General features: G+C 44.9%; 1 protein-coding gene across 1 annotated transcript; it reads right to left on the bottom strand.

Annotated features, from left to right (window-relative positions):
* Window positions 1-73,666: 73,666 nt before the first annotated feature.
* SMIM31 (small integral membrane protein 31) lies at window positions 73,667-261,705 on the bottom strand. The gene is made up of 2 exons (XM_069631378.1): window positions 261,419-261,705; window positions 73,667-74,276 (listed from the first exon to the last, which is right to left on the bottom strand). The coding sequence occupies exons 1-2, from the start codon at window positions 261,528-261,530 to the stop codon at window positions 74,074-74,076; spliced, it is 315 nt and encodes a 104-aa protein (XP_069487479.1). The 5' UTR covers window positions 261,531-261,705; the 3' UTR covers window positions 73,667-74,073.
* Window positions 261,706-288,358: the final 26,653 nt, after the last annotated feature.

Raw genomic sequence — 288,358 nt, 5'->3', positions numbered from 1 at the left:
TACGCTCTTCGCAAGGTAAAACCTTGCGAATGGCCCCAGTGTGGAATGAGTTCAGGTGTCGCTTCATGGTCGTAGTCCCAAAGCTATACGAACCATGCCTCCCACGACTGAGTACCATTTTGCACTCATTGCAGGTGACACGGTTCGCACGAGCCTTAGGACCATTCCCATGAACAGTAAACAACCGCCACACCCAAGAATCACGCCGAGGGCGGGTAGTAGGGTTTTCCTCTACCTCATTCTCGTCACCCTCTTCTTCCTCCTCTGTATCCTCACTCCTGTTCCCCTCTTCAGGCCCTTGGGAAGGTGGTGGTGGTGGAGGGGGCGGGGGTGGTGCTGAAGCAGATACAGTACCAGGTGGCAGCAGTGGAGCCACAGAAGCCATCAGGTTGAAGATGGAAATCTGCAGGTTGCAGCAAAAATCTCTGTGCTCTGTAGAATAGCCAGAAACACAATGAGAATGAGCTCTAGGGCGTGGTCTTTTATAGGGGTGCTTGTGGGCGGTTCACAGACATGCGCGCCGTCCGCAAGACAGATCGAACACCAAAAAAGGTTCAAAAGTCACAAAAACTATGTGGAAAGTTAGGATTAGTATGTGGGATTTGTGGTATGTTGAGTTTTTAATGAGACATATTGTGGATTACTTGGAAATGTACTTTTAAAGTGTTCGGTGACACGAACAGTGTCCGCATTCAGAACACGCGATCAGCGTGGGCGCGGTCACATGATTGTTTCATGAGCATGTTCGCTAAGGTAGCAGCCGTCCGCAGGACACCCAATGTACGGACATTGTTTTGCGCATGCGTGTTGATGTTCTACGGACAGTGTTCGGGTCCTGAACTAATTAAAAGTGCGTCACACGTAAAACGAACAGTTACGGACAGCTGTTTGTTCTTAGCACAGTTTAATTTACTTGTGCACAATACGGACAGATATAGCGTCTCAAGCACACCTCCATTTTCGTTTATTTACGAACAATTCAGTAGACCACGAGTGTTCTTAGAACAGTTTCAACTTGCTCGCGAACACTACGAACAGGCATAGTGTTCTTAAGGACACCTCCATTTTCGTTTATTTACGAACATTTCAGGACACTACGAGTGTTCTTAGAACATTTACAACTTGCATGAGAACATTACGGACAGATATAGTGTCCTCAGGACACTTACATTTTCGTTTATTTAAGAACATTTCCGAACAACCGCGCTGTCCGTGGACACCTAAATTGGTTTTGCCACAAAGAACTGAAAGTAATTACAACACAATATAAAAAAGTAACTTTATTTAACATATATAAACAATTTATGACTGAGAAGGTGGGGCAGAAACGGAAACAATGATCATATGATATTACTTGACCCCAAGTCTACAAATATAGTACCTTTTCAATGTTTACTTCCTGACTGTTTCTGAAGAAAACAATGTGGCTTAGATATGTCAGTAAAGGAAAAAAAGGGAGAGCCAGCCATGTGATGTCATTAGTGATGTCATCAATGACATTTGTGATGTCATCTTTGATGTCTTGGGTGTTAGTGTTAGCAGTGCACGGTGGCGCGAGTTATGGTTGCTTATCTTACCATAACTGCCGAATTTCAGGGGTTTTTCGGTTTTACTTTGAAACATAATGTCCCTTTAACAAAGTTTTTTTACTGAATTTGATAGGTTTTTAGTAGCGCAACTTAACCATAACGTCCCTTTTAACACAGTTTTTTTCACTGAATATATATATATATATATATGTATATATATATATATATATATATTCAAAACAAAAGGAAAAGATAATTCCACTTTTCCAACAAGGACGGCACTCAAAGCGGTCAGGATGTCAAAATAATCTTCAAAATAAATCCACCATTCGCCAACAAGGTTACTTATGCCATATCCAGTTTTATTAAGGGCATAACAGAGCTGACGCGTTTCGCAACGATCCCGTTGCTTGATCACATATAAAATGAGTGATTTGCACAGCGTTTAAATACAATCAGAGACGAAAGTTTCAAACTCTATGGTTTTTACCCACTACTATTAGTCCCTTTTCTCTTTCGGCTTTTTCCCAAATCCATATAGGTTCTCTCCTGTATAACTACAGGCGGCCATTTTGAAGTGTATTTCAAATCATTCTCGTTATGTTGGATATAAATACCAGATAACAATTTTTTCGGTAAGCCTGCAGTATTTGTTAATGGTGTTAACAAAAATATTGTGACGCTAGTGGTCAAAGCAAAAAATACTGCGTATTCGGTATAAATATACCTTATTCACTCGCTTACTGGCAGACCAACTACATTTCCCCATCTTAATGAACAATAAAATGAATATACTGCTATTTCAAATTCAATTAGAGATCTCCTTTTTCTTTTTTCTTTAAGCATATTGTCCGTAGATATAAGAAAACAAAGAGGAAACATGATGAATAAAAGTGTATAGTGCTGTAAACATTGGTTCTGAGTAAAACCAAAAATGTATAAAGTGCATAGTGCCATCATTATTCCTCATATACGGGCAATAGCTTAGTTATAAATAAACTCATTCATTGTACAAGCAGTAGATATTCTCAATAAAGTGCATAGTGCTGTAAACATCCATTGCCACTGTGAATCAGTGTGCAATATAGGTTATAGTAAAACCAGAATTAGGGGAAATACATGCCGGATTTTGAACGAAAGGGGAAGTACAAAGAGAGAAGGGATAAAAAAAAGCTGTGCAGTTTTCACTAAAAAGGTCAATACACATACAAAAAGGTATATACAATTTACAAAATTTTTGAAAATGTTAAAATGAGCTCAGGTATCAAAAATATTATTAAGCAAGGTATTGCCATTAGTAGCAAACTACAAAAAACTTGTCAGAGTTCAAATGGGAAAGGTGCCCTATGTCCCAAGGAAAGTATACAGTTCTTCATCTAAGTTGTGTCCTCCTGGTTTTTTGGTTTGGAAGTCTAAAATGCAGCGTGTTTCCATCTGTCGCAGTGCTAGCTCCCGATTCCCACCACGTGGATTGAGTTTAATGTGGTACACACTAAAAAATCTGAAACTGTCCAACTTGCTCTGATGTTGATCTCTAAAATGTACTGCCATAGGGTATGAGGCATCTACGTTCTTTATGGCACGCATGTGCTGCAAGATCCTTAATTCCAGCTTACCAATGGTGCTGCCTACATACCAAAGATTGAATGAGCATACTGAAACATATACCACAAATTCGGTGTTGCATGTGATTTTAGTTTTAATTTCAACATCATGTCCCATTATCAGATGTATGTAACTGGTTTTGTTCTAGTCAAATTGGCAGGCTTTACATTTGGTGCATTTCAGAAAACCAGTATTTCTCTTGCTCAACCATGTGAGTTCGGCTTGCATTGCATTTTTCTGTGCCATAAAGCTTGTTACTAATGTGTCTTTGATGGAGATTGACTTTCGGTAGGTTATATTGGCACGTTGCCCCATGAAAGGAGATAGAGCTTCATCGGTTTTCAGGACATGCCAATGTTTTTGTAGTATTTGCCTTATTATTTTAGCGTGTGAGCCATAGGTGAGTATCAGTCTTACATCATCAGTTTCAGATGGTTGTTCAGGAATTCGATTAGTGGAGAGCAATACTGCTCGATCTAAATTTCGAGCTTTGATGTAAGCTCTTTCAATAACAGCCTTAGGATATCTTTGTTTTTTAATATATATATGGGGCAGCAATCACCAATGTGGTGACAAACAATTCAGAAAGTAAGTAAAGCAATTGAATTCACTTGTAGCAATACAGAAAATAAAACCCAGGAAAAAGAACAGTTTTGGCATTTGAAAAGATAGCACTTAGGTTAAGGTTCCCCCCTGCAAAGTTCTGAATTCACAAATGAGCAATTCAACACAGATCTAAGTAAGTAGCCGGTATTCAGGAATAAAAGAGTAGAATACAATGTTTAAATATAGTCTTCCCTCCCAAAACAAGAGAGAAAAGCGCTTTTGGAAATTGACACTTTTTAAACTGAAAGTTGAAAATGGCTTTGTGAACAATTAAAAGTGTGCAAAAATGTTTAAATTGATAAAAATTCTTCTGAAAGCAACACTAAACAGGTCCTAACAAACAAGTGCTACAAGATAAACAACAGTACACACTTTAGATCAGAATGGGAGTTAAGAAACACTTTGAATGGGAAAAGACACGTGTAAAACGTTTGCAAAATGCGGATTCGCAGTATAATTTCACTATACGATTTTTAATAAAAATGGGTCATATACATTTTGATGAAGATCCTAGGTTTAACTGAGAGTTGAAGGGGCGTGGCCTGAATGCGCGATGTGAGGACGTGCCGAGACTGTGCTCCCGTCCTGATCCTTCATAGATCCTTGGTAACTGCGGTGTACTTGCACCATAAAGAAAGTGAAGAAATGTTCCTGTGGGGGAACCAAACTAGCACATCCGCTGTCAAGAACGGATGAAATCGCTGCCCCCAAATCCCCCTAAGGAGGTCCAGAAGTTGCGCCCCTCGACCATCCAAAATGGCGGACGGCGCCGAGGTTCACGATTTCCAGTGAGGCGCGGCCCTCGCACATCAACTGGAAGCTGGGCGGAGCAGCGGAGACACCCACCACCACAACGGAGCTGCGATCGGGCCGCGATTGAGGGATAATCCACATTGCTGAAGGCGTGCTGCAGCCTCAAGGACTGAGATAGACGGAGAAGGACCAGGGGAGCCGAGGGAAGATCCAGGCACAACAATGTTTGCCTACTTGGTGTTCCAGAGGAACTGGAGGGACGCAACCCTATGAATTTTGTGTAGAATCTACTGCAACAGGAAGTGGGCGCTTGCAGACTCTCCCAAGGGTTTGCTGTTGAAAGGGCACACAGAGCACTCCAGAAAAATCTGCCACCCGGCTCATATCCTCGCCCGATTATAGCTAGGATCCTGAATTTCCAGGATAGGGAGGTTATACTACGGCACTCACGTGAGAAAGGTGCAATAACCAGGGGTAACGCAAAAATCACAATATATCCAGACTACACCCCGACTGTCCAGAAGGCGAGAAATTAATTTGTCTCAAACAAGGCCAGATTGCGACATCTAGACCTGAAATATATGCTACTCTACCCCTCTAGGCACAAGGTCATATATAAAGGGAGAGCTATTTTCCTGGAGACTCCTGCAGCGGCAAACATGTGGGTCGAGCACAACAACTTGGCTTATGATGAGGAACCGACGGCAGGATCACAACACTGACACTAAGTAACCCCACAGGGATGTCATACCTATTATCAGCAACCACCCCTACCGAAACATGAGACATTAAAGATGGGGGCACATCACGCTGCCTGACCCGTGCAGAATGACACGACCCCATGAAAAGACCGATGCAGGCCTGTTGCCACCACATCACAACCCACGAAGGATGGCTTGGAATGGCCAAGAGAAGGCGGGGGCACCCGAGCGCCGCCTGCGAGGCGCGACTGGTGGGTGCAATTTGTTGAGTTCAACAAGTTATTGTTTACGAAGTTTGTTAGTCTTTGCCACGACACACATATGGGAACAACGGACGACCGGGGAGCTAGTCAAGAGAGCGCAACACGATGATGGAGGCTAATATAAGGGTGATGACAAGGAATATGGAATGACATAGTGATGGGCTCCTACATGAGATGGAACCGAATCAAATCATACCTGCACAGAAAACGCATCTCCATAGCCTTGTTGCAAGAAACACACTTAACAGCTGAAGGAATTGCCAAATTGACAGACTGGTGGGGAGGACAACGATTTGGGGCTCCATACTCCAAGTACGCACGTGGATTCTACACCTGGATCAATAGCACAGTACCCTTCAAACTGCAATCGAAGTGGACAAAGAAGGTAGATATCTAATACTAAGAGGTAGCATTGAACAGCAAGAAATATGTATCGTCAACACCTACCTACCAAACAACGGCATCCCAGCATACCTATCCAAGATAAGTGCCAAATTGATTCATTACTGCGAGGGCCTCTTCATATGGGGGGGCGATTTTAATTGCACACGTGACCACATATTAGATAGATAGAAACCCTTTTGGATTGTGACTTCTTTTTTTCTTCTCTTGGGTACATCCTTAATTTTAATTAAGCTGTCCAGTTAGAAACCAGATGGGGACAAAAGACATAATGCAGTAATGGACAGAATGGTACTCCCCTTTTGATGAGCTCTCCCATGGCCTTGCTGCTGTATGATTTCTTCATGTGATGAGCTAGCGATGTATGTGCTGGGGGACAATATGATGGTGATTTCTTTTTTTCCCCAAAATGTCCATGATGCTTTTCTTTTCCCCGTAACGCTGGACTTGTCTTTAGGGTTGATGGTTGTTGGCAGGATTGCATGAATTGTCTTTTCCTTGGCATTTTCCCCTTGTCCATCTTTTTTGTGCTGTGGCGTTGTGACAAATTAATGCTGCTGCCTCCCTAACCTTTCTTGATGATTAGACAAGCACAGGTGATGTGTTAATGTGTGCAAGTGTGAGATATGTGTCCCCAAGTTTTCCTTGCATCTCTTTCACATGCATTTCTGCTTCTATTCAATAAAAGGTTACACATCTCAAATAAACATTACATTTGCATGCTTCTATTCAATAAAAGGTTACACATCTCAATAAACATTACATTTCCAATCATTAAAAAAACAGTTACACATAAACATTACACTTCAAATAACCAGAGCCCTGTGTACATCTCATTGAAAAAGGATACTTTTCTTCTTGCTGAGAGCCGTCTTCCCAGTGCCATGCTTCATCTGTGCCTCTTGTCCTGTATAAAAGGATACTCTTCACTTAAACCCTTTCTTCATCTCCCTATTCTTCTACTGCTCCTTCTCTTCACCTATATATCCATATTTTACCTCGCCAAGTACTTACCTGCCATCTCTATTCACCTACTCTCCCCTTCTACAAGTACCTACCTCTTCAATGTTGCTCCTACTCTTTGCACTGCTACCTTGCCTCAATGATGCTGCACAAAATAATGTCATCTCTAAATCCATTAGAACATTGAAACTTTAAATGTGACAAATTGCTGCTTTATTTAGTCCAACCAGGGATACGCACACAGATTCCACAACTCCACATGTACTCTTAGCTCATTATAGGTGGGCAGTGAGTTTTTAAGCTGCTGTTGTTGAATCAGAAAAATACAATATTAAGGCTTTTACACCATGCAAAAGGAAAATACACCGACACAGGCTTGTAAAGATTCCCAGAATCTTTATTACACAACTGAACAGTTATAAAACAAAGTACACAAATAGCTATTTTGCCATCAATACATCACAGAGACCACCAGCAGGGTTCAATGTGAACAGTGAGCAGGATTTTCTAGCTGGACATCGGCGTATTTATACATTTTCGTTATAACAATGTCCAGCCTCTTTCAAGTTAATCATGTACTGGGCTAGGGTCACTCCAAGTTCGTTCCTAATTTACATATCTTGTGCATGCGGTTTACTTTTTTAATACCTTTACTAACAAACATTATTATTCTCTAGTTTAACGTTACACTCTTTACACATTGCTTTAATACAGATCAAACAAATGTTTCGCATGTCGTATTTGGATACCGTTATTGTTCTTGTATAGTTGTAGGTTAATATTTCAAAAAAAGGTAGCAGGCGCTCCTCTCCAGAAAGAACATGGCATGATAACCTGTTCTGAGATGAGAGTTTGCAGCACACTCTTTTTGCTCACTGTACCTTTCACAGATGGGAAATATCTAGATTTCTGCAGTACTGGCAATAAATACCCCAGGTAATAGAATCCCTAAATAACAGGTTCCTTGCCAATCCCTGGGCAACCATGGAAATGCAACATTACCGCAAACAAAATAGACAGGTTCGCCTACGTACAGAGGTCTGTTCTCACTAGTCAAATTCGCAACGTTGGCGCACTTTCTAAAATTAACCATTGACCTTGTTCCATTCCTCTGTATGCAGAAGGATACTGAATCAGGGCCATCTTTTACAGAATAAAATGGAGGCGTGGCATCCTTATTGCCTATAGGAGCCATTTTGAAAGAAATCAAAGACTGAAAAGGACGAGACAATCTATCAGAGGGTTTAACAGAAGCAACATTCGGTTTACTCCTATTTGCAAACAGCGAGCATCCCAGGGGCACCAAAACATGTTTTTCAAAACTATTCAAATTTGTACCATCAAAGTTCCCTGAGATGCTGTCATTCCATCGGCCAAAGAATAGTGCTCTAAGAGAAGCGTAACAGGCAGTTGTCAAAGGTAAGGAATGAATATACCAACCTAGCCCCTTATCCCCATGTTGCGGTAGATGTGAACAGATCCAGCAATTGGTTCTATTTAAAATTGCATGAGTGGCATTCATGATTAACAAAAGGGTATTATTCTGATAGTTCCGTCTATGCAAAGAATCTCTAGGTGATAAAGTATGCAATTGCACGGAAGGAGTGGGGATAACAGATACATTTTCAATAGGTAAAAAGCCCTCTAACGGATATGCTTCCTCCAGATACCATAACCCAAAACCAACAGTTACTAAAAATCCAGTTATTATCCCAAAAAGGCAACAATACACTTTGGGGGTCCCATTGCATATTTGATCATTGTCTCTGCTAGTCACATATTGATCTAAAAGTTTGGTACGAGCGGTAGCGGGTGCAGGCATTGTAGTCTTCAATCGAAAAACACCAATTGTTCGTTTGCTGGCGACTCCAGTCGCGCGTCTTCTTAATGTCTTTCCCACAACCTTTAGCCAACAGAATCCTCCCGTACAGTCAGGCCAAAAGACAAGCCCTCAAATGATTTTCTCAATCGCACAGTCAGACCGTGCTGTACGTTTATTTCCTTGGACGTAAATTATATTTCATAGTTTCTGGTGAGAACAAAGTATCGTCACTTCCTCCTGGAGGTGGCGAGTGAACGAAAATTGGATCAGAAAAGGATTGATCCGGAAGTTCCACTGTTGGAGAGTGCGGAGACAAGATGGCCGTTTTGTCTGGTCTTGCGACTTCTGGAACGGTCTCCGATACTCTCTTGTCGGTTGTTGCAGTTTCAGGCACGTTAGTTACAGCAGTGGGAAGGGATTCTGCGTCTTCTGTATCGTATGGCACGGGCTGCGGGATCCGTTTGGTGTGCGTCGCATGGATCCAATTCTTACAACCCGCTACCCGCACAGCAGTCTGAGTGACTAGCAGGACTTGGTAGGGACCCCTCCACCGAGGTGCAAGGCAAGACGACCTCTCAAATACCTTTGTGAGGATCCAGTCCCCCGGTCATAGACTGTGACCAGGACCCTCGTACCGTACAGGTAATGCCTCTCGCACCTGGTGATAAATTGAAAACAGATTTTTAGTCAACTGGTTACAATAATCTGAAAGAAGCACATTTTCTATATCCCGCAACAAACTGCTTTTTGGCAAACCCCAAATATTAGCAGGTCTCCCCATTACCACCTCAAAGGGAGAGAACCGAGTCTTAGCTTGAGGGGTTGTTCTCATCGATAGCAACACGATCGGTAAGGCGTCCGGCCATTTTAACTTGGTGCCAGCACACGTCTTAGCGAGCTTGTTTTTTATAATGCTGTTATGCCTTTCCACTAATCCGGCACTTTGGACATGTCTAGCCGAATGGAACCGTTTATCAATCTGTAATCCTTTGCATATTTGTAGGATTACATCAGCGATAAAGTGTGGCCCATTATCCGACCAGGTGACTCTCGGCAGCCCGAACCAAGGAAAAAACTCTTTCAACAGAATATTTGCCGTGGTTATGGCCATTGCATCTCTAACTGGGAAGGCCTCAACCCACTTACTAAAGGCACAAATGACAACCAACACATATTTAAGATTGTTGCAACGTTCCATTTCAATAAAATCAAAGTGAATAACCTCAAATGGAACAGAAGGTGGAGCGAAACTTCCTCTAGGAGTCGAGGTACCTTTTCCTACATTGTGCTGCAAGCAGACCATGCACCCTTGGACAAAGCGCTCCACAGTTTTGAAAATCTTATCATTGGCCCATACACTGTGTAGCATTTTAGTCAATTTACGCGCACAAACATGTGTCGGACCATGAGCCATAATAACCATCATTGTAATGTAGGCGTCAGGGAGTAACCATTTTCCTTCAACATTGTCCACCCAATACCCATCCTCATCCAGTCTCCCTGCACCCTCGATCCATCTCTTAGTTTCCTCTATGGTAGCATCTGCTTGAATGTCTTTTACAGAATTGATACTTTCACCCAAAGTGCAAATATTTACAGTTTCTCTTACAGTATAAATTTCTGAACTAAAATCAGTGGCGGTTTGTTTAGCTATCTGATCAGCGAAAGCATTCCCTTTTCCTACATCATCTGTAACCTTTTGATGTGCTGCACATTTTATGATAGCTAGCTGAACAGGGAGTGCGAGTGCCGAAAGTAATCGTACTATTAAAGTGCCTTGCTGAATTTTCGTGCCATGCGAGGTCAAGAACCCTCGTTCTTTTCAAAGTCTACCGAAGTTGTGGACCACCCCAAAAGCATACTGACTATCGGTATATATATTTACTGTAAGCCGTTCAGAAAGTTCACAAGCTCGGGTTAACACTATAATTTCTGTGGCCTGCGCGGAATTATGCATAATTCTTTGGGTTTCCACAATCGTGCTTAAAGTAGTAACGGCATAAGCAGCCGTGGATGTACCATTCGGAAGTTTAAAACAAGAGCCATCACAAAATAGCTCTCCTTGTGGGCTCTTCAAAGGCGTGTCTTTCAGATCGATTCTACCTTTAGTCTCTTGTTCTGTCGCATAAAGGCAATCGTGTGACGTTTCGTCACTTTCAACAGTATCTTGCGGGACAGGTAAAAGTTCATCCGGATTTAATACACAACACCTCTGTATTTGAATGTGGGGGGCAAACAAGATTAGTTCATATCTTGTCAATCATGCGGAAGTGAGGTGTTGCGCTTGAGTTCTATTCAATAAAATAACTACAGAGTGAGGTACCATTAGGGTTAACGCATGACCCACGACCATTCCCTCACTCTGTTTTACAGACGCAGCAGCAGCAGCAACAGCTCTCATACATCTTGGAAAAGCACATGCAACAGGATCAAGGGCGGATGATAAATAGCCGCACGGCCTATTCTTCCCTCCATGTTCCTGCGTTAACACAGCCAAAGCACATCCATCACGTTCATGCACATACAACACAAAGGCCTTGTCATAATTCGGAGTTCCTAAAACCGGCGCTGAACACAGCGCGGATTTGAGCAAATCAAATGCTGTCTGGTGTTCCAAAGTCCATGGCAATGGCAAAGAAATGCCCTTCTTTGTCAAAGCCAGCATTGGTTTAATCGTTAACGAAAAGTTAGGGATCCACAATCTACAGTAAGTAGCCATACCTATCAGGGCTCTAACTTCCTTCTGCGCATTTGGGACAGACATGCCAGAAATAGTCTTTATTCGTTCAGGTGTCAACCGTCTTCCCTCCTTTGACAGGAGATAGCCTAAATAGGCGACCTCCTGACAACAATATTGGAATTTTTTGAGTGAAGCTTTGTGGCCATGTTTCGCTAGATGACAAAGCAACAACATGGTGCCTTCTTTACAGGCGCTCTCAGAATCAGCAGCCAAGAGGAGATCATCTACATACTGTAGTAACGTGCAAGTAGTAGGCAACTCGAGAGTATCGAGCTGCTCTTTCAATGCCCTACTATAAATACTCGGACTCTCAGTGTACCCTTGTGGTGCACGAGTGAATGTGAACGAGCGTCCGCCCAGGGTAAACGCGACCAAATAGCTGCTATCCTTGTGTATAGGAATACTGAAAAATGCGTTTTTAAGATCAACAACGCTAAAATGAGTGGCAGAAGCTGGAATCATGGTTAGTATTGTTGTAACATCAGGTACAATAGGAAATTGAGGAGCCACATTTTTGTTGATAGCGCGTAAATCAATTATGAACCGAAAGGGAATCGCATTATCACCTTTTTTGTATACTGGCAAAATGGGGCTGTTACATAGGCTACCCGTAATTTCCTCAATTACTCCACGATGTACAAAATCAGAAACTATACATTTCAAAGCCTGCTCGCCTTCAACTGAGATCTTATATTGCGGGATGCGAGGCAATTTTACTCCATGTTTCAAAATAATTTTAACAGGTTCAATTTGAAGAATGCCCACATCATTATCATCAATTGCCCATAAGCATTCTGGAACATTACTGAATTCTGGCGGTAAAGGTTGAGTCAAAAACTGAGAGGCGAGTGGTTGCTGAGGTGAAATTGTTAACTGAACTCCGTCCGGAGAACAATGTATTACTGCATGCAATGCCTTCAACAAATTTAACCCCAGCAAGTTCTCCCCACAGTTTGTGTTAAGTAGAAATGGACACTGTTCCGTGAAGGGACCCAGTGTTATCGGTACCGGCAAAGAGACCGGACAAACTACAGGTGTGCCTGAAAACCCTATGGAAACATTGGACTGCCCTGACAGGGGAATATTTGGAACCCGTGAATGATCAATGGAACATTTCTGTGCTTCCGTATCTACTAAAAATAGATACTTCCTATTTCCCACCGCCATCTCAACGTAGGGGCCTTTCTGATGAACGGGAATAGGCGTCGGTTCCAAATCCTGCTTCGGGCAATCCTAGCGAAACAGAATATTATCAAGAAGAAGCTCTTCAGAGAGGTACGCGGCAGAAGGGTGATCAAAAATGTTTCTATTATCCACATTCGAAAACTCGCTTATCTTGTGAAGGAGGTTGCTGAGATTCTGGTGCAAACTGACCTCTGCCAGGGCCCCCTGCACCTGGGCGACCTCTGGATCGTCTACCCATGTTCCCAAATGACCTTTCCTTCAAGGTCGGACATTGTGCACGCCAGTGGCCTTCCTGTCGACAATAGGCACACTGGTTAATGGTTACCGGAGCCAGGGGCGTACTTCCCTGTGGAAAGTACTGACTTCTAAATTGATTACCCCCTCTAGGGTTTCTAACAAGTTTTTCCTTTTCATTATTTACACGATTTTCATAGAACGGAGCCATATGCAGTGCTTTTGATTGAGACTTTGCCTGCCAAGCGCTTTCGGAAGACATAATCTGTAACTGGATGTCAGGCAGCAATCCACGTACAAATTTGTCGACAACAGCCTTTTCCCTGACTCTGTGCCTAAGTCTTGTCCACTGAAATCTGAAAATACCTGTTCAAACAGATTGAAGAAATCGGTAGCACCCGCAGACTTTCCTTGGACACAGGCCGTAAGCTTGTCCCAAATTATTCTTTTTTCAGGAACTATGGTTTTCAATTTTACAATAATCCTATCAGGCAAGGTTAATATCACTTGATGCGGTCGCTCGCCAGCTGGTCTTTCTCTATCTAGCCTAGCCATGTTATCCCATGTATCTCCTAACCCAGGTACATCATCTACAGTCCTAATCTGTTTCCAAAAATCAACTGGCAGGAGTACGGGAAATAATAAATCAATATCACTTAAGGTGAATACCGATGACTGTAAGACCGACTCTATTTCTTTATAGAACCCGGTCGGATTCTTTCTTACATTCTTTGAACAAACTGTGATATGTAATGTGCAGGAATTTCCCCCGCGAGTATTCCTCGTGCAGCATCGGCCGCAATCTCAACTTTCGGGACAAATGTCGGAGGGACCTCTCTCATGGGCAACTGAGAAGTAGGCAGCTCCGAAAGCTTACTAAGCAACAGAGCCAAATCAAGCGCTAAGGCAGTCGAAGAAGTATCAATCGAAAAGGCTCTCTTATAAACACTCAACAATTCTGCGGGACAACAAATCTTTCTTTTTACATACTTATTCTGCAGGTACTCTACCATCACCTGTATCACCTTCTTTTGCATTTCTAATGTATACTGACTGTATGTGTCATATACTTCATCTGGAGTTATCGACATATCCGAAATCCATCTTATCACATCCTTTGTACAAATGTGCGCTTCCTCACCTTTTAATTCACGGCGAGGAGAAAACCGTTTCTGTAAGTACATAATACCTAAACTACCACCATCTGCTTCCTCATTCTGTAACCCTTCCAACTCCTTCCTATATTCAAAAGTCCTCTCAACATGCTCATATACCTTCTCTGCAGTATCTGTGGACAATGCTAAGGCGTTCAAATCCCGTAACCCTTGTGGGAAATCTACATCGTTTAATCTATTCCACATTATACTCAAATGAGTCTCTAATCCTTCAATAAAAACATTTTTCTCAGGAATATCTCTTAAATTTTCGAGTGTGGAAAAAATATCAGCTTGTTCACCCTTCTCCATACAATGTTAACTCAAGCGATCAATTCATTCTTTTCTTCTGGGGACACAGTATTACGAGTCACAACCCTTGGTCTCGCTCCCTGGTCTACTACAAGCGATGCAGAACCACTTGTAAGAGGAAGAGTATGCACATTCTGAATATTAACAGGTGGAGGCAAGGGGGCAGGCAAAAGAGCGACGGCTGGAAGAACAACAGGAAGAACAGCAGGGAGGACTGGAGGAACTATAGGAGGGGGAATAACAACGGGAAGGGGCAAAGCGCCAGGAGGAGGGACGTATGGGGGTGGCGCGGAGGCATCGGGCCTTTGTTCATGCAAAAGTTTATTAATCAATTCATCTGACGTATGAAAATCTTTTGCAGGGTAGATTTTCTGAATGCCTAATTGAAACGCCCTGTCCGTGTTCCTGACTGACTCCAATTGTTTATTTTGATCATATAACCATGCCTTTTCGGCACTTGTCATATATCTACGCATATGTTTCTCTCTACTCTTTTGTTGCTGCAAAGCTTCTGTTTACCAACTATGCAATGCGTCAAATGCTGCAGGTCTAGCCTTTTTCTTTACTAATACAGACTCGAGATATTCTATACGAGGGATTTCAAAACTACCATTGGTTGGCCACCGAAGATTAGAATTGTGTCTGGTCTGTCTGTGCCAAATATCATTAAATGCTATACTACCCAAACCTTTCTTACAGTACATAGTACATGCCGGCGACCCTTCCTGTGGTGCGGGACGGCTATCTTCCAAAGATTGTCTGTCGCTGCGGAATAATGCCCTAAAGCAGGCAGACAATTTCCCAGGCATATCAAAGTTCTGGTGTTACCTGGTGAAGTAATTGTGCTCGCGAGTACAATGCGCCAAATTCAAATTGTCAGGGTTAAATTAAGAATCGGGTCACGATTCACCTGACCAAAGGACTGGGAGGCCCGATCGGGTTACTAAGGACAATGCTAAGGACCCACGTGTCTGGTGATTTTCGGCAAATTTACCCACCTTGATATATGGACCCTCGTCAAGACGTTGTCTCGTGCTACAGCTCACCATTCAGGGATCGGATCGTGCAGTTTTGTTGAGGAATTCGCTTCTCGTCCAGAGTGGCCGTTTCTGTTGGCACCGTCCGATCCCGGTCCGATAGCCGAGCCAACCTTCAACGAGACGAAGTCGATCTTGAGGGTCCCTATTCGGGCGCCATCTGTTGAATCAGAAAAATACAATATTAAGGCTTTTACACCATGCAAAAAGAAAATACACCGACACTGGCTTGTAAAGATTCCCAGAATCTTTATTACAAAACTGAACAGTTATAAAACAAAGTACACAAATAGCTATTTGGCCGTCAATACATCACAGAGACCACCAGCAGGGTTCAATGTGAGCAGTGAGCAGGATTTGCTAGCTGGACATCGGCGTATTTATACATTTTCGTTATAACGATGTCCAGCCTCTTTCAAGTTAATCATGTACTGGGCTAGGGTCACGCCAGGTTCGTTCCTAATTTACATATCTCGTGCATGCGGTTTACTTTTTAATACATTTACTAACAAACATCATTATTCTCTAGTTTAACGTTACATTCTTTACACATTGCTTTAATACAGATCAAACAAATGTTTCGCATGTCGTATTTGGATAGCGTTATTGTTCTTGTATACTTGTAGGTTAACATCACTGCTTCAAGCAATCCCCTGATCCCAAGGTCAACAAAGGACAAGGTCTACATGACCCTAACATGTAGCCTGAAGGCAGGTTGGACATTAACTCTCCTACAGAGGTTGAAGAGGTTAAGGCAAGAACAAGAGCAAATGAGACGGCCATTTTAGACTATAGGGTGACTTTGTACAATAAACTAAAATGGCGGCTCTAACCTAAAATGGAGGCTTGATTCACTTGAGGTCACGACCTTGTTTTACAAATTTCCTCGCAAGGCGACTGGGCATAGGCCAACATATACAATGAGGACGAAACAATATTATATCAGTTGTAACACTGTGACCTCACAACCAAACAATACATTCCTTGCTCTTAGGCAAAATGGGATTGGGTGAACAATATAGGCATAATTACAGTCTATGGGGACAGATAATTTGATTGGTCTGGCTAGATCTGGTAGCTCCACCTGGCACCCCACCCAGGTCAGTGCAAGCCTTATCAGTTTAGGAAGTTTACCAGCATGTGAGCATAAATGATGGGTGGGGAAGTTGAGCTCAGAGCTCTGCCTGCTTCGTCTATTGTTTCGAGCCTCTGAATTCCTAGACCTTGAACAAGGACACTCCATTCTCCATCTTCATGTTGTGTTGCATTTGTTCATCTTCTGTCTTCAATTTGATGGGAACAACCTTATCTCTCTGAACAGGCTTTGTTCCCTAGCTCCAGGTCACATGTTCAAGGACCGTAAAAATGATTTTCTCTGCTGGCATTTATGAGGGATTTCAGCCTTTTTGTTGTTGAAGGTGCTGTATCTGTTCAACTGACTTGAGCCCTCTTCCCCATTGTCCTTAATAGGGCCGGACATACTGCCAGGCCTGTTTCGTATCTTTCAGAAAAGTGAGTGTATCAGGCCTCAGTCCTGTGTTTTGAAGTTTCCCAATTATTCCCAATTATTTTCAATGCAGCTGTGGCTTCCAGAGTGCTGATAATCACTTTTTCGGTGTGAGCAAGCAGTTCATGTGTGTTGTTTTTCACCTGGCTAATGTCTCTGTGGGTGTGTTCAGCCATGTCGCCTTTTCATGATTACTTCGGTGATGTCCACAAGGTTCCCACTAATAAAAGCATCAAGGGCTTCCATAACCATGGTAAATTACAGGGGGACAGCAGATAACCCTGTCCGGTCCCTCTTCAGAGATATACCTTATAGTAGAGGAACCCATTCCCCAAATCCTATCCATTGTAGAATGGTAGCTAGTGGTGATTCATTTAATGGAGTTTTTACTTAGCCCTGTTCATGTGGCAGGAACAGAAATACCCATTTTGGGCATCTAAGAACAACAGGATTGCTGGCTGTCCCCTGCACCTAGTATCATAAATCAAGTGAAGTACCTGCTGAATGCCATCCGATGTCTGATGTCCAGCAATTAAGTATGCTTGATGGGGGGTAATTTAGAATGGGAAGAACGGCTGGCAGAGTAGCTGCTAAAATGCTTATACAGATTTTCATGGCAAGAATTCAAAAGAGCAGTGGGCCCGTGTGAAGGACAAAGTTCCCAGTCCTTATTTGGTTTAGGGAGGACTGAAAAAGTTGCCTCACACATATTGGACGTAATTCTTCCAGAATGAAGAAAAAATAAAAAAAACTGTGAGTTTGTGAACCAAAGTACCAGGAAACCTCTCATGGAAATATGCTGAAAGGTCGTCATGTCCAGGTGCTTTTTGCCGGTTGAATCTCTAAATTACCGGTAAAACGTCCTCATTCTTAATGTGCAACTCGGGGCTATACCTGTCAGCCTAAGAGAGTGTACATTGGGAGATCCCCTCCAGAATAAGGAATGTGCCCTCCCTGCAAGCCCCACTCTGCAGTGTAGAGCGTCTTATAGAACTGACAGAATTAATCCAATTCACTCTATTTGTTGAAGTTAAGTGAGACAATGGAATTGCAAGTAGAATACGTGGTGGATCTCTCCTACAAGGCTTTTAGTGCAATAATCGTGGGGTTTATTACCATGTACATATAATAAGCCTGGCGCGTTCTGAAGACCGTCTTTTCAACAATGTGTGTAAGTGGTTCCTAGTAGCGGAGAGGAGCTTCCTAGTTATTAGCATGATTAATGACGAGCCTCAACTTTTTTGAGTTCTGTCTCTAATACAGACTTTAAAAAATGTGAGTAACTAGTCAACAGAAATATGCTGCCTCGTACCTTACAACAGCAGCACAAACAAATATTTTGCAAGATAACAAAATTCCCCACAGGAAAGCAGCAGGCCGCTTTGTGCAGCTGCAGTTTTGGTCCGCGTTATTTCACGGGAATTTAGAAAAGGGGGATCATATCAGCAGAATAGGGCTGAAACATTCACTGTGAGAATGCTTAGGTAACTAAGTGCAATGTAAGGCGAGGCTCATATGAGCAACTTCCTTTTATGGGAAAAAGGTCGAGGTACTGATTTTACCACCTTAATAGCAAAACATTACAATAAGGGGGAGAAAAGAAGAGGGTTTTTACTGCACAAAGTCAATTTTATATTTCAGCACAGACATCTGCATTGAGGCTGGAGTCATTGTAGCAATGAAAACATAATTCTATGGCTAAGACTGGAGGTGAGCATTATGCTTCAACTTCTTTTATTACTACTCTTCAGCAGTTTAAACAAAAATTAACACAACACTGTAAAAATGTTCCAAAGTGACCTTTTTCTTCCTGAACTACAATCCCTATAGTCATAGTCTCTGTAGTCCATCTCCATCCTTGCTCAGCTATGACCACATCCTGTCCCTGAGCTCCTCCTCCTCTTCTTTTACTGCTCTTCATGCAGATAAGTACATTTTCTACTCATCTCCCCTTTACAGCATGTTTAGGAGGTAGATAAAGGGAATATAGATCATATTATTGTGTGGACATCTATAGCAATGTATATATATATAGTAGACACGGAATGCGTAGGAACGAAATAAGTGAGAAATTATACCTTGCAGGACGGCAGACAGCGCGCGTAATTAGGCTGCAACCTAACAAGTTACGAGGTGATATTATTTTGATGAAATTAATGTGAGACTGCAACGCTTCCACCCCGTGCTGCATCTCTGGCACATCGGGAGTGTGTTTCCCAGCGTTGGCGGGCCCCGTGCAGCTTCTTCAGAAGCAGAAGCCAGCTGAGCCGCTATGGGCCCCCCTTCCAGAGCTCCCACGTTGAGTGTGCAAACCGGGCACGGCGGTGATCAGTATAATCTTGTTCTGACCTTTGTCGGAAAGAAATATACATTTAATAGCCAAGTATCACCATCCGCAGCAGCAGAGCTTGAGAAAAGAGCGCAGAAGCTCCGTAGTGCATGAGCACACACGCCTGAGGCTCTCGGAACACATAGTCAAGCACAAGCACATAAGAACGAAAATAGCCGCCGCCGGCAGTTAGGAACACCTCATAGCCGGTGCAGCTACTAAGTAAAGAAGAAAGAAGGAAAAGTAAAAAATATATATATATATTTTTCTATTATGTTGATCAATACAGTAGTAACACAGATAGTTACTGAGAAGATACATACAGCCCTGCTAGTGAGGTGGGCATGCTCAGACACCTGACTCAGGTATTTCAGGCACACAGCAGCCTCCCAATATGTCGGAATTCGAATGGAGTGAGGAGGAGCAGTCCTTGGACTTGGCTGCCAGCTTCAAGGAGGTGCTGGGGAATTCACTAGTAGAGGCTGTGGTGCAAGGAGTGACCCTAGAAGCAATTTTACAACAGCCAAAAGATGACAGCGGCATAGCAGATCGCACGTCCACAGAGCCCTCTTCAGCAAGGACTATGGGGAGTAACCAGGCCCGTAAGAGGAAGACCTCTTGTGACCCCCAGGGCCCTACAGATGGGGCGAAACCAAAGGCCCCAGAGGTAGTCGAAGCCTTTGCAAAACTTAGGGAAGCATATTTGCGGCATCAGACAGGGCCAGACCTCACGACCCCCACTACCGGGGAAGGAATAGATAGGGAGGATTACCCAGGCTCGGAAGAGGAGCCAGCGGAAGGTGACCTACCCTCTCAGGAAAAGGAGGAGATAGTAGAGGAGGAGGAAAACAAGCCCAGCAGAGGCAAAAGAGCCTGCAAGGAAAAACACCTCGAGGAGGTGGAAGAGGATATGTTTGATCCGGACAGTATCCGAAACCCAAGGTCTTCAGACTGGCAACCATTGCCAAGAGTGACGCAATACATGACCATGAGGCTAATGAAAGCACTCAACAAAGAAGTGCGCCAGCGCCTGCGTGCAGAATGTCCAAGGCCTGACCGTCCAGGTAAAGTAGCCAAAACGCCAGAGCTGGATCCCAAAATGCTTACATTCGTATCGAAGACCAGCAAGGACCCTGGTAAAGGCATTGATAGATCTTGGAATAGCTGCCAGGAAAAGGTACTGGACCTGGCAGGTCCACTGGCAAAGATCATGGATCTGGCCGAGAGAGCCAGAGACACAGGGGAAGAAGTAGACCCCGACGCCCTGGAGGGCTGGGCGCAGAGAGCTGTCTGTTTACTAGGCAATGCCAACTGCGCTATCGCCTCAGAACGGAGGAGAGGTTTATTGTTAAAGATTGACCCTAAACTCAGTGACCTCGCAGCACACGAAGTGGGAGAAGCAGCTCAAGGTTTCCTATTCGGGCAAACATTTGGGAAATAGACGGGCCGCTTCGTCGGCACCTATACCTCCCTAGAGAAGGCCCAAGGTTTGATCCGGAAGATTTTTCTGAACCGAGTTTTTACCGGGACTGGCCGATACAGGGGTCGCGCGGCTGGTCAAAACCAAGGAGGAAGACGACCCCCGAATCCCAGAGCCCAATACTGGGAGAACAGGCAACAGGATTCCTTCTTCCCAGCTAGAGGACGCTTCCCGAGGGGACGCAGAGGGAGAGGAACTGGCCGTGGACAAGGATTCACACAAGGTGAAAGTGACACACTACCCTCCAGTCGGGGGGAGAACTGGGTTGTTCTGACGAAATTGGCGTGCGCTTTCCAGCGATGCTTGGGTATTGCAGACCGTATTAGGGCTGCACCTAGAATTTATACAGCCACCCATTCAAGAGCGCCAGCCACACCACCAGCAATTAGCGTGCGTAGAGCAGAGCCTTCTAGATCAAGAGCTCTTACAGCTCACACAGAAAAACGCCATAGAGAGATGCTCAAGGGCACCTAGTTTCATGAGCAATATGCTCCTGGTACACAGGAAAGAGAAAGTGAGGCCAGTAATAAACCTGAAGGAACTGAACAGCTGGATAGTCTACCGACATTTCAAAATGGAGGGCATCCATCAGCTCCGAGACTCCCTCAGGGAGGGAGACTGGTTGACGAGACTAGACCTGAAGGATGCTTACCTGACAGTCCCAGTACTAGAGGAATTCAGGACCTTCCTAGCATTTCGCTGGAGAGGACAGTTCTGGCAAGTCAAGACCATGCCCTTCGGGCTTGCGACAGCTCCATGGGCTTTTACCAAGCTCATGAAGCCAGTGGCTGCAGCGGTTCGAGAGAAGGGCATCAGGTTGATCATATATCTAGACGACCTCCTGCTGCTGGCCGAGAACAGAGAGGTGCTCATATACCAGATGAAATGGGTGCAGAGCCTGCTACTATCCCTAGGATTTCTAGTCAATGTGGAAAAGTTGGATATCGCCCCGGCACAGAGACTAGACTTCCTGGGATTTTTCCTAGATACCAAGAGAGCCACTCTAGAGCTTCCAGCTCGGAAGATGAGTGATATCAAGAGAGAGATAAGAGGATGCCTGCAGAAGCAATTGGTGTCTGTAAGGACGTTAGCAAGAATAGTGGGGCTACTAGCAGCCTCCATTGAAGCCATATTTCCCGGGCCCTTGCACTATTGAGCGCTGCAGAGACTAAAAATAAGACACTTGCAGCAGGGCTTGAGGTATCATAAATCAGTATCTTTGGATCAAGAGTCAGTAACAGAACTAGAATGGTGGTTGAAGAATATGGACTTTTTTTTTATATATACAAAAAGAAAGTCCAGTATTTCAACCGGTGTTGCTTAACACTCTTCCCCCATCAACGATGGAGTCAAATATCCAAAATACTTTATTTAAATCTCATCTATTTCATAAAAACAATCATAAAAATGATCATAGTACATAAAACATATATCATATGTTAAAACCACACAAGTAAGAACACCATAAGTGAAAAATGTTATAATCATTTCTTTAGGATCATACACTCTGATTCCTATGCCACACAATTGATGACCTATTTCCTATTGGTGTAATGTAAACAACCCAACTTGTACAAGTTTCTGTCCTTCAGATACAATAATGTAGGACATTCTTCAGGGGATTTTTGACTTGTGCCGGAATTAATAATTCTTCTTTAGGGGAGAAACCTGTTAATCAAAAGCAAAAGGCACCCTATTAGTATCTAGTAATCCAGTATTAATCTTATTTTACTTAAATGGAAACCCTCATCCCTAAGAGGGTGAACAGTAGGTATGAATCCGACTACATACCTTTCATCCCATTGATAAATCCTGGGCCTGTTCTGTAAATCACTGCAGATTCCCAATTTCTTGAGGAATTCTTGCGTTTCCTTAATCTCTCCTTTCTAGGTAAAAATTGTCATGGGCAAAATTTAGAATTACGAGCAAAAATAGACTCAAGGGACTTAACACATACCTATTTCTATTCACTGTCAATCATCATTCTTATAGTCAAACTTACCTATCTCACTGCTGGTCTGTAATATAGTGAGGTAAGCGCTCTCAGTCCTGTGTCTTATTATTCCACACCCGTGGTAATTGGACCCATTCCACCACTCTTTGAGGTTTAGTATTCTGTGAGGAGACAGAGTCCCTATTTAGTGACCTCTCATCTCCCCATATATCATTACATACAATAACCTCCAACATCCAAGTGATAGAGGCCCTTCCCCTTACTTACTTCCAAAAGTTCCTTATTCCTGCCTCACTATTACTGTGTCTGCGTCCTCATCTGGAGATTCACCCATGGAAACGCGGGTCAAAAACAACCTCCTTAAATACCAGCTGACGATGTCAAAAGAGCGCGAATTCGCGGGTCACAACGTGACGTCGTGACGTCATCACGCACTTTTTTTTTTTTTTTTTTTTTTTTCTTCACACACTACAAATACAGTGCAACACATCAATAAAGACAAGTGTCGAGTCTACGGGACCCCAACATCCTAGTCCTTCTCTACCCAGGTCAAATATTGCACACGTACGGGCAGGAGGCACTCAACAGAGAGAGACACCCAAATGCATGTGTAATTAATCACCACACACCTCCTAGGCATTATGCCACTCCACACCTTCGTTCAATCCCTTAATATGGCTTTTGGATAGAAAAATGAGTTTTTGTTCTAAATGCAATAATTTTTTGTTAATAATCACTTGTGACCGACCTTTGATGTGTTTCAAAATACACCATTCAAAGTCATTATGTGAATGTTCCATTTCTATAAAGTGCTTGACCATAGGGGCCTGTACCACCTTGTTCCTGATGCAGCTTTTATGCTCAATCATTCTAGTTCTGCATTTTCTGTTAGTTTTGCCAATGTACATTCGTTTGCATGGACATATAATCAAATAGATCACATTATTTGTATTGCAATTGGTGTGTTCATTAATATTCCACATTTTATCCAGACCCAAATCTACATGCACTGTTTTCTTTGTTTGGGTGCACATACAACAGGTTCCACAAGGGAAATGACCCACAACAGGGGGGAGACCCCATAACATTGTTTGTTGCACAGGTTTCTTTTTAGTGCTCACATCATTTCTCATAATCAAATTTCTTACAGTGGTGCTTTTTTTGAAAGCTACAATAGGCCTCCCGACTTCCTTGGGCATGATCTTATTCCAATTTCTTGTTACAATGCCCTTAATTTTATATGACAGATTGCTGAATGTGTTAACAAAAACAAGAGGCGTCTCCTTTGTCTTTCTTTCTCTCTGAATTTGTTGATCAAGGAGAGATTCTCGATTATTGTTAAACGCTCTTTTGGCTGCTTTTTTAACCAAAGGGGTGGGATAGCCTTGATGTACCAATTTAGTAATCAAATTATTCGCTCCACCCTCATATGATTCATTGGTGCTACTATTCTTTTTCAGTCGTAAAAATTGCCCAAAAGGAAGATTGTTCTTAACATGTTGGGCGTGATGACTCCTGAAGTGCAGCAATGCATTTTTGTCAGTGGCTTTGGTATACGGTCGGACCAATAGAAATCCGTTCTGGTGATATATGCAGATATCTAAATAGTTGACTTCCTTATTGCTTATATTACTGGTAAATTTTAGGTATCTGTTTTGTTGATTAAGCCACTGTAAAAAATGGTTCGCCTCCTCTTCATTCCCTTTCCAGATAATGAAAATATCGTCTATATAACGCAACCAACATACGATATTATTCTGAAAGGGATTGCGTTCATTATATACAACCGTTTCCTCAAACATGTTAACATACAAATTGGCAACATTCGGGGCCATGGCAGAACCCATGGCTGTCCCTTCAATCTGCTTGTAAAACTGTCCCATAAATTGGAAGAAATTTTGTGTAAGGGCCATCTCTGTGCACCACTTAATAAAAGAGGAGGATACTGGATTCTCATCCTCTCTTTTCAATAAAGTCTCCTCTACTACCTCCAAAGTCGCCAACTGTGGTATGTTAGTGTATAATGCTTGAATATCTAAGCAAATAAGTAAATTAGCCCCGGGGTCAAAAATATTGCCCTCTATTCTGTTAATGGCATCCGTAGTATCCTTGATATAACTTTTCATAGTAGGAATAAAAGGTCTTAGATAGAAATCTGCATATTTGGAAAGTGGTTCCAAGAGAGAACTAACCCCCGAAACAATTGGTCTACCTGGCGGGTTTTCCAGGTTTTTATGTATTTTCGGTAATGTATAGAAAATGGGTACGCGGCCGTTTTCTCTAATCAGAAAATCACCCTCTTGTTTGCTAATCATGTGTTCATCCATAGCCTTGTGTACTTTATCTCGGATGATATTCAACAGATCATTACTCGGATCTTTGTCTATTTTTTGGTAGTGGTGTTCATCTGATAATAATCTTTCACATTCACTAATGTAATCACTCCTGTTCAGGATTACAATAGCGCCTCCTTTATCGGCTTGACGGATAATTATCTTATCATTGGCGCCCAGACTTTTCAAAATCTTTTGTTCTGTTATACTCAAATTAGAATGGTGAGGGATACCCTTAGTTTCTAATTTGGTTACCTCCTCCAAAACCTTTTTTTCAAAAACCTTGGATTCTACTGTATGTGCGTTGGTTGGTGCACAAAAAACTGATGGATTTCTCAAACCACTACAATTGTCTCCCTTATCAAAGGTATTATCCATAAAAAACTCTTTAAGGTGAACTTTCCGCATAAACTGATTAAATTCAATCCTGAAGTCAAAAGGATTGTGAAACTTGGTGAGTACAAAATTTAACCCATTGTTTAGTACTTCTTCTTCTTCCTTAGTAATCTGAAAATTTGAAAGGTTGACTACCAACCCCTGTAGCTCCTTGTTTGCATTCGGTCTTGTTCCCATTGTCTCTGATCTCCTCCTCTGCCTAAAAAAGCCTGTCTTTGGTTATTGCCTCTCTGACTGTTGTTTCTTGTGCCTCTACCTCTAGATGGACGGCCTCCCCCCCTGTTGTTGGGAATCTCAGAGTCGCCGGATTCATCATAGTCCGAGGAGCCTCCTCCACTTGAACTATATGATGTATTCCGGAAACGTACTCTCCGATTCTGTTTTATATTAGGTTTGGGCTCTCCAAATTTTTGTTTAACACATTCAGCAATCTGTCATATAAAATTAAGGGCATTGTAACAAGAAATTGGAATAAGATCATGCCCAAGGAAGTCGGGAGGCCTATTGTAGCTTTCAAAAAAAGCACCACTGTAAGAAATTTGATTATGAGAAATGATGTGAGCACTAAAAAGAAACCTGTGCAACAAACAATGTTATGGGGTCTCCCCCCTGTTGTGGGTCATTTCCCTTGTGGAACCTGTTGTATGTGCACCCAAACAAAGAAAACAGTGCATGTAGATTTGGGTCTGGATAAAATGTGGAATATTAATGAACACACCAATTGCAATACAAATAATGTGATCTATTTGATTATATGTCCATGCAAACGAATGTACATTGGCAAAACTAACAGAAAATGCAGAACTAGAATGATTGAGCATAAAAGCTGCATCAGGAACAAGGTGGTACAGGCCCCTATGGTCAAGCACTTTATAGAAATGGAACATTCACATAATGACTTTGAATGGTGTATTTTGAAACACATCAAAGGTCGGTCACAAGTGAGTATTAACAAAAAATTATTGCATTTAGAACAAAAACTCATTTTTCTATCCAAAAGCCATATTAAGGGATTGAACGAAGGTGTGGAGTGGCATAATGCCTAGGAGGTGTGTGGTGATTAATTACACATGCATTTGGGTGTCTCTCTCTGTTGAGTGCCTCCCACCCGTACGTGTGCAATATTTGACCTGGGTAGAGAAGGACTAGGATGTTGGGGTCCCGTAGACTCGATATGGTGTGGGTCAGTCATGCGTTCCCTATGTGTTCTGAAATACAAAAGTGTGTGCAATATTATGTAATGCCCATGTGAGCAGTGTGACATTTGTTAAGATTTTGTTCATTCATTCTTGTTCAAACACTTGTCTTTATTGATGTGTTGCACTGTATTTGTAGTGTGTGAAGAAAAAAAAAAAAAAAAAAGTGCGTGATGACGTTACGACGTCACGCTCGTGCGCGATGACGTCATCGCGTCACGTTGTGACCCGCGAATTCGCGCTCTTTTGACATCGTCAGCTGGTATTTAAGGAGGTTGTTTTTGACCCGCGTTTCCATGGGTGAATCTCCAGATGAGGACGCAGACACAGTAATAGTGAGGCAGGAATAAGGAACTTTTGGAAGTAAGTAAGGGGAAGGGCCTCTATCACTTGGATGTTGGAGGTTATTGTATGTAATGATATATGGGGAGATGAGAGGTCACTAAATAGGGACTCTGTCTCCTCACAGAATACTAAACCTCAAAGAGTGGTGGAATGGGTCCAATTACCACGGGTGTGGAATAATAAGACACAGGACTGAGAGCGCTTACCTCACTATATTACAGACCAGCAGTGAGATAGGTAAGTTTGACTATAAGAATGATGATTGACAGTGAATAGAAATAGGTATGTGTTAAGTCCCTTGAGTCTATTTTTGCTCGTAATTCTAAATTTTGCCCATGACAATTTTTACCTAGGAAGGAGAGATTAAGGAAACGCAAGAATTCCTCAAGAAATTGGGAATCTGCGGTGATTTACAGAACAGGCCCAGGATTTATCAATGGGATGAAAGGTATGTAGTCGGATTCATACCTACTGTTCACCCTCTTAGGGATGAGGGTTTCCATTTAAGTAAAATAAGATTAATACTGGATTACTAGATACTAATAGGGTGCCTTTTGCTTTTGATTAACAGGTTTCTCCCCTAAAGAAGAATTATTAATTCCGGCACAAGTCAAAAATCCCCTGAAGAATGTCCTACATTATTGTATCTGAAGGACAGAAACTTGTACAAGTCGGGTTGTTTACATTACACCAATAGGAAATAGGCCATCAATTGTGTGGCATAGGAATCAGAGTGTATGATCCTAAAGAAATGATTATAACATTTTTCACTTATGGTGTTCTTACTTGTGTGGTTTTAACATATGATATATGTTTTATGTACTATGATCATTTTTATGATTGTTTTTATGAAATAGATGAGATTTAAATAAAGTATTTTGGATATTTGACTCCATCGTTGATGGGGGAAGAGTGTTAAGCAACACCGGTTGAAATACTGGACTTTCTTTTTGTATATATAAAAAAAAGTGTATGCTCACAGAGCAAGAAGTCTATCCCTAGCTGTGACTCTGAACCATTCTGATAATAGAAGTTGTTGGAGACTAATAGGGTCTCGGTGGTTAATGTGTATAGTGACACGAATTTGTCCTTAAATTCTTTCCTTTTGTTGTGTTGTGTGTGTTGGGGCATTTTTTAATAATATCATTATGGACTCTGAGAGATGCTTAGCTTATGATGATGAGTACGTCCGGAAATTGATAGAATCTTTACCGATAGTGGGGCTCAATAAAGATTTAGAAACATTGGACAAAGACGATCAATGGGATGAGTTAGTCCAAATGAGGAAAAGACTCATCCGCACAGAACTACATGCCATTATCATGTTAGAGTATGTTAAAAATCAGGCTCTACCTCAGGGTCTTATTGTGAGAAACGAACCCAGATTGTTTTTAGATAATCCGGATTTCAAATTAAAATGGAGCTATATCTCCAATAAATGTGGTCGGGATTGGCTTATTCTAATTATTGAAACAGCCCAGGAAACAGCCAAAAAAATCGAGATAGATCTGAAGGATCTAGAAGAGAAAATGAAGAGTAAATTTGATGTGGAAGCATTCAAAAAAGGCTTAGATAAACATCTAAAAGAAATGCAAGAGTTTAAGAATGAAACAATATCCGAAAGAATTAAAAGAATGAAAAAGGATATTCAGAATTTCTCACATGAGAAAGCATTTCGTTTTACCAACAAAGACTACAAATTTGGAGAGCCCAAACCTAATATAAAACAGAATCGGAGAGTACGTTTCCGGAATACATCATATAGTTCAAGTGGAGGAGGCTCCTCGGACTATGATGAATCCGGCGACTCTGAGATTCCCAACAACAGGGGGGGAGGCCGTCCATCTAGAGGTAGAGGCACAAGAAACAACAGTCAGAGAGGCAATAACCAAAGACAGGCTTTTTTAGGCAGAGGAGGAGATCAGAGACAATGGGAACCAGACCGAATGCAAACAAGGAGCTACAGGGGTTGGTAGTCAACCTTTCAAATTTTCAGATTACTAAGGAAGAAGAAGAAGTACTAAACAATGGGTTAAATTTTGTACTCACCAAGTTTCACAATCCTTTTGACTTTAGGATTGAATTTAATCAGTTTATGCGGAAAGTTCACCTTAAAGAGTTTTTTATGGATAATACCTTTGATAAGGGAGACAATTGTAGTGGTTTGAGAAATCCATCAGTTTTTTGTGCACCAACCAACGCACATACAGTAGAATCCAAGGTTTTTGAAAAAAAGGTTTTGGAGGAGGTAACCAAATTAGAAACTAAGGGTATCCCTCACCATTCTAATTTGAGTATAACAGAACAAAAGATTTTGAAAAGTCTGGGCGCCAATGATAAGATAATTATCCGTCAAGCCGATAAAGGAGGCGCTATTGTAATCCTGAACAGGAGTGATTACATTAGTGAATGTGAAAGATTATTATCAGATGAACACCACTACCAAAAAATAGACAAAGATCCGAGTAATGATCTGTTGAATATCATCCGAGATAAAGTACACAAGGCTATGGATGAACACATGATTAGCAAACAAGAGGGTGATTTTCTGATTAGAGAAAACGGCCGCGTACCCATTTTCTATACATTACCGAAAATACATAAAAACCTGGAAAACCCGCCAGGTAGACCAATTGTTTCGGGGGTTAGTTCTCTCTTGGAACCACTTTCCAAATATGCAGATTTCTATCTAAGACCTTTTATTCCTACTATGAAAAGTTATATCAAGGATACTACGGATGCCATTAACAGAATAGAGGGCAATATTTTTGACCCTGGGGCTAATTTACTTATTTGCTTAGATATTCAAGCATTATACACTAACATACCACAGTTGGCGACTTTGGAGGTAGTAGAGGAGACTTTATTGAAAAGAGAGGATGAGAATCCAGTATCCTCCTCTTTTATTAAGTGGTGCACAGAGATGGCCCTTACACAAAATTTCTTCCAATTTATGGGACAGTTTTACAAGCAGATTGAAGGGACAGCCATGGGTTCTGCCATGGCCCCGAATGTTGCCAATTTGTATGTTAACATGTTTGAGGAAACGGTTGTATATAATGAACGCAATCCCTTTCAGAATAATATCGTATGTTGGTTGCGTTATATAGACGATATTTTCATTATCTGGAAAGGGAATGAAGAGGAGGCGAACCATTTTTTACAGTGGCTTAATCAACAAAACAGATACCTAAAATTTACCAGTAATATAAGCAATAAGGAAGTCAACTATTTAGATATCTGCATATATCACCAGAACGGATTTCTATTGGTCCGACCGTATACCAAAGCCACTGACAAAAATGCATTGCTGCACTTCAGGAGTCATCACGCCCAACATGTTAAGAACAATCTTCCTTTTGGGCAATTTTTACGACTGAAAAAGAATAGTAGCACCAATGAATCATATGAGGTTGGAGCGAATAATTTGATTACTAAATTGGTACATCGAGGCTATCCCACCCCTTTGGTTAAAAAAGCAGCCAAAAGAGCGTTTAACAATAATCGAGAATCTCTCCTTGATCAACAAATTCAGAGAGAAAGAAAGACAAAGGAGACGCCTCTTGTTTTTGTTAACACATTCAACAATCTGTCATATAAAATTAAGGGCATTGTAACAAGAAATTGGAATAAGATCATGCCCAAGGAAGTCGGGAGGCCTATTGTAGCTTTCAAAAAAAGCACCACTGTAAGAAATCTGATTATGAGAAATGATGTGAGCACTAAAAAGAAACCTGTGCAACAAACAATGTTATGGGGTCTCCCCCCTGTTGTGGGTCATTTCCCTTGTGGAACCTGTTGTATGTGCACCCAAACAAAGAAAACAGTGCATGTAGATTTGGGTCTGGATAAAATGTGGAATATTAATGAACACACCAATTGCAATACAAATAATGTGATCTATTTGATTATATGTCCATGCAAACGAATGTACATTGGCAAAACTAACAGAAAATGCAGAACTAGAATGATTGAGCATAAAAGCTGCATCAGGAACAAGGTGGTACAGGCCCCTATGGTCAAGCACTTTATAGAAATGGAACATTCACATAATGACTTTGAATGGTGTATTTTGAAACACATCAAAGGTCGGTCACAAGTGATTATTAACAAAAAATTATTGCATTTAGAACAAAAACTCATTTTTCTATCCAAAAGCCATATTAAGGGATTGAACGAAGGTGTGGAGTGGCATAATGCCTAGGAGGTGTGTGGTGATTAATTACACATGCATTTGGGTGTCTCTCTCTGTTGAGTGCCTCCCGCCCGTACGTGTGCAATATTTGACCTGGGTAGAGAAGGACTAGGATGTTGGGGTCCCGTAGACTCGATATGGTGTGGGTCAGTCATGCGTTCCCTATGTGTTCTGAAATACAAAAGTGTGTGCAATATTATGTAATGCCCATGTGAGCAGTGTGACATTTGTTAAGATTTTGTTCATTCATTCTTGTTCAAACACTTGTCTTTATTGATGTGTTGCACTGTATTTGTAGTGTGTGAAGAAAAAAAAAAAAAAAAAGTGCGTGATGACGTCACGACGTCACGCTCGTGCGCGATGACGTCATCGCGTCACGTTGTGACCCGCGAATTTGCGCTCTTTTGACATCGTCAGCTGGTATTTAAGGAGGTTGTTTTTGACCCGCGTTTCCATGGGTGAATCTCCAGATGAGGACGCAGACACAGTAATAGTGAGGCAGGAATAAGGAACTTTTGGAAGTAAGTAAGGGGAAGGGCCTCTATCACTTGGATGTTGGAGGTTATTGTATGTAATGATATATGGGGAGATGAGAGGTCACTAAATAGGGACTCTGTCTCCTCACAGAATACTAAACCTCAAAGAGTGGTGGAATGGGTCCAATTACCACGGGTGTGGAATAATAAGACACAGGACTGAGAGCGCTTACCTCACTATATTACAGACCAGCAGTGAGATAGGTAAGTTTGACTATAAGAATGATGATTGACAGTGAATAGAAATAGGTATGTGTTAAGTCCCTTGAGTCTATTTTTGCTCGTAATTCTAAATTTTGCCCATGACAATTTTTACCTAGAAAGGAGAGATTAAGGAAACGCAAGAATTCCTCAAGAAATTGGGAATCTGCGGTGATTTACAGAACAGGCCCAGGATTTATCAATGGGATGAAAGGTATGTAGTCGGATTCATACCTACTGTTCACCCTCTTAGGGATGAGGGTTTCCATTTAAGTAAAATAAGATTAATACTGGATTACTAGATACTAATAGGGTGCCTTTTGCTTTTGATTAACAGGTTTCTCCCCTAAAGAAGAATTATTAATTCCGGCACAAGTCAAAAATCCCCTGAAGAATGTCCTACATTATTGTATCTGAAGGACAGAAACTTGTACAAGTCGGGTTGTTTACATTACACCAATAGGAAATAGGCCATCAATTGTGTGGCATAGGAATCAGAGTGTATGATCCTAAAGAAATGATTATAACATTTTTCACTTATGGTGTTCTTACTTGTGTGGTTTTAACATATGATATATGTTTTATGTACTATGATCATTTTTATGATTGTTTTTATGAAATAGATGAGATTTAAATAAAGTATTTTGGATATTTGACTCCATCGTTGATGGGGGAAGAGTGTTAAGCAACACCGGTTGAAATACTGGACTTTCTTTTTGTATATATAAAAAAAAGTGTATGCTCACAGAGCAAGAAGTATATCCCTAGCTGTGACTCTGAACCATTCTGATAATAGAAAATGAAGAATATGGACACCTGGAATGGGCGTGCCATTTTTGGAGACGGACCAGACCTGGTCATAGAATCCGACGTGAGCCGTTTGGGCTGGGGTGCCCAATGCGGGGACCTGCAGACAGGAGGAAAATGGAGCGAAGAGGAGCTTCGCCTTCACATAAACTGTCTGGAGCTACTAGCAGGCTCCTTCACGATCAAAGCCTTCACGAAAGGGAGGATGAAATCCTGTGTACTGCTGAAGATGGACAACATCTCAGCTGTCCCATATATAAAAAACCTGGGAGGAACGAAGTCCAGGATACTAGCAGAACTAGCGAAGGATTTCTGGCATTTTTGCCTTCAGTCACAGACATCTGTACGGGCGGAATATCTGCCCGGAGAACTGACCGTGGTGGCGGATTGGAACTCACTGTGCCTCACAGATTCCAGCGATTGGAAGCTGGATCCAATAGTATTTCAGAAAATGAATCAGAAGTGGGGCCCACTGCACATTGACCTGTTCGCATCCCGGCTGAACGCACAGACAACAGATTACTTCAGCGGGAGGCTGGACCCAGATGCTCGAGGAACAGATGCATTCCTACAGGAATGGAGCGGAGGCCCGCATTACGCCTTTCCTCCATTCATGATGCTGAGCAGAGCTCTAGCGAAATGTCGGAGGGAGAGAGCAGAGCTTCTGTTAGTAGCACCGCCCTGGAAATCGCAAGTCTGGTTTCCAACGCTAATGTAATTAGCAGTAGACCTGCCGAGGGTGCTGCCAGGAGGAAAGCAACTGCTCACGGACCCAGTTGGGTCATTTCATCCTCTGAGAGTGAGAGGGACACTCCCGCTCATCGCGTGCAGGATATAAGGAGACGTTGGGCGCTGCCAGGCATTTTGGCGCAGGCTGCAGAGCTCATCGTTGAATCTTGGGTACCATCCACCAGAAGGAGCTACGATGCGGCTTGAAGCAAGTGGGTTAGCTGGTGCAGAAGGAGAGGTCTTCATCCCGTTTCTGCACCTGTAGTGATGATTCTGAACTTCCTAGCGCAATTACTGCAGGACGGAAAAGCGTTTCGCACAATAGGAGTGTACAGATCGCCCATATCGGCAGGGCACCTGCCAATCGAAGGAGTACCGGCGGGGGAACACCCAGCCATAGTGAGATTGATTAGAGGAGCCAAATTTAAGGTTCTCGCTACCAGACGATGTGGGACGTATCAGCGGTCCTTCAGCTCTTACAGAATTGGCCGGCAAACAGATATCTGTCGCTTAAACTGCTGTCAGGGAAGCGGGCACTGCTCCTATGTCTAGTCTCCTGTAAACGCGTGTCAGATGTGCAGGCGTTAGAGATAAGTAGAAGTTCTTTCGGGCCGGTAGGAGTCACCTTCTCGGTAGTAAGGAGAACTAAGACAGGGACTACCTCGGTGCACTACCCATATTTTTCGACTAAAGCTAAACTGTGTGTAGCAAACTGTATTAAGGAATATGAGAACAGCACAGCATACAGCAGCAGGTACCACGCAACTGCTCATAGCGTGTAGAAAGCCTTTTCGGGGAGTAACTACAGCAACCATTGCTAGATGGGTTAAGGAGATTATGCAAGCAGCTAACATAGATTTGAGAAGGTATAGAGCTCACTCAGTGAGGGGAGCTATGGCATCGAAAGCGTTTACAACAGGAGTGTCATTGAGAGACATTATGCTAGCGGCGGACTGGGCTAATGATCGTACTTTTAAGGAGTTTTACTTTAAGCCAACAGAAAGTCTTGCAGCCGCTGTGGTGGGAAATCTTTGAACAAGCATAATGCTCGCCTCCAGTCTTGCCATAGAATAAAGATTACCCCTGCTTGCTGCGCCGGGAGTATTAATTCTATTAAAGACTAGAAGGCGAGCATTAAATTCCCTCCCATTCATGTATTAAGTATAACAATGTTGTGATAACTGTTGATATTAACTTATGAAGTTATTCTCGCAGGTTGGTTGCAATACATGGACGCCACGCAGATTATTTTGCTTTGTATTATTTCCTAGGGGAAGAGCCAAAGAACAATTGAAAAGCCAGATTAGCAGCAGTAGTCAGTTAAAGTCGAGGAGGATCGACGCTCCAGTTTGAAGTGGTTGAAGTCTTCGCCCTGTTGGCAGGACATAGTGTGGAGTTGAAGTGACAGTTCAGAGCATGTAAAAGACAGGAGGAGCTCAGGGACAGGGTGTGGTCATAGCTGAGCAAGGATGGAGATGGACTACAGAGACTATGGGGATTGAAGTTCAGGAAGAAAAAAGTCACTTTGGGACATTTTTACAGTGTTGTGTTAGTTTTTGTTGAAACTGCTGAGGAGTAGTAATAAAAAAAGTTGAAGCATCATGCTTGCCTCCTAGTCTTTAATATAATTGATACTCCCTGCGCAGAAAGCAGGGGTAATGTGTATTACTCAATGAATATTTCACTTTACAAGGTCTCACCTCCTCTTTTTATGTCTCAAGATGAGGCTGGATGAGACGGTAATTCAACACAATAAAATACCACAACAAGCTACTCGGAGACGCTCGGCACTCTTAAAATACAGGTCCACTGTGCTTTAATGCCTGCCAAGTCGAGCTGGGGCTCTTACGAGTGTGTGGCTGAAAAGGGGCATGGCCTGGCAGAGGCCCACTGCCACAATTAAGAGGCAACACTGGTCTCAGCTGAATTCCACCTGTTAGGCCACGCCTCCGTAAAAGCCCTGGTTCGATTTTGCAAAAGGGCTGTGTCCTAATAGGAGGCATTCAAATCAGGTAAGTATTGCTGCCTAATTGCTGCACCAACCCCCTGTCAGGCACCACTTTGCATCGATCATTACCCTCACACCTACAGCGCGAGGGTGATGATCCCTGTATTACTAATGAAAGGGGTGTCTTGCAGGGGGTTGGTGCCACAATGAAAAGGCAGGCAAGGCATTTTTTCTAAAAGCCTGAAGCTCTTGCGTATACGTGAGAGCTTCAGGCTTTAGGAAAAAAGCTTTGGCTTCTAGTGGGCTGGGTTTAGCAGGGGACATTAGGGAGCCCCGGTACAGCCCCGTCTCAGACACAGTTGTTGGAGACTGCCAAGGATCTGCCCCAGATAGCCCCGGCACACTTAAATCCCTGCAGGTGATCATTTAAGTGAATCAGCCGTGCTAATATTTAGTCATAACTGGAAACACGCAGCACCTCACACAACTGTACAGAGTTTGCAAAAACATCTGCTTCACAGAGCCCATGATTGCTAACATCTCCCATAGCTGGTGTTTGTCTGCCAGGCGTTGTTGGGTTGTCTGTGCAGGTGCAGTTTACCACTACCTCCCCAGAGCCCTCTGTGTCCATGCATGGAACAGAAAAACTAGAACGTGAATTAATCAGTCTTACATTTCAGAGCCATTTACTAGCGAAGCAAATCCCCGGTCAAACGCCGTGACCTATGCATATATCATTGGCGCCGCGCGCAGGCGGCGTGCTTTCTGCAGGCTTATCTTGGTCTGCACAGTTACATTGGCCTTAAAAACAGTAGTGAAGATGTGAGGTACGACTTAACCTCCTTAAATCAAATGGCTTGAATTAGAAAATGCACGTGCCAGAATCTCCACATGAAAGTGCTTTGGCTAATGGGTTAGAAAAGGGAGCTAGCTGAGTGGGCACAGCCTAAAGCCGGCTGAAGTGTACTGTCCTTTCGACAAGTCATTTGTGAAAAGATTAATCCTGCAGGAAAGACCAATTGCCTGTGTCTAAGAAAGAGCTCCTTTCATCTCTAAGAGTAGCCGTCCATCTCCAGCAGGGCCCGAGATTCTGATCTTGACCCTGTGTCATGGATGGGTGTAACTGAGCTTCATTTATCACTGGGCCATAAATCCCGACAGCTTCTAAACTGTTTTACTGCCAGGAGGAGGAATCACCCAGGGCGACCTCTTGCTGTCCATCCCGATAAATGGCAAATTCCAAGAGATACGTCTCGCATACCTCTCGTTATGCGCACAGCCTCTTGCCAGCGGCTTCGCCTATCGCCCTCATTAGCAATAGAAATGGGACTCTCCATTCCTCAACGTTTACCCATTCAGGAACTTCAGTTGGCTCACGTGTGGCATCTGTTAAACATGAGGAAATGAATTGCTATGCTCTAGAATAAAAAAATACAAAAATAACAACAAGCGTTGGCATAGCCAATAGTTATGGATTTGGTATAAGCATTGGAAAGAGAGCCTGCTGGGAGCAGGGGTGCTTAAATGGGTGGTTGGTGTCCAGGACCAATACAAGTTGAGCACTCTTTTGCAGCTGCAATGAGTAGCTGATGTTAGTGCTCTGGATTGGCTGGTGTTGCTGGATAATTGCCTGGGCCCGTGCATGCTTAGTGGTCCAGGCAAGGCTTGCAGTGTTCAGTTGCATAGGCTTGAATTGCCCATTTGAATGCAGGTTATGATAGGTAGGCATGAATGGGAAGTAAGGGTGCTCTGAAGAATCAGGCCAAGATAGGGCTTTGCCTGCACTGGCTTCATGACTCATGGGCATGGTTTTAGGGAAAATTTTCAGAAATGTGCTAATTCCCTCCACCTTAGAGACCCCCAACAACTTTGCTGGATTTTGAGGACTTGATTTTTTTTAACCTGGAGAGAGTGAGACATTTTTTTCCCACTCTCTCATTTATTTTAATGTGATTGTCTACACTGTGTTTCATTTGGTGAGGGAGTCTAACAAACTCCATAGGCACCATCTTTTAAAATTGTGTCCCAAAGCACCTTCAGTGCAGTGACACAGGGAAGTCTCCCAGATTTCCCAAAGTTTAAATACCTTCTCTGGGATTAACTACTGTTTCCCAGAGCAGTAAAGTGAAATTGACTTTACTTAGCATTGTAACTTTCTAGACCCAGCACACACTATCTTAAAATAGAGTGCTGGAGGGGTTATCTAGTATCCCCTTTGTCTAGCTTCTTATGTAACATATTTTATGTTACCCTTTCCTCACTGAATGGCTGGTGGCAGTGGTTTTGTTTTGAACAACTGTGGTTTGCATTTACCGCAACCGTTCGCGGCTCAGGTAAAGCAGCCACGGGAGCAATCTTTTTCAAAATGACGCAGAGCTATCTTTGATAAAATGGCCCCGGTCTTCTTTTTTCGCCATGTCTTTGTGGAAAGGTCCTTCTAGAGAGTTCCTCTGCACGCCAAACCAGGTTTGGTCTCTTTGTTCCTTCTGAGTGAAACACGCCTCTGGCTCCAGAGTGTCTGGGGTAGGCAGAAAGTGAGGGAGGTGCCCGAAACTCCCTGTGCTTCGTCTCCTAGAAGACCCAAATGCACTCTGTGGTGATTGGCTGGCTGACTGTCCAGCAAGGACAGCCACTCTGCTGGGTGAGTGACAGCTAGGCTGGAATGAATGGGAGAGAACTGAATAAAAGTTGAGTCTTTTTGCTTGGAACGCAGAGTCGACTACTGGACGAAGGAACCGGAGAAGAGCTTGAAGGATGCCTGCTGCAACTCCTGGACCGTTGGTTTGCCCGGTGAAGTCCTGCTGCGGTGCCAACTTGCCACGTTCATATCTACAGAGAATCCCCTGCAAGGACTACTTCTCCCTTTGAGTTGGTGGGACCAATCAACTCCAAAGTAAGCCACCTGGACATCCATCTCATAGCTGATTGAATTTCCTCAGAGTTTCTGCAGGAAACTGAATTGCCAAGGAGAGGAACACCAGATTGTGTGCGTTGCTTTTATGCTGGCATAAAGCTTTTGGAAGATCCTCTGGACTCCCACGAAGCAGGACTGACCAAGCCTGAGACCCCTCAACAGAGTGCGGGACACCAGAAGCAAGGAAAGTCCACCTTGATAGCCAGGGATGGCGTTGTTGCTATTTGCGGTAGCCGCAAGAAGCCGAAACGTGAAACAGCCACTGAAAGTGAAGTTTGCCGGTTGCAGGTTTTGACAGTCCCAGCACATTGCAGGAGTCCCCCAACATCCTCCCTCTTGTCCCCACGACTAAGGCCCAGGAACAGTGAGATCTGCAGAGCTGCACAGGAACAGAAGTCATCAGCTGCATCTTTTCTTCTTTACCAAGGTACTGTAAAACAAGTCTAAGAGAACTTACCTCTTACTGTGGAAGTGCTTATAACTTCTGCAACTCACAAGTCTAATCAGCTTGTGCTCTACATTTGATTCTTCTTTTGATCAAAGACTCCTAAGAACATGTGCAAAAACTGTTCCATTTACTTACCTGAAGTGCTGCATCCTATACAAAGACTTTTGCCGATTGACTTTGGCTTAGCCTATTGAATTGTATGACTCTTCTAAGTGGATCTGAAAGTATTTGCCCTGCTTAAGAATATTGGTGATACCTTGTGTTCTAATAACCTTTGCCTTTCACCAAATTTTAAGAGTGTTCTCAATACCAACAGTAAGATATTAATGTCCCCAGCACCCTTGTTATTGAAGTCACCTATGGGTGTAGGTTGTGTCTGTGGGCCATCCCAAAAGGGTCTTGTTGGATTAAGAAACTCAGAGTGTACAGTATTGAAGTGTATGTGTGTGTTACTAGTACATTGCTCCCTTCTAAAGAAGGCTTTATAACTGACTGATAAATACATTAATAATTGTTTATGCAAGAAACCTTGGGTGTAAGAGTTTATTTGAATACCCGTAACTGTGAATCTTTGTGTAACTCCACTACAGCTCATATTTCCCCTCTTGAGATAAGCATGGCTGCTCAACACCCTACCAAAACAGTGTAGTACAAGCTTATGCCAAAGGTTGGGTTGCCTATACCTGTAGTCATAGTTGCTTGTAGTGTTCCCAGAGGGTACTGCATTCAAACTTTGCCTAACATATGCACATTGCTTGTATGGCGTAGGCCATGAGCCTCTTGACTTCCCATGGTGTGCAAGGGCTGTTCTGCAGGGGGGGGCAAGATAACTCAGTGAGATATGTTAATTTACACGTCTCCCTCTTTCCTGCCTGAAAAGACGTTCTTGAAACAGCAACTAGGAACCAGCATCTGCTCCAGGATGGGGGGTGGGGAGGGGTGTGCGTGTGTGTCTGTTAGTGCTTAAAGAATTTAAAAAATAGGGAATTCAAATTATGATTATCGGCAGTGAAGTATTTACACATCAAGTTCTTTCTTCTATCAGGGAGGAAGAATAGCTCAGGGGCAACACATTTGTCTTGGAAGCAAGACAACGCAGTGCAACACAGGTTAATAATCACTCTCGCTGGAATTAAGCGCCTTCTAAAATAATTGCTAGGCAAAATTGTAAAAAATCTTAACAGAAAAGTGTATTCATTGCTCTCTACAGTGAAATATACTATACATGAAAGTGACTTGAAAATACATGAAAAAACATAGGGCCTGATTAACAGAGCATTTTTCAATGGGATTGCGCCAATGTAAAAGGCTTCTGTGCTTCAGGCGCATATCCTCCTTTATAGATACATTACAGATGAAATGCAGAAAAGATACTCTAAAGCTCCAACTTCACCATAAACGAGGAAATAAAAGTTACAGTAAGAACATTTTGACCCACTCGGTAGAGGAACTTGCACAATCTTAGACATATAGATTAGGGTAATTAAGTATCAATGATTTTATCCCATAGTAGAGCTTTAATAACAGTTGTCCATCTGATCACGGCTATTTTGGGAAATGGTAAGTGAAATATTTACTGATCATAAGTTACCCTATACATTTGGTCCTCCTCATTTCTATTATTAAATCAAATGGACTTGTAACTTTTACGATATACTTCAGAAAATGTACTAATACAAGGATTGCCCTGGCTTGTTTCTTCCACAGCTCTCAAAAATTGAAACTAAAGTGGCCTTACCCATCATTCGCCCATATCAAGAATACTTGTTTTAAATAGATACACCCCTGATGAGTGTTTCAGCGCTGGATGCAGTAGTGAAAAGAAACATGTTGCATCGTCCACAAGGCTTTCTGGGACCTGGGACCGCACTACCTCCAACTTTCTCTTCCTAAAAATCTTCCTTCTCAAGCTCTCCCCTCATCCACCTCCAATTTTCTGAGGGTCGGATGCTTTTCGAAGCAGAGAATGGGGGGAAGAACTCTTTCCTCGGCTGGGACCTGCCTCTGGAACAGCCTCCCTGCCTCTGTAAAACTTGAGCAGACCACCTCTGGTTCTGGAAACAACTCAAGACCTTCATTGTTGCTTCTGCTTTCTCTCTTCCTCTCCCCAGCTAATGTCCCTGATAGCTCCGTACACTGGTCACCTGGCCACCCCTGAATCGGGCCCAGGATCTCCTGCATGTCCAGTTGCCCTTGCACTGCCTCCGGGCTCCCTCAGCACTTAAGGGTCTGTATCTGTATCTGTTATCCTACAGTCCCTTCTCTTTACACTTGTGTAACTGTGAAATATGGATTTTGATCATATATAGATTTGGGTGCACAGATGATAGGGGAGTTGTTTCAAGAGATCATAAATGGATGACATCACTCTAACTCACAGCTCCTTCGCCAATCAAGTGAGAAATGGAAACTTGACCAATGGCAAGTGGAGAGGGGTAGGGGCTGGTGATGCTGCATACACCCCCACTCTAAAAACACATAAAAGCCGAGAGTAAGGACAGATAGGGACCTTCAATTCCATCTGCCGCTGGAAGCTCTGCCGGAAAAATCCATACTTACCTCCTCAACCTTCAGAGAGCAGACATAGAGACTTCAAATCTATCAAATATCCAGAACCAGAAACCTAGACCAGACCAGCAGAGAAGAGCTGATCCAGACCACTGTTAGCAGAACCAGAGAGAGCTGACCCAGATCACTGTGAAGTGCAGAGACCAGAATCCAGTCCTAAACCTGACCAGATCCATGGCGAGGCCCATTTCACTCAAGAATATAGTGTGAGTACCTAGAAAACTGTGCAGAACCAATCTCCTAGTTAAAATAATATAATTCAATCCTATTTTAATCTAAGTAGAACTGTCTCCTAACTGTCACCTGTCATTTGTAAAGCTGTCACTTGTCATTTTCTAGTTGCATGCTGCACTTGTCATTTTGAGCTTTTAAAATTTGCAAAACCAAAAACGACCTCTATTAAATCGGTCATAACTCTGTAACCGTTTGGGCTAGAGACTTGCAGTAACTTTTATCTGAAAGCTTAGAATCGTGGCTTTCCTATGAACCTAGAACCGCATTCCTACCCCTTATAGTTTTACCGCAATCGCGGAACACGCATTCGCGAATTTTACCGCGATTTGCAAATTTCTTCACATGTAAAAACTGCTGCTGCTTGCCTTCCATTTGCCAGAAATTCGTTTAACCTGCTAACTATCCCTGCCTCATTGCTAGTGTGAGCCTGGACTAATATTAACTAGATACCACTCACCCTGAACCTCTGAAAGGGAATTAAAAGCATTTCCAGCATATTTCTCATCCATTGCTAGCACATATCAAAGCATTTTGCCTGTGTTTTCAAAACTCCTATCTGTTTTCTGTAGTGTAAGCTTGCTGGGGTGAACTGATTTACATTGATTGCATTTCTGAGAACTGTGTGTTTTCCTTCCATTTCCTTGCCTTGCATCAAGGGGGGGAGGGGATTGCCAGAGAAAAGTGATTACATTGTTTGGTTGAAATCATATTGAGTATTTTCTGTACTGCATTCATTGAATATTGCATCCACCTGAGCTTACATAAAGCATCCTCTACCACATTATACTTTTGTTCCTATTTACCAGTGTGCTACCTTATCCATTTCATGTCAACTCATTAGTGATTATAAGAAGTGTGCTAGTGCCAGATTCTCCGTTGTTGATCTTTATCATATCAGATTAAGTGTGCTATTCAATTATTAATTTATTATAAAGTGTGATATATATATATTTTAAATTATCAAATAAACCTTTTAAACTTGCAAAACAGAACTACTTCTTGGCTCAGTGGGGTCAGGGGGATTCCAAGAGAGGGGTGTTATATAGGGGTAGTCATCCAGAACGCATGAACTGGACATAAAGATATATCAATAAGGGTTTTCATTCAGTATTATAGACTAGGCGTTGACTTAGCTGTAGTGTTGAATTGAATCCTCTTACACACTTAATAGCCACCCTCTGGCAGCTCTTATTGAGTCACCTGCGCTTCTCCTCACCCCCTCACCCCCCACAACCCCTTGGCACTTCTCTGTATGACACAAGGCCTAGTAGGATCGTTGTTTGTCCTCCTTCTGTTTCCCCCCCTTTGTCTTGTCTCGCCTAGAAACAATTGTGTACAGGCGCATTATAAATGACTTATATCAGATCATGTTGGCAATATGCAATACTATGTAAGTCCGGATGTCATTCTGATTCCTTGAAAATGCAATATTGAACAGAAGTCATAGTGAAGATAGGTGGTGTTCTGTGCATTCACCATAACATAACGGAGATAACAACCAAGGAGTGAAAATAGTCTATAATTCAGAAGCACTAATGATTATAAGAAATATCAACGATTTTGGATGATTGAAGGTATGAATATCGTATGTGAATGGGACGGAACAAAAGGCTGCTAAGAGAGCCATTGCTTAGTAACTTTTTGAAAGGACACACATAGGAAACATGTGTGGTTAGACTACTTTTAAAAAAAAAGAAATGTTTAAAATGCTTTTACCTATCTGATTAAACCATACATTTTCTATATCAGAGATATTAATTATCAAGGATAGGTTTGAATGAGGGTTGTGTGATAAAACAAAGCTGGAGTAAAAAAAAAGGAATAGTAAGTATATGTTCTGTTGCGTTTGGTGTAACATGTGAGTACTCTTCCTGATAGGAACCAGCACCACTTTCTTGTGTGTGAGTTATGTATTGGACAAAGCCAGAATGAACATATGTTCTCACAGTGGCATGCAGCATGTATTGGGTAAAGCCAGAATGAAAATGGGTACTTACAGTGGCAAAACGAACTTTCATTTACTGGACAGAAACAGCATGAACATGTGTTCTCACAGTGGTGAAGATGCCATACACCAGACACAGGCAGTATGAAAATGTGCTCATACACTTGCATGCTATCATGATTTTGTGCACAAGCAGCATGAAAATGTCCTTGCTCCAGAGAGGATTTTGGAGCACTCCGCCAAGCATTTTATTTTATTAAGGGGTTGTAAGGTGCATTTAACAGCACCATTTTAGGAAATAATTGTTAAATTAGCGGTATGATTTGATTTACCATCAATTGTGAAGGGGAACATACGGAAGAACTGTAGATGGCAGGTCACCACCAGTACACAGGACCATTCGTCTAGACATGTTTATGGTAGCTCTGTCCAAAGAAAAACAATGAGGTCTGTCACAACTGTATATGTCAATATGCCCACTGTAAAAACATGTTCATGCTGCCTGTGTACAATATATGCCATTATTGCCACTGTAAAAACATGTCCATGCTGCTATGCCCAATATATGCCACTGACAAAAACAAAATAGAATGCACGTTATGCAAATAGCACAGCTGAAACATTCCTCCAAGCTATTTAGGAGATCTATATGTCAGTTTATCAATCTTTCATTCCATCTACTTCTCTATATAGCTACGATCCACCATATCCTATAAGAATATTGCAAAATACCAAGACTATCATAAACCAAACAGAGGAAACGGGCTGATGGATGATCTCCTTTTTAAGGTCACAGAACTCAGAGTTTACTTTTTATATTCTCTTTTGTGTACACTAGCAAACATTTGATTCCTTCTACATCGCAACACCGTCATCTCCTTTATTTGCTTGGGCCCTCATTACAGCTTTTGATTTTTTAGGGTAGAAATACTGCTGGTAGTATTTACCATTAGCACATGTGTAAATAGTAGCTTGAGTGCAGCATTATTGCCATGACACAAATAACGGTAGCCCGGTTGTGGTTGTAAATGTAGAAAATATATGTTACCACCAGAGGTAAATACAAAAAAAGACTGGGGGGTGGATTGTAGAAAAAGGTAATTTTGGAAATTACAATCCTTTGAATATCATCAATTTCTGTTCAATCCAAGTCTATTTTCTGTGGTGCAGGAGGGTCAGGGGGTGGGGGGGGGTGGACGGCTCAGAAAAGTAAAATGTAGTGAACAGTACAACAAAACAGCAGATGTCTTCTCCGCCTCTGGTCCAACACTCCAGATAGTACAAGATTGCTAGGAACCCAGCCCCACCTGATCGGGTTCCTTTCTTCTAGAATACCTTTCTGTGATACTTTACAAGCATTAATTGATAAGGAACGGTGTAAAGTAGTCTGTTTACTGTGTGCATTGCTGAACTTTATCCGAACAACCATCTATCTGCTCATTATCACTTATTTTAAATGACAAAACATTTTTTAAATGCATTGTATCCAACTACTTAGCAGTTCTGTAACACATTACAAGCTGCAGAAGTTTTTTCCTACCAGATTATATGTTGATTTTAGGTGTCAACAGCTAGAAGATCTCTTGCATTAGAGTAAGCAAGAGACCAAGTATGATGAAGCGGTCATGTATTATAAGAAATACAGTACCCTCAATCATATGTAAAATGCACATTGCAAGTCACCTTATAAATCAGGGATGGCAACCTCCACATTTGCTTACAATGATTTAAATGTATGCAAATATATTCTCATTTTTATTAATGAGGGATATCCTGAAAACCTGTCAGGAATCCGGCCCTCCAGAACTGACAACCCTGTAATAAAAACAGCCATTAGGCCTCATTCCTCTATTTGGTGGCAAAACTCCTTTGTCACTTTCAAAAACTTTACAATGTATGGTAGAGGGTTTTTTGTCTCAAATATTATGTTATAGCAGTAACAGAACTACAGTTATATTTCCAAGAAAATTACATAACAAATGACAAAACATTTCCCTCTGCTACTTCTGTCTACAATGAAAGGTCACCAAATTTGGCAATTACCTTGTTTGATCAAATCCAACACACATGCGTAATGTGGTGACATTTCATGAATGTTTTCTTGTAATAAATCAAGAGGAATAATTTCCCAGTGCATGCATATCTATTTTTTAGTTTTTTGGTGCACTCCTTGCCCTTACCTAGAACTAGTGCATGCTGCTAGAATTCCATATTTTAAACCAGTGCATGATATTTACTGTGAAAGAATGCCATATGGTGAGGGCCAGAAAGCCCGAACATTTTGATTATTGGTGTGATGAATCAACTTCCGGGGCACCAGTGGTCCATGGATGAATGTCGGTTTCTAAACCATCAGTAAGCCCCACACCTCTAGTACACCAGAAGGGATCCAAACAGATTGGAAACACAAGTCAATTAAAAACCTCCTTGTCCAATTTTGGTAATGTGGATGGAACGGCAGACTTATCTCTGGAAGGTCGTGGATTGTTGGTAAGTTGCAACAAATTGAAAATACAATTATTACCCAATGATAAAAGGGTCTGTCCAGTCAAGGTTTTACGAAAATATCTACTTTATTTTTATTCAACTACAAAATACAACCCACCCTGTAAAGGAATGCAGAGGACTGACAGTTTTCAAGAAGGAAAAGTGGTGCACTCTGTATACTGACAGGAGGGTAGCCAGTAAAGTAATTAATCTCAGTAGTTCAAGGACACTTAGTTTCAACGCAAAGGGAGCATTGGGTTGTAAAATGTCACTAGGGCCTTCGGAGACGGACCGTGGGACAGAACCACAATGTACCTCATGCTTGTAGAAGTTCTTGGTGCTCGACAGGTTCGAGTCGGTTTTAGGGCGCTTTGCAGCTTCGGGGACACAGTTCAAGATGAGAGACAGCTGCGGGTATCAGGCGGCTGGTAGTTCGGCGAGCGAGGCTGGACTGGCATTCACGGCAGGTCAGGAATCATTGTCTCAGTGCTGGTTGGCGGGTCTGAAGCACTGATCGAGTGATCTCGGATGGAGTGAGTGACTGTGGCGTGACAACAGTCAGCAGTGCAGTTGGTTGCAGCTCGATGGGCTCGACTGGCTCGAAAATAAATGTTCTTTAAGGCGGACGCTGGTTGATGCTTGTCAATGCACTCCTTCTTGCTTCTTCACTGGGCTTGTGTTGTCCTTTAAGGCGGACGGCCCAAAGTTGAGGAGTTTTGCAGGCACCGACCTTGTCCTTGGTTTGGTTTAGAGACTCTCTGGCACTTCCCACCTAGAAAACTTGCTTGCAGAGCCTAGCAGGGCACGCTGTGTGCTGGCTGGCAACCAGTTCTGGAATAACACCGTAGATCCCTTACTGCTATGTATCAAAATCAACATGATTAAATTGTTCAAAAAAGTACCAAACTCTGGTATCATGCATTTTTATGAAATTCTCTGAAAACAAAAAGGGCAAATTTCTAGAAAGTTATTTGAAAAGTTTATTATTTAGACAAAGAAAATCCTGATGAGCATAAAGGTTGTAATAACAAAGAAGTATAACAGAAATTGTTAAAACACTCACAGTTGTAATTCACAATTTTGTTTAAAGAACAGAAAACAATCAATTATTCTTTTTTTGAGAAGCAGAAAAAAATATTTTTTAAAATAGGTTCTTCTTTGTTGTAAAGTCACAAAGAAGAAGTAAAAAAGGAATGGAGTACTAGTGGAGAGAAGATATATGGACGGTTCTTAAGGTAAACAGTTCTTCCTTCTCTACACAGAACAACCGTATCCTCTCAAACTCTAACTCCAATATTCCTAATGACAGGCAACCAGTTCTGGAGCTGCTTGGAGGGCCCTCTGGATTCAGTATCTCACTCTGTTCCCTGGGAGATGTTTAGGGGAGTGTTGGGGAGAATTCTCTATAAAGGCTAATTTCCCAAACCTAGTGAGTCCCCAAGCAGCTTTTCTGGATTTTTGGGGTTTAATTCTTTCTCCTGCTAAGAGTGAGACTCTTTTTCTCCCACTCCTAGGCATGATTTGAGAATGTCCTTTGAATATGTAATGTGTTTTATGGGCTATGGGGTCTTTACTCCATAGGGCTTCATGTGTTTTTGGTAAGTGTGTTACACTGCACCCTCAGTGCAGCAACACAGGGGTGTTAGTGACCCCCAAACATAGACTCCATACCCTGGGACTGACTACTGTCTCCCAGGACATGTAAAGTCACCATTGACTTTACTAGTCTTAAATTGTGAACAGAACCAGTACAAACCATCATATTGTGGAATTACTGTTAGGGGTAATTCGATTGCCCCAGGGTCTGTTTTTCAAGGGGGGCACTGTCCAGTCCGCCCTTGTCGAGTTTCTGGCTGGTGGCTTTGGTTACCACGCGAAATATTCCACCGGAATATTTCCTATGGGATTTTCCCATTCATTTTAAACACACCACTTTGTTGGTGCAATGTTAAAGATACCGCTGGGTTATTTATTTAATATTTATTCCCCGGTTGGGTCTTTTTGGCAGGACTCGGTTTTAAAATGGCGTTTGTGTTCGCCTCTGTAACTCCAACCCAAGTCGAGCCCTTTGTTCCACTTTTGGCGGGCTTCTGCACAGAAGCCTCCAAATGTGGTGCCACTCTGTCTGGGTCTACAGGATGTGTGGTAGGGGGGAATAGGCACCCTGGACTGAGTTGCCTCGGCAACTCAAGTCACACTCTTGTGTGATTGGCCCAGTGGTGAGCCGCCCGGCTCACCACTTAGCATGTTTGAGTGACAGATAGGACTGATGAATGGGGGTTTTCTGCATAAAAGCAGGGCTTTGGGGACTGGAACTTGAGAAGTCGCCACAGGACCTAAAGAATCCAAAGAGGGAGAAGCTGAGCCGACCTGCAATGATGACGCCACCGGTGGAGCCCTGCTGAACCGAACTCACCACTTCCCAACGACAAAGAAAATCTTCTTCCTGGAGAGTCTTCTTCCTTTGAGCTGGTGGGGTTAACCAATTTGCCTTTTTTTCACCTTCCTGGATCGGCTCATGGTCGAAGCACCCGTGCCAAGCACCCCGGCGGCCGGATAGCCACGCTTCACCACTACCGCCAATAAAAGGGTAGTACCTTTTAACCGGGAAACTCCGTGGCTGGTTTCTTCCCTGGCAGCGCAACGACCTCCAGCTTTCCTCCACATCGAGATCTTCTCTTCCCATGGATGAAGCACCAAATTGCACCTGCTGCCAGGAACAACTGCCCCCGCTGGAGCTTTCTCACCATTTCAGGTACTGTGTCCCGCCTGGTCTCCCTTGCAACAGACTGTTCAAGGTGTCCCGTAAATCCTTGACTCTCTATCCTGGGGTGACCTGGGACCTGTTAACTAACTTCTCTGAAGTGATCTAACTCCTTTTTGAGTTCTTTCTGCAAAGACTTTTAAAGTGTACTTCAACTGTGTGATCTTGGGCACATTCCGCCTTGCTCTCTCCAAGAGTGGGCCTGGCCTATGAACTTTTTGCTCTACAGTAGACCCTGTCTTTCTTGACTTGCTGCGGTTCTTTAAAAGTGTTGGTATTGTGTGTTTTTCCTATTTCTCTCTTTTCTCTACCTTATTAAATCATTATTGGAGTGCCATCTATGGTTACGCGCTCACCTCTGTTTTGCTAAATAAGTGGTGTCTTAACCTAGACTTGTCAAATAATTAATTAGGGAGGTGTATATATTTCTAGTGACTGTGTTTGAACTTGCTTGACATATTAGTGCCAGTGTATTTTTACAAGTGTGTTTTTAAATAAATAATTATATACTTTTATACCAAAGCTCTGATCAGTGTTTGCTTGTATTACTGTATTTTGAGCCTTATTGTTTATACTCTACATAGTGCCTAACTCTTCTTGAGAGAAGTCTGACTGCTCAGCCACAGCTACCAGGTAAATCTGGGTGGTACAGACTGCTACCAATTGGGTTTACTGCTAACACCTGTAGTCTTAAACTTTTTGCAGTGGTCCTAAGGGAACTGCACAGGTTTCTGCCTAACAGGGAGGGGTCTTGCTTCCCTCTTGGAAATCCTGGCCTTCCTTCACTGGCAGAATCTGTAAGGCAGACTAAACCTTCAGCCAGGGTCCAAATAAGTTCTTCTTGTTATTCCTTGCAAAGCCTTCAGATGTTCTGACAAAAGAGGGGATCGACCCTCTTTTAAAGCCAAATGGGCCCAGTGATTGGTGTACGCTTAGCCTACCTTAATGAACAAATCCTGGGTCCCCATCAGCAATCTTCTGTTATGCGTGTGGTCATAGCCAGAGTGCTTTGCAACAGGAAAGGTAAAGGGGTGAAAACATGTGCTACTAAGTCCCCCCCATCTTCCTGTCTATTGTGGATGAAAGGGTCTTTCAGGTTAATTGAGCTCTCTGAGGTTCCTGATTAAAGGCAGGTCTCCCTTGAAGTTGTGGTGAGAACAGACTTTCTGTCTCCATCAAATCACATACTCCTACCTTCTAAATGGGGTTCCGCTGCGGGAGTTACAGACAGTAAACACGTGTACCAGACATGACAACTCACTGTCATTGATACTAAGAGGCAGGAGCTGGCTTTGGGTTGACACAGATGCATGTCAATGGTATTGGGGTTTCCTGTCTTTTGTTAGCCAGGTGATCAGGCCTCTCATGGGCCTGCTTAAATTTACTCTCATCAGTATGTGTCACTGGCACCAGCAGGGCCAACAAATGATAGGGCGGATCCATGGAGCCTTTGTTATTTAATTAGGCTGTCCATGGCAGGAAGAAGGTTTTGCCCTCCCCCTTTTGAGATGCCTTGATGTACTCCTGGGTGTCACATTCCAACTAAATGTGACAGGGAGGACTGCGCCTGTAGGCTCTGTCCACCCAGAGTACACAGGTCTATGTGCATGTCGTGAGGTGAGCATACGAAAATGTGTGCAGATTAGCCCCATACATTTTTCAGGGGTTGATCTACCATCATTCAATTTCATACACATTTTCAAAAAAGCCCAAGTGAGCGCACACCCACCGTGCGGATGGTTGAATTCCTCACAATTGGAAATAAAATTATTTAGGTAATTGTGTTTCCGAAAGAGAGGTCTGCAATGAGATCCAGATTTCATAATTCTCCATGCCAAAATCATAGCAAAGTCATGTCTTTTGCTCTTACTGTTTTCTGACATCTTCGGAAACTGCCCTGCAATGCTAGCAGGGCAGCGTCAAAGGTCACCTGCTTCCCTGACAGCTGCTGGAACACAACGTTTTATCAGACAGAGGTGACTTTTCAAACATCTGCACCTCAGGTTCATGCTATAATAATTGTGTGTGCTAGTCAGCCTGTTGGCATGTTACACTGTAAATATAAGCCATGTCTGGTTATGACATGGTGGCTACTGGGATTACACAATTATGCAGCTACAGCATTTGGATGACATTAGAGCCAGCTCGGAGATGTGACTCAGTCATGATAGGGTTTGTGTTTATTTGCTGTCTGGCTTAGATGTCTCCCCAAGCACCATATGGGACCCTGCCCAGGAAACTTCCCTTTTGATCCCCCTCAAGAAGGTCAACACCTTCCACCATGACACAGGGACCCTCACTGGGAGGACACTTGGGAACTGGTGCTTCAAAGACAGTCCAGCCATAACAAAGACACTCACACACTAGGGTGTTGATTGATGGAGTCCCTTTGAAGTAGGCAGATATGTTCAGGGGTCAGGTTAGGTTAGACTAGAGGAGAAGCTTAGGCCAAGAGAGGGTTCTATCATCCTGAAATCTGCTGGGCTTCCTTTTCCTATCAACTTCACACAGATAAAGAATTCTGGGTCTGACATCAGAAGGCAAAGGTCTCTTCTTAGAGAAGCCTTGATTGGACCTCAGACAACACACTTGCCTTGGACCAATCTGCCATTTGCCTTAATAAAGGGGGATCCATGTCCTCTGCTACAGAGGTGAAGACAGAAGCTTCCAAGGAAGAGGAACACTCTTCTCCATACTACCTCCTAGGCACATTTGGAGTGAGACTGTTGTAAACTAAGGACTCTCTGCTGCCTGGCACTGAAACCAGATCGGCCACTGGAGGTAAAGGACTATTGCAGGAGCCGATACTATTCTTGCATTGGAGGTGCAGAGCAAAGGTCTGACCTAGTATGTGGAGATCCCAATTCAGGCCTCCCAGCAGCTCAGAAGTCCAAAAACAGTTCATAGCCCCTGTTTACCATCTTGGGACATCTGTAAGCTGGCTCGACCGTGGTCGACTCATTTTCAGATGCTAAAAGACTTACAGTGTTCAAATCAACATAATCACTGGCTTGAAGTAAATATGTTATGAAAAAAGAGTTATGAGAACATGTTTGTATCTATATTTTTGTTGAAGTTCCTTTTGAACTATGAACAAATAAAGAATTTTATAAAAAGGTTAATGTAAATGGTACCCCTTTATTGACCCAAAACCAGTGGGCTTGGCTTGTTCGTCTCTATCATGTAAAAACCTCCCAAAAAGTTACAGCGATACAGATGTGAGAATGAGAAACATATGTTGAGCACAGCCCTGCTGTGTCAATGATGAAAACTGTATATAATTGAACCAGAATTCCAACCCTCTACTTCAACTTTTATTAACTTGTAATATGCATTGCTTTTCTTTGCTGTAATGTACAATCACATGGACATTGGTCCTAAACAGAAATGTACTGCATGCTAAGTGTTTTCGCCATATCACTATCTGGCAGAAATTATTTTAATGCACCTATAAGTTAAAAGCTTGCACACTTCTGAATGCTCAAGGAAAAATCGAACTGTACTCTGCTAACACAGAATGAATGTCCATATTAGAGACATTTATATTAGAGAGTGAATCCAGAGGAACACGAGACAGTTAATAATTACGTTCTATGAACCCCAAGTGTACATAGAAAACAACTAGTTTCAGCTGCACCAAAATGACAATTATAAAAATAGGCATCACTTTGCAACACGCTGGTCATTTGAAAAAGCAAAGAAAGTTTTGGACTCAATGGAGCATGCCCCAATGTATAAGTATAGACATGATATATCAATATATATATATACATTATTAATAAATGTATATAATTCAATGATGTTTGGGCTGGGAGGATAGTTCAGGGGCAATGTGTTTCTCTTATGAGTAAGACAATGCAAAGCGACACATGTTCGAATCCCATTCCTGCACTTAGAAGCCAGTCTCCGACATTAAGTATGTTATACAAGATTAATGAATTAATTACCTTTGTCATTATTGCACTACTGAGTGTGTGACATATCCCTGAATCCAGGTTTGTTGTGCAATTTTGAAAATGTACGCCTCAATAATGGGATAGGGTTTGAACAAATGTCATAGGGGGAAATGGATTTGGGCCCAAATCTGACCAGAACCTCCCCTTGGTACATGGCAAAATATGCTGGACCTATCCTAATAAGGGGGTATATGATTGGGTGAGTTAGCATCTGGTGGGAACCAATGATAAAACTTGCTCAAAGAAAAATTGCTCTGTCAAATGACACTGCATAGGGAAAACATGATTTAAGCCTAAAACCACAGGAAGAGAAGGGAGAGCTCTGGGATTCTGACATGTCGGCAGAAGGGGGAACTCTACTGGACAGGAAAAGTGCTGAGGTGGGAATAATACCTTGTAGATAAAGGGAGAATCCTCTCAGAAGGCCTTGTCCAGAGATAACGTGATTATAAACTGTGCATAAATAGCACCAGATTCTCTGAGTTGGGGAAGTGATATAAAATAGAATGTTTTCAGCACAAAGTGCACTTTTCTCTCTGACAAGAGCCAAAGCAATTTGGCAACCGATTTAAAATAGAGTGCCATAACATTGTCAGATGAGAAATGCATGCTGTCTTCAAGTAGTATTTTGTATTTTGTTTTGTATTTTGTTCATTATTTGTATCGTGCTCCGAACCCTGAGGTAACTGTGCACTGGAAAACGTGGGTGTTACATGCATAGAAAAGAACGACGACAGTTAGGAAATCCAATGGTTACAATTAGGTCTGATGACAAACATTTACAAATATGCGCAGGCGAGATAGGCAAACATAGGATGGAAGTCTGAGGGGCAGCAGCATAAAGACAGAAGGCAAAAGCCTAATCGGATAGGCTTGTTGCTAAACCAGCTTTTTATTCTGGATTTGAAGGTCGGGAAGGATGGTTCTAGTCTGTAGGAGAGAGGAGTTCCAGCACTTGGCTGCTTGGACTGGGAAGCTGGCTCTTCACGCGGTTTTTAGGTTGAGCATAGGTGCTGTGAGACAGTGGGAAAGTGCGGGTCTGGTGGGGCAAGATGGTTGGTGCTTGCTGAATTTATCTGAAAAATATTTGGGAGCTGTGCTTGAGAGGCATTTGTGGGTGATTGCTAGCGTGCGAAGAGTAATTCTATCATGGACTGACAAGCAGTTGGCATCCCGTCTGATAGTTGAAATGTGGCTGGATCTAGGAAGATTAATTGCTGCTCTCAGTGAGTTATTTTGTAGGACTTGTAGCCTATTTAGATTCAGTTCAGAGGATCCTAGGAAAGGTTTGTTGCAATAATCAATCTTTGAAAACGCGAAGGCTCTGGCAAGCGTTAGGCAACTACTAGTAGACAGGAAGGATTTACAACTGTAGATTAGCTTGTTGGTGTAAGCTGTGGAAGACGACACAGAACTGACTTGTTTCTTTAGGGACAGTGTTGAGTCGAGGTAGACCCCCAAGGTTTTTATTTCCTTGGCGACTTTGATCATGTTTCCATCAATATTGAAGGATGTATGCCCCTGGTCTAGTTTATTCAGGCGTGGCTGAGTGCCGACAATCAGGAGCTCGGTCTTATCATCATTAAGGCACAGACTGTTAGTTGCCATGCAAGCCTGGATTTCTAGGTAGATTTCATTAATTAGCTCAGAGTTCTCATCATAGCGGCCAGTGAGCGGGATGAGGACCTGGGTGTCATCTACGTAATTGGTGTAGATGACACCCAAGTTGTCCAGGCGATCGAAGAGGAGCTTCGTAAATATATTATATAGTGTTGGTGACACGCAAGAGCCTTGAGGGACTCCACAGTGTATAGGGCTCAGGTCTGCTGATGCAGAGGGTGAATAAACTCTGGTGTTTCGATTGGATAAAAAGGATTTGATACAATTAGAGGCGTTGGTGGAGAAGGCTGCTGCTGTGGTAAGATGTCCAGTTAGGATTTGGTGGTCGACTAAGTCAAAAGCCGAAGGCAAGTCTAAAAGCAGAAGGATCGCCAGATTGCCTTTGTCCTTTGCCTTGTCCATCTGGATTTTCAAATCCAGGAGAGCTGTCTCCATTCCATGTCTAGGCCTAAAGCCACATTGTCTAAGGCCTAATGAATTGTTTTGCTCCAAATGCTATCCAGGATTTTTAAGATGAAGGGGACGGTCATAATAGGCCTTCAGTTTGTTGGAATGTTGGGATCTAGGTTTTTTTTTTTAAGAGAGGCATGACCCAGGCCTCCTTAAGATAGCCAATTAAATCAATTCCTGTGTTTTTACAGGGGTATTTTTGACTGGATCGGTGATCTGTGAGGTGGTGTACAACATTTCTTAGTTCTGCAGTGGATTATTAAACTTTTGACCCATGGAATCCATAGTTGTGCAAAAAGAGAAATTCTGAGTACAGCCACACCATTGGCACGAGAGAGAGAGATGAGCTTTTCTCCAGTAAATGATGCCAATTTAAATGGCCATTGAAATCTTTCTAACAAAATTACACAACAAAAGGAAGGGCCCTGTGTTAGGTGGACTGCAAATGCCAAGTAGAATTGGTGGGTTCCCGTCAGAGAATTATGTTTTCATGTTTGTATTTTTTATAATTAAACCAATATTTTGTGCTCTCCAAAAATGAAAGCACAGCACCTTAAATCCAATCCTATAGATTCCAAGTGTCACCCACCACAGTTTGCATTTCATATACATGCCTATACTAGAAATCAACATGTGGCAATGTGGTGAAGGAGATTGTGTAATCTAGAATATATAGATATTTAATTTATATGAATGGATGTTTGTGTGCATTGACAAGTAGTGAGAAGAAGCAAGCGGGTGAATTTTCTTCTCTGAAGACAAGCTGCATGTGATTGTACAACATTGGAGGTGATTTACCCAACATAACTTTAGGGGATCTCGTTTGGTTTTGATTTACTATGACACGGAATGTGAAGTTCAAATGAAATGCAGCCCTAGAATTTGTTCCAGAATGTTTGCCTGGGATTTTCATTTTAGGGGTGCCAGTTTAGTGACATCAATTTCAAAGCTAATTCATATTTTTGGAAGGAACCCCTCTCAAATGTAGACTTATCACAGGGGAGGCTTAACTGAAAACATGTTTTCTTACATAGAGTTAAGGGCACTACCTATAAAAAGTAAAGTCTACAAATGTTGGTAATGCCAACACTAAAGTTATTAAAACACTTAGTTGAAATTAGATTCTTTGAAACATAAATGTAGTCACTCACACTACAAAGGAGTGCCACTTTAATTGTGCTTGAATTACCATGGCTGCAATTGAATCCCGTGCACTGTTGTTGACAACTCAGATTTGGCGAGAAAATGGACAGCCTTTCCCTCTACAAGTTAATAGCTGAATCTTAACTCACACTACGAAACTACTGACAACACTCACTTTAAATATTTAAGTAGCTTACATCAGTACCATAGTTAAAACGGTTCTATTGAAGTAGTTGAAGTAGCATTGTAGTATTGTAGTGTGAGTTAAGATTTCATCTGCAGTGTGAGGGACTATATTTATGTTTCAGAAATATTTGATTTGTACTTACTGTAGTAACCTTAACTTTAGCATTGGCAACATTGGATGAGTTAACTCATTTGGACATAGGCAATTTGAATGTATACAAAGGCACACTGTAGTTAGGTAATAAAAAAAACATGAGACAACAGAGACTACGTGAGTACTACTTTATTTGATTGGGTAATAAATAGCACAGTGTCCACAGTTGTAATGGTCTCTTGGTGCTTTTGTTCCTGCAAGTTAGTCAGTTGGGTTAGTAGTAGCAGAGGGAGTAGAGCAAGATTGTCTTGCTGCTGTGTTGATGCATGCAGATTAACAAGTAGCAGGCTCTGGGTGCAGGGAAAGCTTGTGAGGCCCTGATTGAGAAAGACTAGCACTGGAGCAAAGCTGGAGATGCGTGTATGCTTCTCATATGTGCACCTGCTACCTTGTGCCTGATTCACAAAGCCTAAAACTGGAGCATCTGTGAAATCCCCTTAAGCAAAACTGTGAATGCTCTTTGTATTTCACTATCTCAAAGATGCTTCAGGCATCTCCACATTGTCTTTCAATTTAGGCTTTGAGAATCTGCTATAAAGTAGCAGAGACAAATCACAGATTCTCATAGGCAATTGCTCATGTGCTACAATGCCCACAGTCGGTTTTAAATGTGTTGGCATCAAGTCGTGTATTTGAAGTGGTGATTAGGGTGCATAAGGAGGTGTTTCTGTGCTGTGTTGATGTAGGATGGGCAGTAGGGATATAACGGTATAACGGTGTACCGTTAAAGATACCGTGAACCACTTAATTGAACAATAGTAACCGTCACATGGTTTATACTGTTTATATCGTTAAGTGTGCTTTTCAATCTGATTTGGAAAGGCTGCAGTAAGCAAGTGCTGTGCAGTCTTGGCCTTGCACTGTTGGATGTGCCGTCTGCCAAGTAGTTTCAGTTGGAGCAGTTTTTAATGCCATTCCATAAACCACACGTGCCTGACACAAAATCAATGTTAGCAATAGGAAGAATTAATACAGTGTCAAGAAGGAAAAGGGTTTACTTTGGGTTGGCGGCTTTGGGGTTTATATATTTATAATGGATGTTTGCTAAACATATGACAATGGAGGATTTCCTAGGTTCTATCATTGAATTTACATATAATAAGTCACACTGCGAAATTCACTCATCTCTGTGGGTATTCCCTGCTGCCATACCAAAGGTGAACATGTCCATGATTACTTTTGGCCCGTAAGTAAACTAAAGGCGGTAACATAAAGAGAGAGTGTGTATGCATGTGTATGTGTATGCGCACAAGCGTATACTACCATTAGCCTCCATTGATCTGTGGCATGCAGGTTATCAAGATGGCAACATGTTCATCTTCACCAGTAGCCAGTGGGGGAGCTAAAAGCCTAAATGACCACTTAAGAAAAGCTATTCAGTTTGCTTTGCCAGTCGCAGCATGGCTTACCCCCCACCCTCCTCCTCTACACAATTGTGTTTACGTTTGGTGGATGCAACCAGTGGCATTTCAGTGGAAAGTTTGTTGAAAAGCCCAATTCTGTCCCTGGGTGCCTGGTTTTGTTTGTGATGATAAATCTGACAATGTATGACCTTTTAGAAAATATTTGTTAAGATTAGTTAATTCCACCTGCTATACCGCGATAACCATGATATACCGTCATTTGGCAAGAAGGTTATCGTACCGTCATAAAACTAATACTGTGACACCCCTAAATTGGGCAGTGGGTGTCTGTCTTTAAGATCTCTTGTGCATTAAGAAAAGATGAATGTGCACGGGACATAGGCTTTGAGGTAATGCTGCTCATTATGGTTGGTGCGGAGGGACTGTTTCAGGAGTTGAAGCGACATATGTTGTAGGATGCAATGGTAGGCTTAAAAGGTTAGTAGCTGGAATGTGCGTATAATGTTTTGCCATGTTCAATATCAGCCTGCTCATATATTTTATTATTTTAAGTTGTTTGTTTTGGTCTGGAGAGAGTTGAAGAGATTGGAGAGGGTGCTTCAGTGCCTATGGTCTGAGAAATAGGCATCCGTGAACATCTTTTGTTCTTAAAGGATGACAGAATTTATACTGTCTGGGGAAAAGCCAGATTATGAAGGATTTCTGCAAATTAGGTAGTCGTGGTATGCACAGATTCCTTCTGGAAGTGTGTTCCAATATGCTAATGATGAGCCTCTTTGCTTCTATCTAATGTTATACGTCACTGACAGGAGTGTGCATTGCTTTTTCTTAGTGGTAGTGTCTGGTAGCTGGATGTGATTCCCATTTGGGTGCATTCTTGCCCCATTCATTTTAAATCTCAGTGAGTGATGGTGAGTGCTTTGAAATGTGTTATTCTAGTTGGGGCAGCCAATATAGGGTTCAGAGTGCTGGTGTGATATGCTCCCTTTTGTCGACTAATGGTAGTAGTCTGGGAACTGTGCTTTGTATTTTCTGTAGCCTTTTCAATAGTTGTTCTCAGATGCCCAAATAGAGGATGGTAGCATAATTTAAACTTGATAGGACAAGGGATTTCATGGAATTTGGGCAGGAGGGTGGTAGAAATCAGTACATCTGAGTAATTGGAGGCAAAAAAACCATTTCTAAACTCGCATATTAATTTGCAAACCATCATGCGTCCTATCTTCTTAACCACTCTGCTCTCAATACTTTGGCCATAAAAAGTGATGCTGGTGTTCATTTTATAGAACAGATCATGATTTCTGTTTTGCTGCAGTTGAGTGCCAGTCTTTCTTTTTCCATCCAAGAGTTCTCCTGATTGAGGCATCTGGTAAGGTCGGTTTGAGTTTTGATTTTCTCTGTATTAACTTTAAAGTACATTTGCATATCATCTACACTATTGTATCATGTGAGGCCTTTGAAGAAACCCTCTGCTGACCCAAACGTTCCAATTAACTATCAGCAGCTTCCTTCCTACCTCATTATTCAAAGGTTGGTTGTCTTCAACTAGATCACTAACTACCTTGAAGATAATGATCTGGGTGATCTGCTTCAACAATAAACACTTCACTGTGAATAAATGTCTCCAACTTTCTCTTTGATGCTCACCATTGCTAATGCTCTTTAGTACTCATAATTCTGGACCTCTATGCTGCTTTTGACACCGTCGACCACTCCTCCATCCTTCTTACTCACCTGACCTTAGGTTTTGCAAATCTGCTCTAGTCTGGATTGTCTCTTAGATCGAAAGTCACTCCTTTAAAAAATCCTGGAACTCGCAAACCTCAGAACTGCCCCCTGTTCCTGTTGGTGTCCCCCAAGGATCATTCCTTGGACCTCTGCTCTTCATCCTCTATACCTCTACTCTAGATACTCTTGGGAGACGTATCTCCTCCTTTGGCTTCACTATCACATCTTTTCTGAGGTCACACAAATCTTTTTCACTCTTTCCTCCTTCACCACATTCATTTTGGAACAGAATACCATATGTCACTCTGCAATCTGACACTTGTTGGCTCTCCGCTGTCTCTGCTGCTGAACTCTTCAAAACTAGAAATCGTCCTTCTCATTGCTTCCAAAATCATCCATACAATCCCTATCTCCAACCATTCCTCAGTGCCACTACCTCTCCTGCTTGTATTAACCTTCTCAACATTCAGAAAATATGTTAATTTTCTACAAAACATCATCTCCACAGTTGTGCTCAGCAAATTCGTCTACTGATCATGCCTACTTCTGGGCCTTCCACTCTACTCTTTCTTCCCTCAACTTTGCTGCCTGCACTCTCTACAACCTAACCAGGTCCTCCCCAACTTCCACCTATCAACATCATGCTGGTTGGCTCTCCATACACAAACATACCTTTACAAGTTCCTTCTAGTCTACAAAGCTATCCATGGTCTTTCTCCTCAGTACTTGGCTGACATTAACTCTGTTTACTCACCATCTCATTCCCTTCACTCCCCCACTGCACTCAACCTCACTCCCACATGTCTCTCCTGTGTCCCCAACCACTTTCCCAGCTCACATTAGACCCACTGCCATTCACAATCCAAGCCAGGCTCTTGCATTTCATCTCTTGAAAGCTTGGCTTAAACTCCATTTACGGAAAAAAAGGAGCTTGACCCCATCACTCATATCTTGTACAGTACTCCTCTTTTGTCTGAAGCTCTTGCCCCCTAGGTGAAGTTACCTTAGTAGTTACCTTAATCACCTGCTTCTCATTTTTTTTTGTTTGTTCTGTCTGTCGATTATGTACCACTTTGTTCTCACCCTCATAAACTCTAGCCACCTGTTCTCATCTTTGTACTATCATATAGGCACCTTTCCAGGGGATGCCTACGTCATCTGTAAATGTATTTTTGTAAGTTACTTCATCCAGGTTCTTCAAATAAATAAATATGCAAATACAATTGGGCCTTTGGAAGCTGATGAACCAATGGCGCCACCTGCACCATTGATTAGGCACACTTGTGTATGTACCAGGCAAGGTGTGCAGTACCATACTTTTGTGCCGAAACTTACTCAACATTTCAATGTGTAAACGATTGTCCTTACCACTGGATGAAGATAGAAACAGACAGCAATGATTAAAAAAAGATGCAGAAGAGGACACAACAAAGGAAAGATTGCCCACAGATTCAAAGGATTCAACAACGATGAGAAGGGCATTGATTTGTGATTACTTTTAGAGATGATGTGAGTGCATAATAGTCATGCTGTCAACCAGGGGAGAGGACTCACAGTTCCTGGAGGTACACAACGCATGCCTTGTGGGACAACGCCAGAGAACACACACAGTAACACACATTTGGCTAGCACAATAGGGGCTCATGGGGATCCAATGACTGTGCATGTTAACTCACGTGCAGCACCGTCAGTGCCTGTCCACCCACCCAAACGTGGCTCATGAGGATTCAATGTCTATGCTTGGTAACTCAAGTGCATCGTGCAGAATTGCTCAGTTGCACACACTATCATGGATACATATTCATTCTGAGGGGTCACTTCTGTCATCTTCTCCAGACAAGTGGTCCCTGGGCCTCAGACCCAATCTTCACTAGAGTTGGAGTGGACCAAATCTATGCCTGGGGAGTGCATCTCTCATGTAAGGTAATGCAAGACACATATGATCTAGAGGAAGGTACTCACTGCAGCTGCAATGGGGGCTGTTAGTCTGATTGGTCCAGGCGATCCAGCACAGATGAAAGACAGAACTGAACCCTAGTGGTGGCCTCCATGTCAAGGTGCATACCCGGATGTAGGATACCAACTTCAGACATGGCAAAGATGAAATCTCTGTTGCAGGAAGCAATAGTGGCGTTCTACCGCTGCTGCCTCGGTCTGCTTTTCATTGACAACCTCTGGTCTTCTCTCATGCAGGCCAAAGAATGTTGTGTTCATGTCCAGAGAATCCCTCACTGTGGCCTGTATCTCACTGTGACTCCTCGTGCACTAAGTATTCTTCTCAAACTGGTGGAGGATCCATTCCTGTAGTATCAGTTGTTGTTCTGCAGCTTGACTTGAGGCTCCTTTAATGAGCTCACATTGGCCCTCTATCAACATGACAGTGTGATCTGAAATCCCCCATCATCCATCTGAGATGGTGTGTACTGGGATGGTGGCATGGGCTGCATGGTTATGCCAAGGGTAGCCTGGTCATAATTAACATGGCCATTGTCTTGTGGATCTGGGAGATGCACCTGCTCAACAGGCCTCAAAACATGAAGGTTGCCAGACTCTTGCTAACACACTATTGCCATCACAGGTGTGGTGGGTGTTAGCAACTGCAAGGATACTCTTGATGTCGACTGTACAGACCCATTGGTGGATGTTAATGTCCTCTGGTGTGTGGGTGTCAGATAAACGCCTGCCTCTCCCCTGGTGCCAGTTGCTGTAGCATTGATGGTGCTTGTGGATGTTCCATTAGGGTTGGGTTCTGCTTCAGCTGGCTGTTTTTGTTCTTGTCTGTTTTCTGCTAGTTTAATTTGCAGCATAGGGGCGGAGGGTTGTCTGAGATGTGGTGCATTCAGAGAGACAAGCAGGTGCATGGGAGGGAGGACCTCAGCCTTTGGACCTGTGGAAATGTTCTGGCACTTCTGTGAATATATCCTATGCCACATGTGCATTTTGTCTGTATTGAAGTGAGCTGATGGGTGTTAATTATGGCACCTTGCCATTCATACTAATGTGTATCGGGGGCATACAGTCTCATGCAGCATTGAATTCATTTTTTCTGTGGCAGTGTCATCGTCACTGCAGCTTGTTTATGAAAGGCATGGAGTCGCACAGGGTTGGATACACAGTGCTTCATGGCCTCAGGTGTGAGTGACTGGCTGACCAGTGTGGGGAATTATAGATGTGATTTGTACCTGAGGCAAAGGTGCCCACAGTTGGCCCTTGCATGTGTGCACACTTTAGGTGTCTTTGAGGAATGTGCTGTACAGCTGCGTGTGTCCACAAGCAAGATTCTATACGCAGTGCACATGGGTATGTGTCTCACTCTGCTTTGTCATGTCCCTCCACTAGGCCCAGTGACACTTTCTAATTCGGTAAGGGGGAGCAATTTCTGTTCTTATGTGGTCTGTACTATAATCTCAGGGCCCATTTTACCTGTGCCGTCTTTCAGTTCATTTGGCATCTTCTTGCACATGGCACGCTTGAGGGCATGCCACCTCTTGGGCACATTATCGTTTTGGCGTGGCATGGTGGAGACAACATTTAAAAGTGCCATGTTTACATGTCTTTTTTTGTTCCGACCACTGGGTGTATGTACCTCTGCACTCAGGACGTGATTCTCCACTGTCATCATGTTATCCAACAGCATTTCCAGTTCTTTGTCAGTGAAACATGGGCCCAGCCACCTGACATCTTTCTTTGGCTTTGCATATGTGGCGGGAGTGACCGCTTCACTTCTGACGATAGTCATTCCAGCACTAGAAGGTGGGAAACATCACTTGCACTGGTGGTCATTTTGACACCAGAATGGGTCCATGTCAATTCCACCAAAGGTGGCGATTGGGCTGTCAGTGACAGTAGTGGGACCACTGTTGAACAAGCATCACCTGGTTCACTGGATGCTACTGTCATGCCGCTGCAGCTGAGGCCCAAGCTGTGACGAGAGAAATGGGCCCATGCCAATCCACAGTGTGGTTACTGTCTACTCTCATCTGCAGTAGCAGAGCAAAGCAGACCATACCCTAACTAAAACATTAATTCAATCGACTATGCAAAGGAACTATGTGTACTGGTACCTAGAACAGGCAGGAGTAAAGCACCTTGTACCTTGATCTGTGCAGGACAAATCCGCTGCTAACTGGTCTGCATAATGTGTGGACATGGCTCGCCATAAGATTTTGAGGCAGTAAAGGCTTCAAAGAACTATACCTGAGCATTCACAAAGCTGAAAATCACATCTTAGGTAACCTTGGCTCTTTTCTTTGCTGGCTCGGTCAAGTTCCTCACTTTACCATGCATGGGATATATGTCTCGCACCATTGTCAATGACCAGCATGTTGAAAATGCTCAGGACATCACCCACGTTGAGCAGAAGGTGTGACCTCATCTTTCTGGGTGTTGTAATGTCTTTGCAGTCTATTGCCATCTCAAACTTTTGAATCCACAGCATCCAGCGGGGTCCCACTGTTGACGGATCGGTATAGGGGTCGAAAGGCCCCAATGCAGCCATGGCACCTACATGAGGTCGAGGGGACGGCGCTGGCGGCGTTAGTGATGTGGCTATCCTTGCCAGTGTGCCAAGTCTGCCCAGTTACTATGTTGCCCTGCTGACGTGTTCACCCCGTGTATATGAGGGCAGTGATGGATTCCTCCTCACCTTTGTTTGCCGGTCTGTTGGTGTGGCACCGTGGAGTTGCCAGCTCCTAGGTGTTTCCTTGGGTGGTGCAGTAGCTCCCTCTGTGCTGCTTGATTTGAAATTTTTCTTTTTCTTTTTTTGGGTGGGGGTTGGTACCCCCACTGTGTTTTCCAAAAATGTGCCTGTGTCGTGGGCATGTTGGCTGATTTATGGCCTGGAATCAGCTGTGCGCATGTTCCGCTCCCTCATCTCATCGCCAGTGTTAAGTTCCCCCTGCCGGTGCAGCCTGCAGAGAGAGGTACGAGCAGCTGGGTCCCAGCTGGGGGAAGGTGGGAGCAGGCAAAAGACACAACATGTCTGTGTTCTCTCTAGCCTGGAACTGCCTGCCTCCCGGCAGGGCGGGCCCTTTATCTGTAGTGCGCCTCACCTCACCGTGCATGCGGGACGTGAGGAGGAACCAACACTGTACATGGAGGAAGTGGGCTGATTATGGCAGCGGCTGCTTGACCTGTGAGGTAAGAAGGGGGTTTGGGGAGGGGTGGGGATGTGTGTGTATGTGTATGTGTGTCTGTCGAACCTGTGTGTGTGTAAGTATGTAATTCCTGTGTTTGTGGCAGGAAACGGCATAGAGGGATGTGGGTGGCTGGGGCAGAAAACAGATGACTGTGCTTGGAGGAGACAGGCAGGGGAGCAATGGGGGTGTTTCTCACATTTGGATTGGTAAGTGAGGAGGATGTGGAAAGGAAAATATGATTCCCCACAGTGCCGAAATTGGACCTGGGCAACTGGGCTTTGATGAAATCAGCCTGCAGGGAATCATTGTAGATATAGCTCTTCAAGCCTGGCATATGTCAGCAAGGCATACAAGTGCCATCAGTGCTATCTAATGCCTATTTAGGAATCTTTTAACTAGCCAACTAGTGTACATTTAGTTGGTTACTGAGATGACCGAATTCTTCCTCGATAATAATTACTTTGAATTCAACAAAGAACTCTTCTAGTACAATCAGGACGTGGCTATGAGAGCAGAATTCAACAAACACAAGCATTGTGAGGAACATGGTATAAATCAGATGAGATATATTGATTATCATTTCATTGTATGGGGTGCAGATGAGGGTGACCTGGATTGTTTTTTATATTCCCTAAATGGGAAAGATCTCAATTTACATTTTATAAATGCATATAGTAGTTTCAAGAAATGTTTTGGGGATATTTCATTTCAATTACACATTGGTAACATTTAGAGCGTTTGGTTTGGGAAATCCACTGCTGCAAGCAGGATCTGGCATGCAATAAATCTGGCAGGATCTGGCATGCAATAAATGCTCAATCTGAGCAGCACTGCCAAAAGCAAATCTAGGCTGAGTATTGAGAGTCAAAAGAATCTGTTCAGAAGATGAGCGGCTACCTCTAGCAGGAAACTATTTCTGAAAGGATGGTGTAAATATCCTTTTTTAAAGCCAATACATTATTAAGAAGTGGCAACTTGCTCCAATGTCCATATCATTTGTAGAGCTTCTTCTCAAATGTGTAACAAGATTCGGGAGCAAATGTTTCAATATACCGGGATTCTAAAGTGCCATTGGTACTCTGTGCAGGAGGAGCATCATTTGCCCCTTTGATTTGTCCCAAGACCATAGTGCTATTTAAGAGAGCTAGGCATTTAATAGACACGCCTTTTCATAGCCACCTGGACTTATGAACACCAGAGTTAGGGACATAGTTGGGCAGACCGGTAGGTTTGCATGACTGCTGTGATTGTCATCTACGTACCTTTGTATTGGGTGATATCAAGGTTTATTCTTTACCATCAGTTTATTTGGAATATCACATACAGAATTGTGTCAATTGCAATGTGGAATTTGCTGTCTGTGTATTTATTTGCCCACGGGTGAAGGTGTACATTTGCAAGAAAATGAAAAGAACTAAATGCAAGTATAGTCAAACATACAAGGGCCACACAGAAAGCAGATCACTCGTGTCCTGTGGTGATCAATGTCAATGGCTTTCATCACAGCAGCTACAACATGCTAATTGGGTGGTTGGGGTTGGGAGCTTAAACCTAGCCTGACTTTCATAATAGAAGATGAATTTGAGACTTAACGCTGAGAAAACTAGACTCGTCTCATAATGTGAATTCAATGCGAAGCACTGAGACAGCCTTCATTTTTTTTAGAGAACCCGCATTTGTTCTTTTTGCAGAGAAATCCGAGCGATAGTTTCGTAGGTCAGACTGGGTCCAGCGGCCTGACTGAGACTGACAGAGTTCACTGATGTTTATGTTTTTTTCATTGTATCTTTTTACGACAGACTATACGAGGCTAAGCAGCTGAAAATGTTCCTGGGCAGTGTGTTAGAGCTCTGGGGTGGGTGGGGGGGGGTGTTAAGTGAGGGGGGGACAACGTTTTGGGGGATTCGTGTGTCAGAACGTCTCCTGCAGAACCTTCACAACTGGAAATACCGAACATTTACAACTTTGCAGCAACTTCAGTGCGTTTTGAGAGAGGAGGGTGAGGTGTAGGGATCAAAATTCAAAGATTTGTCAATCGGATCAGAATTGGTTCATTGTCTTCAGAGATGGAGCTCAACTGTAACCATGAAGACAGACTATTATGCCGCGCATTCAGGCATGGATGTGTTCACTTGTTTTCCATTCATTTTATGAAATCAACATTACAAAGCATAAAGACAATCACACAAAATATTACAAACCACATCCATTGGATATTTCATGGCACATATAGTAGTTTGAAAAAAAATAGTGTGTGTGTGTGTGGGTGCCCTAACAATTCATATCCACTCATTCTACTCTTAGGGGTCATGTAGACCCGTAATACAGAAGTAATACTTTGGTGATAAAGACTTTCCTGTGATTAATAGACCACCAAGGAGCTTGGTGGTGGGGTTGAATTTAGGCGCATAGGTTTCCTTGTTGGCAGCAGAGGCTGACGGTGTTGGAATATAGCAATTTGTATGACTTTACATTGCATTTGATTTATATTTCGAGGGCTTGCTATTTTGTAAATGATGCTAGACATGCCTTCTATCATCTTGCTCCTCTTCACCTCACCTCTCCCTCCTCCTGCCCCATCTCCATCAGTTTCATGTGTCTCCCTTCTTCCTCTTATCAAAAAACTTTGAAATGTTCATATGTATTGTCTTTGTTGTGCAACGCCCTTTGACGCACATTACAATCTTAGTTCTGTTGCCCTGTCCACACTACCCCGTAACATACAGTAAAAGCTGGGAAACAGGACAAGAGAACGGCTGTTAATAGAACATAGATACATTGTACAAACATGCACTTATGCATTTGTATAAAATTTGAGTTTTGATTCTTTCCAAACTGAGATTTAATGATTTTGCATTTAGCACAAAGGATTCATTCTACTCTGGTAAGAACTGTCCACACGCCTCCTATTGTTAATGTGAATCGGCCTCATGATGAGTCGGCCAGTCTGGTATTACAGAGCTGGTATGAAGGTATACCGGCAATCTGCCGGACCAGCCCACTAAAGGTTTGCCGGTGAGGCACCTGTGTTACCTCCAGCTGAAAGCTGGAGGTAAGGCTGATGCCTTACTGGCAAAAAACGCCATCATTAACGGCACCGGTATTGCCAGCGCCGGTAAAGACAGAAAACAACCCATGGAGTCCTACTCCATGAATGGGGAATTACACCATCACTCTGAAAATTGTAATAGCATTTGCCAGTATCCTGGCGGGTTTAACGCCAGGGTCGTAATGAAGCCCAATGTCTCCACCTGTCTCATTCTGCTCTCATATACTCAGGTCAAATTTTTACTTGCCTAGTCCTACATTTAAATGTTGCATCGTGTGCATTTTAAGATAACAAATAAGAGAATTCCATATGGATGTCACGTTGTGTTCTTTGTACCCTATAGAATTCCTTGATATCACACATCTCTGCATCATCACTGGCAACCATAAGAACATATTTCATGGCATTTTTTATTTGCATTCTATAGTCCAGTAATTGATGTCATTAGCTTATGATACCCGGGTAGAAAAGAGTATATCAGATTGTGTCGCCTCGTGGCATTATCAAATGGCCAATAGCTGTGTTGGGGGTAGTAGTTATGGTGGGATGGGATCGGTGATCTGCAAGTACTCCATCTTCAGCAATGACACCATCACCACCACTTTCGATATGGGATTGGCTGCTCTGGTGGCCAAAGAAGTGTTGACATCACATATGTGGTAAGGAGACATTGTAGCAGATACATCTTTGAACCCGACCATTGGCAATGGGTATGCATGGGAAAGACACATGCCAGGCACTGCCGTAGTGGTATTAACTGGCAACTCATGGTAGCAGGTGCAAAATGGTGCGAGTACCTGGGCATCTAATAACAATGCCTGGCAAATGCCACATACTTATACACAAGCCAATTGCTGACGCTTGTTTTTAAGAGGACATCCAGAGGGCTTATAAATCCAGTGGCTGAAGGCAGACCTGGTTAAGACATTTTATTACGTTGGTAGCACATTTACAGCTCCAATGAAGTCATTAACTCTCTGAGGACTGCTTTGAAAAAACATTGTCCGGCACTTGACTAAGGCTTGATTAAAGCAAGCTCAAAGAGTTCTCAAGAAGACGTGTTTTGGGCGGGGAGAGGCAGGAACTGTGGAATGGCCATAGGGATTATCATGGTCATAAGCAGCCAATGGGTGGGAAAGTAACCTAACAAAACCTACACGTTTTATATCCTTTCTCATATGCCATGTCTCCCTGTCTGTACTTTAATGTAACATTTTCAGCTGGGGCAATTGTTTCAGAGTGGTGGGGAAGATACCATTTTTATTTTAAAACAAGAGGTTTCTGCAACTCAAAATGGCCCACTGGTAAAGGTTCCAATGGAAGGCTTCAAACACTGAATATATTTTATTTGTGTCCCAATCAAACTGTGAGTATTAATATTGAAGCTGTACTATGGCTTAGCTTTTCAGTCATCAGAGTGTCTTAAGCAACACTCCAGCGTGTAGCCTTTCTCCTTAAAATCTATTAGATAAGAGTACGTTTTTCCATCTTTTAGTCAAATGACTTGAAATTTCTCCATTACGTGTACATTCCATATGGAATGCAGCATTTCCAATGAAAACCCATACAATATGATGCCAATATGTAACTGCATCAAACCTATTTCCCAATTCCCTTTTATGCATTTTGTATTGGTCTCCAAAACATTTTCGTTGCCTTGAGATTAGATGTGACTAGATCCGTGTGAGATGTCCATTACCCTGATACCCAAAATCCATGGCCAGGACATTCATTAGTCCAAGGAACACGGTTAGCAAAGAGAGTCTCTTCAGTAAATATAGTGGCTGCATGCATGTTTTCTGTGTCAAATGGAACCCACAAGACCTACTGCTATGATTTTCTTCCACTTTCTTGTGTTATCGGTTTAATCCACTGAAAGTGCTGACAGGCCAAAAGTTCTTTCCACTTACGCCCTCTTTATCTCTTAAATTATTTTTCAGGAAGCAGCAGTGTGCCTTTCTTAAACGCAAAGATGGCGTCATAAATTAAGGTTGCTAACCAGTCGCCCATGTTCCGGACAGTAGCAAAGTGCAGGTACTCCTCTAGGCCTGCTTCGCTTAACCAGTTTCCTCTGTTGAACGTGACACATGTTTAAAACCCTCTTCCAGTTCAACTTTACACAGAATGTAAGATGTAAGTCATACCATTATTTCACAACACATAATGAGGCTAATTCCATTCACTATTCACGAATCATCAAACACTGCGTACTTTCCGAAGTGTGGAAGAGTCATGGCATCAGGGCTTAGCATTTGTTCGAATAAGGTGCACAATTTTTCTGTATAGTTTAAGCTTTAAACGTCCCCCAAAAACAGAAGTGCAAATGGGGGCTATCTTAAGGTTCTTTGGATAGTGAAAGCAACCCTATGGTGGTGTGAACAGCATGCAATACAATTGGATTTCTCACAATAGCACCTCGAGCAGGCGCTAAAGCCATTAGATTGCTTGCAATGCAGGCTTTGTCCACTGAAAAATGCCCGCCAGTGGACACAGGCCGTGATCTAATCTGTACCACTCCCATTTCTAAAATAAATTCAATGAAAAGTGAAAAAGTGGATTTTCTCATATTTATTCCTTCTTGCCTGTACATGGGCATCACTAGTCCTCCCCGAGAATGGACAAGAGTGTCCCACGAGCGGTGGGGAAGGAGATCACATGGAAAAAGGCTAATTTCTTTTTATTGAATTAGCAACCACTCTTCTCTCTGTTCCACACAGGTGGCAATCGTGAAAATCACCAGCTTGTACTGGCACCAGGTACCTTTTTAAAAGCCAGTTTTTTTACATTAAAGCAGCATTCAACAGGGTTTCTAGCAAAAAATACTATGGGAAAACCTTGCATAACTGGGTATCCCAACCGGGCTATTGTGATCCTTTGTTAGCCTATAATCAAGTAACATAGGGAGAATTAGCAGGAATTTGGCAGGTGACACCACATCGTCAATTAACATCCATCTTGGTGTAAGACGAGGCTGTGTACTAGCCACTACTTTGTTTTCAATATATATTAATAAGTTGATCAACAGATTGGAGCAGTTGGAGACAGGTGCACCTAGAATGGGCCATGGTGTCATTCCCCTTCTGCTCTTTGCTGATGATGCAATTCTGATATCTAAAACCCCTGTGGGCTTAAGAAAACAAGTAGACGCTTTGGCTGCAAAGAATGCGTCGTCAAGATCAACATCCAAAAACCCAAAACAATGGTCTTTCACCCGCTCTACAAGAAACAACCAAAATGAAGTATAATAATAGAGGGACAACAGAACGAGCAAGTAGACACTTTTGATGATTTCGGGATAAGATTTTCAGCCAATGATATCTGGTCTACCCAAATAGAGAAAACAACCGTGAGCTTAGACAGAATTAGCAATGCCATTCTGAAATTGGCCTACATGCATTGTAATGCTCCTCTAAGCTTCAAATCTATAATATTCAAGCAAAGGCCACAGCTGTATCTGGGACTGCTATTTTGGGATACTCCAGATCTGATAGACTACAGGTAATAGAGAATAAATTCCTGAAGAGGATTACACTGCTACCTAGGAGCACCCCTAGCATAGCCCTACATATAGAACTAGCCGAACCCAATATAGAGGACACAACAGCCAGTAGGCCAATCCTATATTGGGTACCTCTTTGGGCTTCTCCTGATTTGTCTAAATATCGGGAAGCCCTAATTGACCTAATATCACAAAATGCAGGGAGAGATATCCAGTGGTGTAAATATGTCAAGGAGAATTGAAAACTCTGGAACTAGAACATCTTTGGATGAATCTCCCCTCGATTAATGCCCGAACTAAGACACTGGTCCAAGAAGCATACTTGACAAGGTCAAAAGCAAATATTGAAAGCTATTTTAGATCCTCAGCACTAGCTCGTGATGATCAATGCTACAAGTCAGCACTTGGGCTGGAAAGATATTTGAATATTGTCAACCCACCATTTGCAAGATCGAAAGAAAATTTGAAGCATTTCCTGTTGCTCTGTCCTCATTATCTTGAATGCAGGAAATGTTACCTAAAACCTGTTTTGTTGAAATATAACGTCAGATACTGATCTGATGCACTAATCTTGTCCAGGTGTACTGCTGACGAATTGCCGGCATTTGCATTCTCTAAATAAAGTCATTGGGCGCGGCTCTTGCGAAAGAAAACTTTTTAGCATCTACTTATGTGTGACATTTAAGTAAAGCTTAGTGTGTCTTATCCATGTGATGATCATAGAAGAACATTAAGGAACCATGTTAATGGCCTTATTTTAAATTTCTTGCACTTTATCAATGGAACATGTATTTGATATTGCGATTCCATTCAACGAGAACATGACTATGGGCCTCATTACAACCCAGGCATTAACGGTTTAACGCCTGATTACCATTTTAACGCCTGCTTTTAGCAGGCGTTAAAATGCAAGGAGCTAACCCGCCTTGGTGCTAATTACGGCACCGTAATTTACGGTGCCGTAATTAGCGCCTTCCCCACTCCCATTATGCCCTATGGGGCAAAAATGGGAATGGGGAAGGGTAAATCCGCCATCCACCATGGTGTAAACGGAGTTTACACCATGGTGGTAAAGTAGGGAACTTACCGCCTGGGTTGTAATGAGGCCCCATGTCAGTGTATGTCGAAAACTTGTGATGTCGATTTATTGTTCATCTTTTATATGTTTTATGGATTTATCCGATATAAACATCTGTTGAATTAAATTGATAAGCACTTGCTACAGTCAGGCCTTTATCTCAGTTTGTCAGGCATCCTCCGGTGCACCCCTCCAAGCAAGTTATTATTGCCTGAATGATAATGCAATCTGAGTATAACTCAAGCGGAATTCTATAAGCTTTTAAAGGTGTCTGGATTTGAGCCAATTCATGTAGAGACAGCAGTTGAGAAGGAGGCACAAACCTTTCAAACCATGGGCCATGATATTTAATTTGCACCCCATATTACTGTACACTCCACACAGAAGAAATGCCCCAAGGCCTGGAGTTTTTGAAAATGATGTGTGGTCCTGTTTCCTCCCTCTCTTGGGTGGGTCTTTGTGCACTTTAGAATACACTCTGCTCCACACATGGGGCCCAATTCATGGAATTATCTGCGTGGAAAATAGGGAATTTGCGTGCCAAACCACGTGTGAAATCCTGTTTGTCTATTCATGGAATAGAATTCGCTGGACTTTCTCAGGACTTGCGTGGAGTTCACACAGGCTTGACACGTCTGTGCGAGCAGTTGAGTGGCTTCCGCGAGGCACCACGCAGAGAGGACTGGGAAGGGGGCGGAACACCGAAAATGTGGAAGAACATGAAAAAAAAGTGGGCGTGCCGAGGGACGGCCGGCAGGCAATCCCTCGCCCACCCACAATTGCACCAAACTACACATATTCATGGAACCACCTGCGCAGCCTCTCGGCATAGAAATGGCCATGCAAACCCCTCGATCGCTAAGCCACCTGAAGGCAGGTGTAAAGACACTTGTGCATAGGAATCGCAGTGCAGAAGTGGGATTACATGTCAGATTTAGTGGTGCGTGTACGCAACAGGGGCCTCGATCTAACTTAGGGGTGCGCATACTTAGTGTAGCAGGGTGCAGGAACAGTTTACGGGGGTTTGCACGCAGATTTTCCGGGTTTAACCCGAATTACGAATTTTCATATGCATGTTGTCGGGGTGGGGCAACAGTTATGGGGAACTCTGCACAGGGTACCCATGATGCAGGCTTGCTTGCAGGGGAGCACGCAAAGGTAGCTATTCTGGCTGTTTATGCTTTGCATGGAGGCGTGTCTCGGGCGTTTGGGCGTGACTTGCGAATACGGTTACTTTGCGCCGTACATTCCATGAATACGCAGTGCATGCATTTTTTATCCTGCCGGCAGGCTCGCGCAGTATCGGTCTCGGCATGCGGCAATTGCTGTAGAAATGCACACTTTTCCATGAATGGGGCCCATTGGTGTATATTCTTTGTATCGTTCATGGGAGAGGAGGTTGTTTGCCCCAGCCTATGCCCCAGAGTGGAGAAAATACAATGGACCAATGGGAATTCCTCATCGTGCTGCATAGGAAATATCCCAGGCAAACTAGAGGAAGGCCCTCAGTGAATGAGCCTGAGGATGCTGTGTACTTGCTCCTTGTGTCCCAGAGAAGGCCTCTTGTGATCACTACTTTAATTCTAATGCACTTAGTTGCAAAGTCTGGACTAAAACTCCAGTTTTGGTGCAACATCACCATTTGGCCGGCAAATTTCACCCCATAACATGACCCACAGTTTTGTTATAAGGATTATATTCTTTTATATAACAACCGTTCATACCTCTCCATTTATTCACTGAGAAAACACTTAAATTAGCACATGTATTCCAATTTGTATGCTGTTTTTTATGTAAGAATTTACTAAATAAATGTTACGTTGCACTCCAAATAGTGTCCAGTCGCTAAGAAAGAATTATGCCACTGTTTGCTAAAAGATGGCACATGTTTTTTTCAGATCTCAGCTGGCCATGGCCGTTAAGACCAGTGGGCGCCATTTTGTTGCTTTTGAAGTTCATGAAGTGGGAGCATGAAAGGGGTCCCCTCTCTCGTCCCTTAACAAAGCAGTTCCTGCCAAGTATCGCTTTTGTCCTGACATTAGAGTTCCACGGCATGCAGTGGGCAGCCCCTTGCCGTGGCAGTTTCTCAGCTCTCTGACTCCGGACCCCTGACGCCCTCTCCTTCCTGTAGTTCATTTCCGGTCAGCAGGCTTTGTTGCAAATCTTCAGAGGGGCTGCTTTCATCCTGAAGTGCTCGAACCCTGCTTGCAGCCCCGGGGCTGGCTCTCGCTTTCTTCCTGCTGGCCTTTGTCTTTTTGTGGTTTCCTTCTGGCAACCAGCCTCTCCTTTCTGTGTAAACAGATGAAAGAAGGGAGAGAAAAGTGATACGTAATGGTATGAGAGTTGGAACACAACGTGAACGAGCAAAGAGAACAGATTAGGTAGTAAGAATGACCTGACGTTTGGAAATAATGCATTTCTCAGCTGAGTCAACCAAGAGTATAATCCCCCAGGAAGCAGCTCAAGATGTCACCCTTTCAGTGTACACTTTGATGTGACTGCAGATAAACTGCACTTACCAGCTCCCCAAGACGAGCTGGCTACAATCTGTCACAGGTATTTCCACAGGCAAACCAACACATTTGCGTTTTTCTCGGATTGGAATGGTAACACTTGAGAAATGTAGTAAAAGGCGACGCTGCTTTCGCTAGCAATGGGGTGCCAGTGTGAGTTCGAGACATTGGATGCTGACGTGCATTGCCTCAGTGCCCGTCCCATATCTCTAAAACAAAAGGATGCCAGCTAAACGTGTGGTCTGTTCTGAGAGTTACTTGGAAACACCGGCAAAGCTGCCCTTCTGTTTGGGAAAGCTGTGCCTCTGTTTACAGAGGGGGTTTAATTGGCAAACACATCTGCCATTCATTTAGACATGATTGCATGGAATGCTAAAGCAGAACGAAAAGGGGTTAACGAACTTAAAGGGGTTAACTATTCATACAGAATGCAGGACACATCATCTGCCACCTTTTGAAGCCAATGGATGCATTTTTCATTGGTTGTCAAGGGTATGATATAACATGACAACACGCAGTTCTTAAACAGGTATACACCACAGAGGCTGCCTTCAGGCGAACACATTTGAGAACATTAAACTTATTTTCAGGCAGTGTTGAAGCTAGTTTAACATCAAGCAACACCGATTTGAATGTAACATTGGCGCCTAGAAACACTTGAGTACTGGTGAGTTATAAATGCCATATCATATCGTACGTTTTTAATGTTTTTATGCGGCACAACACTTTTATTAACAGCACATTATTTGCTTAAGGCAACATGAGCATAATGACAGTGAGAATTTACACAGTGTGTGTTATTGATAAACTTAATCAGAACAGGGTGTTACTAGTACCGTAGGAACCATGTCATGGTTTTTTCAACATGGGTATAGGATGCAATGCCAAAGGGGCAGGATTTGGCGTTGGAGAATGGCAGCTATGGAGCCTTGTCTCTTACTTTGGGAGGGGGCCCCCCTCGGTGGCAGCAGTATGGTCCACAATGATCCAGAGAACACCTTTTGGGTATGAGCAGTCACCCTTGAGTGCAAGCACGATATACCTATCCAAGACAATCCGTGGGCGCCAGCACATTGCGCCACAATTATCAGAAGAGGTACCTGGTCGAGAACATCTGTGGCTATGAACGGGAACCCCCAAGGGAAGGCGCAATGAACCTATCCCAGAGATCCACTGGTGCCAGCACGAAGAGCCACATTTATCAGAAAGCACAGCTATCCTAGAGAACACCAGTGACACCATCAATAGTCTGGTCACTATTATACATGAAGCAACACTATAGTCAGTTGAATCATGAGTGTGGTTTTTTAAGCCTACACAGAGAACTAAATCACTCATCAGGACCAACAATTGTGAAGTCTTTAGGCACTGGCAAACGTGACAGGTTGGTTGAATTGCCCAGGATCACACACTTTCATTAAGAGGTTAAGCAACGAATTGAGCCTAGTGTGCAATTTCTGGACTTTACCAAACTGTATCTAGTTCTAGTCATATAACAAAGTGTAAGTATTTGTGCATGTTTGACTTGCATGATCTAAACTAATACACTGTTTTGGAAAACTGACAAGGACACATCTCCCATTACACCCCAATCTTTAAAAATAAAGAACTTTATAGAAGAATGTTATGGCAAAGGTGAACGATGCTGGCTTAATTGTCTCCCTCACCAATGGAACTATACACGTACCAGAAGTGATATGATTCCAACAAATCTCATCTGGGTTTTTCCATTGCATTGCATTTTAAACCTTTAAAGACACCAAGGCACAGATGTGTGGGCTGTTATTCATGATGTACAGAAGAACATTTGAAAGTGTATAAAAAGCAATCCTTTTTTGCGACAAATAAGCAGACCTGAAAATAGGCTTGCCACAGGTCTGTCATATTGGGATGGCTCTTTTCTGCCTAGGAGCACTTCCAATGAAATGGCCTACAGAAAAGGAAGGAGCAGGCAATGCCCTAAACAACTCCTTCAAAATGTGAAGGGCAAACATGTTCACAGTAGACAGCACAGTGCTATTCAATGAAATAAGATGATTTGTCCAGTAGCACTGTATCGTCTGGTGATAAAGCTGGACTATGAGCATCAACACTTTGGTTCCACATGTTTGAATTTGCCAACCTAATCCTTCCCCAGACTCGCACCTTGTGGATTGCTGCCCAATTTTTTCAACCCTCTTCAGGATGAAGTGTGCTCTACAAGTGTACCATACTCATTGTATGTTCATTTTTATCGCTAGTGTGATCTTTGTTTTGCAACACAGTAGGTTGTTGGGATTCACATTCAATATCGCCAAGCTGGAAAGAGGCTTAGGTTGCGCATGTTGCATTAGATTAGTAGTGCTGTTAGATTAGGTGTAATGTGGCAATTTAGTATGTGTTTGGTGTAGTTAGAGGAATTGGGCTAAGTGTTACTTTTGTTTAGTTCTGGATATATTTTAGATTTGCATCATGCGATAACATAATCAGAAGTCATGTGGGACACTATTATTGCGCAATGTACACTGTGAGGTGATGTGGTAGTTTGGAACATGGTATACGTGGGGCTCGACAATGGCTCAGATTGAAGACATGTTTTGGGATGTGAAAGTAGGGGTTTGTTGTGAGTAATATGGAAATATCACATATCGCAGGTCCCTTATAGCTGGAGTTTCAGTAGATCGGAGTGTCTTTGGTTTATGGTGATGAACTTTGTTTGGCCTGGAGAGGTGGGTGACAGGGTCAAGGAAGGGGGAAGGAAGCAGACTGCATTTGGGCAGATGCTGATAATATCAAATGGTCACTTGAGACAAGGATTAAATGAAGTGTCATAAGGTCTCGGGTTAATGACTAGATGGGTTTGTGGATACAGGGAATAATATTCCTGGGAGCATGGAGTCTTGTTGTTAAGGTGAGTCGAATTGGGGCTAGTTAATAAAAGACATGGAAGGGGTGCGAGAGGCCAGAGTTTGCCTGTCTTTTGTGGGTTTCGTTTGGGCTCTCATCAAGATAAGCAGGATGTTTGCTGAAGGCTGTATGATCTGAGATGGTAGTCGCATATAAGGTGATGTGAAGGAATGTAGAGGGAATAATATGGGACGCCAGCGCACCTGGGACGATAACATGTTTATTGCTGGATGAAAACAATGATTCCTTGTTTCTCTCCCTCCTCTTGTTTGAAAGCATTCTGACAAAGGTCTTGCACATCACATATGGGGTTATTGTTTCTGTGTTAAATGGGGCAAGTTAACTGTTCTGAGTTTATAAACTAATTATGTTTCGGGATGTCAGAGACCACATGGAAAGGAAATTGTGCTTAGCAACATGTATCCAATGGGATTAGAGAATGTAAGGGATAATTAGATTTTATGTTTATGGTTAGCCAATGGGGATTGTGAGATGACATTGTAACTAGAATGTGTAATTTTGTAAATCATGTAATTCTGTTTATAAAAGCTGTAAGTGTTTTGAGACCGGCAAGGAATGGTTAGTTCTCAGCTTCACAAAGCTGACTAACCCCTTCTGGTCAGGTGCATTAAAATTGCTTGTTCTGACAAAGCTCATTCACTCTCCTTTGGAGCTTTTTTCATATTGGATTTTGGAGTTGACCCTTTACAAGGTATTACTATCCCCAAAGTTTATCTACACGCAAGTTTATCAACCTCAGACATAGGAAAGGGTGAGTCACCCTTGCCAGAATGTGGTACTGCGATCTGGTATATGAGCAAGGATCTCGGTAACAAGTGGTTAACACTAAGCTATCATAAGAACCAAAGTGTCACTCAAATGTATCAATATGCACTTCAACTTTGGTTTTACAATTGATCAATACATTGTCCACAAAAATGTAAAAAAGATACAAGAGTTGTACTATAGTAAATACACAAACTGAATTCCCTATCGCGAATACAGGGAGCAATACATGATTGATTGATCTCAATGGAATGTACTTGTCAACAACAGTGGGGTAGCAGGTTTATATCCTCACACGTGTACTCTAATATATCCTAACATGTTAATGGTAAAAAGACATCATTGCATCAGGCAGCCATGCAGAGAACGCTCCTCAGGTGGAGGCCTGGGGATTCTGCCCTTTTCACTTTCCCATAAAGATGTCTTTGTTCTGCAACCTTTCCTGGACTAATCCTCTGCCCTACTATTCCTGCCTGCACTCTGAGGCCATATACTGTGCATTGTGGTGTGATACAAAATATCAATTAATGCAAACAAAAAAGTACATTGCCATAGCGTCACACGATGGTGTATATAGTTTCCTTGTAAATGTGTCCTGACTTTTACGTTATTATGACACCACGTCCTTTCTATTAGGAAAGACTGTATCACACACTGCATCATGGGTTAGGGTCTTGTGAATTAGATCCCATTTGCCAAGTGCCTGCATTTTTAACTCACATTGGCCAAATGTGGCTGCCACTGTCAGAAACAGTATGGCACAAAGCAGCCTGGATCATGAACATCGTCAAACCCGGGCCATCATCCTGCACTTCCATTGGGCTGCAGAATCAGAATTTACTGATGACTGCCTTGGGCCTGGGTGTCTATATGTTGTTACCTCTTCTAGCTTCTTAAGGTCATGGATGGACGGGATTTGGATTCCCCTATTAAACTCATGTCGGATATTTGATTGCCACTAGCGAATGGTGATTTAAATTTGCCAAAAAGTGAAAGAAACATGTCCCGTGTAACAATGTGCACCAATTCAATTAGAACAGGCAATCATAACGGTATTTGTTGCCTTTGTTTGCTGTAAAAATGGCTAAACTATGTGACGGTAAAACAGCGTAAAATTATATCCCACACAACTGCCCTTTGCATGGTCACCAAACGCTCTGACAGATCTGAAAGATAGGGTGTGGGTTAGGTTATTGGGGGAGAGGGAAAAGGCAAGATAGCTTTGATGATGTGTAAACGATGCAATCCAGAGGTACCCAGGTACTGTGCCTGGTGGTCTGGTGTGGTGGTCTGTGTCTATGGTGGTGGTCTGTATCGAGGGCATTGGTGTGTGCCCAGGGTGCTAGATTGCATTGGCCAGGGCAGCAGTGGTATGTAAATTGGTTGTAGAAGAGTAGATTTCCGTTGTTTTAGGTCTGAAGAGAGGGATTTTAAATTGTGAGAGTGGCATAGTTTTATGGCGTATAATATGTTTGGGAGCAAAGAAGAGAGTGTTGGGGCAAACAATTCATGCAGTGGTCAAACAATTGATCTGGGATTCTAAGGACCAAAATACAGTGAGGCAACATTTAAACTAGGAAATAAACTAGGTCAAACAATTCAACTTTGGCAACCACTTCATACAGTGCTAAGGTCAGAAAATACAATGGGGCACACAATGAGCATAGCGGGGCAACAGCCAATCTAGAATGCTAAGGAGAATAATATAGTTAAACATGATAATAGTTACTGAAGCTCTTTACATGAAATCCAAAGCACATGTGCCTTTCCCCTTTTACACAGTAGTTAGGAATAATACTGACCTGAGACTGCAGCCACAGCCTCATTTCGTCCTATTGAATTTGTGACAGTATAGTGCACACCCAGCACTTCACTTGTGTCTGGACTGGGCACACTTGTCTCCCTCCCTCACACTTCCTGTTCTGCGCACGTACACGACCTTGAATGTTCTAAGCCTAGGAAGTCTGTCTAGTCCTCCCCCTGTGTCCCCTCCCTAACCTGGTCGTGCTCGATATACTCATGCATAGGCGCATTGGATGACCAACCACCAAGCAACCTGAAATGCTCGCCAGACCTGTACTGTAGTTTATTGCTCTGTATGTACCCTTCCCTCTTCCCCCGCCCATTTTTCTCCCCTCACCCGTTGCCAAGCACTTCACTAGTAGATATGCCTCTGTGCCCTGTATGCTAGTTATTTTTGTTAGATAATTCGGAAACTCAAGGCCTCCAAATGACGACTGAATTCCCTTGTTCCCTTCCCGCCTTGAAGCGCTTTGAAGCACTTCACTTGTGTATAAGCGCTTTACAAATAAACAATTACAATTTACAATTACTGCTCACCGCCATTAAATGCTAAAACGATGGACTTCGTGCAGGTCCACCTAGAAACACATGAATATATTTAAGAGGACAAAATGCATCATTACATAAATAAGAATGCATATTCCATACATGGCATTTCTCCATAGAAAATATAGCCCATTGTCGATACCACTCTTTAAAAGTGGCTAGGACTACAGTGCATAGGCTGTAGAAAAGGAGAGCACCTGATTTGCCATTTAAAAGGAAAAAGAACGTGTGTTCATTCATTGATTGGGTTTCACAAAGCGCTTAAGAAAAGCCTGGTGCATAATTATAGTAGGAGTACATAAATGAGAGAAAACAAGGACGGTGATAGCTTGAGGAAACAATGACAGATGATGAGAGCAGAAGGTGGCAAGTGCTGCGGATGAGCAGGCTGGGGGAGGGGGAGATAGTTTGACAGCTAGCGGGGAGGCAATGTGGAAGCGGCATGAGCACAAGGCGGCTGAGAAGCAGCCTGACGAAAGCGGATGAAGAGGTGGTGGAAAAGTGAACAAAGAGCAACTAACAATGGCGGAAGGTAGAGAGTGGCCAGGCCTTGAAAACATGTATAACCAGTACACAAGTATCACAACTAGAGTCCCGTGTTTACAGCAAGTCAGTGACGCGAGGTGAGGGAAGAGGAAACACGAGAGTAGTTGCTGGCTGGGTGAGCGAGGACAAATTAGACAAATGAAAGACGTGTGAATAGGTTGAAGGTGGGAGACTGACAAGAGAAATTCGGTGTAAGAAGAGACTCTGGGCCTCATTTAGTGTTTGGCAGTGCGTTAGAGAAGGGGTGATAATGGAATTACCGCCACTGCGCTGATAAGTTCAGAGTTTCAATATAGAAACTGGACAAAGCTGCCTGGTTTTGTGTGGAAAAATTTCAATAATTATAATTATTATTTCTTTAATTATAATTATAATTATTATTAGTATTATTATACAACCTTAACGCATGCGATGAGGACCACATGCATTTACGATAGCAAACCCTGATGGAATCTACCGGGACGTGTTTATTATATGTCTTAAAGGTATTTGCTTGTGGCCATATTTCCAGAGGAAAGAACTGCTAACTCTACATGAGGCCCACAGTGGCGCTGCAAGTTAGATTTCAAACTAACATAATGGGCCTCATTAGGACTCCGGCGCTAAACCATGGTGCTATTAGCACCAGGGTCCATGCCGGAGTTCGCCATGGCGGAATGGAGAATTACCACCCCATTCCGAGGTTGGTGGGGCGGTAATTCCCCATGCCTCCATGGCCCTTCTCCATTCCCATTTTTGCCCCATAAGGCTCAATGGGAATGGGGAAGGCGCTAATTACGGTACCGCAAATTGTGGTACCGAAATTAGCACCAAGGTCCCTTTGCGGGTCCCTACTTTAACGGCTGGTAAAACCAGCCGTTAAGGTCGGGTTCCGCAAAGGGACCTCGTCATTAGGCGCTAGGTGTTTAACTGCGCCGCGGCCTTTTACGGCGCTGTTAAACACTTAGCGCCTGGGTCATAATGAGGCCCCATGTATGGGTGATATGAATAAGAAGACAAGTCCCTAAATTGAGAACAGATTGCATTCGGGGGAGAGCCTAGGCATGGAGAGTAAAAAGGATGGGTGAAAAGTAGTCTAGAAGAGAGAAAATAAGGGAAGGAATCAGAGTCTTTCTTGCCTGGATACTTAGAGATTGGTTGACTGTGGGGTTATTGGAAAAGTGAAAGCAACACGTGGGGGCAATATCAGAAAATGGAGGGACAGGTGAGAGAGGGGTCAAAGGTCATGCTAATATATCAGTCAGCGAATGGGAGAGGAATATAGGGAAACAAACATACGGGCGGAAGACCATACTTAGGCAAAGGCGCTGCACAAAAGTGGAGTTTATGTGCAGGGAGCAGGAGAGTAACCAGCCTTCGATAATGGAAAGACAGAGACAAAAGAGTCAAGCTGGTCAATGAAGGAAAAGAAGGAAAGCAACATTTGGGAGCCTATAGCGCAGATGTGAAAACTCAAAACAAAAGAGGGAACGATGGAGGAAACAGTCGTACTATAAAGAGAAAAGAAGAAGAGCGAGGTGGAGCATGAGGACAGGAGGCGAGGTATGAGCAGCCACCCAGGAGACAGAATAGGACTAGTCAGACATATAGTGGGAGAACCAAGAAAGTGCAGTGGCAGAGACACCAAGAGTGGGGAGGGGTGAGCAGGGAATAGAGTGACCAACAGTTACACATAGAGAAACATTCAAGCAGAATTACAAGGGAAGATTGTTTGGTGTGGTGAGCAGAGGTAAGGACATTTGTATTTGTTTTATTTTTAACGCGCAAACCATCAGGCCCAGAGGCATCAGGGCGGAATTTGTAGAAGGTTACAGATATGTATATATACAGAGATAAAATTACATTAATTTACATAAAAACAGGCGACTTAACATGGATTCTATCTACATATATTACAGTGGTTTCAGTGCCGCTAAATAATAACAGAGGTCAGCAGGTCAGGGTATGTAAGACAGAGGCGCTGAGAGGACTTAAAGCTGGTCGAAAAGCCAGGATTTGGTTTTGACTTTGAATGTGTTAAATGAGTCTTCAGCTCTGATTGTAATGGGGAGGGAGTTCCATAGCTTGGAGGCTAGGACAGGGAAGCTTGAGCCCCCCGCTTTTTGCAGTTTAAACCTAGGGATCGCTAGACGGGACTGGGTAGTTCTTAGTGGTCGGGAGGTCGAGTGGCGCGACAGCCGACTGCCGAGGTAGATAGGGGCCTTGTTAGCCAGGCATTTGTGCGTAAGGGCAAGTGTTTTTAGTGAAATTCTCTGCTTGACAGGTAGCCACTTTAGATTGGTTCTAGATTCTGTGATGTGGTGGTTGCGGGGAATGTTTAGGGCAGCACGAATGGCATTGTCTTGGGTTGTTTGGAGTTTGTTCAGGTTCTCTTGGCTAGTGCCTAGGTAAAGAGCACTACAGTAATCAATTTTTGCCATGATGAGGGTTCTAGCTAATGTGACACTATTGCAGGTGGTAAGAAATGGTCTGCAGGCTGCAATGAGTTTGCATGTGTATGCAGAAGCAGATCTGACAGCATTTGTATGTCGGGTTAAAGATAGGGTAGCGTCAAGGTAGAAACCTAATGTTTTAGTATCTTTCGAGACTTGTATGTTGTTACTGTCTATAGTGAATGACTGATAGGACGGCTCTAGTCTGCTCAGGTGTTGTGCAGTGCCCAGGATCAGGAGCTCCGTTTTGTCGTCATTTAGGCATAACTTGTGTTGGGCCATCCAAGCTTGGATGACCAGGTAGACGTCGTTAAGGTCCTTGGTGTCAGCTAGATAATTACCTGTGATGGGAATGAGTATCTGGGTGTCGTCCGCATAGTTAGTGTAGGAGACACCCAGATAGTCAAGCACATCAAAGAGTGGTTTCGTGAAAATGTTATAGAGTGTAGGTGACACGCAAGATCCCTGAGGTACGCCACAGTGAATTGGGGAAGGGTCCACGGCTGCGGATGGGGCAAAGACTCTCATGGATCTATTGCTCAAAAATGATTTGATCCAAGCCGCAGCAGAGGATGAGAAGTTGGCAGCAGAGTGGAGGTGCTTGCAAAGGATCTGGTGGTTGACCAAATCAAATGCGGCTGAAAGGTCGAGAAGTAATAGCATTGCTAGTTTGCCCTGATCCTTTAATACCTCAATTTGGGTTTTTAGGTCTATTAAAGCAGTCGCCGTCCCGTGTCTGGGGCGGAATCCGGATTGTCGTAGACCTAGCAAGTTTTTAGATTCCAAATAGTTTTGGATCTGAAGGTATGCTGCACGGTCTAAAATCTTAAGCAGAAACGGAACTGTGGTGATAGGTCGGAAGTTAGTGGGTATGCTTGGGTCTAGGGATGGTTTTCTGAGCAGTGGGATCACCGAAGCGTCCTTAAGGTTGTCCGGGACAATACCTGTTTTAAAGGAGGAGTTGATGAAGGCCGTAATGAATGGGGCCAGATCATGCGTCGAGTCCTTAATAATGGGGGCTGGGTAAGGGTCAACTTGGCAGTTGGATGGTTTAATTCTCAGGATGATATTTTCTACCTCGGTAACGGTAAGTGGCGAGAAGGCAAATAGTTTGGTATTAGCAGTGTCTAGAGGGAGGGCCCTAGCAGGGGAGTGTGAGCGGTTGTCGCACTTCAGGCTGTCCTGCTTATCTTTAATTTTCGCTTGTATTGTGGAGATTTGATTTAGTAAGGCTGCTTGAATGTTAGCACACCAGTTCCTTTGTGTTGGAATCAGCTTGCAGAATGCGGTTGTTAAGCGATTCCTTTTTTGCAGTGATGATAGCATCTTTATAAGTGAGTGAGGCAAGAAGGAAACCATCTTTGTGCTCGTCAGAAGGGTGGCTTTTCCATCGATTTTCAGCACAACGTTTAGCTTTGCGGAGCATTCTTAACTGTGGGGTGAACCATGAGTTAAGATGTGCTTGTGGTTTGGCCTTCCTGAGTTTGATGGGTGCTATAGAGTCAATGGCCGTTAGCATTGTTTGGTTATAGGTGTCTGCTAGGGAGGTAGGATCAGAGCAGGTGTTAGTGGCTGCATTAAGGGAAGGGAGTAACAATGGGAGGAGTTTCTCCTTAGTTATGTCCTTTTTGCTTCTAGTCGGGATTGCTGGGGCTATTGGTGTCGGGATTTGCGGGGTTGCTTCAATGTTAAAGGTTATGATGTGATGGTCAGACCATATTCCCAGTGGGAAGGAGAGCAGTCCCATGGGAGTGAGCAGAGGGGAAACAAGATTAAAGAGGGAGTAAGAGATAGAATGGGTCAAGTGTGGGAGAGAGTGGGGTGTAAACAGCCTGTGCAAGAGGTTTACAGGGAAGCGGTAGGAGCAAAATAGGACAATGGTGCTCAGGGGGCGAAAGATCAAGAGAAGGATGTAGCAATATGGAGAATAGTAGCATGCCATATTCAGACGTGACTGCGATTGATTAGCACGCAATAGACACACATAATTGAGTGGTTCCTTTCCTACTTGCAAACTCACCTGTATGTGCAAATTAATAGGTCACAGCAAAATAAAACATACATGTTTGCACATAGCAAGTTAATTTTCAGCAAAACCCATTACTGCATCTAGCCTTCAGGAAAGAAGTGCACGTACCAAACATGACAGTTAATAACAGAAGCGTGAAGTGTGACTCAGCTTCCCTAATAGGTAGCACTAGCTATCTATCCATCCTCCTGTCTGCCTGTATGCCTGCCTGGGCAGTAGCTGCCTAACAATCCATGTGTCTGCCTGTATGCCTGCCTGCCTGCCTAGTCTCCCAACACACAGGGCAGTAGCTGCCTAACAATCCATGTGTCTGCTTGTATGCCTGCCTGCCTAGTCTGCCAACACACAGGGCAGTATCTGCCTAACAATCCATGTGTCTGCCTGTATGCCTGCCTGACTGCCTAGTCTCCAAACACACAGGGCAGTAGCTGCCTAACAATCGATGTGTCTGCCTGTATGCCTGCCTGCCTAGTCTCCCAACAGACAGGGCAGTAGCTGCCTAACAATCCATGTGTCTGCTTGTATGCCTGCCTGCCTAGTCTCCCAACACACAGGGCAGTAGCTGCCTAACAATCCATGTGTCTGCCTGTATGCCTGCCTGCCTAGTCTCCCAACAGACAGGGCAGTAGCTGCCTAACAATCCATGTGTCTGCCTTTATGCCTGCCTGATTGCCTAGTCTCCAAACACATAGGGCAGTAGCTGCCTAACAATCCATGTGTCTGCCTGTATGCCTGCCTGACTGCCTAGTATCCCAACACACAGGGCAGTAGCTGCCTAACAATCCATGTGTCTGCCTGTATGCCTGCCTGCCTAGTCTCCCAACAGACAGGGCAGTAGCTGCCTAACAATTCATGTGTCTGCCTGTATGCCTGTCTGCCTAGTCTGCCAACACACAGAGCAGTAGCTGCCTAACAATCCATGTGTCTGCCTGTATGCCTGCCTGCCTAGTCTCCCAACAGACAGGGCAGTAGCTGCCTAACAATCCATGTGTGTCTGCCTGTATGCCTGCCTGCCTAGTCTCCCAACACACAGGGCAGTAGCTGCCTAACAATCCATGTGCCTGCCTGTATGCCATTCTTGTCTAGTGCTCCAACACACAGAGCAGTAGCTACCTATGGATCCTTCCGTCTGCCTGCATGCCTGCCTGCCTGCCTAGCCCCCAACACACCAGCAGCAGTTGCCTATCAATCCATGTGTCTGCCTGTATGCCTGCCTCCTGCCTGTCTAGTCCTCCAACACACAGGGCAGTAGCTGCCTAACAATCCCTGTGTCTGCCTGTATGTCTGCCTTTTCAGTCCCCCAACACGCAGGGCAGTAGCTACCTAGCCATGGTTCTGTCTGCCTGCCCAGTCCCCCAAAACACCGGGCCGTAGCTACCTATCCATATTTCTGTCTGCCTGTATGCCTGCCGGTCTAGTCCCCCAACACATAGGGCAGTAGCTGCCTAACAATCCCTGTGTCTGCCTGTATGCCTGCCTGCCTAGTATCCCAACTCACAGGCAGTAGTTGTCTAACAATCCATGTATCTGCCTCTATGCCTGACTGACTGCCTAGTCTCCCAACACACAGGGCAGTAGCTGCCTAACAATCCATGGGCCTCATTCCGACTCAGGCGTTAAGGGGTTTACGGCGCCGTAAACAGCGCCGACCCTTAACGCCTGATTACAAGGTTCCCTTTGCGGGATGGCTGTTTAACGGCTGCTTTTTGCAGCCGTTAAAAGCCATGCCGCAAAGGGACCTTGGCGATAATTACGGCACCGTAATTTACGGTGCCGTAATTATCGCCTTTCCCTATTCCCATTATGCCCTATGGGGCAAAAATGGGAATGGGGAAGGGGCCATTGGTGAATGGGGAATTACCGCCCCACTCACCTTGGAATGGGGCGGTAATTCCGCCATCCACCATGGCGGAATTGCAACCTTAGCGGCATGGACCATGGTGCTGATAGCACCATGGTCCTCCGCCAAGGTTGTAATGAGGGCCCATGTGTCTGCCTGTATGCCTGTCTGTCTAGTATCCCAACACACAGGGCAGTAGCTGCCTATCAATCCATGTGTCAGCCTGTATGCCTGCCTGCCTAGTCTTCCAACACACAGGGCAGTAGCTGCCTAACGATCCATGTGTCTTCCTGTGTGTCTGCCTGTATGCCTGCCTGCCTAGTCCTCCAACACACAGGACAGTAGCTATCTATCCATATTTATATCTGCCTGTATGGCAGCCTGCCTAGTCTCCCAACCCACAGAGCAGTAGCTGCCTAACAATCCATGTGTCTGCCTGTATGCCTGCCTGCTTAGTCTCTCAACACACAGGGCAGTAGCTGCCTAACAATCCATTTGTCTGCCTGTATGCCTGTCTAGTCCTCCAACACACAGGGCATTAGCTGCCTATCCATCCTTCTTTCTGCCCGTATAGTCCCCAATACGTAGGGCACTAGCTACCTAGCCATGGTTCTGTCTGCCTGCCTAGTCCCCCAACACACTGGGCCGTTGCTACCTATCCATATTTCTGTTTGCCTGTATGCCTGCCCGTCTAGTCCCCTAACACACAGGGCAGTAGCTGCCTAACAATCCATGTGTATGCTGTATGCCTGCCTGCCTAGTCTCCCAACACACAAGGCAGGAGCTACCTATATATTCATCTGTCTGCCTGTTTTGCCCGTCAAGCTATACTTATTTTGTGAATTATTGCAACCCGGGATAGGCAAGGATATGCAAAAACAGTAATACAGGATGAAAGGAAATCCTAGTAGGTAGTTCTATGTCCCAACGTTTTGGGACACATGTATTGCACGGCTTCTGAATTACTGCACCAATAAGAAATTGTGGCTGTACACTTAGCTCCGACTTGCTTGTGGTGGGTCTCAGCTCCGACCAAAATACTCAGATCTTGCTTGTGGTGGGTGGGTCATTGGCACTGTCACCTCTAGCTCGCTGTCATTCTCATTGAACCCCTCCTTTTGGTTCTGAATTGGCAGAAACAGCGTATGCGTGGACACGGGTTAAGCAACTGACCGCGGCATTGCATGCAGCACGCTCTGCACTTAGGCCTTAAGTGAGTCACTGGCTTGGGGCACATTTCATGACATTGGGCCTCATTACGAGTATTTTAGTGGCATGGCTACCCCCACACCGGGTACCAGTTCCGCGTTCCTGGAATGGGGAATACCGGGCCATTCCGACCTTGGAGGGCCCTGTATTTCCCCATTCCAGGAACCCGGACCCAGTACATCCCCATTCCCATTGAGCCCCCATAGGGCTCAATGGGAATGGAGAGGATGCTAACAACGGGCCCCTTAATGACAGGCCCATTTTTAGCATCCTGGTCTGCTAGCGGGTCCCGCTAAGGACACCTTGTTTTACCAGACGTCCTTAGCAGGACCCGCAAGCAGACCTCGTAATGAGGCGGTAGAAGGTTAATGGCACCGGCAGCTCTACCGGCGCCGTTAAACCTCTACCGCCTGCGTCGTAATGAGGCCCATTGACTTCTAAATGGCGTTTGGATTTGATTCTAAGAGTGCATCAGACAGTGATCATTATCCGCAACGCATGACAAACAGGGGTGGACTGGGAACCAAAAGAGGCCCTGGAAATAATTTTCAAAGAGGCCCATACTATTAATTTTGAGTAAAGCCCACGAATTCTACTATGAGAACATTTGGAAATAAAATAGAGGCCCACCTGGAAATCTCCAGACATCCCTGTAGGCGAGCCCCCTACCTGGCTTTGCAAACCCTTTACCTTCTCATTCCTGGTCCATTCATAACCCAGTCTCAGCTTTAGACATGCTTGTATAAAATAAAATTCATCCGGAGCTCATGGAAGGGAAGAGGCTGCTGGATGTGTGATTTTTACACTGTCATGTCCAAAGTTGAATGGTTTGGTTAAGGTTCTGCATGAACGAGTTATGATAGAGCCATCAGGCAGCCTGAAAGGAAAGCAGCCTCCATATCTATTAGATGCAGTAATGAGTGTGAGAGAGTGGGTGTGAGGGAGTGGGAGTGAGTGTAAGAGAGAGTAGTGTGTGTGTCTAGACCAATACCATTGCACGTGTAGACATTAACACTTTCAATACCAGAGGGGTGATCCAGTGCATTCCTTTTGAAAGGTTCGTCTAAGATATACGTCTTTCCTGTGTTTAATTATTGTACAATGGCATATAACATTTTAAACGTAAGCTAGAGAAAAATGTTAGATTTACTTTGTGGGAACTGAAGATCTATAAACCAAAAAGTTCCCACACTCATACCCACATTGTTCAACCCTTTGAATACACAACATATGTAATTTCGTATTTACAGAACACATGAGGCGTGATAAATGTCTTTTATGTGAGCTAATCTTCAGTGTGTTAAGCGCTAGTCCGGCCTATAGTAGTAGAAAGGCAGTGACGACGACGAAATCCGAAAATGGAGGAGGCACCACGATAACCCGGGCGGTGTCCTCCTCCTATCCTCCCCCTCCCCAGGATGAAGGGGAGTTGCCCGCAGGAAGCGCGGCAAAAACAAGGGAAAGCCCGCGAAAGGGAGCAGCGCGGCAAGATGGAGAAAAAGCCCACGAAGGGCGACAATGGAAAGGGGAGGGGCTACCCCCCTTAAAACTAGCAGGCTTCCCACTGCAGGCAGCATCTTGCCTTAGCAGTGGGACGCCCAACTGCCAGCTGAGGAATTTGTTTCTACCCGCCATGGAAGAAGGATTTTGTTGGGAGAGAAAGGAAGGATTTCGTTCTGGAGGGCAAGTGCCGTTAGTTTCCTGCTCCTGGTTCGGGGGTTATGGTGAAGGAAGCGGTCCAGTGGTGACAGAAATTACAGCCCAGGAAGGAATCCAGTTGCTCATGAGGCGGAAAGAGCAGGGCGTCTATTCGGGAGTTCGTTGGGTTTACCTAAGGTAGGGTGTGGAGTTGATGCGTGGTGCTAGGCGGGGAGGCTGCGGGCATTTCCTCCACCGGACTTGAGTTGGGGGAGTTTTGGAGTTGGGGGTCGGCGCGGAGCGTCAGCGTTTGCCGCGAGGTCTATGCGCCGCAGTCATTTCTCTGCTATATAGGTTACTGCAAAGGCACGCATGATGAAGTAAATAACCCATTCTAGTGTCAAAGAGGCCCTTTAGTAAGGAAAGCTGGACTGGCATCTTGTCCTTTCTTGTCCTTTCCAAGTACGAGTCTAAAGCAGGGAGCTGCCCTTGGCCTGTGTTCCAGCATGGTGTGCGACAGGCAGGAGATAACGCGAGCGGGGATTGGCTTTTTCAGGATGTTCCATGAAGTATAGCCCTGCTCGCAGGCGATCCAAACAAGCAACAGCGGAGAGGGGACCAAGAGTCTGGCTGGGGCTCCCGTGATCCCGTCCCACGATCCCGCTTGCCACCAGAGGTAGGGCTTATCTGAAATGGTTCACCCGGTTTTTAAATGGGCTGATAAATAAATAGTGCCCAAGCCTGGAGTTCATCGCTTCATGTTTACAGACTTTTCTAATGGGGTTCTGCCAAACGTCTGAGGCCTCCCGTCCAGCCGGTCAAGTGGCACAGAGAGCAGAGCGCTAGCTCTTGACATCTGTGCAGAGCTTGCTAATGCAGGTTCGAATCCCGGCAGTGCACAACTTAGCCGTTCATCCTTCCGAGGTCGATAAATGAGCACCACACACTGTGGGTAACAATTCATAGCACTATAAAAATGCACACTGCGCTAAGCCTTTGATTTGAACTTAATGCTTTACTGGAATGAACATAATGAGTGGCACTTAATTGCGTAGATTTGTAACTGTTGTATTGTACAGTGGAAGCCCCCTTTGATAAAAGGAAGGTTGTACTTTGGCACCAGCGAATATTATGATGGTAAACAGCTTGTGTGCTAGGGATTTTCTGTGTTACAATCTGTAGTGGGGCTTGCAGTAGTATAGGTCATGGCGTCTGTGCATCACTGGAGTGTTCTGTGCTATATTGGAGTGTTGGTAGATTGCCGTGAGTTGTTTTAGTTTGTACTGCGGCGTGTATGGTGTCGTCGTATCCCGCATTGCCACCTGCTCTGGCATCAGTCGATATTTCCAGCGAACTCTTGGCTAGTGGTGTAGGGGGTTGCTATTGCCAGTACAGGACCACTGTGTAATATTGCAAGGCATGAACTTATGTAACTACCCCGCATGGGTTGTGGAAATGCAGTCTGTGGTAAATCTATGGAGCACTTCTAATATAAACAGCTCATAGAACTGCAAAGTAGTACATGACATGAGTTACCGAAATGACCCTGCACTGTTGTAATGTGTGAGTTTGGAATTATCCAGTAGCAGTGTATCAACGCGGGGCAACATCTTAAAGTAAGTTGTGAAGATGTCTCCCTATATATGAGAAAAGTTGCAAGGGGCATGAGCGAGGACCTCCGCCACACACGAGGTGTTTCGTAAGTCAGCGGTTGACGAGTGCAGGAACATGTGTCGTGGGTGATCACATGAATGTGAACTAGGATGCCTTTCCACGTTGTACCATGCCGTTTCAGAAGTTGGGGAGGAAGAACATCGGATGGGGATGACTGTGGATTTGAAGCAAACAGTGACACAGTGACTTCAAGTAGTGAGTTAATTAGAACGTGCGGCTTGGTTCATGAGAAAAATGCGTCTGCGCATTGGGTGCATTTATAATGAAGGTGGATACACTTTTTAAATGATTTCTGTAAATTCATCTTGGGGTTGCGGATGGTCGTTGTTGTGTTATGAAGGTAGGTCGCTATGATGTACATACCATGTCACCTTTTGAGCACAGGGCGCATTCCCAGTGCGGTCGTGGGGTTAAATTGTCGGCTATTTGTCGGTAGGCTGCGCATTAGGTATGCAGGAGAAAGGGAGTTCCTTTGAGGTCGCGCACAGCGTGGTGGAAGGCCCCTATTGGTTTTAAAAACACACCGTTTCTAGGGCACTATGGGTGATGTCTTTTGGAGATGAAACCTTTGGCCAAATCCGACAATTGTTTCAGAAGGGGATGTTACTAGTTAGCAACTGCGAGTTTATTGGAGGAACAGCCTTAGTGCACAATAGCGCGTAGGGGTAGGTCCGTATGAAGGGGAAACAGTAACCAGGGTATCCCGAGCGGCTGTTGTGCCACTTATTCAAAATGTCAGGCTTCACCTGGTGCAGGATGGTCGGCATCCGTGGCTGGGGGTGTCACCATCAGTTTATGGGTTACATTTGTGTGTCTTAATTTCTATCGGGGAGAGGTACCACGTTCCAGTGGCATCAAGAGGGGCAATGCAATGTACGGGTTTCAGCATGGATGGAGGTAGAGCTAGAACGTGTGCAGGGTATTATGATTCAGTACAGCTCCTGCACGAGCAGAAGGTGTTCACAATTACGATCACCTACATTACAGTCATGGGGCATTAACCTGCGTGGTGGCCAGACGATGTCTTTCACCACGTTTGGAACAGATGCGCATAGCAGGTTTCCTAAAAATGGGATTAAGATGGCCATGGGGGAGTTATGACCGAAAAGACCGCAGGTTCAGTACGTTTCACGTGGCGGTTGAGGGTCTGGCGAAGGGGTTAATCATGGCCTTCTCAAGGGAGTCACGGTCGAGCAGGGCCGTTGCACAGGGATATGTGGGCTAAATATGGGCACCTGCAATCATAAATTGTGGTACAAATTACTCGGGAGCGGCTGGTGAATAAGAGCTGGCCTTGCGATGCTCAGGGAGAGCCGGCTGCATTGCAAGTTGCGGTACAGAGTGACGTTCTTTCGCGGAAGGCCACCAACAAGTAGAGCTGCATGACAGGAGTGAGCACTCACTTTGACATCTGGGCAGAACCTGAGGACACAGGTTCGAATCCCGGCAGGGCCAAACTCAGCTGTTCAATAAGAAAAAGCAGGGTTCATTGCTCTATATAAATGCAGAAGTAGTATCATTTCACTTGGGGAGCAGGACAACAGGAACCAGACCAGGGTCCAGCACCGGGTCCGCCCGGAGAAAATGCTGGCCATTAAGCATATTGTATAATGTTAGCAGAGAGGCGGCTCCGCGTCAGGGACTCCTTGTGGGCTCCAGGGTCGAGATTTTAATGTGTTCACAATGGTTTGTATTTGAAATGAAGATGCGCACCGATTAACATGACCCGACCAGGTACGGCTTGGGCAGCCTTTTCAACGGACTAGGAGACAGGTATTGCAGTTAGTAGGAAGGTATCGGGTGTGCATTAACTGGATGAAGTCTGAGACAGGATTATCAAAGGAGGACCCGTTGGCAAGGTACAAGCACAAACAGTTTCGTGTTTTGATATTAGGGGACTTTTGGTGGGGTATGACCTGGCCGTAGGACCAGGGGTACATGCATATCTTATGTTTGGTTCCCAAAGGCGTACAACCTACTAGCGTCTTCAGACCATACCGATGGTATATAAGGCGCTATATAAATGCAAAATAACATAACATTACATGTCAGATACATAGTTCCCAGAACAGACAAGAACGACCGTGGGAGTACACGGTACGTCAGCCAGGTCACTTGATGCTAGGGGCCTGTGGGTTGAATTAAAAATGCTCAATGGAAACACAAGGGGGGAGCGTTCTTGGGCCGGAAAAAATGTTATCGCAAAATTTATATCGCTAAAAGTTGGGGATATTGTTGTATAAAGGCCTCAGTGGACAAGGAAGGCGTGAGGAGTACGAAGGGTATGGTACACATATTCTCACCACAAATACAGTTTTGGGCAACAGATGAAGCACGTAGAGCATTGGCGGGATTGACTCTCACGATGGCCAGAGTTGATTAGTGTGCAAGTAACTTGAATTACGATGGATCAGGCGCGGGGGCCGCGTGAAATGGAACAACCTAGCGCCAAAGGGGTATGGGCAAAGCGTCGGAGGATGAGGAGTTTTGACTTCAAGTAGCAGCGTAAATGGCTTAAAGGGTCAGGCTTTGGGCACAGGGGAACGCGATTGGGAGCACTACAACGCCATGGGTATAGGACAGTAGGTTGGACGTGCCAAGGTCATTAGAGAATGTATTAATGGGGAGACTAGGGCTGGGGAGCTGTGGCCTTGGTAACATGGTATGGTGGCGGTTGACCCAGGTATCGCATGATTAACAAAAGGGTGCCCCGGGGCCACGTGGCAGGCATTGCCGAATCTACGAGGGAAATTGGGTGAGGCATCAGTCTCTGGGGTTTGGCGTCTTAACAAATAGGAGGTGCATTGGTCAGGTATACATCTGGCGTTATGGGTGAGGAGATATAAAACTGACCAGGAGGGCAAATGGTGCACGGTGACCCTCCAACCCATCATGGGCAGCGCAATATGCCCTGTCAGGGTGGTGGCAGGTTTCCTCAGGCTCAGACCCCCTTCGGGAGGAGAGGCTCTGCTGCTCATTCATCACAATAGGACAACTCAAAGCCACTTCCAGTTCAGAAGGATTATGGAAATGGCACTGGAAGGAATTGGGGAGAAAAGGGGAGTCTTCGGGACTCGCTCATTTCGGATAGAGGCAGCCACATCAGCTGCAGCCACTGGCATGGGGGAAGGAGCAGGCAAAAGGATTGGTAGATGGAGGTCTGGGTGTTTCAAGAGACTTGGGAGGTAACGACCTGACAAGCCTGGGAAGAGGGGCTCTGATGCGGGAAATGATGGGCTCTCTACAGGAATTGGCAGGACAGTTGGGGGAAACAGGAATCATTTGGTCAGAGATAATCCCTAGGCCAGAATGGAGGAGCGTGGATAATCACGCAGCCGTGGAGAGGTCCAGAAAAAAGCTAAATGGGGCTATGGCAAATTCTGCAGGGGCAGAGGTTTTGGCCAGATCAGGCACGGCTTGATTAATTTAAATTCCCCAGAGTATTTTCTGAAGGATGGGGTACATTTGTCACCACAGAGGTTGGAGCTATTCTTCTGGAACCTTTGCACAAAAATCCTAGAGAAGTAAGGAAGGAAGCAGGGGGGAGCCACGGTGGGCGATAACCCACCTGTGGCGTGGCGGTGTTTGGGCAACCAAACACAAGAGACAGACTCCGGATGAACCAGGAGAAAGCCGGAAGGGTCTTCGCCCTTCACAGACCAGCGCCCCTTGAGAGCCTGAATGGCAGGGGTGTTTGGGGGGAACAACAAGGGCTCAGCTTCCGCCAAGGAAACAGCACTCTCCCCGCCCAGGAACACCTGCATGGGCAGGCGAAGCTCAGGCACAAAGGGTTGGGAGAGTTGGGCCTACAATGGACTTTTTGAAAGAAAGGGGGAAGCAGGTTGTTGGACACAGAGCAGTCGCTGCATCTTCTGAGTATTTCCACTAATGTGTGCAGTGTTGTTTTCATGATATTGTGGAAAATAAATCTGCTGCCTTTTTATGCCAAGAAACAAAGCAAGACTCATTCTACACATTTCATGGGGGGAAATAGGAATGAGTTGTTGCTATGTAATGGGTCCCAAATGGAACGGATGCACGGGTTATCGCATCTCACATTTTAAGTGAATGCAGAATTGTGTGCAATACTGTGTGAATCTGTCTGAACAATACCCAGACATACAGCACCATGCATTACAAGGTTACATTTTATTATATGCAATGCGTTTAATTCTACTACTCATCATCAAGCTTAGATCAGGAGATGCGAGGTACACACAGTAAAATGCACAAATGCACTAAATGAGCATGCATGTGCACCTATCTGCTGCGTCTGTGCCTAAAAAGCAGTCCCTCGGTTTGGCTAGAAATGGAGGCATTGTTATCACCCTCCAAAGTATTTCCCCTCCCTACATGGAAGAGTTAATGGATAAAGAATGGGTACAACGTACAACCTCTGGGAATCTGGAGGCAATGCGTCAAAGAGCATGCGTGTGGGGTACCTACATTATTTTTGTTTTTAAAAAGTATGTTTACATTATACTAGATATGCATATTTCGACTGGTCCCGGCTGGAGAGTTCTTCCACAAAAACTACTTTTCCTCCGTCCTAAAACGGACCTTTCACCTAAAATATGCACGTGTCATGTCGTACATGCAACCTACATATAACTGTGAGAATAGTTCCGTGGGCCAAACAGCATACATTGAGTATTATTGAAGAGGGTTATAACAGCTGTTGTTAGAATCAGAGTTATCCGGCATGAAGCACTGTATTAAAGCCTGGTATTGTTGTTACAGATAATATCCAGTTATCGTCTGTGGTACATCCATGCAAAAAAGTTTTATTCTTCCTTTGCAGGTTGGCATCTAAAATTATTATGTATGAAGAGGCAGAAGAAGCCTGGTTTGCAACCACGGTCAGAATTCCACACCCTTTAGAACGCAGGGATTTTCTTTTAGTTGTTACGACCGCACATAACAGCTTCTACCTAATATGAAAATACCACAAAACAAAGACCCGTTGTTGTGTTCCGGCGTGGGAGCCAGAAAGAAGCAGGAGGACCGTGCAAGTTAAAGGCAAGTCTTTAATGACCAGAAATACAGGCCAGAATGTTTACCCGAGCGTTGCGGCCTCTCAATCTCCCTTCAATGCGACTGTTCTAGAACAGGGTGGCTCATGCAGCACCTGCACGAGAAAATGAGGATGTTACACATGCCCTTCAAATAGCTCTGTGGACTAAGTGCTGGCTTCTGGGCAATGCTAAATCTGCAGGTCAAGCTTAAAACATACAGAAGACTTTCAACAAACGGCAGCATGCGTGAAATCGGGGTGCAAGAATTGGCGGCATCATGAAAGTCACAGATGATACAGAGCTGAGCACATAAGGACTGTCTGCAGGGGCAAGCGGCTACTCACTAAAGAGCTGAAAGATGGGCCTCCTGCTAACATGTATCCTTTACCCTCCTCTCTTCCCAGAGACGTTTTTATGGGAGGGCAAAAGGGGCATTTGCCCAGGGCCCCCACCTTGGAGGGGGCCCCACAAGCTGCCTGATCTAAAGAAGAAAGATTCCTTTGTTCACCAGACTTAAATAGCACACATCGGGATATTGTATTGCATGGTGCTGAGGCTCTAAATATATCACCTTTCTGCTTTGGCATGTACATTCTGCCTCAATCAATTCATCATGTAATGCTATGTCCACTGTGGTATATATCGTTTGTGTGTTCCTTGCAGCACAACTCCTGTAGCATTCTTTCCTTCCTGTGGGAATTATGTTGATCATGTGCAATAGCCAAATTTGAAATGCATGCTGGTAAATTGAGTGCCACAATGGTTCAGTGTGTTAAGCACTCATCGCAGTGATATGTGTTCCTATCGAAGATTAGAATAGCACATTCCTGAAAGGCTGGCTGAGCCTTTTCTATGTCTGAAGTTTATAAACCTTCATGCATATGTACTTGGTCTTGCAGCAGAACAGGTGCTATTATCAGCAATATACCTGCACCACAGAGGGCTTGCTATAAAAACGAACATGTCATCCTTATGGTGAAGGTCTAGAAATTGGTTTGTTCAGATGGGGTGTTGTAAAAACTAGGCAATCACCTCCAACGATGAGCATAAACTGTTAGTCCAAGAGATGAATAAGTATCAGAATTCGGAGCCAAATCATTCATGCTTGTATCCTGGCTTTGCCAGCAGACAATGCAGTGATCCTGGTCCATCATTTTATATCTCGTACATTATTGTACTGTCTTCTGTGAAGTTTGGCTCCTCGCATGCTGGTGGCATGGTTTAGCCCATTACTGGATCTTTGTTCTTTGTAGGCCTTTTAAGTGGTAGACAGAAGGGAGCGGACAAGATGGTGAAGGACCTGGGCAAAAATATTTTAAAGTCTGCTCATTTGATACAAAAAAGCTTTGCATTTGCAAGTCAAAGGTTTTTCTGCACGTTTATAAATGACAATTTGACAAGCCTGTGTTTTGGAAGTATGTAAAGCTTTAAAATACAAAAGACCAATCCAGATCAAATCTGTTAAATAACACTGATTGGTATGCTGGTACTTATATATGTCTCTTGATGATTGAGAGAATGAAGCTAGAATCATTCTGTGTTACACTCTTTTTCACTATTTTGTTTTAAAAAATTGTCATGTTTGGCAATGTGCTGTGTGTACTTTCAAAGCCAATTTTATAAAATGAGATTATTTTAGTTCATGGTAAGAACTGGTAATGAAAGTGTTCAAATGCAGAAATTGCAGAGGTGGCACAAATCCCAGATTCATCCCTTAACCAGTTTGTGTAATGCTGGGCATCTAATTTAATATTTAATCTTGTATTGCCTAGCCTCTCGAAATTGCCAGTCCCTAAACCTTTCAAAATTGCCAGCCCTTCAGAGGGATTTCTTTCTCAGGGTATGATCTTCAAAACAGCCTCACTCATGGTCTCACGGGCTATAGTGTTGCTTCCACTATAATAGTGAGCATTAATATACTGCACACCACAAGCGCTTTATTCTTTTGATCTCTAATGGCACACTATTTGAAAACCATGTCCCATTTATAATCTCAGTCTGTCTGCATACTAAAACCTTCCTGGTAGCTTCTAATCTGCATCCACTATCCGTGCTACAGTATGTGTAGCTTTCTCCTTCCTACCAATTGATCTGCTCTATTCATGCTTGAGCACGTTTGCATTCTGTGAGTCAGCAAATGTGAGTTATCTGTCTATTCTGGGTTACATGTACGTTTTACATACAGTCCTGCATTAGTACTACAGGCTGGATACCTTGCTGGATTCTATTGATAAAAAGTCTCCTGTATCTATGCAAGAACAGAAGTAACCTCTCCGTTGACTGATAATGTTGGCCTTCAAACGGTACTTGTTTATCAGTCTGATTAAAGCAAGAATGAAGAGGGTAAGGGGACTTAAAGGGAGTCAACATCCTTATTTTTAATGCTGTGAGGCAGCATATCAACCTTTGGGTTGTGATTGTGGCGGGGGGGGGGTAGGGCAGATATTCTTGATCACTTAGTTCCTTTGGTTTGGTGGAGGGGGACCCAAAAGATGTCTGTGACCAGGGCCACAAAAGTACTTTAGATGGCCCTGTCTCTTCCTCATTAACCTTCAGACTTTGCTCAGGAGAGAATTCGGCATTGGACAGTCACACGCACAGCGAAGTTGGAGCAGTGTATTAGGCAGCACTGCAGCACACAGGAGGTCGGCCAACTCGGCACAAACTGCCTGTCTGCACCTGCGCTGCACAAGTTGTCATACTAGGGCACGTGTGGACAGTGGTTGGGCGGTGCCCCCCACAAATGCGCAGGCGCGAGCTGGCCCCGCCGCAAAGTAGAAATGTAGCTGCCTGAGCCAGCAGCAGCCAATGAAGAGCACAGCACCCAGGCTGGCCTGGATGATTCGTTCAGACCGGATGATCGTTCCGGTTCTTTCTCCCCCAAGGCTTCTAAAGAGGCACTATGCCGGAGGCCTACCAGGGAAAGTCCTGGGTGTCCTGGTGGGCAAGTACAGCACTAATGACAAAGTGCAAAGCTGTCACTGTGTGAAGCCGAGTACCATCATATCAATAATCCGGGGTGCGACTGCACGTCTGCTGCCATTCATGGCGTAGGTGCCCCCAGTCCAGTTCACTTGCATCGGCCGAGTGCATCCGGCTTCCCGCAATGACATGCTCTTATATGCATTGCCACGTCTCCTGCTCCTGTGGTGTGCTCTCTCTTTCTGTGCTTCGGTTGCTGCTTCCGCTCTGTGCTGGAGGGTTGCTTCTATCATTCTCATTGTGAAAACCACCCAAGTCTCCCGGAACATGAAAGAGTCTCCTTGAGTGTATTTTAATCACCCTGGTAATGAGTCAGTGTGACATCAAAAGAGGTGACCTAATCCCACATCTCTTTTATGTAGAGACAACCTCTGAAAATATAAATAACCCGCTGCAATGACGTAATTTATTAGCAGTAGTAATACACTTTATTTGGGAAATGTACTGATTCCATAAAGTCACACTATGAATAACACTGTACCACACATTTTCAGCAACAAATCAGATTCTCTCAAAGAAATTACATATGCCTTAAAAAAGAAGACAGAAGCTAAGACAATGAAGATCTACGCACAAAATCAAATAATCAGAACAGTTAATAATAATGGAGCTTTATGAATAAAGCAATTAAAATAAATGTGGGAGACACTTAGTAAATAGTATTAGAACATTGATTGGATGTGCCAGCCAATCAGGTTGCTTTGGACCTGCCTTTACCTAAAGGTGTAAGCCAGCATTGGAGCAAGTCATCATCTGTTCACACCTACCACCCACCTGCTGCTCTGTCTCCACCCTCTGCTGCCCCTCTTCCTCTGCAAACCAACTGCCACCCAACTACCACCCACCTGCTTCTCTGTCTCCACCCTCTGCTGCCCCTCTTCCTCTGCACCCCAACTCCCACCATCTACCACCCACCTGCTGCTCTGTCTCCACCCGCTGCTGCCCCTCTTCCTCTGCACCCAAACTCCCACCAACTACCACCCACCTGCTGCTCTGTCTCCACCCTTTGCTGCCCCTCTTCATCTGCACCCCAACTCCCACCAACTACCACCCACCAACTACCACCCACTTGTTGCTCGGTCTCCACCCTCTGCTGCCCCTCTTCCTCTGCACCCCAACTCCCCTGCACCATTGTTAGGCGCTTAAATGGTGCTTCCATTTACCAACAACAAAATGGTGTTTCCAATCACCACAAGGCAAATGGGGAGGGAACAAGCGGAGTGAATATAATGCAAAACAAACAGTAAGTATGGACATTATTCTACTAGGCCTTGTGACATTTGCAAGTGCAAGTGCAGTGAAGAGAGGTGCAGGAGATAAGGAAGGGGCGTGGGGGAGAGTGTCTCTTCCCTTCTCCGGCCCCCCACAGGTTCAGGCCATGGAAACGGGAGAGGAGATCCGTACAGAGCCCTGGCCTCCATTGTCATGTGGCCATCGTAGGTATATTTTGTTTAGTATAGAAACAGTGGTTGTGCCCCAACTCTGGGACCCATTTGTTCACACACAATACTGGCGCTTAGCACCTAGATTAGCCTGTTGTGTAAATTAATTTAAAATGCACCATTGAGCTTCCATTGGGGTCAACTCACTGATTCAGCCTTCCCCCTAATCACCTCAAGAAATCAGAAAAAAATTCGTTTGACTGACTGCAATAGTAAGAACCATTGATGTGGCCAATGCTTGTGCCTTATACATTTATTTCAGGGCCTCAAGTTGTGTGCCAATTTGGCTTGAAAAATACAAAGAGGGCTGATTTCAAGTGATCCATCTACATGACCCAACCCTGGCCCTTTCCTTGAGAAAACGTTTCTGCCAAATATGCAATGGAGTCCACCCATTTAAGATTTAGATTGCTTATCCTAATGGAGATGGCAAGCTGGAGTGACAGGACTAGGGACATAGCGCATGAGTTGGCGGGGCTAACTTTGCAATGTCTTACCGCCAAGAAGGAACACTAATCTTCTATGAGTTTTTGCAGTGCCAGGGGCCTTGTACCACAACTTTGTTTGCATATATAAAAAGATAAACTGGAAGATAGCGAGGACCAATGTGTGGTAAGTACAAAGTAAGAGCTTCAAGTACTATAGAAAATGAATGTGCATACAGGTTACAAAGCAGGGTGCTAGAATGCATCCCTTTCTTGCCCTTGATTGATAAAGATGGTGACCCTTGGCCATGGTTAGATACTTTGGAAGTGCCTGCAAGATTACTTGGGGATGCCTTGCGCCTTAACAAAATACTTTATGGGAGTATTTACCATGAAGCGTTTCTGATAAGTCCATACTGAGGTTTATGATCTTTCATATTGCAACGATTTCTAAAAGTCACGTTCAAACAAATTAGCCAAAAAGTTAGCAGTCTTTTCCAGAAGGGGACAGATAGATAACAAGTTGGAGCTGCTCCACCCTCCTCCGTAAATATTGAGACCGGGAATCCTCTCTCCAGCGATTTGGTACTGTCCCTATTAACATTGTTACATTAAGAAAATGGAGACATGAGGGGCTCAGATAATGAGGCTGGTGTTTCATTTTTCCACCTGTAATCATAATCCAGGCGGTTGTTTAAAGCATGCCAGCCTATCATGTCCACTACTGCTTTTGCAGTTATAGGATTGTGAATAGATTCCGTGTAGTTTGGCGCCACTTCGCTCAGGAAAGGGGTTTAGGCAGGGCAGTGTCTCTATTGAAAATTTTATAAATGATACTCAGGAATCATTAGTAATGCTTAAATATAAGTGCAGGGTAAGGTATTTTTTAATTTTGGCCTATAGCATTTAGCGTCCAGAATAGGGCGGAGTGAAGGACCTGTAAGGTAGCAGTGAACTCCTCCCAGCTCATGTATTGTAGTCTCGGTGACATATATAATTATTCTTCCTAGTACACAGGCCAGATTCTAATGAGACCCTGCAAGCATAGACTTCTGCCTCATACTACCTGTCTATCTCGTTATTGCTTTTAAAAGGCTTATGGCCAAAAGAGGTATCTAGGGGCTAATCCACAGGCGCTGGACATGAGGCATATGGCATGCCATAAAAACAGGTCGTTTTGAGTTTGCTTCGAAAATCAAGAAGCTGTTCAGTGGACGCAAGGCCTTTAGGAAGAGTATTCCAAAGTCGTATTGCCTAGAACAACCCTTTGCCCGTGCTCTATTAAATCGAATACTGACTAAGGACAAAGTGTGAGCTGATCTCAAGGTACATTGAAGAGAGTAAAACTGAAATTTGTGTTACAAATATTTAGGGCCCATTCTGTTAAGGGCCTTAAACATGATGACCAGCGCTTTGAACTTAAATCTTGCTCCAATAGGTAACCAATGAAGTTTACAAAAACAATTCTGGCTGTCATATTTTGAATTGTCCATGCGTTGTCTAATGCATATTGTGGCACTTACAGCAGCAATGCATTTCCATAGTCAATTCCAGAACCAGTAATGGCTCTAGATATGGCTACTGCATGTTTTCTCTGAGTTCAAGGGTCTAACTTGTTTCAGAATCATCAGATAGTAATTGCACGTACTGACTATTTTATGTACGTGTTGGGTCATTGATAGGTTAAAGTCAAAATAGACTTCCAAATTATTTAGTGATGTCTAGACTTTGCTATTAACTTAGTCAAGTGCAATTATTTCATGGCATACCTGGGTAGAGGTCGGAGAAGTTTGCAGAGAGGTAGTTCTCTCTTTTGAGGCATTCAAGCTGAGCCAGTTGGTGTCCATCCAATTTTCAATGTGCATGAAAATATTTGGTATAGATTGAAAGCTTGTTTGTAGATTGTCTACAGGTAGGCGGGAAATCGATTGCGTATCATCAGCACAGCTTTGGAAACAAATGTTCTTGGACATGAGCCAGTCATAAAGAGGTTTTATATAAACATAGAAGAGAAGTGGGGATAAGCAGTCTGCCTTCAGAACCCCACAATCTACATGTGGTCCTTTTAATATTGCAGTTTTACCTTTTAAAAATGAGCAGATCCATTTGAGAGCTTTTTCTGAGATCTTTTCAGCTATTTTCATTGTATCCATGAGTATTTCATAGTGCAGGATATCAAAGGCGACCGATGGATCTAACAACATAAGGATGGCCGGGGCACCCTCGTCCATAATATTAAGTAGCCAGTCTTTTATATCAATGAGCGCTGTCTCTGTGCTTCTGCCTGGTTTGTAGGTATGTGAGAGGTTGGCGAAAGCATTTGTATGCACCTTTGTAGTCTTTGCGTAGGAGTTTGATAAGCTCTCTGGTCAGAAACACTGCCATAAACTGGCCAAGATAGATGTCCCAAACATCCTGCTGCATTCTATTATTTTGATAAATAAAACGAATTATATTCAATCTCACTGGGGACAATATGACCAGAACACTTTCCCTTTCAGGAAACAAAGCGGGGGAAGTCTGAGATGGCATCTAGGTCTACTGTTTTTCATTTTCTTACTTTCAGATTTTGGGTATCACTAGATATTATCCCCACCAAAAATATTGCTGTGTATATGGTCGTGTGGAACAGCTATAGGTGATATTTTTGGGGGTGATAATTTTGGGGGGTTTTGGGAGACGGGGTTGCGGGGGTGTCCCCCGCTCCTTTAAAAATAATGCTGGTGTTGCAGGGTTGTCCCCTGCAAGTTCCATGCCTCAATATCGCCAGAAAAATATGGCAATATTTTTGTATGGTGATATTTTTGCGGGATATTAACACATGGAACCAGATTTTGATGACAAACGTGCATTGGCAGAGGGTGAGTTTCTGAAATTGGAGGAGGAGGAAGACTGAATCTCCTTTGTCGTCTTTGTGCAATTTGCACAATCTTGCTTGACCTTACATGAAGAGAAATTCAGAGAAACTTCAAAGCAGCCAGCATTATTGTAATGCAACCGACTTCACCCCGAAGTAAAACACATCTAAGCTATTTCATTTTGGCAAGTGGACTTCAATGCTAAATGCTAGGTGAATGGGGCAATGTGGATTGCTGGTTCAGTACAAGGCAAGTGGATTGTTGATCAAGCACAAGGGGTTTGATGTATTTATACTACAAGTGTGGGGCACACATTCTGCACGTGTCCCACTGTGTCTTTGCTGCTATATTGTCTGCTGTAATCCAGTAAGGGATTGGGATACTCCTGGTAGCCATATGGGAGTTGCCCAGGATAGTTTACTTGGGATAATAATTAGCCCTCCTGTGAGCACCCATACTAGATACTAGTGCATTGCACTTAGTGTATGTACTCTCAGTAAAATCAGCAAAACGTGCTGGGACCGTTTGTTACATTTTAGGTCATCGCACAGTAATCAAACCTCTGCAGAAGGTGCCTTTAGCTGAAATGGGGAACTCCCCACATGAATTCAACAACCTCCAGGTGGAGTGCCTTTCAAGAATAACGAGCCATTTTTAACGGTAACATTTTCCACAAACATTAAAGGTTTAAAGACGAACCTTTGTTGGAAGGCCCCGATCAAGCACATTAAGGAAACAAGGCTCACACATTAAATGGGCAGTTAGAGGATTTGCTTTATTAGCTCATTATCTGATTTGGACTTTCCAACATGGCCAGCATCCAATCCCAAGTGATGCGAAGTGCATTATTCAGAAGTGGGATGAATGTCCTCCCCCTTAGGGACAGAGAAACACTGGAGTCGAGTGGTCCTGTCCCCCTCGCTTTTCCTTTTCCCACTTGTGTAGGTTTGGTACTTTCTCAGAGACAGGCATTTATTGCGTCCCATAGAATTCTTACAGAATGAACTGATCCTTCATTGAGTGCTAGATACTAGTCAAATGGCTCTTTCGATTACTTTTACATATTGTCCAAGAGGAGGTAGCTATTGACTGACCAGTTTCTAGGCTGCTGAGGTTTGTTGATTGGCCACAAGGACAAATTGAGTTGGGTGTGGTCTGAAATGTGGATGTTATCTATTGAGCAGCCATCTATAGCCAGAAGGAAAGTTGTACTAATTGGCAAGTGTCACACTATGACAAGCATTTATGTGGCACTAAATAAGAAAAGTTAGTATTCTGTCTTGGATGTTTTATCCACCAAATGTCATATACACCTAAATCTTGCATTATTCTATTCATTTTCACTCTCACAGTTATTTGGGTGATCTACCGTAAACAGATTTGTCTAAAATAGGGTCATGCAGAACATGTATGTCACTAGCTAGTACAGTCGTCTCACTGCATAGTTCTGCTGTTTTTCGTGAGACACTACGAAAGAAGATTCCATAACATATATTTGGCACATACATACTTGCTACTGTGCATTATGTATTTTCAACTAGCACTTTCATTAACAGCCAGCCCATCAGTATCACTGGACTTGGAGAACACCTTGCATCTCAAACTAACCTCTCGAAAACTACTATTATAATAACTGAATATATTGTTATTCACATACCCTCTTAGAAATATTTAATTGTCCTTCTCTGCCAATTGGGGCTTTTTTCATATTCCCAGACCTGTGCTTCTTTTCCTCATGTATCCTATCCCTTTCTAACTGACCGTTTGACCCATTTGTCCTGCAGCATGAGGATGGCAGGAGTTTACTCGCTGTGTCCAGCCACGCTTCTAAGACTTAGATATTTCGTGGTCCTTTTATGGGGCAGGTTCTGTCAACCCACATTCTTTACACCATTGTTTATTAACTTTAATAATCAGTGATCTTGGTAAGAAGAACAAAAGGCAGAAGAACACAAGGTGCTGCGGGGCACACAAAATACAGGACAAAATACTGAAGCAAAATCCTCAGGTCTATGCTATCACTGTACTTAACGTAAATACCTGCTTTGTTAAACATCAGGAGTGGACATATTTTTGCAAGCACACCCACCTGCCTACCCTTTCATATAAGTACCTTTCACTGCTATTAAAAAGCTCTCTAACTTCTATCGTCTGTTGCCCTTTCATAGACGTATCTTTCACAGCTATTAAAAAGCTCTCTAACTTCTATCCTATGTTGCCCTTTCATAGACGTATCTTTCACAGCTATTATAAAGCTCTCTGACTTCTATCCTATATTGACCAATTTTTCCCACATTCTGAAAGCGTTCATGATTAGCTCAGAAAAAAATAACCCTCTTTCTCCCTCTAATCCCCTCTGCATATCTCTTCTTGGTTCATCTGCCAATCTATCATACACAAAGCTGTTCTTGTGCACAACATGAACAGTGCTAAAATGATGTCAATTATCTATTAGTCACTCATCTACCTTGGCATGTTTGCAAAGCACTTTATTTCTCAGAACATACTAGATTCTAGTCACAACAGTGGCATGGTCCATACCTCTAGACATCATGCGCACTGGTAACACATGTATATGGACTAGCAAGGGTTCCCATTACCCCTGTAAATTAGCTGAATGTATCACAAGATGTACCCTTCCTTATTTTTCCCACCCAGATCTCCCCCTCCTCTAACACCTGCCTTTAAACATGTGTAGGTAAGGTTCAAGCTCTGCAAGGGCCCCACAATGTGCATGATTGAGAGACTATTGTTGCTATTGTGTACTGATGAAAATTGGGAGGTCTAATACAATTGCAAATAATATCTAGATTTTAAAACATTTATGTTGAAAGGTATGGCACAGTGTATAGATCACATAATGTATGGACATCATTGTAGCCTGTGTTAATATACAACAAAGCAAACAATAGATGCATAACTAATGTCAGTGAATGTCAACTAAAATATTCTAATCAATGACAAGCATAACAAGTATTTCTCAGTCTTGTGAGCAAAGTACTCATTGATAGTTATATTAGAGCCCATCCAAAATGTCACGAATTAGTCTCTCTTTTGTGGGCCAAAGAGTGTCACATTTCCAAAGGGGTCCCACACACCCCTTTCCACCATCAGCTCCTTCCATCCCAAGCTCTGCCATGCGAAAATCACTCTCTCTTCACCCCCTGCATTAAATTCATACATATACCATTAATTTCACCTTCTAAGAAAGGCTTTACCATATCCTGGGTCCTGAAAAGTGAATATTGTCTCCAATAGTAATTTTAAGAATGGTAGGCTCTTTCATGAAGTAGCTGAGGATTGTCTCCAAGGCTAGTCTTTTGCCTCATTGAAGCTGATATATTTTCTGCATCTCTTTTAAAGTTTTATTATACTGACATACTGCAATTTTGTTGGCCTTCTAAGATAGTTTTTCTTCTCCCTTCAGGTTGTTAAACTTTACCGTCTGTCACTTCAATTTATTCTAAATCGTCTAGGCTTTCCATTTTTCTTGTGCTAGTTCTGGGTGCCTGTTCTGTCTGAACATAATTTGGGGGAAAATGGGATTCAGCAGTTTTGCCAGTTCTTTCTAGCAATTGTCTGGGGCATCATCAGCCCTTCAGTTCAGGGCAAATCCCAAAATACAGAGATTAATTTATTTATTTGAATTTGTATAGCGCACATCTGCCCGAGGGTATCGCGGCGCTGAACGTAGTCTTACTTGGTACATAGCATACATGGTGCATACATTACAGCAGGTAAATAGTAGAGGGTGTTACTTACAAACATTGGGTACAGTACTTTTGTGAGGACATATCATAGATACATACAGTTGTTTTATATAGTCGAAGAAGAGGAGGGTGGAGATGGTTAGTTGAACAGAGTGGTTTTGAGTAGTCTGCGCAAAGCATTGTATGATTTATCGTTCCTTAGTGTAGTGGGGGTGCGTTCCAGCTTTTTGGTGCTAGGTGTTGGAAGCTGGACCCTCCGACTTTGCTTCTTTTGAATGTGAGTACATAGGTCTAGTTAGTCACGTGCGACCTGGTGGGTCTGGTGGATGTATTGAGGGTGATTCTTTCAGAAAGATAGGGCGGAGCATCGGCGGAGAGGCATCTGTGGGTGATGGCCATGGATTTGAATAGGATACATTCTTTTATTGGTAGCCAGTGGGCCTCTTTTCTGGCTTGGGAGATGTGTTCCCTGTTTGGGATACTCAGAGCTGCTGTCAGGGCATTGTTTTGTGTGACTTGCATTTTTTTTAGGTTTTCTGTAGACGTGTCCAAGAAGAGGGCATTGCAGTAGTCCAATTTGGTGCCTACTGTGGCTCTGGCTAGTGCCAGGCAGTTTTTTGTGGATAAGAAGGGTTTCCCTGCATTAATTACCTTAGTGGTAAGCGAGCAGAGGAGGCTAAGGCATTGACCTGCCGTGTCATGGATAGTGTGGAGTCAAGGTATACTCCTAGAGTTTTTACTCCGGAGGAGACTGTGATGGTGAAGTTATCAATGTGAAAGGATTTGTATTGTGGCAGGAGTTTGTTTAACCTTTCTTTGGTGCCAACTAGTAGGATCTCTGTTTTGTCCCCATTTAGGCAGAGGCCGTTGGCTGCCATCCTGGTTTGGATGGCTGTGTAGATCTTAGTTAGTGCCGCGGCATCTTGTTCATAGATCACTGTTAGGGGGAGCAGGACCTGTGTATCATCAGCATAGTTGGTGTAGGCCATGTGACGATGATCCAGATCATTGAACAGTGGGAGGGTGAAGATGTTGTACAGGGTGGGGGCAGTGCAAGAGGCTTGTGGGACGCCACAGTGGATTGTGGTGGGGTAGCGCTTGCTGAGTCGGAAAAAACGTTCATGAGTCGACCCTTGAGGAAGGATGTGACCCAAGAGATGGCTTGCGGTGAGAAGTGAGCTTCATTTTTTAGTTGCGTGCCTAGAATGTCATGGTTGACTAGGTCAAAGGCCGCAGATAGGTCCAGCAGGAGCAGGAGTGCTGGTTTGCCTTTGTCCATAATATCATTGAGTTGCATTTTAAGATCTAGTAAAGCTGATTCGGTCCTGTGTCCCGGGCAGAAACCCGATTGTCTTTTCCCTAAAATGCAGTTTTCTTCCAGGTATTGCTGGATTTGCGTGTAGGCCACCTTGTCCAGAATCATGAGCAAGAAGGGAACGGTCGTGATTGGTCTATAGTTGTTGGCGTTTTCAGGAACTAAGGTAGGTTTTTTGAGAAGAGGGCACACCCAGGCTTCTTTTAGGCTGGTTGGGACTGAGTTAGAGTTGAAAGATGCATTAATGAAAGTTTTGAGAAACAGTGCTAGTGTTTCTACGTAGTCTTTAACTAGTTTAGCGGGGCAGGAGTCACCTTTACAATTGGAAGGTTTGATTTTTTAACAATATCAATTACCTCTATTTCAGAGACTTCTCTGAATTTGAATGGTGTAATGGGATTTTTCTTTTTGTTCTCAGTCACTGTTTCACTGTGGGAGGCTGATATGATGTGCTGAGTGAGATTTTTGTGGTGGACTAGGATTTCTGTTTGAGGGAGCTCAATTTTGTTTAGGAGGGCGGACTGTATGCACCATGCTTGATCCTTGACAATCTCTTTGTGGCCGGTGTGTATAGTTCCTTGAAGATGGCGAAGAACTATTTGGATTCTGAAGTGGCATTGGAGATTCTATCATTATAGGAAGTGGATTTAGCAGATATGATGGCTTTTTTGTATTGGGTGGCCAGTGATTTATATGAGGATAGTGAGGATGCGCTGGGAGAGCTTTTCATATGTTATGGGCTTTGTATTTTTTGGTTTGTAATTCTTTTAGTTCTGTTTAGAACCAAGTGTTGGAGTGTTTGGTATTTTTTGATTTTTTCTTTTGGAGAGGGCCGAGGATGTCCATAGCAGAGTTAATGGTGGATTTGTAGATGTCCGCCATTGCGGCTGGGTCTGAGGTGGCAGGGTTGGTGGTGAGGGTGTCTAGGTAGGGGGAGATCCTTTCTTTAGTAAGATTCTTGGTTCTTCTGGACATGGCTGGAGGTGCTGGACTGAGTTTTTTTTACTGAGTTAGTGGGTGTGGGGATGAGGAAGTGAATGAGAGAGTGGTCGGACCGTGGGATAGGTGTGATGGAGCTGATGTAAACGCCACAGTTGTGGTCCGCTACCCAGTCAAGTGTACGCCCTTTGCAGTGAGTGGGGGAGTGTACTTTTTGTTCAAAGACCAATTCTTGGAGTGCTTGTGCTAGTGTTGTGGAAGGTCTATCTTTCTGGTCATGGAGTCCCAGGTTAAGGTCTCCCAGAAGGATAGGTTTGGTAGTTGTTTTAAGGTTTCAGCTAGCAGATGTGTGAGGTTGTCCTGGAAGTCTGATATAGGACCTGGTGGACGGTATACTAGATTAATGGTGATGGTGGTGTTAGGAGATAGTGAGATCTTGGCGGTCAGGGAGTCGACGTTCTCCCCGAGTTCCGAGGAGAGTTGTCTTATTTCTATGTGATCCTTGACTATAAGGGCTACTCCCCCACCTGTGGTTAGTATTCTGTCTTGTCTAAGGATGGAGTATCCTGGTGGGATAGCTAGGGAGATGGCAGGGCCAACGTCATTGTGGAGCCAGGTTTCAGTGATGTCAAGGATGTCAAGGTCGAGGTTTGTTAGGAGGTCATGAATTTCTGTAGCGTGAGCAGTGAGGGATCTGGCATTGATCAATGCACATTGTAGGTCTGGGGGTGGCATGGGGGTTGATATCACGTTTTGACTTTTGGCTGCTTTCCTAGTGGTGGAAGCGGGTTTCATTTTGGGTGTGCAGTGACTGGTTGAGTTGGCGGTCAGTTTGAGGCGTTCAGTGGCTTGTTGATTTTCACTGTTGGCTTGTGAGGGTTGAGGTGAGTATCTGGAACGGAAGCCTAGTATTTGGTTTCTTGAGTTTGCAGTTCTAGGGCGTGTTGAGTGTGTGATAGGGTTAGGTTTTGTGGGTTTGGTGGAGAAGGATGGAAGGAAGTGCGTAGGAGGGATGAGTGCAGAGGGTGGGGGTGAAATGTTGGCCATGATGCGGGGTGAGAGAGGTGCACGAGAAACAACAATGGTTAGTGTTAAGGGAATCAGGCATGGGACTGGTAACCATCAGTTATAGGCAACAATCAATTATATGCACAATCAGTTTGTGCACTGGGCGGTATTGGGCAGTAGTGGTCACTGGGTGGCAACAATTAATTAAATGTAGTAATCAGATTTGGGTAGGGGAGTGGTAGCAATCAGTTTTGGGCAGCAATCAGTTATAGGCACAATCAATTTTGGGCACAGGGCAGCAATCAATTATAGGCAGAAGACAGTTATGGGGCAGCAATCAGTTATAGGCAGCAGACAGTTATGGGGCCGCAATCAGTTGTCGGCACAATCAATTCTGGGCACAGGTCAGCAATAAATTATAGGCACAATCAATTTTGAACACATGGCGGCAATCAATTATAGGTAAAATCAATTTTGGACACAGGGCGGCAATCAATTATAGACACAATCAATTTTGGGCACAGGGCAGCAATAAATTATAGGCACAATCAATTTTGGACACAGGGCGGCAATCAAGTATAGACACAATCAATTTTGGGCACAGGGCAGCTCAGAACAAATGTGGTCACAGGCTGGCAACATTACTATGGGCATGCTTCACTATGGGCATGTATGTGTATATGGCGGTAGCAGGGTGTGCTGGCATAGGTAGTGGACCTGAGTGCAACAGGGTGCATGGTATCACAGACATGGTGAACTAGCGGCAAAGGTTCATGTTGCAATTGTCCTTGGATGTTCATAAGGCTGGTGCATGTACACTATGCGTGTATAATTGCAGGAAACCACTTTATATAATAGTTAAATGCAAGCTAACAATGTATATACGTGTATATACCGATGAATGAAGCAGCGCATGCTGTATATGCATTAACTCAACATGACAATTTATGTGCACCTGTGTGACTCCTGGGGAGGTGTGTTCATGCAATCTGACTAGGAACGATCTTAGCAATGGTTAGGCAACAGGTATGACAGTGCCAGTAGGTTGGATAGTGCTAGTGATACGAACAGGGGTTACTGAACAAAAGTACCTTTGGGTGTTGAGATAATACCTGCAGAGCGTTCATATGATTTCCAGTAGTTGTGTTGAGATAGCACGGTCCAAAGGTCTAGGCCACCGCAAACCGGACACGGACAGGCGCAGACAGGCCAAGCCCTTGCTATGCGGCCCTTCCTGTGCTGGCCCTCGCCTTCCGGTGGGGCCGGGACACAGATGCTGGAGAAGGAGCCAATCAGGGAGGGAAGGAGGAACGGGTTGCTTAGCAACCAGAAGGTGTCGTTTTGGTGGCCATTTTAAGTGCACTGCAGGCTCCACGTTGCTCTGTATGAACGGAGATATAATTATGGGCAAAACAATGACATTTTGAAGCAGTTGCGTCGGATGGACGCTGATGCTTCACCTGGTCTCAGGATTAGGAGTCAGGTGCAAGGAGCGGTGCTCCTGATCATCAGGCTGTATGGGTCCGGATGATCCTCGCGGCAGTCGAGCATGGCAGGCTAGTGAGAGAGGGCTCCTGCCCTTCTCGGTCCACGGCTGCAATAGAATGGGGCGCAGACAGGTCAAGCCCTTGCTATGCGGCCCTTCCTATGCCGGCTCTCGCCTTCCGGTGGGGCCGGGACACAGATGCTGGAGAAGGGGCCAATCAGGGAGGGAATGAGGAACGGGTTGCTTAGCAACCAGAAGGCGTCGTTTTGGCAGCCATTTTAAGTGCGCCGCAGGCTCCACGTTGCTCCGTAGGAACAGAGATATCATTACGGGCAAAACCATTAAATTTTGTAGCGTTTGCGTCGGATGGATGCTGATGCTTCACCTGGTCTCAGGATTAGGAGTCAGGTGCAAGGAGTGGTGCTCCTGATCATCAGACTGTATGGGTCCGGATGATCCTTGCGGCAGTCGAGCATGGCAGGCTGGTGAGAGAGGGCTCCTGCCCTTCTCGGTCCACGGCTGCAATAGGATGGGGCGCAGACAGGCCAAGCCCTTGCTATGCGGCCCTTCCTGTGCTGGCTCTCACCTTCCGGTGGGGCTGGGACACAGATGCTAGAGAAGGGGCCAATCAGGGAGGGAAGGAGGAACGGGTTGCTTAACAACCAGAAGGAGTCATTTTGGCGGCCATTTTAAGTACGCTGCAGGCTCCACGTTGCTCCGTAGGAACAGAGATATAATTATGGACAAAACAATGAAATTTTGTAGCGGTTGCTTCGGATGGACGCTGATGATTCACCTGGTCTCAGGATTAGGAGTCAGGTGCAAGGAGCGGTGCTCCTGATCATCAGGCTGTATGGGTCTGGATGATCCTCGCGGCAGTCGAGCGTGGCAGGCTGGTGAGAGAGGGCTCCTGCCCTTGTCTCTTATACTTTTGTATTCCTGTCCTCTGATGTGCAAACTCTAGTGATTTATCCTCCAAAATATGTACCTATACCATCCGCCTTGATGTTTAGAGAGCTTTGAAACATCTCCTATGCCTACCACAGGGTTTCCCAAATGCTATCCTCCCTGCTGATGTGGTCTTTCATAGCCAACAGTGAAGGGTGGGGCGTATCACATGCCAGGTATGCTTTAAAAAGAGTGACAACCCAGACACAAGGTCTGGTGGATATGGCCCGGAGTGAACATTTTTCCCAGTCTTTCACTTTGGGGATTAGGAAGCAGATGCATCAAGACCTTACATCGATGGGCCTAGAACACCTACTAGATCCCATATTTTATTCCATGGTCTCTTGAATGGCGCTTCCGAATGAGCAAAAAAGTAAGCAACTCGAATCAGCAGGACTGATAGATGAGGAAGGATTGGCCTACTGTCCCACCCTGAGTATATATCTCCTGGTGGTCACCAAATAAGATGCCAGTTTGCTTTCGCTAGAGCAGGCATTCTACCAATGGCAAGCAATATGAAAAGATGGAAATCGCAAAACAAATGCCAAATTCAAAATATGTGAGGCCGACAAGGAACATTTGTATCATTATTTTCTTGTCTGCTCAGCCTATGAATCTTTGAGGATAAGGAAGGAAGTTGTTATGGACAACTTGGATGCAGTACGTGCATTTCTATTAGAGGATTTTGATATGGCCACTGCAAAATTAACTGCTTGGTTCATTTATGGGGCATGAACACAGAGATTCAGTAGGGATGAGAGTACATGCTCTAGCCGTAAAAGTTATCTATAAGACATGACATGAGTGACAATGTTTTTAACTTTATCCATTATTTTGATATCTCTCATGGAGTAGTCAGTTTCCCCGAAATAACTATTTTAGGTTATTTGGGTCAGAAATATTTTGCTGATGTTTTTAAATATTTTATGGGTGAATTAATTATTTTAGCCCTTCTTTTAGATCACTGCATTTTGTATTCATATATGTTGTATTTTTGGTAATTGATTGCATTTTGTATTTTGTACGATGGGTTAATCTCAACCACGAAAAAGGGCTAATCAGCCGAAAGAGTAATAATAAACTTCTGAAACTTCACATGAACGTTTCTCAAACATTTGTATAATCCTATCATAATCATTGTCTAATGCTTTAGCAGGGTCCAACATTTCAACCTCACAATAGGCCCTGTCAGCACCTCTGACTTTTTTGGCTTGTGGGGCGTGAGGGGAGATAGAAGACAGGTCTTTCTGGCCATTGTGCCACTGGTAGGAACAGTAGAATCAGCTCAGATGGGTTCATTGAAGCAGATGCCTTCTCAGGCAGCCACTTTCATCAACAGTCAGATGGAACTCTCAATGGTCAATTCTTATAATGCTACTGGATTTAAATGTTTTCAACAGTTTAAAACACTCTCAATTCGGATGTGTATCCCACCCTGACATGTATTATATTTTATGTTTTTGAAAATGGAGTCGTGCAGCTTAGGTCTTATTTTTGTCTTAACAGCATTGGACAGAATGATTGCAGTTAGGGCTTGGAAAGACCATTGAAAGTACTCCTACTGGAACAGGAAGTTTGGTAAACATACGATAAGTAGGGAACAGTGTATAACAGACTGCTAATTTGTGATGACTGGTGGCTCTTCTGTCAATGAACTGAAGCACAGGCTGTCTCAAATGTGGCAGTGAAAAGAGGCGCTTTGAAATGTTCTTCTTGTAGAAAGTCTGTTGGCCACAATGTTGCTATCTTTATTTCATTTTCTCCTATATTTGTTCTCTTCTTTTTGTTCAACCTCCATTTTCCTCGCATAATAACAACTGCACTTTCTTCTCTGTGGGTATTATCTTGCAGAATAAGGCATGGACGAAAGCCGGATCAACGACACCCAAATGGCACTGACGCGCAAGGCCAAATCCAGCTCTACTAAGAGCATCGTTTATCATTCATTGTTAGAGCATTGGAGGCACACATACCTGAAACATAGTCTTTCTGAATGTCTGAAATCTTTGCAACCAGAAATGGCATTCTACAGACACCTTCATTCCAGAATCTCTCACAAAAGGAATTCAATGTTAACTTATTTAGTCTTTTTAAACTTACTAATCCACAATATATCCACATTGGAGTCTTTAAGACCACCCCAAAGGCTGTGGGTCCCATTCTTTAGTGACATCATCTATATGCGCCAGGCACACATACCTGAAACAGAGTCTTTCTTAATGTCTGATATCTTTGCAACCAGAAATGGCATTCTACAGCCACCTTCATTCCAGAATCTCTCACAAAATGAATTCAATGTTAACCTATTGAATCTTTTTAAACTTACTAATCCACAATATATCCACATGGGAGTCTTTAAGACCACCCCAAAGGCTGTGGGTCCCATTTCTTTAGTGACATCATCTATATGTGCCAGGAAGTCGATGTCATAGTGAATGGTTAGGATTTCAGTGCAGTTGAAAAGTCCAAATCCAGAATAAAGAGGAACAAAAAATCCCACTCCTTCTTAAGAAACCAACACTGGACCCATATGATCTCAGCAACATTACCCATCTTCCCTTTCTAGGTAAGATCCTTGAGAAAGCAGTAGCCACAAAACTCCAACACATAGAAGCCAATCACCTCCTTCAGGTGATCGACAATGCCCTTAACATTCTCGATGATGGCCATCCTTGCCTCCTAGTTCTCCTCGTGCTTTCAGCAGCATTTGACACAGTGAACCACCAGATACTCCCAGACAATCTACATCGCTGCATGGGGATCAGCAAGATCGTCGTCAGCTGGTTCTAATCCTACCTTATGAACCGCCAACAGTTTGCACAAATGGATTCTTCCAGATCACCAACTCTACCCATCATTTGTGGAGTACCGCAATGATCCATCTGGCCCCCCCCCAGTGATCTTCAATCTTTACATGGAACCGCTCGGAACCCTCCTCTCTCCACACAGCATCCACATTCACCAATACACAGATGACACACAGCTCAACCTCAAGATATCCTCCATCATAGACATCCACAGGCTCAAGGCCTGCCTCACACTGGCCCTGTCCTGAATGCCCAGTACTTACCTGAAGCTCAACCCCTCCAAGACTGAATTCCTGCTGCTGACCAACAACACTGAACACCCTGTCATCCAGACTTGGTTCTCTGCTATGAACCTCAAGGGATCCTCACCCCAGCTGGCCCCCTGTGCCAAGTCCCTTGGATTCAACATCGTCAAATACCTCATGTTCCAATAGCAAATAGCAAGGAAGACACAAACGACCTGGTACCAACTTATTTTTCTCCTGCAGAAAATCAAGCAGTTCATCCCAGAAAACAACTTCAGATCCATTGTCAAAGCCTTGCTTCTCACCCACCTGGATGCTAGAAACGCTCTTTTGGAAGGCTTTCCGGCGACTACCCTGGCACCCCTGAAATGTGTCCTGCTTGCTGCAGTAAGTCTCATTAAAGGACTCTGCAAATTCAACCACATCACCCTGACCCTCATCGAACTGCAATATCTCCCACTGCAAGGCTGTATCATCTTCAAATCCTGTTGCATCATCTACAAGACTGTCATTCTGAATTCCCCAATCTACATCACTGCGAATCTCAGCATCTCTGCAGGCCTGCGATCCACCAGAAGTAAAGAAATGTGCAGACTTGAATCACAACAGTGCAGGAAGGAAAGAACCAGAAGACAGACCTTCTCTGTCTATGCTCCTCCTCCATGTCAACATAAGACTTGCCCCATCACTTCTACAGTTCAGGAAAGAGCTCAAGACCTTCCTCTTCAGGGAATGGCTCCTCCTTAACACCTCAGTCCACACACCCCGCACTCCACCCTACTTGACTGATCTGCTTCCCCCTGTCTTCCTCCCATGCTGTCAATTGCCCACCCTCCCGTTTGCTCCCAGCTTCTTTTTTCTCTGCTTCTCTCACTGTGATTTTAAAGCACTCAGTTGCTTCCCAAAGCTAGGTCTGTGCTCAATAAATACTATGATAATAATAATAATAATAATAATAATCTTATTGGCAGAGGAGGTAATAAACAACCAGAACCTGAAGTTTCTCAATGTTTTACAAGAATCACCCCCTTGGGTACACCAGCTGAACATTCCAGATGTCACATTTTTAGCATGGTTGGAGGCTCTTCTAAGAGGCCTCTCAGCCAAGATGGCACTCCCACAGTCCAAACTGAATGCTCTTTATTCTAGTTCTGCTGCAAAGCAGAATTTGTAAACTGTAAATAAAGAGTTGATCCTAGCACCGATGGGGCCCTGGAAATGCACCCTAGATACACCTCGGGCTGAGCTCTCTGTATCCTTTAATGTTCAGAAGGGACTCCAGATGGCTCCCCATATTCAGGCACCTATACCACCAAGGACTGTGGCATACAACACTAGTAGCTCAAACACTGGTTCTTATACCGCACCTGGTGATTTTAATTGCTTTGTTCTACAGCTCTCCTGCCCACTGCAAACACCACACCTATTCCTGACTGTGAACAAACTGGCTTTCAAGAAACCATTAAGTTGAAATTGAGTCACTGTGACCTCTTAAAATGCTGATGTAACTTGCCCTATTTAATCGGTACCTCTCATGATGATTTGTGACATGAAAGAAAATGTGTCAATTGGGTTCTGGGTACAGTCGAATTGTACTTGCTGAAGATCTACTGGGGACATGAGACGAAATGGATCAAGGACATCTGATCCACATTTACCCATTTGCTGCATTCTTTGCTGCATTTCTTAATGAGGGAGAAGCCCCCATATTCTCCCCCAGTGCACAGATCCTTGAGGCATCTAGGCACTAGTTACAGTAACTGCTAGTTACAGTTCGCAGGTACGAGAACACGCATTAGGATTACAGCATAGTGGTGGTTGGTGGAGGTATGCTCTGACATTCCTCGCCTCATGTTACAGGGCACTACAACAGGCATGTATACATCATAATGACAAAAAAGGTGCAGGTATACAAGCTGGCAAAGCCTCGCCTCATGTAACAGGGGGCTACATCAAGCATGCCTACATCACAGAGATAAAATAGGTGCAAGAGCAGAAACACTAGATTCGTTATTCCAGCAGGTGTAAAGAAGGCAACATTTAAGCAACGCGAACAGCAGATATCAGCATAGCTAGATTCAACTTTCTGCTATCTAGTTAAAAAGGCAAACATTTAAATGCAGGAACAATTTCAAATTAGAAACAGATTATTATCTCATTTTAGGCCATTAGGATTTAAATGGAAGCATTCGAAATACATTGATGTGGAAGTCCAGTGATGAATTTGCATGGTGCAGATGTGGAGAAGAAATTCAGGGTCATAGTAGCTGCACGAGATTAGTCGAGCAGGGTGCAGTGCAGTCAGGCGTGGCCAGGGCACAAGAACAGCAGTCAACTTATAAGATCTTTGGCTTGTATTGCAGACAGGAGCACAAAAACAGGATAATCCTGTGTGAGGTAGGTGAAAGCAGCGTTTATGGCGCACATAGTGAAAAGGAGGTGCTGAGGCTGTTGAGGCTTTTTCTCCCGGTGCAGGCGTGGGGAGGCCCTGTGCCCGGTAGTGCTGCAGAGGGGGTGTGTGGGCCCTCCCAGGCCCAGAAAGGGACCATGGGGGTCATTACGAGTCGGGCGATAAGGGATACCGGGCACCGGTAAAGAGACCGGTGCCGGTAATCCCTTACCACCTGATTCCGAGGTCCCTTGGAGGGAACCGTAAGGAACGTGTGGTCTGACCACACGTCCCTTACGGGTCCCGCTAAGGAATCAGGGCGCTAATAACGGGCTTGCCATTCGCGAGCACGTTATTAGTGCCCTCCCCATTCCCATTGAGCCCTATGGGGGCTGAAATGGGAATGGGGAAGGGTTTGTTCAATGGGGACATACCGGTCCCGCCAGGGTCGGACTACACCGGTAAGTCCCCATTGAACAAGACCGGACTCGGTCACGGTATGGGAGGCAGCCATGGTGGTAATAGCACCATGGCTACTGCCCATCTCGTAAAGAGGCCCTATGTGCCTTATGAAAGAGGGTCTTGTGGAGGGGCCGGCTCACTGCCTGCCGGCTCCTCTCGTTGGTCTAGGAGCATCAGGCCAACCAATCGGGTGGTGCAAGGCGGGCTCAGGCTGCCCAAAACAGAGATTATGAAAAGATAGAAATGGCAGTGGCCATTTTTGAAAGTTAGCGTGGCTGTCGATCTGGAGTGGTATTCAAAGGCCGAACAATGTTGGTGTTTTCAAAACCAGTTTGGAAAGCACTGTGGATGCATTCTCTTGCATCTACGGCCCAAGTAGGCAGTACACAAAGATCTACTGCACAACATTCCACAGATGGAGTCACATTCCAATGATGGCACGGTGTGCTCTAGAATTTGCACATACCTCATTGGATTTCAGTGCAACAGGAATGCTGTTGCTGCAACCTCCTCTGCAGCTGCAGTGAAAGTGGTTGCATAAACAGTCCATTGGGACCTAGCTCACTTAGAGCACAATTTAATAATGCTTCTACCAGGAAAAGTGTGAAGACAATGTTGGACGAAATAAAAAGTCTCCTCTCTGACTATATGACAGCGTCTGAGCCTTCCTCTCTACTGTTTACTGGGTGAGCCTTTGATCTGGGAGTAGGCAAAGGCAATGGCCCAGCTGAAAATGTGAGTGGGGGGGGAATAATGTTCTGACCATCCAGTGTCCTAACGTAAGGCATGACTCAGTCAACAATAGATGAACGTCGGACACCCAGGGAAAACGTCTATTCATAGAACTAAAACCTTAGTTGGAATATGTTTTAGTCTGCATCAAAGATTGTCACTTAGTATCAGATGCCGCTGAGGATCCTATGGATGAATGTAATCATAGACCCTTGGTACTGTACCTTTTCCCCCAATCAGAGATTCCCGTCAAAACCACCTGGAAATGCTGGATCAACACAATGGTCTCAAATAATAGAAAAGCTGAGGTGAAGCCTGCATTGGTGCAAGAGCCCCTGAATACAATTGCAAATAAAACCCGGATGATAATGAAAACTGCATTCATAATGACAATAGTGTCACGCACTGTCCATTTACTAACAAGGCCTGCATGCACACAACACACCACACCACAGTGAGTAAAGGCCCAATGCAGGCTAGCCACATAGGAGCTTTTACATACATTACAAACTAAAGCCAGGAACCACATTCTTTACAAAATGTGCTTATATTCAGCAAGGGTAACAAGATCACAGTCAGGACACCACAATTGAATTAACAATTTCATCAGACATATACATGCTATACTACAAAGAGAGCATCAAACTATCAACACCTTTGCAAGAGGCATCCCAAAACAGAAAAATCCCAAATTCAAACTTGACTAGCACTGCACTCAAATTAGTAATTATAAAAGCAATGCTAGGCAGGCGCCATCAAAGATTTGAAGGAATCACCATGTGTAAATTGATCTCATAGGACCACTGTGGTTGAGCATAGGTATACATTGCTTCACCAATGCTAATATTATGAACCTGTCCAATGGGTATATTGTCCCTGGGTCCATAGGCAATAATTAAAAAGGACGGGTATATTTTCTAGGTCAGCCTCGTTTGTTAACAGACATAGGAGACTTGCAGTGAGAACAGATGAGTGGTCATTTTTCCAAATTCTCTTTGCTCTTTTTTTCTTTTACAAATAAACAGAAACGCTCTATTAATACTTGAAACAGTGAACAGAAAAGTATAATAATAATAATTGTGCATTTATATAGCGCTATGAACCCTCAGGCATTTGAGCCCTGCTTATTATTACCCACAGTGTGTGGTGCTCATTTATCGACTTCGGAAAGATGAAAGGCTGATTCGAACCTGCGTCGGCAAGCTCTGCACAGATGTGAAAGTGAGTGCTCTACTTGCTGTGCTATCTGACTGGCTAAACATTACCAGTTAAACAGTGTGAATAACAACATGTAAACATCTCATTCCAGTGTAAACGTTAGATGCGCCCAAGAGTGCTGGTAGCAGTGAACAGCTCCAACCCCATGAGGTTTCTTGGAGCGAGCGAGTGTCCTGCAGAGAAGTTCGCATCCAACCTTTACATGCAAGTGACTTGAGCAGAGGGTAGGCTTACCAACACCCCTCCAAGACACTCACCGCCAAGACAAACACCACAGACTACCACACACAACTATTGACTACTGACACCAACTACCAGTAATGACATCATGGCTACCAAGACTACACTCAGTACTATTGGGCAAACTACACCCACAAGTGCATGCCCAAACAAACCCTACTGAAAAGATGCCCGAAACTCACTTCCACTGCAACCTCATGACTTCAGCCCGAATGACTGCAGGAAATCACACAGACAATCTTCTCATATATCCACCATCACCACACATAACTACACGCATATCTACAAGTGCCTCTCAGCCACTAGCCATCAGAAATATTCGATCATGGCTGTGGCAATATTTGGAGCTCCCACACCACCAAGATTAAAAAACAGCCACAAAAGTATATTCCTCCATAGTCGGAGTCCATAAGGCAATTCCCATAGGGGCAACCAGCATACAGTTGTTATGCTCTTGCACATGTGCCAAAAACACACTGACATTTTCCATTAACACAGAGGTTACTCAACAGAAAACAGAACTGCACTAAGCACTTTGGGCCCCGTTACTAGTACAGTGGTGTGGTAAAAAACAGTGGTAATGTGGCAGTCATCCTGTTACCATGGCATTACTGTACTGCCGTACTACTACAGGTTTGGTGGTGAGACAGAGGATTTTCCACAAGAAAAAAGCTGCAGGGAAATCCACCACCTTACTGCCAAAAATCAGCAAAATCAGTAGAATTACCACAGGCGGTAATTCTGCCAAAATATCTATGGAGTCCAATGGACTCCAAAATTGGGGACTTGCACTGCCCTACCACCATTTGAAATCCTGTTGTAAATCCACAGGAGCAATTGGCAGGAACAGTAATTCTGTTTGCGAATATTTAAGCAGATTTAGCACCGAAATACAGACAAACTTGTAATGAGGCGCCTTATCTCCATCTACCCCAATAACCATTTCCACTGTTACAGTAGCGTAAAATACAGAGATAACTAAACATGTCATATCACACACTACCCTCAATCATTGACTGAGAGAAATACAGAAGAACGTGTGCACACCATATTGGTGAGCCTTATCTTCTACAAATACCACAAGAAAACCTTAAAAGGAGTATGCTGTCTATGGCATACTTTGTATAAGGCAAAATAGTGTTGCTGCGGCAGAAATAAATGCAGCGACTAACTAAAATTACTACATAAGCAGCAAATGCTTCAAAATAACCAAAGTTACTACATGCAGAATATAATTAAAGTTTAAAATATTTAAAACACATGTGTGCTAACTATTTAATGCATATAACAATCAAAAGTGCAATATGACTCTAATTATATTATCAATGATTAAAAGAAAACCTAAGTCCGACAAGACAAATTACTACTGCACACTTATTCAACAAATGTCAATTTTTACTACAAATGTTATCAATGAGAAATTGTGAAATCATCATGCCCTATACAGTTCTTGCAAGTAAGACACCTTTCACTTGGAGAGTCTCTGAAATGTAATAGGTCAAAAAACAATTAAAGGTGTTGCTTTAAGTCCAGTATCATTTGTAATAACCACGTTCCAGTGGGTTGTAGGTCAAATGGTCGAATCTAAATGGTCGACAGGACAAATGGTCGACACCAAAAGGTCGACAGGTCAAATGATCAATTTTTCTTTTTTAGTTTTTTCACATTTTTTATTTTTTTTGGGGGTCCCCTCCAACCCCCTTTTTTTTGCTAAAAACCCCCTTTTTCCCTAAACGAAAACCTAAAAAAATATATATAACTAAAAAAAAAATTCAATCATTTGTCCTGTCGACCATTTGTCTGTCGACCATTTGTCTGTCGACCATTTCACTAGACAACGTTCCAAAGCAGTTTGCATATGTGGTCTTTGAATTTAATCAGTGGAAAGAAAGTTGACATAGAATTACTGCACCTAAAAAAAGAATCAAACTCATATATGAATCCATATAATCCTCTGGTCACATTCACTTGTTTCATCCATGCACCTACTAAAAAGCTGTCCGGAATGCTGGCGAGCAGCCAGCAGGCTGAAGCAGGAGCTCCTGTCTCTCCGATCCTTGATAATATTTAGATACAATGAATTCAAAGAAAAAGATAGCTTCCCTCGAGAACCCTGCTTCCAAGAAAACCAAGGCGGACATGGAGGAGACTCCCAACATCCAGGACATGTACATGCTACTCCTAAAGGTCTCCCAAGATGTTGGAGGAATGAAAGCTGATCTGAGTGGTAAGGTGGCCAATTTAGACAGCAGGGTTGGGCAACTAGAGAAGGACTCAGCTGGCTTTCTTCTGAGATTTCTGGGAGTTATAGTGCGTATAATGACATGACAAACGACATGGAGGACTTGAGGCTTAAAAACTTGATTCTGGATTTGAAAAGCAGATGCCACAACCTTAGACTTATGGGTCTTCCAGAGGAAGCAACTGCAGATGGACAATTGGAGAGCTCTTTAATTAGGATTTTTTCAAAGACATACAGCCATGGTACTCTCTTACCAGGTGACTTGGATTATGCCTTCAGAGTGGGGAAGCTTGGCAATACTAAATCGAGGCAGATTCTCATGGTGTTTAGCAAAATAAGTGCTAAGGAGAAGGTACTTAAAGCAGCTAGAGACAAGGGTCAGGCAATCTACAAAACATCTAAACTGGCAATTTTTCTAGACTATACTAAAGACCTGGTGGAGAAAAGGAAATCATTTCAAGAAGTCAAAAGATTAGCAAAATAAAGAGAGATTTAGGCAGTCCTGGTCACACCTGCAGTTTTGAAATTATACTTCTCGTCTGATTTAAAATCAACTGATAATCCTGAAGATGCAAAAAAATTGATCTTGGGTTACAAAAGCTCCAATACCAGTAGTTATGGAAGATTAAGGCTGGGGAATGTTTGTGTGCAGTTTATATAATTGGGTGTGATTGCTCTGTTGCATCCTTATAAGTACTGGCACAGTTTAATTTTATAACACTTAGTTCAATTTATTTTATTTATTTTCATTTTATCTATTTAGAATTTTAAATGTAGGCTATATATTTATTAGAGTGAAAATGGCGTTCAAAGATTTGGAATGCCTGTGTACACGTTTATATTTGAATCATTGTTGATGGATTTAGAAAACGAGGAAGTTTGATGTCCTTTCCTCTATTTTCACATGCCATTATGTGCCGTCAGCGTAATATGCGGCGTATTTGTTTTGTTGTCCCATGTTGGTAATCAGGTTGGGGCGTTTTGTTTAGCGAGAATGCAGCGCGTCTGTGGGGTTGCCGAGATGCGAGTTATACGCTCGAAGCTGTTCGGCTGGGAATGGAACAGTGTGAATTGGGTAAGCATTGTTGTTGTTATTTTGGACCGCTCCTTTGTTTTTTGTATATGGCGGTGGGTAATATACGTAATCGGCATCTTGGTCAATCTCAATTAGCTAGCTCTTGGAATCCTTTTGCCTGTAAGGCTGAACAATGTTTATGGTTAATGTAGCGGCTGTCAGGGGTTCTTGATTCTTCCCGACGCTGCTTTAAGTATTCAGCTGTTATACTTCTATTAGTGCGGCCCATGAACAACTCATGGATTGTGTACCTTTCCAACAGGATTGTCGCAAGCCACGAGGACTGAATACACCTAATGCCCTCGGCGAGCCCACATCTGCTAACTGCAGACTGGCCAGGGCTTGCATATGATGTCTTGTGGGCGGCCTTCAAGGGCCACCTATAAGGGCCTTTACGTTCCCTGTATGAACCTCCTCATCGTTCCTTACTTGCAGCCATGGAGTCATTGTATGCAATTACAAATGAAGATGTGCCTGCAATCGCACAAGATGCGCTTGGCATAAGAGATTAAATTCCACTTTGAATCAAGGTTTCAAGTGAATACGATCTGCTGTATGGTGCTTCTTTCGTGTATGATGGGATTGTATGCATGCATGTATTGTTTTTTAAATGGAATGATTGGGAGGTTGCTGGCAATGCACATTTGCTGCATATATGTCTGTTTGTTATTGGGCCAGTAACATCTCATTATCCTGTTGATTACCACCCTTCATAGTTCGTTTCCGTTAGTTTTTGGGTATTGAGCACTTATTTGCAGCCAAATGGTTAAGTCTTACTGTGTTTTTTTGTTTTTTAGCAGTCATATTGTATTATGTTGTCGTTATTTGTTTAATATGGGTAGGTATGGCCCTTGTTATGATGCTATTAAACAGCGGGTTATAGATCCGGGGCTATGGTGGGGTATGAAGCTCAATCCTGGTCAAACTGAATACACATACTCTGGGGGTCTGAATACATGTACTTTGGGGGTCTTCCTTCCAAAACCGGAGTGTAATTATCAAGACTCCTACTAACCCTGCAATTGTTGTTGAGCATACCATTAGATATATTGAATTGCATATGATTTACACCGGAATGCCCGGTAGGATAATTAGCAGTACAGTGAGATGCCTTGTAGTTCGGTCTACACGTACTGACCTTATTTGTGTATGAGAGGAATGTTAGAACGGTTAATAATAATAGGGCATTACATGTTTGCTAGGTAAGACTTGCATTAAATTCTTGTGTGTATTACATGAGGCATGGGTCTAGATACCTACATCAGATAAGGGGTTTGAGGTTGGTACATAACATTTATTTCACTCAACCTTTTCAGGATCTGAAGTCCTACTGGAGAGAATATGCTCCACTTAGTGGCCTGATTTCAGGACCATGGGGTGTTTTGGCTCAACTGGGTATACTGGGTGCTTCCAGGGCGTTGGAAATAAGGGTACTAGGAATTTACAGTTTATGCACCGGACTCTTTCAAAGGTTTACGTCTTATGATTTACATTCTTTGAAATTGCACATTTCAAGGATCCTCTACTGCACTCTGGCATTTTTTTTTTAAAAACATATTAACCGGGTATATACGTTCAGAATAGGTGATGTAGTATGACTCGTTTGTTTCATTGGTTCATGGATCACAGGGAGTTGTAGCTCTCCGTTGGGACAGGGAACACAGTTTAATTACTTGTTCTATTCTCAGCAAAGCTCCGTTTTGTGGTATGTTTTTTGGGTTTGGCTTATTTGTTTTGTGTATTTTGTTAGCCCTGTTTATTTGGTCTTATTTGTTTGTTTCTTACCTTTACATTTCCCTTTATAATTCTAAGGGGTACAGTTCTCATTGGTCTAGCATGGCAGTTCAAGCTAATTTGTCAAAAGATTTTGTGCGGGTGTTGTCTTGGAACATTAATGGCTTGAATAACTCAGTTAAAAGAAAGAAAATTCTTACACACCTGAGACATCTAAAGGCAGATGCAATCCTTCTACAGGAGACTCAATTGTCAAGTGACCAGGCCGTTAAGTTTGAGAAATGTTGGGCGGGACAGATGCTCCCTTGAATTTACAGCTCAAGTTCGAGAGAGGTGTCGGCCTAGTTTAAAAAATATTTCCATCGGAAAATTATAAATTCCAAAACGGATAAGGAGGGTCGTTGGTTGTTGATCACACTCCAGATCCAGGACTTGGAATTCATCATTTGTAATGTATATGCTCCGAATATGAACAATGGTGTGTTCTTTAATGGTTTAGGCCGCTGTTTGCTGGACGCAGGGAAAAAAGATTTACTTATTTCTGGGGATTTTAATCTGGTGATCGGCCCAGCTCTAGATAGGAGCAGCAGGATGGCAGGAAAAAGGACAGGGACACTCTGCACTTGCTTATGAAAGATTTTGGTTTATCTGATGCATGGAGGTTAAAACATTGCACTGGGAGGGAATATACATTTAATTCGAGCGCCCATAACATATACTCTCGTATAGATAATGTGTTAACATCTGGTGTGGTAACTCAGAATGTAGTACATTGTGAAATCGACCCCATCGTTATTTCTGACCAAGCACCCATTACATAGGATCTCTCTCTCAGCTTCACGTCAAATAGAGCTAGGGTTTGGAGGTTAAATACCATGATTTTGAAGGAGGAGGGCTTAAAGAAGATGTTAATAGACAAGGCTGAGGGTTATATTGACACAAACTTAAATGGTGAGGTGGAGGCATTCAAGTGTCTGATGCGTGGAGTGGCAATGAAGTTATCTGGTATTGGAAAGAAAAAAGGAGAGGTGAAGGCTAACAAATTTAAGATTTCCATCAAAAGTCTGGAAAAAGACCTAATGTGTAGTTATGATGCAGAGAAATCCACAAAGTTAATGAAAATTAAGTACGACTTGAAGATTCTAAGTGATAAGGCGGAGTTCGCGATTTTTTGTTCCAATTGCAAATACTATGAAGGGGGTGAGAAGTGTAGCAGGTTGCTGGCCATAGGTTGAAGTTGAGGGAAGCAAGTAGAACAATAAATGCTATTAAGGGCGATCAGGGTGTGACCGGAGACCAAGTTGAAAGGAACAATATTTTTAAAAGCTTCTATGAGGACTTGTACAGTGATCAGTCACAAATGGACTCGGACCGGCTGAACCAGTTTTTTGAGACATTAGATATTAAGCAATTGTCAAATGCAGAAAGAGACTTTTTGGATTTGAAGATCTCTCTTGATGAAGTGAGGAAGGCAATTTGGAGGCTAAACCTGGTGAAATGTCCAGGTACTGACGGGCTTCCGATTGAATTCTATCGAGTGGTGCCAGAAAAGGTATTAACACTGTTGAGAGACATGTTCATAAAGAGTAAGTCAAAAGGATTACTGCCCCGATTCTAAGGCACGCTACAATCTTGCTTCTACATAAACAGGGTCATCCGGAACTCGACGCAGGTAGCTCTAGACCAACCAGCCTGATAAATTGCGACTCTAAAATATTATCAAAGATCCTGGCCAGCAGGTTGGAGAAGATACTTCCAAAGGTAAGTCACCCTAATCAGGCTGATTTCATTATAGGCAGAGTCTCCAACACGAATATGAGAAAGCTGCTGCTTACCCTGGAGGAATGACAGAAGCTAAATTTAGACTCATTAGCCTTATCTCTTGATGCTGAGAAGGCATTCAACCGTGTGAAATGGAACTTCTTGGGGGGACTATGGAAAGAATGAATTTTGGTATAGAGTTTTTGAGTTGGGTAAAAGTGCTATGTACGAAACCAACTGCGGAGATCAACACGAAAGGAGTCATATCTGAAAGATTCTAATTGGAACGAGGGACAAGACAGGGCTGCCCTTTGTCTCCTCTACTCTTTGTAATCTCAATATAACCTTTGGCGGAAGCCATTACATCAATTGAAAGAATTGTGGGGATCAGATACAATGGAGTATGCCAAAAGTTGTGACTCTATTTGGATGATTTGCTGCTGGTCGTCCTGGATCTTACTTCTTCAGTATCAGAGTTGATGACCTTGATTGAAGATTTCAGCAGTGTGTCAAAATGTAAAGTCAACTAGTCTAAATAAGAGGCTCTACCATGTTCGAGCTTGACAAATAGTAAGCTGCTGAAGGATCTGGGCTTCAGATGGTGTCTGACACAAATGAAATATCTAGGGATTTGGGTCACTGTGAATTTGAGAGACATGATGAGCCTGGATTTGGACATGTTGATGCAGAAAATGAAATCAGAGTTGAACCGCTGGAACGAGCACAACCTGTCCATTGGCAGTAAAGTTAATGCTATAAAGATGGTTCTGGCTCTGAAATTAAATTATGTTTTGGGCATGATTCCCCTTCATGTTAATAAATAAGCATGGAGAAAGGTGAATAATATCGTACAGTGCTTTTTATGGAAAAAGAAAACTCAGAGATTAAAGTTTTGGAAATTACAGTTGCAAGGGGACATAGGAGGGTTGAACATCCCAAATTTCGAACAATATCAACAGGCATATACTCTACGTCATGTCATGCCATTCTTATCAGAGGTGGGTGATGATTGGGCTGAGACGGATGCTAGGGGTGCAGGCCCCTTGGGTACTCGGGCCCTTCTCTCCACTTCCACAAAGGAACAGAATGGCCATTGTATTTTAAGAAACTTCCTCAGATCCAATTGGCGATCGTATGAGTTAGCAGCAGAATGAACACTTGGTAAGACTGACACTTCATCTATCTGGATGAACCTGGATACCAAGGTGAGCATTAAAGTCTTGTTCTGACCATCATGGATCTTGGCTGGTATCAGAAGAGTCAGGGACCTCTTTGCAGGAACTAGATGGAAAACGTTCTGAGAACTGAAAATTGAATATGGACTATCAGCTTGTTCATTTGGTGAGTACAGAAATCTAAAGAGAGCAGTGAACATTCCATCTTTGGTCAAATCTGAGTTACTGTCTGTTGTTAAGAGGATTGGCGAAAGTGATCATTCGGCATCCAAGATGTATAATTTGCTGAACAGTTTTGCAAGAGGGAATGATAAGATCCAACAGGTCTGGTCTATTTGCCTGAGAGAAGAAATGACATCGGATAGATGGAGTGACCTGTGTGGGAATATCAAAAGAATGTCCCTGAATGCAGGAGAAAGATCTCGGAAATTCATAATCCTGAATAGAGTGTTTTGGACTGAGGTCAGGATGAAGGAACAGAAATTGTCAACATCAGGCAGCTGTTGGGGATGTGGTCATGTCCATGGCACAATGGAACATATGCTATGGGAATGTCGTAAAATGAGGAATTTCTGGAGTGAGGTCGCCATCACAATGAATAAGGTACTCAAGGAAAATCTAGACTTTGACTTTGAGACTCTAATCTTGGGAGAAACCGTCCTGCTCACTCAGACCACATGGATTTTGAGAGGGGCCATGCTGGTGAAGAAGTTAATCTTATGGAAATGGAAATCAGTGGTTTATCTGTCGAAAAACAGTTGGTTGAAGGAGATGTATCGTACATGCAATGTTGAAAATGTGATCTATTCAGTGCAAGGGAAAAGGCCTACTTTTGATTAGATCTGGAAGGCCTTCTTAGATGTGGACTTGACCTGATCTTGCATCCAGTATCAGGTTGGCCGTTGGAATGATAAGTAGAAATTCATGTTTTATTTTAATTGTAAAGATCAGTATTGTCATTCGCATGATCCGTGATTTGGTCACCTCTGTTACATGGTGTACCTTATAGGGGGATTATGTATTGCAGTGGCTTGCATCTGCCACCCGCCCCCCTTTTTTTTTCTTCTCTCTACGCCCTTCCCTTCCTCCTCTTTCTCCCCTTCTTCCTCTATTTCATTTGTTACTATGTTGATTCATGTGTCTGTATATATGAATTGTTATGTTGTGATAACGCTGTTATATGGAGTTAAAGGTTAATAAATTGGTTCAAAAAATAAAAATAAAAAGCAGTCCAGCCCATAAAAGATCTTGATGTACATGGATAATTGTTTCTTCCATTAACCTACTAAAAATCATATCAGCCCATAACATGTCTCGAAATGCAGGGTTATTATTTCTGCAAATAGATTAAATAGAAATGCTGTTTTGTTTTGGTCTTCAACGAGCGTCTTTTCTTGCATGGCACTTTTGGTGGGTGGTTGCTCTTCTCTCGGTGGCTTCCTAGCAACTTCACGGGTCTGGTGTTCTTTAATGGTGAGGGCAATCTGAGGCATGTGTAAAGGTCGATCTGGAACAAGATGCTTCAATGGTGTTATTGATAATGTTTTCTTTCACTGGTCTAAGTAGTACTTGCTTTGTTTTATTTCTCACTAACCCGAGTTCTATTAGCTATATACTGGTATTAATAAAGTGGTTCACTCAGCTATCAATTATTGAAGTTTTCCCAATCTGTATGTAGTTATGTTTTTTTAGATTGTAAACTGTATACTGGGCGTTTTATTTGGTCTTATTTAGATGGATTGTCTTGCATGGTGCTTTTGGTGGATTGTTGTCGCTCTGCTCTGGGTGTCTTCTCCTCAGAGATAGTTTTGGTGGGTTGTTCTGTAGTCGTTTGACAGATGTGAAGTTGACACTGTAAACAGATGCAACAATGAACCCTGTGCTGCAGGATCTGTTAAGGGCTGGCATGAATTTTAGTAGATTCATGGAATAAACAATGATCTGTGTATATAAAGATCTTTTATAGGCTGGACAGTTTTTTTAATTGGTAGGGGAGGAAGGATAGCTCAGGGGCAACGAGTTTGTCCTGGAAGCAAGACAACACAGAGCAACGTGGGTTTGAATCCCGATCCCGCACTTAGAAACCACTTGGTGGTATTAAGCTTGTTATAAATTAACAATAAAATAAAAAATACAAGGATGAAATAAATCAATGCAGTCAGGGGATAATATGGATTTTTGTGAGCGTCATTTTCCTTTTAGGTGTAGTAAATCTATGTCAACTTTCTTTCCACTGATTCAATTCGAAGACCACATATGCAATCTGCGTTCTTCACTGGGTTGTGGTTCTTGCAAATGACAATGAACTTAAAGCAACATATTTCGCCTTTCAAGGGCATGACAAAAACAGAAAAAGATAGGGAAACAAACCAGCAAAAAAGATCCAGCACATCCCCAAAGTTTTATCTTCCCTTACCAGACCTAAAAAAACAAGCTTGCACCTAAAACGTATGCTATACTGACAAACAAGTCAATCACCCAAATCCAGATGAAGCTGTACAACAGTGGTCCAGTGAAACAAACCGATGCATCACCAAACAGTCCTCTTGCTGTCATCGATTTGCAATGTGTTCTCATAAAAGCCTACACCAAAAAGCATTACATGGAAAGTAAAATTCAAATTTCAAAATGTACCTAGAATATAGACCATAATCCCCAAAGTATTTATTAAGAACCAATCTACAAAACAACAACATTGTTATATGAAATAAAATAGGCAAAAGGTTCTATCATTCCTACAGAAAATATATGCAGTTAAATTAATAATCTGAAAACAAGCAGGAATTGACATCAAAATAAATACCTACCCAATTCACAGAAAAAATAAGCAAAATCAAAAGCTAGATCGGCAACCCCAGATTAATACATATATGTGATGTGCATGCATTTGAAGCAAATCAAGTGACAAAAACGTAGTCCTTCCAAAATGACACTGCAGATATACACAACTATTCTCCCCCCCAAAACCCAGATTTCCTACTACATTTGAGAAACATTTCAAACGCCTATCTTCAAATCAGTCGTCACTACATAATAGATGATGTAAAATACATTCTAAAAACAACTCATGATTCATTGTCAAACACAGTTTACTAAGAAATATCAACACATGAGCGTGCAACCTACAGGTAAGTTGTCAAAATACACAAAATTAACTCATCAATCGTGTGCTCCTACTCTAAGGTTCACACAGCAAATTGCCAAAAGAGCCTTTGTAAAACTATTAAAAGTAAAATCAACCAATCAAAAACGCACTTCCAACTACAGATTATTAACTAGAAATTAGTAAACTCTTGTAGGTCACACAATATTACTTTGACTCTTGCGCAAATATACTTCCACAACAATAAAACCATGTATCCAGCCACAGACAGAAACCCACTGACACCCCCTCTGGGCAGTGGGGAATGGGCTCAGAGGACAGGGGAAGAGATATTTGACAAAGTCCACGGCTTGTCTTTGTGGGATGGGATGATCAAAGGCACCAATTATCACCATCTGCAGCGTGATGCTGGGCCTGGAGGTTATATGGGAGATACTCTAGATCACCCCTCATATTCTTGCTCTGTGACAGGAGCCTTGACAGAGTATCTGTCCATGCAGATCCTTTGACATGTAGTGTTCTTTGGCTTCTTGGTATGTTAATAGAGGGAAAAGGAGGGAGAGCACAAGACGTACATTGACTATGACTGAGTAATTGAGAGGCTTAATCTCAGGAGGCTGAAGATCCATGCGGATACTGTAAAAGGCTGAGAGTGCAGCACTGCACAAGGGTTGTTTGCTTAGTAGAACTTGCACAGCGCATGTCAAATTCAAGATGTCGGCAAGCCTTATGATGGCTGGTTCGGTATAAGACATGGCCCTGCAGGCCCTCTGCTTTGACACGTGCACCCATATCAACCATGTGAGTAAACCAATTAAAAGCACCACTCACTACAGGGCAGTGGAGCAGAGGCCCTGGCAAAGTCGTAAGCTGCTTGGGCAGGCAGTGGGAGTTTAAAGTTGGCAAGAGATGCACCGATGTTGGGAAAATGAGCTGGTGTGGAGAGAAGGCTCACGGCAGCAGGAAACTGGTGACAGAAGGCTGACTGAAAGAAGGGGCAAGGTACAGGAGAGGGAATGTGACAGATGTTTGGAGGGAACATCCAGCATACAGAGGTTGGGAGAATGAAGTGGGGAAGAGAAATGTTCAGGGGGAGGTTGGTGAAAGTGGTGAGAAGGATGTTGGCAAGGAGGATAAGGAGGAGTAGGTTGGTCAATGGGGTGAGGAGGAGGTTGGCAGAAACTGGTAGGAGGAGGGCAGACTCCCTGGAAAAGAGATTAGAAGGAAGAGTTAACTGGAGGTTGATGAAGAAAACCAGAGAGGAGACTACTGAAAACAATAACTAGAGAACAGTAAGGAGTTGTGAGGAAGAAGTAGGAGGAAGGAAGAGATACACTGGAAAGACGGAAGAAAGGTGTAAAGAGTATAATGGAGGAGGTGGTAGACTTCCAGCAAAAGAGACCCAGAGAGTTTTGAGGCAGAACTCAGGATTTACACGAGGAGGTGCAGGAGGGTGAAGTGTTAGCGAGAGGTGGAGTCAGAGGGCCTGCCTAGGGTATGAAAGGGATTGTTGAGGCAGTAGATGAGGATGGAGTTTCAGGAGCTGAAATGGGAGCCTGGGACAGGAAGAAGAGAGAAAGAAAGTGTAAAACAAGAGAGGTCATCCATTGCCTGGTGTTATCTCTGTGGTATTGTCAGTCCTTTCCAATCCCCAATAACTGTCCCTTGCAGAGCCTAGTATGCAGGTACATGAAAACATGGAGGTCCCAGAGACAGGTCCACTAACATCGAGGATGAGAACAGCATGACCAGGAATGGAAAGACCAGCGTCGCTGAAAGAGGTATTGGGGAAACTGAAACCTGTGGAATTGTGATTGTCATATCTGGGAAGAGAATCCGAATTGTGCTTTGATGAACCAAGAGTCTTTCGACTCCAAGGAGAAGCCATCCTGTTGTTGTTATTCGATATTGTTTTAAGTTAGTTTCTGTCATTTATTTGCCCCAAATTATGTAACTCCTGTTTCTTTGACCTTAATCCCTGTCCTTAACAACTACCACACTTATCAACAAACCATGATGCCTACTATAACTGCAACACACTTTGACAACCTACCAAGAAACTGAAATATAGCCTAAACAGGGCAGTGGAATCAAGAACAACATTTACTTATCAATTTATGCCATAGTGGTCAAGATAAAGCAAACCAATGGATAGTTACATTATGTTAATTTATACTGCAATGTTAGATTGATAACAAGCTCCTCTGAATAGGGAACATTGTTTGAGAAATACTTATGTAACTCCCCATCTACAGATGTAACTGTTTTGTAAAAATCTTTTTATTACGTTTTTAAACAATAACATCTTCAGAATCAAGATACTTCCTTCAGAGAAGTATACAAACATACCTTAGTTACAAAACTTCCCTTCCATGATCCCCCAGCCCTCCGCCCACAATCTACAAATGTAACGCTTCATCTAAGTTGTCACCCTTGGGATTTAGAGTTCCCATATTATTTAGGAATCTGGACTCTAATTGTCTTAATTGTAAGATATGATCAACACCTCTAAGGTTATTAAAAACCTTTGGGAACCCACCAAATCTCATATTTAATGTTTTGAAACAAAACATTTGGCAAAATGTACCACTAACAGATACCCGTAATCTTTCATCTTAATAGCACTTTAATGTTTTCAATTTTAATTTTACTGGGCAGATTGCCAAGTCTATGTAATCTATGTCACAAGGACAAACAAAAAACATAAATCATAAATGGTGTCATACATCTAATAGCATTTCTGATAAGCCAAGAATTTCTCTTAGCTTTTCTATAAGGGAACGTTTGACAAGGTAACGCCATTTTGCACATCTTACAATTTTTTAATTTATTAAAACGACTTAAATTGCTCCTTTTGTTCAACCAGTTTGTATTCCCATCCAGTAAAGGTAGTAGACTAGGCTCCTGAAGGTAACATCATTGCTAAGCTGAACAATGAGTCTGATATGGACACTAACATTATCATCATTACCGTTCAACAATGTTACCTTGCTGGCTTTACTGCTAAGCAAAGCTCATGTATTATTTTCTTTGGCTGCATCAATTACACTCCATGGGAAATACTTCGCCTGAAAGTGCATGACCATAGATTTTTCTCCTAATTGGAAATTGTCTTCAGATGAATAGTTACACTGAAAAGCTTACCCTAAGGAATGCTCCACTTTAGTGAAGCTGGATTACTGCTAGTTCCATTCAAGATATATTTGACATGTGTGGTTTTGTTTTAATACACTTGTCTATGCATCACCTACGACCGATAGCTGAATGTGCAAGAGCTCAGTTAATTATTTTATTAATATTGACAGTGAATTTAATGTTCAAATCATTATTCTATAACTAGCTGATATAATCACTTAGTTTATTGACAGTTCAATTCTATGTAATACACAGCTATTCATATACCTAGAATAGTGAATAAAATATATTGTTCATATTCAGATAACAAAGCCACTCTCTCTACCTGCCATCCTTTGAAGAGGCTGGTGTAGGAATGGGAGACCATTGCTATGCCACAACATTGACGTAAAAAGCAATACTCAAAGAGAACACATTATTCTCTGAACAGAATCTATGCATTTCTAGAATCAATTTGGTGTTCTATTTAAGCAGCGGTGATCGAGAATCTTAAAAACATCTGCAGGCATTCAGACCAAGGTCATGTCTGATACTCATGTATGAGGATACAACCAGAATGCAAGAATCCTCCCACACTATATCTTTCAATTTCAAGGGCAAAACATTATGTCACGTGCATACAAATTTCAAGCAAGCACAAATGGCTGCAGATGTTAATCAGTAAATTGTGATATGGGTTCTAAAATGGGGTCCATTGAAGAAACAATGGCTCTACTTGGTGGTGTAGTGATCTTTTTATGTGTCTTTAACAGGAAAGAGATAGAGAGGCTAAAAGGCGTATTACATTCCAAAAACATTACTTCATCCATTACAGTAACCTCCTCACCTTAACATTTCTTGATGTCATGTCATTAGTTTGATTATCTTGCAAATGATAATAGAAGAACATATCATTTTACTGCCTGTATGCCTAGTCCCTGTGCTTTCTCTCACTTCCACTCTTTCTCTCTTCTTGCTCCACTTGCATGAAATTCTCTTCTCCCAGACATCTGGAAAACAGTCCACATGGATTTGTTCAAAATCAAACTAAAAGCCTACCTCCTCACCGCTGAGTTACCCTCTTGACCTACCTCTCATTTTTCCCTCCCCTCTAACCTGCCTCTTTCTCTCACATCCTCTGCCTCCATTCTAGCACTTCACCCATCATGGTCACGTCCTGAGCACCTCCTACCTGAACTTAAAAATGTCCAGTGTTGATTGTACTTAATCTATGTATGTCCACGTATGCATTGTCCTAGGTGACTGTTGCATTTACTCCCCTCCACAACCTGGTCAGAATGTCCCTCAAACTAACCCCATTGTAAGAAGCTCACTGCTTCCCGCCAAATCTGATTTCTTCTCTATTGTACGCTCTTTTGTGACCAAAAGAGCATTGTTCCTCCAGTTTATAAATAAATAAATAAATAACAACCAGCACAAACAACCACTAAACCTCTCTTATCTGCTCGTTTGGTAACCACAGAGATGTCAGGCCATAGGCTTTCCACAGCTCCCTTTTGCCCAGGGGTACGGCTATCAGACATTTTTGGCCCTAATTTCTGTTTGCCTAACTTCACAAGATCTCAAATGACCAACTTCTCAAATGCACCACTTTCTGTATCTTTTATTTGTTGATCGAATTTTGAATTAAACTTCCATCCGCTCATAATTGCTGCACTAGTGTCTATCCCAACATGTTCTTTGAGGTTAGTACTTCAATATTCCCAGTGGAAGGTAACACAATGATTGGCAAATCGTGTGCACTGACATAGGTCTAGCTTGGTAGAAGTTAGGTTGAAATGGCAATTAGGGAAAAGAACAGTCCCAATTGCAGAACTGGTGTCTTTTCCACAGTGAGGACATTATCAGAAATGTTGAAAATAGCCGATGAGGTGATTTTGCTTGGGTTCTCTTCCCTTTCACTAGACCTCGTCCAGAGCAAGTGACTCAGTGGTGTAGGGTTCCTTTGACCTCTGCGACCTTCTCGGTTTTCTCTTCCTATGCCTCCTCTTCTTCCCCACGGTCTGCCCAGCGGTTTTACTAGGGGATGACTTACCATATGGAGTAATATAAACTCCTCAAGGGAATGTAACCATAGTGGCCTTTCATCCAGGTCAGATGACTCTACCCCAGAACTGGAGGTGTGGGGGTGCTAGCTGATACTGGGGCACTCTGTTGAAGTGTAATAACTGAAGCCTTTGCCTTCTTCAAATATTGGGACTCAACTAGTTTTGCAAAGGTGTAAATCCAAACTTGTGCCTACTAGTTTTTATATTGCTAGAATGTTCATTGTTTATACAACTTACATTCGCCTTCATGGCTTTCAAGATACTCTTCCATCTGAGATACACAGCATTTACATTCTTCTCTATCGGCTTAGGTAAACAACTTGTGCTCCCTTTTCTCACATTCTGTTAACAGTTTTTTTTGTCAATTATAGATGTCATATTTAATTAATGTTTCCAACATCTTAAGGCAATACGGAATAAGTACGGCCCATCCATTCTAGAACCACCTCTGGGTCTGAATCTTCATAGGTTGGGATTGCTAGGTTGCATAACCATCTGGGACTCACTTCTCGCCCAAATACATATGCAATGTTGTCGCCTTCCCCTGCTGGCTTATTACATGTTTTTTGAGGCACTCCAGAGTATCCATATGCTGTTGCATTGCTTGTACTGCTGAGATCCTTAGTGGTTCTGAAGCCTTCATGTGATGCCACATTGTCAAAAAAAGAACACCATAGCTTTCGCATTCTCTCTACATCCCTGCCTTCAGCTATAGAAACTGACCCAAACACTGCAGATTAATGAATAATTAACCTATTATACATATTTTTAAAAACGTGAAATGTTGAAATGTTGAGGTCTAAACCCCTGGGGAATGAGAATGATAAGGTATAACCTTTAATTGAACATACAATTAACAATAACACTAAACCTAAGATAAAATAAACTCTACATTACTGTAATCCCAACTCACCCTCAAACATTTCAAGTAAGAAAATAACATTGGCATACAGGTATATTTTTAAAATGTTCGACACATACATAGCAAACAAGCATGTTATAATGTATCCCTGACAGTTGTTTATGCACTCTATAGCGTAAGGGAATGATCATTAATCTATCCCTATATAGTATTACTTCACTGTTTTGTTTTAATTCAAGGCTACAGGTCACACACGTTCCTTCTATGCTTCTGTTTGATAGTAGTTATTTAAATAGTATGGGCCTAATTCACAGACGTGTTTTATAATGGCAAAACCCCATTGGAAAACGTTCTGTGAATTAGGGCCTATATGTTTACATCTGAAATATGTATTAGAATTATATTTTCATTTTCTTCACATTGGAATTTAGTTGTTTGTAAGAGAGTCATTCCTTTCCACCGGTATAAATGACACTGATCATCTGGCTGAAGTTACTTGTTGGGGGTGGTTTAGTGCTGAAAATAGAAAAAAATCATTCGTAAACACCTTGTGCATATTTTTTAAATATTTGTTGGTGGAGACAATTGTCAATGGCATTGTGTATTGTAATACATGTATATGGAGTTGAATGGTTTTTGCCAATGTGCGTGGTGACTTGGTTTTGTGTGGCACTTTTGATTTGCTGGACTAAAGGTTGAATTTGTAGGGTTAACTGTATGTTTAAATTCAGGGAACAGTAGACTTGTGCATTTTTATGAATGCAGGTGGAGTGTTTTGTGTTTGGGTAGATTACTTTCTTTGTACAGAGACAGTTACTGTTTTGGTGTTACAAGATGCTGTTGTATTGTGTTTTGAATTTTAGTCTTTTTTGTGGTCTAATTATGTTTGGGGCTATCAATATGAATGGGGTGTGGGACATATACATAGTGTCTGATATGTGTCTTTATGTGTGGCATTTGAGAAGTTATATTTGAGTGGTCAAGTTCCATTGTGTATGATGCTTGCGATGTACATATTCAAGATAATGTTACAGAGCTCGTTCCATCAGTGAAGACTTTTCATCTTATGGCAATAAGGGCTGTGTCTAAACGTAATCCTTGTAATTTAGGCATTGTTACTGTATAGGCGGGTGTGTTAGGGAGCTATGCCCTAGTTAAAGATTCTTGTAGCATCTGGAAACAAACTTTTACTCTTTTGATTGGTTGTACCTCTTTTAAGTTATTACTTTCAATTTCAATTACCTTAATGTACAAATTACTGCTCTGTTTTTGGAAATCTACTCCATGTTCCATTGCATCGCTGACCAATCCCCATTCAACATTGACATGTCGATGGAATATTGTTCTAGCTTGCATACAAACATTTCAAATACTGTCAAGTCCAGAAGTTCTTGATACTGTATTTTCTAGCTCTTTAATCGCTTTTCTGCTTCTTCATTAATGTTGCTAATCAAGACATGTTTATTAATTTGGCCACCAGCTTTAAGTGCACCCATGTTTTGTTATTTTTTATTTTTCTACATTCTTTTTACATTTCACTATTACATTATGCATTGCCAGCAAGCGGGGCATACAACAGATGGTTTTTATCATCTTTGAAAATAATTGTGGTATGTGTATGATGCTACAACATTATCCATAGAAGTCTTCTGTTTAATAGGATTTGAGTATTTCTTGTTTGTTTTCCTACTCTGATGTATACAAGTATGTTGCCATATTCTTCAACTTTGCAATGCAAAGATGAAGAATATGGCAACATATTTTGCCAGGGATTTAAGTGGGCCTCTACTGAGCCAGGCTATGCCGGGGCCCCCTTCACCCCGACTTCCAGGGAAGATCCCTTTTTACCCCCTGTTGCCGTGGCTCCATCTGCTACCACCACCCAATGTGATGTCAAGGAAATACATTTTTTCCCCTTTCCTGGTGACATGGCTCCATAAGGGCTTACCACCACAACAGTGACGAAAGCCACTTTTTTTCTTTTGCCCTCCTGTGCAGGTGCTAGATAGATTTTACATTTTCAATAGACTGCCAGGGACTTAATACCTATGCACAAGCAGCCAGCAGCCAGCAGCCAGACAAAAGGCACTTCGACTGGCAGGGCTGCCAGGGACTTAATACCTATGCACAAGCAGTCAACAGCCAGCAGCCAGCAGCCAGACAAAAGGCACTTCGACTGGCAGGGCTGCAGCTCCCAGCCTGTGCAGGGCACTAATGCGATAGCAGCCTCCATTTAAATTGAGATAGTAGCCCAACAGAAACACACCAAAAATGTGTTTTTTTTGTTGACAAAGAAAGCGACTGGAATCATTGCATATTTAGGATATACGCCCTTCTGAGGTTGACAAACTCGTTGGTGTAATCTGAGTACATGTCTTGTGTGTAGTCGTCCTACTCCTGATAAGTGTCCCCGGGATACTTGTATTGATCCTGGGAGTATGAAGCTGGACATGTTTGTTCCTGAACATGCGTGTCTTCATAGTCCGGGCTCGGGTCCATCGCTCTCACCATTCTTCTTGGCATTTATGGGTAAAGTGGTGGTGGTTTTCATGATGCTTGTGGGCTTTGTCAGGGTATAGGTCTCCAGGCAGCTTGTGTTTGTTGTCTGACGGTTGGAAAGGGCCTTCCTTCCCGGCACACAGCATGGAAATGATCTTCTCTGTTGCATTTTGAGCTCCGTTGGTTGATTGCGGGGCACATTCCTGTTTGCGGAAAATCTTGACTGCATCTAAAGCATGCCCTGACGGCATGGGACCCAGTCCATATCTCGTGAAATCCTTCTCTAAGCGGTCCACTCGCCAAGACGGCCGTGTGTGGTCTCTCTGATCATATGCCTGGGCACTGAGACAGCTGCAATGGATTCTCCTTTCTCCCCCTTTTTCTTTGGGGTCTCTGTGAAGTTTGCTTGGATCTCTCTACCCATTCATGAACTCTCGCTAGTTCGATCACCTTATCAATTGGAAGTGGTTTTTTCAATAGTTGTTTCCTGAAGACCGATGACGTGCATCCTTCAATGACACCTAGCTGGATGTCGTCATCCGAGTATTGTGAAAACTGGCAGTGAATAATCTTCTGCCGTAGCCAGGTGGTGAATTCATCCACTGTTTCGTGAGGTGATTGCGAGCACTGGTTGAAGACATATCTCTATCATGCTCCCTATTGGGCTGGATGACTAATTTCTTGTTCAAGGCCACCACAAGATCTTTGTAGGAGCCATCTGTTCTTCTTCGATTGTCTTTATGATCGACTTTATTTCTTTACCTGCCAAATTCGTGAAAATGTCCTTAATGATGGATGACTTCCTCCCCACAGCCCTGATGAAATCGTCAAATTCTTCAACCCACTCAATGCATTGTGGGCCCTTGTCCTGCTGCAGCTGAAGCATAAGTGGGCTTGGCTTTCTTAGAAATTACACATTTGCATTTGCTAGTGGCAATCCCATGGAATTGGCGCCCTGTGAAGCATCCGGCTCCTCCGTGATGACCCTTAAAAGATGGTGGTGGCACATCAGCTATTCCTGCAGTCCTCTGGATGAAAGTGGTGAGCTCCGGGGACAAGCTGCGTAGTCGGTGCTGCCTGAGATCTTAAGTAGTATGGAGCGCAGCATCATTAAATTGTGCAAAGCACCGTTGTCAGGGCCTTTTGGGGTGTTTAATGCCTCACCTATAGCATGAGGGGATGAGAAGAACGAGGCAGTGATTGTCAGATGTAGACTCACTGCATCCAGTGTGACACCCACTCCTGCTGGCTGATGTCTGGATTTTCTTTCTTCTTGTTTTTTTGCCCACCAGATTGCTCTGGTGGTGGGATACGCTGCTGGGCTTCTCCTCAGGGATGGTGCTCCAGTAGCAGCAGGTGAGGGGAGGGCTCCACAGCAGGACAAGCAGGAGCCAGAACACCGCAGGGTGCTGCAAGCAGCAGCGGGGGCCTCGATAAAGGACGCAGCAATTATAAATCCAGAACCTCCTCGGGTGCTGGACAACAGGATGCTATGTCGGTAGTGGGAGGACGCTGCGGGCAGCAGCGGAGAACAGGACACTACATCAGTAGCGGGAGGACGTTGAGGGCAGCAGCAGAGACTGCCTCTAAGGATGCAGCGATGCTGCAGGATGGGCCGGGCGCTCTCAGCTGGCAGCAGGAACAGTGTAGTGGGTATTCACAGGACGAGGCAGCCTGCAGCGCAGTCCGTAACCTTCGTGCCCAGTTGTTGGCCTCACAAGGAAGACCTTGCTATCTTCAAGGAGGACACAGAGCCGTATGTATGTTCACTCTTTCTTTATTAGTATCTTACTGCCCCTATTCCTCTACTTCCTCCAATGTTGCTCCTCCCTTTCCTGTAGACGGTGTTCACTCGCCAGGGGTTCGTGTTGCAACAGTGTATCGGTCACAACTCCGAGCACCCTCTCATTAAACATATTTGGTTGGTTTCCCTGCAATTCCATTAATTATTTTGAGTGCGATATTTAGAAGCTAAACTGCGCCACTCGCATGTTTCCCTTGGCAGTGACCCAGCAGCTTATCAGGGGCGCTAGCACCATGTTCTCATGCACACATCCTTGGCCTATCTATCGGCAGGCATTAGGTCCGTAGAGCGGATGGTAGAAAGCGCGTGTATGAGCACAGCCATTGTCTGCAGTGCCCAAGGGCTTCACTGGAGCTGCTGTCCAGAGTTGAAATCCCAGAGAAGGAGACAGATCTGATGTATGCAATATCTGGTCTCCATGCCATTCAAGGTGTTTAAGTGGGCGCAGCGTTGTTTGCAGGTAATGAGAGGTGAGTGTGTGTGTGTGTGTATGTGAGTTTGTGTTACTATCCTTGTGGGGACTTGGGTGTGTGAACATGCACACGCTGTGGGGACTTGATTTCACTGTGGGGACCTAAACCCAAGTCCCCACATGGTAATGCCTTCCAAATGACTTAAAACAACTTAAAAGACATCTGTGCCAATTTTTAGAACTTTTTAAAAAATGGCTTTGTGGGGACCTGTGTTTATTTTGGTGTGTTGATTTTTTACTCAGCTCTGCCCCCGCAGGGTGGGTGTGGTATTGCAGTCATCAACACACGGACAGTAATTTAAACACACTTGATAAATCAGATGCCCTACATGCTTAGGCAGCAGACAGCAGATTCATGGGAACCATTTATACACAAATACAATTGTGTTTTAAATGGCCTGAACTCTGCGTTTAAATGTAAAATAATGAAATTAAGCTGTTTTTTGTGTATTTTGTATGTTTACAGAATTGGATATAATTGATATGCAATGTAAATCTTCCCTCATTGATTGCACAACACACTTCCAGATTCATTTCAAGCATTGACTACTTTTGTAATAAACGAATCACAATATGACTTACTTTACTTTCTTATTTTTCTGTGATTTTGTTGAAGTCCCCATAGGGGTGGTGTGTGATGAAATTGGATTCTACACTGTCAAGACAACACATTATGTGCACGGATGTCATCTTGTCTATAGTCTGATATGTGAATTAATTGAATGTTGGCATCACATTTTGTCTGATTATTCAAAAAATATTCACAAAGTTGATGTTTAATTGATACTCATTTGGTTTCCTTACAAGTTGATCTCTAAGGGAAAAAAGTGGCAGTAATGGAATTAGCGCCACTTTGATCAATCTGCTGATATAAGGGTTATTGAAAATGGACACTAATTCCTCTGGTGAAATTAACCCAGAAGAAATGAGCGCTGGAGGAATAAGTAATGAAAACCAGTGATGATTCCCCCGGGGCTAAATCCTCCAGTGGAATTAGAGCTGGAAATAAAAATGCTAATTCCATCCTATCTTCAGGTAAAAATACCGAACGAAACACTGCCAAAAATAGTGGCCAATTCAACCAAAAATACCCAAATGGTGAAGGAAAATGCATTCAGGTGATGCAAATGAAGCCACAGATGCACCCAATTGGCCATACAAGGGTATGTGAATACGAATAGTATGTAATGATGCTGAAGTCCCAATAGAGCTGATATGATGGTACTGAGTCCACCAAAAGGATGGTGTGTGGTCATGGTGAGGTCTCCGTTGGGATGTTGTTTGATGACATAGAGGTCCTCACAGGGATGGTGTGTCATTGTATAGAAGGCCATATAAGAATAGTGTGTATTTATGCTCAAGGTCCCATAGAAATGGAATGCAATGATATTGAATCCTCCAACTGAATGGTGTGTGCTGATGTTGAGGTCCCCACAGGGTTGATATGTGATGATATTGAAGTCCTCACATGGATGGTGTGCGCTGATGGTGAGGTCCCCAAAGGTATGATATGTGATGATATTGAAGTCCTCACATGGATGGTGTGTGCTGATGGTGAGGTCCCCACAGGGATGATATGTGATGATATTGGAGTCCTCACATAGATGGTGTGTGCTGATGGTGAGGTCCCCACAGGCATGATATGTGATGATATTTAAGTCCTCAAATGGACAGTGTGTGCTGATGTTGAGTTCCCCACAGGGTTGATATGTGATGATATTGAAGTCCTCACATGGATGGTGTGTGCTGATGGTGAGGTCCCCACAGGGATGATATGTGATGATATTGAAGTCCTCACATGGATGGTGTGTGTTGATGTTGCGGTACCCAAAGGGTTGATATGTGGTGATATTGAAGTCCTCACGTGGATGGTGTGTGCTGATGGTGAGGTCCCCACAGGGTTGATATGTGATGATATTTAAGTCCTCAAATGGGTGGTGTGTGCTGATGTTGAGGTCCCCACAGGGTTGATATGTGATGATATTGAAGTCCTCACATGGATGGTGTGTGATGATGTTTAAGTCTCCTTAATGAAGATGTATTATGATATTAAACATTTTGTATGTGGACTCTTTGACATTAAATGCCTTACAGATATGTAATGCTTCAAGGAAGTAAAAGAGAGGTTTTGTGAAGATGTTGAAATCATTTAAGAAAGTATTTATAGGCCTGAGTGTGTTTTATGTTAACATGAACTCATGTAATGGTAATGTTACATCATGCTCTGCTTAGTACATGGCCAAATCAGAAATTGAACGAAATCTCACCTGACAATGGGGGTGATTACGAGTTGGGCAGTATTCTGTCTGTAAATCCACTGGACTTACCGTTGCCACCACTTGGTTTGGCAGATTTACAGGTGGATTACACGTGGTGGTGGCGGAGTATGATCCCTTTTTTTCATTGGACTCTATGTGGCATTTTTGGCAGAATTACTGCCTAAGGGAGCAAGGGCTAAAGGTCAGTGTGAACAAGTGCCAGTTTTGCTGGACAAGCAGCAAATACAGCGGAAACATCATCTCTGCAGACATCATTCCTGTAGATCCCGCAAAGACGGGAGCCTTCCTCCCCTGGTCAAGACCTCAGAACTTGAAGGAGTTACAGAGTTTCCTTTCTTTAACAGCTACTGGAGATTTGTTGTGGGATATGCCAACATCGTGCAACCGCTTGTGGACCTCATCAAAGGATACCTGCCTAATTAAAGGAGCAGCAGGACTACTCTGCAGACCATTTACACCATCCACATGAGCCCTTTGATGATAGGTGGACCGACTAATGCCAGGAGGCATTCAAGGAGCTGAGGCAGATCCTCACTACTTGAGCTCCTCGAATACTCAAACCAATTCTGGGCTACACAGATCCTCAGTTGCCTTGCATCTTGCACATTGATGCAAGTCTTCCACCTGGTGATTGTGTGTTGATCCACAGCCTGGAAAAAGAGTGGACAGAACAAGCTGAGTAACAAGTGGGAGTCTCAACCATTCAACATTGAGCATCAATTAGTAGTGCTGCCTGTCTACTGACTATGGGTATGAGGACAGCCAAGAAACATCAAGACCTTGCAATGGAACCATCTGCTCCAAGTCCAGGATGAGTTTGAGCTGACACTGGCAGTGAGAGAAGAGGACGTGAACCCGACTCTGAGAGTGTTCTTTCGAGACTAATCCTGATCCCATTGCTCCTGGTAAATTGGATGTGGCAGGTTACCCTTACCCATTCCTCCACTGGAATATAGGGAGCCTGACTTGGTACAGGGTTGATCGCTGGGTCAGGAATAAACCCTAGATGAGGCCCCGGCTGATCTTCATCCTGCAAACAGGGAGAGCACGACTGTCATGAAACTAACATAGGATTCACCGGGGGTCCAATGTGAGTTTCCCATTGCCTGATCCTAAGTTTTCCATTCTTTCTTCTTTAGTGCAGGTGCCTGCGAGTTCAGGGATACTTTGGCAGGGCGCAGGGCATGAGAGGGGGTTGGGGGTAACAGGAGAGAGACACGGGGCATGAGCGAGGGGTGGGGGGCAACAGCAGGGAGACACGGGGCATGACCGGGGGTGCGGGGCAACAGGAGAGAGACATAGGGCATGAGCAGGGGGTGGGGGGGAAACAGGAGAGAGACACGGGGCATGAGTGGGGGGTTGGGGGTAACAGGAGAGAGACACGGGGCATGAGGGGGGGGTGAGGGGTAACAGGAGAGAGACACGGAGCATGAGCAGGGGGTGGGGGGCAACAGGAGAGAGACACGGGGCATGAGAGGGGGGTGGGGGTAACAGGAGAGAGACACGTGGCATGAGCGGGGGGTGGGGGTAACATCAGGGAGACACGGGGCATGACCGGGGATGGGGGGCAACAGGAGAGAGATACGGGGCATGAGAGGGGGGTGGGGGTAACAGGAGAGAGACACGTGGCATGAGCGGGGGTGGGGGTAACATCAGGGAGACACGGGGCATGACCGGGGGTGGGGGGCAACAGGAGAGAGATACGGGGCATGAGAGGGGGGTGGAGGGTAACAGGAGAGAGACACGGGGCATGAGCGGGGTGTGGGGGTAACATGAGAGAGACATGGGGCATGAGCTGGGGGTGGGGGGGCAAAATCAGGGAGACACGGGGCATGAGCGGGGGGTGGGGGGAACACGAGGGAGAAACGGGGCATGAGAGGGGGTGGGGGTACAGGAGAGAGACACAGGGCATGAGCGGGGGTTGGGGACAACAGCAGGGAGACACGGGCATGACTGGGGGGTGGGGGGCAACAGAAGGGAGACACGGGGCATGACTCGGGGGTGGGGGGCAACAGGAGAGAGACAAGGGGCATGAGAGGGGGCTGGGGGGTAACAGGAGAGACATGGGGCATGAGCGGGGGTTGGGGCAACAGCAGGGAGACACGGGGCATGACCGGGGTGTGAGGGGCAACAGGTGAGAGACACAGGGCATGAGAGGGGGTGGGGGTAACAGGAGAGAGACACGGAGCATGAGTGGGGGGTAACAGGAGAGAGACACGGAGCATGAGCGGGGGGTGAGGGGTAACAGGAGACAGACATGGGGCATAAGTGGGGGTGGGGGCAACAGCAGGGAGACACGGGGCATGAGCGGGGGGAAAACGAGGGAGACACGGGGCATGAGAGGGGGGTGGGGGTAACAGAAGAGAGACACGGGACATGAGTGGGGGGTGGGGGGCAACGGGAGGGAGACGCAGGGCTTGACGGGGGGTGGGGGCAACAGGAGAGAGACACGGGGCAAGAGAGGGGGGTGGGGGGCAAACAGGAGAGAGACACGGGGCATGAGCGGGAGTGAGGGGCAACATGAGAGAGACACGGGTCATGAGCGGGGGGTGGGGGGTAACAGCAGGGAGACATAGGGCTTGAGCGGAGGATGGGGGGAACACGAGGGAGACACGGGGCATGAGAGGGGGGTGGGGGTAGCAGGAGAGAGACACGGGGCATGAGCGGGGTGGGGGGCAAGAGAAGAGAGACACGGGGCATGAGTGGGGGGTGGGAGGTAACAGGAGAGACATGAGGCATAAGCGAGGGGTGGGGGAACAGGAGAGAGACACGGGGCATGAACGGGGGGTGGGGGGCAACAGCAGGGAGACACGGGGCATGACCAGGGTGGTGGGGGGCAACAGGCGAGAGACACGGGGCATGAGAGGGGGGTGGGGGTAACAGGAGAGAGACACGGGGCATGAGAGGTGGGTGGTGGGGTAACAGGAGAGAGACACAGGGCATGAGCAGGGGTGGGGGGCAACAGCAGGGAGACACGGGGCATGAGCAGAGGGTGGGGGGCAACAGCAGGGAGACACGGGGCATGAGCGGGGGGTGGGGGGAACACGAGGGAGACAAGGGGCATGAGCGGGGGGTCGGGGTTAACAGGAGAGAGACACGGGGCATGACCGGGGGGTTGGGGGTAACAGGAGAGAGACATGGGGCATGAGAGGGGGTGGGGGGTAACAGGAGAGAGACACGGGGCATGAGCGGGGGGTAGGGGTAAGAGGAGAGAGACTCGGGGCATGAGCGGGGGGTGGGGGGCAACAGCAGGGAGACACGGGGCATGACCGGGGGTGGGGGTCAACAGGAGAGAGACAAGGGGCATGAGAGGGGGGTGGGGGTAACAGGAGAGAGAAAAGGGGCATGAGCGAGGATGGGGGCAACATGAGAGAGACACAGGGCATGAGCGGGGGTGGGGGGCAACAGCAGGGAGACACGGGGCACGAGCGGGGGTGGGGGGAACACGAGGGAGACACGGGGCATGAGAGGGGGTGGGAGGTAACAGGAGAGAGACACGGGGCATGAGCGGGGGGTTGGGGGCAACAGCAGGGAGACATGGGGCATGACTGGGGGGTGTGGGGCAACAGGAGAGAGACACGGGGCACGAGCGGGGGGTGGGGAGTAACAGGAGAGACATGAGGCATAAGCGAGGGGTGGGGGACCAGGAGAGAGACACGGGGCATGAGCGGGGTGTTGGGGTAACAGCAGGGAGACACAGGGCATGACCAGGGTGGTGGGGGGCAACAGGAGAGAGACACGGGGCATGAGAGGGGGGTGGGGGGTAAAAGGAGAGAGACACGGGGCATGAGCGGGGGTGGGGGCAACAGCAGGGAGACACGGGGCATGAGCAGAGGGTGGGGGCAACAGCAGGGAGATACGGGGCATGAGCGGGGGGTGGGGGAACAGCAGGGAGACACGGGGCATGAGCGGGGGGTCGGAGTTAACAGGAGAGAGACATGGGGCATGAGCAGGGGGTAGGGGGCAACAGGAGAGAGACACGGGGGATGAGCGGGCAGTGGGGGGCAACAGCAGGGAGACACGGGGCATGACCAGGGGGTGGGGGGCAACAGGAGAGAGACACAGGGCATGAGAGGGTGTGGGGGGTAACAGGAGAGAGACACGGGGCATGAGCGGGGGTATGGGTAACAGGAGAGAGACTCGGGGCATGAGCAGGGGGTGGGGGACAACAGCAGGGAGACACGGAGCATGACCGGGGGTGGGGGTCAACAGGAGAGAGACACGGGGCATGAGAGGGGGGTGGGGGTAACAGGAGAGAGACACAGGGCATGAGCGAGGGTGGGGGGCAACATGAGAGAGACACAGGGCATGAGCGGGGGTCGGGGGCAACAGCAGGGAGACACGGGGCATGAGCGGGGGTGGGGGGAACACGAGGGAGACACGGGGCATGAGAGGGGGGTGGGAGGTAACAGGAGACAGACACGGGGCATGAGCGGGGGGTTGGGAGCAACAGCAGGGAGACATGGGGCATGACTGGGGGTGGGGGGCAACAGAAGGGAGACACGGGGCATGACCGGGGGGTGGGAGGTAACATGAGAGAGACACGGGGCATGAGAGGGGGATGAGGGGTAACAGGAGAGAGACACGGGGCACGAGAGGGGGGTGGGGGTAACAGCAGAGAGACACGGGGCATGAGCGGGGGTTCGGGGGCAACAGGAGGGAGACACGGGGCATGACCGGGGGGTGGGGGCGACACGAGAGAGACACGGGACATGAGTGAGGGGTGGGGGGTAACAGGAAACAGACACGGGGCATGAGCGGGGGTGGGAGGCAACAGCAGGGAGACACGGGGCATGAGTGGGGGGAAAACGAGGGAGACACGGGGCATGAGCGGGGGGTGGGGGGTAACACAGAAGAGAGACACGGGACATGAGCGGGGGGCAAAAGGAGGGAGACACAGGGCATGACCGGGGGGTGGGGGGCAACAGGGAGACACAGGGCATGGCTGGGGGGTCGGGGCAACAGGAGAGGGACTCAGGGCTTGACCTTGGGGTGGGGGGCAACAGGAGAGAGACACGGGGCATGAGAGGGGTGGGGGGTAACAGGAGAGAGACAGGGGGCATGAGCGGGGGTCGGGGGCAACAGCAGGGAGACACGGGGCATGAGCGGGGGGTGGGGGAACACAAGGGAGACACGGGGCATGAGCAGGGGTGTGGGGGTAACAGTAGAGAGACACGGGGCATGAGCGGGTTGTGAGGGGCAACAGCAGGAAGACACGGGGCATGAGTGGGGGTGGGGGGTAACAGAAGAGACACGAGGCATGAACGGGGGGTGGGGGGCAACAGCAGGGAGACACGGGGCATGACTGGGGGGTGGGGGGTAAAAGGAAAGAGACACAGGGCATGAGAGGGGGGAGGGGGGGTAACAAGAGAGAGACACGGGGCATGAGTGGGGGTGGGGGGGCAACAGCAGGGAGACGCGGGCATGAGTGGGGGGTGGGAGGCAACAGCAGGGAGACACGGGGCATGAGCAGGGGGTGGGGGTTAACAGGAGAGAGACACTGGGCATGAGCGGGGTTGGGGGGCAACAGCAGGAAGACACGGGGCATGAGCGGGGGGTGGGGGGCAACAGGAGAGACACGGGGCATGTGCGGGGGGTGGGGGGTAACAGGAGAGAGACACGGGGAATGAAAGAGGGGTGGGGGGTTAACAGGAGAGAGACACGGGGCATGAGCGGGGTTGAGGGTAACAGGAGAGAGACTCGGGCATGAGCAGGGGGTGGGGGGCAACAGCAGGGAGAGACGGGGCATGACCGGGGGTGGGGGGCAACATGAGAGAGACACTGGGCATGAGAGGGGGGTGAGGGTAACAGGAGAGAGACACGGGGCATGAGCCGGGGGTGGAGGCCAACATGAGAGAGACACGGGGCATGAGCGGGGGGTGGGGGGCAACAGCAGGGAGACACGGGGCATGAGCGGGGGTGGGGGGAACACGAGGGAGACACGGGGCATGAGCGGGGGGTCGGAGTTAACAGGAGAGAGACATGGGGCATGAGCGGGGGGTAGGGGGCAACAGGAGAGAGACACGGGGCATGAGCGGGCAGTGGGGGGCAACAGCAGGGAGACACGGGGCATGACCAGGGGGTGGGGGGCAACAGGAGAGAGACACGGGGCATGAGGGGGGGCGGGGGGTAACAGGAGAGAGACACGGGGCATGAGCGGGGGGTGGGGGGCAACAGCAGGGAGACACGGAGCATGACCGGGGGTGGGGGTCAACAGGAGAGAGACACGGGGCATGAGAGGGGGGTGGGGGTAACAGGAGAGAGACACGGGGCATGAGCGAGGGTGGGGGGCAACATGAGAGAGACACAGGGCATGAGCGGGGGTGGGGGGCAACAGCAGGGAGACACGGGGCATGAGCGGGGGTGGGGGGAACATGAGAGAGACACAGGGCATGAGAGGGGGGTGGGAGGTAACAGGAGACAGACACGGGGCATGAGCGGGGGGTTGGGAGCAACAGCAGGGAGACATGGAGCATGACTGGGGGTGGGGGGCAACAGAAGAGAGACACGGGGCATGACCGGGGGGTGGGAGGTAACATGAGAGAGACACGGGGCATGAGAGGGGGGTGAGGGTTAACAGGAGAGAGACACGGGGCACGAGAGGGGGGTGGGGGTAACAGCAGGGAGACACGGGTTATGAGCGGGGGGAAAACGAGGGAGACACGAGGCATGAGAGGGGGGTGGGGGGTAACAGAAGAGAGACACGGGACATGAGCGGGTGGTGGGGGGCAAAAGCAGGGAGAACCGGGGCATGACCGGGGGGTGGGGGGCAACAGAGAGACACGGGGCATGGCTGGGGGGTCGGGGGCAACAGGAGAGAGACACAGGGCTTGACCTGGGGGTGGGGGGCAACAGGAGAGAGACACGGGGCATGAGAGGGGGGTGGGGGTAACAGGAGAGAGACACGTGGCATGAGCGGGGGTCTGGGGCAACAGCAGGGAGACACGGGACATGAGCGGGGGGTGGGGGAACATGAGCGAAGTCGGGGCATGAGCGGGTTGTGAGGGGCAACAGCAGGGAGACACGGGGCATGAGCGGGGGTGGGGGGTAACAGGATTGACACGAGGCATGAGCGGGGCGTGGGGGGCACAGTAGAGACACGGGGCATGAGCAGGGTGTGGGGGGCAACAGCAGGGAGACACGGGGCATGACCCGGGGGTGGGGGGCCACAGGAGAGAGACACGGGGCATGAGAGGGGGTGGGGGGTAACAGGAGAGAGACACAGGGTATGAGAGGGGGGTGGAGGGGTAACAGGAGAGAGAAACGGGGCATGAGCGGGGGGTGGGGGGCAACAGCAGGGAGACACGGGGCATGACCGGGGGGTGGGGGACAACAGCAGGGAGACACGGGGCATGAGCAGGGGGTGGGGGTTAACAGGAGAGAGACACGGGCCTGAGTGGTATGTGGGGGGCAACTGCAGGGAGACACGGGGCATGACTGGGGGGTGGGGGGCAACAGGAGAGAGACACGGCATGAGCGGGTGGGGGGCAACATGAGAGAGACACGAGGCATGAGCGGGGGTGGGGGGCAACAGCAGGGAGACACGGGGCATGACTGGGGGATGGGGGGCAACAAGAGGGAGACACGGGGCATGACTGGGGGATGGGGGCAACAGGAGAGAGACACAGGGCTTGACCAGGGGGTGGGGGGCAACAGGAGAGAGGCACGGGGCAAGAGAGGGGGGTGGGGGTAACAGGAGAGAGACCTGGGGCATGAGCGGGGGGTGGCGGGTAACAGGAGAGAGACACGGGGCATGAGAGGGGGGTGGGGGGGTAACAGGAGAGAGACACGGGGCATGAGCGGGGATGGGGGGCAACAGCAGGGAGAGATGGGGCATGAGCGGGGGGTGGGGGGCAACAGCAGAGAGACACGGGGCATGAGCGGGGGGTGGGGGGAACAAGAGGGAGACACGGGGCATGAGCGGGGGTGGGGGTTAACAGGAGAGAGACACGGGGCGTGAGCAGGGGGTGGGGGGCAACAGCAGGAAGACACGGGGCATGACCGGGGGTGGGGGCAACAGGAGAGAGACACGGGGCATGAGAGGGGGGTGGGGAGTAACAGGAGAGGGACACGGGGCATGAGCAGAGGGTTGGGGGCAACAGCAGGGAGACACGGGGCATAACCGGAGGGTGGGGGGCAACAGGAGAGAGACACAGGGCATGTGCAGGGGGAGGGGGCAACATGAGAGAGGCACAGGGCATGAGCGGTGGGTGGGGGGCAACAGCAGGGAGACACGGGGCATGAGAGGGTGGTGGGGAGTAACAGGAGAGAGACACGGGGCATGAGCAGAGGGAAGGGGTAACAGGAGAGAGACACGGGGCATGAGCGGGGGGTGAGGGCAACAGGAGGGAGACACGGGGCATGACCGGGGGTGGCGGCGACAGGAGAGAGACACGGGGCATGAGAGAGGGGTGGGGGGTCACAGGAGAGAGACACGGGGCATGAGCGGGGGTGGGGGGCAACATGAGAGAGACACAGGGCATGAGCGGAGGGTGGGGGGCAACAGCAGGGAGACACGGGGCATGAGCAGGGGTGGGGGGAACACGAGGGAGACACAGAGCATGAGAGGGTGGTGGGGGGTAACAGGAGAGAGACACAGGGCATGAGTGGGGGGTGGGGGGGCAACAGCAGGGAGACACAGGGCATGACTGGGGTGTGGGGGGCAACATAAGGGAGACACGGGGCATGAGAGGGGGGTGAGGGGTAACAGGAGAGGGACACGGGGCATGAGAGGGGGGTGGGGGGTAACAGGAGAGAGACACGGGGCATGAGCGGGGGGTGGGGGGCAACAGGAGAGAGACACGGGGCATGAGCGGGGGTGGGGGGCAACATGAGAGAGACACAGGGCATGAGCGGGGGGTGGGGGGCAACAGCAGGGAGACACGGGGCATGAGCAGGGGTGGGGGAACACGAGGGAGACACGGAGCATGATAGGGTGGTGGGGGGTAACAGGAGAGAGACACAGGGCATGAGCGGGGGGTGGGGGGGCAACAGCAGGGAGACACAGGGCATGACTGGGGTGTGGGGGGCAACATAAGGGAGACACGGGGCATGAGAGGGGGGTGAGGGGTAACAGGAGAGAGACACGGGGCATGAGAGGGGGTGGGGGGTAACAGGAGAGAGACACGGGGCATGAGCGGGGGGTGGGGGGCAACAGGAGAGAGACACGGGGCATGAGTGGGGGTGGGGGGCAACATGAGAGAGACACAGGGCATGAGCGGGGGGTGGGGGGCAACAGCAGGGAGACACGGGCCATGAGCAGGGGTGGGGGGAACACGAGGGAGACACGGAGCATGAGAGGGTGGTGGGGGGTAACAGGAGAGAGACACAGGGCATGAGCGGGGGGTGGGGGGGCAACAGCAGGGAGACACAGGGCATGACTGGGGTGTGGGGGGCAACATAAGGGAGACACGGGGCATGAGAGGAGGGTGAGGGGTAACAGGAGAGAGACACGGGGCATGAGAGGGGGTGGGGGGTAACAGGAGAGAGACACGGGGCATGAGCGGGGGGTGGGGGGCAACAGGTGGGAGACACGGGGCATGATCGGGGGGTCGGGGCAACAGGAGAGAGACACGGGGCATATATTTGAGAACAAAAGCCACTCAGTTGCAGAAAAAGACTAAAAATATGAAAGTGTGCGCCGGGAATAAAATCATAGGAACACAGCAATTCACACAAAAATTAGCTTTGACAAAAACGGCCGCTGGCCTGGCATTGCCATTGCTAATAAATATCGTAAGTCTCATCTGCAGAAGACTATGTACATTTAGAGATCAATTGCAGAAGCAGGTTTTACCATATGCGCCTTTGGACACTTTGGTACTCCTGAGCGAACAGCAAAAGGTAATACAGCAACCGGCTGCTGTCCCCCATTCTTTTAAAAGTGTGAATTAACTTTAAAAAATGCAGTGCAGCTTTTTAATAATGTTCATTTGTTAAATTAAACACAAACTCTTTCTGTATTTCACATTTGTAAACGTGCTGGATTTCCAAGGTCATGTTGCATGCACTCTCTGACCTGCTATTCATGTCGTGTTTTCTAGGGAGCGGTCACTGCCAGCCGGGGAAGAGCTATTGTCATTGAGATGCTTCTGGGCTCAGAGGAATTTAGCACCTAATTACCACACCCTTTTCGTTGATTCTTTACTGGTGTGGAGGAGGGGAAAGCTTACTGCAGTCAGAGCCCTAGTTCAATCATTTGCAAGCCTGCCAGCGTTCTGCCAAATTTCAGGAAAGAAAGCACTTTTGAGGTGCGCCTAAGTTTTGATGTAATCTAAAACTGTGCTGCCATGACTGATAGCAGCGCTCCCGAGTATTACTCTTTTAAGGAGCCCAGAACATTTCCAGATTGTTTCGCTTGATGCATGCAATTTCTGCCTGATGGCTCTGCTGGGTGTGCCACTAATTTATCAAATCGTCACCCACATTATTATATGTTAGTAAAAAAAAATAACATATTTTCTCAGCTTATGAATATTACACAAATTATAGTTTTAGTTTTTATAACTGCTGGCACTTAATGTGATGTCATCAAGGGGGCCAAAATAAAAGCAATATCGCATCCTATGACATTTTTAGTGTGAAAAGGTTTTGTGATGCTCTTTCTTGTGATGTCATCTGGCATGTGATATGAATTCCTCCAAGCCTAGTATTTTGAGGATTTAAGGTTGCTGTGGACTGCACCAGGTCTCCAGCACTGGAAACTTTGTTACCAATGTATTGCATGTCTAGAGAGGACCTGCGAGTGCATAAGGGATAAAGAATGAGACTTTAATAAGAGAACTGATAAAATGTGCATGTGGTTCTGTGCAGAGAACATGTGCAGTGTTACATGTACACAGCCCATGTGCAGCCTGTTATCCGAACATCAGAACATTTAGGATGTCACTATCCTCTCTTAGAATATAGGTTTGATGATTTTCCAGTGCACATAATGTGTCCACATACTTTTCACTATCATGTACAAGTGCATGTGCTCAGTGGGTTAATGTGCCTACTGCGAAGAGCTGCATCTACATGATTGAATGTCATGAGTAGACCCGTTGAGATTGTTATACTTCATCTATCAATAAAATGATTAATAGTGCATATGGTAAAGCGTTGGCGCTCTGCTAATTTCAGGCTGGATCTTAACTTAGACAAACCACAAGACCTAACCTTTCTGACTGTGTTATAGCTGCTGACTGACATTGGGTTTATACATAAAAGAGGGACCTTTAGTCGATGCTTATCCTCTAAGGCAGATACAGGCCTGGATTGGCCCACCGGGACACCAGGACTTTCCCTGGTTCCCCGGTAGACCTCAGGGGAGCATAGGGCCTCTTTTTTGGGGGAACTGGTGATGGAAACATACCTTAAACGGGAACAAGGAACATCATGATCATCCATCCATGAGCCAGCCTGGGTGGTTCGCTGCCTTCATGATGCTGCCCGTGCGGGTTAGTGCGTTTGCAGGTACAGATGAAGCACAGGCCGCCCCTGCCAGTGCTTCTGCGACGACCAGGTGAGCTCAGCTACCGCATACATCTGTTCTGTTACAGATCCAGACAACTCAAAAAGGAATGTGTATGTGCTACAGCTGCCACCAGTCTGTCTGCCCCCTTGTAATGTGTTGTGGCAGCATTATTTTCATCAGACCGCACAGGTCCCCCCAGGACCTGTTACCTCGGGTGCTGCAGCACCTCTGATGCTCCCACCTCTTTGCCACCGACAGAGTGGTCGCCGTTTGGAAATGACACACCCTCCACAAAGAAGACAAGTGACCATCTTGCAATGCTGCCTGTGCTGTGGCTGTTAGGGTTGTGGGGTTCTGGATTCAAGCTGACTCTGCCTGTAGTTTGGAATCTACATGTGGCAAAACTGCAGATATGTGCGTGTCACTACTCTGGACAGTCCACGTCTGCAAAGGTCCTACTTGCTCGGTTCCCTGAGATTATAGGAGGTGACGAGTCTCCGATGCAGGATTCCCAAGAGCATACACAATCTGTCTGTGGCTCCGCCTCTTCCCTGCAGATAGGGTTTTACAGTTCATGTGTCCTAGTCTGGGGCAGGTATGACGTCAGTGCTTCCATCTGCCTCCATACAGGCGCATGCACAGCCAAGTTTCTAGACCAGTATGACTGTGCATGCACAACTGCATTTGCGCTTGTGCAAATGCAGTAAAAAGTCATTTGTACTAATACAAATGCAATTGCACATGTGCAAACTCCTTTCTGCATGCAAAAAATACATTTACCTTTCGTCACACAAGGCCAGATTACCGTTAAGTGTGGATGCATAGTTTGCAATTGTGTTTGTGCACTTGTGTATTATGGAAAGACATTGCAGGGTAGCAGCTGCACAGTAGAGCAGCCCACCTGTTTATGCTACACATGGGATGATGATTTGCGGTGGGCTATCCGAATGTGTGCATGAGCAACATTTGCCGAGTATACTCTGACAGAGAAAGGGGAGTACTAGGGCCAGTGCCACATGTGACATGGTGCAATGTATTGGAAGTGTTATGTAAAGGAGGAACTTCATAGTTCCTTTTACATGGCAATTTTGGCGGACTTGCGAAACCTGTGAGAACAAAGTATGTATTTCAAAAAACATTAGTGTTGTCAAGATGGGGGTTGGGATACATTCCTATGCATACTAAGGGGGTAATTCATAGATTTCAGTGCAGAGGCAGCGCACGCGAGCAGCGCAGATAAGGAGCATGCGCCAGCGTGCGCCAGCCGTGTGCGCTAAACAGCATTCTGGCACACCGCATATTCATGGAATTTCCAAGCCATTTTCAGCGCTGGCGCAGCGAACATCCCGCAGCGCTAGTTACGCCCCCAAGAACGCCCATTGCGCAATGAAAAGCCATTGAAATCCCCAATGCAGCGCAAAGGGCCGTGCACGAGCTTACAGGGCCGCTACACTGTAATCGCGTGAAAATACTACGCGTACCCCGCTCACGGCAGACAAAATGCGTGAAAATGTACTTGCGCAACCCTCCGAATACACGTACCCAGCTCGCGCCACGTAAGTTGCATAGGAAAAGCACCCCCTGTGGTGTGGGCTGCCTGTGGGGCATGCCCAGGGTGGATGGCCTGCCTGCGGGGCATGGGGAGGGTGAGTGGGCTGCCTGTGGGACATGCCCAGGGTGGCTGGGGTGCCTGCGTGTATTTCGGGGGTGCGCAGGAAGTTTCACACGCGACAGGCCTTGTGCGAGCGGGGTACATGTATTTCGGGGGTGCGCGGGGAGTTTCACATGCGATAGGCCTTGTGTGAGCGGGGTACATGTATTGAGGGGGTGCACGCGAAGTTTCACAGGCGATAGGCCTTGTGCGAGTGGGGTATGTGTATTTCGGGGGTGCGTGGGAAGTTTCACATGCGATAGGCCTTGTGCGAGCGGTGTACGTGTATTTCAGGGGTGCACAGGGAGTTTCACACGTGATAGGTCTTGTGTTAGCGGGGTACGTGTATTTCGGGGGTACGTGGGAAGTTTTACACGCGATTCTGCATTTTGGCCCCTCCCAGGTGTGGCCTTACCCCCTCCCCATGCCCTGCAGGCAGCCCACACCACAGGGGACTACCCTACAACCCTCACCATGCCCTGCAGGCAGCCCACACCACAGGGGACTACCCTACAACCCTCACCATGCCCTGCAGGCAGCCCACATGGCACCATGCACTTGTGAGCGCACTTGTGAGCCCCGACTCATGTCCCCCACCCATCCACCCACCCACCATTGACGAGGCACCTGCCAGCAGGCCCGACTCATGTCCCCAAGCTTCCCACACACCCACCATTGATGGGCACCTGCCGGCAGGCCCCGACTCATGTCCCCCACCCACCCCCAGTGACAAGCACCTGCCAGCAGGCCCCGACTCATGTCCCCCGAAAACCCACCCAAATTGGCGGGCACCTGCCAGCAGGCCCCGACTCATGTCCCCCACCCACCCCCAGTGACGGGCACCTGCCAGCAGGCCCCGACTCATGTCCCCCACCCACCCCCAGTGACGGGCACCTGCCAGCAGGCCCTGACTCATGTCCCCCACCCACCCCCAGTGACGGGCACCTGCCAGCTGGCCCGGACTTATGTCCCCCACCCAACATGTCATCACAATCCAGATCCATGGCCCTTATGGCCACCTAAATCCCACCCCATGCCACCCTGGTCCAAACACCCAACCAAGCATTCCATCCACTCCAAATTTAAATTCCCATGTCACGATAGATCCCAAATAACCAGTATGCGCATGAGTACAAGTCCATCAGACCCACACAATGGCGACACATGACTGAGAAAACCCACATTGTGACATGCACGAAACCAATGAGAGAAGACCACACAAATGAAGTAAACCATTTAAATGTATCATATACAAAAATAAATGAATGAAACAAAATTACACAAGAATAAAATGATAAATAAAAGGATGTCCGAAATCAAGGAAAAATTATTAATGGTGAAATGAAAAAAATGCAAACAAAAATGCCTCCAAAGTGTCCGTCCATAACACTAAATCCAAAGTCAATATAAAGACAAAACCATTCCTCCATGGTAAACAAAAATATGTAAAATCAGGTCCATAACTATATACAATGTAAAAATCAAGGGTCCATGTGCCTAACAATCCAAAGGAAACCTAACAAAAAACCTACCTAATGAATAACTATTAACAAAAAGGCGGGGCATAGTCCATGCGCCCCAAAGGAAAAAAAAAATAAACAACTACAACTACATAACTATTTACAAAGGCGGCGGGCTAGTCCCACGGCTCACTGTTTGATGTTCCAGGCCAGAGCATCATTGAACTCCATGTCGATGTTCCGGAGGTGGGCCTGTTCCCTGGACTCGAGGTCTCGCAGGGATGCAGCCATGGAATCCCTCAACTCCCTGCGAGTTTCCACGAGGCCCTCCGCCCACCTCAAAGCCCGGTGCATGGAGTTCTCCGCCCTGACCATCCTGAGCCGTGCCCTCTCTGCCCGCTGTCACTCCGCATCTATTTGCCGTGCCATCCGCTGCCACACGGAAGACACTCCCAGTCAGGGGTCCTCCTGCCCCTCGGCCGATGCCTGCCCCCGGGGTGTTGATGGCCCAGAGCCATGATGCCTCCCACGCTGGGCCTGCTGCTGCCTCTGACGCAACTGCCTCCGCCATCACGACGGCATCCGGGCTGATGGAATCCCCAGGTGCCGTCGTGCACATGCGCTGCCCGATGATGCCGGCACATTCTCCATCCGCTGGGGTCAAGTTGGTGGGGTGGCCACCACTGCTGGTCCTCAGACTACTGACTGCGGCAGGGATGGGATCTCCACCTGGCTGGCTGTGTTGGTTGGGGCAGATGCACAGGGGGCCCTGGTGGTATCTGGGCAGGAAGACAGCAGGGAGAATGACTGGCATATAGTGTGCACAGAGGAGGAGAGGGCCGCAAGACTGGCCGACACATGGAGGAAACCCCCGACCATGGCCCCTCCCAACTGGGTCACGTTGGGACACACCTCTTCGTGATGATGTGTGTGGTCCCCACAGGAAGCACACACGTCATCACGAATGACACGTGTGCGCAATGCGACACCAATCAGGACAGTCTCCATTCAGTCAGGGGTCCCCTCGTCCGCAGGTAGAGGACGTGGACTTCCCCCCTACCTGCGGACGGGCCTGGGATGGGGCATCCCTGCTGGTCCATGGTGTTGCAGACACAGTGTCAGGGATAGAGACCTGCACAGGCACCTCCGCGGCAACCTGTGCTGCCTCCTGCCCCTGCCCCTGGACTGCACCACTTGCACCAGTGGTACCAACCCCACCAGGCCCCATTTGCGGCTCTGTAGTGGCCTCCTCCTCCTCTATACCTCTCTCGGACATCATAGGAATCGATTATTCAATATGATTTTATAGCAAAAACCAGAAAACAGATGTCGCTACCTGGTTATATCATGAAAACATCTGTCAAATGACGGGAGTAATTTTATATAAGTCTCTGTCTGCCCATCTCTCTCCTGGCTTGACTTTGCATGTTGTGTGTCTTGCCCCTGTTTTGTGTGTGCTCTGAGGCCTGCGGCGCGATATAAAAATTAAAATAAATATATATACTACAACACCTGGCATGAGTAATAGGACAAACAATATCAATACCTAGCAAAAGGCACAAGTACCTGGGCATCTGATGCAAATATTCAGAGATATTGTGAGCACATACACATATATTTGCAATACTTCCATTCTGATGTGCACCTCAAGTGCAACCTTTTCTCCACTTTTTAGTAACCATACATATTTAATAAGAATGTTTGAATTTGTTTCACAATAATATTGATTGATTGATGAAATAGCCACTGATGCTTTTTTCACTCTGCCAATTTGTTCACTCAACTCTTTTTCAAACTTCATGCTGACACTCTTGCTCCTTCCATCATCTCAGACTGCCATCTGCCATCCAGTCCTGATGCTCTTCCAAGCATCTCTGTCCCAATGCCAGCAAGACTGAGATCCTTCCTCTTAGGACCCCTGCTCGCTCTTTCTTCCTCTCACTCTGGGCATCCTGTATGGGTTCTCCCCCCCTCCTTCATCCGAAGCCAAAAACTTTGGCGTCATCTTCATCACCCCTCTCTCCTTCCTGCCTCAAATCCATTGACAACCAGTCGAACTTTCAACTCTTCCACCTCAAAGGAATTCTCCCTTTTCTCACTTTCCCATCAGAAGCTCAATTTTACAAGAGCTCTGGTTCCCTCTAGGCTTGACTACTGCAACAGCCTACTCTTGAATCTATTTTCTTCCTCTCTACGACCCCTGCAGCTAAACCAGAATAGGGCAGCAAGACTTATCCTTGGCCTCAAGCCCAGGGATTGCATCTCTTCTGCCCTGAAAATCTTTGATTGGCTCCCGGTTGCTGCACAAACTAAATTCAAATCCATCTGCATCATCCACAAGGATGTCTGGGGCCCGGGACCACGGTATCTGCATCTTGCTATTACGAAATATTCTCCATCTAGACTGCTACGCTCCCCTGGTACCAACTCTCTGTGTGTGAAGCAGTTCGCTAAACAGTGGGCCGGAGGCCGATCTCTTGCTTCAGCACACTCCCGCCTGTGGAACAGCCTTCCTCTTTGTCTTGAGCCGGACCTCCTCAAATTCCGGATGCTCCTCAAGACTTTCCTTTTCTCTTCCTCTTCCCCTTCCTCTCTTCTCTCTAACTTCACAGTTGCTACAATTGGTGTCCAGGGCCCTTATGAGTCCTCGGGGCCCTTGCCTCCCACACCCAATCGCCTCATCTTCTGACTACACACAGCACTTGCCTCAGTATTCACTGGCCTACCCCAATATAGGCCGGCACTTACCCACTTCCAGCAGCTGAATGCTTCCTAGCACTTACTGTACCTGGCACTTACATCTGCTGCTCAACCACGAGCACGACATTCCAACACCTACCACCCCGCACCTACCAACGCGCTCCCCCCCCCTCTTCTCTCTCTGTACTTGCATGCTCTGAATACTCACAAGGCCCAGAAGGTTCGTCTTTTTCCTCCATTGTATATATTGTTTCAATCCCATGTTCCCTCCCATGCCATCGGAGCGCTTCAAAACACAATTTGCTTGTTGAATAAGCACCTAATAAATGCACAATAAATAAATAAATAAATAAATAGGATCTCTTTTTTTGTGTTGCAACCTTTACTCCACTGCTGGCATTCACACAGCTCTGTCACTGACGCACTCCCCAACCCTTTTACCACAGTTTCCTAGTGTGAAGAAGACCGGTGGGGGGTGTCTGTACTTCTGCTCTCTATATGGTAGAAGAGAGGCACAGAGGACCCCAGCCAAGATTCTCTAGTACGGTAGCAATGGACGAGCAATCAAGGCCTAGCTTCTCAGGAGGTGATGCAGGCTGGTTCTTAAGTACAGTGTAGTCCCCAAGCCCCCACAAAGGAATGTCCACACACTGTATTGTTTAGAACACAGTCTTTATATAATCAATATTCAAGGTTATGTACACTTATCATAATAACTCACTTTGTACTTAGGAAAATCAACAATGGCAAATATATACAATTCTAAAGTGGTACCACCCTTTGTATTAGATCTCATTAAAGTGCACCAACAATACTGTAACAATGTCACACAGATCAATAGAGTGAAACCAGCAATAGAGAGAGGAGAGAAAATAAGATGGTTGAGCAATAGGCAGAATACTGGCCCCTACCACTAGACACAGTTCTGTGTGGAGATCCCCCCACCTGGGCAACCTGTAAAATAAAGATATAGCACAAGCCCAGACCATATATTGTTCTGCAAGTCTTATTCCCTCCTATAATGTTTTTACTCCTCAATGTACCTGGTGGAGTCGAGTTCTTCGAAGAGGCGTCGACAGATCCTTCTTGAGCGACCCCCTTTCAAGCGGGAGTCACGGATCGTCGAGAGGCGTCGAGAAGCGTCAAGGAACTCGGTGTTCGGCGACGAGGAATCGACGGCCCTTCTTGAATGCCTTCCCTTTCAAGCGGGAGACACGGGGCGTCGAACGTCCGTCGACAAACAGGGTAGACCGGCGTCGATGAGGCGGCAGCTTCGTCCGAGCAGTGCTCGTCAGCGTCGGAGCGTCGGCGTCCTGCAAGGCAGAGGCGTGCGGGGCACCTCGGTGACAATAGTTCTGGACCGCAAAGATTGTGGAGACGGAGGCCCAGCAAGGGTGTCGAGTCGTTTGAGTCTTTGTGGTCTTCGGGTGGCGGGAAACCCACCGGCAGGTTTCTCCTCGGCGCGTTGGTCGTCCTCGACTTTCTCCGGCAGGATAAAGCAGTCGACGGTGCGGACGAGGGAGTCCTTCGATTCGAATGTTCTTAGGCAAAGGAGCGGACGGCTCCGGTCGTCGGCGGCACGGCGTCAAGTGGTTCCCACGGCTGGGCAACAGAACTTCGACGGGCCTCCAGCGGTTACACAAACCTGCGAACCCTGGTCGACGGCAATGGACTTCGACGGCGGCGATGTCCGGGTGCTTCACTTCGATCTCCTCGGCGGTCCCGTCTCGGGTCGGCAGCCTTTCGAGGGTCTGTCTTCCAGGGCGCTTCGGCGAAGATGGAGCGGTGCTCGATGGTCCCTCGGAGCACGGGAAGAGGGTGCCTTACCAGATCCTCTCTCGGGTCAGTCTTCGACGATTTCGGCAGCCTTCGGATCGGTCGAAGCAAATGCCACAGCAAGTCTTCTTCTTCCAGCTGGACGTCGAGGATCAGCAGTTCCAGTTACTCTTAGAGTGGAGACTCAGCTCCAGAACGCTTCTGAACGCTTCTGAACGTTCCCTGAACCTCCTACCAGTGGTGAGAGGTCCCCAGATATACTATTCCGTCTCTCATCCACACTGCTGGCACACACTCAGCAGCCAATCATACAGAAGGGCATTCATGCAGTCAGTCAGCCAATCAGGCACACAGTGCATTCAGGCCACACTCCTCCCTTTCAGACACTCATAACAAGGAATGTGGATTGGGACAAGTACCCAGCCATTCAACACTACACACTGCATTCAGGCCAGTTTCGGGCAGGGCTGTCTCAGTCTTTGTCTCTCATGCCAGAAACCAGACAACCACAACAAGGAGTGTATATTGGTCACACACTCCATTCACCCAGGTCCCACCCACAGGAGGTACCCACAACATACAGTCACTGGGAAGGCTCCAGTCAGTCTAGCTGGGCCTTCACAACAACACCATATATGGAACTTCCACCCAACAGCCAGTCAGGGGGAAGGGACAGGGCTTCCCAGGACTTTGGGAAAACAAGGTAACAGGCAATAGAGAGCAAGAGGCCACAGGGGCCATCTTGTTTCCTATCAGGAATCAACTGATCCCAATGGCAGGGCCTGGGTATCCCAAAATGGAGGACACCCAGAACACCTGTCAAATTCAGCATGGAGCTGCCACCAGCCCATACCCTGCTCTGTGGGCCACCCACAGGTGCCCAAAAACATACACTAGGGGTACAGGGTTGTACCCCTATCCATGGGTGCCATAAGGGTATCCCAGGGGTCTGTTCACCAAACCAAAAGAGAGAGCTGCACTGCCAGGAGTCCCACATGGACTCCTGGGCAGAAAACATGACAGAACACACAATAAAAAGCAGTAAAGGACAAGGATTCAGAGGCCCTGTCCCTCTGATGCATTTCCAGCATCACACCTAGTACTGGCCATTCAAATGTAATTCAGCCCTTCTGAAAAATGCTGATAGAGCCGCCTAAAAGTACAGAGGATCTGATGATAAGTCCTTGTGCTGTTCCTTTAAAGTATGGCATGGCTATGGAGAAGTGCTATCAACAATACAACACTTTATTATAAACCCCTATTAGAAATGCAGGTACTATGACAAAAAGAAAATATCAGGCCTTCTGAAAAGTGTTGTCCCATGAAAGCTAAAAAAAACTTAAAACAGAACTAATGTGGTTGTGATATGATGACTGCCTGAAATGCATTTCACCAAGGTTGACTAACATCTACCTGTCACCATGACATCCCTGGTACTAGTCTCCTGCCTCACCGCATACCTCCCTAATCCCACCCCTCAAAAGTCCAGCATACATTTGTTTGATTCTAAACACTGAGTTGTGGGATTCACAGACAGTTCAGCTAGTGTACCGCAGTTCTAAAGTCTGTCCAAACAGTTTACTTTATTCCTTGGTGCCCGCAGCTCTGCCTAAGAACATTTCTCATGTGCATCCTTCACCGTTACTTCTGTACTGTGCTATTAATAATATCAGATTTTGATATAGCATTTCATTCTGATGTGTTGTATTTCTATACTACGTAATATGAGCTGTTATTGTAACCCGATCTAAAGATAATTCATGTATTCACAGCAAATGGATAAAAGTCTGTGTCACCCATGCAGGAATCGTATCTGTGATTTCAGGTTGTACACTATTGCCTAAAACGAGCACTTGACTGATTGAGCATAACCTTGTTCCATGTTGTAAACACAGCCTTGTCTGGACCACAGCACCCTTGTTTATTCCATTGCTTGAACTCCATAAACCATGTCAGTCCTGGTGATGTGCATCCTGTTTTTTTCTAATGTTCAGCCGTACAGATCACTATGCGACTGCTGCTATTCCATACTTACAGCAGCATTACATTCCAGCGCTAAGAGTACACATGAACATTGCACTACCAATGTATCGCTACTTTTCGCTGAAACATTATCCTTCCTGATGACACAATGCATAGAAAAATGCTTTGAGTATTTTGTTTTTGCATTTTTGTTCTGACAAGCAAGAATCAGATGGCTTTTAAGGGCCCTTCTATGTACACTGCTTCAACCTAGTATCCTAAAGCCGTTTCCCTGAAGCATGTGCTTTTTAGGGTCCCTGCTTAAAAATCATTCAGAAATGTACTCGGGCTTAGGTGTAGGTTTAAAAAATAGACCATTGCCCCAAAAACGTGGCCTTGTAAATTAACAGACTTTAACATATATTTTCTGAAGTAGCAAAGTGCCTAACCTGAGAGCTGAGAATTACACTCAGTGTGCCCCTTCCCCCTGCCTGTCCTTGACCTGTGTGCCAGGCACACCTTCTTCTTTGCAGAGGAACTCCCATCGCCATGGATACCAGGCAGAGAGGTGTTAATCTTAGCCGTCAAGTTCTACATAACAAAGGCTTTGCGCAAGTGACTGCTTTGCATGAATCTCAGCCGCATCACCCAGCCCACAACTCCTCACTATTAAGCAGTCAAGCACAATAAGTGGGTAAATGTGAATCTAGAAACAAACAATTGGTGTTTACTGTATGAATCCCCAAACAAACAGTACATTATTTAAAAGTCGTACACATTGGTGAATTTATGTCCCCTCTCCCATATGCTAAATCAAAAAAACAGTTTAATTTAGAGCAGGGTGCCTGTCCAAAAAGGATTGCTGTTTATGACATCTTAAAAAACGAATAGTTGTATTATAGCAACATTTACAGGGCAATCAAGCAGTACATCTAAAAATGTTGCGAAAAAAAGGACAAACGCACCTGCAGTTTTTCTTATTATTAAGCATGATATTGCTTTCCGTTTGAGAAGCAGCTGATCATGAGGCCTCTTGTCCTGATGTTGTTGACGGGTGATCGCAGTTGTTTTTGGAGAGTGAACCCATTGAAATCAAAGGGGTAAACTGTTTTTTGAAGGATGGGGAATGTTTGCTGGGAGTTCGTAGACACTGAACTCTATGACTAGGGACTTGCGATGAGGGTGAAAATGAGCCCAATAGGGAAATATTCCAAATGAGGGCGAGTTGAGAGAGGTATGTTCAATCATCCTTTTTGGTTTACTTGGCACAGTGTAAGCTGCGCACCATGCTGGGCATTCTCTGACTCTTAAGAGCCATCTCACAGAAGATGAAACAGCCAGAGTGGCACATAACGTTTCTCATCCATCTGTGTCTGGGACTCTGCCTAGGGTGGTGGGCCGTCCCATATTTAGCAGGACTGTCCCGTTTTTAAGTACTGTGTTCCTTACAATGCCTGAGCATGATGGACAAAATCCTTATGTAGTTACCATTACCTTTTTACGTGACCATTTGCAAGACAGCATCTCGCCTCTGTTTACTTTTTTGTAGTACTACGCCATCCTTGCTAGCTTGACCCTCTGCTCCTCTCATCATTCCTGTATATGTGCAGTGCTGTTGTTTCTCTGAACTGCTGCTGTTGTTCCTGCAAATGCTAATATAGTATGTATGCTTTCACTATGACTCTTGACTTAGGCTGGTAATGCTTATTTATTTATTTTGTCATTTATATAGCGCACATAACCCAGAGACATCTAGGGCGCTTTTGCTTAAGTGGATTGGTTACAATGGTTGTTTGCACAGGTAATGGGTTACAGACAGTACCTGACTGTGTTATTTGGGTAGTCAGTTAGGTACAACATGGTTACTGGCAGGTTGACAAGAGATTGAGAAGTTAGTTACATGGGATACATCCTGATATTGCAGTGGACAACCAAGTTAAGTGGCAGGTATTAGGTTGAAGCATTGTAAAAGTTGCTCCTCATGGTACGGGGGGCTTCATCAACTAGAGAGGGACAAATTAGGTAAGGTCCATCACATTGCCAGAAGCTGCGCCACATGTTGCGGGGACTTTATCAAGTAAACAGGGAAAAGTCAGGTGGGTTCATTATATTGCAAGACACTGCGCCTCATGTTACAGGGGGCTTCAACAAATACAACAGGGAAAGTCAAGTGGGTTCATCACATTGCAAAAGCTGCGCCTCATGGTACAAGGGGCTTCATCAACTAGACAGGGACAAATCAGACAAGGTCCGTTACAATGCAGGAAGCCGTGACCCGTGACTCATGTTGCGGAGGGCTTCATCAAGTAAGCAAGGAAAGTCAGGTGGGTTCATCGCATTGCAAAAGCCGTTCCTCATGGTGCGGTGGGCTTCGTCAAATAAGCAGGGACAAGACCGAGTAGGTCAATAATAGCAAGTAATGAGCAACGCTCCGAGAGCGGGACAAAGGGCTAGAAGCAAAGGTCACTAAGTCAATTGCGGGGCAGATATGGATGACCGCAATGGTTGAGGAGGCATAATTGGATATGCACTGACTACTGGAGCGGGATTAGCACCCGATGAAACAGGGAAGATGAGCAGCACAAAATCATTGTGAATGACAACAAGAAGCTTGTTAGGACCATACGCAGATCGGGGTGTCTGCGAGATGCGAAATACAGCAGTTGAAGTAGGTCTGAGTGTAGAGCGGCTATAAGCGGTCTGAAAGAAAGAGCCACACCTCGTCAGGCAGAGGGTGGGAGTCTTTGGAATCGTGGTGCCATTTAGTAAAGACAATATTTAGCAGGGTGAGCAGAGACTTACTTGGCGAGTGCAGTTACTGGTGGAGAATGATGGGGCTTCTGTTTTATGTAGAGGACTGTTGATGATGATTGGGTAGTTATAGGGGTAACGTTTCATGAGTATGTTATAATATTAATTGGACGCCATCCAATGCCGGACATAGCCCGACAGAGCCAGACAGAGATTGATGGCCTTAAAAGTGGCCCTTGCATGGGGGCTGGCGTCGCCTGCCGGCGCCCAGTAATAGGGGCATTTTGTATCGACGGGAGCCAACCCAGGGCATGCAGAGGGAGGTCGGGTGTTCAAGGCAACACAGGTAAGGCTGAGTTAAATCAGGTTGCCATCTTGGAATGGAGCAGGCGCTCCCAATTAACATTAGCACTCATAGGCAGTAGTGCTTACCCATAGCCAGTTTTCTTCATCCACGATGGACTGCAGGTGGTATGGCATCCATCAGGATCTGGTTCTTGTTCTGCTGCACGTCTTACATCTTGCCTCTGTACCAGTTTCTGGAAAAGACCCACCCCAGTTCTCGCAAAATCAAAGGTTCTGTGCACTAAATACCTAGTTCCATCTTCTGAACAAAAGTAAATGTACATTTAAGTAATGCTACCCACGGGGACAGGATGGATTGACCAGTAACAACTTGGGGTCCAAGTTATAGGCCTGAGAGAAGTCGGTGCCAATAATTGCTGATGCAGCTTGCCAAGGTGTGTATTATTACTATTAGCATTCCAGGGATAAGCCCTCAGGTGCTAACAGTGATTAAAAATAAAAAGTGAAGCACTCTTGATGTGTGGGTAAAGACCAACTACAGTACTTTAAAGTAAAAAGCCAATCTTCCATTTCTATTTTTCATTGGCAGTGTACTTCAGGTGGGGGCGAGTTGTGAGCCAATCAGACAACTAGCTAGTTGGTGGGGAAGCAGTGGGCTGCACAGCCCACAGGTGCAGTGGGCAGGACCGGAGAAGTGATCTGAGAGGCAGAGCAGAGTCAGGGATGGCAGGAAGGCAAAGTACCCGAGACGCAGCACAGGACGGAAGTGTGGAACAAGGGCATGGATTAGTGGTTTCAACTGTGCTACCTGATTTGCCACCCATTTTCTAGAGAGTGCTAATTTACTGAGAATGCTTTAAAAGTGGGCATGCAAAGTGCAACACGATCTCTTAATAACCAATACATTTATTGTCAGTACAACAGCTATTCTATCATGCAGAAAACGTCTCTTTGAACAATCCAACAGAATGCACAGAATATGTTTGTGCTCAGTGGCCAACTGTGGTAAAATGAGCTTGGCAGATTGACTTAGAGACTGATTCTTTTCTCTATTAGTGGCAATATTAATGGTCTGTAGATATGGTTCCCAGAAATGTTGAGCAATGTTTTCTTGCCATCATTCATACACACCGGCATCAGTACCAATAAGGCCTGTGCAGGTGTTTGCGTCCACCTAGAGAAGAGACTGTGCGAAACAGCGGACTGTAGAGGTAGACATTGTGAGAGAAAGAGAGGCATGACACTGAATTCTGAGAACCATAGTACATGTAACAATGTGTCCACAAAACAATGTAAAGTTGAATGTGTGAACCGAGCCACAAGCCAAAGTGTGTGAACTGAAGAAATCAACCCACAACATTCACAGAAGAACTGTGTGTGAAAGAAGACAACTGTTTCATACTCGGTAATGGACTAGAAACAACTCTCACATGGCAGTTGACTACTGATGATCAATATAATAGAGTTTTAAAAAAAAGGGTTTGTTTCCATTCCAATGCTTTATGATGAGCCATCACATACGCATGGTATTTCCATGACATTACTCAGAACTCACAGTATATTTGAGGATGTGCTATAACGTAAAGAGAATCGATAAGCTTACAGCATTGGCCAGGTATTGGTATCTAATGCATACGTTTTCACGTCATTTGCCAGCTATTGCTAGCTTTGTTATCTTTATGCTCCTTTGCTCAAAAGTTCAGCCACAACATATAGCTTTTTGTTTAACCATCTTCCACTCAGAAAGGTACTCATCAAATGATGAGGCATTTCCTAATTTGCAAATGTGGGATTCTTGCCATTACAGATCTATTTTTTAACCGTGTGGGGAGTGTTAATAGGCCTCAGGTGTAGGCAATCACGGTCAAGTGGCTGACATTGCCTGACAGTATTAGTGCGACATGTCCAATGCAATGTATAGGCATATTTGCTCTTAGCTCTCCTCTACCTCGGCTCAGTGTTCATGTAGGAAATGGGGGGGGTGGGTTGGGTGTAGGGGGAAGGCATGGTATCAAGATAAGACAGACACAAGTGATCACAGTTCAAGGGTGTTTATTAAACTGTACAAATGGGTAAGATAAACACCTAATCTAAACCTAAATCTAAGATGGGAGCAAGCTACGACCATCAAATAATAATAATACTGTCCTAGTGGTGTCTTAATCAAAGAAAAAGGGCCTATGCTAAAAAATAAAAACTATTTCCAATCCTTACCGCTCTGCTACAAAAGAGTGTGGGACAGTGTTCACAACAAAAGAAATTGTTCTCAAAATGATAAGTCAGGATGGTATAGCCGGAGTCTCCCTTCCCCACTTTTTTAGCACTGGACAAGACGGGACTCTTCAGCACAGCACACTGCTGGGCTTCTCCAGCATGAGCTTAACGTTTGTTTCCAAATTATTAGAGCCTTCTGTGGGCAAGTCTCTTTCACACAGTCTCTTGCCTCAGAGGACCCGATGAGCCATAAACAACAAAAACAAAAGCTATTTTAGTAAATCTTCACGTTGGGTGATTACTCTTCGCCTTTGGATCTCCCTCAACCATGCTTCGATCCCTCTTTGTGTTAGCCTCTCTCCTTCGAGTTCACTCCGGCCTTTCATTCAAACATAACATTCAAGAATCTCAATGTATTTTTAAACAGTCATTCACTGTGGACAAGTTCACTCTTGTCAACACACTGTTCACGGGGTAGCACTGTTTACCCCAATTCGCAGACATCCTTCAGCCGGGTTCACGTTTGCCAATATCACAGTTCACTTTGCTTTATCACAATGCAGGATTTACTTCCCTCAGTTTTCTCCTGGAATCCCTCCTCCGTCGGGTTCACATACCCATTCGAACACAATTCTATTAACACAATTCACTTGCCTTCTCCACGTGTCAATGACTTTCGAGTGTACAAGGGGTTTTGCTTAACCCTTGTATGACCAGCTTGACACCTCACGCCAGCCTTTCCCAATGCCTCTTGGTATTTGTAGTTTCAACACAAAAAGGTCCCAGCCAGAGTCCTTCGAATGGGCGCCCACATAGCGCCGGACCACTCTGTATCTGGACCTTTACTGGGTTTTCTCTAAAGTTCATAAACACAAGTTCTTTGTTCACACAGTGTTGCTGCTTGGGCCCCGCACAGTTTGGTTTATTATTACTTTTGTTTGACTCACCGGCTTCTCTGAATTTGCTTCAGTTTCTGATTTCGGGAGTCAAGGACAGCACCACGGTAGCCTGCGCTGCTCCCCGCTTTCGCTATCAACGCGGGAGGGTCTTGTGTGCCATTGACACCTGTCACCACACTCCAGCTGGACTTCCCAGTCTTATGATTGTCCTTTCAGAGGTTTTGCATGGCTAAGTTGAAAAGGACATGGGCAAGTCCTTCCTCGTCCTCCTTTCAGGTCTCGCCGCCTTTCTTGTCATTTGAACTGCCAATCGGGAATAGCTGCGTCCTTGTGCGTTCTGCCTTGCTCCAAAGTATGTTCTTGTGCTCTGTCTTTTATCCCTGTGGGGAAGGGAAGGGGCAGTCAGGTGTGTGTGATTAGTGGCAATGGCCTGACTCTGCCTGACCATTGTGTTGGGACATGTCAGTTAAACGGGTCTGGTTTTAGTCCGTTGTTTGTCACAGTGTAAGAAAGTGTTTGTGTTGTAAAGGGGGGTAGAGCTTCTAAGTATCCTACGTAGTAGGATGGGGAAAAGGTATAAGGAAGGCATACCATGTCTCACCCTTTGGGTGTCCTGTTATGGTGTAGCTTTTATGAGGCATATATATATATATATATATATATATGTCAATTAAGAGGTAGGTTCAAGATATAGAAATATATGCAAGTTAAATGTTATGTTCAATAAGAATGGAAAGCAAGTATTACCATGGAAAGAATACAGCCCTATCTATTCAATGTAGCCTGGAATGGAGGTATGTCATACTGTAAGAGAACATTCCATTTTGGATCAACACACTCAAGAAAAAGTCCTATATGTTACTGAGGATGAGGGACAGAAGTCTTCTGATGATGAGAATGAACTTCCAGTGGAAAATGTTATTGTTAACACCATCGCTGATACCATTAATGCAGTTGATGATGTGGATAATGAAGATGATGAATGTGAGCGCCCTTATGCAAATGTTAAAGTGGATGGTAAAGAAGTATGGATGATGGCAGATTCAGGATCAAAAATAACACTCTTGTCCAAGGAAGTGTTTGAAAGAGTAGTGAAAGGGGATGTACGAGGACTTTTTAAACCTGATATTAGGCCTGGTGGCTACAATCAGGACCCCATTGATCTCTTGGGGTATAGTAAGAATCACTTTCAATTTAAAGACAGGGAATGTGAAGGGAACATGTATGTAACCAAAAGAGGTCTTACTCTACTGTGGTGGAGGGAACAAAAGAAATTGAAGATCAAGTTAGATCCCAATAGTCCTGAACAAGTGTTGCAAGTGAATGAATCAATCATCAGTAAACACCCCAAAGTATTTAAAGAGGGCATTGGAAAGATTAAAGGTATACAGCATCAAATCTTGTTAAGGAAAGGGAGTATCCCTGTGGTTGCAAAATTGAGGCCAGTACCTTTGGCAATTAGAGAAGGAGTTAAAGAGGAGCTGGCGAAATTGTTGATACTATATGTTATTGAAAGAACAGGAGGGGTAGACTGGACTTCTCCACTAGTGGTAGTTAAGAAGAGCTCAGGTGAGCTCCGCTTGTGTGTGGACGTACGTCAACTCAATAAGTGTGTGTTGGTAGATCGCCATCCTCTACCTAATCTGTCAGAGATGCTTTCGAGAATTGGGCAAGGAAAGGTATTCTCAAAATTAGACATGGCTTCCGCTTACCATCAAGTAGAATTGGAAGAACGATGCAGAAAGCTCACAGCATTTGTCACTCATGAGGGAGTTTTCCAGTTCAAACGCATGCCTTTTGGACTTGTATCTGCTGCTGCAGTTTTTCAAAAGGTCATGGACAGATTGGTTGGAAAAATCAGAGGTGTATATTGTTTTCAGGATGATGTGTTGATTTGTGGGAAGAGTGAAGAGGAACACAATAACACACTCCATAGAGTTTTGGAGATATTTGAAAAGAATGGCATAGTGTTAAGGGAAGGAAAATGTAAATTTGGTGTTTCTAAAGTTGAATATTTAGGCCATGAAATATCGGCAGATGGTTTAAAGCCAAAAGAGAGTTTGGTAAGTGCCATAAAAGATATCAGAAGCCCAGAGGACAAAGCACAATTGAGATCATTCCTAGGGATGACTGAATTTTATCAGAAGTTTGTACACAACTATGCTAGTAAGGTGACTGAATTGAGAAAACTGCTGAAGAAAGGAAGTGAGTTTGTCTGGTCGTCCAAATGTGAGAGTGAATTTGTCAGATTGAAGAAGGAAATAGATTTAGCACAACCATTAGGACAGTTTGATACGTACCGCCAGAGTAAAGTCACTGTTGATGCATCCGAAATGTGGATTGGTGCAGTGTTGTCTCAAGTGGATGATAAGGGAAAGGAAGAGATTATAGCACATGCATCTCGAGGATTAAGAGGAGCTGAATTTATGTATTCTGTCCTTGAAAAAGAGGCTTTAACCTGTTATTGGGCCATGGAGAAATTCAGAAATTTTATATGGGGAGCATGTTTTATGTTGTGCACTGATCATAAACCACTTAAAGAAATTTTAGAGAATAAAGGCCTAGATAAGGTGTCCAGGAGGGTTGCCGGATGGATTACCCGTATGCAATGTCACAGTTTTGTGATTAAAGTAATTCCGGGTAAAGAAAACATACTAGCAGATAGTTTGTCAAGGTTAAGGAAACAAGAGAATGAAAATGATTCATATGGTGAGAATGTGGAAATGGAAATGGTTTTTATTAATACTGAGGGCATAGTGTTCAAGGAAGAATGGTTGGAGGAAATGGACAAGGACGAGTGTTTAAAGTTGGTTATTACATATGTGGATTTGGGTGATTGGCCCAAGAAAACAGAATTGAAAGAAGATACCGTCCCATTTTGGGAGGTCAGGAATGAACTAAGTGTGGTAGGTGGTATTTTATTCAGATGGGAGCGTGCTGTGGTTCCCAGAATGTTACGAAACAGAATTACTGATTTAGCTCATGTAGGACACATTGGCATTAGCAGAACAAAAAGTGTTTTACGTAACAAGTATTGGTGGCCTGGATTTGATAGGGACATAGGACACTCAGCCAGTCTTCTTTCTATATGTACTAAGATTGGAAAAGGAGAAGTGGCTAGACAACAACCCCTGGTAGAGGTAGAAGTACCAGGTGGAGTTTGGAGAGATGTGGCAGTGGATATCCTGGGCCCAGTTGATTTAGGGTATGGAAGAGGAAAATGTATCTTTGTTCTAGTTGATCTATTTTCGCGCTGGTGTGAGTTTAGTATAGTAAGGGAGACCACCGGAGAGGCCTCAGTAAAGGAGTTACAACAGATATTTGCTAGGGAAGGTGTCCCTGAAAGCATTCTGACTGACAATGGTCCTCAATTTGTTGGTGGATGTTTTGCAAAATATGTCAAAGAGGCTGGAATCAAACACAAGAGGACTGCGTTATATCACCCGGAGACGAATGGGTGTGTAGAAAGAATGAATAGATGTATCATGGAAAGAATTAGGATGGCAACTGAAACAGGATGTGATAGAAAAGTTGCAATCCAGGACAGGACTTTTGGTCTGCGCATGTCACCTCATTCATTTACGGGAATAACCCCTTTCAAGTTAATGAGAGGACGTAAACCAAACACGGTGGTCAGTCCTCCATGGTTGGGAAGAAGAAGAGAAAGTGATTATGTGGTAGATGGTGTGAGCAAAGATTTGAAAAAGAAAAAGAAGGAATGGAGAGCGCGTGAGAATGCAAGGAGAGGGAAGAAAACTGAGAATTGAATGTGGAGACATGGTGAGGATAAAGAAAGGGGTGTTGAAGAAGAAAGGAGAAGCACTATATTCCGATCCTGTGAAGGGAATTGCGGTGCTGCGTGGAGCGATTCGGGTAGTGGGAGGACAAGTGTGGAACTTGAATCGTGTTGCTTTTGTGAAAAGGGGTGGATGATGTTTTTGGAATAAAATAAAGGAGGGAGATGTGTTATGGTGTAGCTTTCATGAGGCATATATATATGTCAATTAAGATGTAGGTTCAAGATATAGAAATATAAGCAAGATAAATGTTGTGTTCAATAACAATGGAAAGCAAGTATTGCCATGGAAAGAATACAGCCCTGTCTATTCAATGTAGCCTGGAATGGAGGTATGTCATACTGTAAGAGAACATTCCATTTGGCTATGATGCTGCTGTTTACTTTTGTTGGCATTCCAAGTGAATCTGTTGCTGCTTTCCTGTGTGCCTGGTTGTAGTGTTATGCAGCTGGAGGCCCTTTCATTATAAATATAACTTAAAATAAGCAGTTCCTTTAACTTGCGGTTGTCCGGATGTTCATACTTAACATGTCCCACTTCCACTCTCTGAACATCCCTCATCGAGGTGATCCTCCCCCAATGGTCCACCCCCAGGCACTGGATTCAATAGCCATGGCAATGTCCTGGTCACCTGGGTGACAGATCTCTGGGGACTAGAGGGTGAGACACCATCAGGTTTATCACATGGGAGGTGGGCATATCCTATGACATAGGATTGGGTAGTGGTAAAGGAAAAAGTGGGATACCGCTTATCCCCGTCAGATGTCTCACCCCCACTCCCTGAGGACCCCTCACCCAGGTGATCCTCCTGCACCCCCAGGGTCTGGACCCAAAGGTGATGTCTGTGATCCAGCCACCTGAGCAAGAGACCCACAGGGTTTAGAAAGTGAGACACCCTTTGGTTTCTCACAATGAAAAGACACAGAAAAGCAGTTCATCCCAGTTTCAGGGGCTGAAATGCTAGTGTGAATGCAGCGGTTTAACCCGCGATTGTCACACTTCTAAAGAAAAATTATGACAGGGTACGAAATTACCCTACATGATTATTGCCTCCACCTGCACCTGTTTCAAATGGCACAGTGGGAACGCCTTTGTTTCAGGGCATTTAAAAGCATGTGAATTCAGAAAGGGGTACAAAAAGAGCATCTGAATGAGCACATTTAAGATGCGTTAATTCCGATGCCCTTTGTGAATTGGGCTGCTTCTTTATTCAGTGTATGCGAGGAGGTGTGCTGTTACATTGACATTTCAAAATGTTTTGTAGCGTTCACGATGTTAAAGTCTGATGAGGAATAGATTGTGATGATACAGAAGGTGTATGATTATACTGAAGGTATCCTCGCAACATTGAAAAATAAATTGAGAATATATTGAAATGTCTTATCTTGCTTGTGTGGGATGATACTAAATTCAACAGAAGGCTAATGCTAGTTTATACTCAAGCTGCCACCGGCATGGTGTGGGATGGTATGAAGTACCCGGAGGGATAGTGTGTGATGATTTTGAAGTCCCCACAGTAGTGGTGTGTCATCAAATTGAGGTCCGCACAGCAATGGTATGTCATCAAATTGAAGTCCCCGCCCCACAGGAATAATGTGTGATTACACTGAAGTCCCCAGAGGAATGGTGTGTGAACGTTCTCACAGAGATAGCGAGTGTAACAATGATGTCTCTGCAGTGTAAATCGTTGGGGAGTTTTAAGTCCATCACAGGACAGCGGGCCTCATTACGATTTGGGTGGTAAGTGATAAAATTGTCAGTAACTGAGTTATCCCCAATTTTACTACTATGCCAAATTATGACTTTCAGCTTTCAATGGAGGTTTTATCTCCAGCAAAACCCTGGAGCAAAATCTTCCCACTCAACGCCAAAAAATCAGCAGATTTGGCAGAATTCTGCCACGGTAATTCCACAAAGAAAGCCCCATTACATCCAATGAATGGGGAATTACACCACCACAACTTGTAATCATGCTGAAATTCTTCCTGATCAAGTGGCGGTAACACTAATTCATTTTCCACTAATTTATCGCAGAATTACTGCCTAACTCGTATTGTGGCTCAGTGTGTTATCACATCTACTACTTCACAGTGAAGCTCTATGATAGAATTGAAATTCCCCAAGCGAACAGCATATGGCAGTGTTCAACTGGTCGACCCCTCCTATGCTTACATCCTATATTTTACTCTCATAATAGGAGTGACTCTGGAGAAAAGGTGTGACTATTCTCTTGCAGGTATTTGACTATGCTGTCCTGGTTGACTTATAGCTTAATATTTTGAAACAATAAAAGTAAGGTATCCAATTATGAAACTGTCATAATGTAACATTTTTAAAGGCTTTTGAGCAATCTTAATTCTTGTGTCTGAACCATTAAAGAGGTTGAAAGAAAGCCGAGGCCGATTGATGAGCATGTTTAAGTGGGAGGCAGTAAATGGAAGGGGGCACATTAACATAGACATGGCACAGACCTATGGAATAGCAGTAGTTACTGGGGAGAGGCATGATAAGTGTACAGAGCACGAAGGCTTGGATAATAACGTCTGGTTCTTCATGTTGTTGCAACAGTAATGAGCTGAGACAACTAGTTATCCTTACTTTCTTGCCAGTATAATAGTGTTGTGCAAAGGAAGGTCGTTGAAGACGCCCTTAAGAGTGCTAAGGACGAATACGACGCTCAAATCCCTTGGCCAATTGACAACAAGCCCTATGTTCAACGGGGTTCCTCAAACTCTAGAAGGTTTTGGGTTCAGGGTGCTCAACATTCCATGGGCTACACTCAAGGTGAACAGTCCTTGTCTTGGGGCCAATCGCAAGGTCAAGGTTCTGCTCCCAATTTTAAATGAGGAAATAGAAGGGAAGAACCTTACCTGGGAGAGGCTCCACCTCTCCCAAATAATGATGCCCCGCTTCAGGTCCCCTCCCATGCCACTCCAGTAGGAGGCAGAATTTCACACTTCTCCCACGCATGGGAGGGGATAACGTCAGATAAGTGGGTGTTGTCCACCGTGACAGGTGGGAATTGAGCTGTTACAAAAACCACCCTACCACCCGCCGAGACAAAGGAAAATGACAACAGAAGAAAAACAAATACTGTTGGAAGAAGTAAAGGCACTGCTGGAAAAGGACGCATATAGATCGTTCCAGCAAATCAGGTAAACAAGGGTATTTATTCAACGTACTGTGCCAAAGAATGACCTTTCCATGCGCCCAGTACTAGATCTGCGGCCTGTGAACAAATATGTCAAACCCCAAAGGTTTCGCATGACCCCGCTTGAGGGGGAGATTCCACACCTAAAACGAATGGGGATTACATGGCAACATTGCATATGAAAGATGCATATTTTCATATTTCAATGCTCCCTGCGCACAGAAAATATCTGTGCTTCAAGATAGTGGGAGTTCACTACCAGTTCAAGGTACTCCCCTTCGGCATTGCCTCAGCACCAAGAGTATTCACCAAGGTACTGGTGGTGGTGGAAGCACACCTGCGCAGAAAGTCCATCCCAGTATACCCTTATGTGGATGACTAATTAACAGGGAATCTCCTCAAATTTGCCAACAAAATACTCAAAAGACAATAGACCTTCTTTTCAATCTGGGCTTTTCCATCAACAAAAAGATATCAAGCTAAGTCCCTAGACAAATAAAACAATTTCTATGGGCTATTCTAAAGACAAAAGAGGAACTGAATTTCCCCTAAAACGAGAGAGTACAAAACATGCTGCTGCGAGTACCTCACTACAAAGTCGGTCGCCAAATAACTGTACGCAAAGCAATGTACTTGCTCGGGATGAGGGCCTCATGCATTCACTTGCGCATGTGTCCAATGCAGGAATGGTTAGCAAAACAATGGACTCAGGCAAGCAGTCAGGGGATGATCTAGTGGTTGTTTCGCCAACCTTGGTACAGGCTCTTTGCTGGTGGTCCAGGGACAACCTACTCGAAGGAAAACCCTTTCGCGTTCCACCACCACAAGCGATCCTCACTACAAATGGATCACTCCCCGGATGGGGGGGGCTCACTTCTTCCACCACACATCCCATGGCCAATGGACATGCACTACAGCACAGAAACATATCTACTTCCTGTAACTATTGTCAGTCCTCAAGGCTCTTCAAGCCTTTCAGCAACATCTGGCAGGTCAAACAGTGCAGGTCCTCACAGACAGCACAACTGCCATGTTCTACCTAAACAAGCAAAGAGACAAAGTCTGTCCAAGCTAGCCTCAAGAATACAGAAGTGGGCACTCAAGCAGAATATTTTCCTAACATCTGAGCATGTTCCAGGGGAACTCAATTCTCTGGCAGACATTCTAAGCAGATACCCTCTACCAGAAGAACACGAGTGCCAACTCGACAGAGATATCCTTTCGAGACAGAATATTCTCACAATGGGGTCACCCCCCATTAGACTTGTTTGCCACAAGCCTAAACGCACAATGCCCAGACTTCGCGTCCAGGTTTCCCCAACCAGGGTCCAAGGGGAACGCCCTGTGGATAAACTGGTCAGGGAAATGTGCTTGGGCAACACCCCCCCCCATCCCCTGACACCGCTCCTGAGCAAAATAGTGCACAAGATGCACCAGGAACAGGTAACTCTAATTGTGGTTGCTCCCATGTTTGCCAGACAACCTTAGATTCCACATCTGCTCAAACTGGCGATGTGCGACCCAATCAAGCTCCCGTGCCCATACAACAAGCTAACACATACAAGGGAGCATCCCTCCACCCGCACCCTAAATCTATGAACTTGGCAGCTTGGCTCCTGAAGTCATAGAATTTGGCCACTTGAATCTTCCAGAAAGGTGTATGGATATCCTAAAGGAGGCACAAAAACTCAACACCAGACACTGCTATTTCAATAAGTGGAAGAGATTTGTGAAATGGTGCATGTCACAAACACTAAACCCAACATTGTTCCCCAGCTAACATTCTACATTATGGCCTAGTATTTAATTCCATCAAAGTGCATCTGGCAGCTCTGTCAGCTTACACCACTTCACAGAACAAGGTGTCCTGGTGGAAAGTTCCAGTCATTAAGGCATTCATTGAAGGGATAAAGAGGCTGTAACCTCAATTTCCAACCCTCCTCAGGGTTGGGATCTCAGTGCTATGCTCTCCAAGCTCATGGGTCCACCCTTTGAGCCTATGCGCAATGCCAGCCTAAAACATCTGACTTACAAGATTGCATTCCTGGTAGACATCATCTCTATAAAATGAGTCAGCGAGCTACAGGATTTTTCCGCACAAGACCATTTCTTCATAATACACAAGGACAAGGTTGTCCTCAGAACACATCCATCTAACTGAGCAGAAAGAAGCCTCCGTACACTTGATGTACGGAGGGTGGTCTTGTACTATGTGAACAAAACTAAACCTCTAAGGAAAACAGACCAACTCTTTGTTTCCATAGCACCTGGAAGGGAAGGTGATCATTGTGAAAGTGAAGGACAAATGTATAATTGTCATATAAACTTGAACAACATTTACTGTTACAAGTAAGAAGCATTAGTATATGATATATTGTATTCTTGATGCATCCTAATGGTGATTAGGTTGGCTAGGTTTAATGAATTAACCAATTATGCCCATGTAGTAATATGTTTTATGTTTGTATGTATCTTCAGCTATAGGAACCAGGAACATAGAGAATAAGTCTACAGGAAGCACAAAACAAAAATTCTTCTGCCCCTGAAGAATGTCCAGTTAATAGCAACATCAAGGACAGAAACTTATATAAGTTGGGCTAATTGTTTATATACAGTAGGAAATAAGAGGAATTAAGTTGCTACTGCATATGTTTATGAGTGTTTGTACAACTTGACTTTATATGGTGGAATGACTACTTTTAAATATGTGTATATTTTTTATATGGTATAAATGTACTAATGTTTTTGATATTTGTGCTTTTTTATAAATGAATTAAAAGATGAAATTTTAAGGATACATTTCCTTGTTTTTTGATATATGCCATTGTTTAGGTTTCATACAGCCCACATTTGTTGAGTGGTTGTATATGTCAGTGTTTCCAGAGTTTTGAAGATAACAGTCCATGTCAATAAGTATGTATACGTCCCTTCTTTTGATGAAATACACATGTCAAAGAACGCCATCTCCAGATGGATTGTCAAGTGCATACAGCTCTGCTATTCCCTATCCAGGAAAGTCTTACCTTTCACACCAAGGGCTCAATCTACCAGAGGTATAGTAGCTACCCTAGCTTTCATTGCAAACATCCCTCTAGACGCCATTTGCAAAGCTGCTACATTGAGTTCCATCCATACGTTCCCACAGCATTATTGCATTAACACACACTCTAAAGCAGATTTACAGGTGGGATAAGGTGTCCGAAAACATCTCTTTGCTGCTGTACCTTCTCACTTCCCACCTCTTTCTCCAGATACTGCTCGGTAATCTATGCAGAACATGTGATCTAAGCAGATCCACAAGCTCCAGAAGGGATACATTAATCACTGTAATTGTATTTCTGTGCTTTTATCTGCTTAGATGAACGTGCCCACCCTTCCTCCCCTTCTGGAGTAGAAGACACACAGATGTTTTCTGGGCTATCACTGTTTCTGCTTCATTACATCTGTACTCACGCTACACTTCATGCAACCTCATGTCAGAAATAAACAATCTGAGGGACATCGATGCGTGAAGGACCATGTGTACAGTACAGGTCACACTAGGGATAGTATTATTAACACAGCCTGTCAACGTCCATTTTTGAGTTTTGAAAACAAATCTTGTGATACTATGCAACTTCCACTAGATGTTGGACTATGCAGAGCATGTGAATCTAAGCAGATACAAGCACCAGAAATACGATTACGGTGAGTAATGTATCCCATATTCCCATATATATAAAATGGAAGTTTGTGGATATGTATGTGTGTCTGTTCGAAATGTTCAGCATACTTCCCAACATGCTACCAACCTGAAATTTGGCATGTGGGTAGGGTTCCATGGTGTAGACAATGTAACACATATAAAATAGACCTTTTTCAGATTTTTTTAAGCAATGTGCAATGCTTTCCCCCATCATATAGCTCTCTGCACCATAGTTCCGCTGTAGTTCTACGTTCATTGTTGCTAAAGTTCAGCAGTTCATGAAAACTTCAGCAGTTCATTGTTCCAAACTTTCCACACTATCAGCATTCTAGCTGACATTAGCGTCACTCACTTTTGAAGTCATGCGGTTGACACAAAACAGTGCTTTTGTAGTAATGCGGGTGACAGGAAATGGTGCATGACTCTTCTATAGTGTCCCCAATGACATTGTCAGTCACATCATGGCAAATCTATCATGATAATTACAGGAACTTCATTTCGCATGGAAGCTGATGAATGTATGCCATCTCAACAGTACAAAGCGTGCATGTTTCAGTCGTACACGTACAGGTACAGCACTTCAATCTTACACACTTCAGCCCTAAACGGGGACAGCACTTATGTTGAGGTCGCTGCTGCTTCGGCTGTAGATCAGGACACCAATAATGTTGCTGTGCAATCTCAATGCTCCAACTCAAAGTAGCTGGAATCGATTTATGTGACTCATGCTGTTTTAATGGTCAGCTTTATGTGGCTTGGTCCAGAGTTGGAAACAAAGACAAATTGTTCACACTAGCTCCTACAGGAAACACTAGCAATTTTGTCTTCAAAGAAGCATTGGTTTAGTTTATTAAATAAACTTCAAACTAGGACTTAAGTAGGATTTACTGTGCGAAGCACGGGTACACCTGCTAGTAGTATATAATACAACACACCTGGGCGCATATGTCTACGCAAGACCCATGTATCCATTTCACAACCTCACTTCACAATCTCACAGTAAACCGATGTATCCAAATCTGTACTAATCACACTTAAGAATCTGCAGCTCACCTTTTACTCTGCTGCCACCAACCCCCACCTTCTTCTATTGCAGAGCATAATGCCAAGAAGCCACGAAAATAGCATAAGCCAGGTTATACAATTTTCAATTATATATATATTTATGCTGGTGCATATCATCACTGACTTTAACATCACAATTGTCACACATCTCTGTGTGGAAGGTAGCATCATCATTATGACACTATCTCTGAGACTTTAACACCACCCCTATCAAACACAATCTGTGTAGGGCCTTCAGCCTTATTTTTATGGAAGAGTATCTCTGTGGGGACCTTTACATCATTATAATCACAAACTATCTCTATGGGGACATACTCATCCATCATGCACCATCTCTGTGGGGACATTAACATCATTATATTCAAACACCATCTCTGTGGGGTCTTCAGCTTCATTTTTATCACACATCATCTCTGTAGGGACTTTTACATCATTATAATCACACACCATCTCTATGGAGACATAATCATCGTTATCACACACCAGCTCTGTGGGGACATACTCATCCATCATGCACCATCTCTGTGGGGACATTAACATCATTATATTCAAACACCATCTCTGTGGGGTCTTCAGCTTCATTTTTATCACACAGCATCTCTGTGGGGACTTTTACATCATTATAACCACACACCATCTCTATGGGGACATAATCATTGTTATCACACACCAGCTCTGTGGGGACTTTAACATTGTTATCTTCAAACACCATCTCTGTGGGGTATTCAGCCTCATTTTAATCATACACCATCTCTGTCTGGACTTTAACATCATTATAATAACACACCATATCCATGGGGACTTTAACATCAAAATAATCACACACGTCTGTGGGGACTTTAAGATCAGTATATTCAAACACCATCTCTGTGGGGACTTCAACCTATTTTTTATTGCACACTATCTTTGTGGGGACTTAATCATTACCATTATTACACACCATCTCTGTGGGGTCTTCACCCTCCTTTATGACACACACTATCTCTTTGGGGACTTAATCATCACCGTTATCACACATCTCTGTAACAAACTTAAAATCATTATACCCACATGCCATCTCCATGGGGACATAATCATCACTATTATCATATGCCATCTCTATAAAGGACATTAATGTTTTTATCATCGTACACCATCTTTGTGGGGACTTAAAAATCTGAATATACATACACCATCTGTGTGGAGCCATTCTAATCATCAAAATCAAACACCATCTCTGTGAGGATTTTAACATCATTATATTCAAACACCATCTCTGTGGGGGTCTTCAGCCTCATTTTTATCACACAGCATCTCTGTGGGGACTTTTCCATCATTATAATCACACACCATCTCTATGGGGACATAATCATCATCGTTATCACACACCATCTCTGTGGGGACTTTAACATCATTATCTTCAAACACCATCTCTGTGGGGTCTTCATCCTCATTGTAATCATACACCATCTCTGTGGGGACTTTAACATCGTTATAATAACACACCAGAGTGCTCTATATATTTATGTCCCGTTTGTATAGTGTTATTCTTGTATCGTATGTATCTATGCTTCTGCTATATCGTGTACATTATGCATCTGTATATTCTGACCTGTTTTTTATATGCCACTATGTAACCTAAGCTGAAAGTCTTCTTGCTTCTTCTGTGCCCTGATACCTTCGGGTCTGGCACACATTATAAATAAATTTAAAAATAAATTTAAAAAAAATCACACCATTATCACGCACCATCTCCATGGGGACTTTAACTCTAACATCACAATAATCACACATCATCTCTGTGGGGACTTCAACCTATTTTTAATCGCACACCATCTTTGTGGGGATTTAATCATTACCATTATCACACACCATCTCTGTGGGGTCTTCACCCTCCTTTATGGCACACACTATCTCTCTGGGGACTTAATCATCACCATTATCACACATCTCTGTAACAAACTTAAAATCATTATAGCAACATGCCATTTCCATGGGGACATAATCATCACTGTTATCATATACCATCTCTGTAAAGGATGTTAATGTTATTATCATCGTACACCATCTTTGTGGGGACTTAAAAATCTGAATATGCATACACCATCTTTGTGGGGCCATTGAAATCATTATATTCAAACACCATCTCTTTGAGGACTTCAACATCATTATCACACACAACCAATAAAATGAAATGTCTTTAATAGAGAAGCTTCGACATTTTGGGGGTTTTATTGCACATGGTTCTACTAGAGGAAACTGGTGTTGGGGTCTTAGTGGGTTAGATGGGGAGTCGTCTGAAAAGCCTGCAGTGTTGACAAGTGGAGGCCGTACCTACCTCAGTGCCCAATGCTGGTATGGTTCAGTATGGTTTGTGAAAGTGGCACTTGGATTTCTCATTTATATGGAGATGAGGGCCCAAGGTCTATTAAATGAGTGTGCTAGTATGCCGAATTAGCCACTGGATTAGGGGATGAGTAAAATGGATAGAGGTTAGAACTTTGGCATGCCTCTATCTGGTTCATGTGGTATTAATATGCATAAGGCTGTCATGTGTGAGATGGATATATTTGTGTAGTGTAAAGCAGTAGGCAAAGGATAGGTAAGTCATTTAGGTGGGCAATAGGAGATGAGAAATGAGGACAAACGGGGAGTTTAACACTGGACAGAAATGATTGAGTTCCCATCTTTTGTTGACCTCTGCATGGCCTCTGTGTGTCTTTAATAACATTCTTTCTTATCACACACCATCTTTGTGGGGACATTAACATCATTGTAATCACACACCATCTCTGTGGGGACTTTGGTGTTATCATAATCACACACCATCTCTGTGGGGACCATACCATTGTCATAATTGAACACCATCTCTGTGGGGACCTTATCATGATTATCACTTAGAATTGCTTTGGAGAATTTAAATTGACCATAATCAAACATGATCTCTATTGGAAAGGTAACTTCACTAATATTAAACATGATCCAAAAGTAGATAACAACACCTCATCATTCCTAAAGAGGAGATGTGTAAATAGGGAAGATGGTGCCTGTGGAAGAATGAAACTTGAATTTGAAATCCTGCTTCCTTTTTTATCACAAAGTGTAATCCTGGGTCAATCATGGTATCTCCTGTGCCACAGTTCTCTTTCCTGGAAGTTTTTTTAGTGTTTATAATAGTGTTTACTGCGAGAACAAACTGCCTTTAAGTTTCACATGCAAATTAAACATCTTGCACATTCAAAAACATCCTAATCCATCTGTTGTGGTGCCTAGATATCAGGAATGTACTTGTATATAAAATATATTGTATACTAAGTACTATAAAGTAAGCATTTTTTCATTTGCTCATTATACATTCCATCCCAAATAAGAATAATGTGGTAAGTCCCCATAAGGATGGTAACACACGTTCAAGTCCCCGCAAAGATGGTACCAAACACGCGACTAAAAATAAGTATTTTTGCAAATTTGAAGTTGGATCCTGTATTATGAATTTTTTCTGAATATATTTCTGCTATTAACACATTTCCAGAACATTGGGAAAGGTTAGTCCCCACAAGGCTGGTTTCCACACATAGTCCCCACAAGGTAGGTAAAACGTGTATGTGTGTGTGTGTGTGTGTGTGTGTGGGTGGGTGTGTGTGTGTGTGTGTTTGTGTGTGTGGCTACAGTCCCTTAAGAGGTGCGAATGGTGGGTGATTGGAGCTACATGCTGTGTGGGGCAATGACACTAATGGTGGTGATTTCTATGCATATTCTTTAACTTTTTTAATCAGTTTTGAAAGAACTGTTGTCAACATTGTGGGGTTTAATGGAGAAAACGGAGAATCCAGGCATGGGGTTTGAATTAGAGAATGGGGAGGGACAGGTAGGAGAGGGCACACAAGATTGTGGACAGAGGGACCATTGTTCCACTACTTTCTTATTTTTTTACACTTCGACCACTGAGTCTATCCTGCGAGTGATGGGACAGCAGCAACACAAACGAGATAGAAAAACCTATCAGTTAGTGCTAAAATCTGTCTTCTTGCAGCTTAAGAAGATAGCTTTGGGCATTAACGTATTTGCTTTCGAAGTTTTAAAATAGCGAAAGACTTATGCAATTTTATAAGTTAATTGTTAATGTGTGCAGATTGGTGATGGTATGTAATAATACTTTGAAATGTTTTTGGAGTTCCACACCTTGCACTGGCATGCAATGCTCATGCCAGGCTACGCCCATCACTAGGCCACACCCCCTCACTAGAGCCCATCCTTGATTTCTCACCCCACTTAAAGCATTGGCATTGACACATATTTTGAGTTTAAACTAAGTATTGAAAATAATGCCACACATTTTCATTTCAATGCTACCCATTGTTTTAGATGGCAAGACCTGACATTTGGAGCAAGAATTCAGACCAAATGCATGGGCATATTATTAAAATCTTCTGTCATATCACTGTTAGTAGAACAGTAAACACATCTTAGGACCAAATGGGGGCTGCAGAGCCTGAACCAAAAGCCCAAAGTATGAACACACAAAAAAGTTCAGGTCTATTTAACGTACTTTTCCAATGAAAGGATACAACGTTGTATCTCCAGGAGTGATGTAGCGGGGTGCATGAGACTGAAAGCTCATACCGTTTGATTAAGTCAGCAGCAGAAACAGAGATTGTCACTTAACCCCCTATGGAAATGCTGACATCATGAATGCGGCACATCAAGTAGTCACATAGTGAGATGGCCATTCACCCGAAATGAAGGCGATAATATCAATGAGTTGGTAGATTACGTGGGGGAAGGTGTGTATTCAGCTCTGCAAAGCCCGCCAGTGACTCTTGGCAAAAGAAGTGATAGTGTGTATTGGGTCGTGGAGAATGTGGGAGAAAAGAAATGAGAAAACCCACTGAAACCGGTCAACCATAGATATTAGGGATGTCTAATTAGGGATTAAACACTATGTTGGCAATTATTGGTTTTAAATTTGAAATTTTAGTGAGCAGACGAGAAGGGAAAAAGAAAACTTACATTGGGCCTCATTACGAGGTGGGTGGTAAGGGATTACCGGCATCAGTACGGGCACCGGTGCCGGTAATCCCTTACCCCCCTACTACGAGGTCCCTTAGCGGGTCCCTTCCATAACGCCTGGTTTTACCAAGCGTTATGGAAGGGACCCGTTAAGGGACTTCAGAGCTAATAACGGTAACGCAATTTGTGGTACCGTTATTAGCACCTTCCCATTGAGCCCTATGGGGGCTAAAATGGGAATGGGGAATGGCTTTTTCATTGGGGATTTACCGGTCCCGCAGAGTTCGGAATAGACCGGTAAGTCCCCATTGAACGGGACTGGACACGGTACCGGTATTGGAGGTAGTCAAGGCGACTACCTCCAACCTCGTGATGAGGCCCATTGACTTGCTTCTGTGCTCCTATTACCGGCTTGCTTTTCTGGATTTTATCATGTTCATGCATTAGTTGCTATTATGGCCAATTAATTATTTCTAGAAATGTGTCTTCCAAAAAGTTTAGTGGTAGTCTCTTTCTCTATCCCCTCACCCTAGATAAGCAGTGCACCAGTGTACGGTAGGGCAAGATATTTCAGGAAGCATAGTAAGTGGCAGTTGGAGGGTAAGTCTAGCTAAGTGTTAGCTTTCAATTGCAAAAGTAAGTTATTTATTTATTTTATTGAGCACTTGTAAAGCGCCTAAACAACAGAATTGCATTTCAAAGCGCCACAAGGCTAAATGGGAAGGGCACAGGGGAAACAGAAAACAATGGCAAAAAGAGTAAATATACATTAATGGTCCTACTAGGCCTTGTCGAATTATATGATATGATGTTTCATTTATAGCGTGCCTGTACACAAGTGTTTCAAGGCACCGAGAGGCACGGGGAGGGGAACAAAGGAAGACAAGACAACGATCTTACTAGGCCCAGTTACATTGAGATCGTGCAGGTGCAGGGGAGAGGAAAGGGGAAAAGTGCAGGGGGAAGGGGAGAAGGAGCAAGTGCAGGACACAAGATGTAAACATCGAAAAACAAGAAGTGAGGCCAGCAGGTAACAGTGCAGGGGTTAAGTGCAGACACAAGTGTTAGATAGTGCAGGTAGAGGGACTGTAGGGTTGCAGATGCAGCTCCAGTGCAGGGTTCCCAGGAGGCAGTGCAGGTGTGCAACTGGGAGGGCAGGGACCTGGGTCTGTGGTTCAGAGGGTAGCCGGGTAGCCAGGTAACCAGTGTAGTATCAGACAGGAGATCAGCAGGGAAGAGGTAGCAAGTAGGCAGAGGCAAAGAGGAAAGTCTTGAGCTGCTTCCGGAAGCAGAGATGGTTCTGGTCAAGTTTCAGAGAGGCTGGGAGGCTGTTCCAGAGGGAGGCGCCAGCCGAAGAGAGAGATCTGCCCCCAACTCGTTGCTTGGAAAAGCAACTGACCGTCAAGGAGTTGGAGGCAGAGGAGCGAAGAGCTTGAGTACGAAGATACTTCAGAAGGAAAAGCTGGAGATATTTTGGTCCAAGGCCCCAGAAGGCCTTGTGGACAATGCAACGGATCTTGAACTTGATCGTTGCAGCCACTTGGAGCCAATGGAGAGATTTCATTGCTGGAGGCCAAGGACAAGTCTTGCAGTCTTGTTCTGGATAAGTTGCAGAGGACGGAGAGTAGAGGCGGGCAGATTTAAGAAGAGGCTGTTACAATAGTAAAGCCTAGAGAGGCCCAGAGCTCTAGAAACAGAGAGCTTCTGAGGGAAGGAGAGGAAAGGACGAATACCTGTGAGGAGGTACAGTTGATAGTTTGACTTCTTAGAGACATCAAAGATGTGAGGAGAGAAGGAGAGTGTGGAGTCTGAAGATTACCCAGAGGTTTTTGCCCTCACAGGTGGGAGCAGGAAGAGGGCCAAGGGAGGCCGGCCAGAGAGTGAGGGAAAAGAGGGGTGCAGGTGTGCTGATGAGGAGGATCTCCGTCTTGCTGGCATTAAGGCAGAGATCATTGGCGGCGCAGACCCCTGAGGAACACCGCAGGTGGAGAGAGAGATGGAGGGAAGGAAGGACCCAAGTTGGACATGGGAGGGTCAGTCAGAGAGGAAAGAAGTCAGCCAGGCCAGAGTCTGGTCAGTGTTACCCAGGTTATCATGGAACCGGTTGAGCAGGATGGCATGGTTGACCGTGTCAAAGTCAGAGGAGGGATCAAGTAGGATGAGGAAAGAGGGGAGATTAGAATCAATGTTAGAGAGCAGGTCTTCACGGATGATCAGGAGAGCAGTTTCTGTTTTTGAGGCTACTCTGAAGCCAGACTGATGGTCATGGAGACAAACAACAAATTCAGTGTGAAGATTAAGCTGGGAAATGGGCAGCTTTTCCAGGAGTTTACCCAGGAAGGGAGTGATAGCGATATGGCGACAAATAGCCGGAAGGGAGGGGTTAGCTGAGGGTTTCTTGAGAAGAGGGTGCACAAGAGAGTGCTTCAGGGGGGGAGGAAAGGTTCCAGAGGTGAAAGAGTGGCTGCAGAAGTCATCCAAGGCTGGAGCAAGGGTGTAAATGTGGTCCTTGATGGTTTTGGAAGAACAGGGAAGAACCTGTTTTGATGAAGGTTTCATAGATTGGACTTGTCTAGAAACCTCATGAGGGGAGAAGAGAGGAAAGGCAGAGAAGGGAGGGGGTGGTGGCACGGGGGCCAGAGGAAAAGGGGAGACTGGAGGGAGAAGCAAGAGAAGCTGAGAGGGTGGAAAGAATGTCCTGGGTTTTAGAGATGAAGTGAGCAGCCAGGGCCATACAGAGGGCTTGGGAAGGAGCAGGAGAGGTAGAGACTGCGGCAGGATTGGCCAGCTCCTTGCAGATTTTAAAGAGTTCAGCCGAGTTATCAGATGCCGCAGAAATGTGTGCTTGGATGTGAGCTCTCTTCTTAGTGAGGACAGAGAGTCAGTATTGCCTTTGGAGTGGGCGGCAGGCCAGTTTGTCAGAGGATGTACAAGATGCCAACCATTTCCTCTCAGTCACCCTAAACTTGCATTTAAGGGTGACAAGATCTGAGTCACACTAGGAGTTGCACTTGGCTTTAGGCTTCATGCAGATCCTCATGACAGGCGCAAGTGCATCGATTCAATCAGAGATAGCAGAGTGGAGCATGGAAAGGACTGTGTCAGGGTGTGAGTCAGCCAGAGGTGCAGGAGGGGGAGAGAAAGAAACAACAAACGCCTCAACTGACTCACACTTAATCGGTCGAGTGACTGAGAAGGTGTGTGGCAGTGTAGGTGTAGGCTTGGCCTGAGGGGTGGAGAGGGAGAGATGAGAGGAGAGGAGAAAGTGGTCACTCCAGGAGAGAGAAGTGATTAGAGGGCTAGAGAGGGGGAGGTCTGAGGAGATCATAACATCGAGAGTGTGCCTTGCACAGTGAGTCGGGCCAGAGGGAAGAATAGAGAGAGAGAGAGAGTCACAAAGGTTGCAAAAGAGTGCAGTGGCAGCAAAGGAAGTATCCAGGTGGATGTTGAAATCACCAATGAGGAGGAGTCGAGTGGTTGAGGCCAGGAGGCAGGAAGAGAGGTCCGCCCACTCAGAGAGGAAGGGGGAGATCTGACCAGGTGGCCGGTAGGTAGTAGCCACTGTGAGAGAGTGGCCAGGAGAGAGAGAAAGCCTACAGACCAGGCATTCAAAGGAGGAGTAGGAGTGCATATGGATGATAGAGGCAGGAATCCACTCTGGGAAGATCAGGGCTACACCTTCAGTGGAACAGTTGAATCTGGGCAGAGAGATAATCTTGTAGCCATCAGGAAGGAGAGTGTCAAACCTTGTGACAGAGCTTGCCGTGAACCATGTTTCGGTGTGACCAAGGACATCATGGTGTGGCAGATGTCAGAGGAGTGTCTGAGTGAGAGTTAAGAGTGGCGAGGTGGAGAAGGTTCCCATCCTTGAAAGACTTCCTGGGTGGAATACAAATCAGAGGTACTACCTGTGGAGGTGTAGAAGGAGCCAGTGGGAGGGCAGAGGAGGTAGGAGAAGAGGGCAAGGTAGCCGAGGAGGAGGAAGAGGGCACCAGTCTAGTGGTGGCAGGTGGAGGCAAGGTAGCCGAAGAATGGAGAGAAGGGATAGCTGGAGAGGAGAGTAGATTGATAAGGTGCAGGAAGCATCTATCAAACAGGAGGTTGACCTGAGGGCCTTGGACCAAGACGGTGATTCGGCCATGCAAATGCAGTGAGGAGAAGTGCAGCAGATAGGGATGGAAGGAAGGTGGGGGAGCAGAGGAGTGTAGAGGTGCTGGAGGAGGGCCCAGGAGGGAAGTTCTAACAGGAGCCAATGAGTAGAGCCTCAGGCTAAGTGATGGTGCAGGCGACTCCAAGAGTGAGATGCAGAGCCACGTAAGGTGGGCGTATTGTTCAAATCCATCTTTATCCTGCCAAATTCAAGTTCACATTGATCATCCCAGCTAAACCTTACTCCCTTATGCACCAACTTCCTCATGTGAAAGGTTTTACTCGCTAACTCAGGTATAAACTTGGTGTAATATTCAGACATGCCTAAGAACGAAATTACTTTATCCTTGCTATCAGGACTGGGAAAATTAAGAATGGTGTTCACTAAATCCTCCTTGGGCCTGATACACTTATCGGAAATCTCATGCCCCAAATATTGTATGGTGGATCAGTTAAACTTGCATTTGTTCCTACTAATCATCAAACCAGCTTCCTTGAATTTGTCTAAAACCTTGCAAATCCTAAAATCATGTTCTTCTTGATTCCTTCCATAAACCAATACGTCATCTTGGAAACCAAATACCCCTGGCATGTGATTAAATAATTGATACATTACACGCTGAAAAACAACAGCTCCAGATATGAGCCCAAAAGGCATTCTCTTACATTGAAATAAACCTTCAGTGGTAATGAAGGGCGTAACATTTCGAGAAAAAGGATGCAACACAATTTGATGATATGCAGATTTCTAATCCAGAGTACTCATCGTTTTGTCACCCTTAATAATGCAAAGCATTTCTGCTATGTTAGGCAAAGGATGTCTGTCTGGAATCACACATTTGTTCACACTTCTAAGGTCTATACATAACCTAAGTTTGCCATTAAGTTTGTGAACTATGACCAATGGTGAGACCCATTCAGAAGATTCTACCCTCTCTATCACACCCTCGGCTTCCATTTCCTTGAGTTCCTCCTTCACTGCAGTGCTAATTGCCAAATTAACTGGTCTCACTTTCTGTACAACAGGAATGGCATCACTTCGCATGCAAATTTTGTGTTTAAAATTCTTTAAACTGCCTAGTTCCTCTCGAAAAACAGGGTGTTTTTCAAATGATCCAGATGATATCTCTTGGTCTATGGCATAAACTGTTTCCTCAGCACCTCGGTGTGCGAGGGCCAGGCCACTCCGCTTGTGCAGGAGCACAGCGTTCTACATCAGTGTGCCCTGCCTGCCTGCATTTCCTCAAGGATCATGTTGGTTGTTGCCAGGCAACCATCATCAACATCAAGAGGCCACGCCCACCTGCCTCACTCTCACCACACTCGCCGTGGCTTGAAATACCTGCCTCCAAGCAAAGCCGTGGCAAAGAGGGTACAAGTGTGCAGTTAAATCTCTGCAGCTGTGGGGGTTGCATTTGCTCCTTTCAGGACTGTTTGGGCCTTTCCACCAGCACCTCGGCGTGTGAGGGCCAGGCCACTCCGCTTGTGCAGGAGCACAGCGTCTTAAATCAGTGTGCCCCGTCTGCCTGCATTTCCTCAGGATCACTTTGGTTGTTGCCAGGCAACCATCATCAACAAGAGGCCTCGCCCACCTGCCTCGCTCTCACCCCACTCGCCACGGCTTGAACAACTCGCCTTCAGGCAAAGCCGCAGTGAAGTGAGGCTAAGTGAGACGTAGCTGTCTGCAGCTGTCCATGGCTGGTCCGCAGCAAATGACCTGATAGATATGTCGCGTACGGCCTAACTGTTCTTCCCAGCACCTCTGTGGTAACCATTTCCCGTTGTCCTGATCATCTTTCAGGTACTGTTTTTACTCTTAATGACCATTTCAATACATACCTGTTCGCTTTCTGATAACTCTCAATCAAACTGCCGATCTACAGATCCATGTAAAAATCCCAATCTCATCTATCCCCAACCTACTGATACCTCTACTTGCATGGCCCTCAGCTTATGGAACACAAGATCACTCTGCAATAAGACCTCTGCAGTCCTGGACCTCTTTTTACAATTGCATTTTCATTTCTTTTGTATCACCGAAACCTGGATCCTTCCACACAATTCAACTGTAGCTGCTTCCCTTACTTCTTCTTTGTCGTCTTTCACCCATGTTCCGTGCCAATGGTCGTGGTGGTGGCGTTGGTATACTCTATCGTTCTACTTATCTTTCTATCCCTTCTCCTGTGCCTATACCGGACTATTCTTCTTTTGAGTTTATTTATAAGATTTTTACTGTTCCACATGCCATTTCCTATCTGATTGTCTATCGTCCACCTGGCCCACTTGAGTCATTCTGTGAGGACATTGACCATCTTCTTGGTCACATTCTACCTAGTCATACTCCACTTGTTTTACTTGGAGATTTTAATCTGCATCTCTCTTCTACTCATTTAGCCTCTCCTTTTCTTTCTCTACTTGACTCATATTTACTTTCCCCACTCTCTACTTCTCCTATCCATGCTTCTGGTTCTACCCTTGACTTGGTTCCTATCTCGACTTTTACTGCCTTATCTATATCTGCTCTACCTGTTTATGTATCTGATCATTCTCTACTCTCTGTATCTCTTCTCCCGTTTACTCCTCTCAGTTCCCCTGCATCTTCCTCGTCCAATACGTTATTTAGGTGCGATCCACGCAACTTTAATTCCTCACTCTTCTATGATACTTGCATAAATTCTCTCCCATCCCTTACAAATGTTTCAACTCTTACTGCGGACAAAGCTACGTCCACTCTTTCTTCGTCTCTTGCCTCAAGTCTTGATCAACGTTATCCTCTCTTGTCTTTCCAACCTACTTAGAAACCTGCTCAACCCTGGCTTTCCTCTCATCTTTGTTCTATGCAACGTTTTCTTGAAAGGCGCTGGCGCAAACTCTGTTCTCCTGCTAACCATTCTGCCTACTTCTCTTATCACGCCCTCTATGATGACTGTCTTAAGTCTGCCAAACGTACTTATTTTTCTGATCTTCTTCATAGTTAATCTGCTCACCCTCGGCAGCTTTTCCAAACTTTAACTTGGCTTCTCCCCCCCCCACGCCTGATCTTTCTATTAACTTATCTCTATCAGCATCTGATTTCGCACTTATAGTTCTTCTCCTTTATCCTTTCCTACCCCTTCTAATATTATTTCCAACTTTGCTCCTGTCTCTGATTCTGATGTGGCTCTCTTATTGGCTAAAGCCCACCCGACTGCTGCACCTACTGATTCTATTCCTTCTGTGCTTATTCCTAAAATCTATCCGCTCCTTGTACCATTTCTTGCTTCTTTCTTCAATATCTGTCTTTCTACTTCCACTTTTCCCTCAAACATACAATTATTATTCCTATTCTGGAAAAACCTATGGCTAATCCTCTTCTTGTTTCAAATTTTCATCCTATATCTCTGTTAAGCAGAAACCTGTGCAGTTCCCTCTGGGACCACTGCAAAAGATTTAGGCCTAAAGGTGTATGCAGTAAACCCACTTGGTAGCAGTCTGTACCACACAGATTCTCCTGGTAGCTGTGGCTGAGCAGTCAGACCTCTCTCAAGAAGAGTTAAGCAGTATGTGGAGTATACAAAGTAGGGCAATTTACACAGTAGAACAAGCAGACACGGAACAGAGCTTGGGTGTAAAGATATCTAAGTATTTATTTTAAGGACACATCTATGAAAACACACTGGCATTAATCCGGCAAACAACTTCAATTACAATTACTATAAGTATCAATCCCCTAACAATATTTCGACAAGTCTAGGTTCAACGGCACCACTTATTTGCAGACAGAGGTGAATGCTATAACCTAGATGGCACTCTAATATTCGTTAGAACGGGAGAGAAAAGGCAGGGTATGAAACTAACTCGGTACCAACACTTATACGAAGCAAATGCAAGGCCCGTAAGGCAGGGTCTACTGTGGATTACAAAGTTCAGAGGCCAGGCCCACTCAGAGAGAGGCAAGGCGATATGTCCCAACAAGTATCACAGTGGAAACGCTCTTCGAGTCTTTGTAGCAAATTGTCACAGAAAGGTTGGACCAGTTTAGAACAAAAGGTTAAGAAGGTCTGGAGGCGACCCAATGGAAAGGTAAGGATTTAAGACACCTCACGCTAACCGTCACAATGGAAGCCAGGCGGACACGGTACCTTGTAAGTGAAGAGACAGCTCCGGCGGGGGCAGTTGTTCCTGGTGGTGGATGCAAGTCGGGGCTATGCCAAGAGATGAGATGATCTCGTCGTCGAAGGAAAGTTGAAGATCGTTGCACCACCAGGGAAGAGACCAGCCGTGGAGCGCTCCGTCACAAGGCACCACCTTTTGGTCGCGGTATGGGCTAGTGGCTATCCGGTTGCCGGGGTGCTCAGCACGGGAAATTCAACCACTACACCCTGGAAGCGAAGAAAAAGCAAAGGGACTGGTTGTTCCCACCAGTCAGGGGGAGAAGACTCTCCGGCAGGGAGATCTCCTCTGTCGTTGGGAAGTGGTGAGTCGGTTCAGCAGGGCTCCACCGGAGGTGTCGTCGTTGCAGGTCGGCTCAGCTTTACCCTCGTCGGATTCTTTAGGTCCTGTGGCGACTTCTGAAGATCCAGTCCCAAAAGCCCTGCTTTTATGCAGCGAACCCCCATTCATTCAGCCTAGCTGTCAATCAAAAAACACTAAGTGGTGAGCGGGGTGGCTCACCACTTAGGCCAATCACACCAGAGTGCGACTTGAGTTGGCAAGGCAACTCAGTCCAGGGTGCCTAAACCCCCTCCCACACCCCCTGTGGTACCCAGAAAGAATGGCACCACTCTGGAGGGCTTCTGTGTAGAAGCCCGCCAAAAGTGGAACAAAGGGCTCAACCTTTGGTTCGGAGCTACAGAGGTGAACACAGACGCCATTTTAAAAACCGAGTTCTGGCAGAATATACCGGTAGATTTATTTAAGACAAATAAACCGGCGGTATGTTAGAGACTAACGGGAAAAAGTATTAGCCTCCAACAATGGGAAGAATCCCATAGAGTTATATTCGGGGTCGAATATAACAAGTAGTTTCCACTGCCACCAGCCAAAACTCGACGAGGGGGGACGGGACAGTGCCCCCTCGAATAACAGACCCAGGGGTAATCGAATTCCCCCTACTAGTACGTCCACAATAGGATGGTTTGTACTAGTTCTGTTAGTACATTTAGGTCTAGTAAAGCCAATGGTGACTTTATATGCCCTGGGAGACAGTAGTCAGTCCCAGGGTATGGCGTCTATGGTGGGGATCCTCTAGGATGCCCCAGTGTTACGGCATGGAGGGTGCGGTGTAACACACATAGTAAAACACATGAGACCCTATGGAGTAAAAGACCCCATAGCCCATAGAACACATTGACATTCACAGGAATCAACCACATTCATGTCCAAGAGGGGGAGAAAAGAGTCTCACCCTTGGCAGGATGGACCAAAACAAACTCCAGAAATCCAGCAAAGCTGCTGGGGGACTCACTAGGTTAGGAAATTCAGCCTAAACAGAGAATTCTCCCTAACACTCGCCCCCCAGACTAAGGGACAGGAGGATTTAATCCACTCCTGGATGAATCTCATACCTCTAGTCGATGACATACATCCTAGAGAGACCATCAGCATTTTGGTGGTGACACCCTGACCTGTGCTCAATGGTGAAATCAAACCCTTGCAGGCAAATTGACCATCTCAGTAGTTTTGGGTTTTCCCCTTTCATTTGCATTAACCATCTCAAGGGTTGGCGGTCAGTCTGAATGACAAAAGTAAAACCATACAGGTATGGCCTAAACTTCTTCAGAGCCCACACGATAGCAAAGCATTCTCTTTCGATTGTTGCCCACCTTGTTTCAGGATCCTTCAGCTTGCGGCTGATGAAGCAAACGGGGTGCTCCCTACCTTTCCCATCCAGTTGACTGAGTATGGCACCTATTCCTACATTAGAAGCATCTGTCTGCACAATGAAAGTTTGGTGGTAATCAGGAGCTCTGAGTACTGGGGCTTGGCAAAGAGCCTTTTTCAGGTTTTCAAACGCCTGATTGCACTCCTCGTTCCATCTAAGCTTTTTAGGAAATTTTGGAGAGGAGATGACATTCAGAGGAGAAGCTATGGTCCCATAGTTCTCAATGAAATTCCTGTAATACCCAGTGAGACCTAAGAAGGCTCTCACTTTGGTCTGAGTAGTAGGTGTTGTCCAATTTTGCACAGCTTCAATCTTACTGAGCAAAGGCCTTATTTCTCCACCTCCTACCTCATGTCCAAGATAGACTACCTTACTCTGTCCAATTTGGCATTTACTCGCCTTTATGGTCAGATTGGCTCGTCCAAGAGCCTGCAAAACATCTCTTAGGTGGGTTACATGTTCTTCCCAGGAATTTCTGAACACTGCTATGTCATCCAAGTATGCCATGCAGAAGTCCTCCATCCGATTCAGAACCTGGTTTACCATCCGTTGAAATGTAGCAGGTGCATTTTTCAATCCGAAAGGCATCATCTTAAACTGGTATAAGCCAACGGGGGTAGAAAATGCAGTTTTCTCCTTGGCATGGTCTGTCAGGGCTATTTGCCAATAGCCTGACGTCAAGTCAAATGTGCTGAGGAACTTGGCTGAACCAAGTTTATCCACCAACTCATCTGTTCTTGGCAAAGGGTGGGCATCAGTCTTGGTGACTGCATTAAGAGCTCTATAATCCACGCAGAATCTAAGTTCTTTAGATCCTGCCTTTGGTACTAACACAACTGGGCTAGACCATGGACTAGTAGAGGGTTCTATTACCCCGAGATCAAGCATCTTGCTGACCTCACCTTTGATGTGGGTTTGTACATTTTCTGACATTCTGTATCCTTTGCTTTTGACTGGCAGACAGTCACCAGTGAGTATGTCATGCTGGCCCCAAGGGGTCAAGCCTGGTGAAAGTGAGAAGAGAGAGGCAAACTGATTCAACATAGATTTGCACTCTTCTTGTTGCTCAGGTGTCAGATTTGAAGAGAGATTTACTCCTTCAATTTTTTCGTCTAAAGGTTTGCCTCTGAGGAGGTCAGGTAGAGGTTCACTCTCTTCTTCTTCCTCTGATGATGCTAGAAGCAACGCTCCTACATCAGGTCTCGAGACATACGCTTTGAGTCGGTTGGTGTGGAAGACTGTCGGAGCCACCTTGGGATTGCCCAAGTCCACCAGATAGTTGACCTCTCCGACTTTACCCACAACTCTGAAGGGTCCCATCCATTTGTCTTGCAAGGCCCTCTGCCTTGTTGGGATCATAACGAGAACTAGCTGGTCTTGAGTGAACTCAACCATGTTAGCCTTTTGATCATGCCAGTGCTTGACCAATGCTTGTCCAGCTTTCAAGTTATTACTTGCTTCCGTCATCATGTGCGACATTCTCCTTCGGAGACCTATCACGTAGTCAGTCACTCTGACTGGCTTGGGGGAAGGAGCACTCTCCAACCCCTCCTTAATCAGGGCCAATGGACCTCTGACGGGATGACCATAGAGAAGCTCAAAGGGAGAATAACCTACTCCCTCCTGAGGGACTTCTCTATAAGCAAAGAGAAGGCATGGCAGTAGAAGGTCCCACTTTCGTTTAAGGGGTTCTTCTAAAGCACCTATCATGCTCTTCATGGTTCGGTTGAACCTTTCTACCAACCCATTGGTTTGTGGGTGATAAGCTGTCGAGAACTTGTAAGTAACTCCACAGGTTTTCCACATGGCTTTCATGTAGTGGTACATAAAGTTTGACCCCCTGTCAGAGATTACTTCCTTAGGAAACCCGACCCTGGTAAAAATACCAAGGAGGGCCTTAGCCACAGCTGGAGCTGTAACAGTCCTCATAGGAATTGCCTCAGGATACCTAGTAGCATGGTGTACTACAACAAGTATAAACCTGTTGCCTGAGGAGGTTGGAGGATCAAGGGGACCAACAATGTCAATCCCTACTCTCTCAAATGGGACTCCCACAACTGGGAGAGGCACTAAAGGTGCCAACCTTACCAGAGGTCTGGCAGGTGTGGCAACTCATGCAGTGTTTTTCTACTTTGGCCCCCATCTTCGGCCAATAAAAGTAGAGAGAGAGCCTTAGTCTTCTTGAAACTCAAGTGACCAGCCAAAGGAATCTCGTGGGCTAACTGCAAGAACTGTTGTCTGTTCTCTTGGGGTACTACAAGTCGTTTGTAGTCACCAGGTGCAGACTCGGTTGGTTCACTGTAGAAGAGGCCATCTTCCCAGTGCAACCTGTATTTCACAGGCTCTTGCCCTTTAGCCTGGGCTTCTGCCTGGTGGCGAAGACCTTCCAGAGTTGGACATTCTCTCTGTCCCTTGCTGAAGTCTGCCCTGTTGGGTCCACCTTCTGCCAGTAAAGACTGCAGATCAGGATGGTCAACAGGATCCAGATCTCCAATGAGTTCCTGGCCTTCCATTAGCTCTTCCTCAGAGTCTAATTCTACTACACAGGGTTGTACCACCCTCTCAGCCTCAGCTGGAGGGGGAGTTACGGGTGTAACTTTGGACAACCGCGGGGAAGTCCTTGTTGGCTGCACTGAAATGCTGGCTGCTGGTTTCGGTATAGAAGTCTTAGGTTTCCCTTTCGCTTCTGATTTCTTTGAGACAGCAGCTGACAATTCCAGTGGAGCAGGAGTGATATCTTTCTTCATCATCTCCTCGGGAGTACCTCTCATGGTTCTCTCCCTTGCAGGTCTGGTTAGCTCCTGTAACCGTTTACTAGAAGGTCTGGGGGTATGAGACACAACTCAGAGAGTCTTTAAATCGTTATCCAACAGAACTCGTCCTGGTACCTCACTCTGTATGCTGACAGGTATCTTTACAGTCATGTTGTTACACTGGATGAGAACTGGTAATTGGGGAAGCATCTGCACAGGCCCTCCAGCTAACTTGGTGAGGCGTTTGGGTGCCTTAGCAACATCCTCAGCCTGAAAAAAAGATTTATCCACCACAGTTATGCTGGTCCCAGTGTCCCTAATGGCAGGAGTCTCCTGACCATTCACCTGGACACTGTCCTTATAATACTCTTTAGTATTATCTGGGATAGAATTATAGACATCTAAATTCTGTTGTTCCCACAAACCCAGGGACACTAAAGAAACACTGGCTGAGACTCCAGTGGGTTCATCAGCCAGTAGTAGAAAGTGTCCACTTGCCATTTGGACTTCCTCCTCTGGAGCGAAGGCTGAGGAGACAAGCTGGACCCCTGAAGGTTTACCCTTGCATCTGGGATCTCCTTTCACATGGTCAGTCGAGCCACAAACAAAGCATTTACTGAATGCTTTCTGGAATGGTGGCTTGTTCTGGCCTCCCTCCGGTTTGGCACCAGAAGGTACACTATTCTGCTGTGGTTTTCCTTGTGGCTTACCCTTATGGTTTTGTTTGGGGCCCTCTTTGGAATTTGAGTTATTAGAATTCTCTTTTGAGTCTTTTTTATGCTGTTTTCCCTCATCCTTTTTCTGAGATGCCCCAGAATCCTTATGAGTAGCCCTGTTGGCAACCCATAAGTCAGCAGCCTTAGCTAGTGTCCTGGAATCCAATTCCTTTGAATCAGCAGAGTGCTGGAAGAGCTCAGGAGAACAGGCATCATAAATAGACTCCAACATAAAAAGATTCTTCATACCCTCATAAGTGTTCACTTTGTAACCCTTAATCCATCCCTCTAAGTTTTTCAACCCCTCACTCACCCAGGTAGCCCAAGGGGTACCATCATGCTTTTTGAGGGTTCTAAACCTCTTAAGATACTGGGAAGGGGTCTTCCCGAACCTAGCTATCAAAGCTAGTTTCACACTTTCGTAATCCTTCTTATCCACCTCCCCCAACTCCATTACCACATCAGTCGCAACAGGGGGAAGCCCAGAGAACAACCAGGGAAGTAACTCATTCCCTGTGATGTCCTGGAGCCCATGATTATATTCAAACATTTTCAACCAATCCAACACATCCAATCTAGGTTCATACATACCCACTAATTCCTTAGGCATCCGGGGTCTTTTGGGACTGGAACTTCTAGAGGAACCAGAGGAGAGAGAAGCATTTTCCACAGACAACTTTTTCATCTCTAATTCATGATTAAGTTCTATTTCTCTGAGTCTTAACTCGGCTTGCTTCTGCTCAGCTTGGGCATTCATTCGTCTGAACTCTAGCTCTTGGTTTCTTTCAGATTGGGCTAAAAAACGCTTGTACTCTAATTCGAGCTTCATTTTTTCAAGTTCAAAATAAGCAGGGTTACATGTGGGACCTGGTATGGGCCCCGTAGGTACAGTAGGTAAGGCAGACAGAGGCTCAGAGTGGCTAACTTCATTAGGTTCACTTTCCTCTTCTGACTCATTATCAAGACTTTGATTCAGATCAATACCATCACTGTTTTCTACATTCGCTGGAGAAGTTGGTTCCTCTGAACCAGTACCCAGACTTTGGTTTTCCAGCAGTCTCGCTATCAGTTCTACTTTCTTGCCTCTTACAGAAAGATTCCTTTGTCTACAGAGAGCTCTCAAACTCTCAGTACTTTCGCCTGACAAGGGCCCTCATTACGACCCTGGCGGAAATCGTGGCGCAATATGCACCATGGAGCACGGCGGAAAGCTGCCGATAGCGCCATGGGGGTTGGCGGATTTACCGCCCCATTCCGACCTTGGCGGGGCGGTAAATCCCCATTCCCCATTTTACCCTTCCCCATTCCCATTTTTGCCCCATAGGGTATAATGGGAGTGGGGAAGGCGTTAATTGCGCCACCGTAAAATACGGTGGCGTAATTAACAACAAGGTCCCGTAGCGCCATGGATTTCTCCGCCCGGAAAAACCAGGCGGAAAACGCTCCATGGCGCTACGGGAACTCGTAGTAGGGCGGACGGGTCCGCCGCGAATAACGCTGGCGTAAACCCACTCCGCCAGGGTCGTAATGAGGCCCAAGGACTCTTGGCTGTAAACTTCCATAGTAGACATGTTTTTGAAAGTTGCTTTTTAGTGCTAAGCTTTGTGGTTAGTTATCCTAAAGTGTTGAAAAGCACTCTAAACTGTATACTCGATACAAATCCCACCGCTGTACACCAGTGTTAAGCAGAAACCTGTGCAGTTCCCTCTGGGACCACTGCAAAAGATTTAGGCCTACAGGTGTTTGGCAGTAAACCCACTTGGTAGCAGTCTGTACCACACAGATTCACCTGGTAGCTGTGGCTGAGCAGTCAGACCTCTCTCAAGAAAAGTTAGGCAGTATGTGGAGTATACACTGGCACTAATACGGCAAACAACTTCAATTACAATTACTATAAGTATCAATCCCCTAACAATATTTCGACAAGTCTAGGTTCAACGGCACCACTTATTTGCAGACAGAGGTGAATGCTTTAACCTAGATGGCACTCTAATATTCGTTAGAACGGGAGAGAAAAGGCAGGGTATGAAACCAACTCGGTACCAAAACTTTTACGAAGCAAATGCAAGGCCCGTAAGGCAGGGTCTACTGTGGATTACAAAGTTCAGAGGCCAGGCCCACTCGGAGAGAGGCAAGGCGATATGTCCCAACAAGTATCACAGTGGAAACGCACTTCGAGTCTTTGTAGCAAATTGTCACAGAAAGGTTGGACCAGTTTAGAACAAAAAGTTTAGAAGGTCTGGAGGCGACCCAATGGAAAGGTAAGGATTTAAGACACCTCACGCTAACCGTCAAAAGGGAAGCCAGGCGGACACGGTACCTTGTAAGTGAAGAGACAGCTCCGGCGGGGGCAGTTGTTCCTGGTGGTGGATGCAAGTCGGGGCTTTGCCAAGAGATGAGATGATCTCGTTGTCGAAGGAAAGTTGAAGATCATTGCACCACCAGGGAAGAGACAAGCCGCGGAGCGCTCCGTCACAAGGCACCACCTTTTGGTTGCGGTATGGGCTAGTGGCTATCCGGTTGCCAGGGTGCTCAGCACCGGCAATTCAACCACTACGCCCTGGAAGCAAAGAAAAAGCAAAGGGACTGGTTGTTCCCACCAGTCAGGGGGAGAAGACTCTCCGGCAGGGAGATCTCCTCTGTCGTTGGGAAGTGGTGAGTCGGTTCAGCAGGGCTCCACCGGAGGTGTCGACGTTGCAGGTCGGCTCAGCTTTACCCTCGTCGGATTCTTTAGGTCCTGTGGCGACTTCTGAAGATCCAGTCCCAAAAGCCCTGCTTTTATGCAGCGAACCCCCATTCATTCAGCCTAGCTGTCAATCAAAACACGCTAAGTGGTGAGCGGGGTGACTCACCACTTGGGCCAATCACACCAGAGTGCGACTTGAGTTGACAAGGCAACTCAGTCCAGGGTGCCTAAACCCCCTCCAACACCCCCTGTGGTACCCAGACAGAATGGCACCACTCTGGAGGGCTTCTGTGTAGAAGCCCGCCAAAAGTGGAACAAAGGGCTCAACCTTTGGTTCGGAGTTACAGAGGTGAACACAGACGCCATTTTAAAAACCGAGTTCTGGCAGAAAATACCGACCGGTAGATTTATTTAAGACAAATAAACCGGCGGTGTGTTAGAGACTAACGGGAAAAAGTATTAGCCTCCAACAATGGGAAGAATCCCATAGAGTTATATTCGGGGTCGAATATAACAAGTAGTTTCCACTGCCATCAGCCAAAACTCGACGAGGGGGGACGGGAGAGTGCCCCCTCGAATAACAGACCCAGGGGTAATCGAATTACTCCTACTAGTACGTCCACAATAGGATGGTTTGTACTAGTTCTGTTAGTAAATTTAGGTCTACTAAAGCCAATGGTGACTTTACATGCCCTGGGAGACAGTAGTCAGTCCCAGGGTATGGCATCTATGGTGGGGATCCTCTAGGACGCCCCAGTGTTACGGCACGGAGGGTGCGGTGTAACACACATAGTAAAACACATGAGACCCTATGGAGTAAAATACCCCATAGCCCATAGAACACATTGACATTCACAGGAATCAACCACATTCATGTCCAAGAGGGGGAGAAAAGAGTCTCACCCTTGGCAGGATGGACAAAAACAAACTCCAGAAATCCAGCAAAGCTGCTGGGGGACACACTAGGTTAGGAAATTCAGCCTAAACAGAGAATTCTCCCTAACAATCTCTTTTACCTTTTCTGTCTAAGCTTCTGGAGCACCTTGTTTATTCACAAATTTCATTGTTTGTTTCTGATATATCTCTTCTTCCCCCCACTCAGTCTCGGTTTCGCCCCTGTCACTCCACTGAGACAGCCTGGGTCTGTGTGCTTAACTCCCTTCTCGCAACCCGCTATTCTAAACACTCTTCTGTTCTTATTCTTCTTCACTTATCTTCAGATTTTGATACAGTGGATCACTCTCTGCTTCTGGATTCCCTTTCCTCCTTTGGTCTTCGGGGTTCTGTCTTATCGTGGTTTTCTTCTCATTTATCTAAGCAAATGTTTTCTGTTTCTTGACGTGGCAACACTTCTGCACCTTTGTCCCTTGATCCCAGTGTTCCTCAAGGCTCAGACCTGGGTCCCTTTCTATTCTCTTTATATTCCTCACTTCTTGCTCCTACAATTTCCTCTTTTGGATTATTGCATCACTTCTATGCTGATGATAGTCAGCTCTTTCTATCTTTCTCGTCATTCACTCCAAATATTCAACACACTCTTTCATCTTGCCTTTCTGCCATCAAATCTTGGATGACTTCTCATTTTCTTACTTTACATGCAGGAAAGACGGAGGTATTATTCTTTCCTGCTAACACTTTCCCTCCACATCCCCCTCCACATCCCCCTCCTTTGTCTATTTCTTTTCCTCCCTCCATCCTATCTATTTCATCCACTGCACGTAACATTGGTCTTCAATTCTAACCTTTCCTTTGCCTATCATATCCCTCTCACATCTGGATCCTGTTGCTTTCACCTTTATAATATTCGTAGAGTCTGTCCCTTCCTCACCTTTCATGCTACGAAACTTCTTGTCTCCTCACAAATTGTTTTTCACTTATTTTATTGTTCTGTTACGCTTTTTGGCCTTCCTTGCTCACGCTTAGCCACTCTTAAATCAATCTATCACTCTTGTATTCACCTAGTTTGTCTTCTCTCCTATCGGCAATCAATCTCCCCTTCTCTTGCCTCTCTTGGTTGGCTACCCTCCCATTCTCAACTTAAATTTCACTTTCTTTGTTTAGTTTTTTAATCTCTTTATGGGTTCGCCCCTGGCTATCTTGCTTCTCTTCTCTCCTTCTATACTACCTCGTGCACTCTCCGTTCTTTCTGTCTTTTCAGGCTGAATGTTCCCCCTCGACCCCTGTGCTCAATCCTGCTTTTGTTCTTTTCAGCTCCTTGCTCCCCTTCATTGCAACATGCTCCCGCTGCCTCTCTGTTCTATTACTTCCTACTCTCTGTTCCGTTGTTCTCTGAAAACTCACCTTCTTCACTGTCCTTGATTGCCTGTTACCAGAAGTGTCTGAATGTTGACATGCACTATTGACCTTTATGTACCATTGTTTTCTTCTTATGTAAAGTGCTTTGGACAATGGCACTATAATACAAATACAAATTGGGATCAAGTGTAATTGTAAGTATTTTTTGATGAGACAAACTAAGAAGTGGGTACAATCCTTTCTTGGAAACATACATTTTTCCTTTGGCTGTTCTGTCCTTGAACTTCAAAGTCGACCAGAACCAACCTTCTAACTCAATGCGTCTTCCACCATAGGCAACTGGTTTGACATCTACCACCTTTAATGTCATATTTTTCTTGAAACTTTTCTCGAAAATGAGGTTGAGCAACAATGTATACTTGGCTCTGGAGTCAATTACCATGCTGATTTGTGTGCCTCCAATTTCTATTGTAGCCATCGGGTTTTCAACATCTGCATCTTCGTCCTCCACAATATTAACTTCCGAATCATCAGTGGTGATGGTGCATTCTTCCAACTCATCACAACGTTCATCAATGCAATGCAATCAACGTTCTCCATCTTTGCTCTACAACAGTTGGTGAAATGTCCTTTCTTATTACACCTCCAGCATATTTCTCTGATGCCCGGACATTTCCTCTTCTTTCTACCTCTTTCACACACTTGTTGGTGTGTTCGACTTCCTTTGCAACCCTAAGGACTTCTTCTATGGATGGATAGCTTTTTGACCACAGTGCTTCCCCCACTTTGCCATCATTGCATTCCAACATAAATTGATCCTGTAGTCTCTCATCCAGAGTATTGCCAAAGTCGCATGAAGTGGCTAAACCATGTAAAGCTGTAATAAATTGCTCTAGAGTCTCCCCAGCTTCTTGTTTCCATTTGCCAAAATGGTATCTCTCAACAATAATGCTCACAGATTTTAAATGATGCTTATCTAACATTTGAATACATTTTTCATACTCTGTAAGCCCCAATGATTCCTCATCAGACAAACGAGTAAACATTTTTTCCGTTCACTGGCAATATTCAAACCATGTGTTGCAAATGCATAATGGTCAAAAGGTTTCTTCCACTGTTTCCAGGGCACTATTGGTTCACACTTGGTATCCAGGAAATAATTTGGTGGTGGTATTCCTTGCATGGTTGGTTGTGGTATGTCAGGTGTGAATCGCACAGTATTGATGCACCTTGTTCCAAGCGGAAACCTGTATACCAGGCTACACTGCCTTGACTGTTGATGATGCTAAATGCGTGGCACGCCTCAGCAAACTAATAATAATAGGTATCAGTAGTATGATAAACACTGGTGCCCCCACAGTAAATTCCTGAAATTGTATGGTTGCCTTGTTTGGAATGGTTAATTCCTTAAGTATCACTGCATTTACAATTTCACTTTCCGTATATTTCCACCAGTATGCGTGATTTGTAATGGTGGTTGGTTCTACACTGCTCCGTATTGTGATGGTGGCAGAAATTGTTTTTTTAAAATCTTTTTTTCTTTCAATTCTTAAGCAAATCACAATTCACATGCAGTTGCTTCACTTGGTTTCTGAAATGTGCAAGGCGTAGTGCATTTGACGTATAATGTGTACTTTAGCCATAGTGCAATCGTATTTGACCACTTCTGATCCACTGCATAGATTGAGTAGTTATCAATGCAGAACGCTTTATTCGTAATATGGTCGCATTTGTCACAAATGTATAATGTGTCCGGTTGCCGGGGCAACAAAATGGTGGCACGCACAGAGGTGCAGGAAGGTGCTTTACTCGTATCTACGGAGTACGTCACTATGCGTGAGGTGCATGAGGCGGAGCTTTGTGGTCGAATGATGCACTGTCCTCGCTCTGCTGGAGCTTGCAGTATTAACAGGGCTCACGCAGTTCATAAAGATGTGGCCACGCATTGCAGTAAGTTGTTTCCCAATTCAAAGTTCATAAAACACTTGGTGAGTGAGGAACGTAATTTTGATATTGGGCCCATAGCGCTGTGCTTGACTTACTTCATAATCCAGGTGCACGGCGGCACACTCACAACACAATTCTGGCACTCTGAGTCGCGGTTGTATGACGTTTAAGGTTGTCCTTGCACCCTTAATTTCTCATTATGAGTCCAACACTTTGCTGCTCCCAAGCAACACCTTGCTGCTCCTCAGTTTCATGCAGCTTCAATCCGCTGGTAGTTTCTTCCCATGTGGGGAACATCCGCAGCTGCAAAGCTTCAACTGTCTCAATAATGACAGTGGATACTGTATGAATGAACGGCTACTTGGTGGGCCGCCGTTCAGGAAATCCCATCCTTGTCACCACTGAAATGATCTCGAAAAGGCTATTGTAATGAGGATATTTATTGAGATCGTAGATTGGCCCACCGGCTCATTAAAAGCATTCTCACAAACTGAATTTCTATCTGCATTTTCCCTATTTCATTCTAAATTCTTTGTTCCATTTTCCACAGCGTTGTGATAGAGAAGCCTACAAGGAACAGAACACAGGATACAGAATGCTGAATGCTACAGTAGGGCTCTAGAAGGGGAGTATTTAGGGAGGGAAAGTTGGAGATAGCATGGACACCAAGCCCCAGAAGGTCTTGTGGATGATGTGGAGGGTCTTGAATTTGATCCTTGCAGCCACCGGGAGCCAGTGGAGTGATCGTAGGGCTGGAGAGATACAGTCCCTGGTCTTGAGGCCAAGGATACGTCTTGCAGCCCTATTCTGGATTAGCTGGAGGGGGTGTAGGGAGGAAAGAAGGAGAATGAGAGGCTGTTGTAGTAGTCCAGCCTGGAGAGGACCAGCGCTCTGGAGACCTTGATCTTCTGGGGGAAGGTGAGGAAAGGAAGAATGCCTCTGAGGAGGTTGAGCTGGGAGTGGGACTTCTTTGAAAGGTCAGTGATGTGAGAGGTGAACGAGAGAGTGGAATCAAAGATGACCCTGAGGTTTTTGGACTGACAGGATGGTGGGGTAGAGCACCCAAAGAGGGTGGATAGAGGGTAGGAGGATAAGGAGGATAAGAGGGCGCAGGTGTCTCAGTGAGAAGGAGATTTGCGACCATGGTTTCACGGTTGTTCAGGAGAGCAGTTTCCTTGCCTCTGGATGCTCGGAATCCAGATTGATGGTCATGAAGGCAACCAACAAGATCAGTGTGGAGGGTAAGTTGGGGGAGGATTAACTTCTCCAGGAGTTTACCCAGGAGGGGGGTAGTTTAAATAGTGCGATAGTTAGCCGGGCATGAAGGGTCAGAGGATGGCTTTTTTAAGAGAGGGTGTACAAGGGAGTGCTTGAAGAATAGAGGAGAAGAGCCAATGGCTAAGGAGTGGTTACAGAAGTCAGCAAGAGTCAGGGTGAGAGAGGAGATGTTGTACTTGATGGTTCTGGAAGAGCAGGGGAGCAACTGTTTGGAGGAGACCTTCATAGAACAGACCATTTTAGAGACCACCTCATCTGGTGGTATGGGCACGAGGCAGTAGAGTAAGGGGGTGGGGGGAGGGGAGCAAAGGGAGGCAGGGGAGCAGGCACGGGAGTGGATATGTGGTGGATGAGAGTGAGGACAGGATATCCTGGGTTTCTGATGTGAAATGGGAGGCCAAAGCAGTGCAGATAACCTGGGAAAGAAGGAGAGATGTGGAAGCTGCAACTGGATTGGCGAGTTTCTTGCAGATTTTGAAAAGTTCAGCCATGTTGTTCGTGGCTTCAGTGCTGCAGGCTTGGATGTGGGCCCACTTCTTGGAGTGGATAGAGATGCGATATTGCCTTTGGAGCAGGCGGCAGACCAGTTTGTCAGGAGGTAAACCCAAGGTCTGCCACTTTTGTTCAGCAACTCTGCACTTCTGTTTCAGAGATGCTAGATGGGAGGTTTACCAATTCTTGTTCTTGGAGGCAGGTTTTAGGCCAATCCTCATGACAGGATGTCAAGGGTGTTAGAGATGGAGAGATGCAGGTTAGCAAGGACGGAGAGAGAGGGAGAGTTAGAAGTGAGAGTGGGAGGGGAATGAAGGTGGAGGCAAAAGCAGCAACAGACCCTCGCTTCATTGGTCAGATGATGGCGAAAAAGGCTGGAAGTGCTGGGGGTGGCTCGTATAAAGGGCGAAGAGGCCCCAGATGAGAGGGAAGGAGAAAGTGGTCAGAGCAGGAGAGGGGTGTGGTGACAGGATTAGAGATAGGGATGTCGCCAGGGTTCTTTGAAACACAATTTACTTGTTGTACATGCGCCTTACAAATGCACAATAAAATAAATAAATAAAAAATAAATGAGAGCATCCAGAGCGTGACTGGAAAATAGAGAGAGAGAGGATGTCACAGAGGACATGAAACTAAACTGAGATGTGGATGATTCACGGGTGTCGAGGAAGATGTTCATTTCTCGAAGGAGGTCGAGTTTGGAAGAAGAGGTTAAGCGGGAAGAGGCAAGGTCAGCCCATTCAGAGAGGAAGAGAGAGATAGGGCGAGGGGGCCTGCAGATATTGGTGAGGGTGAGAGAGAGAGAGTAGGCGAGACCCCAAGCCTAGAAGCGAGGCATTCGCACGAGCAGTAGGATTAAGTGGGTATCATGGAAGCAGGGACCCATTCAGGGAAGATCAGGGCTACCCCACCTGCAGGCCTGTTGGGTCTGGGTTTGGAGAGGATTTTGTAGCCCTCAGGAAGATGAGTGTCAAGATCACTATAGATGTACATTGAACTACGTCTCCATAAGAGCGAGGACATCAAGATTAAAGTCTTCGAGAAGGAGACAGATGTCAGAAGAATGTTTGACAGCAGAGCGAGCATTCAGAGTAGTTAAGGGAAGCTGGTTACCACCTTTGAAGGTTTTCCGAGGGGAGGTACAGGAGCGTGGTGCTCCCATCGGTGATGGTGGGCAGATGAGAAGAAGAGGGAGTGGCAGGAGAAGGGAGGACGTTTATGAGAGAGGACAGGCACCAGTCAAGGAGTAGAAGAGTAGGTTGAGAGCCTTGGGCCATGATAATGCCATTGTGATAGACATTAATGATGCACCTAGAGGATGAGAAGTACATTGTAGGTGTCCGCAATAGGTATGTCTGGGTTAGAAGCCAGGAGAGCTCTTTTAAGCTTTTTTCTTCCAGACTCTGTGAGAGAGGTAGGATAGGCGATAGAGTAGCTGTTGGAATAGCTAGGGGAGATAGAGAGTGCCATGGGAGCAGCACAAGAAGAGAGACAGGGGAACTGCACGATGCACAAATAGCTCACCAGGTGGCCTAGCAGCCAGAAAGGTATAGATGAAGAGGTGCAAAATGGAAGACAGGCAAAGCACAGATTAAAAAGCACACCTAGATTCGATTTTCAAGCAAGGTACTAAAATGCAATACAAGATGGTGGATGCACAGCTTTAAAAAGCACACCTAGATTGGATTTTCAAACACGGCTCTAAAATTCAATACAAGATGCTGGATGCATAGCTTTAAAAAGCACACCTAGATTCGATTTTCAAACAAATTGTACCGATTTTCAGTACAAGCGCTTAAGTAGACCAAGGCAGGCTGACAGCCAGCAAAGCACAAAATGCAGAATGTGAGTACTTAACAGCGAAGGTACACGTGACACATGCTGTAGTTGAGGAAGGAGTCCTGAAGTAAGCTGACCAGAAGATAAGCAGCCAGTTAGCCAGTTAGAGTTAATGGGGGGAAGGCTGCTGCAGAGGCACTTGGTTGGAGAGGTGGGGGTTCATAACCAAAGTGGTGGGTTCATAACAAAGAGAGGGTGATCAGGGTTAGAGGAGCTAGCAGCAATGGAGCCATGGTTTTGAAGGCAATTGAGGGCATGGGGTCTCAAGGCATCCAGACAGTATGAAGTAGCTGCTTACTCGGAGTGCGAGTGCACGTTGTCCCTAATAGCCATTTTCCGCCAGGAGGTTAGGATGATGGGAGGGGACCTAGCAGCCTGCCCAGGGTCGGATAGGACCAGACAGGGGAGGGCAAGACCCTTTCAGGTGGCCCTTTGAGGGGGCCGGTGATCGCTTGCCCGCTCCGTCTGGTGCAGGCAAGTGGAAGATATGGCCAGCCAATCAAGGCAAGCCTCACCTGTGGTTATATAGACCTGGACTTTTTTGTGTGTTTATATCATTCAAACAAAACTGCATATGCCCACTCAAACAAACACACACATATATCATATGCAAAAAATAAAAACAGAAATTCAAAATACATTCCTGACTCACACATTCATCCACTCTAAACAAATACACCCCATATATAATAAACACAGGAATTTAAGAGAAGCCAGACTTGTTGACCTTGCCAACTCTTATTTCTGATAGCTGATTGAGAGATCACTCACCCAAGCAACCATTATTGCATACCCACAGTACAGAACCTAACGTCTTTAGTAGTCTGACACTTCCCAGTCTGCACAGAAGGTGTAGGACAGCACAATAAATGTAAGATGAGCACTACAATTCAGGAATTAGTAAACAATAACAATCGTACATTCATACACCACATAATAAAAAGGAACTTCAACAAATAACTTAACACAATGAAGCCCTGATTCTGAGGTTCATGCAAACATAGGAACGTGTTCTTTCATGAAGGATGATCACTTTCCGTAATGGGACCATATTCTGTCAAAGTGATTATTTGACCACCTGGCATTAAAGCCACAACTTTTGCATGTTCCTGATTTACTACTTGACAACAGCCTTAGCAACTATGAGAATTGCAGCGCAGGGTGTGCTAGGGGATTCTCCTTTCAAAAGCACTGGTTTTGCATGTAATAAAAAGAGATACATATTGCCACTATTCTCTACTGCACCTTTTTCCCTGCCTAAAAATAGCATGTCCCAGACTGCAGCAACACTTTTCTAAATTGCTGAAAGGTTAAGGACGCTTTCACAAATTAGAATAGTGGTAGTCTTTAAAGAAATGCTTGTACTGCCACTGATACACATGTTTCTCGTACAGCAAGAGATGTTAGCTGCTTTTAATGCAGGAACGCACAACATCTCCCCACCAATACCTCCACCCGCATCAGAATGGTTGTGCTGGAAAATGAAAGGGAGAATGGCGGCTTTCCACACTACTTTCCGCACAAGCTCAGAATCAGGCCCTGAGTGATGATGAAACCCCTTCTAGAAATTTGCTAAACAACTGTAGAGGAGGAGCCAAGTACCCCCCACCTCAACCACCTCACCTGTATTGCCTATATGTTGGGAGCCAGGATGTGAAACATGTGTGGTACCAGTGAAAATACTGATACCGATACCTAAGAGAATCCTGGAAGCAAGGTTCCCATTGAGAAAACCGTACATGCATACAACAAAATATAATGGCCATTTGAATGAAATCACGGAAGAAGCAGAGCAAATGAATGGACAAGATGAATGGTAACGTCACACAGAGCAGAGTTGACGTAATTAGAACAGTTGCAGAGACTAGAGCAGGCAGATACTCTATAAGGCATCAATAAAGTATCAAGGATAAGTGACATCTTGGGATCAATATGAAGAAGCTTATGCCATAAAAATGGATGACGAAATCCAGTTAGTTTACACGTGTACAGATGCGAAAGAAATGCAAGCAGACAAAGTATTCTTAAGCCTGGCTTTATAGTGAATTGATTGCGGCATTCACCATTATAAACATATATGCATTAAGGATAAACAATGGATGTTTCCATTACGTGTTACAGCAGAGTTGGACTAAAAATGGAAGGCCTCCTCTTCAGTGTGGCGCAGTAAGAAAGCACATGAATTAAAAGTGAATCTCGGAAAGACGAGGCTGAGTGAACCATGAAGTCAAGCCAAGAAGCCAAGTTCTTATCAGGATGAAGATAACTAGCAGTGGATACAAAATCGAGTGAAAGAACAGCTCCTGTTCACAAGACATGAACAACACACAAAAGACATCAGACGTTTATTAAAAAATAGTATTTTAAATGCACTAGAAGCTCTAAATCATGGTCTCCAATCATGTGGAAGGATGAAGTTGAACAAGCAAGATGTTCACACCTACGCATGAGGGCAGAGCATGCCTCCACGTCCCTGATTCTCCACAGTACAGAACAAACTCAAGGCTGAGCTTCGAAGCCTAATTGACTATGCTGACCACTGAGGTGATGATAGATTGATATGCTAATTGGTGGGAAGCTGGGGTAAGATGAGCTCCCCAGCACCTGGAAGTCCAATCTGTGTGCTTCTAAACATAGATGGAAAAGTATCGACGAAGGTTAGAGTGCCAAACAATTGACTGTGTAATCAGGGGTCCTATATTTTGTATAGCCAATGGGACGTTGTTTATTTAGTGACGTTCAAAGTGGCCATTTTGAGGGAAGGGCTTAGTTGTCCCATCTGTTGTTAAGAAACCTATCACTTTCACTTACTATCCCATACTAGTATAGATCGTATATGTAGATTTTCACTCGGAGCCTATCATAGTTAGTAATAGGTTCTGTAGTTTGCCCCGCAGGATGCCGTTGGTAGTCAATGATGACACATTTTTTATATAAAAGTACTGTTTTTTATGAATTTCAGTGAGTAACAGGATCGAGCAAATTTGTTGATGTTCGTTATGCTCCCTGTTTTAGACAATTCAAAATAAAACAGTTATCCTTTTTACCGACTGAGTCTTTTTGATTATTGATGTTGAGTACCTTCTGCATCCCCATCCATCTCCAGGGTAATTGCTACTCATCTTAAAGGGCTGAGGGTATTCAGTTCACTTGGTAGCGGAGAAGATCCATCGACATAAGCAAACTTTGGAGTCCTGGCAATACGGCACGACCTCTGCCATTCGGCTAACAGGATGTGAAGCTCCCCGTAGATAGTGGTTAGTTTAAATTGTAGAATCTTGCAAGCAGGGCTTGACGGGTCCCTCCGTTTTCAAACGGAATCCCTTCCCACGGTCTACGAGAAGCTGAACGAACAGGAAGTTGGAGAGGTGGTAAAAGAGGCGTACGATCCCGAGCGTTGGAGGACGAACATGTGAATGGTGAGTAAGAACTGAGCGAGTTGCTAAAATGGTGTATGGGTTATAAGTGACGAGAAGTGATAAGGGAAAGAAGTGTAGCGGAGGGAGGTGGGGTAAATATAACTTGAGAATAAGGGTGTTAAATAGTGAATAGAAATTGACTTGAGTGTGGCCATGCAATAGAGGTATTGTGAGAGAGGCCAAGATAATAGAGTATGGCTTGGCCTGCATTTTAAAGAACGTATCAGAAGAAATCTGAACCTAGAGTCCCGTAGTGGATGACGTAGAAGACGGATTTGATTAAAGACTAATCTAAAGAGGTTGATTTAAAAACTGTATGGGGTTTTAGAGGGCAAGTCAGGTCTTAGAAAAGACTGTAGAAAAGAATATATGTGACCTGTCGAGTTTATCTGTTTGTTTTATGTGATCATAAGTCGAAAAAACAAATTGATTGTTTTGAAGTGAACTTGGTGGTTGTATTTTAGCAAGATTAAAGTAAAAAGTGTGATTAAAGAAGGCATTGGAACCTGTCACGAGTGGTGCATTGCATGCTCATATTATATTATTTTTCTAAATCGTATTGTTTTTTCAAATCTGTGACAAAAGCAAACGAGTATTGATAGTCAAGAGTGACGAGTTAAAAATGAAGGATATTACTCCACTTGTGCATCTTTGCAAGCAGTTGCCGAAACATGCAGCTAAGCTTAGACAGTATAGTGTGGAATGGGTTAAGGGAACTGCAGATAAAATGTTTATGCCGTGGCCACAAGGACGGTCACTATCGAAGGTAGTCCTGCAGCATATGACGACATATTTGCATGCAGCGTACACGGGAAAAAAGCAAGACAAGTGACTAGCGACCTTAGAACTTTACCAGGAGGAAAGAAATTTACCAGGAGGAAAGAGAAGAGCGGCCTCCTGCAGATTGGATCCTTAATAAATCCAAAGAGGTGGGTGAGGAGCCTTCTGCTCCCCCTGCCCCGTTGGAAATAAACAGCGAAAGCAAAAAAGACGATGGGTTATACCCATTGAGGGAGCTTAAGGCAGCAACGGGGTACAGCATATGAGTCGCCTGCGCAAAGCAGTGACGAGGGCCCAGAGAGAAATACTGAGAAAGACGTAATTCCTAAAGTCCCAAGGGACAAGGAGAGATGAGACAAGGCGAGAAGTGATCAAGCAAGCACATCTTTAGATATAGGAAGAGAAATAAAGAGATGGAGGGGAGGAAGAGATAAAGCTGATGAGTTAACACTTCTACAGAACAAATGGATGGGTGGACAGATTTTGCTCAAACACGATGGTAAAGGCATTGAGGATGTAAGACAAAGGGAAGATCAAGATGGGCAAGATAAAAAGGATAAGGAAAGGGAGGAATGATCGAAAGAAGAAGAGGTAAAAAGAAAAGACAGAGAGACGAGAGCAGCTATATCAAGATGAACAGTTGAAGAAGCAGGAAAGAGCAGAGGAACAAAGAAAATGAGATAATAGACAAAGGGCAATCAATGAGAGGGAAAAGTTAGAAAGGAAAAGAATAGACAATGAAGAACAGAAGTTACGGGAAGAGAATGCAAAGACGAAGGGATGAGGAGATACAAAGGGAAAACGAGAGAAGGGATATGAAGAAAAAGGAGGAAGACAGGGTAAGGGAGGAAGCAAGAAAGCACAGAGAGCTTGATGATGACATAGAATGAAAAAGAAGGCAGAGAGCATGAAATCTCGATCGCCTGGAGAAGGAGGTAAGGCATCCCGAACCAGAAGTAGCATGGGAGGACATAGAGGAGTTATTCCCGCAATATGAGTCATTACCTGGCCCATCTAGAGTAAATCTAGAGGACGAGTTTGACTCTGCAAGCATTGGGGAAGCGATCAATAACGTTTATTATGATTTGAAAGCCCAGAAAAAATTGAAGGGGAAGGGAAAAAATGATCAACTTGAGAGTACACAGCTATACGATACAGAGGGAGCCTCATGTAGTACAAGGCCAACCAAGGAGTTGTCTTTAGATAGACTGACTCTACACAGAGATGAGGAGGAGAGAAGTTATACGAGTTGAGCACAGGAAATGTTGGACGAAGACAGAGACACCTTTCGTAGAGAAGAGAGGGGTGACGTATGTTGTCCTGAGGGATGCTTTTCAATGGATAAGGAAGTGAGATGGTCAGATTTAGATGCACCTGTACCTAGGACGACAAAATCATTGATGCAGTCAGATCAACCTAAAGGGCAACCTCATGGTGAGAGTGGGGAATCAACACCATATGTGAGCAGATTAAGATCGCTGCCAGGAAGAAGGCGGTGCAGAAATATTGTCTCTGCCTTGGATAGACAGACAATGGGAGATGAGAGTGAGTTCAGGGTTTCGCAGTTTCCCTTGCTAGAGAAAGGGGGAGCTAGACCACAGTATACACGTCCGATATGGGAGTTGTAATGATGAAAAAGATGAAGGAAGGGGAAGACCCACTTGCTTACATTGAGAATTTTCAGGAGCAGTGGAGCTTGGAGACATGCGAAGCTTGGGGAAAATCTTTACCTGTGTTCTATCATATATTGTGCCAAGGGCTGTCAGAACCTGTACAGAAGCAGCTTAATAAGTTAGTTGGTATGGAGGCCAAACCGTGGTCGGAGATCCAATTGACCATTGCACATTATTGTAGACTCTTGCAGGAAAAGAATCGCAAGAAAGATGATGTAAGGAAAGGTGAAGAGGCAAAGTTGGTACAGAAAGAATTGTCCAAGTATGCCATTGAAGGGACAATGTTGACTAGTGGTGACGGATCGAATTCACAACAGGTAACAAACATGCCGCAGGGAAATAATCAAAGGCAGTTTGATCAGGGCAATAATGGATTTGCTCCACGAGGAAGGGGAGGATTTCGAGGAAGAGGCTTTCAGAGTAATCAAGGGAATTGGCAAACTAATCAGGGAAACTCAGAATAATCAAGGCGGGTTTCAGAATATCCAGAATGATAATCAAAACATGCAGGATGGGCAGATTAGGAGACCTCCTACATGTTGGATATGTGGGATGACAGGGCACATTGCTTGCATGTGTAGAAGTCAAGGGTTTGTGCAAAACAGTAAATTTTCAAGAGTAGGGATGTCAAACCCACCTGTGTATTCACAGCAGAGTGGAGATGGGTTTGCTCAGAATCAAACAGTGAAACAGGCACACGCACCAGGAATGCAGCAAGGTTTGCAACCACAGCAAGCAGCAGTAAATCCGATGAAAGGGCAGTCACAGCAGTCACCTATGCAGATTCAGCAGAGCACAAGCACAGGACAGCTAATGACTCCAATAATAGGAGGGGTCACTGTGGAAGGAGGAAATCCTTTTACAAGTACAGGAATGAGGCTGTATCTACAATAGGACAGCTCACTGTGAGACTTGATGTGTTCAATACTATCTGTGACGCCAAATCCTCACGAGGAACCGAGGGTGGATGTCAGTATAGGAAGCAAACGTTTTTTGTTTTTAGTAGACATGGGTGCAACACGCTTGTGTTTAAAGGAAGGAACATTTTTAATGACTGGCAATGCCATGAATACTCAAGGTTTCACAGGAGCTACAAGTAGAGTTCCTTTTACTGAAGACTTACCAGTCTCTATAGGAGAATGTGACATGTCGGTGCCACAGCTGTATTCAAGTCAGAAACCTGTCAATATATTAGGTCAAGATTTGATGACTAAATTGATTATGAAAATCTCGTTTACTGATAAAGGTATGTTCAACACTAGGAATGCATTATTTAAACATGAATGAATTTATTATGGAATTTGCAGGACAAATGACCATGAGAGCTATCCTGTTAGAACCTGAAGTGTTTCATTATGGGGTACGCATCTTGTTGATGTGGCTGCCTGGCTTGGTAGGCAGAACTATGAGAATACCTGATGAGTTTTTATTCAGGCCAAAGATACCTGTGGATGAAGAGGAAGGGCAAATCTTTCCTCTTGAATTACAATCAGCCATAATGTGAAATGGCTTTGCTTAATGGGAATGATCATGATGGCAGACAATGGTGCACAGTGATCACCATTGGGGAAGGTTACAAATTGACTGATGTCACTGATGAGGACATCTTTGGAGATCATCCATCATATAATGAAGTAATATTTGAGATGAGCATTACTTATTGGGTACGAGCCATTAAACGTGAGGTTCCCCAGAGAATAATGCTAGTACAAAAGCGTCCTGAATATTTTGAGGAAGACATGGCAAAAGTGCCAGTCCCATTATGGACTACAGGCCCTTATGACGTAGGCCTATTAAAGGGGGTTGGAGAAGTTAAGATTATATTGAAACCAGGAGCAATTTTACCTCAAGCACAACAGTATCCTATGTCTCGAGATGCAGATGAAGGTACTGTTAAGACGATTTCCGCCAGGATGGATCAGAGCATCTTGGAGACATCAGAGTCACTGTGTAATATGTCAGTGTACCCTAATATGAAATCTAAGGGGGGGTCATGGAGATTAATTCAAGATTTAAGACTGATAAACCAGATTGTAGAGGCGGAGTTCCCTTTAGTTCCTAATCCACCTACAATCTTATGTAACATCCCTGTTGAAGCACAATATTTTACTGTGATTGATTTGAAAAATGTGTTTTTCTCCATCCCCTTGCACAAAGACTCGCAGGATCTGATGTCATTTACATTCAAACAAACTAAGTTAAAAAGCACAAGATTACCTCAAAGGTATTGTGAGTCTCCATCGATTTTTAAAAGAGTTCTCCAGATGGATTTAAGCAATATCGATTTGGAAAGTGTTGTCTTGCAATATGTAGATGATATTTTAGTTTGCAATACTTCAGAGGAAGGATGCAGCGCTATTCTATTCAGTTGATGATTACTTTTGCTGACAAAGGATATAAGGTTGACAAGGAAAAGTTAGAGTATTGTCAACAAGAGGTATTGTACATAGGTCAGTTGATTTCGCATGAAGGAAAAAAGTTACTCCAGAGAAAGCTGAGGCCATTTTGAAAACCACAAACACGATAAAGCACATGCAAAGATTTCGGGGACTATGTAACTATGTCAGTGCATGGGTCTTTGATTATAGTTCATATACAAGGCCTTTATTACAAGCTCTAAAGAAAGCAGAGGCTATGCAAGAGAAAATCATTTGGACAGAGGAGAAAGATTTGAGGAATTGAAGAAGGCAATTTTACAGCTTCAGTTTTAGGGATTCCTAATTATGCTGAGGAGTTCTTTTTGTTTTCGCATACGGATGGTACCTTTATGACAGAGGTCCTCACACAGAGAACTACATTGGGGTACAAGCCCTTTGCATATTTCATTGGTATTTTAGACCCAGTAATGAGGGGTCATTTTCCATGTGAACAATCTTTGGCGGCCGCCATGTTCGCCATTGAGAAGGCTGCGAGTATAGTGATGGGAAGCTCTATGACGTTTGTTGAGCATGCATTATTTGCTATCTTGGAGAAACCAAAAGGAACATTGACTTCCCAAGGAGCTTCTGCCTATGAAGTAGTCGTATCAAACCCAGCAATCAAAATAGTCTGATGCAAAGTAGTGAATCCTGCCAGGTTTGTAGCTGAACCATTGGCAGAGGATGAGCATGCACATGACTGTTCAAACTATGAAGAGTTATATGATGAGATCTGTAGGATAAAAGAAAATGCCTTGACACGGGTACAAATTGTTTTTATTGACGGTTCTTCAAGAATTGATCAAGATAATGGGCAGAGATACATAGGTGCCGCTGTGGTAAAACATACAGCCAGTGGGGAGTTTCAGACATTGGTAAGTGCACGGCTCCTGTCTCACTATTCAGCACAGGCTGCAGAGTTAGATAGTCACACTCGAGAATCATGCAGACCAGGAGGAAACAGTGTGCAGTGACTCTACATATGTGACGTCGACAGTGCACGCAGGATTACACATTGGAAAAGGAGGGGCTACCTCAGAGCGGATGGCACTCCAATTCAACACGCTGCCTTATTGGACAGGCTTATCAGAGCACTAGAACTCCCAGTAGCCATTGCAGTCATTAAATGTGCAGCTCATACTAAAAGGGCAGATTTGATCTCAATTGGAAATCAGGCAGCAGACGATGAAGCCAAGAGAGCTGCATGTTTAGAAGATATAATGTCTTTTGATACGCCTAATGTGAATGAAAAAATGGTGGTGATGATGAGTGTGTCTGACCCATATAGTAATCTTTCAAAGACACAATTAATAGAGATTCAGGGAGAAGCATCCCAAGATGAGAGGGATCTGTGGACGTAAAGATGGTGTTCTTTAAACCCCTCTAAAGCTTTGTGGTGACAAGACAGCACTGGTAAACTGGTGATGCCTGAAGCCTTATTAAGGGTGGCATTGGAACAGCTAGACTACCATGCGCACACAACTAGAGAAAACCTTGCTGCAACTATTGCAGACGAATGGTTTGTACCAAATTTGTTAGAGCACATTGCATTCTTTATAGTGAATTGCATCGTTTGCCAAAGGTTCACTGCTGGGCACACACTGCGCATAGGTAGGGGAGTTATTCCAAGACCTACTGGCTCTTTTCAGCAATTGCATGTCGATTATGTCGACATGCTACAAGTATGTAATGGGTATAGGTACATGATTGTAGTAGTCTGTCCCCTTTCACAATGGATTGAAGCTGGTCCATGTACGCATCCAGACTCCACCTGTGCAGCAAAATTATAGCTTCTAGAACAGTATTTTAAACTGAGGTATATTCTAATAGCAACTAATTTCTCATGGGCATTTTATACTAAAATAAATAATACATATTGTTCCAAGTTCCCCTGAAGATGGCCATGGAATTATGCTTGTTCGCACCTATTCTGGGCATATATTTCCCACCACATATTTGACAATTCACCTGTCGCACTGTGAAGTACATAATGCGCCCCACTTGGTTCAAAAACAGGCATCACATAGGAGGTCCAGACAGAGATAGGAAATTGCCATAAGAGGCCTCAAAATGGTACACATAGTCCATTCACCATGATAGCTAAACATCAGTTCCTCTTAATGTTACAGCATCATAAACAGGTGTTGGATTTGCTAAGGGGGGTATCCTTGGCTTTATGATGCCTGCCCCCAGATCATAATCAGTTTTGCACATAGCCCAATGCCATGCACTGATAGTCACCAGCTCTCTAATGATATGATATGATATGATATTTTATTTGTATCGTGCTCGTACACAAGTGTTTCAGAGCGTGACTAGGCAAGGGAGGGGAACAAGGGAGAACACAGCACAACATAAAAACAATCTTACTAGGCCCGTGACATTGAGAACGCGCAAGTGCATGGGAAAGGGAAAAGGGAAAAAAGTGCATGGAAGGGGGAGAGTGGAAAGTGCAGAGCCGAGGAGCGCAGATAAATAAAATAAATAAAAATAAATAGAAAATGGAGGCATACTGTGGTAGTGCAGCCAGAAAGTGGCAAGTGCTGTGTTTAAGGCAGCAGACTGGGTAAGTCTGAATAAGTGCAGAAAAAGAAGAAAAATGGGGGGGCTGTATGGGTACAGATACAGTCCCCAGTGCAAGGGGTGGCTAGGAGGCAGTGCAGGAAGGTGGCAGGGTGAGCAGGTACCTGGGGCCAGGGGACAGAGGGTGGCCAGGTGCACAGTGCCAAGAGAGCAGATGAGCAGGGGAGAAGGAGAGTTAAGGCAGAAGCAAAGAGGAAGGTTTTGAGGTACTTCCGGAACTGGAGATGGTTCTCCTCAAGTTTTAGAGTGGCAGGGAGGCTGTTCCAGAGGGAGGCACCAGCCGAAGATAGAGATCTACCCCCAGCTTGTTTCTTTGAAAAACAATTGACCCAGAGGGAGTTAGAGGTAGAGGAGCGAAGAGCTCGAGAGGGGAGGTATTTTCGGAGGGACAGCTGAAGGTATTTTGGACCCAGGCCCCAGAAAGCCTTGTGGACAATGCAGAGGGTTTTGAATTTAATCATTGCATCCACTAGGAGCCAATGGAGAGATTTCAGAGCTGGAGAGATACGATCCCAGGGCTTGAGGCCAAGGACAAGTCTCGCAGTCCTGTTCTGGATAAGTTGTAGAGGGCGGAGAGTAGAGGCAGGTAGATTTAGAAAGAGGCTGTTACAAAAGTCCAACCGAGAGAGAACCAGAGCTTGGGAGACAGTGAGCTTCTGAGGGAAGGAGAGGAAAGGAAGAATACCTCTGAGGAGGTGCAGTAGGAAGTTGGACTTTTTAGAGACCTCAGAGATATGGGCCGAGAAGGAAAGTGTGGAGTGAAAGATGACCCCAAGGTTCTTAGCCTCGCAGGTAGCGGTAGGAGGAGGGCCAAGGGAGGCCGGCCAGAGAGTGAGGTAAAAGGATGGAGATGGTGTGCCAATGAGGAGGATCTTCGTCTTGCTGGCATTCAGACAAAGATCATTGGCGGCACACCAATCTTGAATGGCAGTTAGGCATTCAGAGATGAGAGAGGGAGAAGAGGTGGCCGAGGGCAGCCAGAAAATTAGTTGAGTGTCATCAGCGTAGCACTGGAAATTTGAGCAGAAAATGGCAATGCAGTGAGCGAGAGTTGCCAGGTATTGGTTGAAAAGCCAGGGTGAGAAGTTAGACCCCTGAGAACCCCACAGGTGGAGAGGAAGATAGATGATAGGAAAGACCCCAGTTGGACCTGCGAGGGTCGATCAGAGAGGAAAGAGGTCAGCCAGGCCAGAGCCTGATCTTTGATACCCAGATTATCACAGAGACGGTTGAGCAGGATGGTGTGGTTGACCTTGTCGAAGGCAGAAGAGTGATCAAGAAGGATGAGGTCAGCGCGAATGTTAGAATCAAGGTTGGAGAGCAGATCTTCACGGATATTGAGGAGAGCAGTTTCCGTGCTTCTGGCAACTCTGAAGCCAGACTGGTGATCATGGAGACAACCAACAGAATCTGAATGAAGGTTAATCTGGGAGATGGCCAGATTTTCCAGGAGTTTGCCTAGAAAGGGGGTAATGGAAATTGGGCGATAGTTTGCCTGACAGGAAAGATCAGCTGTGGGTTTCTTGAGAAGAGGATGCACAAGGGAGTGCTTCAGAGGGGAGGGGAAGGTTTCTGAGGCAAACGAGTGGTTGCAAAAATCAGCAAGGGCAGGAGCGAGGGTGTCAATGTGGTCCTTGATGGTTTTGGAGGAACAGGGATGAACCTGTTTTGATGAGGCTTTCATAGATCGGACTTGTCTAGCGACCTTGTCAGGGGAGAAATTTGGAAAGGAAGAGAAGGATGGTGGGGGGTGGTTAAAGGGGCTCTGCAAGCACAGACTGAGAGGGAATAAGAGGGGGAGGTGAGGGTGAACAGGATGTCCTGGGTTTTAGAGATAAAGTGTGAGGCAAGGGCATTGCAGAGAGCCTGGGAGGCAAGAGGAGGGGAGGAGACTGCTGCAGGGTTGGCAAGCTCCTTGCAGATTTTAAAGAGTTCAGCCGAGTTTGTTGGATGCCGCAGAGACACGGGCTTGAATGTGGGCTCTCTTCTTAGTGCAGACAGAGAGTCGGTATTGCCTTTGGAGCAGGCGACAGGCCAGTTTGTCAGAGGATGAGCAAGAAGACCTCCTTTCCTCTCAGCTGCCCTACACTTACGTTTAAGTGTAGCTAGGTCGGAGTCATACCAGGAATTGCACTTGGCTTTGGACTTCAAGTGGATCCTCATGACAGGGGCAAGAGCATCAAGAGTATCAGAGATAGAAGAGCAGAGAAGGGACAGGGTTGTGTCGGGTGTGAGTCAGCCAGAGGAGGAGGAGGGGGAGAGAAGGTGGCAGCGAAAGCCTCAGCTGACACACGCTGCATAGGTCGGATGTTCGAGAAGGTAAGTGGAAGTGTTGGGGTGTGGTTGGCTTGGGGGGAAGAGAGTGAGAGATGGGAGGAGAGGAGGCAGAGGTCACTCCAGGAGAGAGGAGTGGTCTGAGGAATAGAGAGGGGGAGGCCAGGGGAGATCAAGACATCAAGTGTGTGTCCTGAAGAGTGCATCAGGCCAAAGGGGAGGATAGAGAGGGAGTTGGTATCGCAGAGGTTGTGAAAGAGCAGCGATGAGGGACAGTGAGAATCGAGGTGAATGTTGAGGTCACCAAGGAGGAGGAGTTGAGTGGTTGAGGCCAGGAGGGAGGAGGAGAGGTCGGCCCACTCAGAGAGAAAAGAGGTGATTTGCCCGGGGGGGGGGGGGGGGCAGTAGAGAGTAGCAACAGTAAGAGAGTGGCTAGGAGAGAGTGAGAGCCTGCAGACAAGGCATTCAAAAGAGGAGTAAATCTGAATGGGAATGATAGTGGCAGGAATCCACTCAGGAAAGATTAGGGCTATGCCCCCTCCAGGTCGAGCGGATCTGGGTGCGGAGAAAATCTTGTAGCCCTCAGGGAGTAGAGTGTCAAAGCTTGTGACAGAGCTAGCCGTGAACCATGTCTCTGTAAGACCGAGGACATCAAGGTCCAATTCTTCAAGGCGGTGGCCGATGTCAAATGAGTGTTTGACAGCAGAGCTCGAGAGTGGCAAGATGAAAAAGGTTGCCGGCCTTAAAGACCTTCCGGGGAGTGGTACAAATCAGAGGTACGCCCTGCGGAGTTGTGGAGGTAGCCTGAACAGTGGCAGAGGAGGAGGAAAACGCAGGTAAGGTAGCCAGGGAGTGAGAGGAGGGGGCAGCTGGAGATGAGAGGAAGTTGATGAGGCGAGGGAAATGCCTATCAAAGAGGAGGAGATTGGCCTGAGGACCTTGGACCATGACAGTGCCATTTAGGTAGACATTAAGGATGCCTCTGGAGGAGTTGAAAGAAGCCATGAGGCCATCCCAGCGAGTGCCACCATTAATGGGAGAGGAGGAGACAGGACAAAGCACAGAGATCATATGGGGGGGTCCATAGATCTGGCGAAGGAACCACAAAGAGGATGTCAGTGAGGGTCTGTCTGGAAGAGGTGCTGGTATAGGTATCAGCGATGGGGAGTCCAGGGTTGGAGGCCAAGATATCCTTGTTAAATTTCTTTTTTCCAGACTTAGTGAGAAGGGAAGGGTAGTTGATAGAGAAGCAGTTGGAATAGATGGGAGAAACAGAAAGCGCAATTGAGTGGAAATGAGAAGAGGCAGAGGGAGGAGTAAGCAAGTAAAGCAGTATTGAACAGTCACTTGACTAGCAGGTTACAATCAATGGCCAAAAGTTAGATGCAGAAATACACTGAAGTTGAACTTTCAAGTAAATGCAAAAATACACCCAAGTCTGACTTTCAGGTAAATACAAAAATACGCCCAAGTCTGACTTTCAAGTAAATGCAAAAATACACCCAAGTCTGACTTTCAAGTAAATGCAAAAATACACCCAAGTCTGACTGTCAAGTAAATGCAAAAATACACTCAGTTTGACTTTCAAGTAAATGCAAAAATACACCCAAGTCTGACTTTCAAGTAAATGCAAAAATACACTCAGTTTGACTTTCAAGTAAATGCAAAAATACACTCAATTTGACTTTCACGTAAATGCAAAAATACACCCAAGTCTGACCTTCAAGTAAATGCAAAAATACACTCAATTTGACTTAAAAGTTAAATGGGAGACCAGTAGTTAAGGAATTTAGAGTGGTAGTCAGATGGTAGAGGTGAGTATAGATAAGCTTCAAATGAGAACATGACAGGAAGAGTTGAGTACCCTCTGAGAAGGAAGTACAGGTAAATCAAGGAGGGAACTAACCCAAACAGAATATGATACGAAAGTCATGGCAGTCCAATAGTCCAGGTAAGCAGCCTCAGTGACAATGAGGGTTTGGCTGTTGCAGAATCTCATGTTGCAGCCTGTGAAGCAGACAGAGAAGCTGACAGGGACCTTAGAAAGTAGACCTTTGAAACAAGGGCTGGCTGAAGCCTGCCGGTCCCCCGATTGGCTTGAAAACAAAGCGAACAGCCAATCACTGCAGACGTTGGAGGGAAGCACTTTAGATACACAGCCTCATGCAATCCCTGTGCAGGACATTATCTTCACTGCTCATCATGCCTTGCTGGACTAAAACACTGACAGTGTCCTCTAGAATACTCCGAGCTGGCTCTCTTTCTTGACCCTCGTGGAGTGAGTGTTTGGGCATCAGTACAATACAATACATGTGTGAAGAGTTGCACAGCAATGAAAGCTGCAATTTCTGATGTTTATCGACAGACCTTGGAAGGCCATGACATCCCACCCACCCCACTTGTGCAGCATCCCCTGGCATCTTCTGCCATCTAGCAACCCTTGCTTTGCCACAAAAGTAAGCACTGTCACACTCTCAGAGAAGTAAAGGTACCATGATGGATTATTGGGAAGGCCGTGTTAAAGGCAATCACAGTGGGAGAGGCAGCGGTCAACAGACCGTGACACAACTCATCTGTACCGGTCCTCCGCCATGCAGCCATTCCTTTGAACTACATGGTAATGTTTGCAGGTTGCAAAATGGAATGGTGAGGGGAGAGGAAAACAGGAGAGACAGGGGAAAGAGGTCACCTTCCAAGGTTGGTACCCTCTTTATTGGCATTTTTTAACAGGATGGGGATTCCAAAAGGGTTTGTTTTAACAGGGAGGCAGATCATTTGATGTTAGCAGATTATTGTGCATCTGAATTGGTCGAATCTGATTTGGTCGCAGATTTTTAATTGAAATTGGCCGCAAAGATATGTGGGGAGAATCATAAATATAACAATTGGGCTTGGCCGGGGGATGCTGCAGGGGGTCTCCCCCGCATACATTTTTGGGCAATTTGAAATAGAGAAAAAAACCTCGACCAAATCGGATTCCACCAATTTGATTCGATTAAATCAACCCAAACTGATCTTTTGTCTATCTATATGTCTCGTTACACCAGTTCTTGACCTATTCCCCTGCCCCACAGAAACACATATCGTGTTTGAATTTTTGGCACAAATCAATCAGGAGCATGCTTGAAAGCCTTGGAGAGACACTCAAAAGGAAGTGGAAAATCCTTTTGCTCTGTTTATTGTTTGTCTATATGCAGGTGCCAGAAAAAGAAGATGGGTTTGGTTCCTTCAAATCTATTTTGGACATTCAGTCAGCTGTCCACTAAGTCTATGTGCCTCATTACACGGAAAGCGGTAAGGGTTAACGGTCACCGGTAATGCTACCGGTGACTGTTAACCCTTACCGCCTTACTACGAGTTCCCTTTGCGGGACCCAACTTTAACGGCTAGTTTTACCAGCCGTTAAAATAGGGTGCCGCAAAGGGACCTTGGTGCTAATTACGGTACCGCATTTTGCGGTACCGTAATTAGCGCCTTCCCCATTCCCATTATGCCCTATGGGGGAAAAAATGGGAATGGGGAAGGGCCTTGGTGAATGGGTAATTACCACCCCCGCTCACCTTGGAGTAGGGCGGTAATTCCACCATCCACCAAGGCGGACACGGTAAAATACCAGCGGCAACCATGGCGCTAATAGCGCCATGGTTACCGCCTACCGTGTAATGAGGCCCTATGTCAGTTAAAAGAAGAGTGGGAAGTAAACCCTATTACACTGTCTCAAGACCCAGTAGTCTATGCTCTGCACTTACGTCTAATGATGGCCTTACATCTATGGAAGGCAAGGAAAAACTATAAAGTAATTCAATACATGTTAGGCAAGATTGTATGTAGTAACCCTGTGGGAGGCTACACCACCCTTGTCCTTTTGGCAATAGGGAACCCAACCTTTGGTATAGGCCTGTACTACACACGTTGGTAGTGTGATTGAGCAGCCAGGCTTATCTCAAGAGGGGTCAATGTGAGCTGTAGGGTTGCAACATAGAGTTCCACCGTGACAAGTATCCAAATAAAACTTACACTCAAGGTTTTGTGATTAAATAATTATTTATTAATTTAACAGTCAGTTTTAAAATAAGTCTTCTTTAGAAGGGAGCAATTGGCAACAATAAAACTACACTTCAAAATACACTCCTTCGGTTCAATAAAGTAAGTAGATACCCTTTTGGGATGGCACACAGATTTTCCTACACCCTGAGGTGACTTCAATTGCTAGGACACTGTGGACATTTATATATCACTTTTCACACTGAATTGGTAATACTGAAGTTGTGGCAAAAAGGAAAAGGTTAGGGAAGAAAGCAATGGTTAAACAGTTTCTCAAACAGGTAAGCACTTTTGAACCCCCCAATGCAATGTAGATTAACCCTTTCCTAGCTATACGAGTAAAGAATGTATGGCTTTTTGGAGGGACAGATCAAACACAAAGTCAGAGGTTAGAAGAGTCTTTCAGGGAGGCAGGACAGCCAATGTCAATTGAGCAAAGTCTAGGGGAGCTGAAGCACTTCTTGAAGGTAAGTAAAAAGTATTGCACAATGTTTATAGAGAGTTTTGTTGAAAAATAAATCACTGTTGGGCCACAAGCTGGGAAGTTTGTGAAAGGCAAAGCTGCAAGCAACTCTGCAAAGGGCAGCCAATGCAGGTCTCAACAGAGAGCAAGCAAGCTACACAAGAGGTAAGTACCCCTTAGTTCACAGTACCTTAGATCTGAAGAAATTGGTACCAGCTGGCTTCTGTTCCTGTTGTAGTATGCCAGGTCCTGTTGTTCCTGGCCCTCGGTCATGGGGGCAAGATGGAGGACGACTGGGGACTCCTGCACTATGATTTGAAGGTTGGCGGCAGCAATGGGCAAAGTTCAGATCAGCGGCACTTCGCAGTTTCAGTTTCTTGCGAATAACACCAACGTGGTTCTTGGACACCTTGTGGACTCTCCTTGCTTCTGGGGTCCAGCACTCTGTTGAGGTGGCTCAGGCTTGGTCAGCCCTGCTTCGAGGGAGTCCAGAGGATCTTCCTGGAGCTCGGGTCCGGCTTAAAAACTAGGCAATTGATTCTGGTGTTCCTGCCCCCTGGCACTCGGTTCCTGCAGCAGCAATGGGAGTACAGCAAGCAGAGAGAGGGGTTCCAGTCGAGTTCATCTTGGGGTCGATTGTTCCCATCAACCCAAGGGGAGAAGTTGTCCTTTGCAGGGCTTCTCTAGTCGAGGCGAATTCGGAGCTTCAGCACTGCAGCAGGGCTTCACTGGGAAAATCAACGGTCCAGCATTTGCAGCAACCTTCTATTCCAAGATCATCTTCGGATTCCTTCATCCAGTGGTCGACTCTGCCTTCCTTGCAAAAGACCTCACCTTTTATGCAAGTCTCTCCCATTAATTAGCAGACTAGCTGTCACACACACAGCAGGGTGGCTGTCCTCCAAGCACAGCCAGCTAGCCAAACACCTTTGGGTGCATTCCTGTAACCAAGGAGACTAAGTACAGGGAGTTTCAGGAACCTCCCTCTCTTCCTGCCTTGCCAGACACGCTGGAGCCAGAGGCGAGCTTCACCAGTGAACCCCGCCAAAGACCAAACAAACAAAGGGACCAAACCTGGTTTGGCGCACAGAGTAAACTTCAAGAAGGACCTTTACAACAAGAAATGGCAAAAAAAGAAGACCGGGCCATTTTTACAAAATGGGCACCCATGGGTGCTATACTGCAGCTGCGAACGCAGTCCGCGGTAAAAACACACAATGGTAGGAAAAAGTAAACCACTGCAACCAGCCATTAATTGTAGAAAGGGTAAAATAAATATGTTACATGAGAAAGTAGACAAAAGGGATACTAAGTAACCACTCCAGCCCTCTATGGAACATAGTGTGTGCTGGGTCTAGAAAGTTACAAAAGGTAAGTAAAGTCAATTTCACTTTACTGCTCTTGGAAACAGTAGTTTATCCAAGTGAGGGTATTTAAACCTTTGAAAAGTCTAAAGGACTTCCCTGTGCCAATGCACTGAAGGTGCTGTGTGTCACAATGTAAAAAGATTATGCTTATGGAGTTTGTCAGATTCCAAAACCAAAGGAAACACAGTGTTCAAATCACAGAAGAATACATGAGAGAGTGGGAAAAAGGTATCACTCTCTCCAGGATAGAAATTAAAACTGATAAAGTCCAGCGAAAGAGCTGGGGGTCTCTAAGGTAGAAGTGAATGATCACATTTCTGAGAATTCTCCCTAACACTCCCCACCAACCCCAGACTAAGGGATACAAGGATTTAATCCACTCCTGGATGAATCTCCTAATCCAGTCGGTCATACTTTCTGGAGAGACCATCAGCATTTTGGTGATTACACCCTGACCTGTGTTATATGGTGAAATCAAACCCCTGAAGGCTGATTGACCATCTTAACAATTTAGGATTCTCCCTCTTCATCTGCATTAACCATCTCAAGAGTTGGTGGTCTGCTTGAATTACAAAAGTAGATCAATACAAGTATGGCCTAAACTTCTTGAAAGACCACACAATGGCAAAACATTCACGTTCAATAGTTGCCCGCCTTGTCTCACGGTCCTTCAGTTTCCTACTGATGAAGCAGATAGGGTGTTCCCTGCCTTTCTCATCCAGCTGACTCAACACTGCACCTATTCCTGTTTTTGAAGCATCAGTTTGTACAATAAAGAATTGGTTTTATTCAGGAGCTGTAATAAATGGAGCTTGACAAAGGGCTTTCTTAAGTCCTTCAAATGCCTTGGTGCACTCCTCATTTCACCTGACCTTTATGGGGAATTTGGTGAGGAGATCACATTCAAGGCAGAGGCTATGGTCCCATAGTTTTCAATGAAGTTCATATAGTAACCAGTGAGGCCTAGGAAGGCTCTCGCTTGGGTTTGAGTAGTAGTGGTGGCCGAGTCTTGTAGAGCTGGTACTTTACTAGGCAATGGCCTTATTTCACCTCCTCCTACCTCATGTCCAAGGTAGACCTCTTTACTCAGACCAATTTGACATTTGCTTGCCTTTATGGTCAGAGGGGTCTGTTCAAGAGCCTGCAAAACATATCAAAGGTGGTGAAGATGCTCTTCCCAAGTGGGGCTGAACACTGCAATGTCATCCAAGTATGCCATGCAGAAGTCCTCCATCCCATTCAGAACATGATTCTCCATCCTTTGGAATGTAGCAGGTGCATTTTTGAGTCCAAAAGGTATAACCTTAGACTGGTAGAGGCCTCCTGGGGTAGAAAGTGCAGTTTTCTCCTTGGCATGGTCTGTCAGAGCTATTTGCCAATAGCCTGATGTTAGGTCAAATGTACTGAGGAAATTGGCTGAACCAAGTTTGTCCACCAGCTCATATGTCCTAGGTAAAAGATGGGCATCAGTCGTGGTGAATGCATTAAGAGGTCTATAATTAACACAGAATCTCAACTCCTTGGATCCTGCCTTTGGCATTAGTACAAATGGACTAGCTCATGGACTTGCAGATGGCTCTATTACCCCAAGATCAAGCATCTTCTTGACCTCTTCCTTTATGTGGGTTCTTACATGGTCTGACATTCTGTAACCCTTGCTTTTGACAGGGAGACAGTCACCAGTGAGTATATCATGTTGGCCACAAGGGGTCAAGCCTGGTGTTAGTGCAAACAGGGAGGCAAACTGATTGAACAGAGCTTTGTACTCCTCCTTTTGTTGCAGAGTCAGATCAGAAGAGAGAATAACTCCTTCTATGTTTCCATCTAAAGGCTGTGCCCTGAGAAGGTCAGTTAGAGGTTCACTATCCTCCTCCTCTTGATCAGAGGCTAAGAGCAAAGCTCCAAGTTCTGGTCTGGATACATATGCCTTTAGACGGTTAGTGTGAAAGACCCTAGGGGCCTCCTTGGGATTGCCTAACTCCACTAAGTAATTGACCTCTCCAAGTTTGCCCACAACCTTGAAGGGTCCAATCCATTTGTCCTGTAAATCCTTCTGCCTTGTAGGTACCATAACTAGAACCAGCTGGTCTGGAGTAAACTCCGCCATGTTGGCGTTCTGGTCATGCCAATGTTTGACCAGAGCCTGACCTTCTTTCAAGTTATCTGAAGCTTCTGCCATCATTTGTGCCATTCTCCTTCGGAGTGCTAGCACATAGTCAGTGACTCTCAATGGCTTGAGGGAAGGAACACTTTCCGCCCCTTCCTTGATTGGGGCCAATGGACCTCTAACCGGATGACCATAGAGCAGCTCAAAGGGGCTGAAACAATCCCTTCCTGAGGGACTCCTGTATAAGCAAAGAGAAGGCATGGCAGTAGAAGGTCCCACTTTATTCTGAGGGGTTCCTCTAAAGCACCAATCATGCTCTTCATAGTTCTGTTAAACCTCTCCACCAACCCTTTGGTTTGGGGATGGTAGGCTGTTGAGAACTTGTATGTCACTCCACAGTTTTTTCCACATGGTCTGCATGTAGTGGGACATAACATTGGTCCCCCTGTCTGAGATGACCTCCTTAGGAAAACCAACCCTGGTAGAAATACCAAGGAGGGCCTTAGCCACTGCCTGAGCAGTAACAGTCCTCATAGGAATGGCTTCAGGATACCTGGTAGCATGGTCTACCACAACCAATATAAATTAGATGCCTGAAGATATGTCTAAGGGACCAACAATGTCAATCCCTACCTTCTCAAAAGGAACTCCCACCACTGGGAGAGGCACCAAGGGTGCCACGTTCTTGGATCCACTCTTGGCAGAAGTCTGACAAGTGTGACAGCTTCTGCAGAATTTCTCTACATCAGACCCCAGCTTGGGCCAGTAGTAATACAGAGAAATACTCTGCTTGGTCTTCTTAAAACTTAAGTGAACATCCAGAGGAATCTCATGGGCTAACTGTAGAAAATGGGGTCCCACCACCTGAGGCAGTACACGTCTTCTGTAGTCCCCTGGGGTAGTCTCAATAGGCTCACTGTAAAGGAGGCTATCCTCCCAGTACAGCCTGTGCTTCCCTGGCTCTTGTCCTTGCAGCTGGGAAGCTGCCTGTTGGCAAAGTCCTTCAAGAGTAGGAGAAGACAATGGGTAAGTCCCAACAGTTTTGTTGAAGGGGGATTGAGCACTATTGGGACCACTTACATAGTGTTAAGAACAAGAACAAAAATGCTCAATTACCCCTCTTTTAGTCTACCTTTTGGAGTGGTCAAATGGAAAAAAGGGATACATTATCTAGTTCATTTACCCAAGTTTCATATGCATTAACAAAATTATTATGCCAAAGAAGTAAACATATAAAAACACATTTCAATCAAAAATTTGGTTCAATACATAGTTGTGTAGTGTGTGCTTTCCACAAGGCATCACCAACACTTAAATTCATAAAAAGTTGAAAGACAGGTCCAGAATGCTTAAGTGTTTGTGCCAATCGTGGCTGGGATTAGTAAGTGACATTCATAATTCATCACAATGACAAAGATGTTAATACCAGAATCTATTATGGCAGGGGAAACAAACTATCAATGTACAAAAATGAACTGAGAAATCGTTTTCATAGAAAGACAACGTTATTTTTGGTGTCTGTGGGATGTCTACATATGTTTCGGCTGAACAGAGTATCGTCAACACCTTCCCTGGTGTTCCGCTGTTGTCGTTTGTAGCCCTCTTCAGGACAGTACGTTGTTTCAGTAGGATGACAAACAGTTCAAAAAAACAGATCCCCGTTTTGTCAGAGTTCGGTAGGAGACTATAAAGTAGAGAGAATTTGAAACTATTTTAGTAAGTTATCTGGAATTAAAGGTAATTTAAAACATTGAGGTGTTAAAAACTTTCTTTGGCAGTTGACATATGTAATAGGACTGTTTTCACGACCTATGCAGGTACTTTTTAGTCTTCTTGCGGTTAGGCTAAAGTGTTGTAATTTTAATCAGGCGGTTGCTTCCTTATTCCTTGTTTATATTTTGAGTTGACTAATCCGCTTATTCAATGAATGAGACTCTGTTCCCCTTTTGTGAATTAACAGAAAAACTTTTGTTGTTAATTTAATTGAGTGCGTCGAACCTGTTGTAACACAAAACAGGAGGGGGAGGCACACAGTGTGTTCAGAACCTTTACTTTTCTGTATTACATGGTTTGTGCTAGTACTGTTTCGAAAGATTCATGTACTTTTTTTCTTCAAGAGTAGGAACATCTCTTTGACCTCTGGTGAAGTCTGCCATAGAGGGTCCATCTCCTGCAAGCAAAGTCTGCAGCACAGGATGGTCTTTAAGATCCAGATCTCCAACATAGGGAAGGGCTTCTTCCAGCTCTGTTTCATCAGTAGCTGTTTCATCACTTTCTGGTTGATCCTCCCACTCAGCCTCAGCTGGTGGAGGGGTCACAGGTGTGTCCTTGGACTGTCCTCTATGGGATGTCCTTGTCTTTTGGGCAGGTGAGGTGCCTTTCTTCCTTCCCGAGACCTTGGGGTTTCCCTTTGTCTCCTTCTTTGTCTTGGAATTAGAAGGGTGTCCTTCTTGTGAACTGGGAGTTATAGGAAGTTCTGTAACTTCCCACTGAGAGTCATCTAAGTTGCCTCTCTGGCCAATCCAGTTTGCTCCTGCTTCCTTTTACTGGGAGGCCTGGGGGTGTTTGATACAACTCCAAGAGTCTTTAAGTCATTTCCTAACAGGACTCTCCCAGGCACCTCATTTTGTACAGTTACAGGTATTTGTACAGTCATTATTGCATTGGATCAGAGCTGGTAGTATTGGAAACATCTGGATACGGCCTCCAGCAAGTTTAGCGGGACCTTTCAGTACCTTAGCAACATCCTCAGGTTTGAAAAAACGTTCTTCCAGCACTCTGATGGCAGGGGTCTCTTGGCCATTCACAAGTACACTGGCCTTGTAGTATTTGTTTGTGTTATCTGGAATAGAGTTATACACATCTACATTCTGCTGTTCCCACAGACCCAGGGACACTAAAAAAACACTGGCGGACATGCCAATGGGGACTTCAGCCATTAGTTGAAAGTTACCACTTGCCATATGAACTTCTCTCTCAGGGATGAAGGCTAAGGAGGCAGTGTGGACCCCTGAAGGGTTTACCCTTGCATCTGGGATCCCCCTTCACATGGTCAGTTGACCCACAAGCATAACATTTACCAAATGTTCTTTGAAATGGGGGCTTCTGCTGACCACTCTCTGGTTTAGCACTAGAGGTTTCACTAGACAAACCTGGTTTCCCATGGTGTTTACCCTTTTTCTGTTTGTGGCCTTCTTTTGGGTGGTTGGAATTAGAATCCTCCTTTCCATCTTTCTTGTGCTACTTCCCCTCATCCTTTTTGTGCGTGGCCTCAGAATCCTTGTGAGTGGCCCTGTTGGCCTTTGCTAGCTTTTTGGGATCAATCTCTTTTTGAGTCAGCCAAGTGCTGTCTCAGCTCAGGAGAGCAGGCATCAAAAATAGATTCGAACAAAAACAGATTTCTCATTCCTTCAAAGGAGTTCACTCTGTAACCCTTAACCAAACCATCTAAGTTTTTCAAATGCACACACCCAGGTAGCCCAAGGGGTACCATCTGTCTTTTCTAGGGTCCTAAACCTCTGAAGGTACTGGGAAGGAGTTTTCCCAAATCTTGCTATCAATGCTAGCTTCACATTCTCATACCCGTGTCTTTCAAGTTCACCCACTGTAACGCTCACCTGATTCCCGCAGAGGCGCCGGTCTTGACTGGGTGAATGCCGTATCTTCAAAGGTGATGTGTAACACACGGTTGGCTCTTTGGGCTGGACCTCTGTGCACTGTATGTCTGACTCGAAGAGTAAGATGTCTGCAGATAGAAAATATGGGATTAATGAACTGGGTTTATTGGGTGCCTCTCTCCTCTTCCCTTTCTCTTCTCCTGTAGAACCCCAAAGGTTAACACCCTCACCTTAGGTAAGTGAACGCCGAGCTCTCCATCTGCCTCGGGGCAGGGTGCCGTAACCAGTTTCTTCACTGGATAAGGGTGCAGGCCTCTTGACCTCAGAGGACTGCTGTCCGTCGTTAACTGCACGAACGGTAAGTTCTGGGCACTTCAAATGTCTTAAAAGTCTTTTGTAATGATATCTCTTGTTTTGCAGGGTTCCGACGATGGCGGATGGCGGGCTGATGAGAGTTGAGGATCGAACCCGCGTGAGGAATAGAAGCGCCTGGAAGCACGTAAGTAAGCGCTTGTAGCCTGCTTCACGATGCACACTAACTGTCCCTTTTATCTTGCAGGTACAAGTTCGGAGCTTTAGAGAAGCTGAAGGGTGCTGGAATACCCACTGGATTCGGCGTGGGAAGGAGTAATGGCACGTAAGTAATAAAGTTGCCCAATGTCTTTAAACGCACCTTCTTTTGTCTTTCAGATGCGGGATGCAGCGCCGAAGGCCTCCGGAGTGTGCGAAGAGCTGGTAAGCTTTTGTCTTTCAGATGCCGGAATGCAGTGCGAAGACCTCCGGAGCATGCGAAGAGTAGGTAAGCCTTTGTCTTTCAGATGCCGGAATGCAGCGCGAGGCGTTGGTGACAGCCGATGGACCAGGTAAGAGATGCGCTGCCACTGAAGACCGTAGTGCTAACCTGTTCTTTCTTTGTCTTTACAGGTGCTGCTGAAGACTGGATTCCAGGATGGTAAGCCTTTGTTCCCTTAGGCCCAGGATCAGAAGCAGAAGACACGATGAGCGTTCTGCTGCAGAGAATGCAGAATAACGCAAAGCAAGATTCATCCATCGGGTGTGGTTTAAATAGCCTCCTGTAGTGCTTAGGTGTCACCTTCCACAGCCACGCCTAGGTAAGAAAAGAGTTCCTGCTTTCCAGAAGAGTTCCAGTGTTCTGAACCTAGGGAGTGGCTCCTGCCCCACCCAACAGGAAAAGTAGTCCCAAACAGAAGAGGATCAGGGGTTCAACTGGCAGGTAAGTAAGCAGCATGGTCTGCTGCAGGTAAGTCCACCCAAGCATTATGAGCCCGGCGCTTCCAGCGCTGGGACTGGGCATCTTTATGAGCCTGGTGCCACTGGCGCCAGGACAGGGTCCAAAAGGTCCCAATTGGGACTGGCTGACACTCGGAACCGGGGTTATGGGTCTGCTTCCAAGGGAGTCGGGCAAGTCCTGATCTTTTGGAAGCAGAGATCATGACAGCACCCCCCCTCAAGGCCCCTCCCAAACCGGGCTTCTCCGGGGGTTTGGGCTTGTTAGGAAATGTTCGATGAAATCTTTTGATTAGACGAGGCGCGTGGACATATTCTGCAGGTTCCCAGGATCTTTCTTGGGGACCGTAGCCTTTCCAGTCAATCAGGTAAAATAGTTTAGATTTGGAGATCTTGGAATCCAGGATGCTTTTGACTTCAAACTCGAGTTCTCCATCAACTAGAATAGGTTTTGGAGATGTAGTTAGTCGGGTTTGAGGTTGCACGGGTTTTAATAGAGAGACGTGGAAGACTGGATGTATCTTCATGTGAGGGGGCAAGTCCAACTTGACCGATACTGGATTTACTATGGTAGTGATGGAATAGGGACCAAGATATCTTGGGTTGAATGTGCGTGGTCCTTTTAGAGGTAGATATTTGGTGGATAACCAGACTTGATCTCCTACTTGATATTGGGGGGCTTCCTTCCGATGTTGGTCTGCTCCTTTCTTGTATTGTTCTTTAGCCCTTTGAAGGTGAGAAACAGCTTCCTTAAAGGCTTGGGTGATTGTAGAATGCAGGTGGTCTACTGCTGGTGTTCCAAGATCTTGGAGTGGATCCAACTCCGAGGTTCGAGGGTGACTACCGTATAAAAGAAAAAACGGGGTCTTCCCAGTTCCCGAGTGGACAGAGTTATTGTAGGCATATTCGGCTATCCAAAGGATATCTTTCCAAGTTTTTTCAGTTTGTTGTAGCATGCAGCGCAAATACTGTTCCAGAGTTTGATTGGTCCTCTCGGTTTGTCCGTCGGTTTGAGGGTGGTGGCTGGTCGAAAGTCTCACATCAATTTGAGCCGACCGACAGCAACTTCGCCAAAAATGAGAAATAAATTGACTACCTCGATCCGAAATTAGAACTGAAGGAAAACCGTGCAGTCGGACGATGTTTTCGAGAAATTCTCGGGCCAGAGTTGCTGCTGTTGGTAAGCCTTTGAGTGGAATGAAATGCGCCATCTTGGAGAATAGGTCCACGATTACTAGGATCGTATTGTATCCGGAGCATGGAGGTAGATCGGTGATGAAGTCCATAGAAAGCGTATGCCAAGGGCGAGGCGGGATGTCAATAGGGCGTAAGAGGCCGGCTGGTTTTTCCTTTTGACTCTTGTTTTGGGCGCATACTCCACAGGACATTATAAAGTCTCTGATATCTTTTTTCCAAGATGGCCACCAGAAGTAGCGCTTGATCTTTTCCGAGGTCTTGGTCATACCGGGATGTCCTTCCATTAAAGAATCGTGATAACAAGAGATTACCTTTTTCTGTAAATCTGTGCTGGGCAGGTGTTCTTGGAAATATAATAGGTTGTCCTTCACCGTAAAGTCCTTTCCCTGCAGATGCCAATTCTGTATGTCTGCTGGAGTTACCAGTAGCCTGGCTTTATCCTTAACTTCCTCTATGGATTGTGTGCCGATTACACCTAGAATTCTTTGTTCTGGAATGATAGGTACAGGTTTAGGATTGATCAAATGTTCTTCCACTCCCATCCGAGAAAGGGCATCAGCTTTACCGTTTTTTGTACCAGGTCGATAGGTAATTATGAAGTCAAACTCGGCAAAGAATAGTGCCCAACGGAGTTGCCTAGAGGATTGAGCTTTTGCGGTTTTCAAATATTGCAGGTTTCGGTGATCTGTAATCACAGTAACGGTGTGTCGGGCCCCCAGGAGATAATGCCGCCAAGCCTTAAAGGCGGACTTGATAGCTAGAAGTTCCTTATCAGTAATAGTGTAATTGATTTCAGGAGGCGAGAATTTGAGGGACCAAAATGCCACGGGATCCAACTGATTGGTTACTGGGTCCTTTTGTGATAGAACTGCCCCCATGGCAAGGCTCGAAGCATCAGTTTCAACGATGTAGGGGAGTTCTGGGCGAGGATGTTTTAAGATCGGTGCAGAGATAAATCTAGTCTTCAAATTCTGGAAAGCTTGTTCCGCCTCGGTAGACCATTCAAAACGTTTGTTTTTCTTTAACAAGGCGGTGATGGGCTGGACTATTCGAGAGAATTCGGGGATAAACCTGCGGTAAAAGTTAGCGAAGCCTAACATGCTTTGAACACCTTTTACGGAGGATGGCGATGGCCATTTGAGAATTGCATCGACCTTCTTTGAATCCATACGCACTCCGCTAGGTGATAATATGAATCCCAAGAATTCAACTTCAGTCACGTTGAAAACGCATTTTTCCAACTTAGCGAAAAGTTTGTGTTGACGCAATCTCTCGAGGACCATTTTCACGTGTTTCCGATGTTCAGTTTCCGATGAAGAATAAACGAGGATGTCGTCAATGTAAACAACAACAGACACATCTATGAGCTCTCTGAGGACATTGTTCATAAAATATTGAAAGGCGGCCGGGGCATTGCAAAGTCCGAAGGGCATGACCTGATATTCAAATAGCCCATACTTGGTGCGGAATGCCGTCTTCCATTCATCGCCCTCTTTTACTCGTACCAAGTGGTAGGCTCCTCTAAGATCCAGCTTTGTATATATGCATGCTTTTCTGACTTGGTCCAGGAGTTCAGGGATCAAAGGTAACGGATATCTATTCTTAACGGTGATCTGGTTCAGGGCGCAATAATCTATACAAGTTCTAAGGTCCCCTTCTTTTTTTGGAACGAAGAACAAAGCTGAGGAAGCAGGGGACTTGGAAGGACGAATAAACCCATTCGCTAGGTATTGATCCAGGTATTGTCGGAGGTGAAGATTCTCAGGCTCGGTGAGGGCATAAATTCTACTACAAGGAGGAGTAGATCCAGGTATCAGGTCTATCTGGCAGTCATAAGACCTATGAGGAGGTAGAGAGTTAGCCTGATCCTTCCGGAAAACATCTTGGAATTCTAGGTATTCAGGAGGTAACTGGGGAGCCTCCGAGGAAATTGCTGCCAGTGCAACACCAGGTCGAGGGTGACAAGTAGAGACACATTCTGGAAACTGAACCGTTCTTGCTCGCCAATCGATCTGAGGATTGTGCTTCTCCAACCAAGGAATTCCTAGAATAATCTGAAACTGAGGGGCCTTGATCACATCGAACACGATCTTCTCATGGTGTCCATCTTGACTTACTAGCGTCATTTCTTGGGTGGTATGCGTTACTGGTCCGGAGGCTATCTCCGTACCATCCACCGTAGTAATGACGTCCTTTACAGCCTTTGGACAAAGAGTCAGATTCATCCTCAAAACCATTTCATGATCCACATAATTGCCGATGGCACCGCTGTCGACGTAAGCTTCAATCGCATGTAATCGATCCGGATGTTCAGGGCTAATGAGGACCATAGGTATCACGAAATGCGAGGTCACGGAACTGGTTTTAACGCTCGGCAAGAGGACCTCTATTCTTGTCGGGCGAGGTCGTTTCCCTGCTCAGAGTTTGTGACCCTGGTAACTGCAGCTCCTACTGCCTTCTTGGCTGGTTTCACCAGACAGTCTCGAAGAAAGTGCCCCGAGTTTCCGCAATAGAGGCATAATTGCAGCTGTTTTCTCCTTTCCCGCTCCTTTTGTGTTAGTGGTCCTTTCAGGCCCCCTATTTGCATGGGTTCCCCGGAGTCTACTCCTTTGGTAGGAGTTGGTGGTTTGGAAAATACTCAAACATCAAACTTGGAACGATCGGCCTTCCTGTTCTGCAGTCTGTGGTCAATTTGAACGACTAAGTCAATATAGTCCGAACAGTCTTGCGGGGGATTCACTACTTGGGCTAACACATCTTTGAGCTCTCCACGTAGACCTCTATAAAACAGCGTAATCCTTTTGTCCTCAGGCCATCGAGTTTCCACTATCAGTCTGTTGAAAGACGCAATATAAGCCAAAAGGTCTTGATTACCCTGTTGCAATGAAAGGAGCTCATTGTCCAAGGCCTGCCCCTGTGAATGTCTTGCAAACAGTTTTTCCATACTGAGCTGAAAAGCTTGAAAATCATGGAGAACCGGATCATCTTGATTAACTAGAGGGATCGACCAGTCTGCCGCATTGCCACTAAGGTACGAAAGCACGAAAGCTACCTTAGCTTGATCAGTTGGAAAGGATGCTGGCCGGCATAAGAAGTGCAACCGGCACTGATTAATAAATACTGCAAACCTCTTTGGGTCACCAGAAAATCGTTCGGGCGGAGACAGAGGTACATTCCCAGGTAGGTTGATCTGCACTGGGTTCGTAGAGGATGTTGAAGGAAGATTTGCCCCTGATGCGGGTAACGGAGTTTGTCCGGCTTGTGACTGTAGCAATTGTCTAGCGAGATCGTCTGTTCGCTCCTTGGAAATAATCAGTTCCCTTCTTAGAGCATTCGTTTCCTGATGGGCTGCATGCACTTCTGCTCTTAGTTCCCCAAGTAACTGGGCTAGCTGGTCGGTATCCGAGGTTCCCATAGCGCCTGGGTGGGAGTTTTGCGGTAGGCTTTGCGTTCTGTAACGCTCACCTGATTCCCGCAGAGGCGCCGGTCTTGACTGGGTGAATGCCGTATCTTCAAAGGTGATGTGTAACACACGGTTGGCTCTTTGGGCTGGACCTCTGTGCACTGTATGTCTGACTCGAAGAGTAAGATGTCTGCAGATAGAAAATATGGGATTAATGAACTGGGTTTATTGGGTGCCTCTCTCCTCTTCCCTTTCTCTTCTCCTGTAGAACCCCAAAGGTTAACGTCCTCACCTTAGGTAAGTGAACGCCGAGCTCTCCATCTGCCTCGGGGCAGGGTGCCGTAACCAGTTTCTTCACTGGATGAGGGTGCAGGCCTCTTGACCTCAGAGGACTGCTGTCCGTCGTTAACTGCACGAACGGTAAGTTCTGGGCACTTCAAATGTCTTAAAAGTCTTTTGTAATGATATCTCTTGTTTTGCAGGGTTCCGGCGATGGCGGATGGCGGGCTGATGAGAGTTGAGGATCGAACCCGCGTGAGGAATAGAAGCGCCTGGAAGCACGTAAGTAAGCGCTTGTAGCCTGCTTCACGATGCGCACTAACTGTCCCTTTTATCTTGCAGGTACAAGTTCGGAGCCTTAGAGAAGCTGAAGGGTGCTGGAATACCCACTGGATTTGGCGTGGGAAGGAGTAATGGCACGTGAGTAATAAAGTTGCCCAATGTCTTTAAACGCACCTTCTTTTGTCTTTCAGATGCGGGATGCAGCGCCGAAGGCCTCCGGAGCGTGCGAAGAGCTGGTAAGCTTTTGTCTTTCAGATGCCGGAATGCAGTGCGAAGACCTCCGGAGCATGCGAAGAGTAGGTAAGCCTTTGTCTTTCAGATGCCGGAATGCAGCGCGAGGCGTTGGTGACAGCCGATGGACCAGGTAAGAGATGCGCTGCCACTGAAGACCGTAGTGCTAACCTGTTCTTTCTTTGTCTTTACAGGTGCTGCTGACGACTGGATTCCAGGATGGTAAGCCTTTGTTCCCTTAGGCCCAGGATCAGAAGCAGAAGACACGATGAGCGTTCTGCTGCAGAGAATGCAGAATAACGCAAAGCAAGATTCATCCATCGGGTGTGGTTTAAATAGCCCCCTGTAGTGCTTAAGTGTCTCCTTCCACAGCCACGCCTAGGTAAGAAAAGAGTTCCTGCTTTCCAGAAGAGTTCCAGTGTTCTGAACCTAGGGAGTGGCTCCTGCCCCACCCAACAGGAAAAGTAGTCCCAAACAGAAGAGGATCAGGGGTTCAGCTGGCAGGTAAGTAAGCAGCATGGTCTGCTGCAGGTAAGTCCACCCAAGCATTATGAGCCCGGCGCTTCCAGCGCTGGGACTGGGCATCTTTATGAGCCTGGTGCCACTGGCGCCAGGACAGGGTCCAAAAGGTCCCAATTGGGACTGGCTGGCACTCGGAACCGCGGTTATGGGTCTGCTTCCAAGGGAGTCGGGCAAGTCCTGATCTTTTGGAAGCAGAGATCATGACACCCACCTCCATTACAGCATCAGTTGCAACCGGGGGGAGCCTAGACAAAAGCCAGGGAATCACTGGATTCCCTGTGAGACCCTGAATCCCATGATTGTATTCAAAGGCAGCCAACCAATCCAAAATATCAAGTTTCACATCATACATACTCACTGCTTCTTTAGGGAGGCGTGGCCTCTTGGGACTGGAAGACCTAGAGGACTCTGGGAAGGAAGCAGTTTCAAGAGACAATCTTTTCATTCAAGAGCATGCTGCATTTCCATTTCCCTGAGATTGATGTCCTGATGTTTGGCTTCAATTTGAGCTTTCAACCTATTGAACTCAAATTTAAGCCTCATTGTTTCAAGAGACACATATTCTGGACTCAGTGTTGGACTTTGTGGGGTACCAGTGCACATGGTTTGAGGCAAAAGGGCAGGCTGAGGCAAAGAGGGGCTCCTATCCCGGGACTCCTCTACCTCCTCTGACTCTTCTAAGACATTAGAGTTAGACTCTGAACTATCATCCTCATTATCAATTTCCACATTTCATGGGTTAGTAGGTGTTGTAGGCCTACTACCCAAACTTTGGTGAACTTGCAATTAACTAATTTTTCTTTCCTTTTACAGTAAGATTCCTGACTTTACACATTTCTTTCATTTGATCTATTGTTAAAATGATCAGGGCTTCTTGACTGAAGTTATCCATATTTGGCATCTTACAATTGCTGTTCTAATAGGGCTTAGCCTTGTGGGGGTTTAGTGGAACACAAGCAAAGCAAAATACTCAATATAACAACTCTACAATAGATCCCACTGCCTGCCACCAGTGTTAGGCAAGATTGTATGTAGTAACCCTGTGGGAGGCTACACCAGCCTTGTCCTCTTGCCAATAGGGAACCCAACCTTTGGTATAGGCCTGTACTACACAGGTTGGTAGTGTGATTGAGCAGCCAGGCTTATCTCAAGAGTGGTCAGTGTGAGCTGTAGGCTGGTAACATAGAGTTTTACAGTGAAAAGTATCCAAATAACACACGCAAGGTTTCTTGATTAAATGATTATTTATTAATTTAGTCAGTTTTAAAATAATCCTTCTTTAAAAGTCAGCAATTGGCAACAATAAAAATACACTTCAAAAGGTTGTATACGAATTGTTTGTTTTACAATTGCTCGAATTACAATTGACCTTTTCACAATTGCCTGAATTGTGAAGGTCAATTGAAACATATATGCGGGGGGAAACCCCCCCAGCCGCCCACCCAACGCAAACCCCCCAAAACCCCATATATATATATATATATATATATATATATATATATATATATATATATATATATATATATATATATAACACGGCCACGGTAGTGGCCGTGTAGTTATGGTTAAGTTGCTGTTTCCATAGGAAGAGCAGTTTTTGGGCGGCCTATAACTGGGCTCCCCCTGAACGAATCCTCACCAAAGTTTGCAAAAAAAGTATATGGGCTACTCTGAATTTTTTGGTGATGTTTGGTCCAGGGGGAGAAAAGTTATAGGGGGGTTCCCAAAACATCTTTTTTTCCCGTAGACTGAATGGGGGAAAAACTTTGCGCACGGCTACAGGCCAAACCGTTGGACGGATTTTGACCAAATTTGTGGCAAGGGCTTGGATCCGAAAGCGTGCTTTAGTAAATTTGGTGACAATCCGTCCAGTACTTTCCTTTAAAACGACCAAAAAATATGTCTCAATAAATTAGTGATATCTATGTCCGCTCCGCGGTCACATTTCCCTGTTCACTCCGCGGACATGATACCGATTGGCCAGGGGGGGTGGCGTCATCACCGGGAACACGCGACATCTTCGCCGATTGGCTGCAGTGAGCCGTGATGTACGTCAGAATGTGTGGATGCGCCCGACATCTTGGATCCGAAGACAGCGCGCTACCTACCAGAGGCGAAATGCTGTTTTGGAAATTGTTTTCCTCTCCTACAGTGCGTGGGGAGGATCACAGAGTGAGAGATTGGTTAAATACTGTACTTGTTTGGCCAGTAGATGTTAATGATGTATTCGCCATGGTGTTTTGTAAATGATTTTGATTTCCTACAATGCTTGGGGAGGTTTAAAGAGTAAGAGACGGATGAAATACTGTACTTGTTTAGGCGGCAATTGTCTATTACATATTCTGCATTGGCGCCTTCTTTAGGATGTTTGTACGTGCAGAAAATGAGGTATCTAATAAGGATACTATTTGAGTCCGAGTCCGTGCTGTGCGCAGGCACCTTGAAAAAGTTCGCAGGACACGCGTGGCGTTAGTGATCATTGCTTTTGAGTGTATTTCCCTATTAGATTAAATTTTCCTATGGGTGTGTTATTGGTTAGTACGCCATCATGGTCGAGACATGCTGCGGTGGTTGTGGGCAGGGCCTAGAGTCTTGGATGCATGGCCGTAGGCCGAAGGCCTATACTTCCAAGACTGTAGGCCCTGCCCACAACCACCGCAGCATGTCACGACCATGGCTACATGTGTAGTATTGATTATCGCTTACGTAGTTGAGGGGAGAGTGTACAGAGTTGGGTGCTTGGCCAAAGGCCATGCACCCAACAACCAAGTTTTAAGCACATTGCAATAATATCTATGGACACACAGCTAGGAGTGCAGTCTCTGGCCAGAATAAGTGACGCATACCACACCTATCAATACACCCGTACTACTGGACATCACTGAGGTGGTTGTGGGCAGGATGTAGACTTTTGCTTCCATGGCTGCAGCCCGTAGCCCATACATCATACTCCTAAAACCCTAGGCCCTGGCCAGAAACACCACATCATATTACTGCAGTGCATACACTCGTCCTATAGGTTAGCATGTCAGATGGTTCTGGGGAGGGTGTTAAAGTCTTGGCTGCATGGCCGAAGCCCATGCACCCAGAAATGACCTTGTTAGCGGTGGAGGTATAAGCCAATGTACACCCATACATTCAAAAGTACGTGGACATATATCTTAACCTCTAGGTCCTGCCGTCACCCACTGCAGCTCATTAGACAGGCACGTTAGTGACTGTGTTGCTTTGGTGGAGTGGCTGTTTCCATAGAAAGAACTGTTTTTGGCTGCCTTATAACTGTCCTACCCTTGGACGAATCGTCGCCAAACTTTGGAAAAAAAATATATCGGGCACTCTGATTTTGGTTGGCAAATTTGGTGATGTTTGGTGCACAGGGGCGAAAGTTATAAGGGGGAGGGGTTCTCAAAACCTCTCTTTTCCCCTTACACTGAACGGGGGAAAAAGGTCATGCTCACGACCATGTGGCTCTTTCCCAGATTGTTTGAAAAACAGCGTGAAGTAAGGCAGCTTTCTTCGGTGCCCCACTATCTTTTACTAATGTTTTCGTGTGCGCGGATACCGCCAGAAACACTTCCAAAACAAGAGAGCATTAGACTTCTCAAACTCAAGTAATAGTATTTCACAAGGTCACCTTTGAGGGGGGCTAATGAGCTGTGGAAGCACACAGTGAAAAAGTGCAGTTTTCTTGTCTGCAAAATGATACGTTTAAATGCAAGTTTGTGCTCACTGCACCACGACCAATTACAGTGTGTGGAATAAAATGTGTTTTGGAATAATATTTCCCTCACATTGGCCTCTTCAGTTTTGAAAACTAAGGCCATCATCTGCACTGTTTGCTTGAAACAACGCTTCTGGAGGTGTATGGGAGTAGAGGTTCTCATAATTGGATTTCAATATGTTGCTTTAAAGCAAGAATGTATTTGGCTTCTGAGTGAAGGCCACACGAGTTGCTTTTTTGGTTGACCGCTCAATATGCCCGCGCATCCGAGTGAATGTAAAGGGGCAATTGTTGTTTGACCTTGAGCCCAAGAGAAACTTGCTCGCTATTCACGGAATGAAAGGGTCGAAGAAAGCAGCAATTGATAAGGTTATGTTTTTTAAAGTTTGTAAGGGACATGCAATATCAGTCAACGAAGATTCTTCGCTGCAAACACATTTTTGATTGATTTGTTTGTTGAGCAAAAAAAAACGGCCTCCTCATCTTCAACATTTGCAATGCCTCCCTTACCAGCATTGTAATCATTGCATTGATTATGCGATTATTCCGATGGTCTCTGCAAGTTTGTTATTAAATAAATCTATTTTGTTACCTGTAAAATGGTCACGTGTTCTTTACCATTCCACAGTTTTATTTGCAAATGTAAGTTATTACCTTGTATGTCACTGAATGTGTATTTACAGGTTCTGCATCATGTCACGTACTTGTGCTTTTTGCAAATTACAATAGAAAGGGAAGAGGGGCTATGCATGCAATAACCGCCTTCCCTTACTATGGCGGCCATCTTGAAAGAGGATTTTCTTTTGTGATCCTTACTGCCAAAGTCGCCTCGAATTACAACAAGTAAACGTCCTTTTTAGTAGCACACGTTACTACATTAGTAATTTAGACTATTGCTGGCAAAGATCATTGCGTCTATGTACTTTACAGAGAAATAAGGAGTACGTGGAGTGTATGCACATTTTTTTTCCATTATACTGTGAAAGGTCGTTATGAACGCATTGTTATCTTTGTTTACGGGTGCCTATATTTTTTGCCAAGGCAGGCAATAAGGCAATATGCGAACGGCATTGAGCAAAAAGGCATCAAACGGTAATATGAGTGACTGTATGTGTGGCAACACATTTTTGCCGTCTGTTATGTGCAATGTAGCGACACAGTTTCTTATGCTTTTGCATTACACCACTGCTTCTGTTCTTAGGGAGGAAGGCTGCCTTTAGCTGATGTCTTTTTCAGATAAGTACAACTTTCCCTACCATTATATAATGTGTAGTGCATTGGCAATCGCTGCATACCAATACGTGTTGCCGTTTTGTAAGGCAAATGTTCAAGTTGGACGTTCCTACATGAATATAAAATCTATTTCCACATTGCACAACAGGCATACTTGGTTCAGGTAAGTGTGTACTGATTCTGGGACATGTCACGGTGCTGTGCGACAGTATATTTAAATGTGACATTATTCGGAAGGTGTATACTGTTCACCAAACCACCCTTCCTAAAGGGACCTTTTGGTTATGTTTCACTACTGAAAATCTGTGACATAAAGTACAACATTTTTTTCTTAGCTACACCTTATACTTAAATTGTACTACTAAAAACCCGTCCAATTCACTAAAAAAAAAACTTTGTTAAGGGGACGTCATGGTTAAGTTGCGCTACTAAAAACCTGTGAAATTTCCTAAAAAAAACTTTATAATCATGACACTATGGTTCGCGGTAAAATCCCAAAACCCCTGAAATTCGCCAGTTATGGGAGCCTAAGCAACCATAACTGCTTGCACTACTGTGCACTGATAACACTAACACCAGCTAAGCAACCATAACTCGCGCCACCACCGTGCGCTGATAAGACTAACACCCAGGACATAAAAGATAACATCACAAATATCATTCATGACATCACTGATGACATCACATATCTGGCCCACTTGTTTTTATTTATTGACAGAAATAGGTGAGGTGGGTTTATTTACTGGCAGTCAGAAACTTAACTTTCAAAAGGTATTACATTTATAGATATTGCTATTCTCACATGTTCTTACACTACTTTCCTTAGAATGTAATCGCATCTTATGCTGTACATATATAGGGGAAGAAGTAGGCCTGCAACACAGCCATCATTTTTGTACGTGAATACAATCATGTACATTATACACAGTTGGTATTGATAATGCCTCTTGTTTGCTTACTTTACTCACCATATATAAGCCCCATATGTTTATGCATTGTAGTCTATTTATGTTTTGGGTGTATTAGTAGAAATATGTAGCAAGTGATGCGTTATTAGCTATTTAGTACATGTTTCACAGTACGGAAAACTGTTATGCAAAAACATACACCGTTTCATTATATAACTTTGGAAAATTACAAATGTAGCTCCTCTGTGGTGTATGCTGCAGCCAATATCTACATTTCTGTATGAGTAGGTTCCTGCACTAGAAAGAACACTGCAATGGAATGTTCTTTAGAACACTACATTGCGTGATGAAGTATGTAGTTTATTACACATATTCCGATAATTCCTGATATGTTTTTGCCAACATTACATTCACCACCCCTTGTAGGTTAAAGCGTATGTGATGTCATCAGTGATGTCATGAATGATATTTGTGATGTTATCTTTGATGTCCTGGGTGTTAGTTTTAGCAGTGCACGGTGGTGGCGCGAGTTATGGTTGCTTAACTGGTGTTAGTGTTAGCAGTGCACAGTGGTGCAGGCAGTTATGGTTGTTTAGGCTACCATAACTGGCGAATTTCAGGGGTTTTTGGGTTTTACCGCGAACCATAATGTCATGATTATAACTTTTCTTTAGGGAATTTCACAGGTTTTTAGTAGCGCAACTTAACCATAACGTCCCCTTAACAAAGTTTTTTTTTGTGTATATATACACATATATATATATATATTCGGTCAATTGTGAAAATGTCAATTGTGACCCTTTAAAATCGGTCAATTGTTCATTCTAACAATTGTAAACAAACAATTTGGGTAATACCCTTCAAAATACAATGCTTCAGGCAATAAAGTAAGTAGATACCCTTTTGGGATGGCACACATATTTTGCTACACCCTGAGGTTACTTTAATTGCTAGGACACTGTGGACATTTATCTATCACTTTTCACACTGAATTGGTAATGCTGAAGTTGTGGCAAAAATGAAAAGGTTAGGGAAGAAAGCAATGGTTAACAAGTTTCTCAAACAGGTAAGCACTTTTGAACCCCCAAATGCAATGTAGATGAAACCTTTCCCAGCTATACAAGTAAAGAATGTATGCCTTTTGGGAAGGACAGATCAAACACAAAGGGCCACATCACAAGTTGAGCGCTAACCCCAGCGGTATTACCGCCGGGGCTATTAGCCCTACCGCCAACCCCCCTAGTGCTATTAGCGCCAGATCACGGGTTTGGCGGAACGGTAAGTCCCCATTCCCCACTGGGCCCATTCAGGAATTTTCCATTCCCCATTGAGCCCAATGGGGAATGTTCGGCGCTATTACCACCGCCGGCAGTAATAGCGCTGAAAATCAGCAAAACCACAGCAGATTTGCCCCAACTCAGAGCTGGGGGTAAATCTACCAAGCCCGTGATTTGGCTGACCCTTAAATGCGGCAGTAATTGTGTTACTGCCGCATTTAAGGGTTACTGCCAAACCCATGATGAGGCACAACGTCAGAGGTTAGAAGAGTCTTTCAGGGAGTTCAGATCAGCGGCACTTCGCAGTTTCAGCTACTCGCGAATAGCACCACTGCGGTTCTTGGACACCTTGTGAACTTTCCTTGCTTCTGGGGTCCAGCACTCTGTTCGCGTGGCTCAGGCTTCGTCAGCCCTGCTTCAAGGGAGTCCAGAGGATCTTCCTGAAGCTTGGTTCCGGCTTAAAACTGATGCACTCGATTCTGGTGTTCCTGTCCACTGGCACTGGGTTCCTGCAGCAGCAATGGAAGTAAAGCCAGCAGAAAGAGGGTTTCCAGTCGAGTTCGTCTTGGGGTCCATTGGTCCCACCAACCCAAGGGGAGAAGTCTTCCTTTGCAGGGCTTTTCTAGTCGAGGCAAATTTAGATCTTCAGCACAGCAGCAGAGCTTTCCCAGTCAAACCAACAGTCCAGGAGTTGCAGCAAGCTTCTCTTCCAAGTTCTGCTTCAAATTCCTTTGTCCAGTGGTCGACTCTGCCTTCCTTGCAAAAGACCTCGCTTTTTATGCAAGCTTTCTCCCATTCATCCGCAGCCTAGCTGTCACTTCAATGACAGCCAGCCAGCCAATCAACTTTGGACCAATCACCGTTGGGTGCATTCCTGTAACCAAGGAGACTAAGCACAGGGAGTTTCGGGAACCTCCCTCTCTTCCTGCCCTGCCAGACACGCTGGAGCCAGAGGCGAGCTTCACCAGTGAACCCCGCCAAAGACAAAATGAACAAAGGGACCAAACATGGCTTGGCACGCAAGTAAACCTCAAAAAGGACTGTCACAAAAAGAAATTGCGAAAAAAGAAGACCGGGCCATTTTGACAAAATGGGCACCCATGTCATGGGTGCTATACTGCAGCTGCGAACGCGGCCCACGGTAAAAACACAGTCTGGTAGGAAAAAGTGAACCACTGCCACCAACCATTAATTGTAGAAAGGGTAACATAAAAATGGTACATGAGAAAGTAGACAAAGGGGATACTAAGTAACCTCTGCAGCACTCTATGTAAGATAGTCGGTGCTGGGTCTACAAAGTTACAAAAGGTAAGTTAAAGTCAATTTCACTTTACTGCTTTTGGAAACAGTAGTTTTTCCAAGAGAGGGTATTTAAACCCTTGGGAATTCTAAAGGACTTCTCTGTGCCACTGCACTGAAGGTACTGTGTCATAATGTAAAAAGATGATGCCTATGGAGTTTGTCAGACTCCAAAACCAAATCACAGAAAAAATACATGAGAAAGTGGGAAAAAGGTCTCACTCTCTCCAGGATAGAAATTAAAAGTCCTTAAATCCACCAAAAGAACTGGGGGTCTCTAAGGTAGAAGGGAATTAGCAAATTTCTGAGAATTCTCCCTAACAAGACATAATCAAAAATTGACTTGACGAGAAGCTGACTCTGTCTACTAGCCGGGAGGAGCCGGCAGGAAGAGTAGGAGAAGTGATGGTAGCAACGTCATCCCCACTATAGAGACACTGACATGGGTTCCTGTGTTTTGCCATTTGTACGTGGTTTCCAGTCTTCATCGTTAAGGATATGGCAGAGTGAGCCCTCTGCATTCTATGGCACGACAAGGAGGCTCATATTATGCCAACAATCTTTACTACTGACATAAATAGCAGCAAGAACATTTTTTTTGTTCAACATTAACTTTTTCATTTAACAAAATAAAAACACAAATCTCATCAAACACTGTGAAATAACCCAATCCAAGAAGGAGGTTAGTCAACAGTCCATTATCCAATCAGGATGAACCCACACCCATAAATGTCCTTTACTCGAACAGCAACTCCTCTTTCTTTGCTGCTGATGCACAAGATAAGTCCTTTGTTACACGCTCGTCCTTTCTTTATGTGAAGGGTGTTTAGTGTTACATTGTTACTTGGGTTAATTGTGTTTGTGGATACATTTGCTTTAGCGTTCATTCGTTTGTTCGAACGTTCATTGTCATTTTATTTCTTGGGGCGGCCGCTCGGCGTGAGGCGTTCTACTAAACCGCCTTGGTCACGCCTCGAGTCGGCGCCCTTTTGTGCAGCTGCCCGCCTCCCCCCACCCACATTGCTTCATAGCCTTGTCTGCTCGATGAGGGCTGTGCTGAGGCGGCGTTGCTCGCGCTCCCCCAGTGGTCATTGTTCGCGCCTGCTCGGCACGAGTGTTGTATTTTAGTCAATCTTGTCAGCTGGCTTCCGAGCGTTCGGAAGTGTTACGCAGTCACGCCTCGTGTGAAGGAGGCTGATTTATGACCGCAGTGTTCGCCTGCTCGGCATCGCTCGCATTGCTTCTGCCTCAGGCACCCAAGTGTTCCCTGTTCCGCGTTGCTCACGCAAGGTTGTGAGGACATTAACAGTCCCTCCGAGTGGTGCCTGTTTATACCCTGATTCTGCCTGCATCGGCTGGTCATTTATTTATATGTGTTTATGCACATTATAACGTTTCCACATAGTTTTGGTGGAAGTTTTGTCAGGCCTGCTTGGCTTTCAAATTAGTCATAGTGCACTTGGGGGTGTGAGTGTTTTTTCCTGTGCTTTGTTTTTTCAAAATGCAGTCTAATAAGGGGACTGATGGGGTTCCTTCCGTAGATGCCAGTACCCAGGTTAGGGTGGCTTCGAAGAAAACAGATAGGCCCAGCGAGGAGAGTGTAATGAGGGGGTTTGGGGAAGCCTCAGTAATCCCGCCCCCGTCAGTCTCGAGGGCTGTAAAGGATTCCATGGATTTGGCTCTGGGGAATTTAAATTCTACCCTCGCCTCAGCCTTTGACAGGCTCATTAATAAGATATCGGATTTTCATCCGGGTCCTCTTCAGGGACCTTCTACGGCCCCCAGAAAGTGCACGTCAAAAACTAAGCATTTACAAGGGCAGATCAGCCCAGTTTTGAGTTCCCCCTCTTCCCAGGATTCCCCGGTTAGATCCCTAAAACGTATGTTTGGTGAGGGGGTGTCCCAGTCTTCTGCCCCCATTAGGGTGACTTCTACCCCTTTATCTTCCCCTGAGTCATCAGAGGATTCAGATTCCCCTCTTAAGAGGGGAAAAAGAAAGGTTTCTGTTACGGGGAAGTCACAATCTGTTGAAGAACAATTGTTAGATGACAGTGGGGCCCCATTTTTTGACCCTGCCCTAATTCAGCACCCTAGGTCGGCGGAGTGGTGACCCTCTGAAGCAGTGTCCTCTTTCCTTCACCATTGGATTAGGAGGGCTCTCCCCAATGAAGATAGGAGTAAGCTTTGTTCAGAATGCCCTCGTCATGTTATCCCGGACAAGGTGGCTGTGACCCCCAGCATTGATCAATCCATGGTGGCCTTTCTGTCCCAGAGGGGTAAAGATCCTAAGAAGGGTGTAGATGGAGCTCTTAAGACCTGTCAGGATAAACTTCTAGACATTTTAGGGCCCTTGACCCAAATTTTTGAAATGGCAGAAGAGGCGGCTATGCATGAGTCGCAAATTGATGTTGAAGCGCTCAGAGGCTGGGTACAGCGCTCCATTTGCCTGCTCGGCAATGCTAACTCCAGTATTTCCAAAGAAAGGCGCAAGGCACTTCTAAGGCGCATTGATCCCAAACTTCAAGATATGGCGGAGGGGGAGGCTGGTCCCAAAGCTCAGGGGAACCTTTTTGGTGATAAATTTATAAAGGACCTATCAGCCTACATCCATACATTCACGGCCTTAGGCAAGGCCCAAACGAATATCAGAAAGGTTTTTGCACCCCGAATTTTTGATAAGGCTGGAAGAGGAAGTGCCCACTCCTTTGGCCATTCCTCATTCAGGGGCTCTGCCAGACCTCAGCAATACACCTCTAGAGGGGCCCATCATTCTTCCTCTGCTCGAGGAGCGGGATGACCTTCTATCCCCAGAGAGGAAATCAATGGAGAGGTCGGAATGGCAGCGGTTCGAGTAGAGGGAGATCCGCTCCAGGTATTATCTCGTCTCATAAGGGTTTCTTCCCACAAAGGTTTGGGGGGCAGATTGGTACGATTTCTATATCATTGTAAAAATCTCATGGCAGACCCTTGGGTGTTACAGGCGGTTCGGGGGTTTCAGATAGAGTTTTATTCCCCTCCCTGTCGACTCTTTTCCCCTCCACCTCTGGTGTTCAGTGAAGAGAAGCAGAGGTTGGTGGATGCGGAGATCCAAGATCTGGTTTTCAAAGGTGCGGTGGTCCCAGCCACTTTCAAAGCTTCCCAATTCCTCAGTACGATTTGTCTGGTCCCGAAGCCCGAGGAAGGATTTCGTCCGGTGATAAATCTCAGAGCCCTCAATTCCTTTGTGGTTTATCATCATTTCAAAATGGAGGGAATTCATCTTCTGAGGGATACTCTGCTTCCCGGGGATTGGATGGTCAAGTTATATCTCAAACATGCATATCTAGTAGTCCCGGTTTTTCCCCCTCACCAGGAGTTCCTTCAGGTGCATTGGGGGGGTCGCCTTTGGCAATTTGCCTCTCTGCCGTTCGGCCTGTCATCAGCCCCGTGGTGTTTCACCAAACTGATGAAACCGGTGATGGCTTTTCTCAGCTCAAAGGGGATCAGGAGTATAAGTTATCTGGACGGCATTCTTCTCCAATCTCAGGATCTCCGGGTTCTACAGGGTCAATTGAATCTGACGATCTCCCTATTGCAGGATCTAGGGTTTGTTCTAAATGCAAAAAAGTCCATATTTCGTCCTACTCAGTGTATCCAATTTCTGGGCTTCGATATCGATTCCAAAGAGTGCATCCTTCTTCTCCCAGACGCCAGGCTTCCGAAGATTTGGAAAGAAATCCGCCTCATCCTCCGGCTGGGAGTGGGTTCTCTTCGGCAGCTAGCAAGGGTAGTAGGGATGTTGTCAGCCTCTATTCAGGCTATTTTTCCGGCCCCCCTGCATTACAAGGCGCTTCAACGTCTCAAGGGAAGGCACCTGCCCAGGAGCCTGTCTTATGCTCAAAAGGTGAGACTGGATCCGGAGGCCAGATTGGAACTGGTCTGGTGGCTCAAGCATATGAATGCCTGGAATGGCAAAGTGATTTTTGGGCCTTCTCCAGATGTGGTTCTCGAGTCAGACGCCAGCAGATCTGGTTGGGGGGCCAGAATAGGTCAGATTTCCACGGGGGGAAATGGTCGGAACAGGAGAGTCTTCTTCATATAAACTGCTTAGAATTACTAGCGGGTTCCTTCGCGGTCAAGAGTCTGCTCAAGGGTCAGGGCAATTGCTGTGTCCTTCTTCGGATGGACAATGTGTCGGCGGTTTGTTACATCAACCACCTGGGGGGGACCCGCTCGAAGGCTCTAGCGGATTTGGCAAGGGAGTTCTGGCATTATTGCCTGGCCAGAAATATTCTGCTTCAAGCAGAGTACCTTCCAGGGATAAGTAATTCTGTGGCAGAATGGAATTCCCGTTACCTTCAGGACAGCAGCGTCTGGATGCTGGACAGGAGTGTATTTGCATTGATTCAGTCTCTTTGGGGTCCCATTCGCATGGACCTTTTTGCCTCCCGGCTCAATTGTCAGGTTCCTCGGTTTTACAGTTGGAGACTGGACCCTCGGGCTCTGGCCACCGATGCGTTTCTCCAAGATTGGTCCCTATGCTTTCCCTCCTTTCGCTATGATAGCCAGGGCTCTGGTACACCTACGCAGGCGGCGAGCCTCCTTGGTAATGGTGGCCCCTTTCTGGCCTTCTCAGGTTTGGTTCCCTGCTCTCCTAGAGCTGGCAGTGGACTTTCCTCGCCTATTGCCGTCTCATCCCCAGCTCCTGACGGGCCCGTTGGGTCACCCTCACAACCTGGTCCTTCAGGGACATCTTTCACTTATGGTTTGGAAGATTTCAGCACTTCCTGGTGCTTCAGAGGTCTTTCGCAGGACTCTATTGGGGTCATCAAGGATTCCTGGGCAGCCTCCACCAAGGCAGGATATTCATCAGCATGGAGCCGCTGGGTTAGCTGGTGTTTGGTTAGACACCTTGATCCCGTTTTTGCCCCTCCTGTAGACATAGTAAATCTTCTGGTAGAATTATTTAAGGAAGGTAAAGCCTATCATACAATTAATGGGTTTAGGTCGGCGATTGCGGCTGGCCACGTCCTGGTTAAGGGAGAACCAGTGGGTAAACATTTCCTGGTCAGGAAAGTTCTCAAATCAATTAGGGTTAAGGTTCCCCCTAAACCTAGATATTCAGTTTTGCGGGATGTTAATAAGGTTCTGCATATGTTTGTATCGTGGCCTCCAAATCAGGAATTAACCCTACAACAGCTTTTTTCAAAGTTAACAATGCGTTTGTGCCTGGTCTCTATTAAGAGAGTATCTAATATTAGAGCGCTGGAAATGGACAATAATATCTTCTCGCCACAGGGAGTAACCTTTTTTATTACTAGGAGAACTAAATGTATGATTTCTTCTGTTTCATATCCGGCATTTCCTGAAAATGATAAGTTATGTGTGGTCCATTGTTTGAAATGTTTTGAAGATAGAACTGTGGATTTTCGTCCCCCAGGTACCTCTCAGCTGCTTATTTCCTATAGTAGGCCTTATAAGGCAGTGTCGTCAGCTACCCTGGCTAGGTGGGTTAGATGGGTGATGCAAGAGTCTGGTATTGACATCTCTTCCTTTGGAGCTCATTCAGTTAGGGGCGCCATGGCCTCTAAGGTCACTCTCCTTGGGGAGGGTTGGAGCAAATCCTTAAAGCAGCTGACTGGTCCAGGGAATCTACTTTTAGGACGTTTTATAATAAACAGATTGATCATGTGGTTTTCAATGGGATGCAAGGGCTTTAAACTTGCATAATATGAGCCTCCTTGTCGTGCCATAGAATACCTAATCCCCCGCACTATCGTGAGTCGGGGTTTAGATTCTATTAAAGACAAGGAGGCGAGTATTATCCCACCCACCCACCCAGTTTTTTAACATCTGTCTCCTTTTTCAGCTTTGGGTTGATTACCTTGGGAGATTTCATCGGCGGAGGATCTTCGGAGTCTACGCCTAGATGATGCCTGGATTGTTCTTTGGTTAGACTTGGTCGTGTTATGTTTGCTGTTCAAGCATCATTGCAGCTTCAGAAGAGGAGTTGCTGTTCGAGTAAAGGTCATTTATGGGTGTGGGTTCATCCTGATTGGATAATGGACTGTTGACTAACCTCCATAACCTCCATCTTGGATTGGGTTATTTCACTGTGTTTGATGAGATTTGTGTTTTTCTTTTGTTAAATGAAAAAGTTAATGTTGAACCAAACATTTTTTCTTGCTGCTATTTTTGTCAGTAGTAAAGATTGTTGGCATAATACTCGCCTCCTTGTCTTTAATAGAATCTAAACCCCCACTCACGATAGTGCGGGGGATTAGGTATTGTGGCCTAATGTTTTAGTGCTTATTGGTGCAGGTCTACTTGTGCGGTTTACTTTAATAGGATTATGGTATGCCAACTACAGCTGTACATTGTTATTTAAAGGAATTTGCGATGGAATGTTCGTGAAAGAGGAGTTAGTCTAATGGCAAGCAGACAATGCTAAATGCGTTTGCTTTTCGTTGTAAAATATGATTGATATTGAAAAACGTAAATTATGCGTCAGTGCCATTTCTACTGGCACCACATCTCTAGCCGTGGACTTCTACGGGAATACGTTGAGAGAATGATTCTTCGATGACACAAACTAAAACCATATTTAGAACAAGTAGACAACGGGGTTTTGGCAACACTTCTAAAAGACATGCCAGCCCTCCCTCTGCTTTTTCGTTTTCAAAGTAAACAAGATTTTAAAAGCGAGCAATGCAGGTGTGTCCCTTATGCACGAGAAAATACATCCTTCGAGGACACTGATTACTAAGTTTTCAGCTGTTACTAAATAACACCCATTTCCTGACTAGGTACATTTTCCCTGGGCTGTATAAGTGATTATGTATTCGCAAAACATGCTTTTAAATTGTATTCAATGGACGAATGCCGTATTGCTCAAGAGAAAACAAACAGACCCACAAAGGTACATTGGCAACTCATACACAGAGGCGCACAATTACCTGCGTTGTCGTCGTCGGGTTCACTGTAGATGGAAGCGAGGGTAAATATTGAGAAGATGATGAAGGCCAGCAAGATGAACGCCACTTCCAGGTTTGTGAATGGCAGCTCCATGTACTGGGAAACCGTCTGCACCTGAAACGAAAGATCCAATCACAGTTCACGTGGAGGCAATAAAACAGGTTGTCGGAGAGTGCGCATGACATCCGGGTCGCTAGCAAAGTGGTGAAACAGGTTGAACAAGTTCGCGGCCAGGAGTGCAAGAGCTGCGCGCTGGAGAAGCAGAGCGGGAAGGGGATCTGACAAGTCTGGCGCCCATGGGTTATGCACCTGAGGGCCAGGCCGCAGAGCTAGTCCCACCCCTTGATCTTCATGTGCCCAATGCTCTCACAGTGTGTGACACACTCTGAGCCATAAGTAAACAGAGGCGTTTGACAGAAATATATTAATTGATAGTACAGAGTAAGCTTCTATGGCAAACACAATGGATTTGCATGTGAAACCGCACAATGAATCAGGCAAGCCCAGCATTTTACCGTTGCAGGACAGAAAATGGGGTATTCATTTGGCAGCAGGAGTTTCTCACTAGCAAGTGAAACACATTCTGAACTAAAGAATATTTTCTTGTGTCCAATTGAGTCTGGACTGTCCACCTACTCGGGCGGGTGGGTGGCCTTGGTTAGTATCTGGAAGCCCCTTCCGTGGCCACTCACTGACTTCACAGTTCCAAAATGACCAGATGTGGTAATTTGTCATGCGTGCAACTTCAAATTGCTAGAACGCCAAATCTGAAGCTGGATGCGGAAATGTAGACATGTCCATGGAAGAGGGCTTGTGTGACGAATTGACTTCTTCCCTGCAGGAGTACAAGGGTGACTGGAGGCTAAAGCGCCTACTCAGCCCTCACGTGTCTACAAAACAAGAGCCAACACAATCATAGAGGTAAAAGAGGCACATTTAACAGATATACCTCCTTTGCCTTTTATGGGAACGTGGGCCGATTGAAGGCCATACTCTGAAGAGGGGTGTGGATGTCATTCAGTAGCAACCCAAACATCAAAGTAGAACAGTCCAAAATAAAGGAATGTCCAATCAAGGTTCTATTAAAATATATATACTTTAATCAAACACCCAATATGCAAGAATAACTAAATCGAAGAAGATACATAAAACCCACCCCGGAGGAAAGAGCACTGGACCAGCAGTTATCAACTTGAATGTTACTTCATAGTACCCTGGTGGGTTCACAGCGTTCCCACCAGGGTAGTATGAAGTTACACTCAAGTTGATAACGCAGATATGAGTATTGTAGAAATTAAGGGTATTCAACACTCAGACTGTAGCAACAAGTAAAAGTGGACTATTTAATACATACAGATATCCAGGATGCTGGCAGTGAATTCATTGGAGTCAATATTGTGAAGGCGAAGCTTATAATGGATATATGAAGGTACATTTCCCTGAGGAAGACCTTGAAAGGGTCGAAACAAATGTTGGCTATCTATGAATATTGCACTTGAATAACAAAAATGTATGAATCAATTTGACAATCTGAATGTCTGTGACATTATAATTGTGATATGATATTTGGAGGGAGTCAGGAGCGCAGGAGTCCAAGCTATACAAGGAACTATTCTACATTTGTGTCCTTCGGCTGAGGTCATAGACTATCATTAGACCCTGCTTCCACCATCCCAATCCTGTAGTGGTGGCCTAAAGATTAGCTTTTTCCCTAGGTTAATAAATAGTCAGCTCAACCAGATATTTGACCCACCAGTCGCTTAAATCTAAAAAATCATGTCATGTGCAGGAATTTGACAGACCACAAAAATGAGTCAAAAATCCCCCAACACACACACTTTGTGGCTAGTAAACCGTATTTCTGTGAGTATATTGCAGTGCCCTTTTCGACCTTATTGGGGGTCATAGGGTCACCAAGGGTTTGGCCTGTGGTATGGACCCAACATGCTCTCTGTACCTGGTAGACTTTCTCTATTTGTGTAAAATGCGATCCCGTCCCTGGCCTGTAGGGAGGATTTCAAGGTACTCCATTATGCAGACTAGGGGTATATACAAGCACTGAAATGTCCAGGGTGCTGCACATTAGTCATTCCCTGATCATACACCCCCCCCGTCATGGGGGATCTCTGTCTACCCAAAAGCTGCAGAAGGTGGGGATTTACAACCATGCAATTAGGCCACTATTCCATGGCACATATGTGGTAAGACAAGACAATTGCCAGTTTGCACCTGGCTACAACAATTCGGCGTACCATGGGCTGTGCCAACTAGAGCCAGATATCAAAGGCAGATGAAGTCTATTGCTGTCATTCCATGTGTCCTGGCTAGCACTGGTACACTGACCATTATGGACTCATAATAGATTAATTAAAATTGAAGTTCATTAGTTATACACTTATGTTTTTGCCATGTTTTTAGAAGCCGATAGGGCATGATGATGTAGGTAACCTGACTGCCCTGCTGACTGGAGTAAAATGTATTAATTCAGCCTGTTGATGTGTTACACTCAGGACGAATTCCAGTAAACCCAACCACTGGCAACACTTGATGGCCACTTTCTCATCCCGTCAGAGTCTTGGCAGTCCTCCAAATTTGACGGGCGATCCGATGGAAATCATACACACTTTGGACAGGGGGCCCAATTGGATATTTGTTTATTTAGTAGTTTTAAAAAGCACTGCCTGCTGCCTTTTAGTCCTTTCATAGCACAGGTGGCTTTGAGGTCAGTGGGTCCATCAGAGGACCCCGGTCTTTGTCTGTCAATTGAATCCCTCCAAAATTGCCTGTTCTGATCCATCCAACTGCATACATATTCTGTCCTAATATATATAGAGACTACATTTAGAGACAGGTATTTAACTGTCAGGAATTACATTTCTGACATAGGTATCATGAAACATCACATTGGAACCAGAATTACAGCACGCGTACTTGGTTCATGGCATTATTGGGTTACTGCAGGACTGTGTAGAGTTGCAGTATTTGAAAGCTGGAATACATGTTCTGCCCCCGTTTTCGTTTAGGCTGATTGTTGGCACAGCCACGGATTGTAAACTGAGGTCATTTGCTTGGTAGAGATTTGAGTAGATCAGGGTTCAGGACTGCAATCCCAGCATTCCAAATTTGGCATATGCTTCTAAGTGCAAAGAAGTGCATTTAAAAATGTTACGCATTGGAGCCGAAAACAAATATTGTCCAAGACACTAACCGTTAGCAACTTCAAGAAAAAGAGGTTTGTCTGCAAACGTTTAGATACTGCAGGTATTGTGATATTGAGTGATCTGTCAGTCACACTCAGATGAGAAGAAGACCACTGGCTTTTCAGGAAAAGACTTAAGATCCATCTTTTTGAGAAGTCTTTTAAATCCTAAAGCCGTTATCATGAGTGGCTGCCACATGTGATTTTGGTGCGTGATGTCATATCGACAATCCAGGATCTTTACCTCATAGACACTACTCTCCAGCCACATTCATCTTCTTGGGATGTTCTGCACGTCCTTCTTAATGTGTCTCTTCTTGAAATGCACCTATATTGCTTCGTATAATACATGTACTCTTTTGTCACTTCTCCATTCCCCTCTCTGACCTTACCCGATCTGGGATATTCCATAGCTGTGAATGACCAGGCACCTTTTTTCCTTGCCTACCTACCCCTCTCTACTTTCTCTCATTTCCTCTTGGGGTGTCATGTTGTGATTTCCTTTAAATCACAAATAAATACAAAATTCCGAGCATGGTGTGCATTTACAATGCAAACAGTGGAGTGGACTGCGGCACTGAAGGCATTCTCCCTTCCCACTCCACCATCACTATGTATGACCAATGGTGTGAGTACCCAAAGTACCCAAAGTACCCAAAATGATGGTAATACCTGACATTGGCGTTAGCACCCGACTTTGGGTGAAAGATGCAATCATTTCTGCCAGATGATTTGAACCATATTCAAAATCCAGAACAAATAGTTTTTTCAGTGCTTGTCACTAGTGTCCCGTGGTCCCACACTTTTCGTAATGGGTTCCAAATACTATGGTATAGATGTACACATTCCCAGTACTGTTTCTCTGCTACTTGTGTTCCAGATATCTTGGAATTAATATGCTGATTTTTACTATCAATTCTACTGCACTTTCTGTTAAACTGCATTTTCTATTATTGCCCCTCTCCCTACATTCCCCTGTAGCTTTCGTGTTGTTTTCCTAAAGGAATACGCGGCGATATGTTCTTTTGTCGCATCCCTTCTTTCCTCGTGCTTGTGCCTAGATTTATTTTGTTTTTAATCCACTTGTCAAATATCTATATTCCTCATTTGGTTAGAAAGCCATTTAAAAACAATAAGAGTTACATTTTACACTCCCTTTTCCACACTTTCAAACTGCCGCATTTCAATAAAATCAATAATTATCCTAATATTTAATTTGAGCAAATAATTATTTAGTTAAGAATATCATATATTGCATACAATGCTTGAGGCTGTGAGGGAAATGTGCATCAACTTCAAAAATAGAAAATAATAATTAGAAAAAGTATAATTAAGTTCATATCATGTAAATTAAGAACTATGTTTGAACAAAGAGGGAACAGTAGAGGAAACTTAGTTGATATACAATATCGGAAAAGCACTTTCCTGCCCTTTGCATCCTACTTGAAAGTGATGGGTAATTTGAATCTTAGTAGATTCATGAAATTGCCCTTGAGAATGACCTATGTACCCCCTTCCTCTCATATTCCTCTTTATGTTGCTAGTCGAAAGTGATTATGTAAAGGTACACCCGGGATCACACAATTAGAATAATACTGAAGAATGGAGGACTCAGGTGCATGCCAAAACCCAGCTTTATTCAAACAACGAATCCAAGGTGGGGCAGCAAAAAAGCAGCTTTGTTCTCATAGCGTTGAACTCTTTCCAGGATTACATGCGAGTTTTGTACCCCGACTGAGTCAACAATGACGTCACTTTACGTTATCAGTTTAGAAAAACCTACAGGGAAGTTGGGTGTGTTAGTAGTCCAAGCTACATATAGAATGTATATGGGTTAGTCATTTCATTGGTTAATATCTATCTGATGACTGTCTTGAACCATCCTATTACTGATAACATTATGAATACATCATTACGGGGACAGTTAATTGTTTGGCATTGTCCATCATAGGTGGTGTGGCAAAGGGGCTTTTCATTGGTTGGCATCTACCTTACCAACCTTGGACATTTTGACAAGGTGTCAAGATATGTGCGAGACGCAAGTGGGGGATCGAACTCCGTTGTCTGCCATAATTGCATTAAAGAATATTTCTAGTCATCCCAGGTGATGAGGCCTTGTCTCTCCTTTGAACTCAACCTTATGTGCTGTCTGGTGCCTGCATGTGCTCTGAGGGAGTTCTGCAGTTGTCTTATCAGTGTTTGGCTTGCAATGAATAGCTAGTGTGTTTATATCTGGATCACGTTTTAGGGTACCATGTTTGAGAGTCGGATTTCTTCTATTTATTGAGATTCTAGCTAATTCTAATGTGCATGTTGGATTCTTCATGACCACTGGGGACACTCTTTCCTTATTCTCAGTAGAGTGTCTTGGCATAGTATTCCCTTGCACGTGAACATAAAGGGTTGGTTGTTTCAATAAATTCAATTAACTTGGAGGGCTACTGCTTCATCACCTCGGAACTGTCATCTCACCTTTGCGCTTGCTCTGCACACCTACTGCTCCCTTCTGTGTTTAACTTTGGCACTTGCTGCGACTGCTGTTCTGAGCAACTTCACAGCCTCTCAAATAAATGTGTTTTTGCAAGTTCAGCACTTGTTTGTTTGTTTGTTTGCTTATTGATTTGTAGGGCGCATCAAACCCGTAGGTAACTGGGCGCAACAAACAAAAACACTTAAGGCTTAGGTTACGCAAACAATACTTGTTTGAAGCCCTGTTGCTTCTAGGCCAACTGCAGCCTCTGTGCTAGGAAAATGGCTGCACCTTGGTTCATCCTTTGTCACGTTGTGGTTGGCATCTCTTACATGTGGAGTTTCTTTGGGGATATGGGCCACAGTAGTGGCCGTGTAGTTATGGTTAAATTGCTAATCCCATAGGAAGAGCACTTTCTGGGCAGTTTATAACTTCGCTCCCCCTGGACAAATCCTCACCAAACTTTGCAAAACAAATATATGGCCCACTCAGAACTGTTTTGCACAGTTTGGTAAGGTTTGGTTCAGGGGGGGCAAAGTTATAGGGGGGGTCCCAACATTACTTTTTTTCCCATAGAGTGAATGGGGAAAAAACTTTGCTCACGCCTACAGCTCAAACCGCTGCATGAATTTGCACCAAATTTGGGGCAGCAGCAGCTTGGTCCCGAAAGCGTGTTTTTTAAAATTTGGTTGAAATCCATTCAGTAGTCTTTTTTAAAATGATCAAAAAAATCACAAAAAAATTAGTGATATCTATGTCCGCTCCGCAGACACATTTCCCTGTTCGCTCCCTGGACAGGACACTGATTGGCTAATCGGCTTGCGTCATGTCCACAGACATGTGACGTGTTCGCTGATTGGCTGGGGTGAAGCGTGAGGTGCGTCAGATTTTTGGAAACGCCCGCCATCTTGGATTTGCGGTCATCGGCCGGTGTCCGCGGACATCGCGATAAAAACAGATTAAAAAACACAACATTGCACTTGTCAAACTTATCAAATAATCTCTGGAGAGGTGAGGGGTGATGAGGATGGGATGGAATATGGCTGCAAGAAGCAAAACAATGGGTGTTTTTTGCCGCAAAGTCTGCGAACAGTTCGGATGTTCGCGAATAGTTTTTGGATGGCTTATAACTTTGGCGCTACTTAATGAAAATATATGAAGATTTGTAATTATATTCCTGACCTGTTTCCAAATGGGTTTGCAAAGTTTGGTGGGATTCTGTCAAGAGGGGGCAAAACTAGAGGGGGGGTCCCAAAATTATGTAAAGGCTTATAAATGAGGTGCCATTTGACGAATCTACACTTAATTTGGCAACCTGATAATACATATGGATATAAATGTTTTTGTGAAGTTTGGTGGGATTTTGTCAAGAGGGGGCAAAATTAGAGGGGGGTGCCAAAATAATCTAAAGGCTTATAAATTAGGTGCCATTTGTCAAATCTACACTTAATTTTGCAAACTGATAATATATCTAGATATAAATGTTTTTGCAAAGTTTGGTAGGATTTTGTCAAGTTGTCACGAGGGAGCATAATTAGAGGGGGGGTCCCAAAATATTGTAAAGGCTTATAAATGTGGTGCCACATACTCTCCTGAATTTTCACACCTTCTGCTCTCATTGTTTATACTACCTATTACATCGTTATTATGTACTTTGCGCTTCTGCTGTGTAACAATTTTCATGCATTTCCTGTACATATTGTCCTTATTACCTCTACTGTATATAAATGTACGATATTGCGCAGCACTGTAACCTAAGATGAACAACCCACTTGATGTCTTTTGCGCCCTGATACCCCCTGGTCTGCCGCACACTACAAATAAATAAAACTACAAACTACAATTTGACAAATCTATACAAAGGTTTGCAAAAAGATTATAGCTCTAGATATAAATGTTTTCGTGAAGTCTGAATGGATCTTGTCAAGTGGGGGCTAGGTTACATGACGATTGTATGTGCACACATTTGACACTTTTGAAAAAATAAAACATGGGTGGATTTCCAGAAAACTTGTGTAAGGAGCATTGTCAAGGTCCTGAAAGCATGGTTTTGCAAATGTGCCCCTGTTTTATTTTTTGACAAGTCGCATAATGTAGGTACAAAAAATAGTGATATGTCTTTGGTGACTAAGGTGTAGCCTGTGGCCATGGGCAGTGGCCAGATTGTCCAGGTCATGGAATAAGGTCATGATCCGGACAATCTGGCTACTGGCCATGACCACAAGGGACAACACATGGGGTTAAAGTGGCCTGAAATTGAGTTGGAGTTGGAAGAGAGAGCGAGAAAATCGAGCGATTGCTGATGTTCGTTGTACTCCCGGTTTTATGTACTTGCCATTAAACGGACTTCCTTTGCCAAACTATTGAGTTGTCATAGTTATGTGATGCATGATTACGAATCTGCATCCCCATCTATCTCGAGGGTACTGCTACTCGTCTTAAAGGGCTGTTTGGAGATCCCCAGTCAGAGGGCCTGCTGGAGACCATCCAGTTCACTTGGTAGCAGAGATTAGATGGTTAGATTAGACAAGATACACTTCGGCCGTCGACATAAGTAATTTTCGGTCCTCGGCAATATCACAGGTCCTTTGCCATCTGGCTGATAGAATGAGAAGCTCCCCGTAGATAGTGGTTAGTTTAATCGAAAAACCCTGCAGGTTAGGTGAGAAGGGACCCTTGCTTTCTCCCAACAACCCCTTCCCACTTCTACGAGCAGCTGATCGAACATGCGGCACGGAAAGGCGTTAACCAAGGTAGTGATCCCGAGCGTCCGGAGAGGAAAAACATGCAAACGGTGAGTAAAAAAGATTGAATACTTTGGCAAAGGGAAGGTAATGCAGGGAGGTGGGACAAGTATAACGTCAGAGTAAGAATATAATGTCAATGTATATATAAAGGCAAAACATTGACTCGATTGTGGCTGAGCAATACAAGGAGATATCGTGAGTGTGGCTGCGATAAGAGTACACCCAGTGCCTAGGTTTTAAAGAGCGCTAGCAGAAGCCTTCATCTGAAGTCCTGATAGATAGGATGACTTGGGAGACCAGATCGATTAAAGACGATCTGAAAGAGATGGGCTTACATTCCATATCGGAATACAAATAGGGGCAGAATGCATTTGAGGAATCAGATGGCATGATATTTGTGTGGCCGGCCAGAGTCTGTGTGTTTCATGTGTTTTAGTTAATGTATGACATCATAAGGTAAAAAACATTTTTGAAATATTATGAAAATTGCCATTATGAAGAAAAATGTTGCATGACATGGATTGATGGTTGTTGTTGACAAAAGTCAAAAGTAAAATTATTGTTGAAAAAACAGGATTGGAGCTTGAAACGATTGGTGCTCGCTCATATACTGTTGATATTGTTTGTTAAACGTAAATTATAATAAAGTGTTATATAAGGGAGAATAAACAGGCTAAGCATGGAAGACATTACCCCATTGATACACTTGTGCAAACAGTTGGCGAAACATGCACCTAAACTTAAACAGTACAGTGTGGAATGGGTTAAAGGGACCACAGACAAAATGTTTATGCCATGGCCCCAAGGAGGATCGCTATCTAAAAGGGTCCTGCAACACATGACGACATATTTACATGCCACATACACAGGGAAAAAGTTAGACAAATGCCTGGCTAGTTTAGAACTTTGGAAGATGTACCAAGAAGAAAAAGAGGAGGAGCCACCCTTAGACTGGATACTGAATATATGCACAGAGGGGGGTGAAGAGCCTTCTGCGCCACCCGCCCCATCTGAAACAAAAAGCGAAGCTAGTAAAAGCGAAGGATTGCACCCATTATGGGAACTTAAAGCAGCTACGGGATATAGCAAGCTGTCATATGAGTCGCCTACACAAAGTGGTGATGATTGCCCAGAAAAGGACAGAGAAAAAGATATAACCTCCAAAGTCCCGAAGGACAAGGAGAGACGCGAAAAGGAAAAAGGAGTTCTACAGCAAGAAAGTACATCTCTAGGTACAGGAAAAGAGGTAAAGAGATGGAAAGGAAATGAGGATAGGACTGATGAGATAGCATTCACACAGAACAAATGGATGGGAGGTCAAATTTGATTGAAACTCAATGGTAAAGGCATTGAGGATATGAGACAAAGGGGAGAACAGGACGAATTAGAAGGAAAGGAGAAGGAAAAGGAAAAATTAGTAAGAGATGAGGGGGTTAGGAAAAAAGATAGGCAGAAACAAGAGCAGTTCTATCATGATGAGCAGGTCAGAAAACAGGAAAAGGCGGAAGAACAAAGAAAATGTGATCATAAGCAGAGAACAGCTGATGATCAGGATAGAATAGAACAAAGGAGAATAGGAGAAGAAGAACAAAAAATACGGGAGAAGAGAATGAAAAGACGAAGAGATGAGGAAATGTGAAGGGTACATGAACGAAGAGATGCGAGGGAACTAGAAGATAGGGTCAGAGAGGAAGCGAGGAAGAGTAGAGAATTTGATGATGACATAGAACGCAAACAAAGACAGAGAGCACGGGATCTCAAATATCTGGAAAGAGAGGTTAAGAAACCTGATGCAGTAGTAGAATGGGAAGATATAGAAGAATTCTTTCCTCAGTATGATTCAGTACCAGGCACTTCTAGAGTAAAGAAATGTCAGAGAGACAATCGATAGAATATATGATGAGAGGGGGCTAGAAAAGATACCCCAAGTGAAAGGAGAGGATGAGCGTCTTGAGAGTACTCAGTTGTATGATACTGAGGACGCCTCTCGAAGTAGCAGACATAGAGAACTATCCTTAGATATGCTGACATTAAATAAATATGAGGAGGATGAGAGATGTTGCACAAGTTGGGCACAGACAATATCAGACACAGAAAGAGAAGAATGTGAAGAAAGAGAAAACGAGAGGAGTCGCGAAAGACGCTTCTCTAGGGGAAAGAGAATAAGATGGTCGGACTCTACTGGGTCTGAACTTAAAACACCGGATTTAGCCATACAATCAGATCCGCATGAAGGAGTGTCACACGATCAGAAGAGGGTGTCTCCACCACCATATGTAAGCAGGTTAAGGACATTCCCATGTAGACAGTGATGCAGGAATATTACCCATGAGGTAGACAGAAAAATGATGAGAGAGGAAAAGGAGTTTAATGTGTCGCAGTTCTGCTTATTAAAAAAGGAGGAACGAGGTCACAATATATACCTTGGCCGCAGATGGATGGAGAGAATTTGAAAAATAAGCTCCCAATGTTGACATCTGGAGCCGGAAAATGGATAAATTAGTTAGGAAAAATGACGAGAGGAAACACTTTAGCTATATGTGATATTAAGGGTCTTTTAATCGCCATATTTGGTGATAGAGCTGACGATGTGTGGACATGTACAGGTTACCCTGGTGTGACTATAGTTAATACTGTGCATGGCAGAGTGCCTTTTAACAATTGCAGAACTGCGGTATGGAAAGCATTTCGAGTGCTATACCCAGTCACTTCTGATATGGGAGCAATAATGACACACAAGATGAAGGAGTCAGATGATCCATTGCTTCACATTCAGAATTTCCAAGACACCCGGGTATTGGAAACTCGTGAATCTTGGGGGAAATCTATTACCCGTGTTTTACCATATATTATGCCAAGGGCTGCCAGAACAGGTACAGAAGCAGCTCAAGAAAGTGGTAGGGATTGAGGCTAAGCCATTGTCTGAAATACAGCTGACCAACACGTATTATTGCAGGTTGCTGCAAGAAAAAAATCGCAAAAAGGATGCTGCACCAAAGGTCAAAGAGGCTAAATTAGTGCCGAAAAAATTATCAATATATGCCATTGAAGGGGAAATGCTAACCAGTACAGATGGATCAAATACGCAGCAGGTGAATAATCAAAGGCAGTTCGATCAAAGCAATAATAGGTTTTACCCACAAGGAATTTTGCATAAAATTAATATGGTGAAAACACCAATTCCTTAAAACCTGGATGGTGAGAAATTAAACAAATGGATATACAATTGTTTGGATATATATTCCAATATTTATAGGTGTGCAGGGGACGGGGGTTCCTATCATCAATAGGAACTCTATTGTGTTCGTTATATGGTTGACTTGTTGATACCAGAGTCATTTTTTCTCCCCGGCACCCTAAAAGATTTGATAAGACCCAAGCTCGAAATTACCCAAACGTACGTGAAACACCTTATTCAAACAAGGGTGTGCCGTTTCTCCGTTATGGTTTTCTAATAACCCTTAACAATATAAGCAGCCATAGTGCGAGGAGAGATGGCTTTGCTTGATGGTTGTGATGATGAAGGCAGACAATGGTGCAGAATAATCGTCACTGATGACGATCTATTTGAAGAACAAATAGGTGAAGATGAGATGACAGTTGAGGTAAATCCCATTTATTGGGTGGAAATGATTAAAAGAGAGGTGCCTCAGAGAATGATATTGGCACAAAAACATACTGACTATTTTGATGACGACATGGCACAGGGGCATGTCTCAGTATGGATTACAGGCCCTTATGACGTAGGCTTACTGAGTCAGAGAAGTGAAGATTAAATTGAAACCAGGAGCAATTTTACCAAAAGCACGGCAGTATCCCATGTACAGGGAAGCTGATGAAGGGATTTATAAGACAATTTCTGCCATGATGGAGCAGGGCATCCTAGTGACGTCAGAATCGTCATGCAATACTTCGGTTTAACCGATTAAAAAATCAAAGGGAGGGTCTTGGCATTTAATACAAGATCTTTGCCCGATAAACCAGATAGTCGAGGCCAAGTTCTCTCTAGTCCCGAACCCATACATGATCATATGTAACATACCTGTTGATGCACGATATTTCACAGTGATTTACTTGAAAAATGCATTTTTCTCAATCCCATTGCACAAAGATTCACAGGATTTTATGTCATTTACGTTCAGACAAGTTCATCTGAAAAACACAAGCTGCCTCAAGGGTATTGTGAGTCTCCTTTGATTTTCAATAGAGTCCTGCAGATGGATTTAAGCAATATTGCATTAGAGAGTTTTGTCTTGCGATACGTGGATGACATCCTAATTCGCAGCACAACAGAGGAAGAGTGCAGACGTGATTCCATTCAGCTATTGACTATACTTGCTGAGAAAGGATATAAAGTTGACAAAGAGAAGTTACAATATTGTCAACAAGAAGTGCTGTACATAGGCCAGCTGATCTCACATGAAGGGAAAAGAGTTACCCCAGAGAGAGCTGAAGCCATTTTAAAAACAGCTAAACCACCCACGATAAAGCAAATGCAGAGTTTTCTAGGGCTTTGCAACTACGTCAGAGCATGGGTTTTTGATTACAGTTTGTATACCGGACCCTTGTTACAAGCCTTAAAGAAAGCACACGCAACAAAAGAGAAAATCTTGTGGACTAAGACAATGGAGGAAGGGTTTGATGAACTACAAAAGGTCAGTCTTAGGGATTCCCAATTATACAGAGGAATTCTACCTGTTTTCACACACGAATGGCAGTGTTATGACAGCAGTCCTTACACAGAAAACCACGTTGGGGTACAAGCCCGTGGCATACTACAGTGGGAATTTAGACCCAGTCATGAGAGGTCACTTCCTGTGCGAACAAAGTTTGGCTGCCGCAGCGTTCGCCATAGAGAAAGCTACAACCATTGTGATGGGATGCCCAATGACATTATTTGTCGAGCACACATTATTTGCCATTTTAGAGAAACTGAAAGGCACATTAACATCTCATAGAGCTTCTGCTTATGAGATGTTCATATCGAATCCAACAATTAAAATAGTTTGATGCAAAATAGTGAACCAAGCTATGTTCATAGCAGAGCCAATCACTGAAGGAGAGCCAATACATGATTGCGTGAACTATGAAGAATTTTATGATGAGATTCCTAGAGTAAAAGAAAATGCATTGGCAGAAGGAGAAATCGTCTTTGTTGATGGTTCCTCCAGGATCGATCAAAATGATGGACATAGATATACAGGTGCCGCGGTGATTAAGCACACGGCGAAAGGGGAATTCCGAGTACTCATTAGTGCACGGTTACCCTCACATTATTCAGCACAGGCTGCAGTATTATTGGCATTGATAATTGCACTTGAGAATCACGCAGACCAGGAAGTAAGAGTGCACAGTGATTCGCCTATGTGACATCGACAGTGCATGCAGGTTTAGCATGCTGGAAAGGGAGGGGCTACCTCAGAGTGGACGGCACGCCAGTGCAGCACGCCACCTTATTGGATAGGCTCATTAAGGCACCACAGCTCCCAGTGGGCATAGCAGACATGAAATGCGCCGCCCACACGAAAGGGACAGATTTTATCTCACATGGAAATCAATCAACAGACACAGAAGCCAAGCGTGTGGCAACCGATGATGAAATAATAATGAATGTAGAAATGTCTGATGTGCATGAGAAAATTATTATTGCACAGAGTGAGCCGGAAGGCTATAGAAATATGCCAAAGTCTCAGTTAATGGAGCTTCAAAGAGAAGCACCACAGGAAGAAAAGAACCTATGGAAGCAAAGAGGGTCTTCTTTAAACCTCTGTGAGAGCTTGTGGTGACAAGACAGTGCTGATAAACCAGTGATGCCTATAGCCTTATTGAAGATAGCACTGGAACAGTTACACTATCCAGCGCACATAAAAAAAGAGAATCTAGCAGCAACAATTGCCGAAAACTGGTTTATATCGAACTTGGCAGAGCATGTTGCATTTTTTATGATAAATTGCATAATCTGTCAGAAGTTCACAGCTGGGCATACACTACGTGTGATTAGAGGAGTCATCCCAAGGCCTGATGGGCCTTTTCACCACTTGCACATCGATTATGTCGATATGATTCAAGTATGTAACTGGTACAGGTATTTAATTGTTGTGGTGTGCCCATTCTCTAGATGGATAGAAGCAGGTCCATGTGCACACCCAGACTCTACCTGTGTAGCCAACTTCCTGGTGAGGGAGGTGTTTCCCAGGTGTGGAGTGTGCGAAGTTATGAGGTCAGATAATGGTCTTCATTTTGTTAATGCAGTATTTGAACAGATCAGCTTGTTGCTTGGTATAAAGCACAAGTTTTCATCAGCGTATCATCCTCAAGGGAATGGAATATGCGAGAAGCTCAACGGCTTGTTAAGGATAGCCAAGTTGAAGCTAACTCTGAAGAAGGGATGGTTGCACTGTCTTCCACTGGCACTGTATGCACTCAGAAACCAACCTGGTTCTGATCACCACTCACACTGCATGAAATCGTGACGGGCAGAAGGATGGGAACGCCATTAACACCTCGAACTAGAGCAAGATGTGATGCTCAGCCTACAGGAGAAGTGTTAGGGTTGGAAATGCAGAACTATTTGAATTGTATGACATCTTGTTTTTCTGTAATTTCAGGACAGCTGCAGCGACGACAAGAAAAGTGTAGGACAGTACAGAACACAGAAGGAGATGCTACAACAAATGAAGTTACAGAATTACATGTACCTCAATTATTCCCTGGGGACACTGTCCTAGTAAGGAATCACACAAGAAAAAAGTGGGATGAGCCAAGGTTCCACGGCCCTTTCATTGTAGAGGACATCACACCCTTTGCAGTAAAGTTACAGGGAAGAAGAGCTTGGATCTTCCTGGGCGATATAAAGCCATACATCGGAGAAATCTCCTTGCCTGCACCCCATCGCGAAGAGACTACAGACAACGGGGAAGAACCACAGCACGTGCAGACAAAATCCATGACGAGGAAGAAGGACGCATGACCAGTCAAGCAAGAGACAAGAAACCTTTGTGCAAAGTTGTGGCTTAATTCTGGACATTTCCTTTAAGCATAATAAGGAAAGAAGGACACAAAACACAAACGCTCTGTGCATCCTAGTTGCATGGTGAAGGAAGAGAATTTCATTTATAGGCCACAAAATTGCTGGTGTATTTTGAACTTTAGACTGAGGCACACTGAAGCCTTGATAAGAAAAACTATGCCAAATTTTGATCGAGGACATATAAACTGGAAGAAAATACAATATCATGAGTCCTTTGCCACAGAATCCTTGTTTGGACTCACTTATGGTGTCACGCAATAGGGACCTCAGCAAAGACATTCTGATCTATTTCGAGTTAGTATTGAGGTCCTATCCATCGTTGGTAGGAAGAGTCATGAACATACAGAGTTTCTTTAAGATCCTGAAAACAAAAGACAATAAGGAGGCCACTCGCAGTGATTGCAGAACAGTTTCTTTTACTTCTGGAGTACAGCGAGGACAATACAAATGTCCCAATTACAAGAAGATAACAGACTAGCCAACGCTGTGTTTTTTCGCTTAATTGAAGACTTTCGAGAACTTGTGGGGAGACATGCAAATATCAACATCTTCACTTTCATCAGAGATCCAGCAAACACTACACATCTGAGTATGCTCCTGCATAGCATTGTGATACAGGTCGAACTTTCCAGTCATCATCAAAATCACAGAAGAATGTAGAAATGTTCTTTCAAGGGACAGATCGTGAAGGTGTTGCCAAGGACTTAACGTTTGTGTATGCTGACAAGAAAACAACATATCGTCTGGAGTAAAGCAGATTAGAGGCATAGACTGGGAATTGGTCTATATGGAACATGCAATTTAAGACTACTGAACGTATTGCCTCATTTGGAACTTTCGTTAATGGAAAAGGAACTGTTTCCAGACCAAAGAGACAATCTATTATTTGGACCTAGAGGATCATTGGTCCAGTACTCATGACCTACAAGCACAGCAGAATCCAGATATTTTGACACTGTTTAGCATGTATTAAAGGAATTTGTTTTGCTTCCTTAGATGATCGAGATGGGAAATCAGAGCAGCAGCATAGTCCTCCCCCATGAGGAGAGACATTCATATTGGCCCAGGAACAAATGATGTAAAATTACATACAGGTGTATAATTTACACATGTATTGTATTCATTATCATACTGTTGTCATTAACTATTAGAACTGAATTCTTTATCATTGCACAAAGCGGTCAGATTCCAGTGCACCCACATAATGATGTACGCATGAAACCTACAAAGGTGCCCAGACCTTACATAGTCATTCCAGTTCCAAGAAAGAATGAAAGAGTGACTGAGCTTGAGATGGATGTGGTAAACAACAACACACGCATGCCACTTGAGTTCACAAATGAATTGAAATACCAGAGACAGGGTTGGCAAAGTAAATCAGATAAGGGATTGATGCAAGATACACATACACAGATAATGGGTACATACACACCTGGTCTAGTGTCAATGACTTCACAATCACATTCCAGAGAATGGGGAAAGTATGGACAAAAAACAATGAGAAGTTTTACGCCAAAAGAAAATGAGAGACAGATGGAGGAAGCTGAACTTTTGAGGAGACAAAAAACTTTAGAGAATACACAGACGGAGACAGCACTTACGAACATAACTGATCCAGTGATGAAAAGGTCAAGCACAAGTCCCACATAAAAATCACATGCAGAGATTGTTTGTTTGTTTGTTTGTTTGTTTGTTTCTTTGTTTGTTTGTTTTATTCACCTATAATGTGCACCAAACCCAAAGGTAACCGTGCGCAGCAGTACAGAATATGCAAAGCTTTCAGTTACAGGATACAAATAATAAGCAAAACATTTTTATACAGGCAATAGGGGTCAAAAGATGAAAAAAGGGAAAATTTACAAAAGGGGATGGGGAATATGTTCAAACAGATGGTATAAGAGTCTAGTATAACTAGTGAACAACTAGTTGTCGGACGCCTTCAGCAGATTGATGTAGTTGGATCTAAATTTGAGGTAGGGCTGCTCAACACGTAAAGTATGTGGTAGAGAGTGGTGGAGAGTTCCTCTCGGACAGGGAAGCTGCTGCCCCCAGCATTAGCCAGCTAGAATCTTGGCATGGTGAGGCTATTGACATTAGAAGTTCTTGTGGAGCTTCTCTTAAGGAATCTATCAGTGAGATAAGAGGGTGCTGCATTATTCACAGCTTTGTGAGTAAGCGATGCAGCTTTTAAATGGATTTTATTATGGGTCGACAGCCAGTTATTTTGGCGCCTTAACTTAGATATATGCAATCTTTTAGGCACGCCTAGAGCTGCTCTCAGGACATTGTTTTGTAAAATTTGAATTCTATGGATGATGGATTTGTTAGCACCGATGTAGGGCATTACAGTAGTCGAGTCTGGACAGAATAAGGGCTCTAGCTAAGATCATGCAGTTGTCATCTGAGAGAAAGTGTTTACCTGCTCTAATGAGCTTACATGTGTAAGCTGTGGCAGATGCCAGGGAATTTACCCGTTTATTGAAGGAGAGGGTGGAGTCCAGATAAAAGCCAAGTGTCTTCACCTCCTTAGCCACCTTGATGATATTGCCATCAATCTCGAAAGAGGTGTAGTCTTGGTCTAATTTTTTAAGATTGGAGTGAGTGCCCAAGACGATTAACTCTGTTTTATCATCATTCAGGCATAGAACATGGGTTGCCATCCATGTCTCTGGCTGATGAGATACACCCTATTCACCAAGGCCAAATCCTTGTTGTAATCCCCAGAAAGTGGGAGGAGCATCTGGGTATCATCTGCATAATTAGTGTAGGTGATACCAAGAAGGTCCAGATCATCAGAAAGGGGCCTAGTAAATATGTTGTATAGGGTGGGGGAGACACAGGAGCCCTGGGGAACTCTGCACAGAATGGGGATCGGGTCTGCCACCCCTGAAGGGGAGAACACCCTCATAGTCCTATCACTAAGGAAAGACTCAATCCAAGTTATAGCCTTTTTGGAGAAATGTGCAGCTGAGTCTAGGGGGCTTCAAAGGACCGTGTGGTCGACAAGGTCGAATGCAGCCGAACGGTCAAGCAGTAGGTTTTACCTTTATCTCGTAACTCATCTATTTGTGCCTTCAAATCGATGAGGGCAGTCTCGGTGCCATGTTGGGGTCGGAATCCTGATTGACGTGCTCCTAAGAGCTTATGTTGTTCCAGGAACTTTTGAATTTGGTTGTAGGCAATCTTGTCCAGGATTTTTTGCAGAAATGGGACTGTCGTGATGGGGCGGTAGTTAGTAGGTATGAGTGGGTCAAGGGTTTGCTTTTTGAGCAGAGGCAGTATCCAGGATTGTTTCAAGTTGGTTGGCACAATGCCCGATGCAAAAGAGGCATTGGTAAATTTAGCTACAAATGGGGAGAGATTCTGGCCGCGTCTTTTATAAGTTGGGCCGGGCAAAGGTCGCTTTGGCAATTGGATGGCTTGAGAGAGAGGATGACTTTCTCTACCTCCAGGATGGAGGTTTGTGAGAACATGAATCGAACAGCTGATTCATGTTCCTTTGAGTGGGGATGGGTGTTGGCCTGGGATGGTTGATTGAGCGAGGCTTTCTTCTTAGCTATTTTCTTTTGGAGCATGGTTACTTTGTTTGATAGTGCTTGTTGTATATCTGTCCACCAGGTTTTATCTTTAGAGCATATATCCGGAATGGGTATAGGTGACTCTAGTTCCTTGAGGAAGGTGAGCAGTTCCCTCATGCTCGAATTAGCATAAGATATATGCTTGTTATATGAATTTTGCTTGGCCGTGAGGAATTCTTTTTTTTAACGGGAGGAGGTTTCCATTAGTTTATTTTTATGATCTTCTGAGGGGTTTAGTCTCCATGAGGTTTCGCAACTCCTCTAAAGTTGTCGTAAATCCTTTAGTTCTGTAGTGAACCATTTATTAAGATGGGATTTGGGTTTAATCGGTCTGAGTTTTAGAGGGGCGATGTTGTCAAGAGTGGTTAACATTATTTTGTTATACTCTTCAATGAGCGTTTCCGGGTCTAGGTGCTCCGATAATTGGTTAAGAGTGGGTAGGATAGCGGGAATCACTTTATCCTTTGTGATACTCTTTTTATTCCTAGTTGGACATGGTGGGGCCAAGGTGGAAACTAAAGGGAGTGGTCTAGAGGTGGAGAGTTCGAAGGACAAGAGGAAGTGGTCAGTCCAAGGTTGTGGTGAGAGAGATGTGATGCTGGCGGTGCAGTTGTAGTCTGCCAGCCAATCAAGAATTCTCCCTTTGATGTTGGTGGGTTCCAAAATGTTTTGAGTTATGCCAAGCTCAGTGAGGGCATTGGCAATGGTGGTGGCATGTTTGTCTAGGGGGTTGTTGTATCCCAAATTAAAGTCCCCTAAAACAAGTAATTGCGTAGATATTTTAAGATTATTGGAGAGAAGACTGTTCATATCCTCCTCGAATGTTCCAATGGGGCCAGGTGGTCTGTAAATGAGGTGGATAGTCAATGCCTGGGAATTGAGTAGTGGGAGTTTGATTGAAAGCACTTCACATGAATTGGAAACTAAGGTGGGTGTAGTTCTCATACCTGGGCTGGTTTTGGCGATAATGGCAATGCTGCTGCCTCGCATATTACTTCTATCCTGTCTCATTATAGTATAACCATCCTGGATCGCTAGTGACGGTAGGGGTCCTGCTGCATCGTGCAGACAGGACTCTGTGATAGCGGAGGAAGTACAGCTTATCAGCCGATATCAGGTCGCAGATATCCATAGCATGTGCAGTGAGGGATCTGGCATTTATTAGTCCACCTTTAAGAGTGGGGGCCACTACAGTGGATTGGGTTGGTTTTATTTTGGTTGGAGTAGTTTGAGGTCTCAGGATGTTAAGGTGGGTGATCTTTACCTTCCGGTTGTTGGATCTTTTGTTGACGGAGGTAGGGATCTTGTCAGAGGCTCATGGAGTCTCGTAGGTCTTGCTCGGAGTCTGGCGTTTCTGACGGGTAGGCTGCATGGATTACTTTGAGGCCAGCATGATGGGCTGGGTCAGGGTGATCCAAAGTAGTGGGGGTGACTAGAAGTATGTTAGTTAAATTGTAAGTCACTCTCTTCTTAGTTGTGGGGAGGCTAATGCAAGGTGTTTGGTAGGTTATAAGCAGTAGACATGTAAAAGTCAGGAGGCTGCTGGCTATGATACTCATAATGTGATACTGCTTAAGATGTGGCTTATTATGAGTTAGATGCACCATCTAAGTAGAGGCATATGATGAAGATAGGCTAGGCTTATAGGTTGGTGTAGGAAGGCGTACAAGGGTCACTGGAGGGAGAAGCTAGTTTCCGTTATAGAGGAAGCGGGTCTACCCTGGTCACTAATGCAGAATTAAAGTAGGCTGGTTCACTTACTATCAACGGGCATGCTGAACATGAAAGCAATAGTGGCAAAATCGCTAAGTAGACTGGTTCACTTCTTATTAATGAGCATGCTAAACATAAATGCAGTTGCGAGAAAGTCACTCAATAGGCTAGTTCGCTTACTGTCAATGGGCATGCTGACATGCTGAACATGAATGCAGTAGTGGCAAAATCGCTAAGTAGACTGGTTCACTTCCTATCTCTGATCATACTACGCAAAGATGCAATTGAGCAGATGAATCATTTTAATGATAGCAGAATCTTTATGGCTGTTTATAAACAGAGCCAGAAAGAACCAGAGGGATAAAGAAAGACTTCCTGAACTTTCCAATACGAAGGGAACCCAGATGGATGTTCCTGCAGACAAACCAGCCCCAAGAAGTTATACTGATGTATTCAGAGATGTGGTTATAGAAAACTACAAGACTTTGAGAATTAGAAGAAGCATACACGAAGATAACAACAAACTGAATGATTACCTGGATAGCACAGCACACTTGGGAAACAACATATGGTACCAACACATGAAGGAAGTTGGAAGGCGAACTTCAGATGGAGAATGCTTTGTACTCTCTGTCAGATAGCCCACATCGTTGTGTGGGCGGGCTGCTGTTGCGGCCCCATGACATGACATCCAGGACATGACGTCAGGGAAGGGGAGGGACGGGGGAAGTTTGCGGCAGTTGCTGCCTCTAGGTTAATAAAGAAGGTTGCTGGCACATTAGGCTCCTGCGTATCATTTTGCCCGTTTGGCCCAGCGCAGGCGAGCCCCCACCGAGGGAAGTAACAATGGCGACGAGTGGGTGTGTGTCCCACTACCACCGTGCCGAGGTCTGCAGCCAAGCTGTGTAGCGCGTCGGCGCACCTCGGGCACGGCACCCCCGCAGCAGAAAGAACTTGGCGCCACCTCTCGAGAGATGACGGACCTGGTGAGGGAAGCCCAGGCGACTCGCGCCTGCCTCTCCTAGCAGTACAGAAGGCTCCTGCACACCGGTGAAGAAAGTGTGGCGCACGGAGCCCGGGGGAGGGGCTGTTGGAGAATCCCGCCCGCGACTCCACAACGAGGAGACGGAGCGCCCTGCAGAACAGAGGGGCCTCACGGGAACACAAGCTCAGAAAGGCAGCGTGAGGGTAAGCACCACCCCTGCCTGCTGTTCATCCGGGGCACCAGAGCCACGAGTGTTCACGGCTCACAAGCAGGCGACTGTTTGCTCCACGTGCGTAGGGAGGTCAAGATAAACCTCAGGCGCCAAGAGACCTGACGCACGCCTCATTAGGAACACGCCGCAGGCAGTCCACCCCACGTGTGGGCTGAGGTGAAAAAGCAGACCTCAGGAAACAAGGGCCTCAACGCACGCCCCAAAGACACACATTAAAAACCTATCACCTGCACACAGGACACCGACATATCGTCTGACATGTCGGATTCGGCGAGCACCACAGCCTCATCCTCACGGAGGAGCGGGAGCGGCGGCGACAGGGTCACTAGGAGGAATAGATACAGCACAAGACAACAACCAACACACGCAAAATAAGGGAGGTGCATCCCAAGTCATGCACATGCCAAACCCATTCGAGATATGAGATACATCAAATCTAGATCCCCGCTGGACCATATTGCTCCAGGACTTCAAGTTCTACACCGATGCCATAGGGCTAACAGACGACACGAGGCTGAAAAATACTCTGTTCATGGCAGTAGGACCAGCAGTAAGAGACATTGCAGGGGATTTACTCAACGTAGACACTGTTACATATGGGGAACTGCATGCCAAACTATCAGACTACTTCGCAACACACACCAACGTTGATTATGAATGCCACATGTTTCATACGACCAGACAAGAGAAGGGTGAATCGATAGACAATTTTGTAATGCGTCTCCGCAAATACTCCAATAAAGAGGCGCTCAGATCGCAAGTGATTGCAGGATGCCTTTCACAACCTTTTCACAAACAACTCCTACAGAAGCAGAGGTCCCTGGAGGAAATCCTAGCACTGGCCCGCATGGAAGCGGCAGTGGACTCACAACTGGACAATCTGGGGAAAGTGTCCCTACAACAACACAGTGAAAACACTGAATCAGTCAATAAACTGTTCTCAAACCCCACTCAAGGAAATAAACGTCCCGAAGCCACGTGCTACAAATGCGGATACGAATACCCTCACACGGGGGAATGCCCAGCCATAGGACAACAATGTGCAGCATGTGGAGGAATGGATCATTACCGGGCCATGCGCAAAAACGCACCAACACACACGCCAAACAAACACTGTAATCAAGACAGGCGCCGATACATCTGCCAGAGTCCGCCCAGGTCCAGGGGAGAAAGTGAGAGGAAACCCACGAGAAGAGAAGACGGTGATCGCAAAAGCCGTTACACTCGTGAGGACAGACGCTCGTCGGAAGACACAAGACGCTCGCACAGAAAACGATTCGTAAGATACGTTGAGACTCGTTCACCCACCAGCATTGACACCCCGTCATCAGAGGAAGATTAAAGGAGGAAAGGCTATGTGTGGGCCATAAAAGACAATACCGCACCCACCCAACACAGTCCCATTTTGACACTTCATGTGAATGATACCCCGCTAACATTTCTTATAGACACCGGAGCGACGGTCAATATCATCAGCGAACAAGCATATGAATCATTGACACCGCACCCCAAAATCAAGAACGCCGCAGTAGACATTTACCCCTACGGCTCCACGACCCCTCTGCCGTGCAAAGGCATGATCACAGCCTGGTGCACTCATAAGGAACACACGGCGAAAGTCCCCCTACATATCTTGAAAACTGAAGCTAACAGCGGATGCATTTTAAGTTTCCGGACTGCTGTAGACATGGGACTGGTACATGTCTTATACCAGTTGATGGCACATAAGTATTTTGCCAAACCAGACGCAATTGAACAATCATTCCCAAAGCTATTCATTGGCCTAGGCAAGTTGAAAAACAGAAAGGTACACCTTCACATAAATCCTCATATCAAACCGGTTGCACAGCACTATCGAGGAATTCCGTTCAATATTCAGAGGCAAGTGGAAGAGGAGCTGGATAAACTAATCAAAATGAACGTCATTGAACCCGTGTCGGGTCCCACACCATGGGTATCACCCATCGTCCCTGTCCCCATGAAATCACCGGATGGGTCTATACGTCTATGCGTGGACATGCGCAGAGCTAACATTGCCATTGAAAGAGAAAGACACCAGGCACCTAAGATCACTGACATGATCCATCTCCTTCACGGCGCAAGAATCTTCTCAAAGCTGGACCTTACAAAAGGCTATCATCAGATCGAAATAGCACCGGAATCCCGATATATAACTACGTTCGTTACTCACCACAGTCTTTTTCAGTATAAAAGACTCAGTTTTGGCATCTCCTCCGCTGCCGAAATCTTTCAAAAGGAGATTCACAAGGTGATAAGACACGTCCCAAACTGCCTGAACTATTCTGATGATGTCCTAGTATACGGCAAATCACAAGAGGAACACGACTTGGCACTCCACAGAGTGTGTCAGGCACTGGATGAAGCAGGTCTAACATTGAACAAATAGAAGTGCGAGTTCTCAAAAGGTTCTCTGAGATTCTTCGGCCACATTTTCTCGGACAAAGGAATGAGACCAGATCCTGAAAAAGTCAAAGCCCTCAATTCAGCCACCCCCCCCGTGAACACCACGGACTTGAGATCGTTTCTGGGCCTAGCCAGTTACTGCTCCAGATACCTGAAAGACTACGCCACCGTCAGCAACCCGCTACGCCTACTCACATGCAAGGACACCCCATTCATCTGGTCAAAAGAGTGCCAAGAGGCGTTTCAGGCAAACTGATTGTGGATGCCAGCCCGGTAGGACTAGGCACCATACTGACACAAAAAGACCCTAAAGAACCACGCAACACCCACATAGTGGCGTATGCCAGCAGAAGCTTGACAACCACGGAACAGGCATACTCACAGGCGGAAAAAGAGGGCCTGGCGGTGGTCTGGGCCTGTGAATATTTCCATCTCTTTCTGTTCGGCAAGGACTTCACCATCATCACCGACCACCAGGCACTGCTCACCATCTATGGAAGCCAGAAGGCCAGAATGCCGCCGAGAATAGCCAGATGGGGTCTGCGTTTACAGGACTACAGATTCACAATTTTACACCGACGGGGAAAAGAGGAGAACCCCGCAGATTACCTCTCCCGCCATCCAATAACCACGACCGCCTCCCAGCCATCCATAGCGGACGCCTACATAAACTACATCATACATCACCTACAACTGCTGCCAGTCGGATGGTCAGAGCTGTCGGTGCAGTCGGAGCAGGACCCAGCACTCCGTATCGCAAGGCACTGCTTGCAAACCGACAGGATGACCCTCATGAGACAACAGGCCAGAGGAGAATCAGATACAACACGTGAGGACGTCAAGTGGCTTGACCAAGTTAGGGAAGAGCTAACGGTGGTAGAGAACAACATAGTGTTAAAGGGCTGCAAAGTCGTCATCCCGAGAACCCTCCGGGAGAGAATAGTACACCTGGCCCATGAAGGATACATGGGGAAGTAAAAAATCTACATAGCAGTGGAGATAGATGTCAAAACAGCACATTGCTTATCACATATAGCAATGTGAACAACCAGAGGCCAGTTTATGGGAAGTGATGCTTCACTCAAATGGGCAACTGAAGTAACTGATCCAAATGAAGATGATTATGTCCAAGACATAAAGACGAGTAATAATGGCAAAACAAAGAACATTCAGATCATTTATGAGAAACCTGGAGTCAAAGGAGCAGAGATCAGAAGAGAAACAAACAAAAAACTTAACATCAAAGGAAAATCTACAGAAGACGCACGAAGATGGAAGGACAGAGGCCAAATGCAAATTTGGGGAACAGTGCTTTCTCCAAAAGGATGGGAGAAAGGAGCGGTGATCTGCAGAGCATGGACGATCATTGGAGACTATAAAGAAAATGCACAAATTATATGCAAACCATTATGTCTGAGACTTGCAAGACTACTGACATGGGTTGAAGACAGAGGAGGACCCTTAGATAGTTCCAAACTATGTTTTAGAAACAATGGCACAAGAAAAATGGGAGACAATAAGAACTGTGAATGCATCTTCAATGCTACAGGAATGATGAATGGAACAGGAGTGATCATGGATCACTATTGGGCGTGCAGATCCAAAGCATATATCAGATTCACAAAGAATTGGGGAGGAATATGTACATTGGTGAATGTACATGTTCCTGCATTGGTGCAGATGATAGATGAAGTTGACGAAGTTGAGGACGACAGTTGGTTTGAAACACTGTTTTCATGGTTTCCACAATGGATGGCAGATGCATTCAAGATCCTAGGAGCTCTGTTGCTGATGATATTGGTTGGATTCTGTGTAATCAAGCTAATGATCTCTCAGTTCCAGAAAACTGCAAAAAAGGCCATAGGAATGAAAATCATGATTGATGTTGAGTCAGGATGGAAGCCAAAGGACCCGACTGATGAAGAAATAAGAGATTTTGTGAAGGCCAGCATTTATACACCAGAAGGAACAAAGTTCCTGTACCCTAGAAAACATAGAACATATTCTGCCTGTTCCACACTCTTAGAATTTGTTCTTCCTGCACTGTTCCGGATCTAGAGGGTACCCACTGAGATTTTTACTGCGAATCTACTATGCCTGTCCTACACAATTAGAAATTGCACGCTGATATAAGACTGTGATTTACTAGTACCACACACTTAGGAAATTGTCCTTGTTGCACTGTGTCACATCTAGAGGGTGCCCGCTGAGATTTGTACTTTGCCTGTCCTACAAACTTAGAAATTGCACACTGATATAAGACTGTGATTTATTAGTACCACACACTCAGGAATGTGTTCTTGCTGCACTGTCTTATATCTAGAGGATGCTCCCGAGATAGTACTTGTTCCACTGTTTTGTATCTTGAGGGTGCCCACTGAGATTTGTACTTTGCTTGTCCTACACACTTAGAAATTGCATGCTGATATAAGACTGTGATTTAATAGTACCACGCACATAAGAAATTGTCCTTGTTGCACTGTGTCGCATCTAGAGGGTGCCCGCTGAGACTTGTACTGTGAATCTACTTTGCCTGTCCTACA

This window comes from Ambystoma mexicanum, chromosome 6q (assembly GCF_040938575.1).
Source record: "Ambystoma mexicanum isolate Mex_15411 chromosome 6q, UKY_AmexF1_1, whole genome shotgun sequence".
Classification (NCBI taxonomy): Eukaryota; Metazoa; Chordata; class Amphibia; order Caudata; family Ambystomatidae; genus Ambystoma; species Ambystoma mexicanum.
The sequence above is the reverse complement of the archived record's forward strand: the minus strand, read 5'-3'. Positions and strand labels throughout refer to the sequence as shown.

Bases quoted from the DNA above. Each gene is read 5' to 3' on its own strand.
- SMIM31 (XM_069631378.1), bottom strand. From the start codon at position 261,530: ATGGAGCTGCCATTCACAAACCTGGAAGTGGCGTTCATCTTGCTGGCC. The intron at 74,277-261,418 runs GTAATTGTGCGC...CTGTTTACACAG, and splicing joins ACCCGACGACGACAACGCAG to AAAGGAGAGGCTGGTTGCCA.